The sequence below is a fragment of the Netta rufina genome (assembly GCF_964035555.1).
Source record: "Netta rufina genome assembly, chromosome: 3".
Classification (NCBI taxonomy): Eukaryota; Metazoa; Chordata; class Aves; order Anseriformes; family Anatidae; genus Netta; species Netta rufina.
The window spans coordinates 23,128,101-23,394,271 of record NC_140125.1 but is presented as its reverse complement, the minus strand read 5'-3'; the positions used below and the strand labels follow the sequence as shown (position 1 = coordinate 23,394,271).

At 40.5% G+C, this 266,171-nt stretch overlaps 5 protein-coding genes across 8 annotated transcripts; 4 read left to right on the top strand and 1 right to left on the bottom strand.

Annotated features, from left to right (window-relative positions):
* Nucleotides 1-69,572: 69,572 nt before the first annotated feature.
* Nucleotides 69,573-116,852, top strand: RAB3GAP2 (RAB3 GTPase activating non-catalytic protein subunit 2). Of its 4 annotated transcripts, none has more exons than XM_084283967.1 (35): nt 69,573-69,698; nt 79,076-79,140; nt 83,170-83,293; nt 85,358-85,439; nt 87,549-87,596; nt 87,713-87,788; nt 87,956-88,057; nt 89,119-89,218; nt 89,546-89,644; nt 90,646-90,794; nt 91,648-91,727; nt 91,844-91,933; nt 92,713-92,852; nt 94,446-94,662; nt 94,990-95,133; nt 95,371-95,453; nt 95,995-96,059; nt 96,436-96,526; nt 98,624-98,751; nt 99,615-99,828; nt 101,455-101,552; nt 102,385-102,490; nt 103,585-103,745; nt 104,636-104,852; nt 105,216-105,389; nt 105,538-105,644; nt 106,639-106,705; nt 107,426-107,496; nt 109,418-109,453; nt 109,933-110,007; nt 110,250-110,468; nt 111,821-111,910; nt 111,995-112,213; nt 113,276-113,434; nt 114,918-116,852. In XM_084283967.1, the coding sequence occupies exons 1-35, from the start codon at nt 69,599-69,601 to the stop codon at nt 115,062-115,064; spliced, it is 4,143 nt and encodes a 1,380-aa protein (XP_084140093.1). In that variant the 5' UTR covers nt 69,573-69,598; the 3' UTR covers nt 115,065-116,852. The 4 variants fall into 4 exon arrangements, with proteins under 4 accessions (XP_084140093.1, XP_084140094.1, XP_084140092.1 ...); XM_084283968.1 differs by having other exon boundaries at nt 69,585-69,698; nt 79,073-79,140; nt 89,552-89,644; XM_084283966.1 differs by having other exon boundaries at nt 69,585-69,698; nt 79,073-79,140.
* Nucleotides 116,853-117,085: 233 nt separating this feature from the next.
* IARS2 (isoleucyl-tRNA synthetase 2, mitochondrial) lies at nt 117,086-145,622 on the bottom strand. The gene is made up of 23 exons (XM_084283970.1): nt 145,270-145,622; nt 145,038-145,160; nt 143,872-144,028; nt 142,859-143,007; nt 142,727-142,776; nt 142,520-142,629; nt 142,344-142,434; nt 141,867-141,982; nt 140,697-140,866; nt 139,633-139,723; nt 139,267-139,418; nt 138,158-138,318; nt 130,504-130,606; nt 129,790-129,886; nt 124,113-124,221; nt 122,975-123,077; nt 121,875-122,000; nt 121,345-121,476; nt 120,590-120,696; nt 119,498-119,643; nt 119,143-119,333; nt 117,628-117,772; nt 117,086-117,461 (listed from the first exon to the last, which is right to left on the bottom strand). Exons 1-23 carry the CDS (start codon nt 145,486-145,488, stop codon nt 117,310-117,312), a joined length of 3,000 nt encoding a protein of 999 aa, XP_084140096.1. The 5' UTR covers nt 145,489-145,622; the 3' UTR covers nt 117,086-117,309.
* Nucleotides 145,623-145,675: 53 nt separating this feature from the next.
* On the top strand, nt 145,676-158,016 carry BPNT1 (3'(2'), 5'-bisphosphate nucleotidase 1). The gene is made up of 9 exons (XM_084284895.1): nt 145,676-145,821; nt 147,538-147,662; nt 151,648-151,752; nt 152,043-152,150; nt 152,682-152,730; nt 153,867-153,958; nt 154,381-154,578; nt 155,448-155,553; nt 156,898-158,016. The coding sequence occupies exons 2-9, from the start codon at nt 147,546-147,548 to the stop codon at nt 157,044-157,046; spliced, it is 924 nt and encodes a 307-aa protein (XP_084141021.1). The 5' UTR covers nt 145,676-145,821; nt 147,538-147,545; the 3' UTR covers nt 157,047-158,016.
* A 2,834-nt stretch (nt 158,017-160,850) lies between these two features.
* EPRS1 (glutamyl-prolyl-tRNA synthetase 1) lies at nt 160,851-198,430 on the top strand. The gene is made up of 34 exons (XM_084283853.1): nt 160,851-160,925; nt 163,078-163,162; nt 166,285-166,384; nt 168,372-168,528; nt 169,654-169,793; nt 170,421-170,515; nt 171,596-171,722; nt 172,312-172,504; nt 173,446-173,617; nt 174,080-174,313; nt 175,031-175,115; nt 175,418-175,477; nt 177,801-177,911; nt 179,564-179,700; nt 180,413-180,620; nt 181,066-181,178; nt 181,794-181,911; nt 182,005-182,382; nt 183,209-183,439; nt 184,145-184,393; nt 185,199-185,429; nt 185,752-186,017; nt 187,284-187,335; nt 188,130-188,339; nt 188,466-188,538; nt 189,087-189,166; nt 189,511-189,612; nt 190,305-190,460; nt 190,577-190,774; nt 191,131-191,304; nt 193,820-193,980; nt 195,185-195,263; nt 197,723-197,787; nt 198,060-198,430. Exons 1-34 carry the CDS (start codon nt 160,880-160,882, stop codon nt 198,208-198,210), a joined length of 5,037 nt encoding a protein of 1,678 aa, XP_084139979.1. The 5' UTR covers nt 160,851-160,879; the 3' UTR covers nt 198,211-198,430.
* Nucleotides 198,431-214,523: 16,093 nt separating this feature from the next.
* Nucleotides 214,524-220,084, top strand: SLC30A10 (solute carrier family 30 member 10; the record flags this gene model as incomplete). Its single annotated transcript, XM_084285248.1, has 4 exons — nt 214,524-215,031; nt 215,319-215,402; nt 218,634-218,873; nt 219,612-220,084. The coding sequence occupies 4 exons, from the start codon at nt 214,524-214,526 to the stop codon at nt 220,082-220,084; spliced, it is 1,305 nt and encodes a 434-aa protein (XP_084141374.1).
* Nucleotides 220,085-266,171: the final 46,087 nt, after the last annotated feature.

Below are 266,171 nucleotides of genomic sequence, written 5' to 3'. Positions count from 1 at the left end.
CAGCGGCTCCTCCTCCTCCTCCTCCTCCTCCCGCCGCGGCCTTCCCCGTCCCTCCTCCTCCTCCTCCTGCTGCCCGGCCTCGGCCCCGAGGAGGCTGGCAGCACCTGCCCGCATCTAGGCGTGTGTGTGCCCCCCGGCCGCCATCCGCCCACCCGCTCCTGGCCGGGCCCTCGGAGGCTCAGCTGGTGAGCTCATGGGCTTGAAATTAGAAACACGCACGCATTTTTATTTTTATTTTTTTTATTTTTTTTTTTTGTTTTGGTCCCTGGAGAAGTTGGTGGTGTTTACGCGGCAGCAGCGTTTGGTACGAAACCGGCCAGCCCCCTCTAAAAATAATCCGGGAAAATGAAAAGGCGCCCCACCGCCAGAACCAAAAGGAAGACAGTGTGCCTGAATTTCCATTGCGACGACTCAGGGTTTTCATAGCCGAGTTTGTAAACATGTTAATAAACTCAGCAAACAATCCTTAGTCTCAAAAACTATTTACAAAATATTCCGGAGTGCACTTGATACACTGCACACCTGTCTCCAGGAAGCCCTTACACACTTGTGAAAGGAGGTACTTTGTTATTTTTTACCTATAAATGTGTTTAGTTCTGGATGATTTACCCCTGGTGTCATTCAGGAGGTACCCCAAGCCTAAAAACAGCCTCAGCAACTGCTCAGCCGACACCAGTTTTCCAGATGTTTGGGAGAACAGCCCTTCCTCTGCTGCTGACACACGCACACACAGAGGACATCTCCGTGTTAGCCCAGTCTTTCTTTGCACACTCAGCATCACGTTGCTCTGAGCATGCATGATTTGTCTGTCTGGAAAGGCAGAGCTTCCCAGCTGGTCCTCAGCTCAAAGCCTCTGAAATCTTGGTGAGCGCTTCAGCAAGCTCCTAGATCATTGCTGGCACTACCGACTGCGAGGAGACTTTCACAACCCTTCATTTTTATGGGAACAAAATAAGCCAAGATTGGGTTTACTCGGGGTAAACAACCATGGTCTCACCAGCAAGCCAAAACAAGTTTGTTGACAAACTGGATATTAACCCAGTTTGGTTGCTTAGCTCATCAAAATGCGCTCACTTTTATCCCAAATAAGTACAAGGCTGTGTCTAGGGCTGTGTGTGGGGCCTGGCTCTGCAACCCTTCCTTGGTCACTGCTCCCCCCGATGCCAGCCCGCCGTGGTATGGATTTGTCTGGGCGCTTGTGGTCAGCGAAGAAAGCAGTGTAAACTCAAATGTTTTCTAAATGTATTTAATGGCACCACTGGCTAAGGGAAAGCTTCGAAAGACTTCCTGCCTTGCAGCTTGAATGTTTCAGCCAGTAAGACATATGAACATGTTGGTTCATCAGAAATTAAAAATACATAATAATTCCTGTTACCTGCAGACCTGCTTTGCAGTTGTTTTGGCCATGGTTGTTACTCTTATCACCTGCGTCTTTCACAGTAATAAGGTCACCCATTTGTTTAAAAGCTTGGTCTAATTTTTGTTGGTTATTATTACAGGCCTTTCCACCCCCCAGTGAGAAAATGCAGAGAGGGCAGCTGAGGAGCTGTATGGAGGAGCAAGCAGCTGCAGAGGTAATGCTGCCATCCCTCACCTGCTCTCTGGAGAGACAAAGCTCCACATGGGCAATGGGCTGAGCACAAAAATAGCCTGCAAGAAGGATGCTCTGAACTGTCAGAGACCTGCCCTAAAATATGCAGAAAGTTATTGCTGCTCCAAGCAGCATTAACTCCCACTCCATGCCCAGCGTGAGTCACAAAGCGCAGGCAGGGCTGGGATGCCAGCAACAGCAGAGCTCCGCGCTCAGCCTCTGCAGGGATGGAGGGCTGCGAGCAGCACGCTGCAAGCCCAAAGCTATCATTTGGAGAAGGTGGGAAGGCAGCAGGAGTGTTGCTCTTAGGATCCGTGTTTTGAGAGTCTGGAGGAAGTCTTTACTTCTCCCATCACAAGTGAGAGGAACACACTCGTGTAAATAGGCAGATTTGGGATGGATCTCAACTTTTAGCCCAAGCTCTAAGAAACTTGCATAGGCTCCTACTCGAGCCTGGGTGAGTACCTGTTTTTGTTTTATTCCTGGCTGCTTGTTAGGCAAAGGAAGAGGAGGCAGAGTACAAGATGTAAGCTCCTACACCGTTATTAGTCTGAAAAGTGCTAATTCTCCACATTTTTCCCAGAAATATCACATTTATTTATGACCAGACAACTTTGTTTAGTAAGGAAATTAAGGTGTCAGTTGGCTCTGTAGGCACTTGTCCATCCCAAGGGGAGCTTCAGCAGTGAGTCAGCTTCAGCTTCTTGGCTTATAGGCAAATGGACTCATTGCCTTGTGTCTTGTTGAAGCAAAGCCCAAATGTCTTGTCCTTCAAGAAGCCAGCTGGCTGCTTCTGAGGCCCACTTTACTTTGTGTTCTCAGGGATGTGCCAGCTGGGAGCCACGTACAGGCAAGCGCAAGCACAGAAATGTCTCCCCAGCATGAGCCTACTGCCTTGGGACCTGCCTAGGATGGCCTGGAGCCTTCTACAATGCATTAGGTAACTGGGTTGAACTTCAGGGTTGGAGGGTGGATGTTCCACCACCTTAACCCTGAGTATTATCCACAACTGTACTAGCAATTTCAGGCACTAACCTGAATGAACGTTTTTTTCCCCCAAAATTTTCCAAATCTGATTCTCAATATCAAATGGGTGAGGCTCAGAAATAACACAGTGATTGTGTGACCACTTGAATGTGAACAAAATAGACCTAAATCTTGGTCTTTATTGCCTTTCATTATACCGGAACATCTACTATATAGTGAAAAATAAAATGAAAGACCTGAAAAAGGAAGGTCCTGAGGGAATTGTCAGGTGAAGTTGCTAAGTCACTGTCCATCGTATCTGAGACGTCATGGCAGTCCAGTGAAGTTCCCATTGAGTGGAAGAGGGGAAACATTGCCCCCATTTTTAAAAAGGGAAAAAAGGAAGACCCAGGGAACTATACAGGCCAGTCAGTGTCACCTCTGTGCCCAGCAAGAGCATGAAACGGTTCCTCTAGGAAACTGTGCAAAAGCACACAGAAAATAAGGAGGTGATTGGTGACAGCCAACATGGCTTCACTAAGGGCAGATCATGCCTGGAGGTCTTCTATGATGGGGTTACAGCATTGGTGAATAGGGGAAGAGCAACTGACATCATCTATGTGGACTTGTGCAAAGCATTTGACACTGTTCTGCACGACATTGTTGCCTCTAACTTGGAGAGACATGGATTTGATGGATGGACCGCTTGGTGGGTAAGGAATTAGCTGGATGGTTGCACTTTCTTACAGTCATGCTTGAAGGCTCAATATCCAGGTAGATATTGAAGTGATTCTCCCCCTCTGCTCCGATCTTGTGAGACCCCACCTGGAGTTCTGCATTCAACTCCAGAGCCCCCAGCACAAGAAAGACAGACCTGTTGGAGCAAGTCCAGAGAAAGGCCATGAGGGTGATCAGAGGGCTGGAGCACCTCTCCTATGAAGACAGCTGAGAGAGCTGGGTTAATTTAGCCTAGAGAAGGGAAGGTTCTGGGGGGCCTTATAGTGGCTTTCCAGTATTGAAAGGGGACCTACATTAAAGCTGGGGAGGGACTTTTTATGAGGGAGTGTAGAGTTAATACAAGGGACAATGGTTTTAAACTAAAAGAAAGTAGGTTTAGATTAGATATGAGGAAGAAAATCTTGCTTATGAGGATGTTGAGGCACTGGCACAGGTTACGGATAGAAGCTGTGGATGCCCCATCCATGTAAGTGCTCAAGGCCAGGTTGGATGGGGCTTTGAGCAACGTGGTCTAGTAGGAGGTGTCCCTGCCCATGGCAGGGGGGTTGGACTAGATCATCTTTAAAGATCTATTCCAACCCAAATCATTCTATGATAAAATTTGTAAGAAGTAATATATTTCTATCTTTATGTAATAAGTCTGCAATAGCATTAACTCCTGAGGTCATTACCAACTACAGATACAAGGCTCCATAGATTGTTTACTTTCATGAAAGACGACAATTATATGTACGTAGGCTTTGTAAATACATTATTAGTTGCAGTCAAGATTCTGTTTTTGCCACAAGAATCATTAGGAAGTACAGTGTTGGTGAAAAGTTATACTTTAACTTGCCCCTAATACTTTAAGCCTCCAAACAAATCTTATATATGTATATATAAATTAAATTTAAAAAAAAAAAAAAAAAGATTAGTTTTGAGTTTAATAGGAATACATACCTATTGTAAATATTTTATTGTGTGTATGCAAATAGAAGTTTACACAGATTTAACAGGCCAAAACTCATCTCAAGGTTAATTGTACTGAAATTTGACTATAGTTAAGTTTGTCTCTTCACATTTTCTAGGTAACTGAAGATTTTATTGTTTCCATACCATTATAAGGAACTGCTATAAGAATGTCCATGTAAGAACTTAATGTGAAAACAGTAAATAAAAACAGCATTTATCACAGGTTGCTCTGGATTGCTGTGAGGAATACAATAACATCCTAAAAGCACTTTGTATTTACAGAGCTTTCTTGCACTTGTAAGTCTCCAAAGCTTCTAAAACAGTGTTACCAAATCTGTTTCACAGAAGGAAGAGCACCTAAAAACGAGCTGCACCCTTGAGGAACAAGCCTTGAGGGCAGTCCTAGTTCATTGCCAATGGTCTGAAGGACCTACCATTAGTAAAGAGGTTCCCCTTGTCCCTGGGCGTGCCTCTGATGAACAGAAAAACAGTTTTCTCTGAAAAACAAAAAAGGGTTGTAAATGGGTCCTGCATTGCTAAAGAGCTTTGTACTGGGTTTTAATAATCATTGCTGAAAGTAAGTAGTTGAAATTGTTTTCTTCAGCTTTGATATCTCATCTTTCTTTTGACTCCCCCAGTCTCTACAGCCACAGCCAACTTCTTACCACATCTGAAGAGTTTCAAAAAGGAAGCTAGCAAGCCACCATAGCACTGAGGTAGAACCACAACAAAACCTGGGGCAATGGCAACTGCACGAATGTAAGCACTTGTTTTCATTTTCCTCTCCCTTTTTTGACTGTTGTGGGTTTCAGTGGTGGTTTCAAACTCACTTCTTAGAAGTTTCATTTTCTTTTCTTTTTGTAGCTTGGATTTAGATTAAGTATAATGGTAGAGGAGGTAAGGCTTGAATCATTTCCATGCATCATCACTGTCTATATCTTTTTTCTTTTTTTTTAAATATTAACATTCTTTGAAAAAACTACAACATAATCTAGCAAGTAATAACAATGAAAAGATACATTTAGGTAATATAGTGCATTTGAAACATCTGTAACATAAGGCAACACTTTGTTGTGTCTTTATCTTAAAAATATTTATTTGCTACGAAAGTAAGTTAAAGAGTAAAATAACTATTTAAAGCAGGTACTTGCGTGATTCGTATCAAAGCTGTGCCTGAGCCTGCCACATATGACATAATGTGCATTAGTCTTGTGAATCAGGGAAGCTTCTCTAGCTGTTGCTACAGCTGTAGGTCTGACAAGCAGAGAGGAAGCCAGGGACAAAGGAGACAGCAGACTATAAGTAGTCCTCTGAGACCCTCAGGATACAGATTTAAAACCAGATTTAGATAACCCCAGGAGATGGGGCAGGATGGCAGAATGCCTGCAACAAGAAGCCTTGTGATCTGCCATTGATCTTCAGAGGGCCATCAGAGACCAAAAGTGGGGGAAGAGTTGGGAAAGGCAATTAACCTAAGTGGTCACAGATGTTCTCACTCTGCATCTGCCCTTTGCAGACATCAGTGGTGTGGTTTCTGTGGAAACAGAAACTCTGCTAAATGGAGCTGCTGTCCCTATCAGGATCTGATTTTTCCAAAGATGCATGTTGTGGTAGTGCAATGAGAGCTTGTTGATGCAGAAAGGTGTAAAACTATCCTGCAGTAGCATTGTGTATTCAGATCCAAACTAGAATGGATTATTATCTACGAATAATTTCAGGGTTTGGTAAGAATTAATCTAATGAATTATTCTGATGCAGGGAAGTCTTTAACTACTGCAAAAACCCTATACAATCTCCAGTGAGTCCGGTGTCACTTCCAGCAGTCTTTTCTCTCCCATTATAAGCTGACCAAAGGAGGTGCCACAGGTGAAGATTTTAAGATTATTTCTTGCTTTAAGGTTTTAGCTAAACTTCTGACTGAAAGATTTAAGCATGTGTGTCTGCATGAGTGAATTTATTTATTTACCTATTCAGGAGAACTTTTATTTTACTATTATTACTTATTTTTATAATATCTTATTTGGTTAAGATACCTTGCTGAGTGGACTGGGTTTAATTTTTTACTGAGTCATTCTGCCATTTTCAAATGTCTTGGGAAGTTGGGTACTTTTTTTTCTACCTCCCCCTGAAAAAATTGCAGTGCTCCTGTTTTGTTTTATGCTGACGGCATTAAATTGGCAGAATAGTCGTAAAGATAATTGACAAAATGACAGGATGGAATAAAATGTTGGAAGGAAATATCTGACTCAGGCATTCTTGGACTTTTTAACAGTTAAACCACAATGGCCTGTTGAAATGAATGAGGTACTCCCACAAGAGAAAGTAAATTTTATCCCTCCCAGAACTTGATTGGGGAACAAAATGGCAAACAACTGCTTACTGCCATGAACCGTACTGAGTGCGTCTCACAGCAGACTGAAGGCTGGACTGAAATTTGTACAGTCTTCTCTGAGGTTATCGGGAGTAGAGAAAGGCCATCAGACATCCTGTAGCAGCAGCTGAGCCGGAGCTGGCAATATCCTTGCCTGTCATGGCTTTAGTGATGGTTATAAAGGAGGAAAGGTTCCAGAGGTCTCCTTCAAAGAGCTTACAACATTTAGCGAGCAACCGTACTGCTAGCTTGAGCCTTGTTGTCCAGAAGTACTTTAAGGTCTCATCTTGTGCATTTTCAGGGCGCATTAAATATCATATTAAAACGTCCCCCCTGAGATGTGATAAGTGACCCTGCAGGGCTTTAGTCTGCAACCAGTGCCATCGTCTTGCACAGACACATCATCTTGCTCACCCAGTCTCGGAAGGGAGGCTGCATGGAAACAGATACAAGAACATGAAAGGCAAGAAAAGAAGCACAGCATTGGATTTAACATTTTAAATTAGCCAGAGAAGAAAGAAAGAAAGAATGTCAACACAATTCCAGAATGAGCTAAAAATAAACCTAAAGGTTTATTTTTAGATGTGCCATGCTATCCAATAACAGCTCGGCTTTATGGCATGTAGAAATAGGATCCAGATTCAGATTTTGGTTATATTGCTGGGACTTTTCCATTGACTTCAAAGATGCTTAATATTTTCACCAAAAAAATTTGATCAGAATCTGGCCATAGATCTATTACTCCCTCATGTGATGCATTTACATGTGAGTTTTAGTGGGGGGGAGGGGAGGGGGGAAATTAATTATGAACCAATATACTGATATATCTTGCTTTTTTTTTTTTTTTAATTTTCAATGATTTTGTGGGTTTTGAAAATGAACAGTGCTATATGTATGCTAAGCATTATTATGTATTATATAAATGCATAATGTCAAGCATTCTATTTTCATCTTTGCCCACAGCGCGGTCATTATATATCTGTAGTAGGAAGAAATGCAACACTGTATTTAATAAAGGTAATGGATTATGTTTGTATTTCATGTTGTTAGGTGATCCGCTGCTTCCCACATCTAGGTCACGACTCAAATCTGTCGGGGTCGAGCATGGCCAGTCATTACTATCTGACACCCAGTATGCCTCTGCTGCTACAGAAGAAGTTGTCCCCTCTGTAACTCATCAGCTCCATTCAGACCCCAGGAAAATGCTGTGGGGTGATGCCAGTGATCACACGGGTGGAGGAAAATGCCAGTCTTTGTTCTGGAATATCCTGTTCAAAACACAGCTAAGCAGTGCTAGTGATAGTGATGTAAAATAAATGAAAGACACCCAGCTGAAGTATCATAAAGTCCAGCACATCTTATGAGCGCTAAAAAAAATAACTAAAATAGAAGAGAGTAAGTTTAGTAAACTAATGGTTTGCCTAAGAAAATAGTTTTGTTTGTTTGTTTGTTTAACAGAGATCTGATATGCTTGGCATGAAGCATGGGTCAGAAGATCTCACTGGAGTGCTAAACCAATTTTCCGGTAAGGTCTGCAAGCCCAGCTTTGAGAACTCCAGAGTTTGTTCCAGCTGCAAAAAAGGTATACAAATTTTTCAGGTTAGATTTGTGTCTCAAGCCTAATGTTTGGCATTTTTACTGCATTGCTGATTTTGCCCCACAGCAGCACATTACAAGTCCACCCGACCAAATCTTAAGGCCTTCTGGTCATTTGTTACAGAGCTCTTACTGGAAACAAAACTCGCTGTAGTTTAATCCTGACGGATAAAAAGCAGCTGAGCACGCGCCCTTCCCTCTGATTTCCATAGCAGTTGTTGCTGAGTAAGGGCTGGATAGGGCTCCTGCTCCCGCATCAGGACTGCTGACACGAGCACGTGGGAGGAAGATGAAGCTGCGCAAGGGCAGACTTCACTTCAGGAGCTGGTCCTTTCTTCTTTCACACGGACGGGAGTGGTCACAGCGCACTTTCCTGCCGCATCAGTCTCAACAGATCCTTGCACAACTTGGCCTGTTTTAAGCTTTTAACAAGGGTGTAGGAGTTCAGAAAAAACTACCTCCCTTCCCCCAAGAAAAATTTAATTGCAAAGGTTTGTTTTGATGTAGCATGTACAGTAAACTTGAATCACTGAAAGTGAACCGCACATTTGTGGAAGTGTTTTTTTTTCTTGCCCTAGTTTTTGGTCCTAGTTAGCTATTCATTTTGTTTCACTCTTGGAGAAAACACGCTGGAGACTTCAGCCTGCTCCCAGTGAGGCTGATGGCAGAGTCCCTAAGGCAATCACCCCTGGGGCTGTGAGACAGCTCCTCTCTGTTGACCCCAGTGGGGCTGTCCCAGTATATACCAGAAGGCAATCTGCTCCCCGTCATCCCTAATGCAGACAGACCTTGGCGTGACTCATTTTACAGGCCAAAGCAAGCATTAATTCCCAGTAATAATAACAAAGTGGTGCATGGTGATAGGTTCCACTCTCATTGTAGCTGTGTTGCTAATTAGGAGTGCTGATAATTCTTTATAACACTCATTAGTTTTAACACTTAGAGATCAGGAGCCTAGTGTTTTTAAGGTTGCGTACAAACAAAAGCTTCGATGCTACAGCACTATATGTGCTGTAAACCCCATGCATATTTGCAACTTCAGTGTCAAGATCTTGGTCCTTGCAAGCTCTGTAAACCTTAGCTGAGGCCAACACAGATGCTTCGGATTTATTCTTCTGTTAACAAGCTCAGAATCTAGATCTCGGTTATTATTATCACCAGTACACAGCATGCCAAGAAGTGAAGGACAAAGGGAAGGACAGTCTAAAATGCAAATGATGCAATAAATGGGCATAGTAAGTAACAGGGAGAAGATGAAATACAGAGGCACAAAGCCAAAGAAAAGGTTGTTCAGCTTAGGGAGGATGATCCCACAAAAAGAACTAATATTTAACAATCCCTTGCTTGCTCAGATCTCATGCTTTAGATCAGGCCCAGAGCAGTAGTAACCCCTGGGGAGAAAGGCTGCTGTGGCTGGCACAGCTCTCATGGGTTATTGTAGGCAAGGCAAGGCAAGGCAAGGCAAGGCAAGGCAAGGCAAGGCAAGGCAAGGCAAGGCAAGGCAAGGCAAGGCAAGGCAAGGCAAGGCAAGGCAAGGCAAGGCAAGGCAAGGCAAGGCAAGGCAAGGCAAGGCAAGGCAAGGCAAGGCAAGGCAAGGCAAGGCAAGGCAAGGCAAGGCAAGGCAAGGCAAGGCAAGGCAAGGCAAGGCAAGGCAAGGCAAGGCAAGGCAAGGCAAGGCAAGGCAAGGCAAGGCAAGGCAAGGCAAGGCAAGGCAAGGCAAGGCAAGGCAAGGCAAGGCAAGGCAAGGCAAGGCAAGGCAAGGCAAGGCAAGGCAAGGCAAGGCAAGGCAAGGCAAGGCAAGGCAAGGCAAGGCAAGGCAAGGCAAGGCAAGGCAAGGCAAGGCAAGGCAAGGCAAGGCAAGGCAAGGCAAGGCAAGGCAAGGCAAGGCAAGGCAAGGCAAGGCAAGGCAAGGCAAGGCAAGGCAAGGCAAGGCAAGGCAAGGCAAGGCAAGGCAAGGCAAGGCAAGGCAAGGCAAGGCAAGGCAAGGCAAGGCAAGGCAAGGCAAGGCAAGGCAAGGCAAGGCAAGGCAAGGCAAGGCAAGGCAAGGCAAGGCAAGGCAAGGCAAGGCAAGGCAAGGCAAGGCAAGGCAAGGCAAGGCAAGGCAAGGCAAGGCAAGGCAAGGCAAGGCAAGGCAAGGCAAGGCAAGGCAAGGCAAGGCAAGGCAAGGCAAGGCAAGGCAAGGCAAGGCAAGGCAAGGCAAGGCAAGGCAAGGCAAGGCAAGGCAAGGCAAGGCAAGGCAAGGCAAGGCAAGGCAAGGCAAGGCAAGGCAAGGCAAGGCAAGGCAAGGCAAGGCAAGGCAAGGCAAGGCAAGGCAAGGCAAGGCAAGGCAAGGCAAGGCAAGGCAAGGCAAGGCAAGGCAAGGCAAGGCAAGGCAAGGCAAGGCAAGGCAAGGCAAGGCAAGGCAAGGCAAGGCAAGGCAAGGCAAGGCAAGGCAAGGCAAGGCAAGGCAAGGCAAGGCAAGGCAAGGCAAGGCAAGGCAAGGCAAGGCAAGGCAAGGCAAGGCAAGGCAAGGCAAGGCAAGGCAAGGCAAGGCAAGGCAAGGCAAGGCAAGGCAAGGCAAGGCAAGGCAAGGCAAGGCAAGGCAAGGCAAGGCAAGGCAAGGCAAGGCAAGGCAAGGCAAGGCAAGGCAAGGCAAGGCAAGGCAAGGCAAGGCAAGGCAAGGCAAGGCAAGGCAAGGCAAGGCAAGGCAAGGCAAGGCAAGGCAAGGCAAGGCAAGGCAAGGCAAGGCAAGGCAAGGCAAGGCAAGGCAAGGCAAGGCAAGGCAAGGCAAGGCAAGGCAAGGCAAGGCAAGGCAAGGCAAGGCAAGGCAAGGCAAGGCAAGGCAAGGCAAGGCAAGGCAAGGCAAGGCAAGGCAAGGCAAGGCAAGGCAAGGCAAGGCAAGGCAAGGCAAGGCAAGGCAAGGCAAGGCAAGGCAAGGCAAGGCAAGGCAAGGCAAGGCAAGGCAAGGCAAGGCAAGGCAAGGCAAGGCAAGGCAAGGCAAGGCAAGGCAAGGCAAGGCAAGGCAAGGCAAGGCAAGGCAAGGCAAGGCAAGGCAAGGCAAGGCAAGGCAAGGCAAGGCAAGGCAAGGCAAGGCAAGGCAAGGCAAGGCAAGGCAAGGCAAGGCAAGGCAAGGCAAGGCAAGGCAAGGCAAGGCAAGGCAAGGCAAGGCAAGGCAAGGCAAGGCAAGGCAAGGCAAGGCAAGGCAAGGCAAGGCAAGGCAAGGCAAGGCAAGGCAAGGCAAGGCAAGGCAAGGCAAGGCAAGGCAAGGCAAGGCAAGGCAAGGCAAGGCAAGGCAAGGCAAGGCAAGGCAAGGCAAGGCAAGGCAAGGCAAGGCAAGGCAAGGCAAGGCAAGGCAAGGCAAGGCAAGGCAAGGCAAGGCAAGGCAAGGCAAGGCAAGGCAAGGCAAGGCAAGGCAAGGCAAGGCAAGGCAAGGCAAGGCAAGGCAAGGCAAGGCAAGGCAAGGCAAGGCAAGGCAAGGCAAGGCAAGGCAAGGCAAGGCAAGGCAAGGCAAGGCAAGGCAAGGCAAGGCAAGGCAAGGCAAGGCAAGGCAAGGCAAGGCAAGGCAAGGCAAGGCAAGGCAAGGCAAGGCAAGGCAAGGCAAGGCAAGGCAAGGCAAGGCAAGGCAAGGCAAGGCAAGGCAAGGCAAGGCAAGGCAAGGCAAGGCAAGGCAAGGCAAGGCAAGGCAAGGCAAGGCAAGGCAAGGCAAGGCAAGGCAAGGCAAGGCAAGGCAAGGCAAGGCAAGGCAAGGCAAGGCAAGGCAAGGCAAGGCAAGGCAAGGCAAGGCAAGGCAAGGCAAGGCAAGGCAAGGCAAGGCAAGGCAAGGCAAGGCAAGGCAAGGCAAGGCAAGGCAAGGCAAGGCAAGGCAAGGCAAGGCAAGGCAAGGCAAGGCAAGGCAAGGCAAGGCAAGGCAAGGCAAGGCAAGGCAAGGCAAGGCAAGGCAAGGCAAGGCAAGGCAAGGCAAGGCAAGGCAAGGCAAGGCAAGGCAAGGCAAGGCAAGGCAAGGCAAGGCAAGGCAAGGCAAGGCAAGGCAAGGCAAGGCAAGGCAAGGCAAGGCAAGGCAAGGCAAGGCAAGGCAAGGCAAGGCAAGGCAAGGCAAGGCAAGGCAAGGCAAGGCAAGGCAAGGCAAGGCAAGGCAAGGCAAGGCAAGGCAAGGCAAGGCAAGGCAAGGCAAGGCAAGGCAAGGCAAGGCAAGGCAAGGCAAGGCAAGGCAAGGCAAGGCAAGGCAAGGCAAGGCAAGGCAAGGCAAGGCAAGGCAAGGCAAGGCAAGGCAAGGCAAGGCAAGGCAAGGCAAGGCAAGGCAAGGCAAGGCAAGGCAAGGCAAGGCAAGGCAAGGCAAGGCAAGGCAAGGCAAGGCAAGGCAAGGCAAGGCAAGGCAAGGCAAGGCAAGGCAAGGCAAGGCAAGGCAAGGCAAGGCAAGGCAAGGCAAGGCAAGGCAAGGCAAGGCAAGGCAAGGCAAGGCAAGGCAAGGCAAGGCAAGGCAAGGCAAGGCAAGGCAAGGCAAGGCAAGGCAAGGCAAGGCAAGGCAAGGCAAGGCAAGGCAAGGCAAGGCAAGGCAAGGCAAGGCAAGGCAAGGCAAGGCAAGGCAAGGCAAGGCAAGGCAAGGCAAGGCAAGGCAAGGCAAGGCAAGGCAAGGCAAGGCAAGGCAAGGCAAGGCAAGGCAAGGCAAGGCAAGGCAAGGCAAGGCAAGGCAAGGCAAGGCAAGGCAAGGCAAGGCAAGGCAAGGCAAGGCAAGGCAAGGCAAGGCAAGGCAAGGCAAGGCAAGGCAAGGCAAGGCAAGGCAAGGCAAGGCAAGGCAAGGCAAGGCAAGGCAAGGCAAGGCAAGGCAAGGCAAGGCAAGGCAAGGCAAGGCAAGGCAAGGCAAGGCAAGGCAAGGCAAGGCAAGGCAAGGCAAGGCAAGGCAAGGCAAGGCAAGGCAAGGCAAGGCAAGGCAAGGCAAGGCAAGGCAAGGCAAGGCAAGGCAAGGCAAGGCAAGGCAAGGCAAGGCAAGGCAAGGCAAGGCAAGGCAAGGCAAGGCAAGGCAAGGCAAGGCAAGGCAAGGCAAGGCAAGGCAAGGCAAGGCAAGGCAAGGCAAGGCAAGGCAAGGCAAGGCAAGGCAAGGCAAGGCAAGGCAAGGCAAGGCAAGGCAAGGCAAGGCAAGGCAAGGCAAGGCAAGGCAAGGCAAGGCAAGGCAAGGCAAGGCAAGGCAAGGCAAGGCAAGGCAAGGCAAGGCAAGGCAAGGCAAGGCAAGGCAAGGCAAGGCAAGGCAAGGCAAGGCAAGGCAAGGCAAGGCAAGGCAAGGCAAGGCAAGGCAAGGCAAGGCAAGGCAAGGCAAGGCAAGGCAAGGCAAGGCAAGGCAAGGCAAGGCAAGGCAAGGCAAGGCAAGGCAAGGCAAGGCAAGGCAAGGCAAGGCAAGGCAAGGCAAGGCAAGGCAAGGCAAGGCAAGGCAAGGCAAGGCAAGGCAAGGCAAGGCAAGGCAAGGCAAGGCAAGGCAAGGCAAGGCAAGGCAAGGCAAGGCAAGGCAAGGCAAGGCAAGGCAAGGCAAGGCAAGGCAAGGCAAGGCAAGGCAAGGCAAGGCAAGGCAAGGCAAGGCAAGGCAAGGCAAGGCAAGGCAAGGCAAGGCAAGGCAAGGCAAGGCAAGGCAAGGCAAGGCAAGGCAAGGCAAGGCAAGGCAAGGCAAGGCAAGGCAAGGCAAGGCAAGGCAAGGCAAGGCAAGGCAAGGCAAGGCAAGGCAAGGCAAGGCAAGGCAAGGCAAGGCAAGGCAAGGCAAGGCAAGGCAAGGCAAGGCAAGGCAAGGCAAGGCAAGGCAAGGCAAGGCAAGGCAAGGCAAGGCAAGGCAAGGCAAGGCAAGGCAAGGCAAGGCAAGGCAAGGCAAGGCAAGGCAAGGCAAGGCAAGGCAAGGCAAGGCAAGGCAAGGCAAGGCAAGGCAAGGCAAGGCAAGGCAAGGCAAGGCAAGGCAAGGCAAGGCAAGGCAAGGCAAGGCAAGGCAAGGCAAGGCAAGGCAAGGCAAGGCAAGGCAAGGCAAGGCAAGGCAAGGCAAGGCAAGGCAAGGCAAGGCAAGGCAAGGCAAGGCAAGGCAAGGCAAGGCAAGGCAAGGCAAGGCAAGGCAAGGCAAGGCAAGGCAAGGCAAGGCAAGGCAAGGCAAGGCAAGGCAAGGCAAGGCAAGGCAAGGCAAGGCAAGGCAAGGCAAGGCAAGGCAAGGCAAGGCAAGGCAAGGCAAGGCAAGGCAAGGCAAGGCAAGGCAAGGCAAGGCAAGGCAAGGCAAGGCAAGGCAAGGCAAGGCAAGGCAAGGCAAGGCAAGGCAAGGCAAGGCAAGGCAAGGCAAGGCAAGGCAAGGCAAGGCAAGGCAAGGCAAGGCAAGGCAAGGCAAGGCAAGGCAAGGCAAGGCAAGGCAAGGCAAGGCAAGGCAAGGCAAGGCAAGGCAAGGCAAGGCAAGGCAAGGCAAGGCAAGGCAAGGCAAGGCAAGGCAAGGCAAGGCAAGGCAAGGCAAGGCAAGGCAAGGCAAGGCAAGGCAAGGCAAGGCAAGGCAAGGCAAGGCAAGGCAAGGCAAGGCAAGGCAAGGCAAGGCAAGGCAAGGCAAGGCAAGGCAAGGCAAGGCAAGGCAAGGCAAGGCAAGGCAAGGCAAGGCAAGGCAAGGCAAGGCAAGGCAAGGCAAGGCAAGGCAAGGCAAGGCAAGGCAAGGCAAGGCAAGGCAAGGCAAGGCAAGGCAAGGCAAGGCAAGGCAAGGCAAGGCAAGGCAAGGCAAGGCAAGGCAAGGCAAGGCAAGGCAAGGCAAGGCAAGGCAAGGCAAGGCAAGGCAAGGCAAGGCAAGGCAAGGCAAGGCAAGGCAAGGCAAGGCAAGGCAAGGCAAGGCAAGGCAAGGCAAGGCAAGGCAAGGCAAGGCAAGGCAAGGCAAGGCAAGGCAAGGCAAGGCAAGGCAAGGCAAGGCAAGGCAAGGCAAGGCAAGGCAAGGCAAGGCAAGGCAAGGCAAGGCAAGGCAAGGCAAGGCAAGGCAAGGCAAGGCAAGGCAAGGCAAGGCAAGGCAAGGCAAGGCAAGGCAAGGCAAGGCAAGGCAAGGCAAGGCAAGGCAAGGCAAGGCAAGGCAAGGCAAGGCAAGGCAAGGCAAGGCAAGGCAAGGCAAGGCAAGGCAAGGCAAGGCAAGGCAAGGCAAGGCAAGGCAAGGCAAGGCAAGGCAAGGCAAGGCAAGGCAAGGCAAGGCAAGGCAAGGCAAGGCAAGGCAAGGCAAGGCAAGGCAAGGCAAGGCAAGGCAAGGCAAGGCAAGGCAAGGCAAGGCAAGGCAAGGCAAGGCAAGGCAAGGCAAGGCAAGGCAAGGCAAGGCAAGGCAAGGCAAGGCAAGGCAAGGCAAGGCAAGGCAAGGCAAGGCAAGGCAAGGCAAGGCAAGGCAAGGCAAGGCAAGGCAAGGCAAGGCAAGGCAAGGCAAGGCAAGGCAAGGCAAGGCAAGGCAAGGCAAGGCAAGGCAAGGCAAGGCAAGGCAAGGCAAGGCAAGGCAAGGCAAGGCAAGGCAAGGCAAGGCAAGGCAAGGCAAGGCAAGGCAAGGCAAGGCAAGGCAAGGCAAGGCAAGGCAAGGCAAGGCAAGGCAAGGCAAGGCAAGGCAAGGCAAGGCAAGGCAAGGCAAGGCAAGGCAAGGCAAGGCAAGGCAAGGCAAGGCAAGGCAAGGCAAGGCAAGGCAAGGCAAGGCAAGGCAAGGCAAGGCAAGGCAAGGCAAGGCAAGGCAAGGCAAGGCAAGGCAAGGCAAGGCAAGGCAAGGCAAGGCAAGGCAAGGCAAGGCAAGGCAAGGCAAGGCAAGGCAAGGCAAGGCAAGGCAAGGCAAGGCAAGGCAAGGCAAGGCAAGGCAAGGCAAGGCAAGGCAAGGCAAGGCAAGGCAAGGCAAGGCAAGGCAAGGCAAGGCAAGGCAAGGCAAGGCAAGGCAAGGCAAGGCAAGGCAAGGCAAGGCAAGGCAAGGCAAGGCAAGGCAAGGCAAGGCAAGGCAAGGCAAGGCAAGGCAAGGCAAGGCAAGGCAAGGCAAGGCAAGGCAAGGCAAGGCAAGGCAAGGCAAGGCAAGGCAAGGCAAGGCAAGGCAAGGCAAGGCAAGGCAAGGCAAGGCAAGGCAAGGCAAGGCAAGGCAAGGCAAGGCAAGGCAAGGCAAGGCAAGGCAAGGCAAGGCAAGGCAAGGCAAGGCAAGGCAAGGCAAGGCAAGGCAAGGCAAGGCAAGGCAAGGCAAGGCAAGGCAAGGCAAGGCAAGGCAAGGCAAGGCAAGGCAAGGCAAGGCAAGGCAAGGCAAGGCAAGGCAAGGCAAGGCAAGGCAAGGCAAGGCAAGGCAAGGCAAGGCAAGGCAAGGCAAGGCAAGGCAAGGCAAGGCAAGGCAAGGCAAGGCAAGGCAAGGCAAGGCAAGGCAAGGCAAGGCAAGGCAAGGCAAGGCAAGGCAAGGCAAGGCAAGGCAAGGCAAGGCAAGGCAAGGCAAGGCAAGGCAAGGCAAGGCAAGGCAAGGCAAGGCAAGGCAAGGCAAGGCAAGGCAAGGCAAGGCAAGGCAAGGCAAGGCAAGGCAAGGCAAGGCAAGGCAAGGCAAGGCAAGGCAAGGCAAGGCAAGGCAAGGCAAGGCAAGGCAAGGCAAGGCAAGGCAAGGCAAGGCAAGGCAAGGCAAGGCAAGGCAAGGCAAGGCAAGGCAAGGCAAGGCAAGGCAAGGCAAGGCAAGGCAAGGCAAGGCAAGGCAAGGCAAGGCAAGGCAAGGCAAGGCAAGGCAAGGCAAGGCAAGGCAAGGCAAGGCAAGGCAAGGCAAGGCAAGGCAAGGCAAGGCAAGGCAAGGCAAGGCAAGGCAAGGCAAGGCAAGGCAAGGCAAGGCAAGGCAAGGCAAGGCAAGGCAAGGCAAGGCAAGGCAAGGCAAGGCAAGGCAAGGCAAGGCAAGGCAAGGCAAGGCAAGGCAAGGCAAGGCAAGGCAAGGCAAGGCAAGGCAAGGCAAGGCAAGGCAAGGCAAGGCAAGGCAAGGCAAGGCAAGGCAAGGCAAGGCAAGGCAAGGCAAGGCAAGGCAAGGCAAGGCAAGGCAAGGCAAGGCAAGGCAAGGCAAGGCAAGGCAAGGCAAGGCAAGGCAAGGCAAGGCAAGGCAAGGCAAGGCAAGGCAAGGCAAGGCAAGGCAAGGCAAGGCAAGGCAAGGCAAGGCAAGGCAAGGCAAGGCAAGGCAAGGCAAGGCAAGGCAAGGCAAGGCAAGGCAAGGCAAGGCAAGGCAAGGCAAGGCAAGGCAAGGCAAGGCAAGGCAAGGCAAGGCAAGGCAAGGCAAGGCAAGGCAAGGCAAGGCAAGGCAAGGCAAGGCAAGGCAAGGCAAGGCAAGGCAAGGCAAGGCAAGGCAAGGCAAGGCAAGGCAAGGCAAGGCAAGGCAAGGCAAGGCAAGGCAAGGCAAGGCAAGGCAAGGCAAGGCAAGGCAAGGCAAGGCAAGGCAAGGCAAGGCAAGGCAAGGCAAGGCAAGGCAAGGCAAGGCAAGGCAAGGCAAGGCAAGGCAAGGCAAGGCAAGGCAAGGCAAGGCAAGGCAAGGCAAGGCAAGGCAAGGCAAGGCAAGGCAAGGCAAGGCAAGGCAAGGCAAGGCAAGGCAAGGCAAGGCAAGGCAAGGCAAGGCAAGGCAAGGCAAGGCAAGGCAAGGCAAGGCAAGGCAAGGCAAGGCAAGGCAAGGCAAGGCAAGGCAAGGCAAGGCAAGGCAAGGCAAGGCAAGGCAAGGCAAGGCAAGGCAAGGCAAGGCAAGGCAAGGCAAGGCAAGGCAAGGCAAGGCAAGGCAAGGCAAGGCAAGGCAAGGCAAGGCAAGGCAAGGCAAGGCAAGGCAAGGCAAGGCAAGGCAAGGCAAGGCAAGGCAAGGCAAGGCAAGGCAAGGCAAGGCAAGGCAAGGCAAGGCAAGGCAAGGCAAGGCAAGGCAAGGCAAGGCAAGGCAAGGCAAGGCAAGGCAAGGCAAGGCAAGGCAAGGCAAGGCAAGGCAAGGCAAGGCAAGGCAAGGCAAGGCAAGGCAAGGCAAGGCAAGGCAAGGCAAGGCAAGGCAAGGCAAGGCAAGGCAAGGCAAGGCAAGGCAAGGCAAGGCAAGGCAAGGCAAGGCAAGGCAAGGCAAGGCAAGGCAAGGCAAGGCAAGGCAAGGCAAGGCAAGGCAAGGCAAGGCAAGGCAAGGCAAGGCAAGGCAAGGCAAGGCAAGGCAAGGCAAGGCAAGGCAAGGCAAGGCAAGGCAAGGCAAGGCAAGGCAAGGCAAGGCAAGGCAAGGCAAGGCAAGGCAAGGCAAGGCAAGGCAAGGCAAGGCAAGGCAAGGCAAGGCAAGGCAAGGCAAGGCAAGGCAAGGCAAGGCAAGGCAAGGCAAGGCAAGGCAAGGCAAGGCAAGGCAAGGCAAGGCAAGGCAAGGCAAGGCAAGGCAAGGCAAGGCAAGGCAAGGCAAGGCAAGGCAAGGCAAGGCAAGGCAAGGCAAGGCAAGGCAAGGCAAGGCAAGGCAAGGCAAGGCAAGGCAAGGCAAGGCAAGGCAAGGCAAGGCAAGGCAAGGCAAGGCAAGGCAAGGCAAGGCAAGGCAAGGCAAGGCAAGGCAAGGCAAGGCAAGGCAAGGCAAGGCAAGGCAAGGCAAGGCAAGGCAAGGCAAGGCAAGGCAAGGCAAGGCAAGGCAAGGCAAGGCAAGGCAAGGCAAGGCAAGGCAAGGCAAGGCAAGGCAAGGCAAGGCAAGGCAAGGCAAGGCAAGGCAAGGCAAGGCAAGGCAAGGCAAGGCAAGGCAAGGCAAGGCAAGGCAAGGCAAGGCAAGGCAAGGCAAGGCAAGGCAAGGCAAGGCAAGGCAAGGCAAGGCAAGGCAAGGCAAGGCAAGGCAAGGCAAGGCAAGGCAAGGCAAGGCAAGGCAAGGCAAGGCAAGGCAAGGCAAGGCAAGGCAAGGCAAGGCAAGGCAAGGCAAGGCAAGGCAAGGCAAGGCAAGGCAAGGCAAGGCAAGGCAAGGCAAGGCAAGGCAAGGCAAGGCAAGGCAAGGCAAGGCAAGGCAAGGCAAGGCAAGGCAAGGCAAGGCAAGGCAAGGCAAGGCAAGGCAAGGCAAGGCAAGGCAAGGCAAGGCAAGGCAAGGCAAGGCAAGGCAAGGCAAGGCAAGGCAAGGCAAGGCAAGGCAAGGCAAGGCAAGGCAAGGCAAGGCAAGGCAAGGCAAGGCAAGGCAAGGCAAGGCAAGGCAAGGCAAGGCAAGGCAAGGCAAGGCAAGGCAAGGCAAGGCAAGGCAAGGCAAGGCAAGGCAAGGCAAGGCAAGGCAAGGCAAGGCAAGGCAAGGCAAGGCAAGGCAAGGCAAGGCAAGGCAAGGCAAGGCAAGGCAAGGCAAGGCAAGGCAAGGCAAGGCAAGGCAAGGCAAGGCAAGGCAAGGCAAGGCAAGGCAAGGCAAGGCAAGGCAAGGCAAGGCAAGGCAAGGCAAGGCAAGGCAAGGCAAGGCAAGGCAAGGCAAGGCAAGGCAAGGCAAGGCAAGGCAAGGCAAGGCAAGGCAAGGCAAGGCAAGGCAAGGCAAGGCAAGGCAAGGCAAGGCAAGGCAAGGCAAGGCAAGGCAAGGCAAGGCAAGGCAAGGCAAGGCAAGGCAAGGCAAGGCAAGGCAAGGCAAGGCAAGGCAAGGCAAGGCAAGGCAAGGCAAGGCAAGGCAAGGCAAGGCAAGGCAAGGCAAGGCAAGGCAAGGCAAGGCAAGGCAAGGCAAGGCAAGGCAAGGCAAGGCAAGGCAAGGCAAGGCAAGGCAAGGCAAGGCAAGGCAAGGCAAGGCAAGGCAAGGCAAGGCAAGGCAAGGCAAGGCAAGGCAAGGCAAGGCAAGGCAAGGCAAGGCAAGGCAAGGCAAGGCAAGGCAAGGCAAGGCAAGGCAAGGCAAGGCAAGGCAAGGCAAGGCAAGGCAAGGCAAGGCAAGGCAAGGCAAGGCAAGGCAAGGCAAGGCAAGGCAAGGCAAGGCAAGGCAAGGCAAGGCAAGGCAAGGCAAGGCAAGGCAAGGCAAGGCAAGGCAAGGCAAGGCAAGGCAAGGCAAGGCAAGGCAAGGCAAGGCAAGGCAAGGCAAGGCAAGGCAAGGCAAGGCAAGGCAAGGCAAGGCAAGGCAAGGCAAGGCAAGGCAAGGCAAGGCAAGGCAAGGCAAGGCAAGGCAAGGCAAGGCAAGGCAAGGCAAGGCAAGGCAAGGCAAGGCAAGGCAAGGCAAGGCAAGGCAAGGCAAGGCAAGGCAAGGCAAGGCAAGGCAAGGCAAGGCAAGGCAAGGCAAGGCAAGGCAAGGCAAGGCAAGGCAAGGCAAGGCAAGGCAAGGCAAGGCAAGGCAAGGCAAGGCAAGGCAAGGCAAGGCAAGGCAAGGCAAGGCAAGGCAAGGCAAGGCAAGGCAAGGCAAGGCAAGGCAAGGCAAGGCAAGGCAAGGCAAGGCAAGGCAAGGCAAGGCAAGGCAAGGCAAGGCAAGGCAAGGCAAGGCAAGGCAAGGCAAGGCAAGGCAAGGCAAGGCAAGGCAAGGCAAGGCAAGGCAAGGCAAGGCAAGGCAAGGCAAGGCAAGGCAAGGCAAGGCAAGGCAAGGCAAGGCAAGGCAAGGCAAGGCAAGGCAAGGCAAGGCAAGGCAAGGCAAGGCAAGGCAAGGCAAGGCAAGGCAAGGCAAGGCAAGGCAAGGCAAGGCAAGGCAAGGCAAGGCAAGGCAAGGCAAGGCAAGGCAAGGCAAGGCAAGGCAAGGCAAGGCAAGGCAAGGCAAGGCAAGGCAAGGCAAGGCAAGGCAAGGCAAGGCAAGGCAAGGCAAGGCAAGGCAAGGCAAGGCAAGGCAAGGCAAGGCAAGGCAAGGCAAGGCAAGGCAAGGCAAGGCAAGGCAAGGCAAGGCAAGGCAAGGCAAGGCAAGGCAAGGCAAGGCAAGGCAAGGCAAGGCAAGGCAAGGCAAGGCAAGGCAAGGCAAGGCAAGGCAAGGCAAGGCAAGGCAAGGCAAGGCAAGGCAAGGCAAGGCAAGGCAAGGCAAGGCAAGGCAAGGCAAGGCAAGGCAAGGCAAGGCAAGGCAAGGCAAGGCAAGGCAAGGCAAGGCAAGGCAAGGCAAGGCAAGGCAAGGCAAGGCAAGGCAAGGCAAGGCAAGGCAAGGCAAGGCAAGGCAAGGCAAGGCAAGGCAAGGCAAGGCAAGGCAAGGCAAGGCAAGGCAAGGCAAGGCAAGGCAAGGCAAGGCAAGGCAAGGCAAGGCAAGGCAAGGCAAGGCAAGGCAAGGCAAGGCAAGGCAAGGCAAGGCAAGGCAAGGCAAGGCAAGGCAAGGCAAGGCAAGGCAAGGCAAGGCAAGGCAAGGCAAGGCAAGGCAAGGCAAGGCAAGGCAAGGCAAGGCAAGGCAAGGCAAGGCAAGGCAAGGCAAGGCAAGGCAAGGCAAGGCAAGGCAAGGCAAGGCAAGGCAAGGCAAGGCAAGGCAAGGCAAGGCAAGGCAAGGCAAGGCAAGGCAAGGCAAGGCAAGGCAAGGCAAGGCAAGGCAAGGCAAGGCAAGGCAAGGCAAGGCAAGGCAAGGCAAGGCAAGGCAAGGCAAGGCAAGGCAAGGCAAGGCAAGGCAAGGCAAGGCAAGGCAAGGCAAGGCAAGGCAAGGCAAGGCAAGGCAAGGCAAGGCAAGGCAAGGCAAGGCAAGGCAAGGCAAGGCAAGGCAAGGCAAGGCAAGGCAAGGCAAGGCAAGGCAAGGCAAGGCAAGGCAAGGCAAGGCAAGGCAAGGCAAGGCAAGGCAAGGCAAGGCAAGGCAAGGCAAGGCAAGGCAAGGCAAGGCAAGGCAAGGCAAGGCAAGGCAAGGCAAGGCAAGGCAAGGCAAGGCAAGGCAAGGCAAGGCAAGGCAAGGCAAGGCAAGGCAAGGCAAGGCAAGGCAAGGCAAGGCAAGGCAAGGCAAGGCAAGGCAAGGCAAGGCAAGGCAAGGCAAGGCAAGGCAAGGCAAGGCAAGGCAAGGCAAGGCAAGGCAAGGCAAGGCAAGGCAAGGCAAGGCAAGGCAAGGCAAGGCAAGGCAAGGCAAGGCAAGGCAAGGCAAGGCAAGGCAAGGCAAGGCAAGGCAAGGCAAGGCAAGGCAAGGCAAGGCAAGGCAAGGCAAGGCAAGGCAAGGCAAGGCAAGGCAAGGCAAGGCAAGGCAAGGCAAGGCAAGGCAAGGCAAGGCAAGGCAAGGCAAGGCAAGGCAAGGCAAGGCAAGGCAAGGCAAGGCAAGGCAAGGCAAGGCAAGGCAAGGCAAGGCAAGGCAAGGCAAGGCAAGGCAAGGCAAGGCAAGGCAAGGCAAGGCAAGGCAAGGCAAGGCAAGGCAAGGCAAGGCAAGGCAAGGCAAGGCAAGGCAAGGCAAGGCAAGGCAAGGCAAGGCAAGGCAAGGCAAGGCAAGGCAAGGCAAGGCAAGGCAAGGCAAGGCAAGGCAAGGCAAGGCAAGGCAAGGCAAGGCAAGGCAAGGCAAGGCAAGGCAAGGCAAGGCAAGGCAAGGCAAGGCAAGGCAAGGCAAGGCAAGGCAAGGCAAGGCAAGGCAAGGCAAGGCAAGGCAAGGCAAGGCAAGGCAAGGCAAGGCAAGGCAAGGCAAGGCAAGGCAAGGCAAGGCAAGGCAAGGCAAGGCAAGGCAAGGCAAGGCAAGGCAAGGCAAGGCAAGGCAAGGCAAGGCAAGGCAAGGCAAGGCAAGGCAAGGCAAGGCAAGGCAAGGCAAGGCAAGGCAAGGCAAGGCAAGGCAAGGCAAGGCAAGGCAAGGCAAGGCAAGGCAAGGCAAGGCAAGGCAAGGCAAGGCAAGGCAAGGCAAGGCAAGGCAAGGCAAGGCAAGGCAAGGCAAGGCAAGGCAAGGCAAGGCAAGGCAAGGCAAGGCAAGGCAAGGCAAGGCAAGGCAAGGCAAGGCAAGGCAAGGCAAGGCAAGGCAAGGCAAGGCAAGGCAAGGCAAGGCAAGGCAAGGCAAGGCAAGGCAAGGCAAGGCAAGGCAAGGCAAGGCAAGGCAAGGCAAGGCAAGGCAAGGCAAGGCAAGGCAAGGCAAGGCAAGGCAAGGCAAGGCAAGGCAAGGCAAGGCAAGGCAAGGCAAGGCAAGGCAAGGCAAGGCAAGGCAAGGCAAGGCAAGGCAAGGCAAGGCAAGGCAAGGCAAGGCAAGGCAAGGCAAGGCAAGGCAAGGCAAGGCAAGGCAAGGCAAGGCAAGGCAAGGCAAGGCAAGGCAAGGCAAGGCAAGGCAAGGCAAGGCAAGGCAAGGCAAGGCAAGGCAAGGCAAGGCAAGGCAAGGCAAGGCAAGGCAAGGCAAGGCAAGGCAAGGCAAGGCAAGGCAAGGCAAGGCAAGGCAAGGCAAGGCAAGGCAAGGCAAGGCAAGGCAAGGCAAGGCAAGGCAAGGCAAGGCAAGGCAAGGCAAGGCAAGGCAAGGCAAGGCAAGGCAAGGCAAGGCAAGGCAAGGCAAGGCAAGGCAAGGCAAGGCAAGGCAAGGCAAGGCAAGGCAAGGCAAGGCAAGGCAAGGCAAGGCAAGGCAAGGCAAGGCAAGGCAAGGCAAGGCAAGGCAAGGCAAGGCAAGGCAAGGCAAGGCAAGGCAAGGCAAGGCAAGGCAAGGCAAGGCAAGGCAAGGCAAGGCAAGGCAAGGCAAGGCAAGGCAAGGCAAGGCAAGGCAAGGCAAGGCAAGGCAAGGCAAGGCAAGGCAAGGCAAGGCAAGGCAAGGCAAGGCAAGGCAAGGCAAGGCAAGGCAAGGCAAGGCAAGGCAAGGCAAGGCAAGGCAAGGCAAGGCAAGGCAAGGCAAGGCAAGGCAAGGCAAGGCAAGGCAAGGCAAGGCAAGGCAAGGCAAGGCAAGGCAAGGCAAGGCAAGGCAAGGCAAGGCAAGGCAAGGCAAGGCAAGGCAAGGCAAGGCAAGGCAAGGCAAGGCAAGGCAAGGCAAGGCAAGGCAAGGCAAGGCAAGGCAAGGCAAGGCAAGGCAAGGCAAGGCAAGGCAAGGCAAGGCAAGGCAAGGCAAGGCAAGGCAAGGCAAGGCAAGGCAAGGCAAGGCAAGGCAAGGCAAGGCAAGGCAAGGCAAGGCAAGGCAAGGCAAGGCAAGGCAAGGCAAGGCAAGGCAAGGCAAGGCAAGGCAAGGCAAGGCAAGGCAAGGCAAGGCAAGGCAAGGCAAGGCAAGGCAAGGCAAGGCAAGGCAAGGCAAGGCAAGGCAAGGCAAGGCAAGGCAAGGCAAGGCAAGGCAAGGCAAGGCAAGGCAAGGCAAGGCAAGGCAAGGCAAGGCAAGGCAAGGCAAGGCAAGGCAAGGCAAGGCAAGGCAAGGCAAGGCAAGGCAAGGCAAGGCAAGGCAAGGCAAGGCAAGGCAAGGCAAGGCAAGGCAAGGCAAGGCAAGGCAAGGCAAGGCAAGGCAAGGCAAGGCAAGGCAAGGCAAGGCAAGGCAAGGCAAGGCAAGGCAAGGCAAGGCAAGGCAAGGCAAGGCAAGGCAAGGCAAGGCAAGGCAAGGCAAGGCAAGGCAAGGCAAGGCAAGGCAAGGCAAGGCAAGGCAAGGCAAGGCAAGGCAAGGCAAGGCAAGGCAAGGCAAGGCAAGGCAAGGCAAGGCAAGGCAAGGCAAGGCAAGGCAAGGCAAGGCAAGGCAAGGCAAGGCAAGGCAAGGCAAGGCAAGGCAAGGCAAGGCAAGGCAAGGCAAGGCAAGGCAAGGCAAGGCAAGGCAAGGCAAGGCAAGGCAAGGCAAGGCAAGGCAAGGCAAGGCAAGGCAAGGCAAGGCAAGGCAAGGCAAGGCAAGGCAAGGCAAGGCAAGGCAAGGCAAGGCAAGGCAAGGCAAGGCAAGGCAAGGCAAGGCAAGGCAAGGCAAGGCAAGGCAAGGCAAGGCAAGGCAAGGCAAGGCAAGGCAAGGCAAGGCAAGGCAAGGCAAGGCAAGGCAAGGCAAGGCAAGGCAAGGCAAGGCAAGGCAAGGCAAGGCAAGGCAAGGCGCCCCTGACTTTCTATGATGTATTTCAAGTATCTAAGTCCCCTGTAAGCTCAAAAGTTAAGAGCTTTACAATGTGTCAGAATTCTGCAGGGTACTCCAAGCAATGTAAAGTTCAATAACTAGTACCTATAAAACTAGAAAAGTTGGGTTCAAAAGGTATTCCATTGTGGATTTTCTGGATTAAATCTGCTTCCCTTTACCATTCTGTAAAAAAAAAAAAAAATCATCCATTTATAGAAACAATTACATTGACATCACCTTTTAAATATGCTTACTTAATTATTTGCAAAATTAAATATCGTCAAATGTTTCCAAAACTGAGTTATAAGCCCGTGCATAAATCCTGGCAGTGAAAAGCTCTGTTCTTCTATTGCAGCATTAGCATTTAGAGCATTTTAAGAGGTGCGATAGTGCTATGTGTTCAAAACAATTCCAAATTCCAATTAAAGGGTAACATCATGTTAAACAGTTACAAAGTTAAAGATCTGCATAATTTATAAGGTGTAGGTATAAATGGTGTCATTTAAATGTCCGCACACATCTGAAAATGGTACATAACACTATATATTTACATCTGTATGTATAATAAATGGCACATACATGGATATACTATGTACAGGCTTACAGATAGCTCATACAAAACCCAAAGACATCTTCAATTACTAGTGTTTCTGTCAGTGGGAAGGAACGTGATCTTTCATAACAATGAAGTAATTGTTTATTTTTTCATTGCCATTTTGTCGCAGGAATTAGACATTTTGGGTTGCTTATTTTATTATCATGAGATAATTCCTCCTGGTGTGCTGAAGACACAAGCAAAGCAGTGTTTCCTAATTCCCAGAAGGCGTGTGTTATCTCATGGTAACACACATTGCAGCGTGTCATTTCTTCTTGACACAGGTAAACAGCCTATACCATATCCATGATACAGTTTTGTGCTTCCATTAGTACCTCACTAGTATTTCCCCAGTGGCAAAATATTTTATCGAGCTCTAGAGTATAGAGTAAAAAGAAAAAAATAAAATATTGTGGAGTGCTTTTACCACTGAGATTTTAATAAAATCCAGAAAATGACTAAACAGAAATATACAACTGCTAAAAAGCTTCAGAGATGACATTTAGGTGAAAGTTGCTGTTTTTATTCTTCTATGCGTGGGAAAGATTATTGATAATTGCATGCGACTGATGAGCAACAGTGTGTGGATAGCTGTCTTAAAGCATATTATGAGTATAAAGGAAACATATTATTGCTAAATATTTTCATGGTACTGCTGTCATGGCCTGACTATAACAAAATCCATCAGCAAATCATATGAACAGCCTTCTGCAAGTACTCTCATCCCAGGCAGCTTTTATTTCTTAATATTCTCAGTCAGGAATGAGTCCAGGATGCACCCCAACTTTCAGCTGGCTCCTTGTACTGTCGCTTTGGCAGTTAGCAGCTTAGAAAGATGGATAAGTCTGTGCTGTGACAAGCCAGTAAATCCATTATTAATTTTTGATTGCAGCATATTTTCCCCAGTTCCCCACAGCAGGGTGTCATTGTGTGTCACTCTGCCCTTCATTTGAGATTAAATTCCACCAAGTTTGATGTACAACGAACATGGACATGAGAAGACTAATGATGGAAAGGAGAGAGGACACTGAAAACAGCCGACTAATTATTGCACCTGGGGACATCCTCCAGAAACTAAGGTCCCTCCATATTCCCTCTAGGAATTCCAGCCACTGGGCACATACTCTTACTGTCAATAATTTATTGCTTACCACCAATGAGGTGATACAGACCTTCCTTTATGTACAACTAGCTATTACACTTGCAAATAAAATCATGCATATATATTAAATATGCACTTTAAAACCCAAGCTCTTCTATGTTACAGAATTATCAACAGAGGAATCTTTTTCTTCTATTAAATGGGGGCTTGGATGTGGGAAGATTCTCCAAGGGAAACTCCCATCTACCATGAAAATATCACGAACCTGGTTGTCTTCTAAATATGGCCATAAATCATCTTGTGTTAGTAAAAATCACTCCTACTGGTCTGGGATACTAACAGGCAGATTTTTGGCAATATTTTGGGGGCTTCAAATGCTTCCCTTCAAGAGAAGGAGGAAAAATTCATTTGGATTGGAGAGAAGCGGAGACAAACGCTCCAGTACAGTTAGCTGCAGTAGCAAGACCAACATGAAAAACAGATTTTTTGATTGTGGTTTTCTTCTTTCCTAAAGCTGTCTCTGGGACTAGCTCCCCTACGGATGTATTTCTCAAGATGACAGCCTCTGCTTTGCATCTGTTACATATAAAGCTGAACATGGGCTATGAAGTTCAAAACTGGATTTCAAGTCAGTCAAAGTTCAAGGCAGACATGGGATTTGGCTTTGTTTCATAGCTAATTGCATGGGGTAAAATCCTGTCTGTCTTGAAGTCAGTGACACAAATCTCATTGGTTTCAGTGGGGCAAGAGTCTCACCCCTGGCAGTTTAGAGGTCAATTAGTCAATTACAAAAAAAAAAAAAAAAAGATATTGACCATGATGGCATCTTTATTTATGCCCATGTCTGTCATGCTCATAGTATACTGGATCTATCTGTTTCCTATCCTATATATTTATCAAGGTTTCTCTGCCTGTCTCATTCTGGAATTCTTGTAATCTGTTCAAGGCTTCTGATCTTCAAATCTAAGACACGTAACATTCACTAGGAAGTACCTAAGCTTGTGATAAAATAGTGACAGTGTTTAGCACTTAAGTTCCAAATCCCAAAGGAGTCACAAGGCAGATCCCACTTATTTTAATTGTCTTTAGAGAAGTTCTTTTTAACACTTTAGAAGCTCTGGACACCATAAAATGAGATATGCCAAAAGTGTTCATCAGAACACTTGGCAATAATCTACTGTGCAACTCTAATCTTCATTTTTTATCGGCATGTCATCCTCAAATGCTCATGACCATATAAGGCATGAACTTTCTGCTTTTATTCAGGAATTTCCTTTTCAATTTCTCTTTTTCTTAAGGCAGCCTGTGCTGGGCTGACATGAAAAATGTCTGGAGCGTGATCCAGTCCCTCATACTCGCATCCGATAAACAGATGGCTCTGCATGCCTCAGGCAGTGGAGGAATATCACCACATTCAAAGAGCTTTACTGATAACTCAGACGGTTACTCCAAAACATCGTATGTTACACCAATATTTTGCACAAACTGAGTAAAGTGAAATGTCCTGCCAAGCCTCCTCGGTGTGTCGTGGCGCTGTCAGCACTGGGACAACACTCGCAGCAAGGAGCCCGGAGCTCACACAGGCACTCAGCTGTCCTGAGGCTGGATCAAGGCCAAATGGCTTCTGAAACATTTTCCATGAGCTACATCTGAATTTATATCGCCTTCTGCATTCATGCGATTCTTTCTAGTGGAAGGCAGGTTTGTGCGAAGGCTGCTGGAGTGGCTCACAGGAGTCACTCTGGATCCGGGTGAGGGAGAGGCCTCCCCTGTAGAACCAGCACTGCGTTATTTTCTGTGACAGAGACACGTTTACACACAGATATTGCGCTGCGTTGTTTTGTTTGCTCAAGCCTCGTTAAACTTTGTGGAGTTTAAATATAGCCAAGCCACAATGCTGGCTTATAGTATCCTCCTTGTTGACCACTGTGTTTACGTAGCTATGATCTTGCTTGAATGAACAGCATGGTGTTCTGGGAATACAGCCCCTGCTGTGGTGATATACCACTTTGTCCTCTACCTGGGGATGTCTCTCACAGCACACCATGGGGTGGCCACCACAAAGTGTAGGGGGCTGGGGAAGTGGAAACAAATGGCCCTGCTTCTTCGCTATGCGTTGGTCACGATGAAACTGAGCAAGTACTGCAGCAGAGCATTCATCTGCAACAGCTCGGCTCGGGGCAGCACCAGCTTTGGTGTAGAGGTGAGTGGAGTGCGGTGTGGACACCCTCCAAGGATGACCAACAAGAGCAACTCTTCCCCAGGAGAGCTAAATGCTCCACTCAGGCCTGCATCAGCAACAGGCACAGACACAAAAGCTCCCCACACCTTCCTCTCAGGCAGTTGCAGAGAGCAATAAGCTCTCCCCTGAGCCTGCTCTTCTCCAGACTAAACAACCCCAGTTCCCTCAGCCGCTCCTCACAGGCCTTGTGCTCTAGGCCCTTCACCAGCTTCATAGCCCTTCTCTGGACACACTCCAGGGCCTCGATGTCTTTCTTGTAGTGAGGGGCCCAAAGCTGAACACAGCACTCGAGGTGCGGCCTCACCAGAGCCGAGTACAGGGGGATGATCACCTCCTTGGTTTCCTTCTTTTAGAGGTTATTTATGCAAACCTAAGCTCTTTTCACACCCTTCATGTAATGGAATCGTCAGTGAGAATGGTTATTTCTCAGTGGCTTTTGACATGTCAGTTCAGTGCTCCATACCATTACAAAAAAACAAACAGCTTGTCCTATGCATCTCTGTTTTCTGAAACTTTTTGCCTGTTGGTTGGGCAGGGGAAAACAGTGGTCTAATTCTGAACTATGTATTTGCAGAGTGCTATAAATATGATCTGAAATAGCAGAAATAAGCAGGAAACGCTGAGTAAAAGCTGATGTGTCTTAGATTTATGAGCCTGTGATGCTAGCTGTCTGATGTTTTTTGTACATTTGTGAGTGGAAAAGAAAGATTTTGAAGGATTGTGTGGAAAAGTAGGTCAAGAGATCCTCTGGACATATGTAAGCCAAAGAAGGTACATTGGTGAGCTGTATAATGTAGTCAGGGAAACAGGATCCTATGCCTGCTTTTAGAGACCAGAAAATAGTTGGAGGGAAGGAATGTCATGTAACCAAGAATATGTGTTTGCATTTACTCATATTTGGAGTTAACAGCATAGAAGGATATTATACTATTTATAGGTCGTATTGCAATGAAATTTTGCAACTGAGTGGCATCAGGATAACCTTATTTAAAGATGAATAATAACAGAATATAAATGTAAAAGTATAAGCAGCCCATTGTGTCTTGAATAATAATTCTCTAGTGAATTCACCTTTTGGTAATTATGTAGGTAGGTGATAAAGCAAGGAGAGGGTTCAAATTAATTTTTTATAAATCAGGACCTCCATTGGAAAAGCGTTAAGAGGTCTGCAAATCAAAAAGGTTAAGAATCAACAATACAGGTAATGCATTTGCTCTCTTCTGTCCTCCAGGGGGTGGGACTGCATGTTTCTTGTTGTGGGAGGCCCCTCTGTTTACCCCTGAATGGTGTATTACCTTCTTCAGAGTGCAGCAGTCTGGGGTGCCGTCACAGGCCAAATGCAATAAAATGCTTCAGCTTCCTTATCAACACCCTGTCTTCATTTCACACTCTGGAGTCCAGACGTGGTAGTGAGGTGTAATGCAAATCGCTTGTGCTTGTTCTAGGGCTTCGTGTAGCAAAGATGAGATGCCTTGGAACATGGCAGGGCAAGGGGTAATTAGCTGGGGGGGAGGGAGATCATAGTATTTCATGTAAATACAGGACATTGGTCTGCAGATCAGTCATTCCCTTGTGACCCCAGCTTCTTTTTGTATAGGAGGACATTACAGTGAGGGCAAGTCTGAGGAATCATAGTCTTACAAAGGCCTTATGCAAGAGAAAGGACTTTGTCACGGTGGTGGCCTAGTGGCTTCAGTATTCCTCTCTGTGCTGTGCTCTTGTGCAATTTTCAGCCCTGAAGGTTTGTGCAGTGTTGTCTGCTCGTAAGTCTCCTGATTGAATCCCAAAGCATACACAAGATCAAAAGAGCTTTCAGTGGGTTTTACACTGTTTGTTTTGCTGCCTTCAGTGCCTGATCTGCAGTCTTTGGTATTTTATGAATAGATAACCACCATGTAACGTTCAGAGTCACTTCCTGCAATGCTTGGAAAAAGGTGGTCCATCTTGTTGGTGGGTAAGTCACCCGGTGTTCTCTAGCTTTGCCTGGATAGAGCAACCAGTACAGTGTCTTCATTATTCCCTATTTGTCTTGGAAGTGTTCTTTAAAGGCCTCCATATTCTGGTTGTTCTTCTGAGAGAGATGGTGAAGATCTGGAGGAATGCCAGTGAAACTTAGCTCATAGAAAAGACATGCTAGGGCATAGTTGCTACAATGCTGGTAGTGACACTTCGTTAAAATATCAAAAAGTGGTAACTTTACACATTATATTCTAACCTGGGGACCCCCAAACTATCCCTATATGAATAGGGATACTATTCTGACCCCAAGTTCTCTATCTCCTGATCTAAGCCTAGCCTGGGGAACCTGGCAAGTCCCAAACCCACAGCTTGCCAACAGCGACAGTGTGTGGTGGGAGTGTCTGTGGCCCATGTTCGAGCCCACGAGCTGCTGCAGCCAATGTAGGAAACAGATGTAGGGGGGATGTGGTTCTAACTACAGAAATTCTGCTGGGCCATTAGGATTTAGTTGCTTTTGGTAACTACTTCCTCACAGTAAATATCTTACAAACCTTGTATGACACATGCTTAATGCTCTGCTACTTTTCATTTTACCTCTGAAAACTGCTTTAAAACTCTAAGACATCAATTCAGATTTGTTCCTTAGCACCACTGCAGGACTGAATATATCCTCTCATATCACAGCCTGCAGTGGTCACTAGCCACACACTGTAACTTCATAGTCAGCACTTCTGTTACCAGAGCAGCTAGTTCTGATTTCTTCAGACTAAATATTTGCATGTTTATAGCAGATTGCTACCTGCCTCTCTGTGAGAAAATACAGGTTCTGTAACCTTCCATGCAGCTATTCACATGCTGGGTGTTTTCTGGAGATTTAAAGCTACATGACCAATGCACACATCTCCTGCTCTGATCCAAAAGGTAAAACTTGGCTGCTTTGTTAAAATCATAAATGATCCATCTTCACTAAGCTTTCCCTTAAAATCTCTCAGGCCACTCCACTGCACAAGTTTAAGTAAAATTGTTACAGGTTGGTAATGAGGCTTCTACCACCATGCCAGCTAACCCTGCCTGCAACACCAGTAAAGACAGTGGTGTATTTCACAATCTCAAGCTAAAGTGATAGTGTACCAGTACCTAGTAATACTGAACTTCATTTTAGCATTCTTAAAGGGGACATATTGATCTCCTTATGTTAAAAAAAAAAAAAAAAAAAAAAAAAAAGAAAAAAAAAGAAAAAGAACTTTGATTATCATTTGATGAAGTACTTTGACGAACATACAGAGTTAGGAGAACAAAAATACTGTATCAATTCTCTTTGGCCAAATAACTAATAAAGTGGAAGAAGATTAATTAGGAAGTTGAACAAATCATCACAGCACTATATATTGTAGGAACATCACTGTCAACTGCTGTTGATGTCATCCAACAGCATTGCACAGATAATTTTAACAGAAGAAATGGAGGCAAATACAAGCAGCTACTGCTAAAGATGAGCATGGTGCTGGTCTCTTAAAAATGCCACTGGCTGATTTCATATTCCAGAGACTCCACATAGATCATTAGCTGGATTGTGCTATGAATCATTTGCCGATCCCAGCTTTTTGTTGTAACAATTCTACAAGTCATCTGATTTGTCAGACAACTGGATGATGTCAAATTTCTGCTCTATGTCTCACTTTGTGCCCCCTAGGCTGAGAAAAAGGATTAGCTGCACCAGTGAAGAGCGGATAAAATGATGGGCACTGCATGGTACTTTTACCTCAAAAATAGTTATACAGCATTACTTGTGACTAGTTGCCTGGGGAAACTATAAATCCACCAGATTGATTTTAAAATGGAATCTATCATGCCAAATTTCATGAGCAGTTCAAATGAAAGCTCATGCTCTGTCATGACTAATAATGCCTCCTCAGATTCTGAGAACATGTCCATGGCTTGCACATTCTCCTTTTGGTTGAGTAACAAAGAGCCTCCATTCATAGAGAAATCTTTCAAGAAACTTCGTATAAATCAATCACTGACAACTGCATATTCAGTCTTCTTCATGTTGTCAGTTTTTAATTAAAAAGTTACAGCAACAAGTGATGACAGACATGAGCAACACAGCCTTCTTTAAAAAGTGCAAATATGTCTGAAGGTGAGAACGCAGGACGAGTCTGTGTGCCGCCCACAGAATATCATCTGAAAGTGACCTGCGGTACAGAATTAAAAAACATTGAAAGAGATATATATTTTTTTAATTCTCTGTGATTATGATTACCTGAAAGGTGCTCTCTAACCTGCCCAAATCCAGGCCCAGATGTAGCTGCAGGTGCTTCTGTCTTTTTTTTGATTTTGAATTAACATGTTGGTGGAAGGAAGTCCATGTTATGAAGCTATTCAGCACCAACCATATCTTTCCTTTTGCATCACATCCTCCTGCACATGAGATGTATCGACGCACACCCTTACAAGATGCCAACAGATCTTCATGCAAAACTAGTAAAGACAGCAAATCAACAATCCAAATAGTATGAGGTGAAAGGAAAGCAAGGCAACATGATTTAGAGGTTCAGTTTTCTCAGGCCTGCTTTCAACATCATAAAGAGGGAGAGGAAGGGAGAAAGAGACAGGAAAACACAGCTTAATTTTGTTTTGTTTTGTTTTGTTTTGTTTTGTTTTGTTTTGTTTTCAAGGCAGATAGCCTTAAAAACAGAGAGGAGAAACCTAGTGCTTTGGAACTTGTGAAATCTTCTCCTGTCCCTAGACTTACAACTCATCTAGTTTTCTGCTTGCTCAGGAAGTAGAGATTAAAGAATGTGGACCAGATTCACAAAAGAAGTTGAGGACTTTGGAGATTTTTTATTGAGGAATTTGGGGATAGTTTTTACCTTTGATCCCTGATATGAAAGTTTACATCTATATCATTCCGTTAGGCATTTCAGGATTACATAAGATATAGGGACTTATTGAGGATTTGTAGAAGTCTTTTCAAAGTGCTTTTCTTTCTACACTATCAAGTAGTTTATGCCAGCAATTTCAGGATTCCCTACTGGCTTTGTTTATGTTTTGCTCATGTCAAGAGGTGCTTCATACAGGTTAATAGGGATGTTACTGTTTTGTTTTCCCATTAATAATTCAATGACTTAAGAAAATGCCAAGATTTAGTCTATTTCATCCCTCCATTCTTTGTAGCAATGTCTGATGATAAAATAACTGGAAGAGAACGGGAAAAAATAAAAATATGTTTTTTTCTCAGCTTTAATATATACCAGCACATTGCATAGCTTTTGCTTTCTCACATTTCATGCTATTTCACCTGCACTGTCAGTTCTACACAGGGATCCAGAAGTGCTGACTGCTGCAGTTACATGGTATTTTATTCTGAATTCCATTCTCCTTGCATTCTGAGGACACAAGGCAGATCACCACCTTAAAATTTAGCTTCCTGCCTATTCTTTCATCACAAGAAAATCCTTTTAGACTATGCATGTTTCCAGCAGTGACTGATGCTTGGTGCACCAAAGATATGCAGCAAATACGTGTGAGCTACATTACTTGCATGGCCCAGCACATGTTATAGCTTATGGTATCTGAGAAATATGTTTCACTGTAGGCAGTGAAATATAAAGCAGAGCACAATATTAAGCAGACAGGCAGAATTTCTGGGAAAGAGAAAGAAAATCTGAAACAGAGGAGAGAAAAGGTAATAGACAAAATCAATGATAGAGACCTTACCGAGTAGTTAACAACTCCATAATGATCAATATTACCCTGCACTTCTCAGAGGCAGTGCAACCACAAGATCGTTTACAGAAAAAAATCAATAATTGCAGATCAAGAAGCTAACATGCTTATTCATATTTTTGTCACTATGAACAAGTGGTTTATTTGTAGGAAGATGCAAAACATATTCCACTCCCAATAAATTATTTTGCCCCTCTTTACATGGACAGTAACTTCCCAGACGGAAGTACTTGACCATACCTGCCATACACTCTTTTTCAGAGGTTTGCATTATGGGTTAAAAAAAATATGAAATACTTTGGCTTGACCTGCCATGCTTTCAGACTTTTCTGCAGCTTCTCTGACGAAGAGCAAAGGACAATATTATGGTGAAGGCATGCCATCTGGCTCAAAATTTAGGGGAGTAATCTCTATTTACCCCAAACCTCCTTCAGTAGAAAGCTTTAGGGCTTGTTTTCAAAAGTGGCTTCTACTTTCATCGTTTTTGTTTGTGTGTGCCCAGTCTGATCTACCTGCGGCTTGGCCTTTAATGCCTCCAACTCCAGCTGAAGTCCATGGGATCTACATTTTTTCCTATGAGCATGTCAAGGTCAAGATGCTTCAAGAGCAGTAAGAAATGGCATTTCCCCATATCAGAAGCCATGCTTGAAAGTCAGGGTTTTAATCTCTTTGCAATAATTAAAAATACCTAATTTAGGTGGCTTGAGATTTAACTGACTCTCTAAGGAGCCTAAGGCTCCTATAGACCAAGTGAGAAGCTTAAAGTTTGGCAGTGTGAATGTGTAACCCCCTGTAAACTGGGATACTATCCCACTGCGCAAGGTTGCTGTGAGGTTGAACCCCTGTATGCTTTTGAAGTGCTCAGACACTGTCAGACTATCAAAGAAAATATGTAGAAAAAGCAGAAAAGGGGTCTGATGGTCCTTCACTCATGCCAGTCACATGCACAGAATGGTATGTGAGCAATCCACCTACATAAAAATTAATTGATTGGCCTCCATTTAACTATATCCAGAAATCACACCAGCATCAATGTCTTTATGGTGGGGATAAGGAGTGGTGGTGGTTACCAAGAAGAAAGTTAATATAAAATTAATATTATGAGCTTGATTTTCATTCTTTTTATATTAGGTCCAACCAAGAGCATCTCCCCTGAAACTGATGGATTTACCTCTGTGAAATTCCTTCTGTGGAAATAAAAACAGGCTCTCTGTCAAAGAACAGTCTTCTTCCATTTCAGATGCAAGTAGGTAGGCAATAGATATTGAGAACTAGACTGAGCTTAAGCTTGGTTTAATCCTTTTAATGACTTCTTATATGTTATAGTGAGCTTGATATCATTTTGGGATATCAGCCAAGACCAATAATAATTATGATACTATTGCATGAAGATTGTCTTTTACCCTTACTGCAGCCAAATGCAGCAGCAAGGAGGAGAGAGGAGAGGAGAGGAGAGGGGAGGGGAGGGGAGGGGAGGGGAGGGGAGGGGAGGGGAGGGGAGAGAGGAGAGGAGAGGAGAGGAGAGGAGAGGAGAGGAGAGGAGAGGAGAGGAGAGGAGAGGAGAGGAGAGGAGAGGAGAGGAGAGGAGAGGAGAGGAGAGGAGAGGAGAGGAGAGGAGAGGAGAGGAGAGGAGAGGAGAGGAGAGGAGAGGAGAGGAGAGGAGAGGAGAGGAGAGGAGAGGAGAGGAGAGGAGAGGAGAGGAGAGGAGAGGAGAGGAGAGGAGAGGAGAGGAGAGGAGAGGAGATCCTTAATGGCGTTCTCCCCACCCACGTGGTACAGAGGCATTCAGAGAGGACTGCAATACAGAGATGCTTTGGATGGGGGTCAAAGAAAGTATAATGGCACCACCAGTGGCTGTAACTCTGCCAGATCCCTTCCTGATGTGGGATTCACAAAGGTTATCATGGACTGTGGAGTAATTTCAAAGGACTTCTTTATTGCTATAGCTTGGGGTCAGGAGAATAAACCTTTTTGAGCAGAGGAGGATTCCCTTTACCTTAGGCCATTTATTCTAGCTCTGAACACAGACAAGAATGTGACCTACCAGTCTCTTCCTTACAGAGGACCCAGAAGTCTCTTTTTGTAGCACCTAAAGAAAATCATCTGCTTGTGGAGATGAAAAAATTACCACTAGTAAGACTCAGCTTTCATTTTTTAAAGTGGCTTATATTTCTTAGCAGATGGTCATTACCTTCACTAAGTCAGACATCATCTAAAGCTCTGTTTGGGCAAGGTTTATTGCTTCAGAGTAGGCACAAACGTACTGAGATAGCAAACGGGAAACTCATGGACAAGATGTTCAATGCAGGGATACCACACTTGCCAGCAGCATCTGCTTAAGGGGTCCAACCAGGACAGAGAGTTACCGTTCCTTTTTGTTCCCCTCAGACACTGTTTTCCTTGAATGCTGGAGACTGCTGGATCACCATGGTTGCTAGAACTGAATATATTTGATTCTGCCCTACCTTGTGGTATGGCAGAGGTGCTCAAAGACTGATTTGTGTTTTACTGTGCAATATAGTAAAGCCCCAATTTCTTCTCTTTCCACTCTCTTCTTTCCACGACAATCAGAGCTGCACCATCCCTCTTTGCCTGAATAACAATAACAAAAACAAACAAACAAAAAAACCAGCCAGTCAGGAAACAGTCTGAAATCCTGGGAGTGGCTGTACGTTGCTGTCAGTTTTACTGCCTTTTACATTGGCATTAAAGCCTGAGATGACATGGAGCAGATCATCATGGACTAAGGGCAGGATATGAATGTGCATGTGTGATCACTGGATTTATCCCTCAGTCAGTGGGGATATAAAGCCCATCCCCAGGCTATTATTCACTGGGAGACCTGCCTTTTGATCAGCTAATTAGGATCTGCTTTTGGATGATGCTAAGTAAGTGATAAGATGATAAGAATACCTAAACCCAAGGTAACACGGGAGCTAAAATCAAGCTTTCTAAGTACTGAGCACAGAAGCATTACAAGAACAGTCTGCAGTACAATCCAGCGCAGTGCAGCATGCCCTCTTTTCTGCCCCATCTTTAAAATGATTATCCCTTCACCTACCCCTGACCAGGTCTCACTGCTTGGTTGGTTTCCTGCCCAAAAGTAAGATGTAGTCCTTGTTACACATCCTGATCACCTTCCTGTCTTGAATGGCAAGACTTACAGAGCAGAGGTTTTCTGCTGCTGACTCCAGCCTGAGTAGCTCTTTTTTGGAATCGCTTCTGAAAGTGAATTTACAGCTTCAAGACTACACCTGCACAGGAGATGCCTGTGGCAGTCAGTAGGGAATGTGGCTAATTAAATAGGAACAGATTTTAAAAGATTACTTCATCCAAGAAGCGAAAGCTAATAATTACATGGAACACGATGATTACCTGGAACAAGATGATAAAACTGCTAATGTTCCTCTTTATAATATGACTGTGAAGCTTCTCTGTTAAAACCGGGCTGCAGTGCATTACAGTTTATTGTCCAATATAATACAAAAAATAATGCTGCCAGTATTCTGTCAGAAACATACTTTTCTTCAAAATAAAATTCCACGTGGAACTGACCCATCCAAATAACTCCCACTGCTTCCTGGAAAATTACCCTCACCTGGGAGGATGGAAAGCTTTACAGGGCAGAACTCTGCTTTTGCCTAATGTGTCAAACGGACCTGAGAACTCCAGTAGATGTTGAAGGATTGGTCCCTTCTTTACAGGAGGAAAAAAAAAAATCAAAAACAAGATGGCAAGTAACAGTGAGTGGGGTAGACCTTGTGATTTTAGTTTAAAAAGACAGCTTCGCTGCTGCATGCACACCTTCTAAAACCAGCAAAGATCTTTTGTTCCCTGTCAGCTGGGGGTGTGATTGCAGGGTGTGCCTGTTCCATGCACCCAGCCATTACACAAGCAAATACAGCACTTAAAATGTTGATATTTCATCTATCATTGCGGAGTTGACTCCTCTGACCTCCCCGTGGCAGTGTCCCAAACTCTGTGCAAGTTCAGCCCTGCTGTCTGCCCAGACTGCCTTTTTATTTATACACATATTTTCTCTATCTTTCTATATTTCTTTTAAAGAAGCTTGAGTTTCTGGAGAATAAAATAGCAGCTTACAGGAGGTGCCAATATGTTATACCACGAGTATAGCTCAGTGCAAGTGCTGTCTAGACTCAACCACAGTACTCCCTATATTTTACTGATGGCCCTCTGCAGAACATTAAATTACTGGTTGTCTCAAAACCAAGTCTTCTTCCTGCTTTACCGTCTCCCACATCTTCCCAGAAGCCATTTTATAATGATGTCTGAAGGTTTGTTTCGAAAATTTGAGCACTTCTTGCCATCTGATGGCCAAAGTGGCCTTGATGCTGTAGCTCCATACACACCTGAAAATCCTTCTGAAGTGAACCTTGATAGCTGGGTCAGCATCACCGGGGTTGCAATACACCACTTAGGTCTCTGGAAATCTTTTAATTCCTTCAATTCCTGTGAGACAGTTCACGTCTTGAGAGCTATGTATGACTTGAAAAGGCTTGTTGAATCAGGACTTAACTTCACCTGAGACGGTATCTCAGGGCTGGAACCTGCATTTCTAAATTGCCTTTAGTGTGCCTGCAGAGAATCCCCTACAGGCAGGGCTCCCGCAGCCTCTGTTTGCTGGGCTGAGTCGTCTACTTCAATGTTAAAACACTCTGATAAACAGCGGATCCATTTTAATTATCATTTGTTTTTAACCATTTGTGCAACACCTCAAGCCAATTGGCAGGATTAATAGGTTAACAATGCTATATTAATTAATATAATACAATTGCTCTCAAGGAAAGAAGTGCCAATTAACTACAAAGCATTAATACTCTAACCAAGAGAGAACCCAAGGGAAAAAGTCTACAGTATAATTAAAAGAGAAGACATTTTTCTTCATGCCCTACTCTCTCCCCATTGTCACAGTCACTAACGACTTCTGCTTGGCTTTCTGAAATATTTTCCAATCTACGTCAATCTATGCCATACATACAAATACCTAGATGTAATTCATACTGTTTTTTTCTTTCTCTGCCTTTTTTTCTGGCAATACCCTTGATGAAAGTGGCAAACTTTCCTCTTCCCTTTGCTGTTGTTGAAATGATGGAGAAGCAGCTTCTTTCTCACATGCTGGTTAAGGCCCAAGCCCAGCGGCCTGCTTCCAGTCATCAGTAACACGGGCACAGCAGGAAAATGGGGCGTGCTGCAGCAACCCCTTCCATGGCGTACTTTCCCTTCCTACTGTACATCCTACATTTTTCCTCTGAATGCCAGATGACTCACTGATTTATTACAGCTTTTTTTTTTTTTTTTTTTTTTTTTTTTTTAAATCTAGTTGGCAGTCAGTCTGCTTTGAGCTGCACTGCATTTTACTCGTTTGCCTTTCTCTCATAACAATCCTCAAGAAACTGAAAAACAAAATGACAAATTATAGGCAATTAAGAGGGAAAAAACGTTAACAAATATGTGCTTGCCTCTTTAAAATTCCCGCTGCCTTGAGACCTGGTTTGAAATTAAGTCTTTCTGCTCTGCTTTTCTTACTGGGACCTCAGCATGTTCTGTGCAACAAGCATTTGTGAAGGTGCCCCAGAGTGAGTGTTTGGGGAAGGGCACAGGCAGAAATGTCAAAATAAACATCACATTAAGTGAAAATAGCTACATTCCCTCTGTAAAAAATACCTCCGTGCTGGAGCTGGGACTGAGGGAACTGATGGCATCAAGGAAACAAATGTTTATAAATGTCTATGCTGGAATTCAAAAATATGCCAGCTTAATTCAGTGAATAAGCCATCAAAAATTAAAACTTTTTTTTTTTTTTTTTTTTTCCAGATGAAAGCACTTTAACTACAGCAGTAAATCTGAAAGAGTAGCACAAACTAAAGACAAACAACTGTACTGTAAAGGCATTTCTTCAACACATAGTTTCTTCCCTGGTAAGAAGTATCTTCATGCATCTGCAGCAGTGATTATTTGTTTTAAGAAAAAAAACAACCTTAATAGCCAGTTAAACTTATTCTAAGAAAGCTGGGCACTGCAACCGTCCTTAGAAAGCACTGTGCAGCCTCCAGCTCTGCTTTCTGAGTGAACAGCAGCTGGTAGGAGCCGCACACCTGAGCCAGGAGGTTCAGGCTGAGGCCCAGCACAACAGACACAGCTGCATGGCATCATCAGGAGAGGCCTGGGTCACTGGGGAGCCTGCCCTTCCGTGGGGAGGTTGAACCCAGCGCCCTAATCTCTGGGTGAATAATCTCATTATTTTCCTGAGAAAACACCTCACCACACTAATGTAGGCCAGTCTTGCCCGGACATGTTTTCTGTAGATGGGAACTGATAACACGTGGATGAGGGTGTGGGCCGGCCCTTCTCAACGCGGTCTCTCCACATTAATCACTACACCTATCATACATGACAAAAAGTGTTGATGGAATAGGTTTAGACAGGCTTTGGGGTTAGAACAAAACCGATGTCATACCAGCTCAACTAGCACTAATATTCCTGTTGGTGGTTGCCTGGTGTGATGCAATGGGAAGCTGCTAAAAGCCTTCTGGTGGCTTGTCTGCTCCTGTGACCTTCACCTGCAGGCAGAAGGGTGGCACTGGGACAGGAGGGGGGGATTGCTGCTGTCAGATGTGGCGTTTCTCACAAAAGGGTTTCTGATGTGGAGAGCTTTGCGCCGTTTTGTTAACACAGGGTTAAATTCCCCTTAGCACCTTCTTAGCCTGTTTAATGCACATGGGCCAAATTCAGATGTCAGCTTTATAGACATAGGCAATTCACAGGGATCCCCACCACTGCTTCATGAGGTAAAAGATTCCTGACGCCCTTTCTGAGGAATCCCAACACATTTATTATGCATCTCATGCATTGAAATCTGGCAGGAGGAAAACAGTCGGTACAGACAAGTACCTCTTTTTTTTGTTCTGTGACTTTCTCTTCAGGTATCACCATGGTGTAAATGATTGAATACTTACTATTTCCTCACTCCTGGTAGAATTGCTGAAAGAAGAGTATTGGCAGCACATCAAAAATGTAGCTGATTACAAATAAGCTAAAGAGAGGGATTCACACACCACTTTCACAGCTGCGAGAGCTGATAAAGCACTTGGAAGCTGTTGGAGCAGATGGAGCAGGTCTGGGACAGACACAGAAGAGTGAGTCCAAGTGTCCCCGGCTGTCACCTCACTTTGTTCCCTGCCTGAAAGATGCTCAGGATCCTCCAAGCTATTTGCTCCCTTTATTATTGCTCCCCACATTATTCCCTTACACGTCCTGAAGGTGACCTGGAATACGGTTCTCCTAGTGTACTGGACAGGCTGAAGTCTCTCCTGTCTCCTACAATGCCCTTAGCCCTGTTTGGAGAATCTTGCTCTTCTGTGGGTCAAGAAACCCCAAACCAGCCCCGTGGTTCTCACCCATTTTCCTCAGGGTTCAGTGCTCATTGCCTGAGGACAGAGCACTGCAATCTGGCCTTCAGCCCAACTGGCAGGTCACCTGCAGCAGCCTTAGGAGAGAGCTAGAGGAGGTTTGGGACCAGTGCCAGCCTTCCTCAGCAGGGCCAGGGAGGGAGAAGTAGGCTCGCCTGTAACTGAAGGGGGAGCTGAGGGTGCCCCATGTGGCTGAGTTTGTGCAGGATGAAGAAACAATTCATGGCTCACTGGGATGTTGGCACCTCCCATTTTGAGCTGCCTTGACACAAAGCTCACAAGGTATTGCTCTGCTCTCCGATGGAAGGAAGATAGCTCTTAGAAAAACCTTTGCAAGGTGAATCGGCAGGGCTGCAGGTTCAAAAAAAAAAACAAATCTTTTTGTGGTGTTTCCTTATAATGCCATTGTTACCACGCAAGAATGCCATTAAATTAATTTACTGGAGTGCTTAGAAAATGGGTGGAGATCTACTCAAAACAAAGCAGGGGGCTAGCACAGCTCATCTGGTCCTTTGGTGTTGGAAGTGAAACAGAGCATGCACTCAGCCGTGAGCAGTACAAACCCCACTGCTCGCTCTCTTTCTTCACAAGACACCTCCTGGGCTTCTCCAGCTTGTCAACTCTAGTGCAGTTGCCTACTTAGCAGCTGTGCCTGAAGCATGGTAATTTAAAGACTCAAACTGGAAAATATTTATATAAAAACTTCTTGCAAGAGTCACCCAATTCTAGGGGGAAAAAATAGCTCTATTTCCTCTATTTTATCACCAAAAAAAAAAAAAATATTAGCAACGAGTTCATACTGCAGGTTTCATTAGAAAAATAGAGCAGATTTACCTGGGGGAAGGAAGACAAGGAAAGAAATAAAAATCAAAGCATCTGGAAATTCACTTTGAGTTCATCTAATAAGACTGACTGCTTTTCTATATTTATTTCAAGGAAAGAGAAACAGGTAGAAATATATGTGATATGAAATGCTTGATAGAGTTTTTAGAATGGGGTTTGAGCATAAGGAAGCAAATGGCATCTGCTTTCTTGCATTTCTGCAGGATCTGCATGATCCACCTTTGGGTGTATGGCCAGAAAATAATTCAGACTTGTGAGCCAAAAGCTAATATCTCTGACTTACTGGCACAAAGCACCTTTTCTCTGCAGATACTCCAGACTGTTTCATCATTTGGCTCTTATTTTTAGTATCTTCCAAAAGTGATAAAATGTACATTGTTACAAACATTTTGGATGTACGTTTTCAAGGCCTTATGACCATGAAGTCATGCTTGTATGTGTCATTCTTTCCATGAGTGATGAGCCTGAGGTGCCGAGTTTATTTCTGAATCCAGATGGGTATTTGGAGCCTGATTTTTCATTTGGGCACATGATCAGAAACATCTCCTGGCTAAACACATATCAGGATCTGTATTTTTGAGTACTCAGGGAAAAAAGTACTCAGCGTTATGTTACTACTGAATGAGGCAATCTCTGTTTCTTCCAGCGCAGAGGAAAAAACATAAGGTGCGACTGTAATAAGCAAACATAAAAAGCAGAATCCCCATAGCCTTCTTAAAACTTTAGCCTGTTCCACCTCAGCAAAGATTCAGCACCTTTTCACACTTCCTTATTTTTAACTTCAGAAAGAAAGTGTTGTCTAGACTGCAGCCTTAGAGCCAATTAATTGTTCAGGGGGAAATACGCAGCAGGCAGAAGTACAAAGATTTGGATGGGATCCCTTGTAGGTTTTTGCACACTGTGTCCTGCAGGGTAACTCATTGCTTTGGGCCTGCGCGTAGCACAGGCCGCTATCTTGTGCTACAAAGTCATGCCCAAGTTGGTGCTTAGGTTCTGCTGAGGCTGCCCAAGATCTGGAGCAAGAGTGTGCATTTGGGGCTTGCCCTTGAACCATAAGATGCTGTTCCTGAAAAAAAGGAAAAAGAACGCCTGTGGTATTTTCTGTGTATGCTGTATACATGCCAGCTAAGCTCCTTTTGCCAACAGCTCCAGCTGAAGATTTATTATTTGCTGCAGAGTGCTAGTTTCAGCTGCTATTCAGATCAGTCCTATATGTGGTTAAGAGCTAGCTAGTCAGCCTGAACAGGCACAAAGGTTTTAAAAACATTACCAGCAGGCGGCACACTGGCGTTCTGGCAAACATGGCAACGTCCATCTGTAGAATGGGCATAATAATCCTTACTTGTGTAAGAAGCTTAATTAGAAAATTTAGATTTTTTTGATTAATTAGTAAGTAATTCTAATTAATTAATTTAATTAATTTTGATTAATTTTGATTAATTAGAAAAGTTTTGTCTCAAGACCCTCAGAGGGATGGCACATATGCTAATAGAGGGGGTAAGTTGCCACAAACTTGTTATCACATGTAGAATGTTATTACCGTGTAGATATGCTAGGGCAAACATAACAGCATGTGTCCCAGATTCTCTGGAGGCAAATAGCTCTAGGATGACCCAAGGGCCTTTAGCAGAAGAGAGAGACACTTTCTGCACCCAAGCTTTATTATAGCCCATCCTGATACATCAACAGCCCACAACTTCTCAGCCCTGTAGACAAAGACATCCACAACCAAAAGCTTTCTGGCAGCACAGAGCTACACCTACAGTCCAAAACACTTCAGGAACCCTTAGGGATGCAGTCACAGCCACAGCTTACTGGCAGTGCTCAAAAGATATGTCTGTAGTGTGCAGACTTTCTGGCAACACGGCTGCATCCCCAGAGTCTGGTTTCCTACAAGCAGTGATATACCAGTCATACCACAACCCTTAAGGCAGAGGGATGACACAGCAACACCTCACATTGCAAAGGCACATGCCTTTAAAAAAGAAAATCATTTTTTTCCCCAAAAAATATATTGCATAACAGGGGCTCTGTTATATATGTGCCTACAGTGTCAAAAGCTATCTATCCATGAAGTGAATGCTCAAGTGTTAATAAAACACATCTAAACTAGCTAGCCTGTGCATTCTGCTGAGCTGTACAAACCACGAGAGCTCTCTGCTCTGGTGGTTTATGCCTCCACCAAGAACCCATAATAATGAAAGCACTGACCTAGCAATTGTAGTTGGGAGTGCAGGCCCTGCAATTGCTCAGCTGGGGGTAGTTTCTTTCTCTAGAAGAGAGCATGTAATGAAATAAATCCAGTGAGTGGTGCACTGCATGTTAGGGGGTGGCCACTCCTCCATATGAACAACGCATCTGGCATTTGAGTGCACCCCGATGCTGATTACCTGACTGTTGAAGCTCCTGATGTTCTCTGAGACAGAGAAGACAAAAAGTAATGGAAGAGTTACATAATTTTATACAGAGCATCCAGATTTCTTGTTATTTAGGATTATAGCTAGGATGAAATACTATGGGATTTACTTTAATCTCTGCAAGAAGCTAGGTCTGTTTGGAAATGGCAGTGTTTATGCTAGAGCTGATCACTTTGGCCATCACTTTGATCTAGATCTTTTCTCACGGTGATTGCTCTCACCATATGCTCAAGAACAGTTCAAAAGGGGGTCCTGATTTCCAGGTGTGCAGCTGGCTGCAGCAGAGCTATGCAGTGGGAGTACAAAGGAGTTTTCTGCTACCTTGCGCCTTCTGCTCTCAGCTGGGAAGGCAAGCAGCTGCCAGATTGCTCTTCGTGGTCTTGCTCGGATGAAAGCAGCCCAGCCACACCGCTCCCCCAGCACTGTGCCCTGCAGGACCTCCAGCAGCAAACAGGGCAGGACATCTCTGCCACTTTCACATCACCAAATTATCAGAATTCATTACTAATGGCTTGCCAAGTGATACATCCAATTCACTTAAATTTTGTCTATGATACAGCAATAAAAGACGTCCATTAACCTGTGGGATGTTAATACCCAAGGGCTCCAGAGAAATCCAGGTTAGGATTTGGATTTTCTTGCTCGGGCTTGTCTCCAAAAGACATAACTCACCAAGAAAGACTCTGCTTCTCACTAGCTCATTGCTATAGCCCAGTGGTCGATTAGCTGCATTACACATCAGCAAGAAGACACTCCAGCAGTTTGCCTTTAGGTGTGATTGTGTGTGGAAGCATGCACTTACAGTAGATGGAGATTTTTGCAGCTGATTTTTCCGCAGTTGATCACAGAATCACAGAATATTAGGGATTGGAAAGGACCTTGAAAGATCATCTAGTCCAATCCCCCTGCTGGAGCAGGAACACCTAAATCATGTCACACGGGAAGACAATGGTCATTCATCTTCTTCAGTGGAATGAAATGGTGGAGAGAAAGCCCCATCCATATGTACTGGGGAGCATACGAGGCATAAAGATTGTCCCACAGAGCCTCCAGCATTGGAGATGGAGAATTGCAAAGACCTGTATGGTTACAAAGAAAGGTCTTGCTTCCCATAAAAGCCTGCATAGACATATGAGGCTGGAACCATAAGCTGAGAATTTATTAAGTGTATGTGACAGGTCTGGAAAATAAGACTCTGCACAGCTGGTTCCAAAACAGCATTTATGAGAGGTTTACGTGAAGATGAAAATGGAGGTGAATGAAAGGACACTGCTAAATGCATGGATATACTTATATGCTGGCACCTTCTCTTATGTTTTTTTGTTTGTTTTTTTTTTTTTTTTGCTCCTTGTTTGCTGCATGGTGTTTTTGGGGCAGCACTGACTGCATTCATCCTGCAGCTGGTAAGCTGCACTGTTCTGCTGCATGGTGAAATGCTATTAACAGTTCTTACCAAAAAAAAAAGAAAATATACCCCATATCTTTAGGAAAAACCTATAAAGTAAGTTGCCAGCACAGGTTCTACTTAATGGCAGTGAAAAACAAAAAGTATAAGAATAATAATAAAAAAAAGTAAGGCTTAAGGCTGGTATCTTGGGCAGGAAATTGAAAATGAAATATTTCCAGTTTGTTGGGTTATGCCTGAGTACAGTATGTCTTGATAGGCTATGTCAGGCTCCCTTCCTACTTCAAAGTTTACTTTGATCTTCCTTTATTTACATTAGCCTTTGCCACAGAATTCGCGAAGACTTTTCAATGACTGCTCCAAGTCATGTATTACTCAGTGCTAAGCCAATTTTAAGTCAGTATTGTGATGGTGCACATTATCTGGAATAATGATAATACCCCCAGCAGTATGAAGTATTACTTTTATTCCTTTAATGCATGTACATCGGAATTTGCGTGCTGTCAAAGGTTGTTGCAAATAATTAGGAATGATTTCTAACCCAAACTCCCCAAAGTTCTGTGAAAGTCACTTTATAGACCCAAACCCTGTACTCAGCATGCATTTTCCCAGAGTGTGTTCACTCATTGTGGTACATAATGGTACATGATGAGCAAACTCATAGATTGCTTTGCCCAGGAGAGGTACATAAACAATTGCAGTAGGACAAGCAGCCAAGGCAGAATCAAGCAAGGCACCGTATTCAATGGCAGAAAGTGACTACATCCTGGCTAGATGTGTCAAGGAAGCAACAAATGTGCAGGGTTTTTACCTGCTTTGGTTAGCTATAAGCAACCTACATGCTTGAGGGCAGCAGAAAACCAATCTCTAAATGTGGAGTCTCTGCGTCTCTTGCTCTCCCTTGCCTGACGCCAGGCAGGCAGCATGGAAATTCCCGTGGAAATCACAAGCCAACACAGCTTCTCAGTATTTCTAAGCGTCCCAAGGATGAAGTAGGAAGTTTCAAAGCGTTAGCTCGTCATTATTTCATTACTTATGGACAGGCCTATTTAGGAAGTATCACCATAATAACGTTGCAAAAAGTGTCATCACAAATTAGGTAGCATTTTGCAATGCAAAACACTAGATCGCAACACCCCCCCTCCTCCCACCCACCTTCTCTTTGGCTATGTAGTTGAAAGGGTGACGTAAAGGAGAGACAAGTGAGACAATCAAAGTAGTAGGCCATGAGTTTCATTTTCATTAAGGCCTTCTTACACCTCTGTAGAGCAAGGGAATCCTAAAGCAGGCAGGTATACAGGCAGTGTGAAAGGGCTACGAGTTATTTTGAATGCAGATTTTATTCTGTAATTTACACTTGTAAGAAGGCTACAATAACTATATCACTCATGCAGGGTGTGGAGTACGAATATGCTACCACATGTTCCAGAAACCAGACAGTCACCAGAGAGACTTTATGTAAACACAAAGTTTCTTGTTCCCATTAAGAATCTGTTGCAATCCCAGTGATGTTCCAAATCTGAGTGTGCTTAGGAAAATGCAGAATTCTTTAGATAAAAATTGTAGCTTAACTTATGCAGTAATATACCACACCCCTATGTCTCCATTTTTGTTTAGAATAACAATAGGAGATCAGATACTGCATTCTGCTAGCCACATTGAAGGATAAAGGGAAGAAAGGCAACCTCACACCCTGCAACAAATGCAAAGAAGAGTGTCTGGGAAAACCTGAATTCCATAATGCCATTTCAAGAACAATTGTGTCCATGGAAGTATCTGTTGTTGCAATAAGTCTGACTGCTACTGCATTTACATAATATTTTTTAAACTAAAATGTCACATTTATTACTGCAAAATGACAAAGTAGTACTAAATTTATAGTCACTGTCCTACAGTGAGAAGCTATGGCAAAATATTTGTTTGGTTATATTTAAAAACAGACCCCGAATTACTACTTTTTGAGCTGCTTATTTTTCAGCTGATTGTGTTGTTAAAATGGCCTGACAAACACCAAGTACTTCTTGTTTCATGTAGTGTGTGCAAATTGCAAAAGGAATGAACAGGCAATTAGAAGTCCAGGAATTTACCTGTGATATTGGACCCAGTTCATTTTTTTCTGTAGTTCTTTTGAGCTTTCTGCATTCTAATTTCTGTGTCTTTCAATCTGAGAAAATAATTAATTCTTACCTTAATAAAAAACTGTGAGGTTGCCATATGCAATTTTATTCATAAAGGCAAGCCATCCAAATTTTTCACACACAAAATACTTCCAAAGTTCTGAATGAATACTGAGAAGTGATTTTTAACCTTTGCTCTTTAACAACATCACTAGCACAAGCCTTGGAGTGATGCTGACTATAAACAAAAATCACACCCCCTCTGCTTTCATCATACACCTTAGTGGATGGCCTGCAGTTTTGGAAAAGACATTGTTACAGTGAAGACATGTAAAATCAAAGTAGGACAAGAGAAGACTAATGTATTCCAGACCAGGGATAAAAAGGGAGCCGGACACGTTACTCTTGTTGCCACTGAAACCACTCATCTCTATCAGTAAGGAAAATAAACAAGTGGAGAGATGCAGCTGATGCTGTATGTTAGAATTTATCTGCTGTGTTGTTCTGGGTTGACTGGTTATAAAATCAGAAGAAGCAGCTGGAAAAAGAGTCTGTAGGAGGTGTTGTCTGTGGGAAAAGAGACCACAAATCCTGTGGAGCAGACATACCACAAATTAGAGATAGCAGTGCTCCCTAACTTCAGATGGGAACATAAACACTTCTAGACCTCAGGATATTTAAGTTCCAGATTTGGATGCTTCCCATTACAAAACACTGGCCAGTTATGTCAGGATCAAAACCTGAATTCCATCAGTGTTACAAAAGCATGAATCCGGCCCATTTCCAACTTAAAGTCCTAGTTTGCAGTGGCTACAATCTTTGTAGAACCATTGATCTCACTGAAAATCTGACCTGAAAGTTTTACTGCTCTATTTTTTTTTTCCTAAACATGTACTCAGGAAATGATAACAGCATTACCAGTCATGGACTGAAAATATCAGAAATGGTAACTTAACTCTGCAATACTGGAAAATTAATTTTAGAGAAACATTAATGGAAAAAAAAAGTAATGATCAGATCGCTGTGTTCAAGAGTGAGTTACAAGGCATAACAGGCACATAATCTCTTCTCTAAGATGTCTTTGTTTCTAGAGTTTTTACTAAATTGAATGAAACTATATAGTTTCTACTTGTAAGAATTTTTCTCATGTTCAAACCCCAAAAGCATCATAATTGCCACAAAGATTGACTTGCTCAGTCACCATCACAGGTGGCTATGAGCAACAGGGGGGTTGATATACAGTATTAATCTGGGGGGCTTTGACATAGAATCATTAGGGTTGGAAAAGACTTCCAAGATTATCTGGTCCAACCATCCCCCTACCACCAATGTCACCCACTAAACCACGTCCCTAAGCACCACATCCAACCATTCCTTGAACACCCCCAGGGACAGTGACTCCACCACCTCCCCGGGCAACCTGTTCCAATGCCTAATCGCTCTTTCTGAGAAGAAATGTCTCCAAATTTCCAACCTGAACTCCCCTGCACAACTTGAGGCCATTCCCTCTAGTCCTATCACTAGTTACCTGTGAGACGAGGCTGACCCCCAGCTCCCCACACCTTCCCCACACCAACTAAAGGCAGTTGTAGAGAACAATGAGGTCTCCCCTGAGCCTGCTCTTCTCCAGACCAAACAACCCCAGTTCCTTCAGCCGCTCCTCACAGGACTTGTGCTCCAGGCCCTTCACCAGCTTCGTAGCCCTGCTCTGGACACGCTCCACTCCAGGGCCTCGATGTCCTTCTTGTAGTGAGGGGCCCAAAGCTGAACACAGTGCTTGACATGCGGCCTCACCAGAGCCGAGTACAGGGGGACGATCACCTCCCTGCTCCTGCTGGCTGCACCATTCCTGATACAGGCCAGGATGCCGTTGGCCTTCTGGGCCACCTGGGCACACTGCCAGCTCATGTTCAGGTGAGAATTGACATGGTAGGATCAAAGCTGAGCTAAGCTATCATGACCTCATGTTGGGATGCACAACTCCAAATCAGCACCGATTATATTTTCAGAACAATAAAAACAGAAAACCTCCTATGCCATCTGGGTGCAATGACAGCCAGATTGAAAGCCCCAGTGTAGCGAGCCAGCACAGACTCAGTATAGACTTCCACTGTTCCTTCAACTGGGAAAAAGTTTAGCCAGAGAAAATACAAAGCTAACACTTTTTAAACAACAAACCAAAAGGTTTTGATGCAACTAAATGTCTGGCACCATCCTATGGTACTATCATTAATACAACCAATCAGTCCTTATCTCACTTTCTACTTTGGTAACTTTTTTGTAAACTCCTATGTTTCTCCCCCCTTAAGAGAGCTGATCAGCAATTTCTCATTGTAAAGCAAGAGCACTGCTTCAAATCTGCTGCCAAAAAGAAAAAGCTTACGACTAGCAATATTATTATATATAGGACGTGCTCCTCAATTGCAACCAGAAACAAACATTTCAACAGTTGCTGTTATAACTTGAAAAGTACTTAAAATATAAAATGAATGTGTGTTTATAAAAACACTATTAGGCAAGAAATAGGTTAGGTGACATTATGTATACTCAAAGCACAGTGGGACAAAAGGCAAGCAAGCCTATACCCGGCATGAAATCATACAGCATCCAGGAGGACGCTAAGCATTCATCACTCCTTTAGAAAAAGGCTGGAGAGCAATTCTTCTTCTGATGGCCTGGCCAACAATTCCTTTTTCAGTCAGACAGGGTCTACTCTGTGCCAGCTATTACTGAAATAGAGCTGCTGCCACATTTGCTTACATAGTTGATGCATTACCAGCATCTAAGTCATTGTTTGCAGAGCGCTATGCAAGATCCTGTATATAAATGTGGATATAAAACCACATCATGCTCTCATCTAAGTTTATAAAATGCTCCCATGCAGCTTCACAGATTCAGCCCAGAGCTAAACTGGGTCAAAGAATGGAAAGAGTCATTTATGGGAAGTTTTCAATATTCTGGACTAATCCTTTTTTTTTTTTTTTTTTTTTTTTTTTTTTTTTTTGTGTGTGTGTGTGTGTGTTTTGTTTTGTTTTTGTTTTTTCTTCAAAAAACAAAACCACCCAACTGAACTCCCTTGTCTTTTCCACATAAGTGTGTGAACTAAATTCCACTGTGAGGTGCCTGATTCACAGATGTGAGGACTAAAATACATTTTTACTCATACATGTATAAATGATTCAGAGAAAACTCTACAAGCTCACCCCATCTTTGCTTCTCAGGGCTTGAAAATCAAAGCAGTTCTGTCTCTTCTATCCCATTGCTTCCCAGCCTGGACTTTAAAAGCCTACATTTGTGAATAAGATTTTAGTTCACTTGGTCTTTTGCCTCTTCCGAGGCTGATAAAGCATTCCAGCTTTAAACAGAACCTGGCAGGGGTTTTGTTTGTTTATTTTTAATATAATTTATTACAGCAGAAGTTGTATTATCATTACCAGATTCATTTCAGAGGTCATTGAATTCTTTGGCCTCCACCCACAGCTAATGTAAACTGGTATTGCTCCACAGACATAGTATCTCCTGAGGATCTGGCTGCATTTCTCTGCAGTGTTCATAGTGTTGATGCAGATGTTGCTAATATGTAATACACATCTCTTTAGGTACTTGCTCAGTTTTTAAAAGCACTCACCTTAAAATGTGAAGTTCACTCAAATAATTTTTATTATCCTTTAAATGGCAAATAATACTACTAATAATAAAAGTTAGGGAGCCTCTTTATGAACTCATGGTGATTTGCTTGTGTTCCAGCCATGGCACCGGTAGACACTGGACAGATGATGCGCACTGCATCTCTAAAGGCCGGCTGCAGCAGGGCAGGTTGAGCCTACATAGCTCACTATGCTCTTAGCATTTCCAGGGGTGATGCCTCCTAGGCTTAAAACTGGGAGCTGCAAAGACAGCTTTATACCATCCTTTACCCTTGCTCCAGCAAGGCCTGCATTGAATGACCTTTTTAATGTTCATTCTTGGAAGTAAGTCTCTCAATTCTGTACAGTTTGGGCTTGCTACTCACATTTCAACTCTATATTTTTTGACTCATATTACTGAAGGGTGAGGAACATTATTTGAAAATAAATACTTTGGGATAAAAACAAATGCCAAAGAAAGGTAACTAGATCCAGATATGGTCTGGGAAAAACAACAACAACAACAAAAAACTATTGAATCTCAGGTACACCTGATTTTTGGTTTGGGTATCAGCTTCCTTGATATTTAAGTAACACAAGTCTGCATCTTGCTGTTAAACTTCAGTATGGAGTTACTGCAACTCTTTCGCTGTGTTTTACAATAAATCAGGAGAGGCAAAGCTCTGAAGTGAGACACATGCAGACACATGATTTGAAGTCAGTAGCCACCACAAGATATTCTAAGCCACAAAGCAAGTAGACTTAACCAGAAACGTTTCATTACATATGGGAATATAGTAACCAGATGGGTGCCAGGAACACTTCCTTACGCTTTTATAAAAATTGTTTCACAGATATCTGATCTGTACCAGAATATTACAGATTATGGATTACAAAATATATAGCAGTTTTTTCCTTCTAACTACTGTGAACCAGGGGTAATATGTCCAACCTGATGCACATCAATAAGTTGAGATAATGTTATATTGTTGGGGGGGTCGCCTTAGTATTTTTTTATTTTATTTTTATTTTATTTTAATTTCAACCTGTCAGAAATAAAGTAACATGAACTACAGCAATGGAGTGCCTTCATGATGCATGAAAATATTCAGAAAACAATGTAAAAGCTATAACCTAATATATAATAATCATAGATAATCTAATAGAAGAAAAAACAATACTTATACGTGGCCAAAAATGTTAGAAAAAGATACAATACTTAATAGTCAACTAAAAGAAATGTCTCTGAATGCTTCGGATATTTTTTTAAAAAGAGACTGTCTCACCAATGCCAGTGTGGAAACAACAAATTAAGACTTTGTTAGTTTTCTATGGAGGATTACTGAAACCAAATTTTTTGTATAAACTGTTATTCAGCAGCTATGTTTGCCTTTTAAATTAAGATAAGACACAGCACTGGCTTTGCAAACAGATTTCTGTAATGCAGTTTTGTATCTATGATCTGCCCAAGCCTGCAGTTGTGGAGGGAGGCAGAGGGTGCTTTCCTTCTGAATGAGCAATGCGTTGTCTCTGCTGGGCAGCACTGTCCCTCTGCTGCTCCTGGGAGCAACGCTTGTCCAGAATACTTTGGGACGAGGGAATTACATATAATTTGACAAGGAGAAGTCTGAACCTCAATGTATCCAAGAGAAAGCCTAAATTTTGTAGAAGAAAATCTGTTCTTAAGCTATACCATTTATTAAACAGGCTAGGAATTTCTCCATACACAGAGTAGCCTTGGGTAGCAGTGACACTAACTTTAACTTTATTTCAGGAGAGAATTTCAAAACATAACGAAACTTATTTCACAAGAAGGCATTGTAAATTACCAAACAAGATAATTTCTTATAATGTTATTATAATATAATTGCATAGAGTTCAGAAAGAATCTGGATTTAATTGAAGAAGAGGAAAGGCAACACACCTGTCAGCTTTGTAGTGAAAATGAAATAAACCCTGCCTTTTATGATGTGGGAGAGTATTTTGCTGTAATGTCATGCCTATTAATTTACTTTGTATAACAGAGACTCAAAGTTGAAAAACAATCTTAACCAAAATAATAAGAAATCAAGTAAGGTTGGTGGGTTTTGGAATTAAACCAAAACAACCCTCACCTGGGAGAAAGGTAGGTCTTGAAACTGGGAGTAGGACAAGGGGAGGGAGGAAAAGGAGCACTAGGGCATCTGTGGGAGTGATCAGGGAGGTGGTTTTGGTAATAAAGGAGTAAAACTTGATACTCGCCTCCTGTTTGGGAGAGAAGAGCTGTGCAGTTGTGGAGGGTGAAGAGGAAAGGAGCGCAAGGGGTGTATCCTCTGGGAGACGTAGGCTTTGTGGTTAAGGACAAGCACAGAAAGAATGAAAAGTAATTTTAGGTGTAGTTTCAAGTCCAAGCAGACCCTGCTGCCCAGGCTCCCTTTACACAACGTCCGGATCTGGAATCAGGATAGTGTAAAAGTGAGTGTAACTGTGCCTGGGGGGCAGGGGGCTCAAGGTGAGAAATGCAGCTCTGACAAAAAAATAATCATGCATTTGGGGAGCTGTTTAAGCAGGGATTTTCTTCTATATGGCAGAAAGAGAAACAGACCTCCTGAGCTAAGGGGTGTGTGTGATTGTACTCCAGGTTTCTCTGGGGATGGAGTGCCTGTGGGCAACAGGACAGCGGCTAGATTGCACAAAAGGCACTGGGGCTCTAGAAAGCTGGTAGCTTCTCAGTCTTTGCTGAGAGCTGGGATATTGGCTACAAAGGAAATTTACAGTGTATGGAGAGCATAGAGGATATTAGCACACAATTTAGGACAATAGAGAGCAATTAAACATCATCAGACTGTCGCAGTCAGTTCAAAAGATCGATGATATGCAGAACCCCAAGAAATGGCACTGAGCTAGGTTGTTGAGCTAGAAGCATAGCCCCCTGGTGCTGCTGTGCTTCTCTGCTTAGCCAGGATAGCTCTAGTTTCCCTAAATCCCTTCTTGTTCAGCAGGTGCTATCAGAAGGCACACAGAAAGATCTCCTCTGTAGAAGCTGAGGGGGAAAAAATGTTGCTGTTCCCTTCCTGGGAAGGGGAGTGGCTGCAGATGTGTGATCTTAGTATGCTTGTCTTGAATCTTTTAATCTTCCCCAAGTGAAAAGAAAAGCCCAGCCTGCCACCTAAAAATTGTCCTTTTTTTTTTTCTTTTCTGGGGAATGATGGGTAAAACCTGGAGCAGCCATGTAGAGCACTACTGGCTGCGTTCCTTCTCTAACTCCAGATGAAAAGTGCTCTTCAACCTTTGCTTGCAGAAGTTCAGCCCCTGCTCCCTGGCTTGAAGGAATGTGCTTTATTTACCAGTGGGTGTGCTGTGGGCTTTTATCCTGCCAGTGGTCTGCAAAACGCAGCGTTCCTTATTTCAGCCTGATGTGCTGGCTCAGTGTTTGTGTCAGATCCCTCCAGTCTGCGGAGATGCAGCCTCAGAGCAGCGCCGCATCAAAGGCCAGGGCAGAAGCAAAGTGCCAACGGGGTTCTTCTCCTAGCTGCAAAACGTGTCCAGCTAGCACAAAGCAGCTATAGAATGAAACAGTTAATAAAGTTTTAGAGCTCTGTTATAACTGATTATTTCCAGCTACAGCCTGCTTTGATGGTAACATTGGAAGAAGTTAATTAGTGGGTATTTTGGCTGTCTGCTCAAATTATTTTTTTTTTTCATTCAGGTAGGTTGGAGTATCCAGACAATAATAATACATGTCTGAAAGTACTGGCTTGGCAGAAGAGCAACATGGGAGATTGCTCTTCTAGCCTCGCTGCTTTTTTTTTTTTTTTTTTTTTTTTTTTTTTCCCTCCAGAAATGACCTGAGCAAATTCTGTATAGCTGGAGATATAGCAGGACAGGTGAGAAGAGAGCAGCCCTTCCCTCTGGCTAGGATGCAATCCTGGCCCCAAACCAACACCCTCTACTTCCCCCACAAGCAGTGGGATACACCAGGTGCTCCTCCTGATGCACAGCCAGGCCAAAAACATCTCAAGGGAAGCATCAATGGGGAAAAATATCCCATCTACACTCACTGCAGTCTCCCAAAGCTTTGCAGAGGCAGGTGTGTGGCATCTGAGACAACGTGCAGATAGCAGTCCACTGGAGAAAGTGCCATGGTCCTTCACCACGTAGTGGGCACTTCTTTCTTTTTTCCATTGTTTAATGTTTTTGTTTGTTTGTTTGTTTTTCCCAAATCTACCCTGTTCTTTGGGTAAAAATAAATAATGTACATTGATGATTTCATTTCTGCTTTCAGCTGAAACAAATTATTCCTGGTACTAACAGCTGTTTGCACACCTACAAATTAACTAATTACTTTAATGTAACTAAGCGCACATCAGAAATACAGGCCAGATGTTGCTGTCATTGACCTTGGTATAACAATACCTGTGCATTAAAAGGAAAAAAAAAAAAGTGTTAGAAAATAAGAGGACTCAAAATATGTAAGTATGGGGAAAGTGGAATGAGTTCTTAAATTGCCACAGAGAAGATGAAAAGAAAAGTAAGATGCTTAATGCAGTAATGAATAATTTCTTTAACCAGTTAGAATAAAAGTGGTCACGGAGGCTGCCTCTTGGGGATGTTAGCACATTTAATGATATGATGTCCACCCTGTGTCATCTTTATCATTTTTTTCTGAATGGTTATTCACATTCTGGCCAGTGTTTCTACTAGGATTGCTATGCATAATTATGTGTTATGATCATGATTACTCCGTGAGCCCCCAGGAAAAATTCCGCCGAGGACAGTTCTCCTCCCAGATGATGCTCGCCTTTGGCAGCCCCCTCCCAGCCACCCTCCAAGCGCAGCTCAAGGCTGCCTTTCTTTCTCAGCTGGACCCAAACGCTCATGGTATTCCCAACCCCAAATTAGGCTGAGCCTCTGACAAGCACATTCGCTACAAGAACTTCTGAAAGCCCTTCTCTTTGCAGCCCACAATTTCCTTCCGTAGCACCATTCCACCTCTAGGCTTTCACTCCACCCGAACCTGAATCCTAACCCTAAAAATAACTGTAATCTGAGGATTATCCTCTGACTGTGCTGGCAGCTGTTGGCTATGATCTTGACTGTGGCATTTCCAGGTATCTGGTGTTTGATTATTTCAAACAGTTACAAGCAAAACTAGACAAATTTTGAGGCCTAGGCAATTTATGAAAAAAAAAAAAAAAAAAGAACTTTCACCAATTCTGTGTGTATTGACAACAGCGATGCCTGGACTCATTTATCAGATTTCTTGGTTTCAAGCGATCAGTAAAATAAAATGCTGTTATTTTTTGTTTGTTTTGCACACCATCTTTAGATGGAGATCATACACCTTTTCATAAAGAAAGTATTTCAAAGGTTCAGGTCAGAATTTTCCTCTGTTTAAACAGAAATTCCAGAGGAGCAAATTAAATGTCCTTTTAAGAGCTGTAATTAAAAGTATCAGAGCTAGGCCTACAGACAATTTCCTTTGGAAAGTGCTGTAGTTAAACTAACAAACACTTAAACATACAGTTCCTATTCTGGGGAATTGACTCTGTAGTACTTAACTCACTTGCCCCAGGATGGTCTCCTAGGTCAGGATACATGGTTTTGCTTAGGAGTGGGCACTGCTAAGTAACAGTCATTGAAAGAGGTAAAACTTAAATTAGTGGTTTCCAGAATCCTAGGCTGTTTTTTGTTTTCCCTGACACCACTGATATTCATTCTGGTGAGAGCTGGAGGAAGAGAAAGATGTGCAGGTATCCTGACAAAGAGGCTTCAGTAAAAGCACAGTACTGATGAGGTACCTGGAAGTTTAAAAAGCAAATACTAAAAAAGTCAAATGATTGTATCACGATTTTGTAACAGAATTTGGTATGTTAATAGAAATTAAAAAAGCTCTAGACTCCAGCATTATACTTGTACAAATTCCTCTCCCAAGCCTTAGAAAAATTTGAAGACTAATTGAAGAAATGAATAGTAAGAGTATTTTTAACATTGGCAGAATAATAGGTTCTAGATTAATTTCCAGCCTGCCAAGGGTTGTAAAGTTGCTCAAATTCTCAAGAAATCCCAAGCTATGAAAAAGGTAAAGCACGGAAAATATTAACCTGAGCAATTATAACTTAGAAAATCCATAGCTAACTAATAACAGGGGTCGAAATGAGTTCTATGCAATCTTTCTCTGCTGCTCAAGATTTCCCACTGTGGACGCTACAAAGCCGTGGCAGAAGTAGGTCATACAGTGTCTGGAGACCTTCGTTTTTTAGGATATCTGCTGCCCTCTAACAGCAATACTTAGGAACCACATATTGTTTTTTAACTCGTCAACTGGAAAACACAGGACCTCATCTTACTCTGAGCTACACACCTTCCTGGCTCCCGTTACTCCAGAAATGTGTCCTGCTTCTGTTTCCCTACTGCTTAGGAAGAGAAAAGGCAAGCTGGAACTGCCAAGAAACAATCACTGCTCCTCTGACTTCACGCAGCCATCAGAAATCTAGAGGGACTGTCAGTAGGTGTGGCTTGGAGCCTTCCGTCCAGCACTATCATGCTTTAGAAACAAAGCAGAACAACCCTTCTAGACAAGAAAGTGTCTTTGGGGACTTTTTTTTTTTTTTTTTTTAAATTCTTTCCCTTAGTATCTCTAGACTTCAAGTACACGCAGGAGGCAAGTGCTGTGAAGTTAATTATAGCCACAGCTGCATTTACAAAAAAAAAAAAAAAAAAAGGGCAAATAAAACAAAAAAAACCAACCAACCCAAACCCAACACCCTAAATTTCAATGGCATGTTATCTTCAGGATATCTTCTCTCTGAAACCACGTGGATGATTTATAACCTGAATTATTGCAACTTCTGAGATGAGATTGTGAATAGGTTTCTGTGCTAGCTACTCAGTTTGTTTCCACTCCATGCAAATGTAGGACTTTTTTGACAGACTCTCAAAAGGATAACATCATAAATAAAAAGTGTAGGAAAGCATATCTTCCTCCTGAAACCCATACAACTAAAGTTGGATAAAAAAAGGGGTTAATATTTCTTTATCATTTTAAATCAGTGTAATAGGTAGTTCCAGACTGGATCACCTGTAAATGTTTGTTTTAAATGCCAATTTAGCAAGCTGTTTATGTAACCATTGTAATCTCCCTCTCCCTCTGCACAATAAACACACCCTGTTCTGTGCAGACAGGTTAAAAGTGGGATGAGAAACTCTTTCTCTGGCAACCTCATTTCTGTTGAGAATTTATTTTTCATGCTGTGTAGGTCTTCAGATCTGAAGGAGAGCTCTAGCTCAAATAGCAAAGTGGACTAAGATTGTTATCCAGTGTTTCAGTTCCCGTTTTAGAAACAAAGCTGCTAATGTTAATTGGATTAGCTGCTAGCCCACTGGCATACTCGGTGCTTGTGGCACAGGCCAATCTAACAAGCCTGTGGCACTGTGAAGTTAAAGAAATTACAAAGAGCTTAAAGGCCTGTCTCCCTTCTCTGTCTAGAGATGGTTAATTTCTCTCTGGAGGTACAAGACATGCATTTTTCATACCATTCTATCCAAGACCTGGACGTCTAAACATGTAATCCATCTCAGCCATACGCAGCTAGTTGCTTTGTGCATGCAGTACATCATTCCAGGCATTTATGGGTGTTCCTTTTCCTTGTGTCTTCTAACAGGGGTGAGAGATCAACTGATCTGCAAAACCTTGTCTCTTTAGTTACATTTAGGAATCAGAAAATTTACTGAAATCCCATTGAGTGGAACAGATGACAACAGGGCATAAATTCATCATGTCTTAAATGGCAATAAGTTTCCCACATTATATAAACAGCTTGGTTATCTACTGATGCTCTCAATGGGAAATTTTAAAGACAAAATACTATTTTCATTCAAGAAAACACTTTTACAGATGTTTAAATACACCTTAATAAGTGGCATGATGATTTTGATGTGATTTGTTACCTTGGTTAAGTGGGAAGATGATGAAGAAAGCGCTTCAATAGAAATGCTATGTCTACAGCCGTAATGCAGTTTGCAAGTCCAATCAAACCTACCATACCCATGGTATTTAAAATAATAAGTAATACTGAAAAGAAGTTTGAAGACAGGCTGTAGGTTGAAAATTATCCATCCAAACAATCTTGGAAGTACTCAGTAATTAGGCCAGGTTCGCAAAAGTTTGCAAACTGAACAACTCAGTACAAAATTCATAGGACAAGACATTTGCAGTGAGTGTTTGGATACCGTTGCATCCAGTTGGATTGACCACGCAGGCTAAATTTCTCAGCCCTTCAGCCAGACTTATCAGACCTAAATCCCCCAGATGGCAGTCTGAACTCATCCTCAGAGAAGCTAAATTTGTTTTGCTGACGTTCAGGTTTTCTTTCATTAAGGATCACGAAGAGTAGGCTTCCTTTCTTCTGTGTTTATATTTCTGCTGATCCTTTCCCTGATATTTCTCTCAGATCTGTGACATCAAAGTCTCACTGTAATGAATGAAGACGTTGAAAAGATGAACTTCAAACACAGGAAATGAATATTTTTGCTTGTTTGATACCATGTTAGCAAAGTTGTACTGATAACAGCATCTATGGCTATGTCAGCTGCCTTCTTAACAACTCCAAAACTAAAAGAGAGGTCCGCAACTTTTAATCACCACTCCAGAGAGTCCTAATTTATGTACTGAAAAGACAGATATGTAATATTCTGCTCAGATAACCAATTATTTAAAAAATGTACCTCAGAGATATGAATAATGCAATAAATCCCTCTTATTGGACTCTATCTCTGACTAAGCCTATGAGATCACAGAATCACAGAATTGGCTAGGTTGGAAGAGACCTCAAGATCATCGAGTCCAACCTCTGACCTAACACTAGCAAGTCCTCCACTAAACCATATCCCTAAGCTCTACATCTAAACATCTTTTAAAGACCTCCAGGGATGGTGACTCCATCACTTCCCTGAGCAGCCCATTTCAATGCCTCACAACCCTCTCAGTAAAGAAGTTCTTCCTAATATCCAACCTAAAACACCCCTGGCACAACTTCAGCCCGTTCCCCCTTGTCCTGTCACCAGGCACCTGAGAGAATAGACCAACCCCCACCTTGCTACAGCCTCCTTTAAGGTACTTATAAAGAGCGATAATGTCACTCCTGAGCCTCCTTTTCTCCAGGCTGAACAAGCCCAGCTCCCTCAGCCGCTCCTCGTAGGACTTGTTCTCCAGCTTCGTCACCCTTCTCTGGACCCGCTCAAGCACCTCGATGTCCTTCTTGTAGTGAGGGGCCCAAAACTGAACATAGTACTCAAGGTGCGGCCTCACCAGAGCCAAGTACAGGGGGCCAATCACTTCCCCAGACCTGCTGGCCACACTGCTTCTTATACAAGCCAGGATGCCATTGGCCTTCTTGGCCACCTGAGCACACTGCTGGCTCATATTCAGCTGACCATCAACCAATACTCCCAGGTCCTTCTCCTCCAGTCAGCTTTCCAACCACTCAGCTCCCAGCCTGTAGCTCTGCTTGGGGTTGTTGCACCCCAGGTGCAGGACCCGGCACTTGGCCTTGTTAAACTTCATGCAGTTGGCCTCAGCCCATCCATCCAGCCTATCCAGATCCTCCTGCAGAGCCTTCCTACCCTCGAGCAGATCGACACACGCACCTAACTTGGCGTCATCTGCGACCTTACTGAGGGTGCACTCGATCCCCTCATCCAGATCATTGATAAAGATATTAAAGAGGACTGGCCCCACTACCGAGCCCTGGGGAACCAGTGACCGGCCTCCAACTGGATTTGACTCCATTTACCACAACTCTTTAGGCCTGGCTATCCAGCCAGTTTTTAACCCAACAAAGCGTGTGCCAGTCCAAGTCAAGAGCAGCCAGTTTCTTGAGGAGAATGCTGTGGGAGACAGTGTCAAAAGCCTTGCTGAAGTCAAGGTAGACCACATCCACAGCCTTTCCCTCATCCACCCAGCGTATCACTTTGTCATAGAAGGAGATCAGGTTTGTCAAGCAGGACCTGCCTTTCATAAACCCATGCTGACTGGACCTGATCACCTGGTTGCCCTGTAAGTGCCGCGTGATGACTCTCAAGAGGATCTGCTCCATGAGTTTCCCTGGTACTGAGGTCAAACTGACACTCCTATAGTTCCCCGGGTCTGCCCTTTGGCCCTTCTTGTAGATGGGCATCACGTTTGCTAGCCACCAGTCGACTGGGACCTCCCCCAATAGCCAGGACTGCTGATAAATGATGGTAAGCAGCTTGGCCAGCTCCTCCACCAGTTCTCTCAGTATCCTCAGGTGGATCCCATCTGGCCCCATTGACTTGCGTACATCCAAGTGCCATAGCAGGTCGCCAAACATTTCCTCATGGATAGTGAGGGCCACATCCTGCTCCCCATCCCCTTCCACCAGCTCAGGGTACTGGGTATCCAGAGAGCAACTGGTTTTGCCACTAAAGACTGAGGCAAAGAAGGCATTCAGCACCTCTGCCTTTTCCTCATCTTTTGTAACTAAGTTTCCCCCTGCATCCAGTAAAGGATGGAGATTCTCCTTAGTCCTCCGTTTTGCATTGATGTATTTGTAAAACATTTTTTGTTATCTTTAATGGCAGTAGCCAGATTGAGCTCCAGATGAGCTTTGGCCTTTCTAATTTTGTCCCTGCACTGTCTCGCAACATCCTTATAGTCCTCCTGAGTTGCCCACCCTCTTTTCCAAAGATTGTAAACCCTCTTTTTTCTCCTAAGCTCAAGCCACAATTCTCTGTTGAGCCAGGCCGGTCTTCTTCCCTGCCGGCTTGTCTTTGGGCACGTGGGGACAGACTGCTCCCACTGATCCTAACCCATAGGGACTCAACCTTATCATTCCCAGCCTCAAGTTCCATGACATCAAAACTCTCTATATCACAGAGAGCCCCACCACAACCCCTTCTGTGCTGCCTGTCCCTTCTGAAGAGCCTATAGCCAGACATTGCAGCACTCCAGTCATGAGAGTGGTCCCACCACATCTCCGTGATGGCAACCAAGTCGCAGCCTGCCTGCTGCACGATGGCTTCCAGCTCCTCCTGTTTGTTGCCCATGCTGCGTGCATTGGTGTAGATGCACTTCAGCTGGGCCATTGCCTTCTCTCCCAGCCTTGCCATTGTTCCCCCTGGCACAGCTCTAACAAGCCTTGTTTCAGCCCCATCCCCCATCTTACCTAGTTTAAAGCCCTCTCAATGAGCCCCGCCAGTTCCTGGCCCAGGATCCATTTTCCCCTTAGAGATAGGGACCCATCTGCGGCCATCAGGCCGGGTGCCGAGTAAAGCATCCCATGGTAAAAAAAAAAAATAAAAATCTGTGTTGGGATCAGCCTCTGAGCCACGTGTTTATCAGGTGGGCTTTCTGTGTCCTCTCTGTACCCCTCCCTGCCACTGTAGGGATGGACGAAAACACCACCTGTAGTCCCGCTCCATCCACTAACCGTCCCAGCCCCCTAAAGTCCCGTTTGATGGTCTTCAGGCTTCTCTCTTCAATGTCATCACTGCCAGTCTTGACTATCAAAAGAGGATAATAGTCAGAGGGGCAAACCAGGTTGGGAAGCTTTCTGGCAACATCCCTGACCCTGGCCCCAGGGAGGCAGCAGACTTCCCTACGGGTAGGGTCAGGCCAACAAATAGGTCTCTCTGTTCCCCTGAGAAGGGAGTCGCCCACAACCATCACCCTTCTTTCTGTCCTGGTGGAGGCAGTCCTGAGGCATGGAGTTGGCTTCCTCACCCTAGGCATCCTCCTGGGTAGACCTTCTACCTCTTCCTCAGCTACCGGTCTCTCAACGTCCAGGGCCTCAAAACTGTTGCATAAAGGCACCTGGGAAGGTGGGGCCGGTGGGGGACGGCATCGCCTGCAAGGTCGAGCAGGGGCCTGTCTCCATTCCTCCTCAACTCCCAGGTCCCCTGCCTCTGCCCGACAGCAACAGGGCAGGGGGTCCACCCCCATTTGGGGTGTCTCACCCCGGTACCTGTCCTTCAGGCCCTACAGGGAGTTGCTCCACCAGTCTATCTCCCGCTCACACTCCCTGATATCCCTCAACCTCTCCACCTCCTCCTTGAGTTCTGCCATGAGTCGGACCAGGTCATCCACCTGCTCGCACCTCACGCACACAGTCTCTTTGCCCCCTGCAGGTGGTAGCAACAGGCTCAGGCACTCCCTGCACCAGGAGACCTGAACTGCCACAGTTTTGAGCGGGCAGTCGGCCTGGGTGCGTACAGACTTCCTAGAGAGCACTGTGCCTGGTGTACACCATTGCAGCTGAGCTAGCGGCAGACCGCCATTAGAGTTGTTTGTATGGGCAGGGGGGAGCGCTCTGCCCTGCCTGCTCGCCCTGCCTGCTCCCTAGGGGCAGCTTTTGACCGGCCGGGGAGGGGGCGCTGCTGGCTCTGCCTGCCCCTCCTTCTCGCCTCGTTCCCCTCCCTCACGAGGGCTGCCGGGTCCTGGTGGCTCCCTCGAGTGGGCTCGATGCTGGAAAAATGAGCCCTGCCTGCCCGATCCCCCGCTCCGCTGCAGAACGCGTCTGCCCTGGAGCCGATCACCTCAGCAAGATGTCACTATCTTATTTGGCAGGGGCTGAGTAAGACACGAAGTAGTATTTGTAAGTTGTGTGAAGATACATTTGTGAGCCAAGAGCTCTTAAAATTTATTGCTGACTTTTAAGAGCAGGAGAGAAAAGGACTAAATGATGGACTATCACAACTATAAGCAAAGCTGCAATGCTGAAAAGCAATGACCTTCCTAACTTCTCTCTGCTCTTGTTTTCAGTCTTCTGAACACCAGAAAACTGTGTTAAGCTGGTTTAGGATCACTCTCAGGTTCATTGTGACAAAGAATCCTTGGCCTGTAAATTTTCCGGTTTGAATATTCAGTATTTGAATTCTCATTCACACTGATTTGTCGTGAATGGACCAGAAATTGAGTGGGGTATGCATATGCTCCATAACGGGGGGGGGGGAAAGGGGGGGGGGGGGGGAAGAGAATTATAAATGGCAGAATCACAGTCATAGTATAGATTTTTTTTTCTTTTCTGGCAATGTCCTTCAATAGTTGAATACTTTTTTTCTTTCTGGGATTGTTCCAGCCCATGAGATTATTTGCTGAAATATTCATGAACGGTGAGCACAGATAGGAGTAAGTAAACTTAATGACAGAACATGAATATGCTCAGGAAAAGTTGTATATTTTTGCTTGGCCCTTACATCTCTAGAGGAATTATGCAAATATTGAACCTAATAGCTGATGCACTTTTCCGTGGAATGCTATGGTCTGGATTCTGAGGTTGGGGAACTTGGGCAATACAAAAGGATGAAAGTTGGCCATGCTCAGTGAGCACAGAATGCTCCTATTGGAAGAAAAAATAATGATGGTATATGCATTAATCCAATAATTATATAATTAGGATTAGGAAAAAAAATATTTAGCAAGTCCCCAGCTACTGAGAAGTCACCCAAGGCATCTGCATGCTTGATGTCATGCAGGCCAGGGTGGCTCAAGGAGGAAATGGAGGTAACAATTTCCCAGGACAGAAAAGTGAGCTATTAAATTGTCTTGCTTTTCTTCCATATTCTTTACCTCCTCTTAGAGGTGTGTGAGAGTCCATATTTAACTGGGACTAGCGTGAGGGTGAGGTGGAAGATTCTGTGGCATCACTTTTTTTCTCTTTTGCTATGGCAGTAATTTCTATTCTCTAATGCTATGGCAGTATCCTGAAGCCAGCACCCTAGATTTGGAGCTTTGCTGTGCTATGTGATGCACAGATACGGAGATGCTTAATTCTGTATTTACTTCTTCCAATTGTATGTCATTGTATTGTATGTCATTCCCAGTTTCCCTTCAAAACTACCCTTTCTGATTGGCCACCTTTTCTCTAGTGCAAATCATAGCTCTTATTTTTATTTATTTTTTTTTATTTTTTTTTCTTTTCTTTATTTCTGGTGCTCTCCAGATGTATCTTGTCTTCATCAGAACTAATTTAGTTAATTCTCCATTCTAAAGCTAGCCTGCGGTGGCTGGTGCGCAGTTGCGTAGCAACACCTGCCCTTTGCAGGCACAGATAGCAGGCAGGCAGGGATGCCAGTGTGAGCCTGGCCCAGAAAGGTGAGAAAAAAAGGGGCAAGACAGATTGTCATCCCTCAAGGCTTTGCAGCTGCACACCACATTGCTACAAACTGGCAGATACATCAGTGAGGCAGGGTTTGCTTTCATTTCCAGAACTGGCTTTTGGAACAAAAAATACTGGCTCAGCACAGGTCAGATCCTTTCTGTTTCAGGACTGCCCTTCAAAAATGCAGAGGAAACTGTGGGATGACAACTTTGGGGGGTTTCATCATCTATAGGTATATTTGTGGGGCAATGTACTTTGGCTGTTAAAATGCTGCTTAAACCACGTCTTTAGGCAAAAGTCATGAAATGGAAAGGAAGAGTCTAAGAGGGCAGCACCAATCAAAAGCATTCAATGATGACAAAAGATTCATGTGATCTTAAAAATCTTGTTATTTCAAAAATAAAAGTCTGGAATATGAATCTAAGATTCAGATTATCTATCATTTTGTGGGGAAGGATTTCATAGTTTTATTTGTTTAGTGGAAGATTGGGATAGTAAACACATTTCTCTATACCAATTTGTGAATAAAATCTTTAGTGCAGTGAAGAGCATGTTAATCTTCATGACTCCCACACTGCCACAAATTTCAAAGGATGAATTTGTGGCAGGGCATATACAGAATTTTGTTAAGCCTTGTAGGCTCTTGTAGATAAATCTCAACTAGAGCTGCTACGCTTGAGTGCCTAAGTATGCAGAGTGGAAAAAAGATTGTTCACATCCAGACATAACCCAGCGCAGAACAGCCAGAGACGTACTTGTCCAGCCCTCCCTGTCTTCACTCCTCTTTTGCATGTGCTGTGAGTCAGAACATCTGGCCTAGTGACTAAATGGAAGTCATTTCTTTGGTATTTTGTTTTCCTTCCACAAGTTGGGGCCTAGAATGCACTTCACTGTATGCAAGAACTTTATAGGAAGAGAGAAATACCAGTGGCATACATAGTCCTCAAAGGCATTTTTCTGTCTTCTGCTCTTCAAATGCAGCATTTACTACATTTCACGATCTGCCTGTAACAGCACTATTTAATCTTCATGCTTCTGGCCCTGCCCCAGTTCTGCCACGTGCCTGCTGGGAGCTCTGAACAAAGAGCTCAGCGCCTTAACCACTGGATAGACAGAGAGGCTTGCATATGGATATCCCAAGACAGGGCTAACTGCGTTACTGGGAAGCCATATATGATATATTTCCGAAGGTAATTGCTTGTATCAAGCTGAGATGACAGTATATGTGAGTCTGCTACAGCTATTAAATAAACGGTCAGTTTCATTTTCTTTTATTATCAAAGACCAAATTCAGGACTCTGCATATTTATTTATGCTAACTAGCATGAATGAACAACAAGTGGAGATCATCACTGAAAAACAGTTTCACTCAGAGTACTTCTTTTTTTTTTCTTTTTTTCTTTTGTAAAATGCAGCAAGGGCTCCAGATGACAGAACCTACATAAATGCAAAGTATTGTTGTCACTGTAAATGTATGGTTAATTTTGGGTATTGATTGAGCATTTATCTGAGTGGCTTCCAGAATTTTGATTAGTATTTATGACTATTTTTTCAAAGTTTTTTTTTTTTTTAATGGATTCACATATAATTATAATGAATATTTTAAAATTAATACATATTGAAAATGGTACAACAAACACACAAAAGGTAATTCAGTATCCAAAGTGATAACATGGGTTCATCAGAGCTCAATCCTGTCTTAAATATTAATTCATTTGTTGAATTATTCATTGCCTTATTTTATGTATTAATTAGAATCTTGGCAGTTTTGTAACACAACTTCTTTGCATACAGCAAATCAGTCAGGGATATGACAGTGCCTTACACTGTTACTAGTTACTAGTCTCAGAGGAGGATATTTTCATGAGATGATGAAAGTATCCCTAGAGAATGACAAACCATGTTCTTTGTTTAATTTCTTGCATGCTCTTTATTTATTTACTTGGTGTTACTAGCAACTTTGTATATGTTACACATTTACCATTATTTTCTTTCCCATAGGCTTTATATGTTTAATTAGTGTTTTTAAAGTCATTAGTCATTCCTCCAAACCTGTTGCATTCAATGTTTCCCACTGTGACCTTAATTTCCAAGAGCCTCCTTCCTTTGGTACACAACATGCAATTTTATGCCTGTTCAGAAAAACGCAGGATCCAGCCATTCTGACCTGAATAGGTGCGGGATTATTCACCTGCTTAAATCCACATTTAACACAACATCCCTTGTGTTGCCTGAGGAGCCACAGATTTTAAATGTAAAAATAAATATCCGTGCTGGCGCTGAGGGCAAAACTGTTACTGGGTCCTGATTATTGCAGCAAAATAGAACAGGTGAGAACATTAGAAGCTGTCAGGACAAGTTGAAGACAGGTTATTGGAAAATTTGACGCATATTTTCTAGAGGTTATAGCCTGTGACAGTATACCCAGACTGTGTATATGGTCTGTTCCTTCAGGAAAATCTGAGGTGATTTGGGTTGAAACTTCTATGAATAAAAAGATAAGTCAGTGCTCAGTCTTGCATGGTCTTTAACCAGCACCCAAGAAGCCTACCCCCAACCCCAAACTACACTGAGTATGCTAAAAATAAGCATAAAATAATAAGAAACCACGGTAAAGTAGGATTTATTTGCAGTAATAAGAAGCCACGGTAAAGTAGGATTTATTTAAAATTGTGAAGGGCTGCGGACAGCACGTTTCCTTTGAGGCGCGGAGAACATCCCCTGGCCTTCTTCTCACACGCTTTTCTTCTCCTTGCCCTGGAGGGGGATTTTTGATGCCGTGTGCTAACTGACGGCGCCCCCAGTAAATCCCACTCATCCCCACCGCTGCTGCCGCTGGCGGGCCGGGGCCCTGAGGCGAGCCGAGCTCCGAATGTCTTCGGGAGGCGGCGGCCCCGCCTTGAGCGGCCACGTCGGCACCCGGCGGAGCAGCAGCAGCAGCAGGAGAAGGATGAGGAGGAGGAGAAGGATGAGGAGGAGGAGGAGCAGAGGGGCGGAGGGAGCGGCGCGGGCCCCGCGCAGGCGCCTGGCCGGTGCCGTGCGGGAGGGCGGCGCGGAGCGGTTCCGGGTCGGGCGGCGGCGCCATGGCGTGTGCCCTCGTCCCCTTCGGCCGCCTGCGGGACCTGGGCGCGGCGCGGGACTTCCTCTGCCCGCAGCGGCGGCACGGCGGCGCCGCGGGGGGCGGTGAGTGCGGGGCGGGGGCTCGGGGCTGCACAGCGGGGTGGAGGGAGGGCGGCAGGGGCAGGGGGGCTGCGTGGGGCTGCGTGGGGCTGGTGGCTGCGGTGCGGGGCGAGGTGGTGCAAGGGATAGCCGCGGGGCTGGTGCGCGGGGCGCCGAGGGGGAGCAGCAGGCGGCGGAGTTGAAGACGTGCAAGGTTTGGGAGGGGGTGGGAAGGAGGAGGGGTCACACAACAGCTGTTAGAAGGTTTTAAGAAAACAATGTGCGTCCAGCCAGTTGAATTCACCACCAGAAGTTGTGTACGCGTACCGTAGCCTGTTTTATCCATGGTCTTCTTGTGCTCAGGGTTAGACTTTGTGTACTTTATTGTTCAAGTGCACTTGGCATAGGGTAATTCTGGAAGAGTTTTATATAACCACCCCTACTTGTCATACCTTAGATTGTTCAAAACTTCTGGTAGAAAACACTTATGTTCCACTACCTGTGCTTGTTTTGCTGCTGCAATGCTCCAAAAAACATGTCCAGGCTCCGTATGGCTCCTCTTTCGGTGTCATACCTATCGAAAGGAAGGGTTCTGGTACCTGTAGCATCCTGTCTGTGCCTCTTGGTAGAAACAGAAGGTAGAAGCAACAGATGGCAGCGTGTTTGTGTTTCTAAAAGCGTGTGTTGAATGCCTTTAAAGCGTTTCTCTCTTTTTTGGTAGCGCATGCAAGGCCAATTGGTGTAAAGTAACAACCTGGATACTTTTGGTGGCGTGGATTTGTCAAATGGCCGCTGTGAAGAGAGGAAGCGTTTAGTGTGTTGGAAAACCACAAAACATGGTAGCATCAAGGACAACGTACATCCTAAAATGCACTGTTCATCCATTTTAATGAGTAGATAGTATTCAGGAATATTTATATGTGGTCGTTCAGACATCATGGCAGAGTATCGGAATTTAGAAGTTTTCAAAATTTAGACTTACCTGAGTCTTTCAGATTTGTAGCTTTTTTTTTTTTTTTTTTTTTTTTTTAATTCTGCAACCATTTCCTTGGCTCAAGAGCATGAACGTGAGTAAGAGTTCTCAAAGTGACTTTTACATAGGAATATGGTCTCACCATGTTGAAGCAGAAATTATTAGTGCATTCATCTTTCATACACTGGTACAACTTGCAGAGGTGTCTTAAGTTAGAAACGAGTAAGTTGTATCTGAAGTTAGAAAAAAAAAAAGATCTGTTTGCATGGCATAGGAGATCTTTTTCCCTTTTACACTTGTTTCTTGAAGTCTGCATTGCTGCTGCTCTGCAGCCCAAGGACCTGAATCACTGGAGCTGCGAGGCTTGGGAACTCCTGTTAGGCTGAGATGGCATATCTGCCACAGTCACTGCTACTCTCAAGGTCTTGTGCTCTGAGTTGCTTCCCTGGCTGGAAATATCTAATTGTTTTTTGATTGTTCCTTTACTGTTTTTCACCTGCATGTTAATCCATTCACTTTTCCATGTAAGCAACTGACTTGTTGCATGGCAGTTCAAAATCACTCTGCTTCCTCTCTGCTGTATGCTTTGGCTGTTACTTGGCTCACATGGAAGAACTTTTTGCCATGAAGAAACCACAAGTGGAGGGGTTTTATTTTATTTTCAAAGTTAGTCTGCATTTGTATGGAAACTCCTTGACTAGTTTTTAAACTTTATAGCTAAATGAAAAATGCTGACAACCTTAGGGAAAAAAAGTACATACTAAACGTTTTTATTAAACAATAACTTAAAAATATTTTTATTTTATTTTATTTTATTTTTTTGTCCTAACTTGTTAGTTATTTATAGCTGCTGTCAGATTTTGGGTAAAAAAAAATGTTTTTGCAAAGGTGCTTTCAGGACCTTTCAGGTTTTGGATTTTTTGAGAAGCTATCTATCTTTTTTTCTTTCAACAACTAAGAAACAAAAAGAACTTGTCATCTGAAGTTAAGTTTTTCTGCTGTTCTAGCATTGCCCATTTTTTTCATTCTGAGCAAACTGACAAATACTTTTTGTGACTATTTGGTATGCTAAAATCTACAGAGATTAATGTAAAAGTGTTCTCTGTGTTTTTCACAGAACAATGTAAATATGAAACATGCAAATGTAACAATGTAAATATAACACTGTAAAAGTGTTTTTCATTATATAAATATAAATATTTATATTTCTGAAAATGCAAGGGGCTTTTAAAATCAGTATGTGATACTATGACTTTTATTAAAAGCTTGTAGGGTCAGAAGTTAGATACCTTTCCTATGAATAAAACAGCTGTAGCTTAACATAGCATGTTTCATTTAATTACAACATACTAAGCTAATCTACATTTAGGCTTAACTATAAAAGTTTTTTTTAAGTTCTCTGTATATTAAAAATATGGATGTAGGTAACTGACTTAGAATAAAAACGCAGATTTTTTTTAAGATATTTTCTTCCTTTATGCAGGTAAAATTTAAACACGTTCAGCTGTAGAAAAAGATAATAGAAAGCATCCTATCAACTACACTTAACCTTTTGCAGTAACCCAACAGTTTGTCTAGTTTTTGCAAATTATATACTTGTGTGATAAAGTGGAAGAAAAAATAACTATGTCCTCCTCTGAGCTTGATGCAAAGTCAGTTCTGTAAGTGCCAGTGGAGCAGGTCAGGAAGCACTGGAAGGAAGGGTTGACGTGTTTCTCCCCGCTTGCACTATGCAGTCGTACGTTGGAACACCTAATAGTACAATGCTTAAATGTCCATTGCCTGAGATAATGACTGCTCTGTTGTGATTAAAAACGTTTAGCTACTTTTTATCGGATGTATTAGAATAAAAGGTGTTGGGGCAGATCTTGCCAGTGTTATGGAGCAAACTGGTTAATGGTGCTTAATAACGAGTTCTCGTCCCTTTATTCTCTAGGAGGGAAAAAAAGAGTTTGAATGCCATTTCACATTTTAATGAAGAATGGGACTCTTAAGCATGATGATGATTCTTGGGAAAAGTTATTGCTGATAATGAAGCATGAATCCTCTGTGGAACCTGAGCCTAGTGGTATCTAAGTGGCTTTGAAGACTGCTGCCTCCAGTGTGCAAATACTAGGGATAGGAAGTATTTGTATTGCATTTAATTTGACAGCTTGCTGTGGGGAAGATGTTCTTGGATGATGTATTGGCCGGATCAAAGAACAGCTGTGACGGTTAACTCCATTATACAGCTGTCTATAATAAAACATTGCATGTGAATTAAAAAAATCATCAAATCCATGCAATTTGCAAAATATGATCAAACTTCACAGGCATAACAAAACTCTAGTATTAAGAAATTGATGGATGTATAACTGCAAAGAGCAGAAAACCGAGCAATAAGGCATAGCATTTTTTATAATGTTTATAATTTGTTTGAGGAATTCATGTGCAGTTCATTTAAAATGATGCCATGTGCCTGTTCTAATAGACACTGAGCTTGAACTGTGCATTTTAAATCTCTTGATAGACTTGATGACAGCAGTTTAGTGCCATAGCCAGCTAGGACTGGTGCTTTGCTGGAGTTTGGAGGTGTTAATATGAAAGAAAACAAAAACAAAACAAAACAAAAAATCTGGTTTGCAGATATTTATAGTTCCCAAATGCGTTTATTTCCCACTACATCAATGAAATTCATCACGAAACAAAACAAAACAAAACACCACTACTCCTTGGGAGTTCCCAAGCAATGATGCCTATGTGTCTGATAACACGTGTGTCACTTCAGGGCGGCTCACGGCCCAGTGTACAATTCTGAGATGCTGCTGCTTATTTTGGAGTGGGGCTCGGGCTGTTGGAAGTGCGGGGGATGTTTTGACCCTTATGTTGGTTATTTATTGTTCCTCTTTTTACAGTAGGAATGATAGCTGAATGTTGGTAAAAGAGTTCTTCTGCACAATCCAGCAGTGTTAAATTGACAGTGTCCTGAAAAACGCTCTTCTGCTCGGTTCCTCGAAACTTCATCTTCAGAGTTGTGCTTATGCACTTCGCTTTATCAGGATCAGCTAATTTAATTCAGAAATACGGAAAGCCAGGCTTTTTATTTCAGAGTTGGAAACTAGGTTAAAAAGAAAAAAAATGCATTACAAATTAATTTCTAAACTGCTTTTATCAGCAGGGTTCTTAAGTGTTTCTGTGTGCCTCTTATTGAATTTGGTATATTCCTCTTGAAGTGCCTTCTGACAGTCTTTTCTGTACTGCATTTTCAGTCAGATTCTCTCTATCCAGATTTCATCATACACATTTAAGCTTCCTTTCTTTCCATGTCTGTATTCATGTAAAATATCAAAAGTATTATTGCTGCATTATGTTTCGTGCATAACCGTTAATACGCTCTGAGGTACTGGAAAGACTAAGTGATGTTCTCAGCACATGACAGAGTGGCATCAGAGTGCTTTGTCCAAACCATCTTCACGTGTGACGGTTTTTTGCAACTTTAACATCTCCTTAGCTGGATATTCTTCCTTCTTTCTTGCAATAACCTGATCTGTGACTTTCATTTGAAAGAAAGATGAAATACCGTGTTTTGTATATCGTGTGTTTAATTTGTATCCTGTGCTGTGTAGTATCATGAGGTTCCTCCCCTTCAATGGTACCTTAGACTTTGGTTTTAGGGTTAAGTTATAACTGTAAAGCATAGAAATTTGCAACATTATTTAAAAAAAGAAAAAGCTGTGTAGTACATGGATTGATTTTTAAACAGTGGAAAAAAAAAAGTTAAAGCAATTGTGACCATCTAGAGGAGAAATTGTTCCAAATGTTTCTCAATTTCTTTTTCAGATTAGTGAGCTAATTTAGCTTGAATGTCATCTTTTCTTTTTTCACTTGTTAGGGACATTTGAAGTGATAAGAAAGAGTAAACATAATACTGATCTCAGAAAGGGTTTGCTAGTAATGCTGGCAAGGCTGTCTAGTATATCTGACAGTTCCCACTTGAGGGGAACTTTGAGGAAAAATGTCCTCTGATTACTGAATAGCAAGTAGATTTAAAACTATTTCTAAAATTCCTTGGCCCGTACAGAAAAGAAACCGGTATTTCTTCACTTATTATGCAACCTGGTGATATCAGATGAGCTGTAAATATATGTAGAAAAGAATCTGAAACTCTTCACTTAATAATTCTACAAGAAATTGTTACATATTAATTTCATAAGTTCTTAAGGCACGGATGAGAAGGAAACTGAAAGATCATAAACTCATCAAACTGTACACATGAAATTAATGTATGAAATGAATTGGTACGACTTGGTTTTATTTATCATTTTTATATGCAAAAAGATTGTATATGTTAGATTTTTACCTGATGCAGCTTGATACTTTACAGACAACATATAAAAACCTATTGAAGACAGATTATCTTGTGTGTGTATTAAATTTTCTCTCGTATTTAAAAAATCTATTAACTTGCTTGTTCTAAAGCCTTCTGTTGATGCAGTTAGGGGTAGTATGATGTTGAGCTTTGGGGGTCTGGTTTCCAAGAGGAGCTCTTCAGCTTGGACAAACAGACTGCTCTGCTACCTTCTCTGCACTTCTCTGTACTCGGATACATTCTGCACTTCAGGAAGAAAGTCTTAGACTGAGTAAAAACACTTTACATATTGAATTTGATGTGTTAAATGCTAGGTAAACCTCAGTAGTCTAGATCTCTTGCTAAAGTTTCTTTCCTGTTTTCACGTCTTTTAAACAACATGCTCCTCAGTATAGAAACTATTCTTTTGGGTCTTAAGTTTATGATAAATATGCTTGAAACAAAGTCTCTTATGCTTTAGCATCAATTTTGCAAATGTGCAGCATAGGGAGCACCTTTAAAGTTTCAGATGCACTGATGATAAAGTTTTACTGCTTGAATGCTTCAAATTGAAGAATGAAGTCGTTTTTATAGACCCAGTAGATGAACTTCTGTTTTTGCAGTCTCTGCAATAAAGCAAAATCTGTCATGTTGCTGCTGCTCTTTGTTAACTGCTGCTGCTTTATTAGGGAGAACTATATACCAGACATCTGTTACTGGTCTGAGATAGAGGTAATGGAAATGTAGGCTTGCACAACAGAGCTTGATCTCCCAACAGTGGACTTGAAAAATGAACGTTACAACTCAAGAGTTGTTTAGTGTTGATTATTATTGGTGTCATTCCACAGTTGCTAGTTCTGATCTACAATACTACTAAAGGAAATTGTGGGGGAACAATTCAAAATCTTCGTTACAGGCAACTTGGATACCCAGTCATCTCTCGCTTGACCAATGTTATCAAGCGCTGGTGCACAGGACAGTTTTGGCAAGCTGACAGCTTCTGTGGGATGTTGTGTGATTCATTGGCGCCAGTGAACTACACTGTGCTTTGGTGGAGTAAGGTACAGGCGTGTCCCTCAGCTTCTCTGGTCATTGTTTCAGAGTTTAGTTGTCTGTTGCTTAATACCCTGCTTCACTCACTGTTTCAGTGCATAGGTGAAGTGTCTGATATGGCTGCCACATGTTAGATAAGGGCCAATTTCACCTGGCTCCAAAGAGACCCACTGCTGCCCAGGGTCGAGCCAATAAACAGTGGTGGATGATCTCCACACTGCAGCCCGTGGAGGAGCCCCCGGTGGAGCAGGTGGATGTGGCCTGGAGGAGGCTGCGGCCCATGGAGAGCCCCCGCAGGAGCAGGCCCCGGGCCGGAGCTGCAGCCCGTGGAGAGGAGCCCACACAGGAGCAGGGGGTCTGGGGGGAGCTGCCGCCCACCCGTGGGGGACCCGTGCTGGAGCAGTTTGCTCCTGGGGGATGGACCCTGTGTGATGGAGCCATGTGGGAGCAGTGCTTGAAGAGCTGCTGCCTGTGGGAAGCCACAGAGGATCAGTTTGGGAAGGACGGCATCCCATGGGAGGGACAGAGAGTGACCAAGAAGGAGCGGCAGAGATGAAGCATCAGGGACTGACCGCAGCCCCCATTGCCCATTCCCCCGTGCTGCTTGGTGGGAGGAGGTAGAAGATGGGGGGAAGGTGTTTTTAGTTTTGTTGTTGTTTCTCACTTCTCTAGCTTGTTAGTAATAGGTAATAGATTTCATTAATCTCCCTACACTGAGTGTGTTTTGCCTGTGACTCTAATTGTTGAGTGATCTCCCTGTCCTTATCTCAGCCCTTGAGCCCTTTGCATCATATTTTCTCCCCCTTTCCCTTTGAGGATGGTAAGAGAGCAGTTGTGGTGGAGCTCAGCTGCCCAGATGAATAAAACCACGGCACTACCTTAACCTAAATACTGAAGTTGGTTACTGCTTTCTTCTTGCAGTTTATATTCAACAGTATTTGCTGTAATTGTCCTTTATATTTTGTAGACTGGAAAATTCTCAAGCTGAAGCACAAGATGAGGCTTTGACCCTTGGAAGCTTTTATAGTTAGGCCTGAGATAGCGGTGCCGTCAGCTTTGTATTGACAATGATGCGGTAAAACTGGCTGACTCACCCCTTCTGTAGATGGTGCAGATGTTTCAATTTTAACAAAGATTATTCACACAGTCATTTTGTCATCCAACCTTGTGAAACACCTTCTTAACAGCACTGCTGGAAAGCTTAAGAAATAAGCTAAAATATTGTTTAAAGAAGTCTTTTGTTTTCATTAGCCATACAAAAGCTTTAAAAACCTTTGTAAACAGAGTACAGATTTCTATTTTATTGTACTGGATTCTTATTTTTATTTATTTACTTATTTTTCTTCTAAAGAAATCAGAGTTTTTAGAGGAATTAAAATTGGAGCGTTCTAGATGCAAACCTTCTTATCCATACTGCTTGGCCATCCAAAATGGGAAAGTTTGGCTTGCTTAAAACTAAATCTGAGCAAATTTGAGACGTGATGCGTAAACTACTTCTTAAGGTCAATGTAGCCATGACAAGTTAATGAAGAACTTGAGTGAAATCCTCAGGCAAGTCTTGATGTCTTATGAAATCTGAAGCAGTAACATCAGCTGTAACATCAGCAGTAACATTCAGTACTTGGCGCTTTAAGCTGCTGCAGCGATGCCTATCTACTTGTGGGTGCCAGTGATGGCTGAGAACTGTGCTGAACTCACCGACTGTAGGAAGTCTCCACTTTTTTAATCCTTACTGCCTGTGCAGTAATTAATGCTTTTTAATTCTCATTAAGTTATGTGTTTTTAGATGAAAGAATTTCAAACGTTTTTTACATATGACTTATGTTAACCCTTATAAGGCAACTGAGAAGTAGGCCTGTCTCTACAAACTGCAGTTTTCTCAGGTATTTATTTTGTAAGCTTGCGGATTCCCTGAGGTTTCTGAATGACATAATTGAAACTGATTGGTGTCTAGCTGATTTTCTTTCCTCTTGCAGAGAGGTAAATAGCCAATGTCCTTGTGCTCTTTTTGCCTTCAGAGAGCACAGCGTCAGCTTTTGTTGTGGCTGCTTTGGGGTGGTTGTGGAATCTGCATCATCTTGGTCTCTGGTGCTTTGTTTATCATAGGTATATTTCTGTGTGTGCAGTCACTCATTCATAAAAGGAACTTATGTTGCTACTGGCTGATCCTGCAATTGACTAAAAAAACCCACATCATTAAAGAAAGAAAGATACCTTACTCGTGTACAGAAATATTATTTCTCATAAAATTGTGTGCACATGGTTCTTCGGATGTTGCAGGGCTTCTTATGTCAGTTGGTCTGATGCTCACAGACAGGTACATGAAGTCTTGAAGGGTTGGAAAGTGCATACTGTACCCTTATTTTCTCTCTGTGACTAATACATACAAGATAGTACTTTTGCTGTCTTTGGAGTTGTAACAATTAGAAATCAAGCATATCTTAAATTTTACACTAAGGTCTTAGGTCTCCATACCAACTGTATACCAGCTGTAGAAAGTTTTGTTGTTGTTGTTGTTGTTTTTGTCAAGTGGACACGCAGGGTATTTGTCCTTATCTCCTAACTCTGCATTTCAGTTTGCTGTATATAACTAGAAATTCATCTTGGCTCTCTTGAAATGGCTGTGGAGAAACTGAGAAAAGACCAAATTGCGTGCATTACTGAACAAATTAATCAGAGGCCCTACTGAAGTCTCAGTGATGTGGTGCACCAGGCACTGTAAGCAGTTGTGATCCAGAGTTCTAGATGCAGTCTGTCAGAATTAATTTAACATGGGTGTTGTTATGCCCATTTCCAATTTGTACTTAGATTAGATCGTCTAGTTATTACTTTTTCATAGTTTCAAACGTGGAAATAAGAGATCCATTTCTACCACTTAGTGGTGTTTTTTTTTTTTTTTTTTTCCTGTAGTACTTGTTTAGTATCTGCTATTATTGAAGTTATTATGCATTGACAGGGAAAGGAAAACAACAGTTGGCAGTTCATTTTGACTGTATTTTTGCTTGCCTATGCTGTATTCATGTGACAAATATTTTTTGTCTAAAGCAGGTAAACCAACGAACTGGGAAGATGGTGGCTGGGGAGCCTGGGATGAAGCAGAATTACCAGAACCTGTAAGTTCATATTTATGAGGATTGATTGCTAAAATTATCTTTTCTAAAGGACTATTTTACTTGTTTGCGTTTACTTTTTTTTTCCCCTTGGTAGTTATCAACTTGCTAAAATGGATCTTGAACAGCATTTTAAACGCTTCTGCTCTTGTCCATTGCTCTCGTAATTGTTTCTAAATATAGCTTGAATGGTTTAGTTATTGTGGTAATTACTCATTCTTGTATTCTGTAGGTTTTTTTCTCTCTTTCTGTGATGCTGTTGCCTAGTCTTTGCCTATAGTTATCCAGAGACAGTAAGCCTTGTTTTTGTCTCGCTTGGAGTCCCTTTGGTGGGAACAGTCTTGCAGTCCTTTCTGAGGAAGTAAAAACAACGCATCTTATTAGTATTTAAAATCCACCTCAACTTTGGTGAAACATAGACATTAAGGACTAGGCAACAGAACCAGCTTCAGTTTATATTTATAAATATAAACTACTTCATATATATATATATATATATATATATATATATATATATATATAATTTGTTGTTGTTGTTGTTAGTAGGCCTGTCCAATTCTGTCCCATTTTCTCTGCAGCTTCTGAGCAGTAACTGTGGAGTGACAAATTCATCCATCTAGTCTCAGGATCTAGGTTACTCTTAGAAAAATCTTAGTTCACAGTTGCATGTAAAAATACCATGCTGAGAACAAACACTGAACTAAATGTTCTTCTGGGATTTGGAAGAGAGCTTCCTTATAAATGAGTGGGCTGGTACCTGATGCTTATAAAAAGGGAGGCAACAGCCTCAGGAGTACTGCTTATTTTGAGATAGCAACAAGGTTGGAGTAGGTGATCTTAGAGGTCTTTTCCAACCTAAATGATTCTATGATTCTCAGTACCTTCAACCATAATCAGAACAACATATTACTCTATTTTAGTAGAGAAACGCATCCAGTCCTGAAGTGCATTATCCCAGATCTTAAGTAACTTTGTGAATGCATGGTCTGTAGGTAAGACTATCAGAATTTCATGCTGTAGTGTGAAGTAAACTGTAATGGTGACAAGTATTGCCTTGATGTCTACCTCTCAGCAGTGTTGATGCTGCTCAGTTGATGATTTTCTTAAGAGAACTAATATAATCTTTTTTTTTAAGATCTAAACTGAACCCCTAAATCCAGAACCACTGACATAAACATCTTTATAATGCTTGTGCAGTGAGTACTCTTATGTTGTGATTAAGTACTCTTATGTTGGGATGTGTGGATGATGTTACAGGAGAGACAAAATTATACATACGGGATGGGTGCAGAACAGTTGCTCTTTAAAGGGAAAGAAATCATCCCTCTGCCCAGCTACTGCTGCTGGGAATAACACAGCTGGTCTCAGATTGCTGGTAAGGCTGAGAGACTTTTAGCTGCCAGCTGACTTGAATACGATGTTTTGTTAAGAAAGCTGTCTGTGCAGAAATCCTCCGCATCTGAATGAATCATCTGAACAACATTGCTTGATTAAGTCTGTGTTAGAGCTAATGAGGTACACTGAGGAATCTGGACCTCACCTTGTTAATAAAACTCTTAACTGTTGTAATTGTCTCAATATGCGGGAGGTACGCCCAAGGAGTGGGACGGCATCTTTTTAGCTATTTACTTGAGCAGGGAAACATACTACAACTGAGGTGAGAAGTTAAAATGAGCATGGTTTCTCCCAGGGATGAATCACTCTCAAGCTGATGTCAAGGAATGAAAGGAGCATAAAAACTCTTGAATAGGATGGGTATTCAAATCCACTATAATTTTGATGAAATTAATGTGTTTCTCAGGCTGCATCTTTATTACATGTGCCATAATGTTCGTAATTGCCTCAATGTTTTCTGCTTACGATGTAAATAGATCAAGCAGGTGTAGCTGAGCTGTAACTGTCATCATTTATGCTCGTTTCTTTTTAAAATGGCAAACTTATGCAATGTAGTTCACACCCTTCTTGCTAAAGTCCTGTAAGTGCTTCTGGCCAAGCATGTGAAGCCCTCTCTGCTTATTTGTTTCCATCCGAAGTTGCTGGTGGTTCTAGGTTAAACTCTTAAGAAAGAAGGAACTGTCATCCACACAAAGATGATGATTCTGTGTAGAAGCATATTTGTGGAAGTAGAGACCACACACCAAAACAGAGTTCATCAGTCTAGAATAGAGTTGAGAACTATTATTGTAATGTTATGTTAACATGTTATGTTATAACATAACAATGTTATGTTGCTAAAGATATATTACAATATTTCTGTTACAATATTGTAACAATAGTTTTAAAAACATTAGAGGTAGCATAAATTGCATCTCTTCTTGGAATTATTCGTCACCTGAACAAGTATCTGTATCATGGAACTTTCACAAAGACAACATGGAACTTTTACAAAGACATTAATTTTTTTTAAAGATTCTTCTGTAAGGTGTCTTTTTATGCAACTGATTTCTTATTTAGTAGGGATGGTGATGCTGAAATCTCATTTTAAGAGCTGATTTTAATAATGCTGTATTTCACTTTTTTAAGTAGGCTTTTTACAAGTTAAGTTAACTTTTAAAGTTAACTTTAGGAAGTTAACAAGTTGACTTTTTAAGTTAACTTAACTTTTCCTGTTTTAACACCTTTGTCAGTAGTGTGTTGGCCATATTTTAAGTCTTTTAGGTTTCAAGTTACCTGTTTATGCATACAGATATTTTTGAATTCTGAGGTATTTTAATTCTTTTTAATCTTTAAACAAGTCTTTGATTTTGGTTTCTATTTCCTCAGTTTGAAACACATTACATTAAAAATAACTGCAGGGATTTTCTTTGGTTTCTGGTTATGTGTTTTTGCACTTAATATGTTTACCTTTGTCACAAGGAGTTAAAATCATGAGTGTCCCAGGAAATCATTATCACTATCCCTTTGTAAATTCTTGAAAAATGCCAGTGTGCTCTGTGTGTTAGAAATACCTGGATAAAAATTATTAGCAATTGGGACTGCAGTCTTGTAACCTCAGGTATCCCTGCTGAGGTTGCATGACTGTACATTTCCTGTGGAAGGAAAAAGTTTTTTGTGACTTCATGACAGGATTGCCTTTCTGCAAGGAACTTTCTCTTGTTGATATTGCGTAGGCAAGGACTAGGCCATTCATAGTGATGATGGATAGGAGTGGGAAGAAGCCAATCTCTTGTCATGCACAGATCTTTTCCTAGAGCCTTTCATAGAATCATAGAATATTTCAAGCTAGAAGGGACCCATGAGGATCATTTAGTACAACTCCTGGGTCTGCTCGAGATGACCCAAAAAACAGAACCAAACGCTTCTTGAACTCTAGCAGGCTCAGTGCCATGGCCACTGCCCTGGAGAGCCTGTTCCAGTGCCGGACTGCTATCAGTAAAGAATCTTTCTAACACCCAGTCTGAACCTCTCCTGTCCCAGCTCCATGCTGATCCCTCTGGTCCTTTTTGCTGTCACCAGGAATACAGCTGAGAGGGAAATGTAGAATTCACACATAGCAATGAGGTGTAATAAGTGTAATAATGCATAGAGAGTGCAGGGTCATTGGTCAGTGTGTGAAGTAGCTGGTTTTTTTTAATAGAGGAGTTTCCTGTTACTTCACTTTAGGGAGTTGTAGGTGAAAACAACTAGCTCTTCAGTTAATCCTCAGGTGTTTCTTACAAAGTCTGGGTTGAAGCTAGCTTAAACTGAGATTTGTACTTTACTGCTGCGAACCATATAGTTTGCTAATAAATATAGTCTAAAGCTTTTGCTGTGTTTGAACTGTAGAAGGGAAGACCCCAAATAAATATTACTTACAATCTAAACTCCCAATGGGAAGTTTTCTGTTTTCTGATTTGCAAACATGCAGATATAATTTGTGCAAGGTTGCCTTTTAGTGTATCATGGCTTTTTATGCATGTTGGAGGGCCAGCAACTTGAAAGGTGATTGGGCATTCAGCACTGGTATTGACAGCAAGTCAGAGTGTCATGAATCTTAGAGGTGTTTCTGTATGTAAAAATGATTGCATGCATTAACTAAAGCTTTACCTGTAGGAAGAAGAGGAATCTGCTTCCAAGAACCAGAAAAATTACTGGCTTCAAGACTGTGTGTTATCCTTGTCACCAACAAATGACCTGATGGTAATAGCCAATGAGCAGAAAGCAGTTTTCTTAGTGTGTAAGTATACATTCTACTAAGTATATGTGCTAGTACATTTAATAGTAGTGAGATCTGTTTTTTTTTCTCCTGTCTACTTACCCTCCCAAGTCATATTTTGAAGAATTTTGTAATGTTCTGTAGTAGCTGTTGTGCATTTTCTAGGTGTATTGCTTGCTAAGTTACTTATTTTGTCCTTATTTCTCATCTATAGTGTTATCTGAGAAAAATATTTAATCATTAATAATTAAATCCAAAATATGCTGTATAAATACCCTGTTAATCAGCACTGTTGACATTAATCATGCCCAATAAGCAAAACAAAACATTTCTGTTAGTTTTACCCTTACTAAAATATTTTAACTTATTTTTCTTCTCCTTTGAAAAAAATCAACTGAGTCACACTTGAAGGTGAGAAAATTGAGGTGGATTGTCTGATAGAAAATTCTTCTCCATCCTGAAGAATGTGTGGCTTTTTATTCTACTCTAAAGCAGAGTTCTCAAACTGTTTTTAGAGGTACCCTGAATACTATATAAACACTTGATCAGCCATCTTCCATTTGCAAATGTGCTAATGCCTGGGGTATTTCTCTTAACACATGCAATTGGTGGTATATGTGCTTGATGCTGGGAAACCTAATGTTATGGGGTTATTCTTCCCCATTGCTCTCATGAGATCCCACCTGGAGAACTGCATTCAGCTCTGGAGTCCTCAGCATAAGAAAGACACAGACCTGTTAGAGCTGGTCTGGAGAAGTGCCATGAGGACGATCAGAGGTCTCAAGCACCTCTCCTATGAAGACAGGCTAAGAGAGCTGGGGTTGTTCAGGCTAGAGAAGAGGAGAACTTACAGCAGCCTTCTAGTACTTAAAGGGGGCCTACAAGGAGAGATAGGGAAGGACTTTTGGTCAGGGAGCGTAGTGATAGAACAAGGGGGAATGGCGTTAACTAAAAGAGGGTAGATGTAGATCAGGTATAAGGAAGAAGCTCTTCACTCTGACGGTAGTGAGGCACCAGAACAGGTTGCCCAGAAAAGCTGTGGATGCCCCATCCCTGGAAGTGTTTAAGGCCAGGTTGGATGGGGCTTTGAGCAACCTGATTTTGTGGAAGGTGTCCCTCTCTGCCCATGGCAGGGCAGTTGGAACTAGACGATCTTTAAGGTCCCTTCCAACCCAAACCATTCTGTGATTCTTTAATATCCTTTAAAAACAAAACCACGCACACACACAATTGTTGACGCTTGGAGTTGCATGAATAAGCAAATTTGCGTTAATTTGTCATGCTGCAAATGGAGTTATGTGCCATTATATATTCTAAAAAACATGTAGGTTAGTTGCTAATTTTTCACAGAAAATAAAATGACAGTGGTACTCCTCAGAAAGTTCCTAATGGATCAAGAATAAGTAGATGCTTTAGCTCACCTGCTAGAGAACTGCTGCGGCTGAACTGCTCTGTAGTAACTGTACCACATGGCAGTGGTAGATTGTCCCTGTGTCTCAAGTTTTAGGTGTCAGACAAATCCCATGCAACGTGAGTTGTACATTTGAAACTGGAAGATGATTCAACAGTAAAATGTCAGTTGCAATTCAACCCTGTCAATAAGAAAGCGTAGCGTTTTCTAACCTTGGTTATGATGCGATCATTAAAAGTTGTCAGATTTAGTGTAGGATTCCCATGCATGTTTTGGGGAGTTAAAGTTTTGCTATCTGTTTGAGCTCAACTTCAGTAATCATTCCAGAAGAAGCTTGCCCTTGCTTAATACTTTTATCCCAAAGATGCCTGTTATATTAACTGAACCTGTTAAAATTTCAGGAAGCAGGTGTTACTGTATGTAGGTTTTTGAACAAAACCAAGTGTTCAGAAGGATTTTAACAGTGTATTGTTCTATTTGAGTTTGTAAGAAACAAGATTTCTAAAGAAAAGTTACTAAAAAGTGTTCTATTTACAGTCTTCAAGGTATCTAATTGGTGCTTAATCTAAGTGTGGTAGGATGTGTTATACAGAAGCAAAGATTTAAGAATAGAATTATATCTGTGAGATGCAAGACATTACAGTTCAATAGATGCTATCTGTTTTTAATGGCAGCTAAATGGAAGCACAGTGACCAGGGAAAAGAAGAAATGCAGTATGCTGTTGGCTGGAGTGGCTCTCTGAATGTTGAAGAAGGGTAGGTCTTGAAATGTAGTTGTGATTAAAATGTTTTTGTATTTAATAATTGGTAGCATATAGTTTTTTGGCTTTTATCCAAGCACATTCACGGTTTTATACATTTTAATGTTGAAAACAACACTAGTAAGTTGTGTGACCTTTGTCTGCACAGGTCACTCTTCATGGGCAGTGTGATATCTCAGGACAAGTTCATAAAATTGAGAAATGCTCTCTGCAAATCACTGTATTTCCATATAACTTAGGCATTCTGAACAAATCTGGATTATCAAGCTTTTTACAAGTTCCTGTTACCAGAAGACAGAAGTATATGTATTCTTTTATTATGGATATTACCATCTCTATTAGATGGTATTATGTCAGGGCATGTTGTAACTGGAAATGTATGAAGTTTTAGAAATTCTTCTTCACATTTTCAAAACCTAAAGCAAGTAGAAAGTCAGCTCTTTAATTAGGAAGTCAGTCGTAGTTACAAACAGTGATCAACATTAACATGCTTTTTAATGTATTAATCATCTTAGAAGCATTGAATTTCATCTATGCTTTGCATCTTTGACCTCCATAGTAAATAGTCTTTTACATGTTTCTGTCATTTTTTGAAATGGTTTTAGGCTCTAAGTCATTAAGAGGACTTGGAAAATTTGCCTTGGTCATACATATGGTGTTTATATGAAATTTTTGCTAGATTTGTCTTCAGATAACCAGACTGATGATTTCTGGAATCTCCCATATGGAATAGGATTTGGATTTCCTTATGGAGTTTGCAGTCTTGAGTTGCTGCCTGCCTTTGAACATGACTGTTGGCATCAACCTTCTGTTATTCTGTAGGAGGCACTGACTTAACCAGTCTATCTCCAATCTGTAAAAATAAGCTTGCTGCTGCCATATATTTGAACTGTTTTATGGTGTGTCTATTTAGGACTTTTCCCTATCTGAAATTACCCTGTCATTTTTTATTGAATACAAACAAAGAAAAAGAAAAGCGAACTCTGGGGTCTTAATATTGTCAGAGCCCCAAGAGATGCTGTCATACTGGAATGGGTAGCTTTGTTTAGATAAACAGTTATATTTGCTGTGGCTTGATTTAAGGGTGTCCTGTAGGTGAGGGTTTTATTTCTGGGTAAGTGTAAATATAACAGATACTGTCAGATTGTCTGAAGACTTGAATTTTTTGCCCAGAGTTGTCTTCAACTGAAAATGCCCTGTGGTGGCTAAGCTTTCCTTTTAAAGATGAGATTTCACTGAGATATGTAACATTGATTTTAAGCTGCGATTGTACTGCAACTCACGTTAAACTTGCATTTAGAAAGCTTCTGTCTGTAATTGTCTAGCCTGGTAATTTAATTGCTCCATGGGGAGTGAAGGCGACCTCAAATGCAAATAATCTACAATACTGCAGGCATTTATGCTTAAAGTGATGTTTGGAATGTCATCTTGAATGTATATGCTTTTTCACAAAACCTCTGTACTGCTTGTGTTTCCCCAGAAAACCTCCTATTGTGGTAACAGTTAAATAACTTTTGATTTGAAATATTGTGGCCTGCCCTTCTGCTTGCCTTTTGCACGCCCTGCCTGCCATACATTGAATGTGCTCAGATTCTTCCGTAGCTGAGAAGACCATGCTCTTGAAATGCTCTCAAACTATAAAGTGGTGAAATGCGGTGGATGTAAAATCTTACTCAATTACATAATGTACTTCAGAAGTGCATTTTGATAAGCATGGTTCAAATTTTTTTTTAAGACTTGGTATATATCAATATAGATCAGAACAAATGTATTTTCCTTTATATATGTATCATTTGACTTAAATCTTTACTGAAAAGTATTGTCAGAGTAATCAGTCTGTGAATGATGAAAGAACATTAAAAAGGTGCAGTAAGTACTTATGCAATCTATTTGGGCACTGTTCATGTGAACTTGTAATTTAAAGCATTTTTTAAATGAAAGTGTTTTTTTTTGCCTTTTTTGGTATGAATTTGATAAATTATGTGCTGAGTTAATATTTTTTTAAAATATTAAAAATCCTGATTTGGCAAGATCTGTCATGTAGAGCAAACTTTCACAACTGGAGGATAAAATGCACTTATTTGTTTTATCTTTCTGTTTCTAGTGAATGTGTGAGTAGCGTATTATGTATCCCACTGGCAAGTCAAAAGAGGTAAGAATTGATATTCATGTGAATATGCATTGTCAGTCTCCTTATATTAATTACGCTTACGTCTGCAGCTTAGAACAGGATTTATTTTTAACTTCTGGTATGTCTTTGTGAAACAGGAGTTCCACAGGTCGTCCTGACTGGACCTGCATTGTGGTTGGCTTCACCTCTGGCTATGTTCGTTTTTATACTGAGGTATGTTTCTCAGCATGGCAGGCCCACAAGGTAATAAACTGTAATAAACATTTCTATAAAATATCTATTTCTGTAGTTACTGATTTTTGCCTTCCCTTAAAAAAAAAAAAAAAAAAAAAAAAAAAAAAGGACGATATTGTTCACACTCACTATTCTTTCTCTTTTAGAGTGGAGTACTGCTTCTTGCACAGCTTCTAAATGAAGATCCTGTCCTGCAGCTTAAGTGCAGAACCTATGAAATTCCCAGGCATCCTGGTGTCACAGAACAGGTTTTGTCAGATTATTTCAAAAGCGAAGTGGCAATGTTAAGGGGTATGGAAGGGAGTCTTCTCTGTGAATCCTCTACATCCTTTACCAGTGTTTGATGGGTAGAAAATTCTATGGAACAAGAGACTATGAATTTCTTGTTCTAGAACTGTTTTTGCTTGTATAGTTAGAGGATTCAAGTTTTCTTTTACTTTTTGAGTTTGCTCTGTAGATTTGTTTCTGTTTTGTCTGTGACAGTGTTGCAAAGGAAGGATTCATTCATTTCCTGTTTTTTCATTTATGTGCACAAAATATGATAATATATTGATGAAAGGAGAAAACACATCTTGATAGATGCCAAGAGCTACATATACTCATTTGTAAGCACGTGCTTCACAGAGAAGATAGTGGAAATTTTTAAAAAAAGTGTTTATTGGAGGTGGTGCTAAGAATCTGCATGTAATTTTGAGTATTTCCTGTATAGAGAAGGTTCTTGTAGACCTCAGGCTATTTAGTAGAAAAGTCATCTTTCTTTGCTCTTGGCTGAGTTGACATGCTTTATGCAGAAAACTAATGAAGTTACAAAAACTTCCAAGCTTGCTTTATGCAGATGCTCATGTGATTTTTAGTATGACGTTCAGTTTTGAAATACGGAAAGATTAAGGAATTTGAATCTTCCAATTTATATGACATTTTTGTGCCCAAGGGGTTGGTAATTCAGATACTAATCTCCTTTGAGAATTTTGTTTGTAAAACCTTGACAGTTGTATTCTAGATAAATGTGTCTTTCTGTGGCCTTCACAAGCTGCTGTAACTTTTGTTTTCTCTCTAAGACATAAAATATATTAACCAAACATAAGTCACTGAAAGAAGATAAAAAAAAAAAAAAATAAATAAAATGATGGGCTTTAAATAACTGTTCATATATGGGACAGTGTTAATACTTAATTTTAGTGGTTTTGCTGCCTGGGGCTTGTTAGAAATTAGCTCTTTGGTTGTAATGCTTTTTTTTGTGTAGTTAACAGCTTCTTTTCTAGTTTGTCCTGTTAGAACAGTAACTGTCTTCTCCCATTTGCTTTCACAGAATGAAGAACTAAGTATCTTGTATCCAGCAGCAATTGTGACAATTGATGGTTTCAGCCTCTTTCAGTCCCTTCGCGCATGTCGCAATCAGGTAGCAAGAGGTATGTTTAAGAGGAAATACTTATTTCTGAGTCTGTTAATAGAACATTACACTACATGAAATTTACTTAGGTTTGTCAGATATCAAATCATGGTGAAGTTTGTATCTTCCTTGCTTGTCCTTTAATGTGGATGCATCTATTGCATCTTTGCAGATTCCTTCCACAACAGAAAATGTCCTCAGAGTGCAAGTTGCCTGAGTGATATTGACTGTCTTGCACATTCTAAACATAAACTTAAAATCTTCTCATTTTTTTTCCTTTATTATGCTATTGCTTTGTCTTTGACTCAGTAGAGGTTTTTTTCTGTGTTTTATCAAATTTTGTCAGCTGCAGCATCTGGCAATGAGAATGTTCAGCCGCCACCATTGGCTTATAAGAAGTGGGGTTTGCAGGATGTGGATACAATTGTTGACCATGCTAGTATTGGTAAGCATTTCTGTTTGTTTTCAAATATTTGGCTTGAATGAAATTGAATGGTTTAGTGTTGTTAAGCTTGAGGTGATAGCACTTACTAGTGGTAGTGTTTGGATAAAAATAAATACTGAGAGAAGGCTGGTGTAATGAATGATAAAATTAACCACCATCAGAAGTACATTGTATTTTGTCTACTAGTCTCTTTGAGCATCCTCTGTCCATTTCAGGGGAGAGAAAGGATATTACAGTGCTAGCTGTCTTGTCTTCTAATTTGGCAAGAAACAGACCAGAGAGACTAGATCAGATGCAGTTCTTCCCTTTTCTGCCAGGTTAAAGAACTGCCTGGCAGGCAAGTTCAGCCTGATGGCGGTTTTGCCTGAATCTAGCATATCAAGAAACTAAAATTTGAGATTGTGCCTTTTCAAAAAAGGCAAATGTACTTCTAGACTCCAACTTTCACTTCTTAGGAATTTGCAGAAGCCCAGATTCTTGTCAGACAGGCAGATCTGAGTGACAGTAAACTTCATTTCTCTTCCATCTTTTCACAAAAGCATGTGGGAGGTCAGAAGAGGGCTAAACAAGCAAGCGAAGTGCATTTGGTTAACCATCAATAGATGTGTTTTGCTGCTGAACTCTACAATACTGATACTGTTCTTCAGTGTGCATCTCTGCTGGTTCTGTAGTTGTTAATGTTCAGGAAATATGTGGGAAGCTTCACTTTTCTTATCATGTAAGATTGTTCCTATTTTTTATCATCACAAGTCAGCTTTTTTTAATGAAAACTTGGACGCTTTGTCTTACTTTTGCTCTTCTAAACAAGCAAACTATGCATTATAATTAACTAAAAGACATTAGGTTATTTCTGCTGTATTCTTTGGAATGTATGTGGTTAGAGGTACTCCTTCCCAAATCTTGGCTGGTCAGTCAAGAAAGCAAGGCAGGAATGTATTCAGACTTGCATTGCATGTTTTTGTTCTGAAAGTATAAGACACTCACTTCAATGTTTTTGTTAGGCATCATGACACTATGTCCTTTTGACCAAATGAAGACTGCCTCCAATATAGGTGGATATAATGCAGCTATAAAAAACAGCCCACCTGCTATGTCTCAGTATGTTACTGTTGGATCCAATCCTTTCACTGGTTTCTTTTTTGCCCTGGAGGTATGTACCACAAAGCTGACTTTCTGAAACTGTTTGAATAAGTAATTCTTTTTATTTCTATATATTTCTAAGTTATGCTTACAGACATTGTGTGCTGATGATTCCCCCTCTTCATCAGAAATTGGAATCATTTGGTAATGGTAGTAACGTCTGCCACAGGTTTCTGTCAATTATTTATCCTAAAACAAATTTGATAGAAATTTGTTAATTTATTGCAAATTAGGTAATCTGAGGTTTTATTTATAATTAGGTTGTGGTTGTGTAAACATGTCTCTTAAGGATTTTTGCAGGCTTTTGGGCTTCGGTCATGCATTTGGCCTGAGTATACTGTGGTGACTTCATACAGTGACAATACTACTTGTAGAAGAGAACTACAGCTTTTGCTTAATGTTGCCTGTAATACGCTTAAACTTCCTTTGTTTCTTGTATTGGAGGAGAAGGTTGGCAATGTAGCTGTGTGTGTCTTGTGCATTCAGACCCTACATCTGTGCTGGCCTTATCAGGGTTAAAAATTGACTGAAAATGCCAGAATTGGAATTTTGATTTTGTACTTGCTTTTGCAATATGTTTATGGCAGAACTGTTAGCATTGGTATTTGCAAGGACATCAAAGCCATATACCAGCTAACTCTTCATGATAACTCATACACAGAGTTTATTTAACTTCTGTTGCAGACGAATTTACTGAGCTACTAGTGACTTGCGGGAGGATTTTGAAATGGTAAAGATGTCAGAATGGCTCTTCCGGGGGGCAATGAATTAAAATTTTGTAGAGTCTTAAAGCGGTGCTTTATAAGCTGAAAGTCCACAGGAGGCCTAAAAAACTACCTAAACTTTTTGTTTCTTTCTTCCAGGGTAGCTCACAGCCTCTGTTGTCTCATGTTGCCTTAGCAGTTGCAAGTAAACTGACTTCAGCATTATTTCACGCTGCTAGGTAATGAAATAAAAAATGATATTAAATTATTTTTATTTTAGTAACTACCTAATAGTTTGAGATTTTTTTTTCAGAAACATTAATATAATTCTCCTAATACCATTTTCTATTGCAAGTGGCTGGCTTGGTTGGAAGAGCAAACATGAAGAAGAACCTGCCCAAAAACAGAAACCAAAAGTTGAACCAGCAACCCCATTGGCAGTGAGGCAAGTTTGATAATACTGTCTCAATTGCTTTAAAAATCTTTTCTTAATTATTTGAATTATTTTGAAAAGTGCATAACTGAACCTGTTTGTTTTTCCTGACTTTAAACCGTGATGATAATTTGCTGATCACTTGTTTTAAGCTTTGTTTCATTTCGGTTTTATTCTGTGCAAATTATACATTTCTTCAACTTCTACTGTGTGTTTGTTGTTGCTGTAAAAGAAGTTTGCACAGTTTAATGTTAGTGTAAGTGCATGAACATCCCCTGAAGTTTATCACTGAAGTACTTCAAAAAAGCTGCATAAGTTGCTTGTTGCTTATAACTTAAAGCCTCTCAAAAAAAAAAAAAAGGCATCTCCATTTCCTGTTGTGTGAGGAGAGAGAAAGGGGGGGAAAAAAGGTTGTAACTTAATGCTTTCAAGAAGGCTGATAAAGACTAAGAAAGTGGGAAGGACAATCAAGATTGAATTTGAAGTATTTTCAAGACTATTTGGCAGTCAGAGAGGGCTTACAAAGTAACACTGCTCTGAGAACCTTGTGTGACAACACATTGCCAACGCAGCTGCTTATCCTAGTTTCTGAAGTTTGGTTTTCAATAGGACATTGACAGATCTACAGGATCTCTCAGTAGAGAGCACAAAGAGTTGTCATCATTTGCTCTTCATTTTACCCAAATCTTTATGGTAGGAAAAATAGGAAGAGAAAAATTAGTCTTTATAAGATATACTGTTTAGTATTTTTTCAGAAAAATTTGTATCTAGTGTTTTTCTTTGATTTTTAGGTTTGGACTTCCAGATTCCCGTCGCCATGGTGAAAGAATATGTCTTTCTCCATGTAACACATTAGCAGCAGTAACAGATGATTTTGGAAGAGTTATTTTACTGGATGTTACAAGAGGACTTGCAGTTCGCATGTGGAAAGGTATGATAGTACATGTAAATACAGCAAATATCTTTCAAAAATACTGTGGCTTCTTATATTCAGACTTAGAATTCCAAATGTTATTCCATTATTATGAAAGACTTTAGTATGTTGTCTTATTACAAACTGAATATTAAAGATGGATTTGTTGTGAACTCCATACAGGTATTGTACCAATCTCTGTAATACCGAAATAGCATATAGTAACAGTTTGGTTTGTATTGTTTCCCTGCAGTCTGTATCCCAGCAGAACGCTTTTGGCCTATTTTTTTTTTTTTTAAAGATCTTTAGCTCTATTATCCAAGATTTCTTCGCTTGATAATCTGTAGTATCTTCTTAAATTCTGCTGATAAAGTAAACGATTTTTCAAACTTCTGTTTAGAGGACACACAATTCATTACACTGTCATTTCATCATGGTGACTGCATAGCAAGTGAGTGTTCAGTGTCTTCTGAACTGAGTTTTTTTAAGGAAATGTAGATGTTAAGCTTTCAAATTGTAATCATACCTAATCTTATAACATCTGTTCTGTCTACAGAATTAAAATCTTGCAGTTTTTTTTTTTTTTTAATGAGATGAGAGAGATGTTTTATGTATAGGTAGTAAATCTCTCTCTCTCCTGACAGTTCAGATTAGTGGTCATGAATATAGCAGCAACTTCAGGGACGTGCTGGCAGTGTAATAGCTATAGTAATTTTTAAATATTTTTAAATAAAATTTTTAATAAATCTTTTCTTCCTTACTGAGATCTTCATATAATGTAGGTTGTACTGTCAGAGGCCCAAGTTTTTTTTGGTTGTCAGACACATTTGCCAGCCTTTCCCTACAGCAGCTTTGAGTGAGAGTGTTGAGATGTGAGTTTGTTTGTTTGTCTTAAGCAAATCTGTCTAATGAATTAAATATTTTGGACCATATCTTTATCATTAATACAGTTGTGAATACTTTGCAGCCTTCTTGGTGTAATATATCTTGTCGTAAGCTTGTTCTATGCATTAACGTTTCACTTGTGGATTGGGGTATTCATTCATGCTTACTATAAAACATTGCATTTAGTGATGTCAGCAGAATATTTCTTCCTCTTTTGTTTATGAAGTTAGTAAGAGTTTGTACTTGCATTACCCAGAGAGAAAGTGAAGATGAGCATTGTTTACTAAGAATTGCATTTTAATCGCAAAAATATATGAACAAAAACTTACATATCCTACTTGACTATGCAAATTTCCTTCTTCATTAAATCTTCTCTTTAGTTTTGAAATGTAAGAAATTTGGACGCGTCTCTTTTCTCTGAGAAGTTTGTGCATTGATGCAATGTTGAAAGTACAGACCAGGTGAGGTTTTATTTTTTTTTTTTGTGTGGCTTCTCCCAGAAGAACTTGTTCCTCGCAAAAATGTTGCAAGAGGCAGCATTTGGTTTGTCTCTGAGGAGTCTTCTGATGGGCCCTGCTCTGAGTGCAGGGACCAAAGCTTAACAGGAATCTAATCTAGGAAGCTATTGAAAAGTTTGACAGCTTGCCACTGGTAAGCGGGTGGTAATGTATCCTCATCTTGCATTATTTTCTGTACACTAATGAATTTCTGTCTTCTCTTACAAAGGGTACCGTGATGCAGAAGTTGGTTGGATACAGACTGTAGAGGACCTCCATGAGAGGGAAACAGAGAAGGTGGATTATTCTCCTTTTGGAAATGCACAGTGTCCAAGCAGAGTGGCTCAGTTCCTTGTGATCTATGCTCCAAGAAGAGGAATTCTGGAAGTGTGGAGCACACAGCAAGGGCCTCGTGTTGGGGCCTTCAATGTGGGGAAGCATTGTCGGTAAGAAATGGTTAGGATGTGGGCACACTACGCTGTGTTGGTGCAGTACACCAGTACGTGCATATTCCAGTGACAAAAGAGGAGAGCGCTGGCAGGCTCTTTCTGCATTCTCTGGAGTGTTTCTAGTGAAAGCAGCAACTTATTTTATAGAATGAGATTCTGTCATGCTTCATCACTCTACAGACATCACTGATAAACACATCTAGCAGTTGTTAAGCTTTAGCTTTATATATAAAAAAAGAGTATCATTTTATTCAAGATATGAAAATTGAAGGTTGCTGATTTCATTCTTTACTGTAAATGCCATGTTTTTTTCATTGGTTTCAGGTTATTGTATCCTGGTTATAAAATAATGGGTTTAAACAATGTGACCAGTCAGGGATGGCAGCCCCAGACTTACCAGATATGTCTTGTTGATCCAGTTGCTGGAAGTGTAAAAACTGTCCATGTACCTTTTCATTTTGCATTGAGGTAAGGACTTCATGGACTCTATTTAAGCAACTGAATTTCATTATTGTTTTTAGAAACTATTTTATTTATAGAGAGTGATTCTTGTGTTCATTCTCAGGCTGAGTACTACTCTGGTAATATCCTTATTTTTTTTAAGCATTAAGTTTATTTTTATTAATATAACATTACCTTAAAGTATCATAAATGTAAAGTAGAAAACTTCAGTTTTCTTCATACAGTTAAATTATTTCTCTACAGTGACAAAAAAAGTGAGCGAGCAAAGGATATGCATCTAGTGAAGAAGTTAAATGTTTTACTCAAAGCTAAAGCCTCAGATCCAGGTAGGTTCTCTTAACATACAGTTTGAAGAAATTATTTATTAAATGGTTTGTCTATTATTTGTCCTGTAAGTATAGAAACACAGGTATGGTAACAGTGCTTTCTAACAGCTGCATGTGCTATGAATTATGATCTTTAAGTGGCTTGTATTTTTTTGTAAACTACTGGATTAAATTTATCTCATGCAAAGGTCCAGTATAAGTTTTGTCTGGTAGTTATATCTTTGATTAAAATCTACTTTGAGTGCTTGCTAGAAACATGATCTGTATACAACCTGTTACGCTACGTAATGCTCAGCGTTTGAATCTATATATCCTTCGTCCTTGAAATAATATATAATTCTTACAGAAGATAGATTTGGAGATGCCACTGAGGTGTTATGTTGTTTTGTTTTCACCAAGCCTATTTCGACAAGCTCTCTAATGTTGTCTTCAACTCTATAGCATGAACTGATCATGTACATCTCAGCTGTGGTGCAGGTAGACTTGTTTGTCAGAATCCATTTTGAAAAATATGAATTAATATCATCGTCTTTGTTTGCAGACTCGATTGAAGCTGAAGCGAAGGAATTAATACTTGATATTAAATACCCTGCTACAAAGAAACAGGTGAATATTTAAAGTCAGTATAGTTCAATATTAGAAAAATGTTGTGTTATTAGATTAGAGCTAAATGCTTTTAAAATATTTAAAAATATTTTAATTGTTCCTAGAGTTGAAGCAAATGATTGAGCTATTGTTTTTACTTGTTCCTTCCTCAAGGCATCTTCCATGATAAGAATTGAAATAATAAAAATAGAGCAGACCAGCAGACCTTACTATAGAATCAAAATATGCCACAAGTATATGTGAAGACAAAAAAAAAAAAAAAAAAAAAACAACAACTGAAAATAGTTGTCAAAGTTTTGCTGTTGTTGGCTTACTTTATATGTTTTAACAGTAAAATGAAGTAAATGTTTAATTCTGTTGAATGTCTGCTTGACAGGCTCTGGAAAGTATATTGACAAGTGAACGCGTGCCACTTTCATCTCTCACAAACATCACTCAGACATTAATGGATAATTTAGAAAAACAGGGTAGGTGGATATTTATTTTGCAAATATGGAGAGGCATTTGCACTGTCTGCAGTGCTGTAAGGCAATTGTAGAACTGCTCTGTTCCACAGGGGTATCAGACTTGATCTGCTTAGTTTTGACGCTAGATTTCACAGTATATTGCTTCTACAGATTTATCTTTTTTTGCATGCAGACAGCAAATAGCTTGCTAACAAATATGCTTTGCTATACTTGCCACGTACGTAACAATTTGTGATTGTACATAAAAAGAAGAATAAATTAACTGGACTGAGCACTTGCATCTAGAAAAAAGCTTCTTTTTGATAAAAGGCTTCACAGACTGAAGATATTTTAGTGCTCTCTCTCTTTCTTAGGAAGACAGTAAAGATATAGTACTTTGGATCTGTAAATCTTAATGTACTGGAGGCACTGAGTATCTGAATTCTGGTCAGATGCCTAGTGTCTTCTCTTGGTAAGCTTCACTGACTTAAATTTCATGTTTCGTCATTATCCATTAATTATCCATTCAAAAAAAACCAGCGTAGTTGCTAAAGTCTGTGAGGTTCTTTCTTTGAAATAATGCACTTGGATCTTTCCAAATCAGGAGAACCTTCTTTGTGTTTGAGGTGACCTCATTTAGGAGATCCAGCTGGATATTGAGGAATAAAGAGGAGAAGCATGTGCCTGCCACTTTGTGTATGTTGCCACTTCTCAGCAGAAGAAATCTGTGCATTTTTTGTTTGTTTGTTTGTTTTCCCTGGATTCATTTCAGCTTGTTAGGAGGTGAAGACTCTTAACAATAAGAGTCAAGAAATCCCTACCACTGTTGTGTCATAGTCCTAAATAAACTGTTTGCCAATTAGAATGGCTGTTTCCCTTGAGACAGCCTCAGTTGAGAATGTGGCAACACATTTTCATATTTTAAAAGCTTTGAGGGGAAATCTTGCTGAGGACATTTTTCGTGGTTTTGACCAGTTTCTTGAAGTGATGTGTAAAGGAGAGAGGGAGTTTTCACATATGCAGTTCTGTAAGAACTCTCTTTCTTAAGTGTCCTTTTCCACTGAAGAGGAATTGACAGTTGTATACTTAGTGAGGTCTTTGTGTGTATTTTTGTGTATTACTCCCATTAATCCCGTATTGTCATACACAACATTATTTCCTCACAGTCACAATAAAGAGCAAACTTTTCTAATGTTCCAGTCTTCTCATTTCACAAGAGTAGTGGCATATCTTCCACTTGTGCTTAGTAGGCAAAAGATAATGTGAAACAGATGCCAGGCTCCATGAATGTCGTGGTTGTGAAGAAGAGGTCAAGTGACTGTGTGTGGCAAACACTGCATTTTTCTGCTTTGTAGGATTTTTTAATAGCAATGGGACAATAGTGTTTAAACTTCATAGGGAGAAGATCATATTTAGAAGCTGTTGTAGATGAAGTTAATGGATTTAGAGATACCTTCCGTATAGAAAGGTCTTTTTAGAATCTCTGTGAAATGTTTTCTTTTCCAGCACATAAGTTGGAATAAGTTTTTATTCAACATTGCATTGGTGTTAGCTGCATATATTCAGATTGCTTTATTAAAAGTTCAGAAACAATTACATGCATTAGATTTCCAAGACTAAGATTGTAGAAATAAAAATGACAGTGTTGTGCAGAGATGAAACTGAATTCATAGAAATAGATGACAGGCTCTTTTCTGATATAATGGGTATACTATGTTAAAATACTGGCAGAACAAATAAAAGGTTATAGTCTGGTAATTACTTCTTGATAAAAGAATCTGAGACTCAGTGTCTTTTAATTTGGGGCAATTTGTGGTTTGGCCTTAACTCAGGAAAAGACAAATATTTGTTTTGTTCAGTTCCACGTTATCAACCATATTCATTTTTAAAATGAGCCCAATATCTTTCTCTTTAATAAGTCCCATAAAAATAGTTCTTGTTTTATAATGCCAGGAATTAGAAGTAATCTTTGCAAACAGCAGTGCATCAGAAATTAGATTGACATATAGGTCCTCTGGTGTGATTTCCAAAAGGAGAAGTTTAATGTGGCTGCAAAATACGTTCCACTACTTCAGGCTATATATACAAGTTAAAATGCAGGGTCTTTTTCCTCCTCAGAGCTCGAGTGTGTGGATGAAGGACTACTGCAGTTCTGTGCAAACAAGCTAAAGCTGTTACATCTTTATGAACTAGTGAGCAAACTAAATTCCCAAAGCATACAGGAAGACACTAAACCCTCAGAAAATGTGAGTAAATTCAAAATTCAGTTATCTTGTAGAATTGACAATGGTTTAAGTATAAAACGTTTTCAGGGCCTTGGATAAAAATAAGTAGGTAAACTAAATCCATTTTTGTAGGCTAAAACTTTTAATGAAGTACTTGTTTTGTAATACCTTCTATTGATCTTTTTTTTTTTATCTACCTTATGAATGCATTGTAAATAATATACCTAAAATTATTTGGTAGTCACAGAAAGTCAAGACAGAAGTGAAAATAGAATCAGGATCCCCTGATTTCAGTCCTTTATCCAGAGTAGCATATTAACAACTTAATTTGAGAGAGATTTCCATTTGGCAGTGGAAATCACAAATTCTGATATTTGCACAAACATTAGAAGATGGGCTCTTAAGCAGAATTCTGTGGTCAGCATCGTAATTTGGCTTGCTTTTTAAATAATAGATGACAAGCGCTTATAAACTAATAGAAGATACACAGAGTGGTATTATCAAGCAAATGCCCATTTGGGCAATAGCTACACCATGAGCAAGATCTAAGTGTGGGAAACATGCCTACTGAAGTCCTTAAAAATTAAGTTAAACAAGGTCTCCTTAATCCATTATGATCATAATAGAATTATATACATTATATATTATGAATATTATATGTGATCATGATATATTTTATATATTATATTATTATTATTTATAGTTGTAACTGATTATTGATCATTTTATCCTTTTTAAAAAGATATTTCTAATGCTCAAAATGAAATATTTTGACTCTTCTGACTTCTGTTTAAGTCTTTGCTGTGTTTTTCTCTAAAACAAACAAACAAAAAAATAATTAATGCTCTTGGGATATGAGATTTTTGGGGGCTTTTGCTTTTAAGGACTTGGCTAAACTGCTTCGGCTAGAAGAAAAAGATTTTCAGAGGCTCCAAACATTGCTCGAGAACTACAAGAAAGAAAACACCCAAACTTCTGTTCAGTTTGCTGATGAGAATGATGATGTATTGTCTGTGAAAATGTTCTTGGAGTATTTAGAGTATGAAAAGGATGTGATTAATGTGAAAAATATGGAAGACAGCAAATACGTGGCTTTAGGTAAGAGCTACTGAACTATTTGTCAGGTTACCTTAAAGATTGTTTATATTCTGAGATGTAAACAATAAATATTTTAGTCTGAACTTGGAGTCCTCTAATAAGTTGGTCTACCTCAAAGAAATTTGTGACAGTAATAGTTCTAGACTCTGACCTTTTTAGCCATGGGACAAGTCTTTCTACCTAGGTGGATATTAATACAAGTTAACTACATATGTGGATATGTTTACCCTAAAGCGATGTTATCACTCTTCATTTATTAACACCACTAAGTTGGACAGTGGTAACTAAGTACTTCAAAGAGCAAATGTATTCTCATTTTCTTCATGGTTACAGCACCTTGAGAGTTTAGTTAATGATAGGAGTTACCTCATGTATAGGACCTCAGAGTTGAGAGGAGATGACCAGAACCATTACATGAGGGAATAGAGACCTCTAATTTCTGGAGCTGGGGAGGCTTTTGACACTGATACGAAATTTTGATGGTGGGAGAGGTCAGGAACCTTGCTGAGATGTCTGTTGGGGTGTGCGTTAGAGTTGCTGTCTGAACTCAGCTTTTGTTTGCAAATCAGTTCGAAACTGACCTTGAGAGGCTCTTGAGAAGTATCTAGTGGAAGTAACTTGGGTTAAATCTGTTTCAAAGGCACTGTCTTTCCACATGACTTCTTTTCTGGGGAATTCTTGGTACAGACATGGAATTCTGTACACTGGCATTGTTGTGTGGTTTTTCATTCCTCTTCCAGACAGTGGGAATTTCACCAGGCTGTCACAACTTCTCAAATATGGTTTGTGGCTTAGGAACTACATCCGCCAGTTCCCTCAGGAACTGCTGATGCATCTTATCAGGTTCAGTGGATTAGTTCACCTTTAGGTTCCTTAGCTGGTCTTGAACCTGATCTTCTCCCGCATTGGCAGTTCATTGTTCTTTCAGTTCCTGTCTTTGACTTCTGTGACTTGATCTATGTGACTGGAGCTCTTGCTGGTGAAGACTAAGGCAAAAAATGTCATTTTGTACCTCAGCCTTCATTATATCCCTGGTGACCAGGTCTCCTATTTCCTTCTGGAGAAGGCTCACAGTTACCCTATTCTTCCTTTTATCCCTGATTCATCTATAGAAGCCTTTCTTGTTGTTCTAAATATGAATATTGTGCTGAGGAATTTGGATGGTTTCTTGAAGATGTTTTTCCAATTTTCCCCTGCCTCAAAGGGATGCTCAGAGATTTGTAGCTCTGATAAAGTTTGGATTATGTATTTGGTTTGTTTTGGATTTCTTTTTTTAATTGCTTGAAGTACATCTTGTTTGCTATACTAGATACAGTATGATTCCACAGTTACTTAGTGGATAAACTTGTCCAACACATCTAGCTATTCCTTGAATGGAACTAATAACAGTACAATAACTTTTCTGATAAATCTGTTTTCCTCTGCCTCTTGTAATGGTAGAAACACTGATGTCCTTTGTAACGAACCACCTTCTCCACCAAGGGTAAAGTGTCAGAGTATCCTCAACATAAGCTAGTCCTTTTTATCGCACTCAGTAGGACCTGATCAATAGATTTTGTATAAATGTAAGGGAGAGGCTGTGGCATTGGATTTCATTCATCGTGTTCACTAATCTTTTTACTTCAGGCAACTTTTTCTTTTGGAAGTGTTTGTGTGGAGAGAGTTCCGCAGAGGAAATGTGTCATGCATTGGAATCAGCAGGTTTTAGCCCTCAAATATTGTTGGTAAGATATTTAGTAAGGTATTTATTATGTATGTTAAAATGTTCTGGTTTTAGAAACAAAACACTGAAATGAAAATACGAATGTTGGCCTTTTGATTAATGATGTTCTCAGGCTGTTTTTCATGTTCATATGCCCCCAACGTTTGTCTTTTTTTAGTTGCTCATATTTACACTTACCACTGAGATTTCAAAACAATTCCTCAAGTAGAAAATGTGGCCATGCTAGTGGGAACGTCTAGAGTATGCACTGAGTAGACTACAAGTGTTGTCATGTAAAGTTTTGCTGAAAATTTATTTTACAAAGAGAAACAAAAATAATGTGAGTAGTTAATTTCAGGTACAGAGACATTTGTTATAATTCCTTGTTGCAGTAAGCAAATAAGTTTTTTTAAAAAAGTCGAAGTAAACTCGTCAGAATCACGAGTAGTGTTGAGACAATCATCTTTCTTTCATCAACTACCTGATGAATGAAATAACTTACTTTTAATTAATAAGTAATTATGTATTACTTAGCTGTGTTAAGATTTTCAACTGTGATATTAACAACTACTATTTTTTACCAAGTTAAGATTGCTAACAAACTTATATGAGCTGTCTGTGCATTCAGAAGAGTATCTTTCAGATATTTTAGAAAACACTGGTTGTATAGTTTCCTTTCAGTCTGTCAGAGTTCCTTATGCAATATATTTTTAACTTTCTATATTAGTATAAGGACTCATTGATATCACAGTTCAGCTCCATGACACGCAGTTTGTTCAAGAAAGTGATTGCATCGGGTATTTAATATCACAGTTTCTTCTGTTGCTTTAATTTTGTATTCTCTTCTTTTCCAGTCACTCCTTCTCAATTTATGGCTTTCCAGGGAAAAAGACATTCTAGAGAAACAAGCCTCTACCAGTTGCCTGTATACTATGCTGTCCCTCCTGAGCAAAATGAAAGGTGAAATGTGCACTTGGAACATTTAAACACAGTGGATGTTAGTTACTAGATTATTTTTTTTTTTGCAGATGTTAGTTATTAGAATTTTTTGGTGGTTGTTAATTATTATTATTTTTTTTGTGATGAATTCATGTTATCATTTAGTTCCCTCACTCAAAAAACTGTAACAGGACTAAATATTGCATTTTAATTTATTCTGTAACAAGCAACTAACTTAAAAATGCAGTCAAAATCTGAGGATTGTTGCAATTAAAGGCCTGCTTCATGCCTTGCTTTCTCACTCACCAACAAGTAGACACAACTACTATTCGGCACCAGAAGGTGGCTGTTCATATCGCTTTCCTCTTTTTTTGTTGTTGTTTTTCTGTGTATAGTTCTGACTCTTTTGCTTGCCTGGTGCTCAGAAGTCCTTTGAGTTGCTTTAACTCATGTTGAGACACCAACACCATTATTCTAGAAACATTTGTTTACTATACAACTCCATAATTTGAGGGGTGCTTTATAAAGTCAACTTTACACAAGTTACCCCAGATAATGGAATGAACAAATATAGATTCTTCTTCCTCACATAAAACTGCTATAGATATGTCTCTGCCAGGTTCCCTTATATGTAGTTCACTACAGGACACCATTATCAGCTTGAAACTGGAAGCATGAGTAAGCTGTTGCTGTTGTCTGAACAAATTAATTCTGCTGAACATGAGATACAATGAAGAGAGCCAGCTAGAGTGGGTGCATTTAATGGGTATACTGTTTTGAATCACAAAGGAAGCTGGCTGAATTGTGAAGTGTCATTTTTGTTGTATTCCTTAAATCTAGTTAAGTGTTCAGTAGGATTTACTGCCTAGTGGTTTAGATTTGTTGCCTGTTTGTTGCCTATGAGTGAAATTTGGAGAATGAGTAATTCATGGTCTGCTCTTTATTTTACATTTGATATATAATCTAGGAATTGTATGCTACACATCTAGAACAAGATAATGTAGAGTAATTGGAAATCGCTCCTAATACATGCTGCATTAATAAGTGCTGCTTTTAGGGTTGGTTCTAACATCTCATGACCCAAGTTAAGTTTCCTACCGTCTCTGTCTCTGCAGTTGCTATCGATGAGTCCTGGGACACGCAGTCTGTTTCCCCCTGGTGGCAGCAAATGCGAACAGCTTGTATTCAGTCTGAAAATAATGCAGCTGCCTTATTATCTGCTCACGTTGGAAACTCTGTTACTGCACAGATAATTGACAGTGTGACAGAGAAGAAGGTCAGTCACTGTGTACTTCTCATCTCAGTGCTATTTATTGTGTCAGCTCCATGCAAATTGCTGTGTTTGTAATAGAGTAACATCCTCAACATTCACTTGTTGTTCTGACATGGGCACAAGCATGCTATCCTGCAAGCCTGAAAACGTGTATTCGAATGTGAAGAATATTATGCTGAGGTAAACGAAAGATATGTCAGAATTATTTGCTACACATATTTAAATATACAGCTATGCTGGATGGGGCTTTGGCCAACCTGATCTAGTGTGTGGCATCCCTGCCCATGGTAGGGGGGTTGGAATTAGATGATCTTTAAGGTCCCTTCCAACCCGAGCCTTTCTATGATGATTGTATGATAAAGCTAAAAATCAGGTCTACAACCTCCTGGAAAAATTCCTGGGGTTCCTATCAGACTATTTGCTGATTAATATGAGAATATAAAAGTAAGGCACAGATAAGGTATCATCCAATTCTTCCAGATGCACGAGGTGTAATAAATATTTTTTTATATGGTAGGAGATTGAAATGTGGGTTGAGTAATCATATGTAAGGAATGAAAAATTGTATTCAAGGACTTAGAATTAAATTTCTTTGGTCAAAAAGTAGGCTAGAATCCCTTCAAACATGAACTTAATAATTATAAGATGGCCTTTCAAGTCCTTTTGTTTCCATATACTTTTTGTTAAGAATCTGTGTGGCTTGAGCACTATGAGCAGTATGGGGTATTAATTTATCTTCCTGTAACAGTTCATATCCGCATCTCAAGCTAAACTGTTTTTAAAATAGAGTCGCTCTTGAGATATAGCTTTCAATTTTAATACTGTGCATTTTCGTAAACAAAACCATGTTACTTTAAGTGAACAGATCTAAAACAGTTTTTATGTTCTGTTAGTTTTCCCAAATAATTGTAGGTTCAGACACGGAATCCTGGGAAGCACTTTCTCTTGATGCCGAATATTGGCAACTTCTGCTGAAACAGTTAGAGGATTGTCTGATACTTCAGACACTACTGCACAGCCAAGTGAGCAAGAGGCCAAAAAAAGTTTCATCTCTACAGACAGAGCCTTTGGGTAGGATTTCTGTAAAGAAATTGCTGGAAGGTGGAAAAGGTATGATTTTTTCTTGGAAAGATGTTGGTTGTCCTTCTAATAGACTTCTGAGATATCCGTACCTACTTTGTGAAATACACTGCACTGGAAATTGTTCTGCTGGTAGTATTTATTAGTTTAAAAAAACAAAGCAACTGATGTAGAATGCTGTTTCAAAATGGTAAAAGGGTATTACTGAAAGGACTATATTGATTGTAAACCTCTAAGTTGATTACAAATTTTTTGATTGGCAAAACCATCCTAATATAATTAATGGTTAAGTCATCTCTCTTTTCTTGTATTTCAATTCTGAGCTACAAATCTTATGAAATACTTTCTGTGTATCTATCCCAAACTTTTTTAAAATTGTTTTTACCCTCCCAGGAGGTATTGCTGACACTGTAGCAAAGTGGGTTTTTAAGCAAGGCTTCAATCCTCTTGTACTGAATTTGGCACAACACAGAAACAATACAGAGAGTACTGAAGAAGCTGCAGAATTGCATACAAATATCTTTCTTGAGGAACCAGAAGCAGATGAAGGCTTGGAAATAATCCTAGGTAAGAAAATAACATGACTCTTTGAAATCTTAAATGCTTTCAGAGCTGTTTTAGATGCTGCTGTTGTGAATAGCAAAAATTATAGTGGGAAGAGGTCTGTCTTGTAACTTTTTTTTTTTTTTTTTTTTTTTTTTTTTTTTTCCCCTAGAGCTGCTGCAACTAGCATATCAGCAGTTTCCATGTAGTCTTGAACTGGATGTACTCCATGCACATTGCTGTTGGGAATATGTAGTGCAGTGGAATAAGGACCCAGAGGTAAAATAATTTCATTTGCAGGGAGTAATGGTTAAGAACAGCTATCTAGTTTCACAAGTTTTAGTTCATAAAAACTTTCATTAAGAAAGCACTGAGTTTGAAAGTGTACTCATTACACTTTTTCTGTGGTAAGTGTCAAGTACAAATTGAATCGAGTCCTAAGTTGAATGGTACCTCACAGTGACAGGACAGTATACTTCTGAGCTAACAGATTCTCAAAACTGCTTCAAGTAAGCAACGTGAAGTGTTCTGTGTCTGTTTTGTGAGAATTCAAAAGTTTATTAATTCCTACAAAATAGTGATGAACCCTTCCTCTGCTCTATATGTGCTAAAAGAGAATACTCAATTTGTCAGATTAGATCCACTCCATTTAAAGAGAAGTTTCTTGAACATTCTTCTTGGATTTTTTCTTCTTCCTTCTAGCTACTGCTGGGAATTGTCAGGAATTTTGCCTTTTTCTTTTCCTTGTTTTCCATTGCTCTCCTACAGCTTTTCTAATATTAGAAAATGAAGTTCTATGTTGAGTTTTTAAGATGATACGAAAACTAATGTCAGTGCTGCTGTGATCTGTGCAGCATAACACCTTGCTACAGAAAAGATTGAGGTTTTAAACTTACTCCATCATAATGACATGGAGTGAAAAAAAAGTATTTTTCTAGCACAAATAGATTCTTGTATTTGAAAAAAGGACTGTTAGTCACTGGAGGTATCTTTCAGCAATGAATGTTAGTGGTACATATATTGTAACAAAACCCTGAAAATAGTGAAGAAATCATAATGTGTTTGTGATTGCTGGAACGTACTTTGCCATGTGCATGCATGTTTGTCAGCAGAGAAGACTGCAAGATCAGAATAACTTACAAGTTCTATAAGTCAAACATGAGTAGCTTTAAAATAATCTATTTGGGCCCCTTAAGAAACAATAGTTTACATTTAAGACAAGTTTTAAATAATGTAGTAACTTGTTCTTTTACTTTTTTTTGTTTTACATAAGGAAGCATGTTTTCTCATTAGGTCTATAGACCATCTTAGATGCATCATTAATGCTCACGTTCAGCATGGTAAGTATGACGCAATCATTAAAAATGACCTCTATAGTCTAGTAAAGACTATACAGATGAAACGATTTTCTATAGACAAGTGTAAACAGGTGTAGTTCATAGTATTAATGGCCTTTTTGTCAGCACCCCTATCACTCCCAGTAAACTTTCCTGCTGACGTTTTTCTTGCTGAGACTTTAACTGTTTCCATCAGAAATATGGGAATATGTTGATTTGATAAAGCTAACATTCAACTAAAAACTAAAAATTGCTTTGAAACATATTTCCTTATTTTCATTTAAAATAGTGACACATGGTCCTTGCAATCAGAGTTCATACATTTCTTAATACTCTGTTTAAGTGAATGTGATTAGTTCCCTTTTTTAGAGATTATATACGCAAATAAGGCGTATTCTGTGCCTAAAGCACTAGTCTTGTACCTCCATGCCTAGTCTCAGTTTCTGCATACCTGCAATGTTTAACCCAGTCTGCATAAATACAACAATTTCAACGAACGATTCATTGCACTTCTGGCTGGATTTGATCTCTGAGATAGTCTCTCCTTGAGAAATGTGAAGTTCAGGTATTAAGCAATGAGGATGACAATTCCTTCTTGTTTCATTCATCATCTTAATTCCTACTATTAAAGGAACTTTGGCCTATGGCTTTTTGCTCCATACTTACATTACCTAAAATCTCTCTTCTAGTCGCAGAGAGTTCACAAGTTTGTGTTTGTTTTAGGTATTGCTCTGATGATGTGGAATACATTCATAGTAAAAAGGCTTTCTTCTGCTACGTATCTAATGGACAAGGTAAGAGGCACACTCTGACTGTAGATTTGAGGCTGAATTCTTAATTTTAACTGAAAGCGGATCTAATATTTTTAAGCTACGGATTTAAACAAAGTGTTTGGAACATCTTTGACTTAAATATCAAAAATCCCATGTTTGATTTATTATGTAAACTAGTTTTGGGAGCTGAGGAAGGAATGCACACTTCAAAGTACTAAATCTGTCATTTGGACTGATCAACTTGTAGCTTTAAGCAGTAGCAGACACTGGCTGATATACTGAGGCTTTATATGCAGCATTAGCTCGTAATTGCTAAATAAAAAAGTGTGAAACAGTTTGAAACTGTTTGTGTGCACATCAAATTTTAGTTCAGAAAATAATAGTGTTCCTCCGTGCCTATTTCCTGGTTAAGTTATTGATGTGAAACTTTCAGGTTTCTACATGCAGCAAGATTTCCAAATGTTGAGTGTCTAAGTTTTGGGTGTGTGAGCTTTTATTCTGCAAAATGCAGAGCTTTTTTTGGGTGGTGGTGAGCATTTTTAACTCTTGCTGTAAATCACTTTCTTGTATGTGGCTTGTTTGCTGTTAGTTTTATCAGTCATTTGTCACTGCTAAGCTTCATGCTCATAATATGCAGCAGATTGTTTACTGGAAGACAGTTCTCTTAAGGACTGAAAGGCAGTTTAGGAACTGTCAGTAAATGATAGTTCTATTTAAGTTGTGGAAGGGGAATCTACCTATTGGTTGGCCAGATGTACAGCAGCAGCTAAATGATTTTTAGCATAAAAGTCCAGATATAAAAAAGAGAGGTGTTGACAGTAATTTAAAAACAAAACAAAAAGCTAGCCAACCAACCAACCAAACAGAAACAAAACAAACAAAAAAAAACACAACCAAACAAATCAAAACTGACAATAATTTACTTATCTTTTTTCTCCTCCTTTTCTCCTCTCGTTTTCTGCTTTTGCGTTTTGCTTAGCTGTGTAAGAATTGGAATGTATCATCATCCTCATTCCTTTCAACAAAGTTGTGTACAGGTGTAGCAGATATTCCTTCTGCAAAAGCTCTTTTCCAGCATTTATATACATCCATCAAGATTATTTCTGCCTACATTAACATCCACAGGAGAAGAAATAAGGGTTTTTAACTGTTTTTGCACACAATGACTATTACCTGAAACAAGTATCATGTAATAAATACTGCTAGGTTCTATTTATATACATTTGAAAGCTGTGAACTACTCCTCAGGGTCTGTGTTATGTAAGTAAAAGCATGTCTGACCTTTCCCCAACTCCCAGAGAAATAATTTCCAAACAGGTGGTGCTTGATCAGTCCCAAAAAGTTGTCTTCATTTCAGATGTTGAATCAGTGTTGCGGAAGTAGAGTTTAAATGTTCCTGTGATTCAGGACCCTGCTATCTCACTTCAGGTGTTGTTTAGACTCTGCCACAATATAATGATTATTGCTATTTCTTTCTGCCGTGGAAGAGACCTTTCACTGGTTTATGTGATTCATTGTGTGCAGAATGTGATTCAGTGTGTAGAAATTAGACCCAAGTGACATTGTAATAACTTTCCTAAACAGCAATGACAGAGGTGTCTCTTCTGAAGAATTCATATAGGCAAAGCATGAAAAGTTTAGAGAAGATTCTCATTAAACCTTTTCTATCTCAATGAATATTCTGCAGAATTTGCTCTTCCTTTCCTCTTCCCTTGTTCCCCATTGTTTCTTTATAATATCACAGTGTGTTAGCTCTTTTTACCTCTAGTTCTGTATCACAGAATTCACTGGGAATATTTTAGCTACTTTTTCAATCCAGTGTGTTGCATTTTGTAGCTGTAATGAACTGTTTTATCTTTTTATAGTAGGAAAATGCTAATAACAGATACATTATAATAAAAATAATTTAATTGTGCTAAAATACGTGTATTTTTAAAAACAGGTGGGAAAAGCTCCGAAGGACAGATTATGCAGAAGGGCAAGTAATACTACTTCTGTCTAACTGGAGAAAAAAAAAAAAAAAAAGGCACACCTTAATTTGAATACTAGCTTGTGATTTGTTTTTGAAACTTTAAGTTTGAAACTTGAGATACAACATGACAAAATACTATTTTTCATGCATAATTATTAGTTAAAACTCTTGGAAGGCAACTGATTTGCTCAGAAAATGGCATGTATTAGGTGTGAGTACGTGAGCTACTCAGTCATCTTTACAAATACAGTATTGCAAATGGCTAAATTGAGATAATTTAATCTTTTCAAGATAATGGAAAGCTTTCTCTTATTCTGCTGTTTCTAAATCTTTGTGCTTAGGTGAATGTTTATTTAGCTTTAAGTATAATAGGCTAATAAACTGAGCTTAACGTGTTAATGTCAACAACTGTCTTCTCAAACATATAGAACTATTAAAGTCTGTTTCAATTCCATGTGAAACAATTCAAAACCTACTGTTAACAGGATGTAGGCATGGGTGACACAGCAATGACGGCTTTTCTTGGCTGCTGTTCAGATCTTCTGCAAACATTGCTAGAGGTAAGTTTTTGTTTTTAATCTGTGGAAAGTAAGGAACGCGTTAATTTAAATTTAATTTTTAAATAATATGTGTATACTAATCTCTGTATTGTTCAGACAAATGTTGATATTGTTTTCTAGAGAATATAAAATTCTCTTCTTAATTTCATAGCAGAGAACTTGTGATTAAAGCTGTGTTTTTTGCATAGAAGACCAATATAGGTGATATTTTGTGACTGACTACTTATGTATTCCTCCGGTAGGCTGATGTTAGTAGTGACGAAATGCAGGCTCCTGTCCTGGATACTGAAGATGCTTGGACGTCAGTAGAAGGACCAGTATCGATAGTAGAACTAGCGCTTGAACAGAAACGCATTCACTATCCGCTTGTTGAACACCAGTTTGTGTTATGTACAATCCTGTACGCTATTATGAGGTTTTCTCTGAAGAGTGTAAAGCCTCTCTCACTGTTTGATAGCAAGGTACGTCTTCTAAAAGCTGATATGCATACACCTACTTATTACTATCCTTCCTCGTGGTATCTATAACATATGCTAGCTTTCACTTCTTAAACTGGTCATGCATGCTGTTACGACAGACGTTTAGCCCACTGTGCTGTTAATGAAGTTGTTACCAGAATTCAAGATGACATACAAGCTTGGTACTTCTTATGATGAATATAAGGTTTGTAGTGGCCTCAGATGCATGAAAATTAGCTCCTTAACAATTAGTTTGACTGAAAACACTGCATGGTAAAAACACTATGACAGGTTTTCTAGTTGCTTTGAGAAGAGCCAAATCAAAAACACAAATACTTCAAAAATGTTATGTTGGTGTTGCTGTTGTATCCACTTTTGCTGATTATTATTGCAGAATTCTGAGCTTGCTGAAGAGAGAATACAGCTTGTCATTTAGATGCATATCAACCACTAAGAAAAAAATGTTCACACACTCAAGGTTCGCATTTCCCTGTGAGCTTTGTGAGAGAACTTCTAACAGATCTTTAGGGAACATTGAGTGATGTCTGAAAAGAAGTATTTAAAAGTTTCAAAAAACTTCTATTACTGTATTTCTGATAACACAAGTCACTGTCTAGACTTGTGTGCTTGTCACTTGCCCCATTCCAGTATCAGTAATCCACTTCTACATAATTTCCTGCATCCCATTGGGTATTTCTCCTGGCTGTTCTTTTAATTTGGAGAATGGCCCCAGTATATAAGAACAACGCTACAAAGATTTTTCTTTCAAAACAGCCATTTTTTTTATTTTCTGACTCCATGTGTCAGTACAGAGCAGGACTGCCAGAGATGTTTGTCATTTAGTGTATCATCACTGGAGGTGGTGGTGGGCTGAAACGAGAGCTACCATATGCCATCATTCAGCGGTTTACCTGAAATTTGATTAATCTGTAGTCAAGGAGACTTTAATTTTAAGTGAAGTCAATTGATAATAACTGAAAAAAAAAATTTGTATTAACTAGTTGGTATTTCTTCCTCCATATGCTTAGCATGTTAATCTAGAACAATAAGCTGGGGAATAATAAATATATATCGACTTCATCTCCAGCTGGTAGCGTATCAGATACAAACATCTGCCCACTAAATTATGTAAGCTTGAAAGGAAATCCTTGAATAAGAATTGCATGAGTAAAGGATTGTTTTGTTCTGTAGTTTTAACTTAAAATACTAATTTTCATTCCCAAAGAGAAATGGAAGATGCAGTGCAATTTAAATGTAAAAAAAAAAATAAAAATTCAGCTTCCTTGTATTGGATCTAAGTGAACTACTTTCCTTTACTTTTATCTGTGACAGTTGTCTTTGGTTCTCAATTTTAGGGCAAGAATGCATTTTTCAAAGACCTTACTTCAATTCAGCTGCTACCTAGTGGGGATATGGATCAAAGTGTGTTATCCATACGGCAACAGGTAGGTATATGTTTTGTACTGAAAGTTGCTAAACTTCTAAAATTTCAAATACTACTGAAGTAATTTTTAACTCTTGCTTTCAAGTTTTTGATCAAAGTTGTGAGTGCAGCGGTTCAAAAACTATGTTCATCACAAAAGACTAAAGAAGTCTCAGAAGATGAATTGTTTCCCTTCGAAAAGGCAAGGAATTGGCCAACTTTGGCTGTGGATCTAGCTCAGTATCTTCAAATCTGTGAGGATGTGGTCAGAAGACATTATGTCTGTGAACTGTATAGTTATGGGATGGATCATCTTGGTGAAGAGGTAATAACACCTTTTTATTAATTTTACATCAATACGGCATTATGTCAGATACTCTGCTAATTACATTTTCACTTACTGTGAAGGGTTAGGCAGGTCTTGCCAGGCTCAAAAAATTGCCAGGCTCAAAAAATCCCCAGACTGAAAAAGTCAAGCCAGAGAAGTACTTTCTCAAGACCAGTAATCTTCCTTACTTTGCCTTCCTCTCAACAGTAATCTGGAAACATGACAGGGAGTTAAACTGTTGGTCTGAACTAGTACAACTCCTTGTATTCAAAATACTGCATTTGATATTTCAGGACTTTGTCCTTCACTTGTAATCTCTGCAACTGACAAAATCTTGAGGTGGAACCTCTGGTGGAAGTCCATCAAGAGTTGATGAGCTATTCTCATGCATGTAATTAATGGAGATAATCATGATAACAAATGTGCAAATTCCTAGTATGAGCTCTTAGTAAAAAAGCAAAGTAGATCTGAAACCTTTGCAGATCATACTCATATAGGAATAAGTGGTGAAATTAATGAGAAATTATATATTTTTTTTTTTCCTTTGGGGATGTTCTACTTCAATTTGACATATGGATTGAAAAATTTGCCTAAGTAGGCATCTTTTCTGTCATCTTCATACAAGACACGTAAAACTGCCTATAAAGAGAATGAGACCAATATATAGTTTAGACAGAAAAAAAACCCACACTCATCTGCATTCTCTGATTAGAATTTTAGGAAGTTTACCAGTCCTTGGGCAGAAAATCCATTGCTTTTTTCAGGGGAAAAGCAAACAGAATTAAGAGGAAGCTGCTGAACTGCAAAACAGACCTCCAAATCATGCTAATCACTGTGTAAAGTACAGAGTAATTCTCTGCCTTTGTTCTCTCTTCCACTGCTGAGAAGCTTTTTAATAACATGCTTTCTTTACAGTGACAGGTAACACAAGAAATGGTCTCAAAGCCATTTTTCCTAATGTCCTAAAGACTTCTTTAGATTAACCTTTTCAAGCCTACAGATAGGTGATCTGTGTCATGCTCAAATAGTATCTAATTCTGTGTATTTCTCTATTTTCAGGCTTTTCTTCAGGTGACTGACAAAGAAGTGCTTGCATCACAGCTGCTCATACTGGCTGGACAGAGACTGGCCTTTTCTCTACTTCACGTACAGTCAAAAGAGAGCGTGGAACTTCTCGCTAGACTTCCTCCAACACTATGTACTTGGCTTAAAGCTATGGTAAGTTAAGCTCGATTTAGGAAAACAGGTTGGCTAACAGAAGGTTCTGTTTATTCAGACACAGATTACATCTGAATTAACCTTTCTTACTAATGGAAACAAGAACTAGTTCTCGTTTTATCTGATGCCAGTTCTGTTCCTTGCATTGTTTTTTCATAACAGAAAAGTCAGCAAATAAGTAATAAAGAAACCCAAAACAAAGTAGCGAAGCATTGTGTGCTAGTTAATTCAGACTTCAAAGCCGATTTCTTTAAGTAAATTTTGGAGAAAGTTTCTCAATTTTAACTCAAGTTCTATTAGCAAAAACAGGGTAGCTCTGGTAATTGGTGGTTCCTCACTCTACTTTGCACTGGTTAAGCCTCACCTCAAGTACTGTGTGCAGGGTTGGGCACCACAATACAAAAAGGACATAAAACTATTAGAGAGTGTCAAAGGAAGGCTACAAAGATGGTAAAGGGTCAGGAGGGGAAGACGTGTGAGGAGCGGCTGAGGTCCCTTGGTTTGTTCAGCCCAGAGCAGAGCAGGCTGAGGGGAGGCCTCATGGCGGCCTGCAGCTCCCTCACGAGGGGAGCAGAGGGGCAGGCGCTGAGCTCTGCTCTCTGGGAAATGTTCAGGTCTGTTTCTTTGGGTGGTTCCAGCCAAAAGTTGTACTCAGTGATCCTTCTGAGTGGGTCCCTCCCATCTGGAGATATTCTATGGTTAGTTTTCAAGAATAAAACCAGCAAAACTCCACTTCTCAGTTGTAATTAATTTGTTTTTGGGAGTGTTCCTTTCTATTGAGTTGTCAGGATGTTAAATAGCCCATGTGAAAACTAGATATTAAAAAGTCAAAATATCTAGAATACCAGACTTTTCAACTTTTTGTGGAAAATTTTTGTGGAAAATGTTTCTGGAGCTTACCTAAATAACTCTAACTTGACTAAATTCTGAGGGGAGAGCATGATGGGGTAGGGAAATAGGAAAATGACTTTTGTAACAACAACAGTTAAACTTCTCTGTTTCTTCCTCCAAAGGACAGGCACTCAGTTCCATAAATGCAGTGAGTCTTGCCGGTTTACACAGCATGACAATACAATTTGAAGACTCACTGGAGAGAACTGAGAGTGTTGGATGTAGAATTGCCCCTGGGACACTGAAATACTTTTTTTTTTCTGAAGTTGTAGTAAAATGTGTGCTTGTTTTGAAAAGGCTATTGCCAATCTGTTTTATTGGCAATATTCAGAAGTCAGTGCCTCTGTTTATCCAAATCATAGGTGTGATGTTTTCCAGATTGCATGAATAAATTTGGTTGAGAATATTGTTCAGCAGTGTGAGGAGCCAGTTAAGAAGGCTCTGAGGAGCAAAATGATCAGTAGCAAAATTCTAGGTCAAAGCATCAGCTTAGTTCTCGGGTAGTAATCTGGTTTATACAAAACCAGCAGGGCATATATGCAGATCATCATCTGTAAAAACACTCTAATGCTGTGTTTTTTTTTTTATATAGGACCCCCAGGAACTTCAAAATGTAGAAGTGCCAATTGCTACAACAGCTAAACTAATTAACAGAGTAATAGAGAACTTACCAGAGAATCATGGGCAGTATAGCCTTGCTTTGAACCTGATAGAGGCTGTAGAAGCAATCTCGTCATGACATTCTTTGTTGGAATGGTTCTACTATATAGTGCTACAATGCATGATTTTACAGAATGAGGCTGAAATTTACAGAAATCAACTTTTGTGTGGCTTTTATTAAACAACAAAAAGAACAATGTTACCCACCCCAGAATTTTGGAAGATAATTTAATAAAATTGGATCGTATTTTAAATTCTGCACTAGTAGAAAGATGTTTAGTTTCTGGTATACTTGTCAGTATCTCAAATGCTTTATTTATTTGACTTGAACGCTTTTTGCTGTAGTCTAAATTGGGTATATTTGACAGCAGTTTTAGTCTATTTACAAAATCACATCTTGTGAAATTCTGTATTTCATGCTAGCAGTAACTGCTACAGTTACTATCTTCCATGTATGATTTATCAAAACAAGCTGCAGAATTAAACCTGAGGAAAAACTTCAGTCTCTTATAATGTAAAGCCAATACTGCTTTTTCAGAAGATAGAATGGGTGTGGGGCTCATTCCTAGTAACTGTGTTGTATGTGACAATAACAACTGCACTAGACATAGAATGAAACGTGCTGGGGCCTTATGCAAAGGAAGAAGATCCCTAGTAGTAAGAATCAGCTTGGATGGGAGAACTCACTTCTCCAGACATAGACACATCTTTTAGTCCAGTTTCAGTTTCCCAGCATTGTCTCTAGGTTGTTGGGCTTCAGCTAAAACTGGATTTACAACTCTCTCCTTTATTACTAAGCTCTGCTGAGTCTAAGTAGGTCAAGGAATGTCTTACTGTAAGATTGTTCCCATCTTATCCTTATAGAAGATGTAGTATGCTATAGATCTCTGCACATGTTGACTTGTAGTCAAAAATTGCTTAAATAGTTGACCCAACTTCACTGAAGCTCTACAGTACTGAATACCTTAGCCTTAAAAAAATAAAATAAAAACAACCAAACAAAAAAGAAGCAAACCTTATGTATAATACCTACAGGGAACTGCATAGTGAGTATCTTCACTGTTGGAGTGGTATTAAAAATTATCTTGCATCATTTAGTAGTTTATTTTCTACCTAAAGGAAAGCCAGGAAAGATTGGTGTAATAGTGGTGTAAGCTGTTTTTTGTCTTGAAGTCAATTGAAATTACTGTCTCCATCTTGTAACCTGCTCTTGCATTATATGTAAGAACATATTCTGCCTTGTTAGAGACAGAAGTTGGTCTTATCTTTCTGAAGTATGTGCTGCTGTCACCTTAGGGTTAGATTCCCCCTAAAAATGGTTCTATAGGTGGCTTGTTCTATATAGACTTCTGTCTGTTCAGCATCCTGTTTTATCGCTGCACTTTAATGTAGGTGATGAGGCTTCCTGAAGCAATTTGATGCTGAGTGTTATGACACCACACCGGTATGGGAAATGAGTGACTAAAGAATAGTAAGAGTTCCAGTAAGACTAAGGGACTGGTACCAGTCTGCCTTTCAGATTAGTTCAGTCATGAAAGTAAAGTTAAAATGGCTGTAGGGGAAAAATGGAAAAATGCAAGATCAGGCAGCGACTGTACCACCTTTCCTGACAGCACGTCAAACTTCTGCAGAAACAAATATGTGAGTGAATCAGTCATCATGAAACCTGAGGAAAAACAAAAACGTGTCTTAGTTGCATTACATTCCTGTATCCTGGTACAGCTGTGTAAAGGATTTTACTGTAACTGAATTGGTCAGAGCTGACACTCAACACCAATCAAATCTGTAATGTATTGTAAGTAATATTCTGTATATAGTGCTATTTTGTGTCTAATTTGCTGTGGATTTGTGTAAATTGATTAAATAAAATTTGAGGTTTCAGTGTGTTTGTTCCTTCTTTATAGTAGGTAGCGGTTAACACCTTTTCTTCTTGCTAGTTTTCTTCTAAATGAAATGCTTCAGGATGGAGGACTGTTTCTTTGTGGTTCCACAGCATTCCTTGCTGCCAGTATAGAAAGAAACAGTAGGTCTCATGGTGGAGTTTCACTTTCATTTAGGTGAACTTAAAACAATACACATTAGTAAATCAGAACAAGTAAATCAGTTACTTTAAACCATCTTTTTTATTAAGCTGAAAATTGATATACACAATTAGTTATATACACATACGGTTCTGCCCAAAGCACATGATAATTCTGCTCCAGCTGGGGCTTAAGCATAGGGGGTTCTGTAGTCTTCAGTATGCAGACCTTTCAGGTAACCACCACTTTTATGCACTTCAATACTTATTACATTGGAGCAGCTCACGCAAAGGCATTTCATCCTCATGTGCTTCCTTTTCCAGCAAGGACTTTCAGGCAGCGTGGGCAAGGAGTGCTTGAGGAATCAGAAGTGTACCTCCTGCAGCGAGGGCACTTTGCTTTGGCAGTAGGTAGGGCTATAACTTTATATGAAGATTCTTCACGAATATCACCACCTGTAAAAAAAAAAAAAATTATTAGTGAGGTAGTGAGGTCATTAAGTGCAGGTGTAGTTAGAGTATTCAGTTCTACACATGAAGTAAACAATCAAATAGGTTGTAGTACAGAAAAGATCCAGATACTGCTTAGCAGAGAGAAGCGTACCTGGAATAGTTCTCTTACCTTCCAAATTAATCAGAAAGGTCCCTTTGATAATGTTTGCATCTGTAGGTATTTCTTTCGGTAGCTCACTCAGCAGGGTTGTTTGGGAAGCCATCATTATTTCATTGAGCTGTGAAACACTAGAAGATTCTTCAGCCTGCAATGCCTAGGGAAGAGAGTTAATTTTCAGACTTGCAACCTGTGTTTGCTCCCCATCCTCCTCCTGCTACCAAAGGTTAAAGCAAAAAAAAAAAAAAAAAGATTATTATGTAGATGATTGCAAGAATTGCCATAGCCTTGTCGGGAAGAGAACACAAGTTTGTTTACACATCCACGTACATCTGTATAAATAGATGCATATAGAACATTGTCTAAATCCAGCATCAAAATTGAGGTCTGCCACTGCAAGCTCTAAGATGCTCCATTCTTTAAAATAAATGCTAAGAATAACGATGATGGCTCCTCGTCAGCATGGAAGATTTGAACCAACAATCCAATTTACTTGCCCTGGCCAGGAAGCTAACCTCCCCCCCCAACCCTTTACACATGTGAATGGCAGCATTCAAAGTTCCCTGGTCAAATGTGTTCAGGTTACTTTGACCCTCACAACAAGAAAGCAGATTACTTTGGAAGATCACTGCCAGCACCACTAGAACAGGTATTATTCAAGCAGTATAGCCCAGGGTCAGTGAGGTGTGCAGCACAGTGCAACATAGTCAGTAATAACTAGATGCTGGGGCAGAGCGTGCCCTCAGCAAGTCTGCAGATGATAGAAAGCTCAGAGGAAGTGACACACCAGATGGCTGCCCTAACAGTCAGAAGGAATTCAGCAGAATAGAGAAAGGAGCTAGCAGAAATGTCCCAAAGTTCAGTGATATGAAATGCAACGTGTGGCCCTGGGGAGGAATAACCCCAAGAACCAGCACACAGCAACAGTCAGCTTGGCAGAGAAAGCGTCGCCATAGACAAGCTGACCGTGAGCCAGCAATGTGCTCTTGCAGCACAGATCAACAACAGCCTGTGCTGCCAGAAGGTCAAGGGAAGTGGTCTGAGCCTTCCTCTCTGCTCAGCCCCAGCAAGACATCTGCAGTGCTGGGTCCAATTCTGACCTACCCAGTAAAAGAGAGATGTGACCTGATAGAGTGAGTCCAACAAAGGGCCACAAAGATGATGAAGGGACTGGAGGGACTATCTCTCACGTGAAGAGAGGCTGAGAGAGCTGCAACTCAGCCTATAAGAGATGCCTCAAGGAGATCTTAATGTATATAACTATCTGACAAGAGGGCATAAAGAAGATGTGAGTCTCTGTCTTTGGAAGCATTAAAAACCCAGCTGGACAGGGTCCTTGGACAACCTGCTCTAGCTGACCCTGCTCAAGCGGAGGGGCTGGGTTATACAATCTCCAGCAGTCCCAACCTCAACTATGCTGGGATTCTGCAATTTTTTATGGCGAGTACAAAGGCACAGACTGAAGAAGAATGTTTACAGAAATTAGCTTTTTTTGCACAGACAACTAATTCTAAGTTGCAAATTTACCTCCATTAATTCAAACAGCAATCCCGGCTCAATTACAATGACGACTTCATATTCCAAAGCATTCTTGCCAGGGATGGACCCAAGGAAAGAATCTCTCATTGCACATGCACCTTCTATTGCTTCCTCAATCCCAGGTTTCTTCCACCCTGAGCTTGCTTTAATCCAGCCAGTGCGAAACACACCCTCTGAGTCTTGAGAGCAAAGCAAACAAAGGAATTTTTAATTTAGTGTTTTTCTATTCAAGTGTTTATTAAAAGAATAAAAAAGAATGGCTTATCTCTGTATTTGCATTCTTTTCAACTATGCAGTTAAATAGTACGTTAGAAGAAGTCCTTAGAAACTATACAGGTTTTACCTTTCTTGTAAGGGATGTGTTGGAAAACCTCCTCAGCCAAGTGAGGAAGAATTGGTGCAAAGGATCGAACTACTATGTCTAAAGCCTCCGCTAGTACAGTTTGACACGAGCGACGTTTAGGATCTTTCTCCTCTTCGCAGTAGAGCCTGGAAGACAGAGATGAAAACTGTTAGTATTATAGCTAGTATTATATCTTAGTATTTCCATGTTACTGTTGTTACTGAAGAACCATACTTTAAATGGAATGTAGTACTATGCATCTTGAAAGCGTACAAGTCTGACCTAGCTTGCCTAAGGAAAGCTTTTCCTAATTTCTAATTTCCTAGGCAAGCACAGTGATACAGGTACAAGAGCATTTGCATGTGCATCCATATTTTGTCATAGGAAGGGAGACTTTGTACATGGCATGTTAATTTACTTCATTTGTATAGAAAATAATCTTTTCACAGGGAGGCGAGCCTGTAGGTCTGTTAGCCCTCTGTTCTAGTCTATTTATAAAATTTAGTATTAGGGCTTTCCTGCTCCTTTAGGTGCATTCTGGAAATCACAGATCAGTGTAATTCCTGATTAGTATAACCCCCGACCTCCTTGCCCTATGATACAGCCCTTTCAAAACGTACAAAGCTACCATACTAAATCCGTGCTTAAGGTCACATCCTTAGGATTTTTCATTAGTTTTTTAGATCACTAAAAGACATCAAGTTGCCTAGATAAATGCAAAAAAAAATACCTTTCCTGTAAACTCACAAATAACATACATGTATGCATTTCTAGGTAGAAATACAATTTCAAAACTCTATCCTTAAAAGGTAGTTTTGAAAGTGTACAATACTTGATTACCTTTCAAAATGATTCAGTACCCCTAGTGGACAGAATGTAGAAACACAGAGATGACAAAGACAGCTGACAGCTAAGCTTTCACCTGTGGATTTTAGTGTACTACAGGACAACACAGAACTATTAAATGTTCCCAAAAGGTCTGGATTCGCTCAACATTTGCCTGAAGTGTTATCACCTCCATCTCAAAATGATTAACTTGGTGTTTTTCCCCCCTTTTCCATGATGGCTTTAAGACAGCAGTAATAAACTTACCTGTCTTTGATTATGCTGAAATAAAAATTAGACAAGTTTCTGGAACAGAATGCTTGCAATAATCGAACAACTTTGCTATAGTCATATTCTTTGTATGCTTCTGTAACCTGGGAGAGGGAGCAGAGAGAGAACAGGGTGTTAATTTTTATCACAAAGCTTACAATGACTATCCCAGATGAAACTTGAACTTGGTGAAGCTGTGATGAGTGAAGGGAAGTCTGGGAGAATTATTTTTTTTAAAAGGTTGTAGGAGGGGAAAAGCATTAATTCAATTAATTCAATTAATTAGTTAGAACAAAGAAAAAAATTCTATTCAAATTTGAGGCAGGGGAACCCCAAAAATTACGTCCATACTTTCCCATTCAGTAGAAGAGTTCCAAGTGACATAAATTATTAAATTCTGGAATACAACAGATAAGTTTTAAAGATTAAGTTCTAAGATTAAGTTTTCGGTTTTGTTTGTTTAGCTCCTAACTATTTCTAAAGATTTCTAATTTGAGGTCTTGGGTGGGGGTACATGCAAAAAACAGGTTGATGTCAAAAACAAGTTGAGAATGTTAAAAACAAAGCCTTCCTCTCAGAAATTGATATGTACTAAAAGAAGTGCACTTCACTTTAAAGAAACCTTAGTGGTCATAATTTGCTTACAGGATGCATACTCTTTACTCATATACTTAAAGCATGTTCCCTAGAGTCTATACCCAGTCAAAAGCACGGCACATACACGTACTCATCTAAATAAAATTTACCCATACCTTGCTGCCGTAGTCTTGCAATAAATGTAGCATGTATTGATCTACTATGTACATCTCTGAAGGTGGGATGGAATCAGTTTCTGGATTGAAGTCAGCCATATTTCCCAGCATGAAACGTAGTGTATTCCGAAGCTAGGAACAGACAAGACAAACTAAATATTGATGGTTTGCACTTTAAATGAAACACAAATTGATAATATCTTATAATGAATTAACTAAATTTGGTTGTTTTTCAAATGGATTGGTTGAATAATTACAAAATACCATGAAGAACATATGCCAAAAGGATGTATGGAAATTGTGAAGACTGGATGTTACCTAGGCATGCTGCAAAAAGTACTCTTTTCATTAGCACACTTTACTGTTTGATTCACAGATCTAAAGAGCAGTAGCACCTACTTAAATGAGTTTGGAAAAGTCATTTTTAGTCTAAACACTGTAATCCGTTGCAATGAATTCTACTCATCTGACACCAAATATGAAGAGAACCTGTTCTTAAAATGAAGAAGATTAGCATGTTTGGTTCTTACCTTGTTAATATCATCTCTTGCAGCATTAAGTACCACCGGCCCAATCAGCACCTCGGTAAAAACATTGGATTCTGCTACCCACCAGCGCAGAACATCAGCACCATAGGGGGGATCCTTGGTGTGATCCTAAGCAGAGATAGAAAGGCACACTAGAAAAACTGGTGTGTTTGTGGGAGGGTTATGCAGCATGGCGAACACTGCAATTCCATGTTGCCAGTGCTGTGAATGTTATCTGCAACAGTGCCCAGAAGGCCAATGTATTTGGAGGCCTTCACTCCTCTTTTAGCAAGGTTTCTTGTTAAGCCAGGACAATAGCATGTGCTCACAGCAGTCTGTGTATGAGCAATGTTGGAACTCAGGTAAGTTAAGATAAATTAATCTTATATACTGAATCCTTTGAATACCTGACATTGAAACATCAATGTTTATATCTGAAGATTATATATTTTTCGCTTCATACTGTTTTCAACTCTGGAAATGGCTTCTTTCCTTGAAAGAATAGAAACTATTTGCTGGTTTATTGAATCAGATAAATAAGCCTTTGTGAGGACTGATTCTTTTGTCTAGAGTTTAAAATCTGCTTAGAAGCCTCAGAAGGCGCAACAGCGGGTCTGGGGAAGGAATAAATTCACAGGAATAAATTCCTTGACCCCTGGATGAAATCAAGATCCCTGAATCCATAACCAGCCCAGGCTGAGAGCAGGCAGGCTGCTGGGATGCAGCCCGTTCCGACTGCTGCATTGCTAGGCCCAGCTTGTAAGTGCCAATTGATTTGAAAGCAATGCTTACATTTTTTTAAATCCCACCTCCCCATCATTTCAACAACAAAGTTCTCAAATAAAAAAGGAACTATCTACATCTTCTAAATACTTTCTTTTTCCTTAGCATGGAACAATTTTAAGCACCACAGTTGACATAAAACAACACAAAGTTTTTACTTCAGCCAAACAGAATTGCAATGTAGCCAAAGTCTTCGGAAAAGTTTTCTAGAGTTCTGCTGCAAGACAGCTGTATAGAGAAATACATGCCAGGACAGTTGCAAAATCTGGTGGCGAAAAATTCTAACAAGTAATTCTAAGAAACACAAGAGTTTGACTTACTTCACCTCCATTGACTACCACATCGGGGTCAACCACATTGCCAATGGATTTGGACATCTTTTCTCCTTTCTCCCCAAGAGTAAATCCATGAACTACCAGAGTCCTGAAGGAAAAATTTTAGAGAAGAAAAAAAAGTCACCAAAAAATCTATGTTAAGAATACATTTCCAATGAGGATATATGCAAGTGAAAACACAAGGAAATCTACTTTGGTAAACCTGAGGCTTCATCTGTAGAGTTCAACGAACCAGGAATATACCATCTAAGTAGCACTTATATCTTCCTTTTCCTCATTTCATTTTACCATGTGACCAATACATTTTTAACAGATATCCAGGGCACATGTTTCAGATGTATTAAAAACTAAAGTCTTATTTACTATTTAAGCTGATGCATTTCTAAAAATTGCACAGCCTCCCTGCAAATTGACTCATACTATCCTCCTCTGTGTTTTTGTCTTCAAGGGGACAGGCAGTACGTCGCAGCTATAAGGCATGCAAATGGTAATTCTGAATGCCTTATAGCCTAACATTCATAGGATCACTATGGTTGGAAAAGCCCTCCAAGATCATCTGGTCCAACCATCCCCCTACCACCAGTATCACCCACGAGACTATGTCCCTAAGCGCCAGGTCCAACCTTTGCTTCAAGATGGTGACTCCACCACCTCCCTGGGCAACCCATCCCCGTGCCTGACTGCTCCTTCTGAGCAGAAATGTCTCCTCATTTCCTACCTGAACCTCCCCTGGTGCAATTTGAGGCCGTTCCCTCTAGTCCTATCACACCTGCCAATGATCGTAAGTGATTTTCATTCTGTATCTCCCATAATAATCCCTTTGATTATTAAGCGAGAGACAGCTGAAGAACAGACCTGTAAGACCTGTATCTGATAATGTAATAGGATATTACCTGAATGACTAAGAAAACATCTATTAAGACACAATTTTTTAAAACAATAAATCCATTGCAATCTAACCCACAAGAAACTTCATAATGAAAATTAAAAAAAAAAAACAAAAACACAAGTCAGATACATAGTAATGGTTTGATTTTTTTTCTTTCTGCACTACTGTCTACACTATCACAAGCAAAATATTTAATAAATGAACTAGTGACATGTTTGCAACCCATGCACTTACTTAAATGGTGCTTTTTTCCTTGTTGCCACACTAGTTAATAGCGAGGACTGAAACCAACCTCCCAGCTGGTCTTTTCCTTCAAGGTATGTATCTGCTCTTTGTTCCGTACCTTTAAAAATAGGAGATTTGTGAGAGTGTTTGTTTGTTTCAGATATCGTCAGCCTGTAACTCTGAACAATTAAATACCTAACAAATTCTTTGCAAGTGATTACTAAAACTTATTCTGCTCTTTAAATCCAGGAGATTCAAATTAGATTTACTGTTATAAATGGTGTATGGTTACTCCAACATGATACAAGTGATTCATCAGTATTACAAAGTTGGTTAAAATCCAACGCTGGCTGAACTCCAGGATTTAGCAAGTAAGCTTGCTTTCCTGTGAACAAAATATTAAGTTATGAAAGCAGAAGCTATCACACTCAGAATGCTTGACTGAAATTACTTTCCAAATACTCATAATCAAAATGAAGGATCCAAGAAAAGATCACATACTTCAAAATTAATAAAAAACTATGCTACAGCCTGAAACTTCATCAGTTGGGAGTTACTCGGGATACAAGTCACAGATGTAACGTGACTGACTAGCCTGCATCAGGTATATTCAGAGGAGACCAGGAAGTTTTCTCTGTGACCACAGCTCACCTGTGACAGAATTTACATTTCTGGTCACTGGTGTTCCAGGAAGGTTAAAAAATATCGGGAAAGTGTGGAGACATGGGAAACAGAAAGCCTGTTGTGTTGTGTGAGAGGGCAGTCTGGAAGAGCCTGGCTTGTTTAGCTTATCCATGTGAAGGCCAAGTAGAAATATTATTCTCTATAAATGCACACAAAGAGGAATGCTAGAGAAGGACAACTGTAGCTAATGAATACTGTTGGCATCAGAAAAAAAAAAAAGAGCAAGTATTAGCTGCACATTTAAAGCAGAAGAGCAAAACCAGCTTTCCCACAGGGCTGGAAAGAGGGCAGCAAAGCTTTAATGGCTTTGCTGGTGGAATTCAGTCACTGTATGACAGGGTGCAAGATTTGTTGACTCCAGTAGTCCCTCCTAGTCTTAAACAATCTCAGCCAGGTCACCAGCAGAGTGAGAACAGAATAATGCAGAGCACAGCAGAACATCCAAGTCACAAAACCCACAAGTGTGCAACATTCTATCAGGAAGAACGCAGGATTCTAAAAGATGTTGGCATAATTTTCCAGATATTCAGATAATTTTTTATTTTTTTTTTTTATCTTTTATCAGTTTTTATCTTATAGTTCCTTTTGTCCTCTGCCTAGGACCCCTGAGACAATGCTTCTTTCTGCTGCTGACACACTTGATTTATTTGTTTAACTTAATGGAAGTTTCGATATTTAGATCCATCCTGCAATAAAAGGAAGTTCAACATTACAAAGGTCAAGGCCATGCAGTTACAGCTAGCACAGGAAAAATGTGTGGGTGGATGTAATGGTTTTTAACGCATTTGTTTAGTTCTTCAAGAAAATCTACGAAGAATTTGGGTTTTAAAAGCAGAAGAAGTAGGGATCGGTCTTTGTATTAACAGACTGCAAAATTACCTGTGAGAACAAGATTTTTTTTTTTTTTAAAGAATATTTGTGACTATGAAGAACATAATAGTGTAAATTCTGAAACAAAACAGCAGCAACACATTTGTTGTAATCAAAAAGTTGTTGTAAGTAACAAATAGCTAGTTTCCTTCACACTGTTTTTAGCGAAGTGACATTTTCAGAGCAATGACAAGTTAAAACTTACAGAAGAGAAGAATTTAAACAAACAACTGACTACAAACAGCAAATTGTATTGGTCTTTTTTGACAGGAACAAGAATGTCTGGCAAGCCGGCTAATGTAACTTGCACGTTTAATGGGGGCCTGAACATATGATCTCTGTAAAGCGCAAACATAGGATTTGCATATACAAAGACTGCCTTTCAAGCATACTGGTAGCTCTCCTTTCTCAGTTTTGTTAAAGCTACAATGGTTATATATAAATTATTTAGAGCAGTGCACATTTCTTTCTAAATGGAGGAATATGTTCAACAAGCCAGAAGAGACTTCCGTTGTTTATCTTACATTGAATTGTAGTACATAGGTCATTAAAGAGAATTACAATTTATGATCCTTCTGGTTTGGATTTCAAGATTCTGTATCTTTGATCTTACAGACTTTGACTTTTAGATTAAACGTATTGTATTTTAATGCCAGGAATGAATCAGCTAAGATAAATTCAAGTCTCTCAGTCAGCACAAAAGTTTAAACACATAGATAGGTAAGTTGTAAAATAGTCACATTCATTTGGTTAAATATTAGTCAATAAGATAGGGAAAAAGTTATGCTGAAAACCACCATCACTGCAACTCACAACTAGGGGTAAAAAGCTGCACAACTTTTACTGACAGAAGATTACACACCAATACAGTTCAGTGGGCATTTTTTATATGAAATATCTTGAAAAAGAGTAATCTCAAGTTTGTAATACACTTGGTACTCTGCCCATGAGGAAAATTATAAGATCTGTAAGATAATTTAAAGACAATTCTCTGAGAGAGATACTCCAAACACAGCTACTGGAATAAGCACTATCAGAAGGAGAAACAAGCAAATAGTCCCTGAGATCACAGAACAAGGCATTTCAAATTAGTAAATGCTTTAGAACCAAATTTTGCCTTTACCAAACCTTTCTGTATGCAGTGTATTAGCACCAGTAACACTTATCTCACAGCAGCAGTACTGTGAAAAGGAATTTATTCATACACAAAGCATTCACACTACAATCTTAACATTTCATGAAAGTATGTGGAAATGGTTTCTTTCAAACAATATTTGAAGCACGTGTAGCAAAAACAAATGGGAGTAGATCACACAACAATAAACTGTTCAGTGAAAATAGTGCTATGCAAACAGAGCATTAATGAAGAAAAAAGTATCCCCAGAAAACTTTAAGCAGCAGAGATCTTTTCTTAAAGAACTTTACGGTTGTGTTCTCAGTGGTGCAAACTGTTTATTACGTAATTTACACACGCTCTAGTTATAGTTGTCCATTTTTAGGCTTGTGACTACAGTAATTAAATCTTTGATCTCAGAGTGCAGGTCACACCTCACTGTCACGGTGCCAGTGCAGAATGGCACAGTAATCTCAACTTGGTCAATTTGTCAGTTAGCTGGAAGTGGAACCTTCGATAACACTAAGCTGAAAAAAGAAAGATAACCTGTAACTTAGTGCAAAAAGAGCAACTCGAGGTCATTTCCATTGGAACTATACACTATCTGTGGAAGGAAATGCAGCATGGCAAGTCTTTGAAATACTACTGTACCCATGCAGTCTATGATTTAGGCCATTGAGGCTGCTGTCACTGAGCAATTCCTTCAATCCATTCAAACGCTTCAGATGGCAGAATCTCTCCTCTTTCTCTTCCTCTCTCCCTTCCCAGCCTGCCCTATTTTTTGAAAGCAATCTGTGTGACCAACAGCTAAAGGGATGAATTTTAAAACCGCTACATCTCATTTCATGAGTGTTTTGCTAAGACAGGTAGTTCAAGTCCTGTGCAAGCTCAGACGCAAATTCCCCAAGTCACGGAGCTGACAGCAAACTACTTGTTCTTGTGAGACTGGAACCGGCAGGAAAATCCGTAACATTATTTATTGGTTACTGGCAGAAAAATTGTGGATTTATAATTTTCAATAACTTGAGTTCACTGTACAGCACAACAATTATAAACATTAGTCACAGTTTTAGTCATCTATTATATCTTCAGGCTGTCCTGAAATCAACTCATGTGCTGCAATCCTTTAAAAGAACCACTGCCACGCATGACACTGTCCTCACCAGGCAAGCAGTAACTGCTGTTATAGCTGACCTCTTACTACAAAATTAATAGGTAGCATGCCAGCTCCCAAATGCCAGCGTGCTTTCATGAGTCTAAACCAGACGAAGCTCTTCTTCCTGTTGTGACAATCACTACGGAATTTTGGATTTCTCCATGGATTTCATCCCCCCCCTCCCTCGAGAAGTATTTCAGAAAGGAATCCCACCAGTTAGTCAGTTTGTAAGCCTTGCCAATTTACTTACATCGGAAGAAGTTCTGAAAAAAGTTCTAAAATCTGGAGTATATTGAGAATACAAAACTATTAATTCAACAAATTCTCTTGCAAATTGCATTCTTCATAAAGGTTAAATTAAATCCATCAGTTTATACAAATCTCTGGCTCTGTACTTCCACTTCTGGCAGTGTCTGGGAGCCTCAACTACACAAAACAAAAGGTAACACAACTTTTTGCGGCATTTCTGCAGATAAAGAGGCTTATGAAATCACACTGCTTGTTAGTCCTTCCCATAGCTTTTGAACCAGCTGGGCTACTCCAGTCATGTCAGACAGCAAAAATAAGAAGCCTCACACGCATCGAGTCCCAACAAGTTTCATGAAAATACATGAGTAGATAGAGAAGAGGCACTTTTAATGGTATTGTGAAGGAAGACATCTGATATTGTGAAAGACATTTATTAGACACTACAGAATCCATATGGGAGCATTATACAAATTAATCAAGGGTCTTGATTCTGCTATTGCTTATTAAAAACACTGTCCTTTCTTTATACAGGATTAGAGATGCTTTTTGCATCCTGAGGTGTTAAGCCATCAAGGAATGCAAGGATGCAACTGCGTACATAAAATACCACTACTTCCTAACTCCTTTCAAAAACCAAACCAGAAACTTCTTTTTTTTTTTTTTTCCTTTTTTTTTTCCTTTTTTTTTTTCTTTAAGATCATGAACCTTAATATATGTAAAGGTCTTCCAGAAAATAAATGTTTGCTGATGGTACTGTTGCCTGACCATGTTGCTAAGAAATAAAACCTCTGGTACTAACGTGTTTTATAATTCAACAAGATTGTTATCACACGATTGTGTACTGAGGGTTTAAAGTCCAACAGACTTTATGCATGGGACCAGACTCCTCCTTTAGAAAGGACTCCTGACTTTCGACTATCCTCCAGGCAAACAGTGTGTTTTAGATAGACAGATAGATCGATACATGTTATATAGTATATATTACCTGAGCTGAATACAAAATTTGTACCAATTTTTCTGTAATAACATTTTTCACTTGTAGCAGACCTGCTGAGTAGCAACTACTGGCTGTTGGAACTATACATAAAATACAACAAATAACATATTTTAAGCAACAAGATACTGATTTAGTTACTGAAAGTAATCTGAAATTAAGAAGTACTCTTGTATACCCACACTGTTAAAATGATTAAACCTTCTTAGATTTCAGCTGTTGATCTCAATTTTGTTTTGCTTCAAACAGAATCCTCTAACACAAACTGAAATTTATTACTGAAAAAAATAATTTAAAAGTTACCAACTAGCAGTGAAATACCTTGGCTATTTGTGCCATGAAATTTCAATAGAACAAATATGTTCTCAGGAGGAGATTCGTTGTATGCCACAGTCAGAATAGCATGTTATAAAAATCTCAACTTCAACTATACTGAATATGAGCTTGCCAACATTAAACCATAATCTTTACGAGCAAAAGCAGCTTTACAAGAAATCACAACCAGTTTGTTGCTGGCATAATCTGACTCAGTTTTGCTGATACCAACAGCATCATGTAAAATAATTATATTTTGTTCTCCAAGTATTATAAAAGAAAGATCAACATACTAATACTGTACCTTCCAAAACATGAGCCCAGGAGGTTCCACTATCGAACCAGATGTCTAGGACATCCTGTCCCTTGACATAATCTAAAACATCGTGACCACCACCAGCCTATTGGAAAAACAATTATTAAAAAATGCAAATAGAATACTCTATATCATCAGTGTTTTTCAAAGCTAGAAATAAAATATATTTGGTTTCTGGACCAGTTTTGTACAGGTTCTGCTACCAACATTATGAGAAAAAATAATTCAGATAATTTTTAACAATGATTCACAGATAATTACTGATGGAAAACACAAACGGAGCAAGAAAAAAATACAAAAAAAAAGAAAAGAGATGGCAGAGTAACACTGCAGTTTATTAGCTTATGAACAAAAATGTAAAAGCAACAATATAAAGATAGGAATAACTAAATACAAATTCAGATTTATTTTAATTACAAAGGCTCAATATATTTTGCACTCATAATTTAGTTAAGTAGGATGCTATTTTCCTCCTGACCTGAAAGGAGGAGGTTGGAGATCTCAGCCCAGAATTAATGGCTGAAATCTGATTCTTGTCACATTCAGGTATCATTTTCTGAATATTCCTTTCACAGGATACATTCACATAAAGGCAAAAGACTGGAAAGGATCACGAGAATATACAAAGGTTTTATATTACTTCTCATCACTGAACCATCTCTCAAGCACTTTCTGTATTTAAGTAAAAAAAAAAAAAATTACCTTTGCTACAGCCTCCTTTGATAATAGTTGTTCAATAGGAAGGGTCCACCATGCATCTGTTCCTTGCTGCTCCACTATTTTGATGACATCTGTGATTGTTTCACTGTTTAGCAGGGAAAAAAAAAGGGTTTTATGAATTGATGAATTAACCATATCTTTCTACAAGTATTCCAGATCCAGAGCAGTGAGATATACTGAGAAAGAGATTAAGCTATTTAAACCTCTGATTTTTCCAGCTTCTAATCCAGGCAAGTCTCCAGAGACTTTCTGCCTGTATTAGAAAAGATTTCCAACTTCGGTCTTCCAAGACACCAGCTGCAGGGTTATGTAAAAGACTGGACATAGAGAAATCCAGATGCATCTGAACAGCTTTTTCTGCAAATACTCAGTAACTGGGCACTTGGAAAAGATACCAGCAGCTTGAAGACTTCTAAAATTCATTTCACTTGCTATTTCTCAATCTCAGATTTGCAGAGAAATAAACAACTATTTTCCAAAAAACACTTGCTCTTTTTGACAGTAGGTTTTTCTCCACTGGATAGAGAGCAAACAAATGGAGAATTAAGAAACATCAGCATTTAAAATAATGTACAGATTTCACATCAGACTTCCATTTGGCTGGATTCTACCTTTTTAATTATTTTTTTTTTTTTTTTAATAAGCAGCAGCATAGGTATATATATAATATTATTCCCAAATGTGGGGAAAACTGCAATTTTTGTATCCAGTAGAGGAAGAATGTAATTAACCATTCAATAGACACTCTGAGGCATATATGAATCCATATGGTACAGCTCCAGTAAGGACAAAGGTTCTGAACCATATACACACTATGGAAAAATTAAAAGAAAAAAAAAAAAAAAAAAAGCATTTTCTTTCTGCTGTGAACAGATAACACAACCAAAAAGTGAACAGTTCTTTTCACTGCTTATGATACATTGAATCATCCACAGTAGGCAAGGTGATTTTTAGTATTATTTAATGGCAAGTCTGGGTGTACATTAAGATAGCTTAACAACAACAAAAAATAAATAAATAAATAAAAATAAAACACACACCATAAAACACACTTTATCTTGCTGACTCACAGAGCATTTACTGAAGAAGTGATTTTTAGAACTCCTGTTGTACCTAGGGAGTACAGCAGACCATCATGACCTGAAAACATCAAACTAAAACCACTGCATTACCCAAGTCACCAGAGATCTGTTTTTAGATGTTCACTCTTCAAGTTATTCAATTAATTAATTTCTTGACAAAATATTGCAAACCGGGAATCAGTAAAATAAGGATCTTGTACAATTATCTCGAAATCTAACTTCCTTTGGGTCACCACTTGGTTTTCTATTTGGACATCAGCACCATGTTTTTGCTGTACTACAATAAGCTGAGCTGCATCACCACAGCATTTAGTGAACTCTTACACACAGTTTAAACATGAAAACCTATGTTCTCGAAGAAGATGTAAAACTAGTTATTACGTAATAACACCACATGAGACATGACAGTGAGAAGAAAACACGATTTTACTGTTGCTTGTGGAGATAAAATGCCTATGTCAGAGCGACAGTTTTGTATTAACCTGTCATAGTCTTTTCAAAGTAAATCCAAGCAGAATGTCCCAGTACACTTTATGGAGAGAAGGCACACTAACCAGTAACACTCTCAAAATGACAGCCAGCTAACATACCAGTGCCATTCTAACCCTTTCAGACTTGAATGGATGCCATTCACTTTCCAGTTCAATGATCGTGGGACACAATTTATGGCTTCGTAATGTATCTGCTAACATTTATCTTGGTAAAACAACATTTAGAGCTCCATTTCTGACTGGCATCTTTTCCTTTCAGAAATATTTGCACAGAGGCCTATTTGCCTATACTTTCAGTTGTGAAGTGTTACTTCTCAAAGATAAATACAAACAACGAATCCAGCCCCAGTAAATTTCTCCGAGGCTAGCCAGTAACTGTCCCTTGCTTTCTTCTGGCTAGATCTCCAAATTCAGAGAGCTCTCAGGAAAAAAATAATAATAAAAAAAAACATTATGACAGCAGAAATCAGTTTGTTAGATATTCTGAGCTTTTAGGAATTACAGTCTGAAGCACCACCACTCAGACACACGATCTGATTTTGGGGTGGTCTTGTGTGGAGCCAGGAGTTGGACTTAATGAGCCTCGTGGATTCCTTCTGACTCTGGATATTCTCTAATTCATTTTTCTGACTTGCAACTATTAATTTAACCCAGAATTCCACAGAAGTGGAAACTTTTTAAAACAGAACAGTAATAATAATAATAAAAACAAACAAACAAACAAAAAGGACTGACAAATGTGGGATTCCAAATAGAATAACCCCGAAACCCCCCTTTGTTTCATTCTGGAGAGCAAAAGCCTAAATGTGACAAAGCTGCTCTAAATCTATGTTCAGTCTGGTAGCTCTCTGATTCCTTCAGCTTCAAAGCAAGCAAACTAACTAACAACACAGTCTTAAGGAACAGTGACGGTTATCCATTAGCATGAGAAGATCTGTCATAAAATTCAGTACATTTCTATACAATGCCTGTTCTTCAGAACATATACAGGCTGGTGATTTACATTGGTAGCGTCTGAATAAAAATTTTCTAAGTCTTTTGGAGGGGAACTGTGAAATATGCAGTAATGTTTGCTGCTGGCAAGGCTGTTTTGGAGTTGCAATTGCTAGTAGTTCTATTGGCTGAACATTTCACTTTGATCAAGATGAGCTGTATGACAGCATTTGTTAAAAAAGTTGTCTCTAATCAAGACTGCTCTTTATTTAAAATAATATATAATATATATAAAATGTATAGGTACAGATACATACATGTACTTTTAATATGCATCAGATCCTTTCAGATCTCATAGGAAATGCTCACTGTCCTGCAGCAATAAGAGGAAAAGATTATATTTAAATTGAGTACTGACTACCTACTTAACTCTTCTAGAGTGAAAAGAAGCATTTTTTCTAATTCCACTCTGCTAGACATCTCTCCTCAGTGGAGGAGATTATGGTCTATCACGCATATTTGAGGAAATTAATTGCAGAACAGAACAGAAATTAATTGCAGGACGGAAGCACTATGGTAGTGCAAACCAAATTGCCCATAGTAAGCATGCCCTTCTCATCAGAGGCAGGGGGAAGAACAAGGAGGAAGTAAAACCCTGCTGTCAGCCTCCCTTGGGAAACCATTATAAAAAACTGTCTTCATTTGCTGTAAGTGTAGTAGCCAACTACAACTATCTACCATTGAACATACACCATTTCTACAAAACATAATATGAACTAACCTTTCACCAAGTGTATCATTATGTGATGCAAAAGTTTATAGTATTAATTTATCAAATTTTTTCAGAGACATTTTCATGACACAGATGTGACTAGCAGGTATGATTCTGCTATAGATTAAGGTTCCCAGACAACTAAGAGGTCCAATTTATGTTATGAATCACTTACAAGAAATAAGGAGCCCATGACTGTTAGGTCAACTTATAATTTTGGGAATATTGATCAATAACATCACTTTATCAAATCAAGTAATAAATATTTTGGCAGTGCATTCTTTCCATTATGTTCAGTTTCCCCACAGAATATGAGTAAACATGAACCATCACCCAATCAAACATTTTAAAGAGAAGATAGTTAAAACTTTGAGGAAATAATTTCATGAAAGCTTTTCCTCCTACATTTTCAAAAATCCAAGACAAACAAATGCCCCACCCTATCGCTCTCATTTTTCCCAGGATCCATACAACTAGCTGTGATCACAAGAGAAAGAAGTAACTATATGTAAGATATCTGTATTGTAAGAGGAAGATTTTTGCAGAGTACTTTTATTCAAGGTGCAAGTGAAAACCACCTTTCTCAAATAACTACTCATCACTTTATAATCTGTGGGCTTCAACGTGAGCATGATAATTCACAGAGTTAGCAATAAACACCATTGTAAAACTTTGCCCTGTATTCATACACCGTATCTAGAAGAACTTGCATTACGTGTCACTTGCTATGTTTTTAACACCGAAACCCCTACGGCAATTCACGCTACCACGACACCAGCCAATCACTCTGAAGTCTGATATTGATTATGCTGAACACTTATTTAATGTGTTAACAGAAATTAGACAGCATTAAGATATAGCCAGGAGGAGAAGAATACAGTTCTTGATGTTCTCTCAACCTCTTTTCCAACGACAGTAAAGAAGACAAGTTACCTTCCTTTTTCATACGAATCTTGATACTTCAGCTGTAAGTATTTATGTTACGGTAAGTTGCTATTGCTTACAGGTGACTGAAATGTTTTAATATTTTAAAAAGCAAATTAGACTGCAGGGTAGATATATATCAAAACCATTTTTTTTTCATATATCAAAATTTAAGTTACTTGCTAATCAGAGTCACAGAGAAGGGGACGAGTTCTCAGGCATTTGAATAACCTTTGCAATATTTATTTGCAAAATTGGTATTACTGTTACAAATATCTGAACAGCGAATTTTAAAATAAGTTAATGCATGAAATAAAAATAAAGAATGCATCTCACATTTATTGCCTGGTCTGAGCTACTACTGGAAATATAAATCTCTAGTTTTACTTCTGGATCTCTCTCTCTCTCTCTCTCCTTTTTCATGAGTTACACAATTTTCTAGACTCAGAACATTTTTCTCAAGAAAGCGATCAAGCAGCGGGTTCATTTGTGCATTTATTCTACTTAAGGTCCTTTTCTCCCCTTGTGCAGAAAAATTGCAGACCTGTGCCTTTATATTTCATAATTTTTACCACAAATTGCAATCATGAAAAAATATTTTCTCTTTTATAGGTTTTTATTATTTTATACTATTTTTTAGTTCCTGATTGCAATGTAATGAGATACACTCTGTATATAATGGATCTAATCTTCAGCAGAAAATTGAATTTATAACTTCAGACAACTGTATCGTACACTCAAATCTCTTTAAGGGCTATACGGGGCCACAGCAGCAAATGGGAAGACTCATATGGAGATCTGGCATCAAACCTGTTGCATATAATCTTATTTGTAATATTACAATCTAGTTCTTACCTTTCACATTAGAAAGAATATTTTTCAGTTACCAAAAATCCTGTCTGTTAGACATCAGCAGTTGCATTTTAAAAGAGAAGTTTCCTGCGGACTTTCTCATACCAAATGAATATGGTCTGACTTACAGAGGGAAATCCAGCAATTTATTTTATGTATTTATTTTTTTAAAGTCTTTTTTTTTTTTCTTTTTTTTTTTATAGGTGATACTTAGACAGCATCACTCAAGACAGACCACTGGTGCTCTCACATGTAACAGCAACTCCATGTGGACTACACTGACTTCCAGTGGAGATGCTGTTACTTTTGATAGCCACTCAAAGACTGCGGAGCAGATGCTACTGGAAATACGTTCATCCAGCACTCTAACAAAACAAGCTTGTGTTTTGAAATGTAAGTTATTTATTGTTGTTCTAATGATATTTCTTTGTACAACCTACAAATGAAACTTCTCAGGTGTTAGAAATATGTCAGCAGCTTATTCTCAAAAATGATAACACAAATGCAACAAAATATTTAGGCTTATTTATGTATTTTAGTAAGAACTGGTGCCCAGGAAAATGACCTATGAATTGACAGACTGCTTTCAAAATTTGCCTGTCATTTCTGTAGGCCAATATTCTGCGCACTTTTCCTACTCTGGCTGCAGAAGTCTGCTATGGCTAACTTTACATATTTAACAAGTATTCTACGCTTTTTCTTTGAAAATTTCACCTTGGGGCAAAATATTTTAGAAGTACGGAGTACTGATTATAAATGAGCATCAGAAACTGTCAGCTGAATGAAATAAATCTAAACTTTTCAAGTATATTGGTTAAGTCTTTGTTTTTCCCCTTGATCAATGCCCATCAAACATGCCATACCATCCCTTTGTTCAGTCACCAACATGTACAACCTCTAACCTGGTACCTACACACAGTCTGTCACATCAAAACGCCCTGACAGGCGCATATACAACTCCACTGATACTCATACACAGCTCAAACGCTTACAGAAGACATCTTTTTTTTTTTAAAGCCACTGGGGGACAGCTCCTCTAACATCTGGTGGAGTTACTGCTTCATGGTGCACTTCATGTTTGACTGAGAACTGCTAGATTGTGTTTCACTATACTCTTAGTTTGTTGCAAAAGCGCATATTTAGCAATTTTAAGCAAGTACAAGGAACGCATCAAGCCTACTCTGCAGACAGACTACAATAATATTCCTCAGAAATTGTAACGTTTGATGTGAACATATACTTTCTTTTAAAATATAGTCACAATTTTTGCAGGTAAAATGATTTTACACCCCATGAGGCCTCCATCCGTTTATTTCCTGATGTGCCTCAGGGTTACTCAAGTACCATAAATGACTACAGTTATTGTAGTCATTTCTCACAGTTATTGCCTGCTGTGAGAGAGGCAAAGTACATATCTGTGCACCTAACACACCCTATCACGCCAGGTGAAGCTTAGGACTAACTGCTTAAAGTCCATTCTCTCCTTCCTACACCCCAAGCCTTACTATCCACTATACTTACATTCTCAATCTATCCTCTGGAAAATAAGTTTGTCTCTTTGCAGTATATTTATTCAACACAGTAATAATAAAAAGTTCTGGAACACAATTTAAATTGTGTTACCGTACTACCTGTAATGAATTTCCACAAAAAAAATCTGAAGTTAAGACGTATTCAGTGGAGTTACACTAGCATATATTAAGGCAGAAGACTATTAATGGAATAAAGCAATGAATGTGGAACTCCACAGTGTTATTAAGAGATCGTTTCGTAACAATGAACATTCACAGTTGGATACTCCTCTGCTCGCCAAAGGGGTACAAAGCAGCACCCTATTATGCCTTCAGAGACAAAAAGGATTGCATTTGGTCGAGGTTTCTTGTTTTCCATAGCTGGATTTTTTCTACATTTCACTACCTGGCATTTCCAAAACACAATGTTTGCAATAACTGGCTACTATTAACTTAACCAGAAGATGGCAGAATAAGGCTAGCATCTGAAGCATTAGACCTACCTACCAACTCATACAGCCAAAGGTCACTCACATTTATTGAGGCTGTCTCTTCCTTCAAAAACACTCTCATTTTACTTTGAAACAAAGTATAGTTATTTATTTTGCAACTGACTTGGTTATTCCTCTTCAGATTTCTCAGTGTCAGTTACTGAGTTTCAGTAACTGACATGCTGAAAAGTTATTTTGACAAAATATCTATGTTATTCAATTCATAGTGCTAAGATTACAGTTATAATCTATAAACCAGCTACAACTTGCATTTTATTCCTTGCTTAAATGTAAAAGCCAGTGACTAATGCCAGGTCACTTAACTTGAAGATGGGAGATGTAAGTGGCAATTGCTATGAAAGGGACTCTTCAGATAACTTCAGTACCTAAGCAATTTGATTCCTATCACTTAAAAAGTCATATTCAGTAATGACTTTTTGATTATTAGGTGTGTGTATAAACAATTGCAAGTAATAACATGTATTTATACCTATATATTTAGAAGTTTCATAATATTTTATAACTGCAGTACCACAGTGCTCTTTCTTTCATTTTTCAGTATTTGAAGTTATATAAATACCTGTTTATCAGGCTTTCTCCCGTGTTCTTCTGATAAAAAACAGGAATTGGAACACCCCAACATCTTTGCCGTGATATACACCAAAACGTCCTTCTATCCAGCATTTCTAGCATTCTGTTCACTGCAGACGTAGGAACAATTTTCACTTTTTTCAGCACTTCCTATAAAGTAAGACAGTGAGTTGTTGAACAAGATTCAGCATTCAGACACACGGTGGTTGTGCTATCAGTAAAGAAAGGTCCATGCCTACAGTCCTACTCCCAGTACTGAGTAGTATGTTCTCAGGCAACTGTCACATTTAATTTACTCCACCACACATTGCTCTTCAGTAATATACTTAGAACACTGTGTACATGTTCCCAGAGAGCAACCAATATTTTATTGCCAGCTCTGTTTCACAGACACACTAACATGAATTAGAAGTGGCTTCAGTATCTCTATCTGATGCTTAATAGCTCATTGTGTCTTTGAAACTACATCTTGATACTCACACCCAATCACACTGAATAAGTGTCTTTTTTTTTTTCTTTCTAGACAATGACAGACATGGAATGAATGACTCATGCCCTAATTAGAATAAAATCACTGTTACCGAAGACAGCCCAATGCGCTGGTCAGAATTTTCTGTGCTGATACACATAATTTCATTTAAAAAAAGAAAGTGCTTTTAAGTAATTTTAAATAAGACCATGGCCAAACGAACAGAGGAGCAAATAAAGACGTATGGCCATGCAAGGTTACTTTAATAACAAAGGTAACTTTACTAGTGACAGAAACACCATGCTTAAAGGTATTAGATAAGAAGAGAGTTTTTTTTTTTAAACTCTCTTTTGGGGAAAAGAAATTCAGTAGTTCTTTAAGAATCTTATGCATCCCCCATAAATGCTATGAACAAACATCTCAGTCATTTATTTATCCCGATATGTATCAATACTGACAAAAAATAAAATGACAGCACTAGTCATTTCTACAAATAACTACAGACACTACCTAGTTTACAAGTTGCTAACACTTGAGAACACATTTCAGAGTGACCTACAGCAAGACTTTTCCTGATTTAACAGCAGCTGATGTCATTTGGAATGTCCCACAAAAAAAGTAAAACATACCTGTGCTGCAGCTTTTACACTTGCTGTGTTTACAAACCACTGCTTGCTGGCACGAATAATCATTGGTTTTTTAGTTCTCCAGTCATATGGGTAGCTATGCATGTATTTCTCCTCTTTCAACAAACTCCCAGCTGCTTGAAGCATCTTAATGACTGAGTGAAAAAATGAGGCAAGATACAAATCAGATTTAACCATAGTGGTCCTGTTAACCTTGATTCATTTATTTCCACAACTGACACATAATAAGAAGTGCCTGTGTCTCATCCATATTCAAAACATATGACTGTATGTTCATAGGAACCCTCAAGAACCTGCAGGAATGTAACTGATAATAAAGTAACAAATGGCTGAACATCAAATACTCACCAGCTTCATTTCCTTCTTCGAGTACATTCTTCTTTTGAAGTTCAGGACCTGCAGCTTCAGTAAAATATCCGCTTTCATCCACAAGGCACTCCTAAAAATAAAAATGCTAATTGTATCAATAAAATACTACATGACAATTAATTACTATTTTTGGTATTCAAAAGCGAGTTAAGTGCTATGCTAAGTAGCTATTTTTCTGATGAAAGGCAAACTATGTTTTATTTACATACACTTCAAACTGCAATTTAGTAGTTTACCAGACAGACAAGCGATTTTGACCTACGAGAAGAAACAAGCACCATGAGGTTTACAAAAATTCCACAACTGTTTTCCAGCAAATCCCTGGTTAGTATTTCAATGATTTTTCAAATTAACAGTTAAACAACAAAAACAAAAGCAACCAAAGCAAAACAAGAAATAAGAGAATAAACAGGTTTTAAAACATCTCAAGAGCCAACTCTTCAAAAACCCAAAAGAACATCCCGTATTTTCATTTCCACCAAACACAAACTGATCATGCATAACCAAATAGCATGCATGTTTAAAAACCATTGGCACACAAGGATACTATGTATTAAAAGAAATTTAGTCCCTTAATTGTAATTTTTTTCCTTATTCAAGAATACTCCAAGCTTTACCGAAAAATAATAGCAATTATTAATTCTAGTAATACCTACATAACCAGTTATTTACTAGTCTGCAAGGTACAGCTTGTACTGACAGAATTGTTGTCTATATTATCATTAAAAAAAAAAAAAAAGATGAAATAAAGCAAAAACACACCCAAAAAACAACAACAACAACAACAACAAAAAAACATAGAAACAAAAAAAATCAACTTCTATCACCTTCCTGGAAGCTTTAATTAACAGATGGCTGGAAAACTATCCTTTTATTCTGATACACACTCTAAGCTTAGTCCTGCATTCCTTTAGGCTGTTAGTGATACACTTATCTGAATGCTTTTAAACATTTTCAAGTTTTATACACAAAGTTTGACAATAGCTTTAAGGGCATGTGATCAACAGTTACAGGAAAGCAAGAACAAAAGCTGAAAAAAGTACCGTGGGTAGCTGATGGTGAGAAGCTACACTGTAGTCTTCCATACCATGAGCTGGGGCTGTATGAACTAATCCTGTTCCTTTTGCCATTGTCACATGATTTGCAGGTAGCAGGGGAGATACTCTGCCAGGAATTGTAGGATGAGCGCAGGAACCATCTGCCAAATCTGCACCTGGTGTGGAGAAAAAAAATAATAGAAAAAAGGAGAGAATAGAGAAACAATTAATGCATTCAGCTTGTCTCATCAGAGAGCAGAAACTGAACAACTGATCATCAGCATATGCTTGCTGATACTTCCATATTTAATACTATTTTATCTTATTTGTAGGTCCCCATCCAAATGCTTTCAAGTAATCTACATTTTTAATTCTGCAAACTTTTTTTTTTCTCTTTGAAGTAAAAGCTTTATTGAAGTAAAAGCTTTACTTCTACCTGAGACAATGCTCTCAAAAATAAGACATGGCAAAAGACCAGAATAACATGAAAAGTCATAGAAACCGATTTCTCACCTCCTCTAGGTACACATCTTTGCATCACAGACATAAGCAAATGAATAAAATTCACAAATGACATATTAAATCCCAACTCAAAACATTGAATCAGAAGTCTGCCTGTTAAGAAATATTACTATGCAGTATGTTAGGATGCAAACTTAATGGCTTTAGTACCTTAGTACAGACAACAGATGCAGTCTTCACAGTTATGAAGAAAGCTTAAGACACCTCTTAACAAGAAGAAACTTAGGAATCCTAAATGACAATGGCTAACAGAACTACAAGTTATGTTGTGCTAGGTGTTTTTTCAATAGTTTTCATAGAATTTAGCCATTATGCAGTCATTAAGCATACTTGTAACTAGCTGCTTATTCTCATGAACAAGGGCTGAAAGACAGACATACTGCAGTCAGTGTAATGAAGATTTTGAGCCTAAACACACTTCCATTCCATGTTTAAATTTTCCAAGTGTAAATCCAGATTTTAAAAAGTACCCTGTATCTGAAATTCTCAATCGTAGATTTCAACACACCAAGACTGAGTCTGACAGACTACTCTTCATATTGTTTCAGGGAGGCATGTTCTCAGAATATCAACAAACATAATAAAACATCAAAATGGAATCAGTTTTCAGTTACCTACACAATTTCTAAGCAACTTAACAATATTAAAACCTACCTTTGCATGTTGAAATAACCTCAAACTGTGTGTCCAAAACAGCAGCTGTAGATTCAACTCTATCTGCAGCTAGAATGAAGTATTCACCAGTAGTTGTACATTTCACAATTGAATATCTACAACGTAAATATATATTTATGATGACACTAAATAATTACAAACACCAGAAAGCTTAAAATTGTTTAAACAATCTCTAAAAAGATGGCATAATGGGTTTTAATATCTATATATTCAATTTACTCAATGTCAAAACAACTTCAAGATAGAACAACATAAGAAAGAAGAAATTACTAAAAATGAAAGAATAAATTAGTATATTAATAGAGATACAGAACAAAGCTTACAATTGCATCAATTAAAAAGGAAGTAAGATGCATCAAATAAAACTTAATGGTTGTCCAAAATGTTTTAATTTCATTTTACTGTCAAGTATTGCTAAGGAACGACACAGATCAGTGAACTAAGCTAAAGACTTACGCTGAATCTGGCATGTAACAAACTGCTTGATTCGCTGGCACAGTCCACGGTTGTGTGGTCCAGACCAGCACACTAGCAGGGGACGATCCATCTACAGATGCAAATAAAAAATGCTTTACTTACAATTATCGTAAAAATAAAAGCACTAAGACTTAAAAAACATCCAAGAATCATACCTATCACAGAGGTCAGCTTAGGCGGTGTCTTCAACAGGGGAAATTTTATATACGCAGAACGACTGACATGCTGCTCATTGTATTCCAACTCTGCTTCAGCCAAGGCTGTTCTGGGTAGATATCAAACTTACGTTAGCACACTTGAACGTGAAAAGCTGTCGATATCCTTGTTAAAATTTTAAGACAAAATAGTAAGCTGATTCTTACTTTGCTGAAGGAGACCAAAACACAGGTTTATAGTCCTGATAAATGAAACCCTAAAGGGGGGGAAAAAGAAAGTTAAGAGAATCAAAACTCATAACACAATCAAAAACGTACTTCAGCAGAATTTCAGCATACCTTATCGTACATCTTGTGGAAGACTCTCAGCTGGTTCGCTTCATACTTTGGATCAAACGTACGGTAGCAGTTCTCCCAATCTGCCATTATACCCCAACGAATGAAAGCAGATTTCTGTTTCTCCATTGCTCTTTCTGCAAATTTTCTGGCTGAAAGGAATAGTTCCATTAAGTATACGGTTTCTCTGATAAGTCTGATAAGGTCAATACAATGTCATTTAAAATACGCTATTGGCATTTTGGAGAAGAGCCTGAGCTGAGCATATTGAAACTATGCACTAATTACAGATATGTATTAAATAATTATTAAGGCTCAAAAAATTATGTATTTCAGAGAATTAGTTATATAAAGTGACCATAAAGGGTAAAAAGGCCTAGAGGACGCATTATTTGACTAATATGAAGACGTACAGCACAACATCTCTAGAAGATAAGCTGCCTTTATAAGGGAGAGGAAAAAAATAAACGTATTTAACCATGAAGACAATTTCTCAAAATGTGCTATGAAATACCAGAAAATAAGAATGAAAATAAACCACCTGATTTTGATGCTGATCTAAACTTTTCAATGCAATATGCACATTAAATTATTAGCTGATTTCGTTGCTGCAATTTCACGCTAAAGTGGTTTCAATTGCTCATTGCAAATAGTTTTGCAGCTGAATGTTGATGTCTTTCAATAGATAATGCATTTTTTTTTTAAAGTTTCCATATAATGCAGACCAACTTTCTCTGAAAGGATCACCCATATAGTTTTGCAGTGTTATTGAAAGCAGAGTCAATACATTCTTAAGGATGATATTGAGCCAAACTGTCCTGACAAAACCAGTACTCAGTCTGCTTGGCAAATACATACAGTGATCCTCAAAAATGTCACCAATACCTCACAGAAAAAAGCACACAAAAAAGTATAAAAGCTATATATAAAGAATAAAATTCAAAATATGGTGAGTCGGATGTAGAAATATCTAAGCCAACTTTTTTCCAGTAAGGATATTACAAACAGTAGTTTACCTTTTTGCCTAATTTCCATTGGTGAAAGATTTTCAGCTCCTTTGACTTCTGACAATGCCTTCAACTCAATTGGCAATCCATGACAATCCCATCCTGGAACATAGTGTACTTTATAACCTCTCATCATATAGAAACGATTAGTGATGTCCTTCAAGATCTGAAAAGATAGAAGGGTCAGTCAGCACTTTGGCTCCCCCAAGTGGAAGAGCGACATTATTACTTAAGATGCTAGAATTAAATACAAAAGGTAGCATAATTATTTTAGAGTTAACATATTTCTGATTTTTCTCTTACACTTTGGCAGAACCTCAAAGGGCCTCACAGCAAAAGAACTGACATTCAGCATAATTGAAAGATGCAGCTTATAAACTTGCAGGACTTTAGGTGAGCAAATCCTACTGGCCCTCTTTTTTGAGCATTTAGCTAGACTTAGTTTGCTTAGTGCACATTATTTTTTCTTGATATAAATGATCACCTAACAAAACCTGCGGTTTTCAGAAGTCCAGCCTTTTGAACTAGTACCTTAAGAAGCTGTGGGTCACATTTTATTCTTTTCCACTCTGTAGTATATGCAACACTATAATTCTCAAGATTGAACCTAAACATACCCACACTTGTTTAGCAATATTATTTTGAACCTGAAATGCGTATTTTAAAAGCTGCCTACATTTAATCATTGTGGTTCTACTGAAGATACCCAGATAAAATAAAAGACTAAATGCAGTGTAATGAAATTGCAAACTATCCCCCCAAAAAGAAGAATAAAACTTTGGTCAACTATGCATTACAGTAAATATTTACATGTACATGTATACACTCACCTACACGTGTACATGTGATAAGTTCATTAAACACAAACCATGCATTTAAAATGGTTTGGGAACGAGTTAAAGGCTACACTTTCTCTAAAAATGCTTACTCATTTACTGAAATATTCAGCACGATAGATGAACGCTTAGCATGTAGGTGCGATATCTGGGCATGCATTAGTTAGGTCAGGGTACGGTGCCCATATCAATGTGATACTGTACAGTTTGTGTGTCACCAGGTTATTCTCTTTTATCTGTGGCACGAAAGCTACAAGCCCTGTGTGCCCAAACACGGGGACGGGTGCTTAACACGAGCGGTAAGGGGAGCGCCGGAGGCGGCGGGGGCTGCGCCTTTACTTTATTTAACGCGTGGCCAACGTGGGGGTCTCCGTTGGCGTACGGGGGTCCGTCGTGGAGACAGAACTCCTGCTTCGCCTTCCGTTGCCTCTGCCACGCGTAGAGCTCCGAGAAGCCGCTTTTCTGCGGAGAGAAGCACACAGCACAGCCGGCGGCCGCTCGCACCCCCCCTGCGCGGCGCCCCGGGGCCGGGGCCGGGCCCGTGCCCCCACGCCGCCCCACCCCACCCCACCTGCTGCGTCTCCAGCTCGGTGTCGGGCTGCAGCCGGCCGGGCAGCTGGGCGGCGAAGCGGCTGCGCGGCAGCAGCACGCTGTCCCGGTACCCGCCCTCGGCCAGGGGCTGCCGGCTCCCGGCCTCCGAGGCGGCCCCGGCCCGGCCCCGGGCCCCGGCCCCGGCCCCGGCCCCGGCCCTGGCCCTGGCCGCCAGCGGGGCCCGCCAGGCCCGCAGCATCTCCGCGCTCCGCCGCGCTTCCGCCTGCGCTACGGCGAGCGGCCGGCGCCGACGGGCCGCGCCGAGGGACACGCCGCGCCGCAACGCGTTTCCCTGCCGCGCGGCGGGAGGAACGAGGCGGGGTGGGAGAAGGGGGGGGAGGATGCGAGGGGACGGCCCCCTGGGTCGCGCCACCCCGCCGCCAGGTCGCTGTCGTGTGTCGCGACAGGCGGCGGCCCGGCCGGCAAGGGTGTGCTGCGGAGCGGGGCAGGGCCTGCGGTGGGAAGGGGCGGGCCCGCGGCCGCTGAGGAGAGGGGAGCGCGGCCGGGAGGCGCCGGGACGGGACCGCAGCGGGTGAGTGAGGGCTGGGGGTGAGGGGGGGGCGGGTTGGGTGCTGGATCTGGCCTGATTTACACCAAAAAGTGCCCTCATGGCGAGGCCTGGCGCGCGGGGAGGTGCAGCTCTACGGAGATGCGAGGCACCTTCTGCGTGTTCTCGCCTCATCGCTTGCTCCCAGCCGGGGAGAGGGGCATACAACTTGCCTTTTCGGTTCCTCCTCAGCAAATCTTGGTTTTCATGGGGGTATGTTAAACTTTGCCTAAAGGTTTCGTAGGGTTTCTCCATAGAAAGCTTTGAAAATCCAAGGAAAGTGCATCCAAGGAACACGCTGGGTCAAGCTTCTAGCCCCCAAGGCAGCGTTTCCCTGTTGCTTTCTGAGGCTTCTGCATCTTCATGCATGCATTTGATGTGCTGAGCAGCGAAATACTAAGTTTCAGCCTCACTTTATGAAGCAGAAGTGAATGTGCAATGAAAGGCCACACGAAGGATGGGGAGCTGGGGTTAAAACCTGAATTATCTTCTTCATAACTCAGTTCTTTCTCCCAAACTTCCCATCTAATTGTCCTAATTTGTCTGCTCTGGAAAGTGCTCATGATCCAGATGTTTTCAATATGTAATGAGTGACATTTGATTTTATTTTTTTCTACCTTATTTCATGTGGGGTTATGTTATAATAGTGTATTTCTTTCTACATTTTATGATGCATACTTGCTCTGCATTTTTTCAGTTGTTTGGGAACAGCTTTTTACCACTGATAGCATTTCCAAAATTTCCTCTGTAGCCATTGCTGCCTGTCCAAGATAGGCAGTGTATGCTTTGGGTATGGACCTTGGCTATTCTGTGCATGACTCCAGAGCACTTTGCTCCTATCCATGAGCAGTAAATAATAATAATTAACATTAGCAACTGTACTTTCTGAATATACAAATGGTCTACTCTTTTAGCTTCAGACATCTTCTGACTTTTAAAGATACCTCTGCAGTGTTTCTAAAATGCTGAAAAGGCCCTTAAACCAACTGCATTTGGGATTTTGATGCCTCTAACGTTGCCATTTGCCTTTGCTTTAAATAGAGGTGAATTTGGGGTCACATCAATATCATATACAGTAGCTGGACTTATCACCTCATTATATTATACTTAGTAGATATCTCAAGCAAGAAAGGAGCGGTGTTGTATAACGACTTATTGCCACTTAAGCAATACTTGCTGAAAGTGCTGCAAATAGTCTGTGGCTGTGAGAGGAGGCTAATACTTATCGTATTCTGTTCGGTGATTAATTGCTTTCTCTGCATTTTTTCTAGTTCTGTGCTCATGTGTTTTCCTTGGAAGTAAATCATGTATGTGAGGTCTTCCAAAAAAAGGTGCAGTCTACACAGGTAGACAAATTGTAAGGAAATCATAAAAAGCAATTAACTCTGCATTTTAAAGGTTATGGAACGATTGCCAACACTTCTTATTCCTGATAATAATTCCAGGTACCAAAAACCTGAGAGGAAAGGGTGATTACTGGCCTTGAGCTACAGGGATAGTTATTCTTTAATTACAAATTGAAGGCATAGTGAATTGCATTGAAAAGTCACAGCTCACTATTACTACTCACTGTAATTCACTTCCCCCTTCCTACTCAGCTTAAATAGCCTGTATCTGTTTGGAATGTTATATAAAATATTTTCCTTCTTGTCATCCCTTATTTTTAAAGAAGTGTGCAAACTTGGTTTTGTTTCTTTTCAGCATTCAGTATGGCGTCTCCAACTCTGCTTATGCGTGTGGTTGCCTCTGCATATTCCGTTGCGGAAAAAGCTGCGACAATTGTTAGAAATGTAATGGCTACAGGAGACCTGGGGATAGTGGAGAAGGTATTTCTTTTACTTTGTTCCAGTTCCACTTCTTTTATCAAGATACAGGTCAAGCTGGTATTTTTGAAGATCAGAATTGGGAAAGGCAATGCAGTTGATTCAAGTTGCTTGACCTCACCTCTTTGATACAAAAACCGTTGTTAAAGGATTAAAAGAGCATTGGAGTAGAAGTATATTTTGACTGGTATTTCTGAAGGATGTTATGATGGTTAAAAGGAACACATTTTTTCCTGACACTTTGCACAAAACACAAGGTTTGGATAGCAAATCCAAATTTCAAATCAGTGTTCATACTAATGCATCTTTCCCATTAATTTCCACATGTGTGTTCTAACATCTGTAATGCAACATATGTTACTGATCCTTGTGAATTTTGTGTTAGGACAAGCCAATCTCTTTTTCTTAAGAAAAAAAAAACAAAAAACAAAAAACTTAGCATTTATTGTAAATCATGCTTTTCAAAGTTAGTTTGGCACTTCAAAATTAATTGTAAATAGGAAATAGACCTGAAATTACAATAATCTGTGTGAAGTTCTTAATTTGCTGTAAGTTAGTATGCTGCACTGATAAACCAGGATCTGGGTTATGACTACAGTACTGGAAGTGGTGGAATTAATTTTTAAGGTTAATTCTAGCTTTATGGGTAGGTTACAGTGTTGTGGTCTGCATTAAATATTTATTTATTTTATGGAATCATAGAATGGTTTTGGTTGGAAGGGACCTTAAAGATCATCTAGTTCCAACCCCTCTGCCATGGGCAGGGATGCCTGCCAGTAGATCAGGTTGGTTGCCCAAAGCCCCACCCAGCCTGACCTTGAACACTACCAGGGTTCGGGCATTGCTAGCTCCTCTGGGCTATCTGTTCCAGTTCCTCGCCACCCTCTGAGTAAAGACTTTCTTCCTTATACCTAATCTAAACTTACCCTCTTTTAGTATTTAGCTTGTATTTATGCTTGGGGTTGCCCCAGCCCAGATGCAGGACCTTTCACTTGGCCATGTTGAACTTCATGAGGTTCTCACAGGTGCGTCTCTTCAGCCTGTCAAGGTCTCTCTGGATGCTTCCCTCAAGCGTGTTGACTGTACCACTCAGCTTGGTGTCATCAGCAAGCTTGCTGAGGGTGCACTCGATCCCGCTGTCCATGTCCCCAACAAAGATGTCCCAGGGTCTTCCTATTTTCCCTTTTTAAGAATGGGGTTATGTCAGTGGGAACTCCAGCAGACTGCCACGACTACTCAGATGGGATGGATGGTGGCTTAGTAACTACATCCACCAGTTCCCCCAGGACCTGCATCTCATCAGGTCCCAAGGACTTGCGCGCCTACAGGTGTGTTAGTTGATCTCAAACTCGATCTTCTTCTATACCGGGCAGTTCATCATTCTCCCAGTCCTTACCTTTTAATTCTGTGACTTGGGTGGTGTGGCTTGAGTACTTTCTGTGAAGACTGAGGCAAAAATGTCGTTCAGTACTTCAGCCTTCTTCATATGCTGAGTAACTAGGTCTCCCGTTTCTTTCTGGAGAGGGCACACATTTCCTAGTTTTCCTTTCACCACTGACATTCTTACAGAAGCTCTTCTTGTTACTTTTGATGTCCCTGACCAAATTTAACTCTATCAGTGCTTTAGCTTTCCTAACCTGATTCCTGGTTGCTTGGACAATTTCTCTGTATTTCTCCCAAGCTGCCTGTCCTTGCTTCCACCCTCTGTAGGCTTTCTCTTTGTATTTCAGTTTGGCCTGGATCTCCTTGTTCTTCCGTGCAGGTCTCCTGGCATTTTTGCCTGACTTCCTCTTTGTTGGGATGCGTTGCTCCAGAGCTCGAAAGAGGTGATCCTTGAATGTTAACCAGCATTTTTGGTCCCCTCTTCCCTCCAGGGCTTTGTCCTACAGTACTCTACCAAGCAGATCCTTGAAGAGGCCAAGGACTGCTCCTGGAGTCCAGGTTACGAGCTTGCTGTGTGCCCTCCTCACTGCCCTTAAGACCGTGAACTCCACCATTTCATGGTTGCTGCTGACAAGTCTGCCCTTGAGCTTTACATTCTCCACCAGCCCCTCCTTATTAGTGAGAACAAGGTCCAGCATAGCACCTCTCCTTTTTGACTCCACTTGGAGAAGGAAGTTAGCATCAATGCATTCCAGGAACCTGCCCTGGTCTTTACATTGAAGCCGTTGCTGATATTTACGTTTTTCTAGAAGTAAGCACTTTCAGCCAGTTGTACAGAGAAGACCGACCCTTTATGACTTTTATTGTCAGATCAGAGAGTAGATGCAAAAAAGAAAGCTTTCTTTTTACTTCTTCCCATTTGATCAGTTATACTCACTAGCGAGAAAATATTTGCATTTTTTTCCTTTTTTTCCCCATTTTTTTTCTGAGCATTTAAAATCAGGTGTATGGGGAGAGAGGATTTAGAAAACCTGGAAGGTAATGATCTAATTTCAAAAGAACTTAGATGTATAACAGTGTTCTCTGAAACAAATACGGTATGCTTTCTAACATAACCTGCTTTTTTATGTTCTTGGAAAATCTTGTAGTGCAGTTGCATTAGTAAGCCCTAAAATACTTCTGTTCAGAGATTAAAAGGAACCATTATCTGTAGTTAGATTAACTGGTTAACTTTAAATGCATAAACAGATTTCATTAAGCTTACTTTTTTTTTCTTTTTTATTTATTGAGAGTCCACATATGTTAAGGTAATTTTACCTAAAAATAATTGTTTGGTTTCATCAGCTTAGGTTTTTTTTTTTTTTTTTTTTTTAATGCAGGAAGTTTAATATTATTTCCCAGTAAATCAGAGATGCATTGCTTAATCATCATCTAAAACAATAAAACCAACAAACAAGCAATTTTGAACTCTGATCAAGTGAATAATTGCAAGTACAGTGTAACAAAAACTGGCAGAAGTAATAGGTGATATAGCTTCTAAATAAGACCACTGATTGTACCTACCTTACTTTTATGAATACTACAAACACACAAAATCAGGTTGAAAACAGTGACCAACAGGAAAGGTTCCTGTCTTAGGAGCTAGCAATCTCAAAGAATTCCTGCAAGCTTTTTATCAAAGGTGGCTGGGAAAGAAAGAGAGTGTAAGAGAGAACCTGTATGTGCCTATGCGTTGGGAGAGAAGAGAGATGCAAAAGAACGTAAAGTTCTCATCATTTATTCACTTTCTGCAGGCAGGAAACCTCGAGACCAATTCCATCTGGCTTTATTGAAAGCTTTAGAAAAGCTAGGAAGACAGTGTTCCACCTTTTCCCTCATCACAGTGACCTCCCATCCATTTATCACAATGAGGAAAAAAAAGGTCCAAGGACAGTTGAATTTTTAGCTAGCTCTTCCACTCCCTCCCCTGATGTTCAGAGTTTTCTTTTTCCCAGTCAACTCAAAAATCTCCATTTTTATTGCTTCTCTTTGTAGCCCTTCTACTTCTTCTTTTTTTTTTTTTTTTTTTGATTAGGAATACATTTTGTCCTGCTATTCCTTTACTATTGATGACTGTTTTGAAGAACTACAAGTTAGATTAATTGGACCTTTAAATCACCTTTTACTATCACCTCTTTCTCGCTTCTCTTTCCGAATTTGCTCTATCTTTCCAGTGTGCCTTAAAATACTTATTTTTACCTGTTAACACCTTAATTTCTGCCTTTGTTCTTCTTATATCTGGGTTTATACTTGTATTAATTTATTCTTTACGTAGTGTAATATCTGCACAAATACACGTTCAGTATGTTTGCATCCATGAATAAGAATGCAGCATTTACGGCATGTATTGTTCCCATATCATACCAGTGTATCTTAGTTCGGAGGTATACAGGGAAAGAAACTTCTAGTCATTAGCCTGCCTCTCTCAGGACAATAAATATCATTAGGTTAATGATTTGTCAAATTAAAATTCTTTTTCTTTACAAGGTAGATATTCAGGTTGCAATATGAGTCGTTATACTATTTTTGTTTTGAAGTACCTAAGTTTCTATCTGTCCTTTGACAGACTGGAGCCAATGACTTGCAGACCAAAGCTGACCGACTGGTACAAAAGAGCATTTGTGCTTCACTGGCACGGAAGTTTCCCAAGGTGACGATCATAGGAGAAGAAGTAAGTACCTGATTTATTTCTTACTAACAATTTAGGATGTGGTAACTCACAGTGGAATTTACTTTGGCAAGTTTCAGGAAATACCTCTTTGGAAAAAAAACATAGATACCCATCCCATTTTATCTTTCCATTGCATTAGCTTTGTCAAGTAAGTTGCAAGCCAATCCGTAAGGCAAATTGAGGAGAATCCAGCACCTTTTAAAATAAAATATAGTAATTATTATTTTTATTTTATTATATTTATTATATTAATATTATAATTACTATAATATAATAAAACCTTTTATTAGGAACTACCCCCTGATGAGGTAGATGAGGAATTAATTGAAGATGGACACTGTGAAGAAATACTGAAGAAAACTTGTCCTGCTCAGTACACTGGAATTAAAGAGGAGGAGGTAATGCTATAAGTTGGCTTTCATATTTTACACTATTCTATTTACTGGTTACTGACTTTAAGAATGCATTGAGAAGAAATTTTATTTTAATGTTGCCAATTTTTCTTTTTGGTCTGAAAACTGAAATATAGTCTTGAGAATCACACCTCTGGAGCTGGAAATGGTGGATGTCCCATTGTGCAACAAAGGGAAATGGAAATTTGATTCTTACAACTTGTGATTCAAATTTATTTGAACCAAATTGACTTTGGACATGAGAAAGTAATGTCATTTCCATGTTCAATTTAAATATTGATACCTCTGTTAAGATATTTGCTGACAAGTTCCAATCAGTTTTCAAGACCTATTTTTTGGTAAAATACTAATAATGTAGGCTTCAGTCCTATATCATAATGCTAAAAGTTTCAATGTATTTGTTTGCTGTCTTTTGTAAGGAAATAAAATGCAATGAAGTAAAATACATAGTTCATGTGTTTATTACGTGATTTGTATTAGTTTATGCTGTTCCTAAATTTTTATTTTTTTTAACAGCTTGTAATATGGGTTGATCCTTTGGATGGAACCAAAGAGTACACTGAAGGTTGGTTTCTCAGTTCTGCAGATTCAAAAACTTACAGCAATGCAATAAAGTAGCATGTACGTTTATGATAGAAGCTGCATACAATATTGTTTCATAAGGCTGATTTTGTTTCTGTACTCTGTAAGTACTATGGATTTTTTTAATCATTACATTCAGTTCCAACCAATATTGAATAGTCCCGATGGGCTACCAAGTTCCCACCAGTTTTTATTATTTCAAGGAGCAAAGGGCTGCTTTTAATTGCTAGCAGGTTGTCTTAAAAATTCTTTAGTTAAATAAGCTTACAATTTCTTACATGCTTTGAACTGGAGGATTAAATCTCCTGTACACACAGGAATATGCTCAATTGCATTTACATCATCCTCTTCAAACTATTCAAATGGCCTGCCTTCCTGCTGCATCTTTTAGTTGGTTAACATAAAATCTTTTAATGAGATTTTTTTTTCCCCATTTTCAGGGAGAGAGATGTAAAACTGTCATCCAGTTGCTGGTTTTGAAAACCATTAAAGAATTTATACTCACAGTTTTAGAAGAATGTCATCATATTCTTATAGCAAGTTTTCAGTACCTAAAGGAGGGACTCTTTGTCAGGGAGTGGAGTGACGAAGACAAAGAAGAATGGCTTTAAACTAAAAGAGGGCAGATTTAGATTAGGTATAAGGACTAAATACTTTTATTCAGAGGGTGGTGAGGCACAGGAAGAGGCTGCCCAGAGAAGCTGTGGATGCCCCATCCCTGGTAGTGTTCAAGGCCAGGCTGAATGGGGCTTTGGGCAACTTGGTCTGGTGAGAGGTGTCCCTGCCCATCCATGGCAGAGGGTTGGAACTGGATGGGCTTTAAGGTCCCTTCCAAACCAGGCCATTCTGTATGCTGCTGTGTAGTTGTACCTTGAAACTTTTCTCATTATGTATTAATTATAACATAGCTCACACTAGAGAAATTCTTTTTGGAGTGTTTTTTGCAGACCTTGAGGCAAACTGACTAAATCAAACATTTTACACTGGAAAATCCTGATTAGTGTTTGTATTTTTAAGATACCACTTTGCATATCGATTCATGGACTTTTATTGAAGGTTTACTTTTTTTAATACTTTCTCTTTTTCAGTCATAACTGTATTCATATTATTTCTGTACAGGTCTCCTTGACCATGTAACAGTTCTCATTGGAATTGCTTATGGAGGCAAAGCAATAGCAGGAGTTATTAACCAGCCATATTACAACTATGAGGTATTAAATGCATTGATATATTTGAGAGCATTTGGTGATTTGTAACTGTCGCTTCTATTACATTTCTAGTTAGCACACTTGAAACTAGAATTAAGTAGAGAAATATGCACGTATTAGTTTATCAGTGGAGGGAGGCAGAATATAATGCCTCACCATGATTTCACAGATGAGGAATGGTAAATGAACTTCTGAAGGTTATATGACATCATTGCCATAGAGGGAAAGAGATCTGAGGTGTCCTGATTTTCTGCTCTGGACTCTAGAGTATTTCCTTTTAAGTGCCACCATTTAAATGAATATTCCAGTATTAATATTATATTCCCTAAGATGGAAAGATGTCTCTAGCTACTCTTTTCTATTTGTCCTATAAATACTGACTGTTGTGGTTAACCATCATCTGGACCTGTGTACCTTTTCCATAGGCAGGAGCTAATGCTGCATTGGGCAGGACAATTTGGGGAGTCCTGGGCCTAGGTGCCTTTGGATTTCAGCTCACAGAAGCACCTGCCGGCAAACACATCATTGTTACCACCCGTTCTCACAGCAGTGCCCTGGTAAATGACTGCATCAGTGCTATGAACCCAGACAGCGTCATCAGAGTTGGAGGAGCAGGAAATAAGGTATGAAAACTCCAAATCTTTTGGTTTGATTGGGAGGTGGTACCTTTGGAAGAAGAAGGATAATTATGAAAGAAAACTGTTGTTTACCTGCATGAGTGTACAGGAGTCTTCCTCCTCCTTCCCTGGCATGACTTGTCTTCCTAGCACTCAGTCTGCCATGGGGTAAGGAGTCAAAATTTGGTACAGATACCATTTGTAACAATGGTCATGCTGGACATAGCTGAAGTCTGTCTTTCCCTAGTATTCTGTTACTAGAAGAGAAACTAAAAAGGTAAGAAAAGACCAGGATGACTAATGGGAATGCAGTATAATCGTAACTAATCATAACTAGACTTTTCCAGCTGTTCACATTAGATAGTTGGAGAAAAAGCCCTGTAAGAAACACATGTCTAAGGATAAATGTAGGAGCAGTACACAGTAATATGTCCTTTGCAAACCTTCTTTGCAAACGGAATACTCTCGTACCACAGTTTTGAAAGCTTACTTTTGTCATGGCTGTCAAAAAGACCCTTGAATGTCTTTTTTCAAACATGTGCATAGGCCCAAATGTCTCTAAGATAACACAGAGAGAGTTTCCACTTTACTTTTGTAATACTTGCACAAGATAAGGAATCTTGTTTCTGGAACTAAAAGCAGATTTTCACCCTTTAGAATGTTTATCTAACAATCAAAATAGATCCCTTGGGATAGTAATACAGTGTATCTTTCTAAATCTTAATATATATGTATTCTGTGATACATGAAAGGACTGGTACTTATTTTCAATTTACAGAATAAACTGATCTAATCCCAGTTTCCTAGTGTTATTTTTTAACTGTTTCTAAATGCCTAGATTCTTTGCAATGATTACCACTCTGTTTTCATATTAGATCATTCAGCTGATAGAAGGCAAGGCATCTGCTTATGTATATGCCAGTCCTGGATGCAAGAAGTGGGATACATGCGCACCTGAAGCTATTTTACATGCTGTGGGAGGTAAGTTAACAGTATTCAAATTCCTCTCTGAAGTAAGTGAAACTGCATCAGTTTAAAATCATTTATACTTTTCATAGAAAGAAAAGAATTTCAAAACATGCCTTTGGAAAGAAAAATTACATTATGTATATATGTGTGTGTGGTCATGGTTCACTAGGGGCTGAGCCCTCTGAAATCAACAGTAACTCCAAAGGGGCAGCAAATTATGCTCAGGAAAGCATTATGTTGTCTGTTTTACCCTGCACTAATATAGTCAAATAATGAAAAAAACAAATTCCAGAATTTTGAGTATACTATTTTTTGTATTTTCAAAGCATTTTTTCTATTGGCTACTACTGTACAGTAAAATCACATTGTCCTACTAACTAGACACAAGAGTTCATTATTGCTAACATGTTGTTGTGTAACATGTGGATATTGCATTCTTTATAACAGCAAAAATAGGCTAAATCATGCAGTTGTTCCTTGGATATACAAACTCCAAAATTGAGTCATTAATGTAATTCAGTAAAATGAGTGGTCTCCAGCCAACATAAGTCATTTCACCTTTCTAGGGAGGAATGGGATAGAGAAGTTATGAAAAGTTTGACTAACAAGAATTTGAATATAATATTTTCCTGTTGTTTGCATTGATGACCAGTATATGCTAATATTGTTTTTTAATCTCCTGAATTCTGTCAAGCAAATATATGGGCTTCACGACAACATGATTTATTTATCTCCTCTGTAGTCTACAGTATAGTGTTGATAACTGGGATAGCTTTAAACAGGTTAGCTCAGGCACAAAAAAACAAGCAATCTGGGGCGGCACAGTGCTGTATTTAGCCTGCTAGTTATGCAGGTATCTTGTGGTTAAATTAGCTTGCATTAAAATCTGTGTTGCTCTTGCTAAGTGATTTCTCCAAACTCATTTAAAACCAGCTGGGGTATTTCTATTTTATGCTGTAGTTTGTGTTATAGATACGCCCTGGCTTTTACCTGAACTGAGAATTTTACTGTCCTTCTTGTCAACTGCCAATGTATTAAATACTCAGGAAGCATTTTAATTTATCCATAGGACAGAGCTGTTGTTTTCTGTTTCCTGAAACATGAGGAATTGAAGTATTGCTGAAAGAAAACACAACTGATTAGTTATTTGGTTTCAGTGAATAAAAAACTGTTGTGCTCAAACAGGGCAAAAACATCGTATTTCACATCTAAAGACAGGCATTTGTACCTCAAAGAATGTCTGGCTTTTGTTTTCTTATTGATTTGTTTTTTTAGTTATATCACTATACTAACAAATTAGATTATCCCTCTCCAACTGCTGTTTGCTGGAATGAAATGTTTTTGTTTTGTTTTCAGGCAAGATAACTGATATCCATGGAAACTCATTTCAGTATAACAAGGAAGTGAAACACATGAATTCAGCTGGGGTCCTTGCCACCTTGAGAAATTATGACTATTATGCCAGTCGTATTCCTAGCACCGTTAAACAATCTCTTGTGCCTTAAAGCAGTAAAGCATCTTCACTCAGCCTGGAAAGCCGAGAAAGTAAGCTTGGAGGAAAAGAAAGAAGAAGATAACTGAGCTTGAAATTGTTTTACAAAATCTGAACCTAATTCTTACATTAAACAGTTCAATAATTTCAAAATTACCTGCAGACCGTCTACATAAAATGTGGGATTAGATTGTTTTGCTGTGTTTAGCAGATAACACAATAATGACATTTCTTCAATAGTTGTTTTCCTTGCTCTTTGGAAGTAGAGTGTTCATTCTTCATGTGATATGACTGTGGTAAACTACTGCTAACTGTAACAGTGCAATCCAAAAATCATCTTCAAATTCAGGGCACAAAATCACGTTAAGTCATTTAACAAATTTCGTTTAATGTTTTTTGTTGTATGTACTCAACAAGAGTTTATTGTGTTAAATGCAAATGGAGTAAGAATTTGTCTGGATGGATTAACTCATTTATTATTATAAAGTTGATTGTTTTGATTCTTAGAAGTGAAATGTGTTCTTTATAGGCAGGGGCATGTGTATTTCAGGATGGAATGAAACTGTTTTGTTTTTTGCTTGGATTCCCTTAAAATTGTTGACCAGGATCTGTTTTCTATACAGGCAACTCCTGAGGTAATTTATTTCCTGCAGGACTTCTGTCATATATATGTAGCAGTAATTAATGTAATCCTTTACAATGATGCTGTGGTCCTTTCTATCTAGCCAAACTAGGGTATTTTAAGTTAGTTCTAGAGGGGTTCTATATGCTTCATAATTCCAAAACAGTTAAGCTGTTTAAAAGCTATTTTTGCATTCATTGAACTCAACCAGCCAATAGTAACCATTTCATCTGGCTGTTTTATGATCATACATTTTATTTTGCTTACCAAATATTTTAAGATTCTCTTTGGTGTTTAATGCCTGCTCTCACTTTATGAAAGACTGTATCTTTCAGTTCAAGGTATGTACCAACCAAGTTAAAGTTGTGTACAGAATAGACACACGATTACAACTGTGAGGTATTAAATGCACTGATATATTTGAGAGCATTGGGAAATTTGTAACTCACTTCTATGACATTTCTAGTTAGCATGCTTGAAACTAGAAAGTGTGTGCTGGAGGTAATGTTGTGTGGGGAAGGAATTCCCAGCTTCCCTCTGATTCCTCTGGCAGGGTCTATGCCTCCTCAATCCTGGAGAGTTATAAGCATCTTTACTGGGGGTCCTAGGTTACTCTCTCATATGTGTGGACCACAGAAATTTGATTTTTTTTGTGTCTAAATTGAGAGCAAAAGTTCCAGGTGCCTTTCTAAGAGCAAATGAACTTGACACTACCATGTTCCCCTCTAATGGAGTGCAGGTTAAAAGACAGGAGAGTAGGGGTCAAGACGACCTAAAATGAACTTAAAAACTGAAAGACTGTTTCAGTCAGCCTTCCCCCATAGGTGTGAGGGCTAAAGAAGCAGCATTGAATTGTCCAGCCTACTTGAATGCAGAAGAGAACAGGAAGAAGGAAGTTAGGTATCATCAGCTAAAATTGGCGACCTTAGTTAATACAGACGAAGTCTCTTTAAGAAGAGTGAAGGCTCTGGAGTATCTTGACTCAGTGGGACACTTCTGTTTTCTCCAGATTTTATGATGTAAGCCCTTCACCCTCAAATCAAGGAGTCTTTGGGCCCCCCTTCCCCTAAAAACGCGACACATACTGAGTGGTTGCCAGTTTCAACAGACTATATGCAGTTGTTCTTTTCTGTTTGTTCTCTGTGCACAGAGAAGTGACATCTGCTGAGTTCTCAGGCTTGTGGTGCTAGGGAGGGTGTCTGAATTTGTCTGCTTACTTTCTTAAAGCCTGAATAGCAAAGTTCTTCCAGCATGGTTTGTTTCCTTTAATCTCGCCTGACACTAGCAAAGTAGCTTGCAAGTTGCACTGAACCCCTTCTATGTCCTCCTTGCCCACCGGATTAAGTCCTCTTAATAACCACACTCTGCGTCCACTCAGTCTTTAAGCTATCACAGAACTTAAAGATACAAATGCTCTGTTTTCCATAAAAATTTCCAAATACAGTTTTTGATAGTGTTCATGTTATACAAATTTATTCCTATTGTCATCAAACAACATGCTTAAGTCTGACCTTTCTAACTGCAACTAGAGTCCTTGGATTTGATGTTTTCCTCTCATTGGTAGTACCAACATGACTTCAGTGAAGCAACTCCAGGCTTTTCCAGATTGTTCTTAAAGCTAACTGGCTTAAAGCTAGCTGTATTTCCAGCAAGCAGGAATATCTTAACATCAAAAGATATGAACGAGGCAGCTATTGCTGAAGGGTTCCCAGTCTCTCTATGTGCAAACATGGAAAAGGAACAGGGGAAGCTCTTTCCTTTGTGAGGACAGCTTATCCCTATAACATTTACTGATAAATTAGCAAGAATATCACTTACCTCACCCTATCATCATCAGCCAGTCCATAATGCTATCATTACACTGGATTAAAGCTGCATATGGAAGAACAACACATGCTTCTAATCCTTTCATCTAGAGCCTACCTTTCTTCTCCTTCCACAAGTGCATGACTACTAAGAGCACACAAGACAGATTCAGCCTGCTTTAATTAGAGCCTTCATCATATTTTGGCTTCTCATAACTTGAGTCACTCCATATACTGAATGCGATTGAGGTTTGCTACCTAGTAAGTACAGACTAATTTTCACTCAGTTCTACATAATTCTCTCCAGGATTCCTGGATATGCATGCTTTAGAATTCACATCAAAATTGGCATCCGAATTTGCAAAACACTTTAAAATGTAGAATGACTTAAAGCCTGCTTTCGTGTGTCTTTCCTTGAAATAGTCACCAAAATACAAGTACAGAGCTTAGTAATACTCACTTGTGTCTCTATATCTTTATTTTCAACTGACATCTGATGTATGTTTGGAGATTTCCTCTGCATAAGCCCCTTTCTAATTCGTCTGTAACTGATCTCTGCTTATCTGCTGTTGCTTGACTGGAAGGAGAGCATACACCAGCTCCTATCCAAGATATAAACATAATTCTGCATGGAGCCATTTCCCATGCTTATGGAAACTAAAATGCCTCCTAATGGGGGTAGATACAGAGAAAACGAGATGAAACTACACAGGGACCGGGGCACCAGCTGGTGTAGCGGGTGCTGTCATGCTCGCTGCCTGCCGCCCAGGACAGCCCACTGATCAAGCACTGATCTGGCCCACTGATCAAGCATTTCACCATTTCTCTGCGAGCAAATTAGATGCTGGCATATCAGCTATAAAATAGAGCAGGAAAAAAAAGCACCATGACAGTGCATTGTCCTTGCACCAATGTGAACTTGGGGCTGCCCCTGCCAGAAGCTGTGAGTGCGGTGTTTCTGTAACCCATCGCAAGGCCGGTCAGACCCACTGCGGGGTCGGCATGTTTGTGAGGAAGGGAATGCACAACAGGGCGAGAAAAGAGGCAAACTGGTGCGCTGTGCCTTTGCTGTTTGGGGGTTCAGGTTGGCAATGAGGAGACATTTCTTCTCAGAAAGAGCAGTCAGGCGTTGGGACGGGTTGCCCAGGGAGGTGGTGGAGTCACCGTCCCTGGGGGTGTTCAAGGAGAGGTTGGACGTGGTGCTTGGGGACATGGTTTAGGGGGTGACACTGGTAGAAAGGGGATGGTTGGACCAGATGATCTCTTCCAACCCTAAGCATCCTGTGAGGACGCCCTCACCCCCCTCCAGCCCCCTTCCTGGCCGGCCGCGGCCACCCCCGGGGCAGCCCCCAGGACGTGACGCGAGTCCCCGCCCCGCCGAGCTGGCGCCGCCGCCGCCCCGCCCCGGTGCCGCGCAGGATGGCGGCGCTCAGCCTGACGGTGGCGGCGGGCAGCGCCCCGCTCGGTAAGCGCGGCCGGCACCCCGGGGCCCGGGATCCCCTCGTTCCCCCTCCGTCCCCTTCCTTCCATCCCCCGGATCCTCCTTGCCCCTTCCCCATCCCCCGGGGGCTCTCGGGACCCCGCTCCCCGCCCGCTCCCGTCCTGCCGCGTGGCCGCCGCCTTGCATCATGCGGCCCTCGGCAGCTCGGCGGCCATCCGGGCGGCTCCAGGGCCGCGGGCAGCCCCCCGGAGGGCCGGGTCGGGGCGGCCTCAGCCCCGCAGCTCCCCGCAGGGCCTGCCTCGGCCCCGCAGCGTGACTCGTGCCAGGCTGCTGCCCCGCTCTGCCCCCGGACCGGGCTCCCGCGGCAGAGCGGCGCTGCAGGTCTCGCCCTCTCCGGTCTGTCAGTCTTTTATTTGCCTTAAAAACCCGAGAGCCGTCTTCGCAGCCTTCCCTGCTGTCGGGAGGATGATGCCTTTCACGCTCGTTCCGTGCCATTTCTCCATCTTGCCGCGTTCAGAGTGCGTTTTCTGCCCGCTCTTCGCCGTAGTTTATCGCTTGCTTCCTTGCTGTTACCCCCGGTGCGTTTCAGGCTGGGGTGCAAGCTGCACGGTGCAGCCTCGAGGTGTGGCAGCACCGACGCTTTGGGTAAGGTTGCTCCAGGTTCCTGTTTCTACAGGCTCGATAGAGAAGATGTGACACAACACGAGCGATGCTACCATTAATTTAGGGGAATTGTTTTTTGTTTTTTGTTTTTTTAATGGCTGGTAAGTGTCACTGGAGATCTACTTGCGAAGATTATAGAATTATGTCAGAAATATTGCAATTTCCCGATGAAACGCTGTGGCAAGCGTATGTGTTAGGAGGACGAGCACACTCATCCTACTTGGTGTTACTCGTCATGGCTGTGCGCTGGGAAGAGTGTAGTAGCTATTAGTGTCACTAGTATTAATTACATAGCCGGGCGTGCACAATGCTCGTCGTTTTCAAAGCACTGCCATGCATGTTATTAAAATACCAAACGTGTCTCACAAGCACGTTGCATAAGTGTCGTCATCCTGACTTTCACGAATGGATTACTGTTAACGTAAGCTTAATGCCAGAAGGGTTTGCAGCCGAGGTGAGAGCTAGGGGATTCCTAGCTCCGGAGACTTGTGTTTGGGGTGGTGTATTTATAGCTTGCCACATCAGCTGCCTTGGGTGGTCTGTCTGTTCTCGTCAGGGAAGACGAAGTGCGTGGTGCACTGTGCAGACTGTAACAGGTTAGGTGCCTTTCCAGACCTAGCACATAGCCCTTTGGCTAGTTTCCTTTAAGTAATACGTGCGTATGGAAAGCTTGCTGTCAGGACGTGCTTCTGAGCAGAGCAAAAGAACACCAGCTCCTCTACTAAGGCTCAGCAGGCTGGGTCTGGACCAGAGCCACTCCAGAAATAAGAAAGCCAAGTTATCTCGGTGCTCTGTTTGAGCTATTGTGTTGTGCTATAGAACATCAAGATCAGAGCAGGTTTGCATCAAACCACTACTTTGAATATGGACAGAGCTGTCTTCAAGTTGATGATATAGCCTAAAAATGTCAATAATTCTTTTATTTCTAGAGGCCATCCTTTACTGTCACTGATGAACTACTCTGAAAACCCTGTATAAGCTTCCTGTATTTGTCATGAATAGAATTCTATTGGTTTTGGATGGCTAATCATTTCATAAACATTAAATCAGGTTAAAAATAGTCTCATCCATGTTCAGAAAGTACTGGTATATTCGATGATTGATCTCTTTTGATGCATTTGTCAGGGCTGTGGTGGTGTAAGTTTCTGTACTGTTAAAGGAAATTAATTTGATCATGCTCTCTTTGCGTTCTGGAGGACAGGACTCATTTTTACAGTACCCTTAGGATGCAAAATGTATTGCTGCTGACAATTGCTGAGCTCACTGCAGATTATTGTATGCTGGGCATTATCAATTTGAAGCCGTAGGGATTGCCAAGAATAAGAAGTCTCCTGTGTGTGAGATTGAACACTGATTTTTTTTTATTTTTTTTTCCCCCCTGAGCAATCTTACTTGAAGGAGCCAGTTCTGGTGCTCTGTCCTATTTGATAAGGAATGTTACTGTATCGTTGTTCCTGTGAAATATATTTTTCCTGAAAGAAAGGTGAGCATGTTTTTCTCTTCCTTTTTAAAGGAGCTCTGCTGACGGTGGAACATGTGAAGAATGATATCAAAATTTCAGTGGAAGAAGGCAAAGAAACCATCCTTCGTGTATCCGAGTAAGTGACTTTGCATCTCTCCTTCTGGCTTTGGGTCAGCAGTTTTTAAAATCACGTGGTTTTAAGACTGGTGGTAACCTTTTCAGGTAGGAGAAAGAAAAGAATCGCTTTATTGATGACTGCATTACTGTTTTCTTTTTGTAGCACAGACAAAACATTTACAATATATCCTAAACTTCCTCTTCATGGAAAGAATGTATCTTATTTGCAGACACTTATGTCTCTTTCAGTCATTTATGTAGTACCTATCACTCTGTTGTTTAAATATTTATCTTTTTGATGTACCACCATTTACGAAAAGAAAGGCCATTTTATACTTCAAAAGAGTGGTATAAATGATTCCTTTGACGTGTACATATGTGATAGAATGGATTTTAAAGGTTTATATGACATTGCTTTGGTCTCACTCCTGCACGTAAGCAAATGATGTTATCTCAGAAAAGTGCTAACTAACTGTGCCATGCTATCCATTGTATCCATCTGCATCCTGTTGAAATACTTTTATAATTTTTTGTAGAAATCTATTGTCTGTCCTTTAAAAAGTTATCTGTCATTGCAATAAGTACTTTCAAGTTTGGTATGTGAGGGTGTTTTATATGATCTGTACAGAATTCTGATGCATATCGGAAATGCAGGCTAATTTTGTAAGTTTTGGGAAGCTGCATTGTAATCTTGGACTCTATATCATGTAAGGTGTCTGGATATAACAAGAGGTGTCCCAGTATCCTAAAAACCATTGACATATCCATGAAAATCTCTCATATTTGTAAGTAAGGGACAAATTCTGGCCCACGGACATTAAATTCTTAAAATATAACGATACTGTGATGACTTCAGTATCATTTATTTTAACTGTAGTTTTTGAGTACCTGATTGTTGTTTAGAAGAACAGTTGAAGATAATCTTTTATTCACAGACCTGCTCACAAACTCATGTTTTGTGAGCTGTTCCAGTAGAAGATACTGTTAAAATGTTAGACTTGAGCTCAAATGAGAGTTCTTTCCTTAATGTAATTTCTGTTCTTATACATTGTCTCTTGACCTATCTAGCAATGGTATTGAATTTGCAGTGTTGACAGCTACAGCAATGTGGCGGGGACTTAACTGGTACAGCATTAATAATTTTTAGTGCACGTTATGTGGGTTATAGAACGTAGTAAGAATATAATGGGATACTTTTCAGTTGCCTGAGTGTTTTTTTCTTGAGTAGTCTTAGATTTTGAATTCAAACTCCTTTCTCAGTTTAGATAATTTGTATATGTATGTATATGTGTGTGTATGTATGAGAAGATATACACAAGATATGCTCATACACATTTCTTTAATACATCAGGGTGATCTTGGAATATTATAAATTTATATAATGAGCTATGAAACAATCTGTTCCTCTATTCTATTAAATAATTTTATACTAATTTGCCTTCCTTCCACTGCATTGTAAAACCACTCGTTTTAGCTCTTACGGAAATGGTCAGAAATGTAAAGCAAAAGAACTCCTTTAGCTCTTTGGTCCCAGGCAAAAAAGGTCTAAATTCACAGTTCCATTGCATGGATTTTTTTGTGCATTAGTATCATCTCATCCCTGGCATTGGATTATGTTTCAGAAGTTATTCCAAACCTCAGAATTGCATTAATTTTTTCTTGCTCGGTTGTACCATCATTTTGAAAAAAATTGATTCTCTATTTAAAGTCAGTTAAAAGTGTATCTGTAACTTCAGAAGCATCAGCTGAATGCATACCTCAACTAATGCTTCTGGTAAATGGATTTCATGGCATCAATTCTGCTGAAGCTATCTTATTTTGGCATGACTTTAAATTCACTTGGGATATTACAGACTTTGATATTTTTTTTGTGGGGGGAACCATTAGTTGAAAAGGCTTGACCTGAACAAGACAATATTTTAATTGCTTTTTTTTTTTGGCCTAGGTAATAATTTAAAGTGCATTTAAAATCTAAATCTCAGATAACTAGTTGAAATGTGGCTGTCAGCTAGTTGTCTGTAAAGTTTATCACTAACTTGAGATGCTTAGTAGTATTTTAAAGGTTGTTTTTGAAACCTGAGTTTCAAAATTTTGTGTGGCAATAGCTGTCAAACAAACCATTCTGCTAAGCATTGATGGCTTTCTGGAGTGTTCTGGTATACCTGCATCTACCAGGTAACAAACTGCAGTCCAGCTTTTCTGTTTTGTGTCATGAGCATGTACTTGCTTCAGAGTAATGTTACTATTATGCTGGTATTTCTGACCTCTGCACAGAACCATTCTGTAGTGCATTTTAGAAATTAACTGAAATAATAATTTGGTAAACTATGTGAGTCTGTGGAGGTCAGTATTATCTGGAGAACTGATGGTTGTGGTGCTTATTTCTTCCAAAGCTTTTCAGTAAATGTTAATAAAAATATTCACTTTTATGTTAGGCTATTTTGAAGCTAGGTTTCTGACAATATGCAGGTTTTAAATGCTATATATAGGATGGAGAAAGGAGATTAAAACACAGGAAGAAGTATGTTCTTCAGAGAGCCATTGGCCTCCAGATCTCTGAAGAATTTTCAATAGCAGAATAGGGAAAGCAAGTCTGGGGAACAGAACGGGGAACAGCCAAGTCTGTTCAACAGAGGATGGTCTCTATGTAGTATGAATTGAGTGAAGTAAATGAACAATTTTATTTTTTTCCCCTCTTCTGACTAGCCCTTATAACCGGGGTGGAGACTGCTTTATTCCACTGCAGATTCTCTAGGAATCTTCTTCAAAGTCATCCATCATGTCTGAAAAGGAAAGAAAAGAGAATGGAGAAAAGAAAAGAAAAAAGTCAATTTAGCTCCTTATATTCTGGAAAATATATAGCTCAAGTTACACATTCTGTCAGATGTGAAGAACTTTATTTTCTTCATTTCTCTCTATTTAAACAAAATTGCTTTTTTATTAGGAGATTGTTGTTCCATCTGGTAATGGAAAAGTGAGTATCGATAAGTTCTTCTGCCAGATATTTTTTCTGGTGACTTGGAAATTTCTGTTTCACCCAGAAATTTTGTTGTTCTTTGCCTTACACTTGTTTCAACTATGTGTGTACAGTTGAGATTGGATTTAATATTATACCTTTATTTTGCCTCTTTCTTTTTTTAGAAATGTATCGTTTACTGATGTGAATTCAATAGCTCGTTACCTAGCTAGAGTTGCTAGTTCTGCTGGCCTGTATGGTTCAAACCTTTTGGAACACACTGAGGTGAGAAAGAATCGTGCCTTCCCCCATTATTTGACTGTAATCACTCTTCTTTTTTTTTTTTTTTTTTTTTTTTTTTAAGGGGTCTTGAATCTGTTCTGCATTTTATTATTAGGCTGAGTTTCTAATTATGTGGGATGCTGAAGGTTTTTTTGGGGTTATGTGTTTTTTTTTTTTTTTCTTCAATCTTGCTTCTGCTTAAAAGAGTTATAAACCTGAGCTTTGAAAGGGTTGCCCTTTCCTACCCCTGCAACAGCTACTCTTAACCTGACAATTCACTAACACAGGATACTTGAAGTTTTAAGATGATGTCTGCAGTTTTTTCAGCTCTGTTGCCATTGCTTACTACCATGTAACACCTCTACCATGTTACACTTCAGCGTAACACCAAAGAACACAGTATATGTACATGCTACCTACAGCAGCTACAAATTAGAAAATAATTAAGTGTTTAGCGAAGTATGTTATAACTTAAAGTATGTCACCGTGTAAAGTACTTGTGATTTGGTACTAAGTTGGTTTTTGCTGTATATGACAGATAAAATTCTGAGCCTGATTTCATTCAGTGCTTGAGATCCAAGTTGGATGCCTTCTGGCTCAGGAATCTTACCACAGTGATGGGATGTTCCCTTATATAAAGTCCTGTATTCCATAATGCTTCCCCAGTGGTGCCATGAAGGCACTGAACTTTTTTTCTCTCCCAAAGAGGGACTTCCTGGTCATCCTTCCTTACAGGAATTGTAAAAAGTTGTTATAAATTGTGGATATAGTGTGAAATGAGATGGAATTCTTCCTGACTCTAGCTGAATTTTAAGTTGGTGACTGGAACTAGTAGATGAATTGAAATTTATTTCCTCTGAAACCTGGGGAGGGAACAGAAGGACTTTATTCAACTCTTTTCTACAACCACTTGAAGCTAGTACAAATCAATCTTCATCCTGTATAGCTGGTCTTAAGGGAAGTGTTGTCTTTAGTATATTGCTTGTAAGGCATTAAAAAAGTTATAGTGTGTCTTGTGGCTACTTAAATTTTCTGCCCAAAACCTATTTTAAAATTAAACCCCACAACCTCTGCAAACACACTTTTAAGATTGGTAATTCTGATAAAATACTTTACACTTCTGCACCTTTAAAAGTAATGCTGCACTTTGAGAAGTACATCCACAGCTGCATTTGTGGTCAAAATATTTTGGAACATAACTGCAAACAACTGAACTCAATTCTGTAGCAATGTAATTATGTCTGTGCCTGCCACGTAGGCTCAGATATTGGAAAGATTCCTTACACTGTTTATAGAACACTTGAATATGAAACAGGGACAGAGGATTGTAAGAGATGTCTCTTACAGAACTGAAGGATTCAATTTGTGGACAGAGCAATGTATCAACCAAGGACCTGATTCTTATTTTTTTTTGAGTTTATGCAGCAAGATGTATTTCCTTTTATAGGGGGAAAAAAAAAAAAAAAAAGACTTTTGTGGGAAAGGGTGAAAGGAAATGAGATGGGGTAGGTATTTGGTTTCTTCAAGCCTAAAAGGAACTGACACAGAGAAGATAGGGACTGAAGGGGAAATGGCATAATTACCCAGCAGCGATACCGGAATGATCAACTAGTGCACAAATGTGGTCCCTAACAGTTGGAGGATTGCCATTATTGTATACTGTATGTGATAAAATAAATGTTTAAGAACTACTATTTATTTTTCCAATGGGAAAAGTTTCAATTAAGTCAGTATAATTTCAGCAGCTTGAATACATCCTGAAGGAAGAAATTGAATTTAATCATTTAGTACAGCTCTGGGTGAATGTTTCAGTATATTTTATTTCAAATGTTCTTTATGCATCTGCTGGATTTAATGTCCAGTATATGTAAGACTAATATTCCAGTTAATATTTTCTGTTCGGCTATTAAGTGTACATTCAGATTTTTGACAAACTTTTCTCATTCCTTTACTAATTTTTCGTATCTCATAATACGTCCCTTAAAACTAGGTTGACCACTGGCTGGAGTTCAGTGCTACAAAGTTATCTACTGCCAGCCAGTTTCTTTCAGCAGTCCAGGAGCTCAACCACTGTCTATCTCTGAGAACCTACTTGGTTGGAAACTCGCTGAGTCTTGCAGACTTGTGTGTTTGGGCTGTCCTAAAAGGTACTGGTATATGTTCTCATTCTCATTGGTCTCCTGTCATAGTATAGCAGGAGTTCACAAATGTATGTATGTATGTTTGTTTGTTAGTTTATTTATTTTGTGGTTGCTATTAGCAACTCTTAGCTTTATGCTAGAGTCTATACTATCATGCATACTGCTTTGGTCTACACATCACTAGGGATGGGAATAGTATGGACAAGGAAGCCTTGGAAGTTTTTTGAATTTGTATATGTAGAAATTTACATGATGTATTTATGAATGGCAATACTATTTTTAGCACAAAAACTTGTTTTGTGTTAACTATAATAATGTCGTTATTACCAGCTGCTTCTGTAAGACACTTTTCCATGGGCCAAAATGTTGTGTTGCGTATTTGAATTTTGGACTACGAATTAAAATTGTATACACAGACTTTGCAGTTTTGTTACCTTAGCAGACTGCATTTCTTTGGTGATTAATTTGAGTTACTAAAAGATGTATATGTTACAGTTTGAAATACTCTTCAGAAGATAAAATCAGCTTTGATGATCTGTCTTTATGGATTTGTTTTTTCATATTCTCTCAGATGTATGCCTAAAATTGATAAGTGCCAGTCCATCATTCAGTATGACAAAATTCCTCTTGAAAGTAAAATGCATGTTCAAGGGTAAAGGGTAGCATAATTCAGTAGTTTTTCAAAGTTATAGCTCTTGAGAGAGAACTGAAATGGGCGCATTTCTTTTAGTGAGTCCTTTTAGTGAAGTTGCTCCTTGAATATTAGTGTTGGAATTGAGTCTTCAATAATAAACGGCAGTATTGACACATGCTTCACCCTGCATTTCTGTTTTGAAAATAAAAAGTTACTAATTTTGGAGTGAGTGATACAAAGAGAAGTGCATGCTGTGCAGTCTGCTGCACCTTGTGTTCTGCTGAATCCAAAATGAATGCACTATGTTTTAGGTTTGGAGGGAGTTTGCCTATTTAATATGGTTTAAAATGACTTATGTCTTTGTGGCTAAAAGTCTTTTCAGAAGAAGGAATAAGTACATTTTAAAAAATCATAATCTTTTACTGGTCTTAAAAACTACTGTTGGTAATCATCCCATTTTGATAATTTAATAGCTTGAAAATTTTGTTTTCTAACAGACAATAACATCTGGCAAGAACAATTACAGAAAAATGAAGCTCCCATCCATGTAAAGCGATGGTACGGCTTTCTTGAGGTACAACAAACTTTTCAGTCTGTAGGAGCCAAGTGGGTTTCCAGTACACCAAAGATCAAAATGGTAAGCTTTACTCAGATCTTCTCAGGACAGTAGCTTTATTTGCATGAATATACTATAAGGAACTTTTTTTTTTTTTTTTTAACTTAGAGAATTAAAAGGAATTAGTTACAATGTAAATTATTATTTTGTAAACACATGTTTAAAAACAAACAAACGATTTTGTATTTAGAAGGGCTTGAGTGATGTAGTTCAAAGCTTAAATGGAATAATGTAAAAATGCCACCTCTGAGCCAGCACTGCTCTCTAGCTATATTGTTTCCTTTATCTAACAATGATTTCAAGCATCCTGATAGACCTGCAAAGTCTTTAATTGATAGAACTTGTTAATCAGGTTAAAAACACTGAGATAAACTTAGCTAGCAACTGTTTTCTTCTGTCTAGTAAATTAAACAACTTAGAGGACTCTTCAGTCCTGGATCAAATCTGAAGACGGAGTAACTTGGAACTCCAGAATTAATCTGGTTTTGATGTGCTAAGAGTAATGTGAAAGTTTTGAAGAGATTAATTTGGGGTCCAGTATGACAGTTCTTTGTTGTCTGTTTTGAAAGATGATGTTGGAACACAGGCACGTATCTGAGGTTTGTTCATCAACTGTGATCTGTAATTATGTTTCCATTATTTTTTAAGGCAACAGAAAAGAAAGCTGATGTTGGGAAGTTTGTTGAACTTCCTGGTGCAGAGATGGGAAAGGTCATCGTAAGGTTTCCTCCTGAAGCAAGCGGGTAAGAGGCATAAATACTCGGAGAAGGGAAAGGTGTATAGGATAGCATCCCTTTAGGAAGCTTTAGACTGAATGTGTAACAGAGGCCTTTGGCCTGGGCATCCAGATTATATGTAGTCCAAGATACAAACAAACCCATGAAGACCAAACAGTGGAGATGTGATGAGCCTCACAGCCAGCCTCTTTGATCTGTTGATCTCATCTATTATATCATCTTAATTGCTGATATGGTTAATGCAGGGGTAGCCAGAAATGACTTAGGAGTATAGTCAGCAGAGATATTATTTACCAAATGTGTCACGTACATAGAACTTTACTCTTATCTATAGATACATAGGAAAGACAATTTAAAAATGAGCAGCCAATTTCATAAACAAAATTTTTGTCAAGCTTTTAATTTTCTGCTTCTTCTAAGAAGTGACTGAGAAGCTGTGAAATTCCTATTACACTTCTTCAGTAAACTGTCTGCTCAGTATCATGTGACTTCTGTGCTTGTGGATCTTACTCTTTTAGTCCAGTATAAACTGTCACCCTATCGTGAGTTATACATGTATATGTGTATAACATAGATGGTTCTCACATTACTTCAGTAGCACTTAATGTTTTAATTCTGGTGTTTTAGTTAAAACAGTTCTTTAGGTGCTTGTATATTTTAAATTTTTGGGAGAGACTTTTTTTTATATTTGGTTTAAGTTATTAGTAGCTTACACACAAAAATGGTGGTTTCATTGTATTTTAGAAAATTCCAGTCTTCTGAATGCAATAGGTTCAGATTATCTTGTGGCTACTAAGTATCATCAATAGTCAATTTAAGTTAGTCTGTAAAACTGGAGATAATTCAAGTCCTAATTTTATATTCATGATGACCCTGAAATTTACTGATTTAGATACTTTAAACGGTTAACTAGTAAATTTATGGTAGAAAAAGCATAATCTATTTTCATAAATGTACCATGTTTTAAAAAATATTCTTTTTTGTTTAACTTATGTATTGCTTTCTATTCATCCTTCTTCCCATACAAAACCAAAAAGTCTAACCAAAATAGTGCTAGTGTGTTTGTTTATTTTTCTTTATTTTTAGATATCTGCATATCGGTCATGCCAAAGCTGCCCTGCTAAATCAGCACTACCAAGTTAACTTCAAAGGAAAACTTATTATGAGGTTTGATGACACGAATCCAGAAAAAGAGAAGGAAGACTTTGAAAAGGTATGATAAGAGAACAGGGAAATACATTGACTGTATTAAGCAAATTCAAAGGTAAATGACATACAGATCTGTTGTTGCACTTTTTTTTTTTTTTTTTGCACTAGATTTTTAGGGCAAAGGTATTACATTTAAGTCTCACGCTTGCAAGAAATTTACATAATCTTTACCTTAAAAACCTTTTATTTATTATAAAATAAATAAAAAAGGTTTATACCTTTTATTGGTAGCTTATTTCTTCCCTTTCTCCAATGTGTATGTTACAGTATGTAGATACACAGCTCCTGTAATACTCGTGTCTTCATTATAAATATCACTTAAAGAAATTACTTCTTACAGATTGAATTTTCATCTCCTTTTCTTGTCCTACCTCTTTCTTTAAGTTATCTGTCTGATCTCATACACATGTAATCATAGGCTGTGAATCAGTAAGTGCTTGCCTCTTGGTCCTTTCATACATGTCATATTATTTTTATGCATTAGCATTCCAGCACTATGGAGCATTAAAAGACCTCGTCTGGCATGAAGAGGATAGAGGTTTAAGAAAATTAACTTTCTAGAATGTTACAGTATACAATTTCACACTTTGCAGGTTATTCTTGAAGATGTTGCTATGCTGCATATCAAACCGGATCAATTTACATATACCTCAGATCACTTTGAAACAATAATGAAATATGCTGAGCAGCTTATTCAAGAAGGGAAGGCATATGTAGATGATACTCCTGCAGAACAAATGAAAGCAGAGCGTGAGCAAAGAACGGAATCTAAGCACAGAAATAACTGTAAGCAGTTTTAAGCTTCCTTTTTGCTTTTGTATCTTTTTAATTTGGCATCAAAACTTGATTTTTATGAAAAGTTGAATGAGTTAACTAATTGCGTAACTGTAAGGTTCTTCGAGAAACCTGGAAATCATAGAAAGGCTTGGGTTGGAAGGGACCTTAAAGATCATCTAGTTCCAACCCTCTTCCATGGGCAGGTATGCCACCTACTAGATCAGGTTGCCCAAGTCCTCATCCAACCTGTTCCGGTGTCTCGCCACTCTCAAAATAAAGGATTTCCTCCTTTTATCCAATCAAAACCTATATTTTTTGTAATTTAAAGCCATTGCCCCTTACTTATCCTGTCAGTATACTCCCTGATAAAGAGTCTCTCCCCATCTTTGTTATAGGCTCCCTTTAATTATTAAAAAAACACTTACAAAGGTCTCAATTTTCTTCTCTAAGCTGAACAACGCCAGCTCCCTCAGCCTGCCTTCATATGGCTAGTGCTCCAGCCCCCTGATCTTTTTTGTGGCTCTCCTCTGGACCTGCGCTAGCTTGTGCTGGGTGCCCTGGAGCTGAACACAGTACTCCGGGTCAGGTTTCACAAGAGCAGAGTAGAGGTGGAGAATCACCTCCTGCTACCTACTGGTCACACCAATAGGCCAGGATGAAGGTTGTCTTTCTGGGCTGCAAGTGTACATTGCTAACCCACATTGAAATTTTCATCCAACAGTACCCCCAAATGTTTACTGCTATAGGGCTGAAGTAACTATACCTTTAGACAGATGCAGTAAATCTGAGTACATGTGAATTCATCACCATTCATTACCACTTAAAAAAAAAAATTCAAAATGTAAAATGTGTCTAAGGGAGGTGGTAGCTTTGTCTTTTGTTACTGCAGTAATAAAGTGTGTTTCTGTATCAACTTCAGAATAACTTAGAAAATAATTTATTGGTTTTAGGTGTTAATAAGAATCTACAAATGTGGGAAGAAATGAAAAAGGGAACAGAATATGGACAAACTTGTTGTCTACGAGCAAAAATAGATATGAATAGTAACAATGGATGTATGAGGGATCCAACTCTTTATCGTTGTAAAAACCAACCTCACCCACGTACTGGTAGTACCTACAAGTATGTTCAATTTCTTCTTGTGTGGCATGTAATTTTTACTTTTTTCAGGGTATTTACCATTCCATAGTAAACTTAATAATTGGAACCTGCTAGCATTTTTCTGTCAGAATATGTAATGAGTCTCTTGACTTTCTGAAACTTGTTTGTTTGAAAACAGTAGTAGTATAGGATTTTTTTAGTCTTGAATATTAATGCTATGATAATTTAATTTCCTGATGGCTTTCTTTGTTTTAAAAATGTGTTGCTCTGTTTTTTTGTGGGTTATCTATTTTTGTACATGCTCTCCTAAAGAAGATATTATGAAGAATAAAAAAGATTTGTAGAGATATATCTGAAGATATTTAGGATCATATGCTAAATATTTCTAATATCTAAATATAAACGATGCTTATTTTAAACGTTTAAATATGAGGAAAGTGTTTTGTTCTTCTGCCTTGCAAATTGAAGGTCTTTATTTTCAAGGGTTTATCCTACATACGACTTTGCCTGCCCCATTGTTGACTCTATTGAAGGTGTCACACATGCACTTAGAACAACTGAATACCATGACAGAGATGAACAATTCTACTGGATCATCGAGGCACTGGGCATAAGGAAGCCATATATATGGGAGTACAGCAGGCTAAACCTCAACAACACTGTGTTATCCAAGAGAAAGCTTACATGGTTTGTCAATGAAGGGCTTGTGGATGGATGGTATGTTACTCGTTTGTAGTTCAGCTTTGTTGTTGAAGATACTTGTGACTGATGCATGCATGTTTGGGACAGTGCTTAAGTATCAAAGCAGCATGAATAAATATTTAAACAGAATTTGTCAACAGATTAATTACAATGGCTTCTGAATGTACAGTGTGACTGTTTACTACGCTACAGTAACTGTGTATGTGCATGTTTGTATCCTAAAATAAATATAAGGTAGCTTATTTTGGGGCTGTAGCTCTTGCAACTTACACATTTTCCACACTGAGTCATCAGATACATTCCTGAGCTATGCCAGAAATTTTCCTCCCTTCTGTTCCCTGCTTCTTCCTCTTACATTCTTTTTTGATTGTTAACTGGATTTCTGCAGAAGATAGAGGCTTCTAGGTGGCCTGGTACCTTATGTATTTTCCTAGAAAGGATGAGCAGTGGGTTTATGCTTCTGCAGTTAGGTCAAAGTGTAGAGAGACTCCTCCTTGGTTCTTCCCCACAGTGACCTGGCTGTGGGAACACACAGTAGATGAGAATTTGCACCAGACATTTTCTATGGATAAGAGCTTAGTCTTTTCAGTTAGGTCTTCTCATCTAATTCACACAAGCACAGTGCATTGAAGCTGTGCTTTTCACTTGCAGCAGTATTACTAAAGTTTTTGAATGATCTAACTAATAGGTAGAATTTAACACGTGATACTGATAAAAACTTTTTTCTGCTAGGGATGACCCAAGATTTCCCACTGTGCGTGGTGTCCTGAGAAGAGGCATGACAGTTGAAGGTCTAAAACAGTTTATTGCTGCTCAGGTGGGTATTTCCTTCTTTTCTGATTATTTGAGTTTCACTTGGTAAGGACAAGTTTTCATGAAGTTTCAGTTAAAATACTTGTGTGACTGTTAGATTTCTTCTGAAGGCTTGCTGCTTTCACGTGTACTGCTTTAAAACATAGGAGCAAGTCCTTGCAAAATGCTGTAACAGGTTTTGTGTTTAAAAAATTACTTGTTTTGCAAGCTTGAGGTGCCAATCTGAACTGTTTTGATGAATGCAAGTAGTAGAGGGTTCTTAGTCTGTAAAGGACTGTGTATTCATGGATGTTTTTTGTTTTCCAGGGCTCCTCTCGATCTGTTGTGAATATGGAGTGGGATAAAATCTGGTCCTTTAACAAAAAGGTATGTGTTTACTTGAATTTGAAACTACTTGTGATATCCTCTGTCTGGAATATGTAGAAAATCTAGCATTCATTGGAGTGCTTATCAACACAAGTAGCAGTTGCAATATGTTGCATCATTTGGCACACTTTCAGGAAAATGGAATGTCCCCCTTGCCTCCCCTTTCTAACCTGAATTAGCACTAATCCTGTCGATTATCCTAAACCAATACTTACTTGCCTTAATTATTAGTATGGGAAAATATAATGATATATGTAAAGCTGATATGAAAACTGCATTTCATTTTTCTGCTTTCAAGCTGCGAGCTATCTGTAAGAAGGTATTACTCAATGCTTTTTACCTTAGCATATAGCTTACAGTGCTGTAAGCATACATAGCATAAGCAATCATTTTTGCAGCTTCATAGCACAGTCACATTTGCGTATATAACAGGAGCTCTACAAACCCACTGAAAATGCATTATTCCTAGCTTTAAAATGCTGCCCGTTTCTGGTTTGGCTTATCCGTAAAAGTAAACATATGTATTGCTCAATTTGATTCATGTTAGCCACTCTTCCTTTCAGTGGCAAAAGTCTAAGATGCTGGGTATACTGCCTGTGTAGATAAAGCCAGCACTGCTGATGTTTCTAATTGAATGTCAAATAAGGAATACTGCATCTTGACATGGTTATTTGCTTTTTGGCAGCGGATGCTTGGACACTATAATAAGGCGAATTATTAGAATGCTGATTGCATATTTTGTGTGATTGTGGAAACACCTGTTATTTTGCATTGGGATTCCTGCTCGTTTTTGCTTAGGTAGTACCCAGATCTGTTCATTTAAGTAGCTTTTGCTTGTCTGGCATGTGTCTTGTATTCATTCATGTATTTTGCATTTGGTCTTCTACATACACAAAGGTTTATGAATTGGTTCTTTCTGTTGCTGCATACACATGACGAAGAATTGAATTTGAGAGGGAAATCCACGATGGACTGCCAGGGCTCATTTTTCGAATCACCTTTTAAACTGACTTTCTTAGATCTCCAACTCCTTAGACAGCACCACATTTATTAGTCAGTTTCGTTCACATCTGTCTGTGCAGATTGCTTTTGTTCATACTGCGGTTTGCAAGCTATTGTTTGCACACAGGTAGTTATGAGCTCAAAGACTTGATTAGTGTGAGAACTTGATTAGTGTGAGAACTTATTTTACTTGTTAATCAGTACAAAATTTACATTTACAAAATTTTTAATATTTGCACTCTGAGGCAGGATTGTTGGTTATGAGTAAAATAAAAGAGCCTAGTAAGAACATGGTAAAATTCAGTCGTTTAGTTATCAAAATTACAATATTAAATCACAAAATACATATACTTGGAAATGCGTACGAAAGTCCTTTTTTAAAATGTCTCTAACATCTTAGAGTCTGGCTTCAGCTTACTTGCTTATATCAAGTAATTAGATGCTAAATATTTTTTCCTACATTTTCTGCATAGTTTTTCACTTGTGCAGGAATAAACTGGTGGGAGGGAAGTCACTATATTAATAAAAGCAGATGTTTTCTTTTGTGTTAGCTTCCAGTTTAACTGGCAGATCTCTTTTTTGGTCCTAGAGAACTATTTCTCTCGGATTACATTTTTAAGTTCCTAGGAAAAGTTAGTCAAACCAGTATTTCAGGTATGAGAAACACCGTGGAAAACTGCTTGGGCCGACTTTGAGAATGGACAATAAAAATATAGGGAGAAGGTTTGGTGGTATCTTTTTCTTGCCAGGCTCAAGTTGTAGAAATCCTGACGAAGCCAATATTATGATGTTGCCTTATTATAGTATCTAATGCTGCTGTATTAAAATTTTACTCTTAATTGGTGCTTCTTCTATAGCTAAGTCTGTCCCTGATTCCTGGAGTACTCACTTGGAAAATTAGTATGGGATCAGGTTTTGTGCTGCTGGACAAAAGAGAAAACTGCACCAAACTGCATTGCTTTAAATTCAGCTACCTAGAAAGAAAGTGGTCCAGATTTAATACCGGTAAAACTATCAAAGTACTTCTTACTATCTTCCCGATGAGGTAACAGCTCATAAATTTGCTTACTTCTGATGGCAGTATCCAGTGCACAGTTTTTACTCAAAGTAAAAACTAAAGAAGGGAAACTCTTTTTATTATCACTGTTCTCTCACTTTTTATCTTTTATAAATTTGGATCAAAGTAACATTAGGGCATACATTAAAAAAATGCAGTAACATAAAGAATACCAATTAATATTCCTTTTTTATTGTTTTATACAACATCTTATTTCTCTATCAATGGCATATATTCATGATCCCCCTCATTTGTTTTCTGTAGGTTATAGACCCAGTAGCTCCTCGGTACACTGCTTTACTGAAAGATGCAGTGGTCCCAGTAAATGTTCCTGAAGCTCAAGAGGAGATGAAAGAAGTGGCTAAACATCCAAAGGTTCTTGCTTTGCTCTTAATATTCTTGTATTGCAGATCAGTAAGGTTGGAAGTACATTGGCTTAGAGCAGTCAGCAAGGAGAGTCCCTCATTTTAACTTATTTGGACCATGGGAGATAAAACCAAGGTGTGCTTTTTTCTTAAAATTGTCAGAAAGTCAGCAATTACTGAATGTGTTTGTTCATTTAAGAGAATGATGTAGGAAACTGCAGTGTGTATATTTACAAAAGCATATAGATGAAGTCATGACAAAAGGGAGTTTTGAGAAGAGGCGAGATATTACAAACGCGGAGTGAGGCTAAGACCTTTTTTATTATTGTTTAATATAAACTTTGACAGAGAAGTTTAAATATAAAGTTTAATTCAAGCTTTATTGTTACAATACAGTAGGTAATGCTTATCAATGAGTGAAGAATGTGAGATGAGAAGGATGAAGGGGAAGATTTCTTTTAAATACTATGTAAAATTAGACTTAAGTAGAAAAGTGAAATATTAAACTGTTAATCCTACCATTATCTGGATTTTTTGAATGTGGCTTTTAAATTCAGATAGCAAATAGTTATTAGCAAGAGTTCGGTTCTTACTGATTTGAAACTCTTAGTAATCAATTCAGAGTAATATTCCTCAAGAAGGGGCCTCTGTTGCTGGTACAATTTTTTTTCTTTCCACTACAGTTAGGAAAGATGCTTTACTTTGAGCATGACATCTGAAGTTATGCTTCAGCTTCTCTGAAAGCATCCCTTAGATATCAAGCTTAACCAAGAAGCAAGTAAATGTTTTTCAAGTTTTTATCTTTTTTTTTTTTTTTTTCTTCACTTTGTTGCTCTGAATACATCTGTGGCAATTTCTTGTAATGTAAAGGTCAGCCTCTGGTTTGCCCTTTTCCTTGTGGTGGATGCATGGGGAAACAGGTTTTGAGTAGATGCAAGTGATAATTGTGACTCTTAGAGTCAAAAAGAAGTTTGGTAAGATACAAGCCTACATGCTAAAATATTGCTATTAAGAATGATGCCTCCAGTATGTAATGAAATGAGTACTGACCAGAAGAAACAAATTTCAAACTCATGATCAGTTGAACAATTCTGAGCTCCCATCTGTTTGCATTTAAAGAAAAATAAAATTAAATTAAAAACAAACAAACAAAATGCAAAAACAAGATGCTATAAAGCTGAGTATTTTTATTGTTCTAAGCAATACAGTAATATTACTATATTTAAGGATCTATCCAGCTGAGAGAAGATGCATATTTAATTCCATATTATTAGTAAAAAAGTGAAGCTGAGAGTTAAGAAACTTGTTTTGAAGCGAACTTGCATAACAAGATGCAAATTTGTTAAAAGCTAATTAGTCTTTACATGTAAGATCTTGAAAATGTGTGGACTTGAAGGAAATAGGGCGTGCTGTCAGTTGTGATGGACTTATTGTTGGGGATGTAATTTTTGAATGTACTGTCAGAGGAACATATACAGTGCTTATGAACTAGAAACTTGAGAGATAGATATAGAGGAATACTGTAACTTTCTGTTACTGTTATTTTAAGTCTTTTATATTTGTCTGTATTCTGTCATAAGGAAAGTAGTGTTTGAGCACTGCATTAAATTTAGCCAGTTTGTGTAATAGCCTCTCTTTTGAAATAAACATCATTTTTCACAGAATGCCGATGTTGGGTTGAAACCTGTGTGGTATGGCTCCAGAGTGCTGATCGAGGGTGCAGATGCAGAGACTCTGACAGAGGGAGAGGTGGTTACATTCATAAATTGGGGCAATATTATCATCACTAAATTAAACAGGTAAAAATACTGGGAGATGAAATTAACTTCTGTTTTTCAACTTTTTGTTGATGTCTGTAGTAAGTATCTTTTAACAGTTTCAGTGGGTGTCCATTTATATAGAGATATCTACTTTGAAATATATCACAAAGCTGGATGTTTGGCATAGAGCATACTTTACTATAGATCAGGTCTGAAATCACCAGTCGGTCCTACTGCATGTCTCCCTTATTCAGTGTTCTGTGTTTGTTGGTGGTGTTCCACTGTGAAACAGCTTTGTCAGACAAAAAAACAAACAAACAAACAACAACAACAACAACAAAAACCCTTGGAATTTTAACAATTTTTATTCTGTAGAAATACATGCTTTTACATACTAAAAAATTAAACCAATCAAAATGTAAGTTGCAGAACTTTTGGTGAGGGAAGGAAATCATAATATTTTGGAAATAGTTATGTTGAGGCAGTGGCAGAACGGAGTGAGTTGGTACAGAGAATGTAAAACAAATACGTAGAGATCTAGAGATTTTTCTCATGTTCCAAAGTGTCTTGTGATATTTAAAAAATCAGAAGTAAAGGGGAACTTCAACAGCAGTGACTATACTTTTCCATTTCCTACACTTCAAAATTGAACTCTGAACAATTTTTTTTCAGTGGATCTGTTGATGTACTCTAGTATCAAATGAGAACAAATCATTTAGGTTTTGCTCTTATCCTTTCTGTTTTCCTGTAGAAATTCAAGTGGAAAAATTCTGTCCATTGATACCAAGTTAAACTTAGAGAATAAGGACTTCAAAAAAACTACTAAGATCACTTGGTTAGCAGACACTCCACGTGCACCGCTCATCCCAACTGTCTGTGTTAATTATGAACATCTAATCACTAAGCCAGTTCTAGGTAAAGATGAGGATTTCAAGCAATATATCAACCAAAATAGCAAGGTAAGATGTTTTTTCCCTTTATATTTTACAAAGCTTTATTTTTTTTTGCCATTGCTATTTCTTGTTACTGGTTTTTGACAGTTTTTAAAACTTTGACAAACTTAATTTGTCAAACAAGCAAAGGGTGTGTATCTTGTTTGTATGTTTTCCATTCAGCTTCTCATAATAACATTAATTGAAATGTAGTAATATGACTTTAATTGTGATTTTGTATACTCATGCATTACCTGGCTCTTACATGTGGGACCAATAGTTTAATTTTTTTTGGTCATGTTGCATTCTTATAATATGGCATCTTCTTGCGAGTACTTGTTCCGCTGCCTCTGCAATCAACTGACATTTCAACACTTAGAAAAATCAGCACTATCCTTCAACAGCTCTACCATTTTTCTTACTGTTTCTTGTGCCCTGTTAGGTTTGGACTGATTTATTTTAACTCTTACAGCAAGAAGAACTGATGTTAGGCGATCCTTGCCTTAGGGATTTAAAAAAAGGGGACATAATACAACTTCAGAGAAGAGGATTCTTTATTTGTGATCAACCATATGAGCCAGTGAGGTAAGCTACTTAAGAACAGGCCAAGCAGACATCGCAGAATTTGCTTTAATTTGCTGTGTTTTAAGATGTTCACACGTCATGTCAACAGTAATGTTGCCAATATTTCGCCAATGCTGCAGATATCTTCCTCTTTACCACTTTTCTGTGGGTTATTTTTGTGGACTATCATGTTTTTTGTCTATGTTTCTGTGTCTTCAACTGTCTAAGGCAAGCGTGTGGCACTTTCTGGTGCACCTCAACTAGCTTGGATTTGGTAGAGATCAGGTTTCCTTGTTCTGATTCTAAGAATATAAATTAAGAAACAATGTTACAGATTAAAACAGTCATTTGCCCAATTAGTGTGCACAAATATTCTTTGTAACAGTTCTTTACAGAATTATCAAACATCTAAAATTACACTGCTGTTCAGCATAGCATTATTATATAAAGAGAACTTGCTGTTCGTAACAGGGATCAATATGGATCCCCAGCTACGTAAATTTGAATGACTACAACTGTATACAAAGGCAAATACGGAGTTGTGAAAGAGAGACTTGAAGAGCAGAACATTTGTTGCAATAAATGTTTTATGTGTTATCTTGTATTTCTTGTTGTTTTTTATAAATCTTCCTATAGTCCTTACAGCTGTAAAGAAGCCCCATGCATTTTGATTTACATTCCTGATGGACATACTAAGGAAATGCCAACATCTGGGTCAAAAGAGAAGGCCAAGGCTGAAAGTGCGAAGAAAGAGGTAAATTTGTGTTTTTAAAAAGTGCTGTAAAATGTATTACTGTACAAGGTGGTCATGCTGAATATCTGGCTTTTTTTTTTTCTTTTTTTAAAGGCTAGTTCAGCAGTAAAAGGAAAGTCTGCTCCACTTGGTGTTGGTACCTCTACTCCAACTTGTACAGCATCTGAAGACCATCTGGTTATTTACAACAGGGTGTCTGCACAGGGTGATGTAGTTCGTGACTTGAAAGCTAAGAAGGCAGCAAAGGAAGATATTGATAAAGCTGTGAAACAGTTGCTGGCCTTGAAAGCAGAATATAAAGAGAAGACAGGCCAGGAGTACAAGCCTGGAAGTCCTCCAATGTCTGTGAATGAACAGTGTGTGTCTTCAAAGCTTCAGACCTCTGGTAGCCTGGACAGTAAAGCTCTGTATGATAAAGTAGCAGAGCAAGGAGAAGTTGTCCGAAAACTGAAAGCTGAGAAGGCACCTAAGGTGGCTGATTAAATTATTATTTTGTTTGGGTTTTTTGGGGTTTGCGTAGCCCATTGTCCTCTGCCTGTGGAGGTGAATGGGTTGATTCAATGTTTTCACACTGATCATAATTTGCACTGAGCTGTGTTCTATCAAGACTTGTGTTTTCCAATATTAATCTTTTAGCTAGAAATATGACAAAATGCTAGGAATTTGCTTGCATTTTTATGGATATTAACAAACATTTCTTAGTTCTGAAGCATTTATGCCAATGCATGAGTTGATTATCTGAATTTGGTCCTTGGGGTAAAAATGTCCTGCAGTATTTTATTTATTAATTTTATTAAATATAGTAAAATTATGTGACTTCATAGGATTGATTTGTTGCTATTTAAAGATTCTTTTAAAAAAGAAAAGATCCAAATACAACAGATATCTTCAAGACATCTTTTTGGCTGGATCTGAGCATAAGAAACATAGCTACTAGTAGCTGTGTTCATTCTTTCTAATGCAAAGCAAAAAAAAGAGAGGAAGTAATATACTTTGTGCCTGGTGGATAAATACTGTTCATAATAGTGTCTTGGTGGCACCATAAAATCTAAATCAATGGGAAGATCTAAACTTTGTTGTTATGATTTTATTCAGGATAGATAAAGAGGTTTCATTAACTTCAGATACTTTGTTGCATTAGGAGAATAATAGATGAAACAACTACTACATACTTAAGAAAACAGAATAGTTGTACATAATCTGCAGGTCTTTTCATAAAAGCGTTTAACGTGTACTTCAGAGTCTCATGTCTCTACATCTTTGTTTCTCCCTCTTTCTACCCTTTTCTTTCTTTCAGGATCAGATAGGTGCTGCCGTGGACGTCCTTTTATCCCTTAAGGCAGAATATAAACAACAGACAGGCCAGGAGTACAAACCTGGAAGCCCACCTGTGGTCTTTGTCCCTGCTCAGTCTTCTCCTGTTTCTACTCTTCCACCCCCATGTCCAGTAGACAGCAGATCTCTGTACAGCAAAGTAGCTGAACAAGGCGAAGTGGTCCGCAAACTTAAATCAGAGAAAGCTTCAAAGGTGTAATAGCAGTGAATACTTCTGAGTGGAACAGTATTTTCAGTTTAGATTAAAACCTAATCACAGGTTTTGTGAAACTTGGGGAACAAAATCTAAGCAAATACTTTAAAATTCCATAAAATGCTTTCGTGAAGTCTCTTAAGCTGATATGGTTGACTTCACAAGTTCTGCGGTAGTGCATGGCGAGCCTGAAAAATAAAAAAAATATTTTTTTGTTTTTGTTTTTTAATGGTACAAGCTAAGTGAAGGAGAATATAGGCCGTAACTTCAAAAAAAGGTCTGTAGGTTGAAGGCTAGAATGGCAATTATGAATCTGGTGGTAATTTGATAGTGTCAAGGGAACCCATTCTTCGTTCAGCGTCTGAGAACTTGCTCCCATTCTCCTGTGCACAGAGCTATGCACTGCTCTAACTGCATGGAACTAAGCTGCTTAAATGGGGAGCTTTCTTGGCACTGAAATCAGCCCTCACATATACACTGCCTGTTTAAATCCTATATGACTCAGCTCATAGGTATTCTGGCTAAAAAGTTTTAGTGCAGATCTTGGTAATCACAACTGCTACTAGCACGTTACCTCTAGAAGTTGTATTACAACAGCTACGTTAGTGCCCACTCTAGTAAAGGTTATGTTATCTTAGCTATTGTGTTGTATCTATGTTGTTTCTGTCTTTATCTGCAACTGCTTTTTTTCCTTTCTTGCTTCAGGAACAAGTAGATGAGGCTGTGAAAGTTCTTCTCAATTTAAAAGCAGAATATAAACAAAAGACAGGTCAAGAGTACAAGCCTGGAAATCCACCTACAGCTTCTCCTTGTGTGTCTTCTGCTACACTTCCATCTTCTGTATGCTGCAGTAACTTGGGATCCTGTAGTTTAGTGGATGGCAAAGCACTTTATGATAATGTAGCTGAACAAGGTGAAGTGGTACGCAGACTGAAAGCAGAGAAAGCTTCCAAGGTATAACAGTAAATAGAGAGTAATCAGTTGCAATTCTTACCACATTTTGCCGCTGGGGGGAAATATTTCACCAAGTAATGATCAAATGGTGTAATAAACTCCCTTATATCCTGGTCAGAGCTTAGCTATCAAACTTGCATGGTCTGGTAATGTCACACAAGTTCACTCTGATACTGAATACTTTCTCAACTTCAAGACTTCATTCTAAACTTCATTCTAAATTTTACTGATATAAAAAGTCAAACTTGTCTATTCATCTAGATGTCAGAGATAAGCATGACAGATGTCAATCCTGCAGAAAATTTTAATATACTTCTTGCTGTGTTTGTAACAAATGAAGATAAAAGTATCTAGCGTGCTGCAACAATAGCAAGATTTATCAAAACTTAGCACATTCTGTGAGAGCTGTGGAAAGGAGCAGGAGACAAACCTATGTGTTTTCAGGAGCTGCTGCTGTTTTCCTCTCTCTATTTCTATGCTGTAGAATCCTTTTATATTGCGAATTTTTTTAAAGTCATTTTCTAAAACATTGTGTTGTGTTTTTCAGTGTAGATTCTGCTGCAATTATTGATTGTAGCTGGCCTGGTGGGGTAGGGGAAGCATTCTCATACAACGTGATAGTGCTTAAAAACACTTCTGCTGCTTAGGGGCAACGTTGTGCTATTACTTGAGTCTTTCCTTAACTATGAAGCCCTCTGTTGATTGCTAGATGGAAATTTTATTTTCTTAGCTTAAAAATCAATGCTTCTTGTCGGTTCAGTCTTTAGTTCTCACTAGTACATCTTGCTATTTATCCTCCCTATAGGATGAAATAGATGAAGCAGTAAAACTCCTTCTTTCTCTAAAAGCTGACTATAAGGAAAAGACTGGACAGGACTACAAGCCCGGACATCCGCCAGCAGCTCAAGGTGCTTTGCCCCAAGCATCAAATACAGCACAGAGTGGTCCTGACACACCTGAAGCTAAAGCTCTATTTAACAAAGTAGCTCTTCAAGGAGATGAAGTTAGGAAATTGAAAGCAGAAAAAGCAGAAAAGGTATAAAAATAAAATACCGTAATATTAAATTTTATATGGGTATTTAAATTTGAAAATCTATTTCAAATCAGTGTGATTATAGGAATTAGAAATGTGCATTCAGAATAGGCAGCAATTGAATTCGAGATCTGAAATGTGCTTTTTAAATTGTTCCTGTCAGATATGGTCCTTAAAATGTTAAAACATTTAAGTATCAGCTTTTGCAGAGGCTTTCCCCCAACACTATGGATGTCCATAACGCCAAACATAGATCTGTTTCGCTTTTTTGATAAAGCGTTTACTTCTGTGGTTTCTGTATGAATTTCTTTGTTTGTCCTTCAAGGAAAAGATAGATGCAGCTGTTAAGGAACTTCTTCAGTTGAAGGCCCAGTATAAGTCTGTTGCAGGAGTTGACTATAAACCAGTTTCTGCTAGTGGTGCTGATGACAAAGACAAGAAGAAGAAAGAGAAAGAGAACAAGTCAGAAAAGCAGAGTAAGCAACAGAAGCAAAATGATGGACCGAAAAAAGAGCCTTTACAAGGACAGAGTGGTAGTGATCTCTCCTCAAGTGGATCAGGAGAAGGTCAAGGCCCTAAGAAACAAACCAGGTAAAGATATGACCTTTAATCTATTTGCTAAGAAACAGAACTGTTTACATCTATTCAGATTTTTAGATATTTACAACTTTCTTGTTTCACTTGAAAGCATGAACAATTACAAAGTCATTATTAATTTTTATATTTGGGATCAAGCAAAAGCAAGTGACCGAAGCTTTAGTGCCTGTTGTACCTCATCCTCCTAGTGAGGAGAATTCCTGCTTAGCCTGTAGAAATCATAAGGCAATACACACAGTCTATTAGGAACTTGCTGTGTTTCATTATTTGCTTCTGCAATAATAATAAATTGCTTCTGCTATATTTTGCTCAGTATAAACCATGGGGGGAGGGTGAAGCCTTGTATTTGTTTTATTTTACCAAGGTTTCCAAAATACGTACTGTGAGTACCATGAGAAGTGTGTAAGCCCAACCCAGAGCTTGGCACCCCTATTGCACATGGAACTCTCCAGCGATGACTGCGGTGCATCCCTTCTCCTGCCCACGTGCTGAAAGTTTAGAGATCTTTTCACAACAAATATTATGCAATACTATTTGTTTCCTGTTTCAGATATATAGATTACATGTTAGAGGTGTGGTTATTTTGTATAAAAATTATTCTGGAGAAAGGTATTTTTCACCCTTAAAAAACATCTCTGCTTACAGATATATGTAAGCTTTACTTTGGTCTATTGTCATTTGAATCTGGTTAAAATTGGATGGCTTTAGCCTTCTTTAGGATCTTGGAGATTTACTAGTTATCTTTATTTTTTATTTTATTTTTTAAAGAGTCAGTTTTCTGTCTTAAAGTGTCTGATATGTTTAATTGGATAGCTCAAGTTGCATCTGTTTATTGAAAGCACAGCCATAGGCTGAGTAAGAAATTTTTAAAAATACATGGTAAAACAGCTTGTGTGTGTGTATATCTGGTTAGTCTTATGTTCTTATTGGTGGTGCTTTTTTTTTTTTTTTTTAATGAGGTTCCTTGAGTGAGAATTAGAAGGGAAAAGAAACTGAGCTGTTTTTAAAAATACTTGTTATCTCAGTGAGGAACTACTAGCAATTCATACCAGCCAATTCATATTGAGCTGTCAGGAGAAAAAAAGAGAAAAAAAAAAAAAAAAAAAAAAAAGGAGAAAAGTTGGCATTATGAAATAAAACTAAAATATTCTGTTCCTTGTCCCACCACCCCAACCAAAGGGGTGGAAAAAAGAAAGATTAAGATAAATTTCACTGCTAAATGCTCAATGGCACAAATCTGGTTCTTTTCTAATACCATAGGCTGGGTCTAGAAGCTAAGAAAGAAGAAAATCTTGCAGACTGGTTCTCTCAGGTAAGTGCACACCAGTTTTAATAAAGAATTATTCCATTCTCTTGTAAAGCCGAAGCAGATATTGATTAATATATTATATTGTATTTCTGTTTTTTCAAATGCGTATTGAAGTACTTGCTCTTATGTTGTTATCATTGTCTCAAATAATGAAATGCCTAGATTGAAGAGATGAATAAATTAAAGTAGGCTGTAAAAAGTATGAGTGTGTGTGTGTTCTCATAATTTGCGTGCATGTGTAAATTCCTCTTTCATTAAGTGCACACAACTTCAGTGAAGTGATAGGAATTTCACAGGCTTGGAAGTTTTATTTCATCTCAAGATGATGTATGACAAAAGTTATGATCCGTTGATACTTGAAGGAGTTTGTTGTCACACAAGGGCAGAAAAGAGATGACTAGGTTACTTAAAGATTGTAAATATATATCAGCGTTATAAATTATTTATTGCTTCTACTACAATTTTTGCATAAGCCCAAAGGAATAAAAATCTTCTGATGTGAGCTGGAGAAAGTTCTTGCAAAAGCAGTTTGTTGGTTCACAGAAATTAGCTACTGACTCTTACCTTGGATTCATGAAATTCAATTTTAGCTAAGTTCTTTCAGTATTCAGATCTATTATAGAACTTAATGTTCCTGCTTACCTTTCTTGTATAGGTAACAAAAGCAATCTCATCACATATCTTTGCTAAATTTTGAGCACAAATATTTTTAAATAGGAGTTGCATGCTATAGGCTTGAATTATCGAGTGTTTTTTCTGTATGAAATTGAAACATCAGTATCTGACTCTTTTGAAAGGTGATCACAAAATCAGAGATGATAGAATACTATGATGTGAGTGGCTGCTACGTGCTTCGTCCTTGGGCTTATGCTATTTGGGAATCTATCAAGAACTTCTTTGATGCAGAGATCAAGAAACTTGGCGTGGAAAACTGTTACTTCCCCATGTTTGTATCCCAGGCTGCACTAGAGAAAGAGAAGACTCATATTGCTGATTTTGCCCCTGAGGTACACTTCAAAACATTATTTTAATCTTAGTACAAGAAAACCCAACCCCTTAGTCTGCACATGACTATGAAAGGAAGTTTTCCTCAAACTTGTTTTATTTGATTTTTAATTATTTTTTTCCTTTAGGTTGCGTGGGTCACAAGATCTGGGAAAACAGATCTGGCTGAACCAATTGCTGTACGTCCCACAAGTGAAACAGGTAAACGTCTTGTCAGTCAGTTTGACTGTAAAGAAAACAGTTACTGATATAGTGAAGCTGATAAATGAAGTCCCTTTTGAAAAGTGGAAACCCATCTTTTTGAATGTTTTACTGTAACTCCTTAAAATATTTCCTAAAATTTGCTGCTGTCTGCCGCAAATGTCACTTACACTATTAGTTCCCTTCAACGGACTTCTCTGGGAAACTTACATTCCAGGAACTTTTTCATTACTCCCCTGAAAATTAACTGACTTTGAAAAAATGTTTTTTATTTTTTTTAATTAAATATATACTAAGGTTTGGTTTGATTGTACTTTGATCCACATCCTGCATAAAAACAACATCAAGCTATTCTCTAGAGAGACAGGATAAAATTAAAGTTTTTTTCAGTGAAAATGTGTTAAGACAAAAAATATGTTTTAGAGAAAACTATAAATAAAAGTGTAATTCTCACAGCAGGGAATGTTAAGCTTACATGTATCAAAGAAAAAATTTTGGCATGAAGTGGCTGCATTGTGCAAAGAACCAAAACTGCTTTCTTTTCACAGTCATGTATCCTGCATATGCAAAGTGGGTGCAGTCACACAGGGATCTTCCAATCAAGCTTAATCAGTGGTGCAATGTTGTGGTATGTCAGTACATAATTTCTGACTGAACTGTTCTATCATAAGTGCAGTGTATGGCAATTATTTTATGTGGATGTGGCATGATGATACTAATCACAGCGCATATTTCATGTCACAAGTATAAACATGGTTTGTGATCTGTTTTTATCACTTGATAAAATCTATGTTACTAAGGTATATTGATAATAAGTACAAATCTGTAAATAGTTGACTTTTTAAACTTTATTCAGATTTTTTGAACTTTTAAGTTGCAACATATTTATAAATATTATTTTTAATAAATAATTTGACCTTTTAGTGTTAATCATGGCATACAGTTTTGTTCCTTGTTATGTCTTGTTTATAGCGTTGGGAATTCAAACATCCCCAACCTTTCCTTCGCACTCGTGAGTTCCTTTGGCAAGAGGGTCACACAGCATTTGCAACATACGAAGAAGCAGCAGAGGAGGTAAAAAAGCAAATGCACTGACGCTTTTGCTTTCAGAAAGTTATCTTATCTTACTCCATGGCAACACAAACAAATCTTTTTAATTAGGACCTGGTGGAAATCGGTCTCACTTTATTTTGGGAGCCATCATGATAAACGTCAACTATGCTAGCAGCTGTTTTATCTCAGATTTAACTTGTGTGTAAGGCTTTAGTCATTTCAAACAGTATGACAAGTTGGAAGAGTGTGATCTTCATAGAGGATGTTAATTTTCCTTGAAAGTCTAAATAATAAGTTAACTTGCTAGTTGTAAGAAATTTTAGTACTTTGTCCAGAAACAGGTGCTTCATTGAATATCATGGTGTATCCTTATTTATATAGTAGATATTCAAACTTTGAGATGGAAAGTAGGAGTCAATATAACCATTGGACTTACATTCTTGCCATGACTCTTCTTATCTATTATGGTTTGTATTTGTTGGTATTTCATTCATAGCTTATCTATTATGGTTTGTATTTGTTGGTATTTCATTCATAGAAGATGAGGCAAAATGAAAAGCAGTTGAAGAAATCTTATTTTTTTTATCACAGTTTTGAGGAAAATATTGTTTTTTTAAAGATTTTTAGACGCTAACACTTTGATTATAAATATATTTCATGTTTTATGAAAAACATAATACTAAATAATTCTTAAAATAGCATGTTCGTCATAGGTGATGCAGATACTTGATCTGTATGCTCAAGTGTATGAAGATCTCCTAGCAATACCTGTTGTGAAAGGAAAGAAGACAGAAAAGGAGAAGTTTGCTGGGGGTGATTATACAACAACTGTAGAAGCATTTATATCTGCCAGTGGAAGAGCTATCCAGGTATTTATCTAATAAAGATTTTTTTTCAGTAATTACAGTAAGATGGAAGCCTTGAACTGATACTAGTGAGACTTAACTTTCAATTGAGCAGAATTTTCTGCGTGTCACTATTTCAGGGAGCAACGTCACATCACCTAGGACAGAACTTCTCAAAGATGTTTGAAATTGTATTTGAAGATCCCAAGAAACCAGGAGAAAAACAGTTTGCATATCAGAATTCCTGGGGCATTACAACTCGAACTATTGGTGTAATGACAATGATTCATGGAGATAACATGGGATTGGTGCTCCCACCTCGAGTAGCTTGTGTTCAGGTATGTAAAAATTGTCCATAATATGACTTCAAATACCCTTTCTTTTCCTTACCTGTCTTGGAATTCTTGAGCTTTTCCTATCAGGCACTGAAGAGTTTAACACAGCTGTCTAATTACAGAATGCGCTGTATAAATTTGATACAAATCATTAGGGTGCTTGAGATGGACAAGCTCCCTTTAATAGTCCATCCATGTAAAATAATTTTATCTGTATCATTTCAAAGAAAAGGGAAATATATTTTTTTACTTCTGAGATAGTGAAATAAATTACTGGGCCACAATAATTTCTTAAGCTTTAATAAAATTATCTCATAATTATTATATTAATGTGAAATACCTGTCATGTTATATTGCAGGTCGTAATTATTCCCTGTGGTATCACAAATTCCCTTTCTGAAGACGACAAAGAGGCTTTATTGAAGAAATGTAATGAATATCGTAAAAGGCTGCTCGGTGTTAATATCCGTGTACGTGCTGATCTAAGAGACAACTATTCACCTGGTTGGAAATTTAATCATTGGGAACTTAAGGTACTTTTTTTTTTTTTTTTCTTCTAGAAGGTTTTTCAAAGCTGAAATGTGGGGTATGTATGTGTGTATTTTATTCTGAAGGTGGATGTTTTCTCTAAATGGACAATTACTGCCTTATAATCAGTGATCACCTCTATTAGGGTTTCTCTTTATTAATATATGAAGAACAAGTGTTTTCCGAGACTTGCTATTTGCTAGGATAAACATGTCATTAGCAGTTTTTGAACTTTAAAGTCTTCACCTTATATACTTAGAAAATGGCATCATTACTACAAATCAACTGCATGTTTAAAAATTTGTACAAATACAAAGTGTCTTCAGGATCACAATGATGTGTTCTTTGCACACAGTGGAACAGAGGAGATAAACCTGTATAGCGCTGACAAAGAAAGGAGCAATTTTGTTGATTTAAAACACTATTATGTTGCCCTTTATATAGCAGTTAAAAGAAACAGCTCTGTTTCAACAATTATAAGAGGTTTTTGTAAAACAAAAATAGCAGAATGGAACGAAACTATGATAATTAGGAATTGAACAATGTAGAGAGTGATGTTACAGGATCATGTTTTCGTTTGGAATTTGAAATTAATATGTTTGTCTTCATTGTAAGATGATAGAAGCTCCCTGAGTTGTCAAAAGTTCCTGTTGTTTCCAAGTTCTTTTTCTTTTGTCTAACCTCTTACATTTTAAAAAATGAAGCTCTAATACCAAGAACCCATGTTATGAGGCTTTTTTTTTTTAAATAGGTTTACCAAGGAGGTGCAGCAGGGGGCAAACTTGATGCTTTTTATAAAATATACTAAAGTATTCAGAATAAGCCATTTATACATGTCGTCTTATATTTGAACTGTAGCTAGATGTCATCAAAATACATACGTAAAACCTTCATTTAGAATCATGTTGAGAAATAAGAGACCTAATTAAAACAATGAATTAGTATTCTCAGCATGAATGCTGGTTTTCATAGAGCTTTGGCAGTAGACAAGCACTTTGGGTATTCAGCTTACAACGAGAAAAATTTTATTGCCCTGGTAGTAGTCCAGCATAGTTCAGGTCTCCTGCAGCTATAACTTCACAAATGGCTTATGTGCTACTTCACTAAGTTACCTGGTGCCCCTCACCCCTTCTGAATTTCAACCTGTATGTTTCCCCCCCAAAAAAACATATTTTATCTCCTTGTCTTAAATTCTGACACGGTTAAGAACAAGTAGAATACATAAACTGCATCGTCAAAGTAATTGCAGACAGAGTGAACTCATTTTACTGAGTACCGATAAGGAAGTTAATAGGGTAAAACATACAAGGATACTAGAGTAATAAGTACAAGAATGAACTGGGAAGCATTTTACCTTATCTGTTTCTCAGCTTACCAGGTTTCTCACGCTACCTCTAAAGACAGACAAGTCATTGCTAGTTGTTTTATAGTGTCTGGCTGTAGTTCAATTGCTCTTTCTTAGGTAGTCTTCCTGTGTGGCCATTAAGATTCTTTCTTTCACTGGAAAATTGTTACAGTTAGAAAATGGGATGGAAATGATAAATACATTTTTTTTTTTAATATACCATAAATTAAAATTTTTAAGTTGTTAGGAATAACTTTGAACAGCTTTTTATGTAGCTTTGCAGGAGGAGTAGATATTGCATCCTTGAGATGGATTTTAATGTATTAATTCATGGCATGAAGAATATGGGGTATGGGGAATCACAGACTGGTTGAGGTCAGAAGGGACCTCTGGTGATCATCTAGTCCAACCCCGCTGCTCGAGCAGGGTCACCTAGTGCATGTTGCACAGGTTCATGTCCAGGTGGGTTTTGACTATTTCTAGAGAAAGATACTCCATAACTTCTCTGGGCAACTTGTTCAAGTGCTCTATCACCCTCACAGTAAGAAGTTTTTCCTCATATTCAAATGGAACCTCCTGTGTTTCAGTTTATGCCTACTACTTCTTGTCCTACCTCTGGGCAGCACCAAAAAGTCTGCACAACACAACACATGCTCATGTACCCACTCTCCTATGCACTCTTACCCTTTCCACTGAAAAAACATGTACAGCTTATGACACACATGACATCAGGATGTAGAGGAAAATAGATAGAACTCAATAGACTCTAACTAGTAAAATGGGAACTTTCTGTCTGCCTGTTTAAGGGAGATGAGAAATTACATGGTTCTTACCACTGTAGTTTATGAAGCATAAAAGCTTTACATAAAAAAAGCTATCTGTTTATAGTCAAGTATTCCATGCCATCGACACTGATATTAAGTCTGTGTTTAACAGAACTGCTGTTTCTTATTCATACATCTGAAAGTGATACACATCTGAAAGCGAAACAAGACTGGAGCAAGAGAGTGTGAATGGGAAAGACAGAAATTAATAAAAGCAGTGCAATATGTGCTGATTTCTTTCAAAGAAACTTAAGTTTTTAAAATAATGTGTTAGGACTGTGCTTCAAAAAACAAAAGAAAGAATATTAATGAGAATCACTCATTGTAACTTCTCACTTTTTTTTCATTAAGGGTGTTCCAGTCAGAGTTGAAGTGGGACCACGAGACATGAAAAGCCAACAGTTTGTAGCTGTCAGAAGAGATACAGGACAGAAGCTGACTCTTTCAGAACATGAGGCAGAAGATAAACTGAAGCAGATTTTGGAGGAGATCCACACTAACCTATATAACAGGTAAATTGAGTGATATAACAAATGGCTATGCTAATCACACATGTAATTTACCTGTCGGAAGAATTTCTTGATTTATTGGTTAGACTGTTCAGAAAGACAGGTTTGGCCCATCTTTCTGTTCGTGATGTTTCATATTCCGCCTCCAGAACTTGTTCACATACATTGACAGAAGTTTCCTTAAGTGCTTGTGAAACACAATGTTAAAGGTTGTGAACTGACTTTAAAAATACTTCTTTGAATTCTTGTAAAGTATTAATAAAAAAAAAAGTATATATCATAAATAGTTAATTGGATGGTATTGTATGGGATTCATTTCCAAAAGATGCTTTTGGTAGGGAATTTTGAAAGATACAAAGTTGTCAAAGAAGCTTCAGTAGTTGAAGATCTATTTTCAGAAGTGTATGGTAAGACCCTATATCTTCTTGACTTTCATACAATTGTTTTCTCATAAGAAATCAAATGCTTTTCAAACTGTTGTTTCACACAGAATTAAAGGATGTTAGGGATTGGAAGGGACCTTAAAAGATCATCTAGTCCAATCTGCCTGCCAGAGCAGAAACACCTAAATTAGGTCACACAGGATCACATCCAAGCGGGTTTTGAATGTCTCCAGAGAAGGAGACTCCACAAACCCCTCTGGGCAGCCTGTTCCAGTGTTCTGTCACCTTCGGTTATTGCATATCCCAAATCCCATGCGTGTCTGTTATTGCAAATTCTTGTTCCCAGGCACACCTGGAAAGATCTAACTGGCTGATCAAGCGTCATGTCAGATGAGTTTGACTGCTGGAATATACTTCCTTTCATGGTGATCAGGTTGTTTACAGGCAGAATATGTTTATCTATTTAAAAATCATTCTGTTGTTCAGATTTGGAATGTAATTTAAAAAACAAAATAAAACACAATTGCCTGTAGTATTTCTGTTACTGCGTACAGTTGGTCAATGTTGAAATGATGTGCACAACTGTGAATTAACATAGTAAAATATGCAGCTAACTGCACCACCCATTAGCAATTAATCAAGATTTCATCTCTTTGAGGGCAGAATGGTGGAAAAACATAATCTGATTAAGAAGATTCAAATTAATATATAGCTTCTCTTGTAATTTTTGTTTTGGCTAGCTCTGAAAACTTGGTTCAGTTAGCCAGTGAGATTATGTATATAAGCCTACCGTGACTCTGTTTTTTTTTTTTTTTTTTTTATAGAGCTTCTGAGGACCTAAAAAGTCATATGGTGGTGGCCAATAATATGGAAGATTTTCAAAAAGAGCTTGATTCAGGAAAGGTAAGGGTATTTACTTCATTCCAAAATCCTTCTAAGTGCCTTCATACGCTTCCTGTCCCTTACAAATAATCAGAGGCTAAAAGCTTCAAAGACTGTATACATCCATCCATGTTGTAGCTGTTATGGAACTCTCCCCTAACAAGCAGATGAAGCATTGCCTGTAGAGCTGCACAAAGAAAAATAATCTTTTCCAAGCTAATTTATTTATTTCTTCTTTTGCTGAAATACTGTATTTATTAAATATGATGTAAAATTCTAGTGCTATCTAAGAGGTGAGAGTGCCTTGAAGTGAATTATGTTGCTGCAATTTGATAATTTGCATTTAAAGTGTTTGTATTTTTATTAGAAGGTGCTTTTCAGAGAGATTAATGTAAATATTTTATTCAGATTAAGATAAGCTACTGTCATTGTGTTAATAAAAACAGCGAAAAACTCTTGTCAAATCTTGTGATAGCGTCCAAGTTTGAGTCTAAAGTACATGCTACTTACGTCAGAGAAGATTTGCCTTTATGACCTGAGTAGAAGCCATTGAGTTCATTGAGAATTGCTGGGAATCAGAACCCTCCTTGGGTTGATAGTAAGAATAACCCATGATGGTGGATGATTGAGTTCGTCTGATCTATCTTTATAGACATGCTAGAGATCTGTGAAAAACTTAAAGTTTTGGCAAAGCATTTGAAACTTACGTGAATGATTAAATCTTCACCAGAGATTTGAGCCTCATTCTTTTTTAGAGATCTGCTCCCATTAACCCTGAAATTCTGTCACCGGCTGTCAGCCTGTGAAATTCTTCATATATTAGACGAATGTATTCAAGTAGTACAATCTTCAGAATCAATCATTAAGACTGCATTTTATAGAGAGATCGGTTGTTGAGGTTTTTTGTTTTTTTTTTGTACACCAATTAGGTCTACTCTGAAAACTTCAGAATTTCTGATGGAAAGTGATAGTGTCAAGAACTCGGTTACTCTTGTTGACTTCAAAAATAGTTTTAAGTTAGCCTTGACTTTTGATCATACTCTTTTCTTGCTTCTATTGCACTTGAATCTGATTTATAGCTAGTTTTGAAGGAATGATTGTGAATGTCAGAGGTGGGACTGATTTAGCATGCTTACGAAGTTGAGGATATGGATATTTTAGACATTATTGTGCGTAGGTGCTGAAGTAGCAGTATTGTCTTATTTTCCTTTACAAAACTAAATAAAAGTGTAAAATACTCTGTTTTGGAATGGTTTGGGGTTCTTCCTGCTGACTACAAAGTAATGTTTGCTTAGAGCAGCTCTCTTTAAAGCATCTCGTGATTCTGGTGGTAGATTTTAACATAAAAATCTTTAGCCTTTGCTTAACAAATAATTCTACTCCACGTAGGTGTTCAAATAGTACTACTGTTCTCTGAGTAGTATTACTACATGTGACTTCAAGATATGCTTCCAAAATAAGCGCTCCTTTAAACCATACTAGTCTTCAAGACAAAGAAACAGTTGAGGAAAAAATACGCTTTTATGTAAAAATCAGTTTAAATGGAGAGTCAAGTTCAATCCAAAAGGAAGAATACAACGTGGAGTTAATTGTATATTTGTACACGTTCGTAAATTGTTACCTTTTAATTTTCATGAATGCTGTAGGTATACCCTTTTTTCTCCTTCTGCAGAATTATCAAATGATACTGTCTGCCAATGTGTAAAATGCCTGGTCTTCAATATCCAGTACTCAGGTTCATGTACAGCTAGATTCTAGAGAGTGCCAAGGGAATTTTACTATTTATATTATATTAGAACTTGAATATAGTTTATATATTAAACTTTGAAATATGAATAAATATTTTTAGATTTCTAAGTTAATTGAGAAAACTGAAGTTCGTCATTTTATGACTCCCCATCTACCATTATATGTTGTATGCATTATATTTTATGCCACGTGTATTCTGTAATTTCTTCAAATTATACTGTTAACACTGGCTGTGGTTTAAGAAGAAAGTTTGTAAGCTGAAGTACTCCTGCCTAATTCCTGTTACTGTATTCTGCTGACTGTAATTGAAATGTAGGCTATTAACTCTTTAAAAATATGGGCCGCTCCTCTCTTCTTTTAAGCTGCATGCAAAGTTTAGTTCAAACTATAAGAATAATTGCATGTGTATTGAAACTTTAACTAACAAAAGATTAATGTGAGCAAAATTAGAGTGGTAATGGTTCCTTTTTTCACTGCAAGAAAGTGAAGCTATGAAGTGAAGCTTACTAAAGGTGTGCTCCAGTTCAAGGCAAATTGAGAATTCTGAACTAATGATGTAAACTCGGTGAAAGAAAACCACAGATCAGTAAAGCTTATTCACAATATTGATAGAATTAAAATGATTCTGCAAGCAGAATTTAGTAGCTACATTGTCCTCCAGTCTTCCAGAGACAAGAAGTTTTTCTAGATGCATAGCTCACTTTTTCTACCCCTTCTCCCTTTCATTTCAGATTGTACAAATCCCTTTCTGTGGGGAAATTGAGTGTGAGGATTGGATCAAGAAGACCACTGCCAGGTAAAATATAACCAAACTGGAGAGGATCTGCCACGATCAAAATAAAAATGTTCCGAATGTAAAACAGGCATATAAGATGCCTGTGGGTGTAACACTCATGTACAGTCTTTGTCCTTGACTCTTGCTGTCCTGTGTAATACAGTATACTTACACCCTTAGATTTGAAACTTTCAGTCTAATTAGTGTGTTTTTGAGAGTTTATACATAATACACTTTATTGTATCTTCGTTTTTAAATAAAGATTTTTACTTATTAATATGCTTTTATTTCAGGGATCAAGATCTTGAGCCTGGCGCCCCCTCCATGGGAGCAAAAAGTCTCTGCATACCTTTTCAGCCTCTCCGTGAACTACAGAGCGGGGCAAAATGTGTCTGCGGCAAAAACCCTGCCAAGTTTTACACCCTATTTGGTCGTAGTTATTAAACTGCTATTGAAAGCACCTTCTCCTTTATCTGTGAATTGAACTTTTTTTAATAAGACTGAAATAGCCCCTAAACTTAATCAGTTTTGTGACTTTTTAGATGATTCAAAAAACAAAGCCATAAACCATAAACACCCCCAGTTGTCAGTCTTAGACTAGCAGTAATTCGCAGATTTTTCTGTAAACACCTCTAATAATAAACATGTATCGTGAGCTGTAATATGCTTTGGTTGTTTTTTCTGTTGCTGAATGGGAAGGATGGAATATACCTTGCTCATGTCTGTCTTTTTTTTTTTTTTTTTTTTTTTTTTCATTTTTGGTGCATATTGTCTTGTACTCTGAGAAAATGTCTGAAAGATTGGTAAGAACATCATAAACACTCCAGTTCAGTGTTCCTATGTAAAATTTACACATAAAATGACTGCTTTTAGTTTTGCCTTCAAAGCTTGTAAATTTTTCAATTTTCAATACAAACTTGCTGTTAACTTTTAGGCAAGGTAAATTCTACTATTTTTGGAAACTGCCTCTTGAGCCAGATGTTTCAAAGAATATATCCACCCCATCCTGAATCACATTTGAAAGACTATCTTAAAATAAATGCCACATTGTTAGCTGGATGTAGGTTAATGACATTGCAGGTATTTTGCAAAGTTCTCTTTCTGTTATCTTATAAATTGGCATTTATAGCTGTCTCACAGTGATACTGCAATGAGTAATGCATAGGCAATCTGAAGGGAGGTATTTTAAGTGCTAAAGATTTTAGACTGTGGTTATATCTATGCCATGTTCCTTAAAGTCCCTTTTCTTTTCCTTCACTTACTATGTGTAGCTTTAGCAGAGAAGGTTGAATGTTGCAGAGGTATGAAATGATTTGAAGAGGAAAAAAACCTATCATTTTTAGCATAAGATTGGCTTAAAGAAGGAAGTCCTGGCAATAAATAGCACCAAAGAGTAACTTTTGAATGGTGCATACTTAGCTTGTTCCTCATTCTTGATTTTGCTGCATGATGGAAGGTTACCTAAACCCCTTGTCCTGAAGAGTTGAGTGAAAACATGGCAATTAAAAAATTACACCAGTAAGATCCTCCCCAGACTCTTCCTAGATCAATACTACATGTCTCCCTGTTCTGCCTGTTTCCAAAATACAATTTTTGTATCAATAGTCCAAAAGTCTTAAGCATATATGAGACTTACAGTGCAGGTCTTCATACTTCTCACCTTTTCAAAAACATGTAAAATGTTTGCTTTTGCATAGATGCATGTGGCCAGCTTTCAAAATATTGTCAAAATACTGAATATGAAATTGAACCAGTGGCTTTTCCAGCATATTATCACTTGTGGTCATACCCCAGGTTTTGCGAGAAAATTGCAAAAATGGTTAAATACTTCAGACCACCTTGCTCAGAATGCTTGAACACTTGCAAATTCTCTGATGATGATTAGTACTAAAGGATTTGCGTTGGTTGCATCTTAAAATCATCTATTTTTTTTTTCTCACTATATAGACAAAGCCTGAAGGGTGGTATTTAGCAAAGGATTTGGGAAATGATACATCAGTCTATGTGTTCAACTTCTTTCACAGCTGACTTAACAGAATAGTGTCCCTAAGACCTTTCTGTCCTGGTATCCTGCCTCTAACATGGACTGGAACTGTATTTTGAGGATAAGTTTTAGTAGGAGGACTGGAGTGTTGTTCTCCCAGACTCTCATAATGGCTAAATCAATCTAGTTTTAAGAGCTATTGCATACTGCTTACACTGTCATACACACTGGGCACTCAGCTTCGGTGTCCTCAGGCATAAGTGACTGAAGAGCACCAAGAGTTTCTGGCAGAGCAAAACAGGTTATTAAGAACTGATAAGCAGTTTCAGCTCCCATCAAAACACTACAACTGGTATTTTAAAAATTAGATGTTTAAGCTGCTAATAGCACAGAACAAAGAAAAGGCAAAACTAAATACAGTCTCAAATACTGCAACCTTATCAGTTTGAACAAACAGCCAACCTTCAACCAGTTGACTTGATTAAATTCATGAGTAAACATGTTGACGACGCTGTTCTTAGAACTGAGGTGCTCTCATTCTGTAATGGGTTTGAAGACAGAGCTTCCCCTGCAGCCCCCCGGCATGTTTCTCTCTGTTGCAGTAGGACTTGAAGTACCTGAAGGTGATTGAATCTCCTGTGGTGATCTTCCACAGAGGAGAGGCTAATGCCTGTCTGGCAGAGATGGTTCTGTCTCAGGTGTCCTTCCACTAAAAGCACAAACTGAGCTGTCTGCAAGTAGAAATATTCATACTTTTAATTACACCAGTATAAAAAACTTTATCTCTTCGTAAATTATCTATTAGAAACTAAGTAAATGAATCAGAATAACATCATGTGGTTGATTAACTGATACTACTTTATAACAGAATTGCAGATAGTTTTCTTTTTCTTAGGGTTGATAAGTTTGGGTTAAACTTTGTAAGGTGGGATACAGTGATAATGCTGCTCTCTATTGACAAAATAGAGCACACTTGAGCACTTTAGCTCTGCTGAAAAGGTAATGCTGGGGCTCATGTTTTGGTAATTGAAACCTTGTATATATAAGATAGGACTTTTGAGAGCTCTGAAGTTTGAACTTGGCCTATTCTCATTGAAAGGAGAATAATAGTTGAAAAAATCTCACTTTTCATGCTATGTAGTTCAGATAAAATAATTTTGTTGAACATCACTTTCATTGAAAAAGGAAGAAAGCACCATAAAAATAGCTGGAATAAAATAGTACACGTGGGAGAGGAAGAAGAGCATGTACTAGTTTCAATGTTGTTATTGGCTATTGTAAAGGTGTTACTGGTGTTCTGAAAACAGGGTGAACAAAACCAACCTCAGGAGTTGAAGCTGCACTGTTTAGGTAGACAAATGACCATGTGTTAAAAATTACATTTGTTGGCAGGCAATGCTGCAAGCATACTGAACTTTAAACATAAATATTTTGGCTGTTGAATCCCGGTGAGCAAAAAATAAATGAAAATTGGGGGTGAGTGTTTGAGTTTTTGACCTTAAGTTAATTCAACTGGGTAAATCTAAGGCCAGCAAGGACAGTTGGTCAGTTCAGGTTATCAGTGTTATTATCTTATCTCTCTATGGTGGTGCTGCATGCCATTTCCTTCCGTTTTATCTTGTAACTAACTGTGTGTATGTATCTACACAGATGAACTTTCCAAACAAAAACTGGATCATAAACTTTTCAAGGAAGGCACCTGTTCTTATCTATACTGCCTAGTTTGCGGTTAGCGGACAGATTTCCTTAAACATTCTGATTTGGGAGTGTGCAAAAACAGCAAGGCATACACTTGAGTTCAACAGTCACTGCAGTGATTGGAAAGAAGAGTATCTGCTTCAGGTTCTTTTCACTCTGTTCCAGAAATGGCTTCAAATATAATCTAAGATTTCTGTATCTCTTATTTTCCCTTTAACTTCTGGTCGTGTTTTCCCCAAATCTATTTATTTTCCTTGCAAGTTTAAAAGGATTACGATGGGATTTTGAGATGGGCAGGGATTTCTAAATAGCAAATAAAGAGTGCACTTTGGGTTTATTGTTCAACCTTCATGTCTACTGGCAACATATTTAGAAAATGGCTTCAAACCTGGCTCCATTTCCATGGGTAATGTTAAAATGTACCAACAGTACAAGCAGCTGAGACCTGTAGATTGCTAAAATGGAGGAACAATTCCTTTGTCTTCAAAATGTGCCTTTTGGACATTTTCAACCACACTCGCAAGCAGCGTGTGTTCACTGTGTTCTTAAAAATAACGTCAACGCAGCTTGGTTTTCAAATGTCTTTTTCCAAAGGTACGTAGGATCTTTTCAGACCTAAAGTAACTGACAACACAAATGGCTGAAACAGGTATCAGGGGACACATTTTACGTAAAAAGAAATGCCTTCTCTAATTGCTTAAAATTCTGGGCCATATGATCTCCTCTCTGTGCCTTATTTTCTTTCTGAGACACTGGGATCTGATCTGGTCCATCTTTACAGCAGCCAGTGCCCAGAATCCCAGGGATCCATTTCTACAGCGAATGTTGCCAGTGCTCCTGGTATTATGTTGTTTTGTTTTTGTTTTTGCAGGACCAAAATGTCTCCTGAGGGTGGAGCACTCACGGGAGTGGAGCCTTCAAGCTGCCTTCACATGATGAGTCTCACTAAGCTGCCCTTTAGACTGATTTATTGCTTTACCGCTGCCTATAAAAGTGGCTCCCACGTGTGAGCAGCACTGACAGGCGGAGGGCAGAAGCGCAGAGGGCAGTTGTCCCCCACACAGCTCGGTCCCACAGACCTGCAGGGACAGGGAGCAGTAGGAATGGGTCGCTACTCGGGCAGGAGCAGCAGGCTCATCTTCATGTGCTTTGTGAGCCTGGTCCTTTTTGCTGTCGAGATCTCGGTAGCGTACGTTGGCAATTCTCTTGCCTTAGCTTCAGATGCCTTTGCAGTTCTCTCCCACCTCATCTCCATGATCATCGGCTTGCTTGGGGTGAGGTTCAGCCGCATCAGATGGCACAAGGCAAACACTTTTGGCTTCTCCCGGGCAGATGTGCTGGGAGCCTTCGGCAACTCCGTTTTTGCTGTCGCTCTGATGTTCAGCATCTTCATCGAGGCTATCAAGAGGTACATCAATCCTCAGAAGACAGAGAAAGCTCTGCTTGTCCTCGTTGTTGGGATCACAGGTCTGTTCTTCAATGTGTTCAACTATGTTGTCTTCATGGACTGCTGTTACTGTCATGCACCCGAAGGAGACCCTGAAAAAGGTAAATAATCAAATACAGTCACTATGCATCTCAGCATGCTGTTTCCAATTAATGACTTTTCTAGAGACTGTTGGCTGTTTTTCTGAGATGGGCGAGTAAAATGTCAGATTTTTTTTTTTTTTTTCCATTTTATTAGCAAGGGTAATGAATGCAATGCCTGTACATGCTTCCCACTTACTCTGTAAGGCAGCTATTACTACATGTGCTTCTCAGTAAATAACATGTAAGTTGTGTATAGAGTGGCTTTCTAAAGTGAAGAGTGACGTGCTAGAAAAATTTTCTCCCTAATCCTCTGGCTGGCAAAACCTTGGACAAGCTGTAGTACAGATGTGCTATGGCCATAAGGAGATTCTTACTAGGAAAAACGTATTCCTGAAATACCAGTTGTCCACAATCAATAACTCTCAATAATTGAGTAATTCTGCTGTAACTTTTGTCCAGGACCTGATTATCTTTTGCAAAGAATTCACAGTTTTTACAAGACGAAAGAATAGGTCAAGACAAAAGGGGAGTCTCAGCCTTCTTTGATTTGGGGCTAAACAGTTCAGGAAACCTGTTCTGAGAATATTGGAACGATGAAAAAGTTGTGAATTCTTTGCTGCTGTTCATTAGCATGAGCTTTATAGGGAGGCAGAGGAGAACCACGGGTACTCTGCTGCCTAAATACTTTGTCCGCATGCCTGCAAAAATGTCAGACTGCAAACAGTCCTTTGTAAAGAATTTGCAGGAGGTTCTGTTGAGCTCATGGAGGTGTAGCCTTTCAGTTTGTTTTTCTGATGACAGGTTTTTCAAATTTCAAATCTTAGCATAGGAATTTCAAATCCAAAGAGCTGAGGACCCTTTATTTTATTCCTGCAGAAAATGCCTCACTTTATTTCACTTAAGATAGACCTGTGTGTACACTGTCTCTTTCTCTGCACATGTGTATACATATTTATATCTACACACATACATACAACCATATTTCTTAAAAAGACAAATATTTGAGTTGGGATAGGAACCAGATATTTGCAAAACATTAACTGGACATCCTGGTGGAATAGCTGAGAGACCTGTCTAACAAAGCAGCTGCTTTTATACACTGCTCTATATGAGATTCAACTTGAAGGCTGGACAGGGCTTTGGAGGTTCTTGTTCTCTCAAGCTGGAAAATAAAGTTTGTTAGTTTACATTTAAGTGTTTAGTATGTTTCCTGTATGACTTAAAGTGGAAAATATTTTTGTTCATTACAGCTACTTCCAAACAATATTAAAGGTTTAATTTTACTGGTGTTTTACACCAAAGCCACATGCACAGCTTTTGTCTGTCCATTTTTTCAGATGCACAATTCTTTAAAATTTGAGCTGCTCTTAGACAAAAGTAGTGGCAGGATGTAATTAGCCGGGAAGGGGGGGGGTGAGTGGGAGGGGGGCAAGAATGGGGGATAATGGTCTTTTACCTTTGGGACTGTCACCAATTCTTCACAAAATCATGATCTCTGTTTGTGGTGGCTTCATGGAAGAAAACCTGTTTCATCCCAGCAGAAAATTCAGAAAATTGTACTTCTGGGTGCAGTCAGGGTGGAGAAACACATCAGTACTTAAAGCCACAAATGGAGAGTGTCAGGCAACTAACTAGGAAATTAACCAAAATTAATGCAATTGTGTAGGTAAATGCTGTTCTCCCTGAACTTCAAGGATGTTGCTTGTAACAGCTCACTGGGACAGCACAGCCATGGACATACATCCAGATTTTGCTCTGAGAAATGCCTGGCAGCTCCATTTTGCTTTCAGTTGTATAAGCCACTGATGAGTGTTGTGCTGTGCCATAAATACAGTGCATAGTTTTGTCTAGGTTTTGTCTTTTTTTTTTTTTTTTTTTCTGGTAAGGTAGGTCTTCTCTGCCTGTGGTAATGGCAAAACAATGCCATTTAGTACTGTAGAGAGAATGCTTATTTTTCTGGACTTGATTTTATAATCCTCACTTTAAGTAAAATTTCACATTTATTTCCTCTAATTCAACCTGAGTAGGATTTTTTAAATGTTTCTTTTAAAAGAAATGCTCAAAAAACTGTATCCTGAAAGCATATGAGTACGCTTTTACATTATACATATACTTTATATATATATTAAAAATGTGAAAGAAAAGAGGGATTCCTTCTCTTCCTCTCCTCATTCTGCGTATGAGGAAAAGACACTCTTTCCTCTCGCTTAGGAGGTGGAAATCGAAGCAAATTTTCTGGTGCGTCAACAGCATTAGCAGAAATGGAAGGGGGTGGTCATGGTCTCTGAATCACCCTGGAGCAATCCAGTGGTGCACAGGCGATACCCTCGATGACACCTGTGCAATCTCTCGACGTCCAGTGATCAATGAAGGCTAAAGGTTTGCGGAGAAGCTCTCTGCTTGCTAGGCTTTTCTGGGAAGCGGGAGAGCTGGCTTCAGATATCCGTTCCCTGTGTAGGGAATGGACTTAAACAGCATTCTTCTCTCTTTTATGTGATTTTGCTTCACTTTGAAAAACTCAAAGCGAAAAACAGAGTGGTTCAGTCAGCAGGGGCTGGGAGAGCCGTGCCTACAAGGAACATGGCTGCTCAGGTCTGAGCGCCAGTGGGCACCGACAGCGCTGCTCACAAGCGCCCACCCGCCTCACCATCCTTTTCCCTTGTTCTGCCCCTCCTCATTCAGCTCACTGCAACATCTGCTCCTCAGGTTCTTGTCTTAAACATGTACTCTTCTCAAGCAAGCATAAGCACACTTTCCTGAGCTGCCACAGCCAGCTGCCATTGCTCACCCAGGCAGGCCCAGCCAACATCCTCAGCCCTCTGGCTGGGCTTGGCGTGCCTCTCACGCCTCACTCCTCCACTCCTCCCTTTGCTCTGGTCTTTTCTCTGGTTCTTGCAATCCTTTGGCTCTGTCCAGGTCCTAAGTATTCATCCAATGCATTCTCCTTTGTCTCTCACAAAGAGAGACATTCAGATTCTCACTGGTCGTGTCTGCCAGCTGTAAGCACCCACCTCTCCCTGCCTGCTTAAATGATGATCTCTGAATCCATCCTGGATGGCGAGAGGGACGTCTAGGTCTATCTTTGCACTTGATTCAGGCAGTCTAGTTCCCCATGCTACATTATATATTACAGGTATAAAATGTTTTTATACTCTACTGGAACTGCCCTGTAGAGGTGCTTAGGCCAGCTGGGCTGCCCACGGCAGCATTGAAGGCAGCACAGCCCGGTTATTGCTTTGACTGAAAATCCAGGAAATAGTTCCTAAAACGTAGAAATATTAAAGCTTCCCCAGGAAACTTCTACCAGAATTATCATTCACAAAACACTCTTTTTACTGTTGCTGTTGGAAGTGACAGAGCAGCTTTAGCCAGAGTTTTCTGGCAATTTTGAGGTCTGGTATCTTGCACGGAAATGAAGATTATGACAGCATAATAAGCAGCTGAAAATAAAATCAGGTTCTTACAATAAATACCAGACAATTGACCGTACACTTTACAGTCAGTCATAAAGGTGCAGAAGCCTGTTTTACTGCACACAGAAATCAGTTTACTTCTGTTTGTGTAGCTCAGTGTAATCATCTCTTCTGCTCATTTCTGTATGATTTTCAACAGTTGGGGGACCACAGTTTGAAAAGCACCACATTAATCTGGTTACAGTACTTCTCTGTTGTTTGTCTTGAGAAAAATAATAAAGATTTAATGTGGAGGAAACATTTGTCCTGTTGTCCTGTGATCTGTACTGAGGGGAAGATTGGGGGGCAGTAGGGACTGAAGAAGACACCGCCCAGCCCAACCTGTTCAGCACTGAGCCACGCATACAGCATCTGGTGCTGTGAGAAACCAAGTTAATCTTCTAATAAAAGGGCTCATGGTCCTTGCACAGTTCACAATTCATTAAATAAAGATAAGTGGCTTGCTTTTATGTTGGTAGCTGCAGTGTAGCATGCATTTTATGTGAGCTTTTTACATGATAAGACCCTGGGTCTTCATTCTCCTATCTCACTCTGCACCAGCAGCCTGCCTCTCAGATAAGAGGTAGCATATAAGCTAGCAGTCACATAAATGGAAAACATGCATACTTTCTCCTCCTGGACCTTATGCAGAGTAAGAGCGTTTATTCTGAGCCTTGCTCTGAGGCATATCTCTTTTTGCTTTTGTAGGTAGAATTGGGTTGGGGATACATGTGTGTGAATGAACTGAGATGAAGAAAGGGAGCATCTTTAACTGGCTGGGTGATTTGAGAGGGTTTTGTTGCTATAGTGTTCTGAACTCAATTTTTGTGTATATTGTTGCAAACATACTGATCACAGGGTATGTGAGAACATTTATAGGCCAAAAGAAGTGGGTAAGCGGCTGTTTGACCTGTGTCTTAATGCCATGGGCCATCCCAGAGCAGACCCGGTGAGCAGAACCATGCGGATATTGGAACACAATTGTATTTTGCTCTGCGCTCGCTGACTGAGCAGAACCAGCAATATATATATATACTACAGGAGATAAAAGTGCTCTAGGGATTGGAAATATTTTTAAAATGCTCAAAACTGTATTTTAAATGGAGACTTGGAGCTACACTGCTGTGTGACCACAAGCATAGAAATGGGTGCTCTGTTAGCACTTAATTAATTTTTGCATCCTCTTCCCGTAAAGGCTGCCTTACAGCTTGAGCTGCAGATCTCAAAACAATTCACTAAAGGAACTGTTTCTTTATCCCCATTTTTAGTGGTGTAAAGAAAATGTGACTTGACTGACACGTCTCCCTGCAAGGAAAAATGAATGGAAGAAACCAGTGCTCAATACATGAGATTGGTCTGTCTCTGGAATGCAGAAGTCACCATGTAAATGCTTAAAACCAATCACTTTATTCACCTCCGTTTAAGAAGAGAAGAATGCATTCTCTGGTCTGAACAAGTTTCTCTCTCAAAAGTGTTGCTGAACTGGTACCAGATTGCACCAGCCCAATGGCTTGGGGACTTTTTCAAGGAATGGTGAAGAGCCCTGGGGTTTAACACCTATAACAAGAAACCTTGGGCTTACCATGCTTTTCTGACATAAGCCTAAAAGCTGTTCCTGAAGGTCAGCATTACTACATCTATTTTACCTCTATTTCAAATATATCTTCATCAGGCTGATGCTATTCTTCCCTGAGAGCATCAATCTTTAGTAAACACTTCATGCCAATTCATGCCCTGACTGCATTTACAGCCAGATGCTGGTCACATGTGCAGAACCCGAGTTTACCACCAAACAGTTGCTGCAGTCACACAATGCATCCTCACAGATCTGTGCTACCTATGTAGTGCACCATGGTATTCAACTCCTAGATGTTACCAGAGTAATATATATAAATAAGGGGACAAATGTCCTTTTATATGTGTTTATTTCCATAAATCCCAGAGGTGTTAGGGTATTGGCATGCAGGTAACAAAAGCCCACTCTAACCAAATATCTAGATTTTCTGGCTTTGAATTCTATAGCATCACTGGAGTTAGTCCTCTCAAGTAGAACAAAAATGCAAGGGAAACTCTCAAAGTAATTTTTAGCATTTATCAAATACATAAGACTGGACACATATCTTTGCTGCATGTCTTCTTTACTTTAATAGTGTGCCAGATAATCCTCACCAAAATCTTCCAAAGTTTTTCTGAGCAGCTACCCCCAAAGGTGACCAGATCTGTGTTAACATGTTAGCTGAAGCTGTAATGCAGAGTCTTCAAGACAGACAAGACAGGTGGGAAGAGACTGTGAAAGTCTACATAGCAGCATGCTTCTCTGAATTTTCTTCAGTTAATCCTTTTTTTTTTTTTTTTTTTTTTTTTTTTTTTTTGAATGCTTTATTCTCCTCAAATAAGCCTCAAAAGCTGATCTAAGGGGGAGATGTTTCACTTTCCCCAGTTATTTTCAAGCAGAATATTTTGCATCCAAAGAAGTAAACCCAAATATTTTAGGGCTAACTTTTGGCCAAAATGGAAAGTGCAGGATGAGCATTTTTAAGTCTGTAAGGAAAGAAAGAAAAGTATCCCTGCATGGTCTAAACAATCATATAAGGGTAAGTTCAAAACTTGTGAACCCAGATTCCAACAGTACTGGTATTACTGAACTTTGGGTATCTACATTCTCTTTCAACCTTGAACCAGCTTCATAGTAATGGCACAGACAGATTGGCTGTGTTGCATCACAGTATCTGTGGTGAGTTGTAAGGAAATGAAAGGACTGAAAGAGAACTAAGTTCAAAGTCATAAACAGTCTCAATATAACAGCAATTTTAAGGACACACTATATATGTTCATTGCCATTGTTTTATTTGGACAGCTACTCTGCACGGGTACGGTTCTGTTGTTGTTATTTGCCTTTTTTTTTTTTTTTTTTTTTTTTTATCAGCTTTAGACTAGAAATGCTGCTGGGACAGAAAATGAAGTTCTTGCAGTAGGACTCAATATAATTTACAATGATGAAATCAGTGACTGGCAGTCTTCTCCTCATGGTCTGTGCAACATGTTACATAACTGCCTGGTTTCCAAAATTAAATCAGGGTTGGAAAGGTTATGTGGGAATACGTAGATACGGGAAATTTAGCAGAACGACACATTTTTAGAAGTGAATTATCAAGTAGTCAGAATATTCAAGAAAGCACTAGCCAGGTGGTAGAGCATGTACTGACTGGGTATGCCCTGAAGGAGGTGGAAGGTGATCTCTGCCTGGGACAGCCCCAGAACTGCTGTGGAGAGTCACAGCTGCCCTGGCAGCAAGCAGGAGCTGCCACCTGTGCATGTGATAGTGGAGGCTGGCAAAGCTCTCACCCAGACTGCCGAGTCTTGCTGGAGGGACAATTTTTAGGGTTCTGCTGTCCGAGTGAAACAGACCTAATGATTTCCCTTCCTTCAGTCCTTCAGCCCTTTGGTGTGTGCCAAGAAACCCCTTTCTGACCTGACTAGAACTAGAGGGAGATACAAATCAGTGAACATACAGTGCCCAGGAAGAAGAGACCTACAGAGTGCTCTTGTATCAACTGTATTGTGCAGTAAAGTTTGCTGGTGTTTATTTTGTGACTCATCTTGCAGTCAAATTTATCTGTGACAGAAGCCAACCACATTGCTTCCATTTATGGATTTGACCCAGTATTCCTAATCTACGGAAATACGTTTCACAAAAGATTATTTTACAGAGCCCATCAGAGCAATTTGCTGTGCAAGGTGCAGGCAAGAACCTCCCAAGGCTGCCACCAGGTGTTGCTGGAATGGCCATGGTTTGGGCTCTGTACAAGAAGAGAAACACAAGCACAAAGGTCCTGTCTCACCCACCTGCTGGATTTCAGGCTCTTACAGATAGAGATGGTCTTTAAATGCGATGTGCCTAGTGTCCGCCTTGGCTTCTCACTGCAAGTGCAATAGTTTCTTCCTGCAGCCTTAAAGAGGCACGACTCTTATTCCTCACGTCTGGTGGTGTGTGGGCGTTTGTTTCTTTCATCCTTTAGGTTCTTCCAGATTGTTCCCGAAATAGCTTTCGTAAATCACAGAATCACAGAATCACAGAATTTCTAGGTTGGAAGAGACCTCAAGGTCATTTACTTTTATGATAGGTTAAAAAGTAATCTCAGTCAGGACTTTGATAAGCAGCATTAACTGATCTCTCTTAAATATAGCATCCATAATTACATCTTTGTTTTGGTGATTATTATTATTATTTTACTATCTAAATCTTATAGCAACACGAGGCTGTGAGTAATGTTATTTTCATTCTTCATTCATCAGTGGAAGGACATTACTGTTGTTACTGCTGCTACTGTTGTCTAATACTTCATAATAATTCAGAGATATCCTATTTTCAAAGGCTGGTAAAGACTTCTCTGCAGGGAACAGCTAAGTAGATTTTAACCTGTCATCTTGAAAATAGGTAATTTAAGGAGGAGGTGATCACAGCCTGCAAAAGCATGAGTGGCATGGGGAAGGTCAGTAGTCCTTGCCTGTTCATTCTGTTCTCTGATTCAAGAACTAAGGATCCAGGTCCAAAACAGAGAGAAAGAGGTGAAGTCACCATGGGTAGAAGATATGTTAAGTTTACACTGATGAGTGAAAGGCTGGGCAAGTACATGGAAGAGAAAATCATTGAAAGCTACTAGGTGAAGAGGTATCTAGCTCAGAAACTCACTTGAGCTGAAAACACTTGAAGGATGGAAGAGTATTATGGGGCAGTATCATAGAGGATATGGTATCAATAGGAGTTGGACTTGATGATCCTTGTGGGTCCCTTCCAACTCAGGATATTCTATGATTCTGTATATGCTTACTCTACTCTTACTGCTACTTAAGCATCCCATATGGCCAAAGTTGGAGTGGGCTGTTAGATATAGGGGATGACCCCTCGTGGCTGTTTCACCTAAGAGTGTTAACAACAGTTGTGCAGAGAGCCTTGAACACTTGACACAAAGAAATCCTGAAGCTTGCAAAAGTGCTTTGGGACTTTGCTGTTCAGAAGGAAAGTTGTCTTGTTCAGAAGAATTCTACCAATTCCTGCTTCTGATTAGGGTGGGAAAACTGCAGCAACAGGTTTTCTAGCAGTATTGTAGCTGAAAATGAAGTTGACAAATAATTCAAAAAGCATTGGACAACATTTTCTGAACCTGCCATTAAGGACTTGTTCAACTCAGTGTATTCAGAAGTAGAGGGAATGGGGATATTTGGACTGGTTGTTCTGTTTTATAGCACATAGCTTGCTCAGGCAATCTCAGTTGTGGAGGGGGGAGTGGTACTACAGCATTATACTGTTGAATGCCTACAGTCAGCGTGAAGCACTCTGCAGAACAATTGGGACCATGGTTCCTTTCTAAAAGGATTGGCTCCTTTCTAAAGGGATTCAAGGTCCAACTCCCCAGTACTAAAAGTGGATCGGTGCAAGCGGAACCATGGTGCCCACAAGGGAAAACCCTGGTAAAAGGGTTGGTGGCTCCTATGGGCAGGATCAAGCCTTTCTTTAGGTCTATGTGGAAGGGAATCCAAATGCAAAGGAGCAACAGGGATAAGACCCATTATTCTGGAGAATGAACCAAATTAATTATTCTTGTTATTGAAAGTGACTTGACTTACTAAACAAGAATGGTTGATGTAAATTTGTTCAGATGATAGTTTGGGGAGTCTGTTGGAAGTGATTGTGGTGCGTCGAACAGACCTGGGGAGCTTTGTGGGGTGCATTATGGGGTGACTGAAGGCTTGGGTTTCTGAGATGTTTCCGACCAGAGGTTTTCTAGCAGCCACAAGATGAAGGGAAAGTTCTTTGCATGGATAAACTGGTCAGAAGCCAGGAAACAAGAAGCAGGAGAAAATGATCGGGTTGAAAGAAGTGTTCACTGAATGCTCCAAAGAAATGTTTGCTAAGTGCTTAGAGGACAGAAAGTAAATCAAATGTTGGGCAGGAGTGGGGAAAGAGTAAAGACCCTTATCCAGAAGAAGGAGGAAAAATCAATGGATCAGCAGACACAGACTTGGAGCTGAGGCTCTCAGCAAGTACTGCTCCTGACTTGTTCAGTGAGTCATCTTTAATTGTGCTCCATCTGAGGGAACTTAGTCACAACCTTATTTGGTGAAAATAATATTTTTAGCATGGTTTCTTCAAAGCAACTGCGATATATGTATGTTTTTGAAGTGAGTTCTGGGCTATGACATGTCATACTTTTCAAAGAGAATGAATGTATATTTTGCACAGGAGGATTAATGATGTTTCAGCTACTGTATTATACATACTCCTAGAACAAGAACCACTGATAATTCATTCTGGTTCTATGCAGTTGCAATAAACTGGGCTTTAGTGATTTTTCTGATTGTAAAGTGAAGTGCCAGAGGCAGCGTTTGCTGTCATTAATTATACTAAAGACGATATAGGCTGTCTTCTTTAAGTTTTTGCTTAAACTTCTTGTAATTTGTGCATAGTTTTCTTCTCTCTTTTTCCGAGTTCCATCACGCTGCTTTTTATCTGGCACTACCATTTAAAGTCTCTCATCATATGTCGCTAGGTCTAATGTTGTAGCTGCAATGTGCGTTGATGCAATTGTGCTATCTGCTCACACTACTGTGTTTGTCTTTATAAGCTTTTATTGAAAGTCTTCTTTTCAATACATTTATTTTTATGCATCTGTTAATTTTGAATATTGCAGGGTACTTTCATCACTTGGGCACTGAATGTGGGAAGGACGTAGACAACAATGTCCAGTAACTGGGAGTTGTGCTTGTTAATCCTTGCAAATACATGAGAGGTCATACTCTGGATGGCTGCTTATGTCCACTCCACAACTTGAGATGTGTTTTGGGTTACATTATAAAAAAAGAAAAAAGTTTTGGTTGTGTACACAGAATTTAGATGGAACTAAGAGGCCTCATTTAAAAGACGTATTTAAGCAAAGCATCGAGGTTAGTTAACAACAGTACCAATGCAATTGCTTTGGACTTAAGATTCTCATGGCATTTAATTAATTTCTGTTTGTAGAGAAGAGCAGCTCGGTAGGAGGGACATGACAGCATTGCCCAGCTGTGCTGGTCCATAACCTGATTGCACTATATGGTTTGTCAAGCATGGTGAAATGCCTGACGTGGCACTTCAGTGAGGATTGTAGTTGCGGAAGCACAACTCCAGCACTGCTGTGTGCTGTGGGTAACAGAAACACTTGGCATCTCACAGGGTATAACTTCAAGGACCTTATTTTCTTTAGGCCTGACATCTTTTATTTAAGTTTACTCTGCTTAGGCCTGGTTCTGATTTTCTTTCTTTATCTGCTTCTGAAGTGATAGAAGAAAAAATAAATAAACCGCATGATGACCCCAAGCCCAGTTTGGGATCGCTGTAGTCTAGTGACATCCGCTGTTGTTTCTGAGGACCAAGCAGTTGCGAATGGCTTAATTTCCTGGCACCCCCTGTAATCACCAGCCGCTCCCCTCGCCTCAAAACGCTGTGTCGGCGGCCGGGCTCTGTCCTCTTCCCCTTGCAGGCAGGGCTGCCACTGTCCCGAGGACTGTCACGACAAAGCCCCCACGAGGAGCAGAGCGATCCCCGTGCCGGACACACCCGCACGAAGCCTCCTTTTCTCCGCGGGATGGCGCACACCGCCCCCGGCCGCCGCCCGGCCCAGCAGGGGGCTCTGTCCGTTCGTCTGTCGGTCCGTCCGTCCGTCCATCCGTCTGTCTCCCCCCTCTCGCCCTCCTCGCCCAGACCGTCGGTACCGGGGCCGGGGCCGGCCCCTCCGCACCGAACCTCCCGCCGTCGGGGCGGCGCGGGGGGGGCTCCGGGCGAACCGGGGGGGGCCCCCCCCGAGCCCCGACCTCTCCTCGCCGCCCGTGCAGGGTCGTCCCCGGGCATCCCACCCACAATGTCCCCGAGCTCCCCGTGGCCGCCACCGCCGGGGCTCCCCGCAGCCCCCCGGTACCGGCGGGGCGGGGCGGGCGGGGGGCGGGCGGGGGCGGTCCGCGGGGCGGGGCGGTGCCGGCGGCGTTAAGGGCCGTGCCGGGCCGTGCCGGGCCGGGCCGGGGTCGCTGCGGGTGCCGGCGGCGGTGTAGTGCGGGCCATGGGGCGGTACTCGGGCAAGACGTGCCGCCTCATCTTCATGCTGGTGCTCACCGTCGGCTTCTTCGTGGCCGAGCTGGTGTCGGGCTACCTGGGCAACTCCATCGCGCTGGTGTCCGACTCCTTCAACATGCTGTCCGACCTCATCTCGCTCTGCGTCGGGCTCACCACCGGCCGCATCGCCCGCCGCAGCCGCCGCGGGCCCCGCGCCACCTACGGCTACAGCCGCGCCGAGGCGGTGGGCGCCCTGAGCAACGCCGTCTTCCTCACCGCCCTCTGCTTCACCATCTGCGTGGAGGCCCTGCTGCGCCTGGCCCGGCCCGAGCGCATCGACGACGCCGAGCTGGTGCTCATCGTCGGCGCCCTGGGCCTGGCCGTCAACCTGGTGGGGCTGCTGGTCTTCCAGGACTGGGCCGCCTGCTGCCGCCGCACCCCGGCTCCGCCGCCCGCTGTCGCCGCCGCCCCGACGGGGGGGGCGCCCGAGCCGCGGGACGCCGCCGACCGAGCAGGTGCCTTTCGGCTGCAGCCTCTCCGGCCCCGCTCCCCGTGCCCCCCGCTTCGCTCCCGGCCCGGCTCCGGTCCCCCTCTGCCCAGCCCCGGCTTCCCCCTGTCCGCCCCCGGTGCCTCCCCTCCCCGCCGGGCCCCCCCCTTCTATGCGCGGCCGGCCGTGGGGGTGCGGGGTGGCCTCGGGCTTGGCTTCTCGTCGTCTCTTGGAAAGGAGCTGGTCTTGAGAAGGTTGATGTTTTTTCTGTTTGTAGAACTTATACACAACACAGCGTTTCTTCTTTGAATGCAGGTGAATCCCCAAACGACCAAAAAAGCCCTGAAGAGGGGTCTGGGAAGAAAGTAGAGAAAAAGTCCGAAGCCTTGAACATCAGAGGTATGTATGGCATGGCAGCAGGAGGCTAATGTTGCATTAACTTTAAACACTTTTTACCTTCGGTCTAAATTTCCCCCCCAAAATGTCAGTGTGAGATGGAGCTGAGGACCCCTCTGCGTGTCTGGGCACAGTTAGCAAAAAGGTTTTGGTCATGTGAGATAGCATGGGTAATGGCAAATCAATGTGGTGCTGGTTTGGCTCATTTTGGATCTGTAGAAGACTGCAGCTGGACTTGGAAAGGAGCAAAGCTCCTTGCACTTAGCTCAAGCCACTAGAGGCCATACAGGAAGGTCATGCAGGTATCTGTGAGACTTTTCTTTGTCATTGCATGACTAGTTGGGCGGTTCTCAAGTTTTAAATGCTGTTAGGCAGAAAACAGAGCTTCTTTAAATCCCAGCAATGGTAATCACAAGTTTTGTAGTCAGCATGAGGAGAAAGGTGTTGAAACTGGTATCTCTGCATGTGTTTTTTCCAAGTCCTTGAACTGTGAACCTCTTCCTGAGAGAGTCTGGGACAGAGTCAAGCCCCTTTTATGTTCTGCTTTGGCAGATCTCTGTTATCTGCAAAGAGAAACATTATGACTACATCTAGGAATAAATTAACCAAGTCCTTGCATATAGGTATTCATATGCATACAGATTTATGTACCTATTCCTAACAGAAACGAAAGTAGTGTATTTAACAATAATTTTCCCTTCTAGGAAAGGGCTGTTGCAAAGACAAAAATAAAGTGATAGCCTCAGGCTTCTTGTGGTCGCATAACAGCATATGAGAAGGTGTGGTGTTCCTCTAAAGTCATACAAGTTGGCATCACATGAATTCATCTGATGAGGTTGTCATGGCAGTCAGGCACCTATTTTTTTTGGCTTGTTTATCTGTTTATTCAAAACAGATAAAAAAAAAATGCTTGCAGAGTTATGCAAATATGTGTGTAGGGGATGACACCTTGCAAACTAAACCACGTGCTAGAGTGACAACAGTTGCCTGAATATCTAGGCACTAGTGTTGTTGGCTTTTATGGCATTAGAGTGCTTAGAGTATTGGCATAGCAAACTGCCATCTTCAGGGAAGGAGGAGAGAAGGATAAGAAACCAATGAGTATTTTAGGGAAGGCTGTATTTGCCTGAACTACAGTGTTTAAGCATACTGATGCTGGCAAGTGTCAAAAATGTCTGAAGAATGAGGAGTTCTGCATCAGTTATTTTAAGATGTCTGTCTTTCTTGAATTCTAAAAAGATGATTTTTCTTTAGGTGTTACTTTAACTTTGTCTTTGCAAAATTTATTTTTGTTAGCAAGCATTACAGATGTGTCTTTAAAATTCAAAATTGGTTTTTGCTTTGCTGCTGGAAGTTAATTATATAGCTATACTCAGTTAACAGACACTGTTAACTGTTGTCTATACACTGTCTAGACACTGTTGTCTATAGTCTTACCTTAATAACTATTAAATAAAAATTGCCTTCCAGTTCTGTTTTTATATCTAAAGCTTTTGGGGGTCTACAGGGAAATGGGATCACTTCTTTTTCCTCATGTGATGCATAACTGAGACATATGTATTAACCATATTAACTTTGCCTGTCAGTTAAATACACATTTTTCAAATTTTATATTCTCAATCCATAATTTTTCCAAATTCTTAAGTGTGTGCTGTTTTTCTCAATTCAAAATAAGCCTTCCTGGAACACTCTTATTCTTCTCAAGCCCCGCTCTTCAGTTAGTTACCTTAGAAATTGCATCCTGCCTATCCCTCTTGTTAGTGCAATAGCTGATGGCACATGCTGAATCCAGATTATTTATAAATGAAAGAGGAAACACTGCAACACTGTTACGGCAAGTGAAACCCTGTGGGAGTTTGCCAAATGGGGCAGAATACTCCTGACTCCAGCAGAAAGAGCTGGATTCAGTGCGAGTTTATGCTTTCTTATCTTATCCAAGTGGTTCCAAGGAACCTCAATGGTTATTGCTTCCATTACTCATGCTAAGGATCTTCATTCCTGCATGGAGAACCAGCATGGGCATGGTTCTAGGTCTGAAGAGACCCAGAATCCATCATCACAGGAGTCAGAACTCTTAGCTGTGCTGTTAATGAGTTTCAGAGGAAGCCATTCGCAGCTTCTCTGGCCTGGAGGAAGGGATTACATTGGAGCGGAGCTTTGGAAATTGCTTGTAATAGGGACATTAAAAGGAGTTGGCCTGTTTCATCCTCTGAATAAAAAGTATTGTCAAAGGAATTAACCTCATATATATAGAGGTACTACAGATTAGACACGGGTTGGAATGAGATTTGTCTGAATAGTAAAGACAGAAAAAATTGGAGTGCTTTTTAGCAGTGACAGGAAGAGGCAAGATTATGCAGTGAGAAAAACAAAGAAAAAAAATGAAGTTTTTAGACTATTGTAACTGTAGCAAGAACACTACTTTGTTCATTGCACTTGAAAGAGCAGTGAAGAGAGTTATTACAAGAGACTGTTTTCTGTCTTTACATTGAGTGCAAAAATGTATCTATAGACATAAGAAGTGGCACACAGCATTTCTCTGAATTTAGAATAGTACATGCACATTCTTTAAAAAAAAATGAACTGAACAAAAACACCTGTGGCATCCATGCACCTAACTGTTGAACTGGGTTCTGGTCTTTTTTGAGTCTGAGTGCTAGTAGTGTTGGTGGGACAAAGTTTAATATAAGTAATCAAGCTTGATCCAAAAAAATGGAGTTTGGGAGCAGTTGGAACTGTAAGAATAGTCATTCCTTACATTTCACTCTTGTAATTTTTTGGGATTTCAACAGAGTAGTAGAAACTGATTGAGGAGAAATAATTATTAGTCACTGGGGGTGGTCTCTGGCTGACTTAGCTTCCAGGGTAGAACTGATAGATTTAGTCATCAATTTTTAATTGTGAGTTGAGATTTCACGTGCCAGGATCTCTTAATAATCTGTAGGCATTTAGGCAAAGACACTTTGTGTTGCCATGGCATTGGAGTTGGTCTGCAGTTGCTAGTGTACCCTATGTGTTTAATAATGCATCCCACTTAAGCAGCTGTGGTTCGGAGTCAGTATTTCCCTTGACGTTTTGTTCTGAAAGCTGTTATTGAAAAATCTGGTAATGATTTGAGTGCTTGGAATATTGCATTTTTCATGTCAGGTAGAACAGACTTGAAAAATACAGCATTATAGCTGCTCAAAAAAAAAAAAGTCTGAAAAAACTAATGGAATTTTTCATTTGTTTCAGGTGTTCTTTTGCATGTTATGGGAGATGCACTTGGGTCTGTGGTTGTGGTAGTTGCTGCTACAATTTTCCATGTACTTCCTCTGGGGCCTAATGCTCCTTGTAACTGGCAGTGCTACATTGATCCAAGCCTGACAATAATTATGGTGGTCATCATCTTGTCTTCTGCATTCCCACTCATCAAAGAGACCTCAATTATTTTGTTGCAGATGGTTCCCAAAGGTGTTAATATGCAACTACTGAGTAAGTCAAATTTGTTGTTGAAATGCTATTAATTTTAATGATAGATTTCAATGCATGTTATTTCTGGAATGACATGTTTGGAGTATTTACTCATAATAGCCCTAAATTCTCAAGAACTGTGAGGAAATGGTCACGTGCCTGTGTCCTAGCAACATGACTCAAATCTCTCTGGATTAGTTAAAGCATGCATTTTGAGAATGTGGTACTCCAACAACATCAAAAATACCAGGTCTTGAGCTGTTAATGCTTTGTGTGGGGTGTTTGTGAAAGAAACAGCATTGAATTATAATATTTCCCAGCCCTGCAGTTGCTTCTTCTGAAGGGCTTCCAAAACAGCTTAGAAAATTCTATTAAGGCTGGCTAATTTTGTAGCTCTCTAGCACTGTTTGCACTGGTTAACTGTAGCATAGCACATACGTCTTTCTGGAGTTCTACCATGCTCAGGGCTAAACAAACCAGAATATGTGGACCTTGGCCAAGGAAGTGGTACTCCAACATTGCTTCTATAAGCTGTGGGTAAGTGGCCAGTGGGCAGAGATGGTATGGGCTCAGAAAGAATGGAGGGGACTGCTTGCGTGGTCACCTTGCATAAGAACCAAAGTCAGCAGGTAGCAGATGTATGTTATTAAGTACAGCTCCTTGAAAGACAGTTTAGAGACAGCTCTTTTTGGATTAGGTTCTCAATGAGGCCTAGCCAGCACACCAAACCATCTAACATCTTTCTCTTATGTTTTCCAGCTGACAGACTAGCTCGTGTACCAGGGGTTATCAGCCTTCATGAGGTGCATGTGTGGGAGCTTGCAGGTGGCAAGAATATTGCTACTCTTCATGTCAAGTGCCAAACCCCTACTGATTACCAGGATGCTGCTTATAAAATAAGAAAGATTTTCCACGAAGCAGGGATCCATTCTGTGACCATCCAACCTGAGTACATTGACCGCAAGACCTCCCACCTCCTGTGCAGCTCGCCCTGCATCTCAAAAGCTTGTGACTCTCAGCTCTGCTGCAGTCAGCAGGAGGCACCGCTGGCTAAAAGTAATGGCTATACTGAGAAAAATGATAGCTGCCTTTCTGCACTGCATAAAGACAATGGTTCAAGTAAAAGTGATATTGAAATCCCTATTGAGTGTGCACTGACAGAGAATAGTGTTAAAGATGAGAAAAATTGTGAAGTGTCTGACAAGTCGCAGTTGAGCAGTACGCGATTTTAAACAATTTGGTCTACTCTGTAAAAATTTTTCATAGAACAAAGGTGTCCAGGCAGGAAAGCGGGTCATCAGTGGTTGTAGCTGAAGTTAATGTGGCGAAAAGATTTCTGTGCTTTAGCTGTAAACCAAAATACACCTAAAAAAGCTCATATCTGAAATAAGGGTTAATATTTCCATGAAAAGTGTGCACTCATCTAAACGTTTTTCAGATACAGCCTAACAGAGTTCCTTACCAAACCGTGTGTGAATTCCTGTTGTTAGAGTGGATGAGGTGTATTGCTGTCCACCCTGGTGCTTGCAGTGTATGACCAGTGCTACTGGGAACGAAACTCTTGCCTTTCTGTCAAAGTGAGCTGTTTCCTGAGAGCCCTGTAGCAAGTTAATGATTGTACTGGGCTGAGGTACTGTATGTTTATAAAGGACTCATGTAGAAATGTTTTACTGATCCTTAAAACTCACTTTGCATAGACAGTTCATTTTTAGCAGTAACTGTTGTGCTTCTGAAGTGGATGAATGAAAATAATGGTGTCTGATTAGAGGGGAAGCCCTTGGGAAGGGTTGGCTTGCATTGTTTTTGTGACCCCTGTATGTGGGGACAGAGCAGAATCTGGTCTTGCTTCTCTACTAGAACTGCTGGAGCCAACCTAATCACAGATGAAGGATGCTAAGGAATATGCTCTGTGTCATAAAACTAAGGAATTACTGGCATTGTTTCTATTGATTTTGGCAAGCAAAAATGCAAGTAGTCATCCAATTAACTTTTATCTTGTTCATTGTTGTGATTAAACAACTCAGTTCTTATCCCTTGCCTCTACCCCCCAACCTCCCAAGCAACAGAAGTTATAATAGCCACAGTCTTAATTCATTTGTTGTGTGGAATGATTGCAGTATCTTTAACACTGAGCATCTGTCCTTATTCATGCTGAATAAATAAGCTAATGTGTCTATTATGAATAGTTACAATTCTGCAATTCTATTATTAAGAGACAATTTAATATTAATTGAGAAATTCCATTTGAAGTTTTTTAAAACAGTGTTATAACTTACAGGGAGCTTTTGTATAATTTATATATATATAGAAATACTGGGAGATTTTCCTATTTTAGTCTCAATTATTTCTAGTTGATTTATTTAAGTTTACGCCCTCCCCTCTGCCCTGCTTCTCCTTCCCAAACCCAAAGGTGCATTTTGAAGTATTTAGTGAAGCATTTCCATTCTCCTTTTTGCTGCTTCTTTTTGAAGACATGCAAGGGTGATTTAAGGAAAACAAGATGACTTGCCCTGTCAGCAGTGTTGGATTTTGGTTGGGTCTGCTCCCCGGGTTTTTGGAAGAGGGGACCCACTACCTAATACTCACTGAGTGCAGTGCTTAGCCTCACTGTGGATCTGATCCAGAAGCTTTCAAATACATTTTTTTTCAAAAGCAGCTTTTCAGTGCTCCATGTGGCCTGGACAGGCTATTTAGTTATCAGTTCACAGAGACACCTTTAAAAAAAACAGTGGTGTCTTTACCTCAGGGACTGCTTCGTGGAAAGGGCAAATTGATTTCCTGCTGGGCTGGGAAAATACCAGGGCTTGGTAGGACCACGACTGGCTCTAAAGAAGCCAGCTCCTTAATAAGGATGGTTATGTTAAAGTCAATGAACATTAAAACACACAGCAGGGTATTTTGCTGCTTGGAAAATGATATTTACTGGACCAGTGACTGCAGTCTAAATTGCACACCTCTAGGTTTGTACTTACCCCTTTTGAACCAATTCTTGTGTGAATTAATGTATTTTATAGTCTTTCATGGTAGGTTTGTATTATATAAATTAAACTATTTGTTAATAACATTAAAAACTTAATCCTCCAGTGTGTTTGGTTCTGTTAGCAGCAGCAGGATTTTGCTTTGCATTTGTTGCACAAATTAATGTAAATCAGGAAACATTTCAAGAACTGCTCTGTCCTTTTAAAATGTGTGGCATGAAGTAAGCTCATGCTTCTGTTCTTTTTGTACTTATTTTCATCTACTGTGATGTTTAAATGGAGGAGTGTAGATCTAAATAACAAATGTATTTATAGGTTTGCTTGTTTTCTGAGAACTGGAGTAGAATTTTCCCCAAATAACAACAAAGTCTGTGCAGGAACTTACCTCCAAGATATCCTCTAAAACAAGCACCCTTTCATAATTATGCATTTGTGTCTTAAATCAGGTAATCTTTTTTTATATACACCTTTTACTTAATGGTTGAAAGATGGAGTGTCAGTATTGTTTTACCCTGGAGTTAGAGAAAAAGAATATGTGTAATATTGGGGTATTTGATAAAATGGACTATCTTTTTCTCTATCCTTCCGGTGTTTGTAAAAACAGTGGTTATCTATTTTTTTAACTTTTTAAAAGTGGTGTAACCTGAAAACACAATGAAATAACATTCTTGAACTTTCATGTCTGGTTGAACGTACTGTAATTGTTGTCTGTAAATAAATAGGAAAATACCAGGGAATATAGAAATCTTCAGGTCTAGAAAACAGGCTAAGTTAAAAAAAAATGCTTTATTAGCGAGCAAAACCAGCAGAGCTATGTTACTGATGAGATGAACCTTGCATTTTCTATGTAGGGGCTTTCAGGGTGTCCAGGTAGGGTTTTTGACTGAATATCCTGGCCTGTCTTTGAGCCCTGCAACAGAATATTTTTGTCCTGTTTTAAATGTGTGCTGGGTGTGTGCTCTGCTGGGTGGTCCCTTTCTACTTTCATAGTAGACATCATTCCAATAAGTGTCTATCTTGTGTTGGCTAATTTCCCTTCAGTTGTTAGCATCTCTTCCAATTCTCTTGAAGTATGCTTACCTCATTTTGAAATACAGTTTGCTTCGGTATTTGCACTTACCTGTGGCACTTACTCTAAATTCAGTCTTGGAGCATATTGCATTGTCATAAATTCTCCTTTCTGGCCTCTTTAACTTAATTGCTTTTTTTCCCCTCCAATTCAGTAATGTAAAGTTTCTGACTGTTGCAAGTTGATTGTGCTACCCTGTCCCCTTCAAGTACTCCCTTCTGAGTTCACTGTTATTGCAGTCAGATTTTCTTGCAGTGATTTCAGCCCTCCTCCAAGTCCTTTAGCAAAGGAAATGTGCTTAAAACACAGGTGATTTTTCAAACAGCTGACCAGCTTATATATAGCAGGTGGTGGATCTGGGGGACACAAGTGACTTAACTGTATGGCAACAAAATGTGCTATCCTTGGCAGATAGTTCTGGAACAAAAGTTAAATCTGGAATAAATTAACATGTATGCATACATGACATTGTATGTAAAAACAATTTACTGGCCTTCATCAATTGTGGGCCTTGTTTAAAGTGAATTCAAACTTTTGTCACCTTGTCATATGTTCTTTAACCAAATGTGTAAATTCAGTTGTTAAATCTTTCTTCAGCAACAAAGTGCAGATCTTGTCTTTGCTCTTCTGTGTAAAAAAAATATATATAACTATGGCCTTTTTAAAGCAGTATTGTCTTTGTTTTGCCAAGTTTTCAGTTGATTTCCTTGTGTCCTTTGAGATACTTATTTTGATTTTTAGTCTAGCCATTTTTTCCTTCCTCCTAATATGTTTTTTTTTTTTTTTTTTTTTTAATAAAAGCAGATCAGTTTTGCTATCCTTCTGGTCATGGATATGTAACACAATTTACAAATACCTTTTTTATGTACTGGCTTTTTTTTCTTCACTCCATTTTTATTCAAGTCGCCCCACTGTCTGTTCTTGCTGTGTAATGTACTTTACCATTGCAAACCAATTGTTTACCTTGTTCAGTTCTTCCCACACTTTCCCCCCTTCCCTTCTCTATTATAATGCTTACCTTTCTGAATGCACCCTTTTATTCTGAGGCCAAGGTCTGTGGATGGGATTATTTAATGTCCTTTCTTCAGCATAGAAGTGTTGTCTACAGATTGGGACTCTATATATATATAAATTCCACCACACTCCCCCTGAACCACCTTTTTAAAGAAAGTTGGTTTCTTAACCTCAGAAGGTATAATGAAGTCAGGGGAGTCATTCCTAAACACCTTAAGGGAAAGTTTGGATCGCTTGTTAGAAAGCAGGTAAAAGGGATGTTTCTGGAAAAGTAATCCAAATACTATGAAGATTTCTATAGGTTTTAGTATTTACTCTGCTGTACAGTGGAAGCACTTTGTGTTAAATACTTTATTTAAACAGTGACACCTTGATGTGAGGATGTCACTCTATGAAGTTGTTACATTTATGGAGTTATGTTGCTTAAAACTTCCTTCAGCATTTCTGTTCACAATGTGATTTAAATAATGTGCCAAAATGTAATTTCCATGATTGCTGAATCAATGAATTGTAAATCTCACTGTGGTTCTATTAACTGTTAGTAGAAAACCGAATTTTATGTACAGTTTTACTTTTTTTTTTTTTTTCAAAATAAAGTTTGAATGTGTTGTAAATAAATTGCATTTTTAAATAAACCCATTGTTTGTCTAGTAGCAATAAGGAGTGTCTTCCCTCTCCTTAGCATCAGTGTTGTCATCTGCTGCCTGGGGCCTACCTGACAATGTCTGATTCTTCAGTTGTCCATGTAGCTCCACAGGTTTTTTTTTTTTTTTTTTTTTTTAATAAGGGAAGGTTTGAAAGGAGTGGTAGTGCTTGGCAAGTTGTATAAGCTTAGTTAATGTCCCTCAGCCTGTAGCTGGTAGAGCACTAGTGGTTTGGAGGACACTAACACAAATCTGTAAAATAAAAATCTATACATTCAAGGAAAAATCAATTAAACCCTCAACATTTGTTTTCGGTTGTTAACCTAACTTCTGTTGGTGGTTGATGAAAACCATTGCATCAACACTGCCTGAGTGATCCTAGGATTTCTCTTCAAAGAGATAAGGTTATGCTTATATTAATAAAGGCTGAAAAAAACCCCACCATTTTCAGGCAAGAAGAGCAAGGGCTATGGCTGTGGAATGTGCAGGTTTAACCCTGGCATTTAATGGACAGTTTCCATGCTGCACAGTCTGCATAAGGCCCTTGGAACTCAAGGTCTTCTCGTCTACACAGAGGCCCTTATTCTCTATCTTTGTCCTCCTGGAGCAGAAGATATTTTCTGTGTTGTAGGGCTGCTGCTTTTCGATATTTTCCTGTCCTCCAGGAATCCACAGAAGAATGAAGATTTTGGGCTGGACATAATAGGTTACATTTTTAAAAAGTTATACGAAAATATTCCTAAAAATATCCACAATCTGTATGGTTTCATCAAAGTGATTGCTTATGCATTCAGGTTTTAATGTATATTTACAATTACATTTTTTTGGACTTTCACATGTGGTTTTAGACACATACCTGTCTAAGAATATTTTAAGAGACTGCTATGGGTCCCCCACAGCTGGGTACAAATTCTTTATGATCTAATGGAGTCCTGATCTGGTCCAACGCCATGGTAGGAAGTGGGGAAATAATAGTGGTCACAAGGGGAAGATGAAGGGTCTCTTAAGATCTCTTTCAAATTTAGAACATAGTTAGGATGAAGTTGCTAATTCTTCTAGTTAGGGCAAGGTGAAGGTTCAATCAATCTGAGGACAGAAGATGTGCAGTGAAATGTTGAGAGGTGTGAATGAGGTGTCCAGTGGAGAAGAATCAGCCTCTGTCTCTTCAGGGACACCGGCTTTGCCTTTTGATGCAAAGATGGAATTGATTGTTGAGTCCTAACTGCATTTTACCACCAGAGAGTTATTTTGCTATAAAATTTTAGGTGGAGATGCATGGTTGTAGTGCTCACCATGAACTCTCCAGTGAAGTCTGGAAGTTGCTAGAACAGCCCTGCTACTATGTGGCTGTACTTGTCTCTGTTAAAGTGTGGTGAAACTTCAATGCCATGGAAGTGTGGTCCCTTGCGCTGATGGGATTTTTTTTTCTTCTTCAGTGAGATAGCAAATGTCTGATGAAGGAAACACATATCTTGGTTTATAGACATAGCAGGCATTTGAATGACCATGAAGCGTTATCGACTGCTTCTATAAGAGTGAAGTATTATCAACTGCTTCTATAATAGTGAAGTATTATTGACTACTTCTATAATAGTACATTAAATATAGCAGCGTGGCATAGCTAGCTTGCATATTGTCCACTTCAAAGGGGGTGGCTGCATGATAATGGCCAATTACAAAAAGGTCCTTGACTCTGGACTGTGCCCTGGAACTGTTTGGGAGAGTGCTAGTTGGCACAGACCATGAAATGTTTGAACAGCTTACTAATGCAGATGGTCATGGTTCAGTGCCTGGAAACACCCCCAGGCACTATTTAATTTACTAATATTGATGTGGCCCTCGGGCGCTGAGCCTCTGCTGTGTATTGCAAGGTAGCAGTAGCTGCAAAACCCAAAGGAGATGAAATAGGTGGTGGTTTCTTAGGACGTGAACAGTTCTGGTAGCCAGTGGGGCTGAAGGGCTTCCTCTCTCCACGCCTATGCTGTGCTGTGTCAGTGCAGGGCGGGCTGGGAGGGGAAAGGCTGCCGGGATCAGCAATGCACTCAGCAGATAACGCTATCACTGCAGCTGCTTGCATGGCTCTGAAAACAAGAAGTGCAAGGCAAGTGGCACGTTCGATATGGCACTGCACTTTGCTTTACCTGCTTCCAGTCCCAGAACATTTTTTATATTTACTTTTACTGTCCACCCATTTTTAGAAGGCTCTGTATTTGGCTGGCCACACACTGCTGCCCACCTCATTGTGAAGAGATGGGAACAGAATGATGGCATGAGGCTTTGGAGGATGTATGGCACAATGAAAGCATGAAGACCTTATACAAGCTATTGAAATGGCAGAAGAGGTCCACAGCATAGAATACAGCAAGTTTAGTGGTTAAAGGATGGAAAAATTAAAGATAAAGAAAACAATTTTTTTTTTTTAATTTTATTTTCCAGTATAAATACTAAAAATAAATCTTGTAAGAAGTATCTGGTGCAGATGAGATCCCTCAAGTTTTGAAACATAAAGCACGCCAGGCTACTGCAAATCAGCAAACCAAATGATGTTGTGAAATCTTGCAGAAATTGTTTTAAATAGCAATTTCTCTTTAAAAATGACATGTGAAAAAGGGATGTCATCCTTTCTGTATAGGCCAGTTTCCTTCACTTGCCCATATTCACAGAAAATGTTTTCTTATGGCATAGTCTGGCGTAAGAGGCCAGCAATGTACAGGATCTGCCCCATGACAATTGACACCATCCATCCCTGCAGCTCTTGTGCTTCAAACAGAGGTGCAGCATTTGCACCAAAATGATTTTGGACACGCTACTAGCTGGGGATCACCCTTCTGATAGTAAACATCTCTGGCATTATGTCATTTCTAACAGTGAAGCTTGGCAGCCCTAAATCATCTGGGTTGATAAGTCACGGTGCAGGAAGAAATGCAGGGTCGCCGAAATAAAAGTGAGCCTGTGCAGAGTGCCTTGAGAAGCTGCTCCCCAGCCCTCTGCCTTCTCCATGTCAGAGCCCCACATACCCCATTCCCTGAGTATCAGCTCTTTTCAGGCACTGTTTCTGAGTCCGTCCAGAAGTGGGCAGTGGTGCATACATTGTCTTACTGCTGATGGTTTTGACATGAAAGGGAGGGACTGTCAAAGCGCTGAGGCTTTTTTTTTTTTTTAAACGATTTCCCTTATTTTTTCTCTTAATTCCTTTTGTCTTCAGATGTGAGCATTTTTTGTTTGCAGTTTGCATCCCTGGTGCCCAAAATATTAAATCCAGTCTCAACCAACCAGCTCCTTACATTCATGGACCCAGAAACCCCACCTCCTGGTTGCAAAGCAGGGTACAGCTTCTCCAATAAACGGGTGATTTTGGGGAGCAAGGCTGGTGTCTTCCAGCAGACCCAAACACTGCTGTCCTCGTTGTTCTTTCAGCTTTCTGAAATACATACTATTTCTGGCAGAAGTCAAAGGCTTCCCCAAATTATATTTTCAACCCCCAACTAGCATTTATGTTATGTTTCCTTCTGAAAGACAAATACTGGCTCTCTTGAGCACTCTGTGTCCTGGCCAAAGAGCAATCGCGTGAGACAGCAGCCACAGGAGGCTGAGGGGAACAAAGAAGAGCCTGGCTCACAGAGCTCTTTCAGAGGGCTCATTCGCTTGGCCCAGGAGCTCGGCAGCTTGCCTGTGCTGTCTGTGAAGCCAGCAGGGCTGAGGGTAGCCTTCTTGGCATGGGACACACACACAGCAGAAAGGAGTTGCGGCAAAGGTGGCCTGGGGACGGTGAGCTGTGAGAGGAGCGGAGTGTGTCTCTCGCAGGACGGAGGTTGTTTCCACAGTAAGTGCCAGCAGCAGTCTGAAAGGGAGTCAGCAGGGAGGGTCTGATGGAGAAACCTCATTATTTTATGGCACGCACTTGTATACATGCATATATTTCTGCTTACACACACACATATACCACCATACATGTGAGCGTATCCATCACCATTCAACAAATAAGAGTTTTTACTTGAGTCCCAGCGGCATACAGATACAGCTTGCTGAGTATATCCCTGATGCCTTCTATCTGTTACATCCCTCCTCTGCTTATCATTTTGAAAGAGGACCAATTGATTCATGAGGTTCACGCTAATTTTCACTGCTCTGGTTGATCTGGGTGGAGAGGAGCTAAAAATTGTCTTGAGATGTTAGCTGGACATGCCTGGGGGAAAAGAAAAAGATTGTGGCTGGCCAAGTGCTGGCAATTGTCAGTCCTCCAAGAGAAGTCCTCTTGCTACTTGGTTCAGTGGGTAGTCACTCCGGCTGCACTTTTCTTTTGGCTGTTGACAACTCCCATAAGCCAACATGTTGTTATCACCTTTCCTCAAGCCTGCTGGTCCGTGCTCCACCCTGACTCTATCTGAGAGCTCCCAGCTCTGGTCCACCTGATCCTTTGATTATTTTCCTTCCCCTTGCTCTCCTCAGATTTCTTTCCCCTTGTAACCCAGCACCTCCTTAATCTCCTTTATCCCTTGCCCATCTGTCCAGGGCTGCCCATCTCTCTTGTGCTGGCACTGCAGCAGCTGTGCCTGTTCTGCTTACCACCCAACACTTGCTCTCTGTCTGCTTTGAGCTGGAAAAAATGAAAAGGGACATGCACAGCTAAGTCTAGGGCTTAAATGAGCAATCAGCTCAAGCATGAACTTGCTCTTGACACATCTGTGTTTCAGTTTTATATCTAGAGCTGGAGGTTGGACATTAAAAGCTTGAGTCCAGTTACCACCACCAAGGAGAAGTGTGTTTTAGTAATAATAATAGCAACAAGAAATGAAAAGTCAGTGTTGACTAGTTGCAAGCCATTTGGAGAAGGTGATCAATACAGACAGTCTGCAATAATGTTTGTTAAGAAAATACCTGTGAAACCTCAAAAATGGTAGTCATGAAAATTCAGGAGTACAGGAAGAACTTGACCCTCAGCTGGGGCTGCAAGGAAGCTGACCTAGACACAGACAGTTCCTCTGCCCCTTTGCCACCTCAGCCAGCTGCATCCCAGCAGCAGCACTCGATCAATTACAGAAAGTCCTTCCAATCTGTGATTGTCTCAAGACATTTTAGGGAGCTTGGGATGAATACAAATCAAGAAGGATGCATCTGTGTGTGTCTCAATATCAGTGAGTTGTATCTGTGGGGGGAAAGGAAAGCAGGTGTTTGGGGTTCAGTTACAATAGAGATTTACATGTGCTCTTTACTCAGCACTCTGAAGTATATGCACCTTAGCATAAACCTCCTGACCTCTAGGGAACTGCTGTTGTCATGATAACAAGCAGACACAATGAGTTAGTGCTTATAATAACATTTCATATAGTAAAAGATTTCCAGGGTTTACAACTTTGAACCTGTTATCCTATACCAGATTAATACAACTGTATTTACCGAAGTGATTACAAGGGCACTTCCCTTGAGATAGGCAACTTTTCTTGTATGAATGATTAAACAAATGTGACTAATTTGTCTGCTGTTATACATTTTAAAGAAAAAAGTCAAACAGATTTTGAGTAAAGGTTCCAGACACTTAACCTTTCACTCTGATTACTTAAAAAAGAAGTTCTGCTGATCTGAAAGACCAGTGATTCTGCCTTCTCTGAGACCAAGGGTTATTGTAAGTGCTGCAGAACTGAACTATATGAACCTCCACTCTGACACTCATCACTGCTGCTTATTTTGCCTGACTAAACCAATACCTTCATCCTCTCTCTTTTTTTTTTTTCTTTTTTTTTTTTTTTTTCTTTTTTCTTTCCCCCCCCCACCTCTGGGCTTTCACTGATAAGACTATATTAGAAAGGCCAAATTTTGTTTGTGCAGCGAGCATTGTTAAGAAACTCTCTGAAGTTGTTTGAATGTGTACTAAGGAGCAAACATTTAAAAACATTAACTCGTATAGAAATGTCCTACAATTTATTGCATGCAGTATTGTGAAATGTTCCTTTATTAGGAAAGCACCTGAGAACTGGTGAAGCTCAGAACCCTGTTTTGCCGGACATACTGTAAACATAACATGAATGGCACTTTTGAGCCTGAAGAGTTTAAAACACAGACGAAGTTCTCAAGCTTCCTGTTAATTAGGGGGGTTTTGTTTGTTTTTTATGTGAATTTTGCTTTTAGCAGGGTTTGGTTTGAGTAGTTAGTCTTATTACAGTGAAAGGTGTCTCAGAAGCATGAGTAACTTTTGTTTCTTGGTTGCTACATCTTGACTTCAGACTTTGTGATGTTGAGTCCAGCTACAAGTTAGCACATCAGAGTTTATGCATGTAGATATATTTTAATCATTGAACTCACTGACATCAGTTATTATGTAAATAGCTTAGGTTTAGTGCAAAGACTAAGTTCATGAGTCTACTCTTCAGCCCTCAGACAGGAGTGCTCAGTGTGGCTTTCAGTCTTGGTAGCTGCCACCTGTGTCGAGCTATGTACTTCACCTGTTGCATCAGGAATCCATTCATTTGGTCGTTGGTCCCAGGCCTGTGGCAGTCAAGGGATGATGCCCTTCTGTAGACTTTGTTTTGTACATACAATTCAATTAATGTATTTCAGGAAATGAAAGATGAAGTTATAAGTGAAAGACAAACAAAAGCAGCCAGGAAACAGCCTTTACTGAATGCTGAATGGGATTTGTCTGCAAGTATAGGTTCTGTGTTATGAAGGATTTTATAATCTGCATGAACAAGTTCCCTTATTTATTATCTGTTTACCACACCATGTAGCCAGAAATCTGCTGAGCTTGAATGTTATACACAGAACAACTTAAACATTTATTTTAGACAATATGGGGTTCTTAATAAACTACCTGGTCTATTTAGCCTGCCATTTGGAAAATGTACCTTGTTGTTCATGCCGCAGAGTTTCTGTAACTGATTCCAGGTTTTGGACTGCACACATGGGGCTGGAAATCCCAAACACAGTGCTGCTGCTGCTGGGAGCTTTGAATGGGCCTTGAGCTTTGTAGTCAAATAGTGGGTTCCAGTATGATAGCAAAGAGTACCAACAAGGCAAACAACTACACTAAAGTTGGAAAGCTTCTCCAAAGGTGGGAGGGGAAAAAGCCACCTTAAAATTAAGTGCAGCAGTTCTCTGATGACTTCCTTCTCTTCTTTGATTTCATTTGTTGAAACTGAACTTGTTGAAACAAGTGGCAGCTTAGTCCTTACAAGTCAGAGTAATACTAGGAAGGTGTTCTGTGTAGACTGCAGGGCTTCTAAACTACAAAAGGCTTTGTTTCTCCTCTTTTTAGTATAGGAAGGACTGGTACAGATAGTATCACCGTGAGGAGGCAGCAAGGAGTCAGGAAGACTCACATTGTGTGGGTCCACTTGACTATCACAAGAACAGGCTTTCCTCTGAAGAGCTGGATCTTCACACCAAGACAAATTGGGGGAGGCAGCAAGAAACAGCAGAGTATTGGCTTTTGACAGCTTCTGTCAGACTTGTTTTTCTGATCAGAAGCTACTTAGTAAGAGAAACCTAGACTTTATGTGGGAATTCCCTGGCAGTATTGGGTGGTACTTCAAAGGTGCTCCCCAATGACCTGCTCCATACTTGCTCTGCATTTTCAGTCAGGCACTTGTAACCCAGAGTGAAATAAGCTAATTTAATATAAACTGAATGACACCTTAGTTTTTACTCAAAAAAACAAAATCAGAATGGGTTATGGTATCATTGTTCATAGAATCATAGAATCATAGACTATCCTGAGTTGGAAGGGACCCACAAGGATCATCGAGTCCAACTCTTGGCATCACACAGGTCTACCCCAAAATTCAGACCATATGACTAACAGCACAGTCCAAATGCTTCTTAAACTCTGACAGGTCTAGTGCCATGAAACATGTGCCTGGGGAGGCTGTTCCAGTGCATGACCAACCTCTTGGTGAAGAATCTTTTCCTGATATCCAGCCTGAACCTCCCCTGTGGCAGCTTGACACCATTCCCTCAGGTCCTGTCGCTTGCCACTAAAGAGAACTGATCAGTGCCTGCCCCTTCATTCCCCCTCGTGAGGAAGCTGTAGCTGTTTTCACGTCCTTTTTGTACTGTGGTGCCCAGAACTGCACACAGTACTCAAGGTGAGGTCACACCAGCCCATTGTTATCTTAGTGGTTACACATGCATCTGTCTGGGCCTGATTCAAATTAGCAGAAAACCACAGGACACATGGGATCTGATGTGTTTATCCCTCTGCACTTGATATAATACATTCCCTTTCATCCTCATATAGTTGAGCTTTCCTTCTTTCTCATCTTTTCAGGCTCTGACTGTTTCTAACTGTTGAATGCCTTTCTAACACTTTTCTTGCTGCTATTAGACACAAACTCTTTTCAATGTTTCCATCTTTTTTTTTTTTTTTTAATCTTTTTTTTTTGGTTCCACATCCCCATTATCAGGTCCTAGTCTTCATCCCTCTGCTTTTTTAAGTCTGCTTGACCAGCAAGTTTTTTATCCTCTGCCGTTTCCCCATCTTATTCCCAGTTTCCTTTTTCACCTTCTCTCTTGCCTCCCTATTCTAAGATGATTTGGCCACAATCTTCTTTTAAGTGCTGGGTTTGCAGCCCAGACAATTAGAGCCACGTTTCCTTGATCATTGTAAGCAGTATAGACATAGTTTTAGATTTACAAATAAGGTCAGGGAACGTGCTGACATTGTGGGTGGGAATTCAACAGCTTCCTCCACTTGTGCTGGAATGCATGGTTTATCATACTGCAACACTCAGCAACATTGTTTTTATGGAATGGTGCTAAATAGGCTTCTGCTGAATAAGGAAGGAACCTGTATCACCATATACCCTGCTGCCCTCCAGTCAGGGTCCAGTTTGGGACTCACTTTAAAGCATTTAAGGCAGCCTGCTTAGACTTTGGGTTTATTTCTGGAGAATGGAAGGTGACCAATACCATTTCACCCTATCCCAAACCATGTACCAAATCCCTCAGGGAAAGGTGAGATGCCAGTAAAATACTGGAATAAAGTGGGAGGTCATTGAGGTGTGGAAAGTAAGGGCTGAGTCAGCCCTTCTCCACCTTTAGACTCGAAGATCAATACAGTCTCCTGAGCTGTGATGTAACAGCAAGGCCTTCAGTGTCGCTCTCTTTGCCTTGACGTAGGCCAGAGATGCAAGCCTGATAAACATTGCACTGAGCTAAATCTTCTGTTACTTGCACTGGCTTCATGTTGATGTTGCTAATCAACATGATGATGATTGAATTAATTGATGACTAATTAATTGTGGTTCATGCTGGAATAAATCAGAAGAGAATCAGTACCACAATATCCTGAAGTCTCAGTAGAAGTCTAATCTGAAGCACAGCAGATGTAAAATCCTGATGATCTTGGATTCATGGTCAAAGTTAAGTTTCACCTTGACTCATGTACCTTAGTTATCAACGTATGGCTAGTTCTTGATTCACTAATAATTAATAATAATGATTCATAGAAAAACTGAAACTGGTGGTCAAAGGTGAGGTGAATCATCGTGTCAGTCAAGCTCCATTTTGCTACCAATCCACACTTTCCTAAGTGTTGGGGTTTCCTCTTTTCAGAAGAATAATGGTCCCCTGGAAAGCATCTGAGAACATTCTGTATTTATTGTCCACCAATATTTTGCAAACAAAAATGTCTTGCTCTTGTTTAAAGCCAGAATTTTCTGTCCTTGCTGCCAGTCTCTGTTACACCTATAATTCTGTATATGTGTACATTAACCTTGCACACAGTGAGACCTGTAACACCACACTATTGCCTCCCAGGGGTGGTCCTCCAGCAGTGTACCAGAGGAGCTGCAGTGTTGAGCAGGTCTGTGAGGCACTCACAACCATACTAACTGCTGTTCTTGTACGAGGAGGGACATGGTCTCATAATCTTTCCTCCTTGTTCTTTGTTTTCACCTCTTTATTAAAGGTTTTGCAGGTCAAATTGTTACATGGGTCACATTGCCATCTGTGATACTTTAGCTACAGGTGAGTTCCCTCTGCAAGAGCAATATCAAGTCTTTGCAAACATTAAAGACCCTTAACGGGGTCTTATAAAAAGGATGGAGAAGGACTCTTGGGTAGATAATGATGGGACATGGGGGAATGGTCTTAAACTAAAAGAAGATAGATTTAGACTAGACATTAGGAGGAAATTCTTCACTGTAAGGGTAGTGAGGCACTGGAATAAGTTGCCAAGAGTGAATGCCCCACCCCTGGAGGTGTCCAAGGCCAGGCTGGATGTGGCCTTGGCCAACCTGATTTAGTGGGTGGCACCTCTGCCCAAGGCAGTGGGGTTGGAATTAGGCGATCTTTAAGGTCCCTTCCATCCTGAGCCATTCTGTGATTTTATGACCAGTTGAACTCTCAGTCTGTTGAAGATCCAAATTCACTGAAGTCCCTGCAGGGTGTTCCACATCACTGTCCTGGGGAGCAGGTATTGAGTGTATGCCTTTTTGGATGTGGGAGGGACCTCTTGCTGGACTCCTCAGTTGTTCTATAGTTCAGCTCACTATTTGAGGGAAAGAATACCTTTGTTTAAAGCACAGACAGGTCATCGAGTGCTAGTCTGTCCATCTCTCCCTTCCCCTTCCAGCAACACTTAACGCGTACTGAGTGCAAACAATCCCAAAGTAATATATCCAAATGATTCAAGATGTTGTTGGATAAAAGTGGCTGAAATAGCACAGGGGATATGTGCTGATTGGCTGCTGTAAGCTAACTGGTGTATGGTCTCATAGCGTTCAAGGAAATTATAACAGTATTCCAGGAAATTGTAACGAATAAACTGTTGACCCCAATGCTCAGTCCTCATCTGAAGTACGCATCAATGAAGAAGTATGTAAAGGAAGATCTTTGCACAGTACTTTTATTTCTTAACTTCCCTTTCCCCCAAAATCCGATTTAAAATCTTATTTAGAAAATTTTCTCTTACAGAAATAATATTATCCAGGGAGTTTCTATGCAGTATTTTGAACAATATCACATATTCATATAGCAAGCAGAGGCATTAAAGATTATTTAATCAAATATTTAATAAGCCACTATGTTTTCCAGCTGGCAATGCTGAAGAATAGTGGTGCGCTAAAATAATTTACAGAAAGAAAAGCAATGCTGTAATTATCTAAGATGAACACAACAAATTTCAGGTATAAAAGTCTTAAGAAATTGCTCAGCCAAGGTGATCTTTGTTAAATTAGATCTTCATCTCCAAAAAAGCCTTAGAGAGAACATTTTCTCTTTGCCTTTGGAAACATTTTTTTTTTTCATAAATCTGTCCATTGATCACTAAACTCTGATGAGGCATGAAGTTAAAAGTATTTTCTATATACATTTCTGGACGTTGTCATTAGAATTTGGGAGAGAAGTCCTAGGAAGGGTATTTTATACCCAATTGCACCAGACTATGATGATCCTTAGATTTTTTTTATTTTTTTTTTCCACCCTAGTCATTGTTTGCATTATTCTAATTTCTTAGAAAAGAGATTTTCATTCTACCCCTGCCTTGGAACTGTAATTGCTAAATTACTAACTTAGGGAAGGCTAAGTATTAAACATTGGTTGTGATGATGGAGGTGAGACCAATGTGCAGGGAAGTAGTGGATTTTAAGAAGGAACTTCCAGAGGAATTTAGAGTTCTACAGTAGAAGTGGTAAAATGTTCCATGTATAGGAATATTTGAAAACAAGACAGTGTAGAAAAAAATTATTTCAAAGTCTGGGAACCATCTAAGGAAAGAGATGTAAGAAATACTAATTTAATACTAATACTATTGCATTTCCTTTAATTTGAAATCTTTCCTCCAAAATCTTTCTGGAAATCATTTTTCTTGCACAGTCATTCATCTTCTCTTTTGGACTGTCTACCTCTGAGCCAAGGTAGAAGTTGGTTGTTCCAAAAGGCTCAACATGATTATGAATTAAAAAATAAACCAGGCCAATCGCTCACCCCAAACCCAGTCCCTTTGACTAAAGGTATTTAAAAAATATTTTCTTATATATATTAAAAAAAAAAATATATCATTTTTAAACCGATTCTTCCCCAATGTCTCAATGTCTGTGGCAGTCTTGCAGTCTTCTTTTTTTTTTTTTTTTTTTTTTTTTTTTTTGTGTGTGTGTGTGTGTGTTCCTATGTGAATGTCCTTGTTTCTTCTCTGTTCCATAAACTGGAAAAAAGTAGTTCAGTTGTTATCATCGTTGCATGCTACCAACAGTTGGTGCAAAGGTAACGACACTTGTGACACTGGCATCTCTGCACATTCTTGATGTTTCAAGCATTCTAAATAAAAGTGATAGATACTGTGACTGAATGGATCACCCAGAGCAATTAACACAGTTTGAACCCAGTAACTCTCATAACTGTAACATGCAAAAAATGTTCATTGCACTTTCTCAAGTACAATGGACATATCTGTTTTTCTTTGGAGATGGCTAAAGTACTTCTGACTGGATGTAAGATATTGCCCTCATGGAATGAGGTTTACTTGACACAAATGATGAGGTTCTTGAGTTCACAGAATGAGCCTGCCTTGCTGAGTCTCTCATGGAGGTTGTCTCACTGCATGAGAAAACCCATCTACATGCAAGACACCATGACAAAACCTCTGCCTACGCAGCAGATTTCAGATTCAGGTGACGCAAATCCCGGGGCCCATTTGTGCAAGTTATCAGAGAAGTCTGGTGACAACGAGTTTGCTCCTCTGCTATCAGCCTTTCTTAGTAGCTGTTGGGTTCACCTCATGGCTTGAGTTCACATCTGCAGCCCATATGAGGTGGCTAACAACCTCATAAGAATTTGCTCTTTGTATGTAAAGATGAATTGTATACCCTGAACTCTCTTAATCTCTGGATGTTATAAATGTTTGCATGTCCTTGGCACTTGTGTTGCTTTTGCAAACAAGGCCCATTCAGTACTTGCCTTGAGCAAGGGCACCAGTCTGGGCTGTCTGCATCCATACTCCTGTGGTGTTCCTAGAACAGAGCTCTCCTCAGGGGTGCAGGCAACATCCACACAGCCACACAGCCAATACTGCCCCTATTGGTATCATTGTCCAATGCCTGAATGACACCTGCCTCTCACTGTATGGAAACCTGTCCTTTGGATAGGTATCTGCCTTTGGTTTCTTTCTTTCTCTCTCTCTCTCTTTTTTTTTTTTTTTTAATCTTTTTATTTGATCTCATTTTTATTTTAAAGTTACTTTTTTTTTTTTTTTTTTTTTTTTTTTTCAGGGGGTTGGGGTGGGGGGGTGGAGGGGAGATAATTCATGCTGCTTTATTAGCACTTTGGACTGTTGCATGCCACTTTATGTTGTGTGTTTCTTAGGGGAAAAGGCCATCACCTCACATTAGAAAGAGAACAGATGAAAGGCAGAGCTGCAACCCCATGGACAAATGAGGAAACTGGTGCTCAGCAAGCTTGTGCTTTGCTGAAGCCCCAAGCTACATAAATGGCTCTGCTGGCAGCAAGGGGCTCTCAGTTCCCTCCTCCGCTTGTGACATCTCATGGTGGGCAGAGAAGGGACACATGGAATGTGTAACACACGTACAGAAGGACCATTGGCTCTTGGCACGGCCAAGGATGCATGCAGCACATTTACACTGCTGATGCATTCAGTGGTCCTGCAAGCTGGGTCTTCTGTACTGGGTGGTGATGTCTGAACAGGCAGCACGCTGACATATACTGGTGCAGGCACTTGGGGTAAGTGAAGGCCAAATGACTGCAGTTTACTCTCTCTCCCTCCCTCCCTCCCTGAAACCGTAAAACAGCTTGAATTGTCACAGGAGAGGGGGGAAAAGAGGATACCTTAGCCTCCAGGATGTGCTTTCTTCAGCTTTTTCTGTCATTTTCCTCCCCCACCAGAAACACTAGAACCTTAATTTCTCCCAGATGAAAGCTGAAGCCACCCACAATTTCAGCAAGTAGGCGGCTAATAAATCCATGCCATGTTGTGAGACTTGCCATAATTTTATTCCTGTTGGTAGCACTACAATTAGTATACTGTGGAACCCAGCTCTCCTAGCAGAGATGTGGTGAGCAGGTGATGAATATGTTCTCCAAGGGCACAGAACTGCCTGCCCCATTGCTGACACCTGGTCCTGCTTTATATTTTCTCAGGTGCCCACCGCCAATGTGACCAGCAGCTAATGTGGGAGCGTGTGAGGTTCAGGTGTGCTTTGTTGCAAATTAGTGTGGCTGTGAGGTGGACAAACTCCTTAAGGGTGATTTGACACATGGAAAGCAGAAGCTGTGCCCACTTGTGGGATGGACACTAGGGCAGTGGTGCACTTTTTGGTGTTTTACATTTCTTGAGTGAAACTGAGAATTTTACAATATGAAGAACTACTGCCTGTGTAGTGAATTTTCACTCCTCCCTCAATCTTGACCAATTCCTATTTTGTCAGAAAAACCTTCCAGTTATTTCCATGGGCCTTAGATGTCCATACTTACACGTCACCTTGAAGTAGGTCGAAAAACGGAGTCTAACAATCACTCTCATAAATCAGGCAATAAATATGCACTGGACAGCTGAGCTATTGCTGTTGCTGAATCGTGGTGTCTTACTCGTAGTGGCATGATGTGGTTGGCAGGGATGGATGCTTACAGAGAGGTTTGCCTGCTGTGCTCTTGAAGTCCTGTGGTACCGAGCCCTCTAGTGGAAATTTCCCAAATCAACCGGTGCTGCCCCTTTACAAAGCAGAAAGCCAGATGAAGGGATAAATGAAAGAAATGCCCAAGGCTGGGGGAAAAGAACAAAACAACATAAAATGAAGATTAAATGTTCTTAAAATTTACTATTAAAAAAAATATTTTAAATCGATGGTTATGGTGAATGATAAACAGCACCAAAATGCTCATTCAGTGACTTTTGCAAAACCCTCTAAAACACTTTGTATTTATTTATTTATTTATTTTTAAAAATTAAAATCACGAGATTGTGTTAAATATTATTTGGAAAGGAAAATATTAATTATTTCATGAATTTTCAGGTGAAAAAGCACCGCCCAAACTGCTATGATTTCTTCCTTAAAGAGCACTTAAATATTTTATTGAAATTACTTTTTAATTTTTCAGTCTTTTCTATTAAACAAATGCAAACAATTTACAATCAAGAAATAAAGTCAGGCTTTGTGCTTTAGCAAGCCTTACAGGCAACACCTGCTTCTGGGCCAGAGACATCATGTGCTTTTCATTACCATCATTAGTCATTGTCAGCACATCTTGTTACAAGAGCAAAGCATAAAAGATCAAGACTGCTGGCCCCCCTGTAATAATGTAATGTATGCTGAAGACTTTTATGTGTTTTGCATAGGTATAGGAATGAGTGAAATTCTTAGACAGTATCTGAGATGTTAGTTATTTTTAGCTGTCCTGGTGTAGTTATTTAGAATTAAAACTTTCTTGTTGCTGTCACTGAGGTGAGTCTTTGTAGGAGGGCACGTAGTACCCTCAGCAGTGAGCTCCTCTCCTTCTGACCTGGCACTGTATCCCTGTGCAGTTTCCTGCAGGATCTGTAATGTAATCCTACATTACAAGTAGTGCTTCCTTGTGTAAATACAAACCTGACAACTTTTGGACGAACCTCTAGATGATATAGTATCACTATAACATAGCTCCTGCCACCAGTCCCTTGCACAGGTTGCTGGTGGAAGGAGTTATACTCCTGAAATCTGCTACCTTATCAGTTCATGTTGTATTTCCTTCTACCCTCTCCTGTACCTAACTCTAGTGCTTCCTTTTTCAGGTCTGCGATCCTGCAGCTGTTCTGCATCTCCTGTGAAGGCAGAGAGAGGCTGGCAGTCACCATGTTCTCCCATTTGGTGGACTGCAGTCAGGAACGAGTGGAGCCTGCTCTACCTAATGAACTACAAAACCCTCCCCTGTTCATGACAAAATCTAAACTGGTGCTTCAGTACTTCTGGTTGCATGGCCAAGGAAGGTCCTCCTGGAGCTGTTCTTTTCCACGTGTTGTGACTGCATCACCAACAACTCCTCTCAAGGTAAGAGTTTCAAGCATTTTTGTTTTCAAATGTATCTATTTTCAGACTCTCCTTTATGTGACAAGAAAAGGGAAGGCCCTAAAAGGAGGCATTCATGCACTGGTCAGACAGTGGTAACTTCATACTTTGTGTTCCGGTGCAGAAGGACCATCTTGATAAGCTGTGCCACATGTGAGTTGTGCTTGTCCATGTTGGTTCCTGTAGCATTAGTAAAGGAGATCCATTCTTAAACTGATGTTGCAGCTTCATTTTGTGCATAATCTACAAATATTTTTATTCTCTAGATATGTCCTTGTGTTCTGTCTTTGGAGGGTCTATACTTTACTAATTTGGTCTCATCCGGGGGATAGCATAGAGATATTTTCATTTATATTCCCAAAAACACAAACTATAGGCATATAGACACATACAAACTATAGACATATAGGCACATAAGTGTGTGTTGGTGGTGAAAAAAGGGATGGGAAATAAAGGCAGTGGTTTGGCACTGGTCTGAGGCTCTGATGACTTGGTATCGCTATAGACTTTTGTTCCCTGGAATTTTAATTCAATTTCAAAGAGGGGGGAGGAAAACATGATTTTAATTCAAAGTGAAACTGGTTCTGCCATTGTCAGACAATAGAGAACTCCACTGCAAGGCATTGTGTATTAAATATTTGAGAATAGTCTGAAGCTTTGATGACTAATTTGCTTTGATATCACAGGCTATGTTATTATCTTGTAATATTTTAGTTTAGATTTAAATCATAGCTGAACTGAAGGCATTTGTTGTGTTCATGGTTTACTAGACTGAAGTTTGAAACTACTGAAATGTATGGAATTAGATCATTCCAGGTACTCCTCACAGAATAAATGTTTGATCTCAGGCAAGACTTCTGAATTCAATGTGTCTATGGAAAATTACTTAAAAAAAAAAAAAAAAAGTCCCATCATGCTTTGACTTAACACACCTGTAAGAGGCACAAGGGCTGTTCCAGTGAGTGGTGCTGGTGGAGTTTCCCTGTCTTTGTAGTGAGGATGGTATTTAAAAAATAAAGGGATTTCTTCTCTCTTGCTCTGCAGACAAAGAATGTTTTGTGACTGTACTTCAAGAGAACCATGTTTCCAGAGACTGCTGAATTCAGCTGCTTGTAGAAATTCTGTAAAAGGATGCTCCACAACATGGAGAGCAAAGCGATGTTAGGCAGGATTGCAGCTGGCTTCTTTCTGGTTTTGTTCAGGGACATCTTTCATGGATGCTTCCGTACCGGCAACTGAACATAGCTGGAAGGTGGAGCAGGCTGTTAGCTTTGTAGAGGCGCCCATGCTGTGTGTGGAGAGTTAACATTTTGTCTGTGTTTAGCTATGTGTTTATATTAATATGTAAATTTAGTAACATTTCCATCTTCACCAGAAGGATCTGGATCAGATACTGCAGAATTAAAGCATCTGTGGGTAGCTCTATTTCCATTAAAGTGACCATGAATTGCATAAATATGCTCTGTGTTTGGGACTCAAGTTCAGGGAAATTAAAGCTTAATACCCTGTCTTGTACTGTGTCAGGTAAAGGAAAAATTTTACAAAGTATCACCTCCTTATTTTCAGACTTGCAAAATATGACTTATACAAATTATTTTGCCAACTTCTGTAGTGATGGTAATTGCCTTACTGAGCCATGCAATGCTAAGTAATCAATATTAATTAGTCTAATGACACGTTTGCAGTAAAGAAGAGGGTATGCTGGCAAATAATGCCCAATCTCTTCTATCAATGCCTGAGTAGTGTACAAGAAGTGAAAGCAATTTATGTAATTATGTAGAGCTCCTAAGCAATCAGACCTGACAGAACATGGTTCTTGGGGGAGTGCTGTTACATGGTTCAAATGTAACAAAGGCAAGCAGTTGTTGCCAGTAACCCAAAGCATCCCTAAATCACCCCAAAATGCATCACCCACAGGATTTTACTACTATTGAAAGTTTATTTTTTAAAATTAAAGGTTGTATCCTTGCAGTGGACCAGGAGTGCAGTGCAACCTTGGAATTGACACAGCTCTGTGATTGCCATGCCTTCTAAAAGCATGTCAACAATGTAAACATCAAATGCTCCCAAGGTTATTGTAAAGTGAACCTGATGTGGGGGTTTTGAAAGGATGGTAAAATTTTGGCTTGAAGTACAAAAACCATTTCAGTTTCAAATTTTCTTTTAAAAAATTTTGGCAAATATTCTTATTGATCAGGAGCATTCACTTACAAGGTTGAGGATGAAAAGCTGCAACATGTTTGTAAGTATAGGTGACAATCCAGTTTTGAAAGGTTCACAACACTTGAATTACTGGGCTATTGGAAGAAACACATTCAAAAATACTAGGTTCTAGACAGGAAAGCTCTGAAGAGCAACTGTGTAGGTAGCTGAAAAAGCTCCAAGGAACAGACTTGATCTGGGCTATTGACACTTTAGCTGAGTAAAGCATGACTAATAGGATTTTTAACAAAACAGTTCTAGACCCTGTTGAAAACTTCTATTTCCCCAAACATGCAAATGTTTTATTTCTTTTCCACTAATTCTAAACTAAAGTTCACTGCCTTGCACTTGGGCTTGTTTGGTGGGAAATAGTTTATGTAGTTCATTTTGGAAACCTCACTTGGATTTAATCAGCAGTGAGTTGAACTATTTAATTCGTTAAGCATTCAGCTGTTCTGCCATCCTGGTGTAGAACTGGATGGCTGCTTTTCATGTCTGCTGGGGTGAGAATGTTGGAAAGCAGAATACAGAACTAATTGGCAAATTAGCATAGATCAAATTGCACTTGTGGAAGCTGTGAGTAATTTGGATATGAAGGCTGGAAGTAGTTACTGGAGGATGCAGCAGTGCAGAGGGCTGGGGCAGGTTACAGAATCACTGGAGCATGAGGGTGTTCTGGAACTCGTCAGTTGTTGGCAAGAGCTTCAGCTATTCTCCATCCCAGGGTACTATATGGCATTATTAAGACTAATAGTCTTCTTCCAATGGCTTTTTTTTCAGATTAGGTATAACATGACTTTCACTGACTGTGTGTTAGCACAGTATTGATTAAAGGTGTTAGATTAAGAACCTTTTTGTTGAGGAAGGCATTCATGAATTTCTGTATAGCTAGCAGATGGCAATCAGAAGGTGATTGTGTAATTGAAGAATGAGAAAAGATGGTAACTTCTTCCTAGAGCCAGGCTTTATTTTTAGCCTTTGTATGAGAACATCTATCCTTTCAAGTTTGAAAGTCTATCCACAACAATGACATAGTAACTCTCTGTCTATTGCCTTTGGAAACTGTTATTCTTCACTTACACTTTGACAGAGATAAGTGGAGAGAACTCCCAGCTCATTTAGGAAATATTTCCGCAGCACACGTAACTCTAAGGTGATGGGCGTTTTGATGCTTAGGGTGTGGAATTGCATATGTGCTGTGCTAGATTCTTTTCTCTTGTTTGGGGGATAGTGTAAATCTAACAATGAATGTTAGAAATAGTTAATAGTATTTACAGAATAGAACTTGTGAGTTTTACATATTTCATTGGAATGAATGAAGCATGAATAGACTTGTACTAAAGTAAAAGTTTTTGTTATAGAATCTTTTTCTTCTTGTAACATTTGCTTGAGATGACTTGAAGTCACCAAGTAAGCTGTTTCCAAAAAACTTTAGTATGTCTTTCTTTTCAGCTTCTGGAAACTCTTATGCTACATCAGTTGCACAAGATGGTTCTTGGTTAGTTTGAGCATGTTACACCAGTATCTTATCTGACTTCCTAGTATGTCTGTATTTTGGTGGTGGAGGTTTGAAGGGCAGTGGTGAATGCAATTTCCTTAAAGATTCAACATGGCAATTTAAAAACCAATTTCTCTCCTGATGGATTTTAATGAACCATCTGCTATTTATCTACTTTGGTGTTGACTAATTAGCTTAGTTTCTTAGCTAGAAGCATCTGAGAAAATGAAAATCTTTTTTGATGGAGGAAAGTGCTTTGAAAGCTATGCCTCTAAGTATCTCTTTCTGTGCAACTGCTCAGTTTATGTAGTCAAGTAGTGATAAGGATTATATTGGCTGAAGCTTAGTAGATGACTGCTGAGGTGATGCTTATATGTCTTCATTGGTGTTAAAGGGCTTCAGTGTTTGCTAGTGTGGATTTACCAGGAACCTTTTAGAGAAGAGCTTAGGGTGTCTCAGACTTCTGTCAGTTTATCTTGGAACTTTTCTTTGAATAGAGGCTCTCAATATTTCTGATTTTGCTCGCCAGTGAGGTGGACAGAACACATGGATTCCTTGACTTCTGGTAGTGCTTTGGTTATGGGGGCCTATCTCAAGCAGCTCTCATTTCTGGAGTCCTCTGAGGAACTGAGGTGAGAGAAGAATAAAAGCCAATTGCTTTATTAGATCAATTCACTTTTTTCTCTAAACAAAAAATACTGGACATTCTTCAGAAAAGTTTCAAAAGGCTGAATTGCTATTTTGAAGTACAATCAACCTGTTTTCAAAGTAATGCATTTTACAAGGAATTTCAACTGGCTGTAAGCTTAGAAGGGCTGGGATATGTTAAGTTGTATGTTTTGTGTGTGAATAAGTTGGAGCTTCTGATTTCTGTTAAAACTGCACTATTTAAATGTTAAAACAGGTAAAGAAGGATGATTTCCTACTTAAATGATCATACTGGTTTGTCAGGTACAATCTCCTAGTCTTTTGTTGTGGCAAAGAACAAGAAGAAGAAGAAGTCCTATGAGGAGCAGCTGAGGGAGCTGGGCTTGTTCAGCCTGGAGAAAAGGAGGCTCAGGGGCGACCTTATCGCTCTCTACAGGTACCTTAAAGGAGGCTGTAGAGAGGTGGGGGTTGGTCTGTTCTCCCACGTTCCTGGTGACAGGACGAGGGGGAATGGGCTAAAGTTGAGCCAGGGGAGTTTTAGGTTGGATGTTAGGAAGAACTTCTTTACCGAAAGGGTTGTGAGGCACTGGAACAGACTGCCCAGGGAAGTGGTGGAGTCACCATCCCTGGAAGTCTTCAAAAGACGTTTAGATGTAGAGCTTAGGAATATGGTTTAGTGGGGACTGTTAGTGTTAGGTCAGAGGTTGGACTCGATGATCTTGAGGTCTCTTCCAACCTAGAAAATTCTGTGATTCTGTGGAAGACAGCACAGATGTCCAGTTCGCTACTGATGTTTGTCTTCAGCATGACTTTATTCTATATACTGCACTGCATGAAGCATTCAGACTCTGAGACACATATGACAAAGTTTCTTACTGGGGGGAGGAAGGACAGTAAATTGTCAACTGAAGTACTAATGTGCTTCACAGAGATGTGACTTGATGGAGTATAGTTTAAGAAAATGAATTCTTCCTGTGTGATGTTTTTTTTTTTCTCTTTTTATGGGACTATTGTGTACATTTGTGACTTGCAGCAAGTTAAAGATTCAGCCTTCATGACATTTGCACAGGAAGGCGTACGTGACTACCTGTCTTCTGGCCCTTCAATTATGTAGGCTTATCCATGCTGCAGCTGAGCAGAGTTATTCTGTGCTGTTTAGTGTTTCCCATCTACCACAGCCTGTAACAATCTTGACAGATAGAGGCTTTAGGTGTGTTTTAGTCAGGTGGTGTAGAGCTGTCTTGATACTGTGCTATTATCAGTTAAGATACAATGCATGGGCTAGTCTGCTGTTGCACAGTAATCAGAAATCATAATGTCCCCATTACAGGTAAGAAATGTCCAGTTTTTTCTTGAACAATTAGAAATAGTATCTGAATGCTAGTTGTGGCATTCTATGAGAGTAAAGAATAAAAGGGGTTAAAAAAAAGATTGATAATAGGAATGTTATGACTATGGAAAGATTATCTGGAAATCAGAAAAATTGCTTGTAGAGGATTCTTCTTGCCTGATTTGGAGAAATTGGGACTACAGTAAGCACATGTGTGCATGGCTATAGAATAATTCTCCTTTCAAGAAAGGAGGAAGTTAAACAAAATCAAAATGATGAACAGAAATGAGAAGAGTTAAGCAAGAAATGAGAAGCTTGCTATGCTGGTTTGTTCAGAGCAAAAGAAATGTATTTTCAAGCTTTTTTCAGAACAATTTCTAATTTCCTCATGCTTTGACATAACTAAGTGTCAAATATTTGTTACTTATATTAGTACTATTATATAGTAGTTATCCCTCTTCCTATGGCCTGGGAATGTTGTGTATTTTAAATGGTTAATGCAAGCCTGCAATGCCATGTAGATGGCATCTCCAGAGGTTTATGATTCTGATGTAGGTGTTGGTCTGTCCCTTTGTCAATGTTATTGACCACATAGTATCAACATGTCCTGAACTACTTTAGCTCTTTTCTTCATGATCTCCTTGTTTCTTTGAAGGAAACAGGAGCAACTTATATTTTCGGGAGGGAAAATTTTGAGTCCCACAAAAGACAGGGTGCAACTCAGCTGGCTGAGGAGTGGTAACGTAACTGGGATTTCAAGATCTTACAAAAATAAATAGCAAATAACACTCTCAAATCAAGTGCGGGCTGTAACACTTCCAAATGTGTAAAACCGAATGGCCACAGGAGGGCTCCAGAGCCTGAGAAATAAAGATGTGGGGCTGCATCCACGGAGGTGAACTGCGGCGATTGCTGTGAGTGCCATGCGTTTGCAAATCTGGCCATAACAATAAGTGGTCAAAGGGGTAAACATGTCCCACAGCCACAGTGGATGTGATCAAATTCTATTCTCTTCTGCTCCTACTTCCATGGGTCATTCTTTAATTATCTATACTGTGTCCATCCAGATTAGATTACAAGGTCCTTGGGGTAGGGACTTGTCTAAACGATGTATTGCTGTGCACACCTATGACACTGTGCAAATAATTAACTACTGTAATTATCAGTCCAGTAAGGAACCTTATTTTGACATTGCTACTGGCAGTTGCAGTCATCTGAATGTGACTGTCAGTCAGGCTAAGACCTTGAATCTGAAACCGGAAGAGGCTAAGCCATTGTTTACTAACATGTTACGCTACCCTCCAGAATTTGTGGGAAAATCAGAATTTTACCATTTAATCTTTCAACTTAAATGCTTCTTGGGTAAGAATAACCAAATAGCTCAAGGTTCAATTCTTCCCCAGCATGAGAATACGGAAGAACTGGGTTCTAGCCCATGTGCCATTAAATATTTAAAAACATCTATTCCAGATAGGAAGAAATGTAACAGAGGACTGTTAGTCCTTGGCAAGTTTCTTGAATGTTAATTGATTTCATCACCTTTCAAGGCGCTCAGCAATAAATTAAGTTTTTAGAGGGTCACTGACCCCTGCAGATGCTGATCTCCCTCAGTGTATTATCATGGAACTCAGTGTGTTGTAGCAAAGATACTGGCTTTTGGGAATAGTCCAGCCCATAAGTCTTGGGCAATCCCTGTCTCACTTGTCTCTAGAAGATGTGCCTGTGACATTCCCCATTCTTTTCTCCTAGGTTCCAGAGCTACACTCCTACAGAAATGATGTCCCTTGAGTGCAAGTCAGCCTTCCCAGAACCCTTGGCAGCTCTGCAGAAGCATCAGATCTTGTTACGTTACTTTGGCAGTACAGAGGTCTCAAGCCCTTTCAGAAGGGCAATGAGGGCCTGCTGGATACTAAAGGTGTCTATCATCAGAGGAAAGCAGAAGTAACTTTATACCTAGAATGTGCAGAGATCAAACAAGATGAGTGTTGCAGAAAAACAATAAAGGCATGTGTGTGAATTCATCCTGTCTAAGGGAACAGTAGGGTTTGCTGTAGAAAGTGCTGGTGCCAGCAGGAACTTGCATGGCTATTTCAGGGCAGTGGTTATTCAAACACCAACAAGACTTCACACTTGGTCTGAGATACTAAATTTCATCAGTCACCCTGCAACTGCATGGTGCTTCACTGGCAATTTGGAGTTGAAGAGGTCACTCATTTATAATCACTCCATTTAGAAGGGTAGATGAGCCTGTTGTTACAAGTTCATCCCAGAAGTCACAGGGATGTGCTGTAGCTTTTCAGCTCTGCCAGGAAGCAGGTTGCTAGTACTCCCACTCTAAAAATGAGGGCTGTCTGGCTTTCTATGCCCAGAACCAGCTTGTGTGCTGTCCTCAGACTGTGGTGGCCTTTTTTGGTGTCCCTTTTTGCGTAAAAACCAGAGGTCAGGTTCTACAGCTCTCCTGAACACTTCTACGGTGTTGTTAAACTCAACAAGATCAAATGCTTAGAGCAGAATTTAGTCCTAAATAGGCAAAAGATTTAAATATTTGAGAGGTAAGGACAAGAGAGGGATTTCTGAAAAGTAACAAAAGGTTGTGAAATTGCTCAGGGATTAAGTTGTTTGAATCATTGTTCCAGCTCTATTAAAAAAAGGTATAAATTCATTTCAATTCTTAGTGGATTTCAAGCTGCCAATTTCTGAGCTTTCACAGCCTTTGATGTGATTCCAGCTTTCTATGATGTAAGTGGATTATTTTTTCCTTAATTCTGAAGAGGCCATTTTCTCTCCCAGCCCCCTCCAGAAAAACATTGCAGTAATCAGGCTAACTAAACACTGATTTTGGTTCATTGTGGGTATTAATCCACTCTGCATTGCTGTGTGTGTTTTTTTTTTTTTTTGTATACACCTTTCGAGCATTGAGTGGAAGATGAAGATACCAGTGTTAAATGGCTATTTTATATAACAATGATCTTAAAACACACAATGGGCTGTGCACTCCAGTTCCAAGTTGCATACATAAAGAACAGTTAATCCATCCTTTAAATACAGCCAAGTTTGGGGTGGAATATGGCAGCTATTTAGAGTGCAGTGCAGCAAAACATGATAGTTTAGGCTGTAGCATCAGAGATAGTTTATCCAACTGAAAGCAAAAGGAAAATGTGGACAGGAAGATTGCATTATGTACCTGGACTTAATCCAAGACACCTGAGCTGACATCTCTCCTATAGCTGAAACAGCCCCTAAACCCTTTGATCAAAGCAAATGGTCAGGATTGTCTACCTTGTGTAGTGTCGGGCCCTCCTGTGGTACCAGTGTCTTTCCTGCTGATGTGGATAAGCTGGATCACTGCAGATTCAGAAGACAGCTGTATATTGAATTATCAGTGCTGCAGTCTGTATGTTTTTTGCATGCTAACACCTCCTACAGGAATGATACACCACACAGAAACTGCTGAGATCACAGCTCATGTGAATGTGGCTCAAGATACTGATGTGTATTTGGGACCAAAAAAGCATACAGCTCTTAACAGATGCAAGGATAAACTCTGTTTTCTCCTCTGTGGGCAGATTGTAATTCCTTATGTGGCATCCGTTGCCTTTTAAATTATACTTGTAGCTAACATTGCAAAAGCTCTGGTAGAGCATTCATGAGCAGGGAGGTGCAGAAAATTTCTTGATACTAAGGAGAGATGACAAATCTGGCCATGGGGGCAGTAGACATCCCTTTTCTGTGATTGACACGCACTGTAATACATTGTACTATGATCTGGAACTGTACTATTATCCAGTGTAAGGAGTAGTGAATCCGGATGAGCACCCCTTTAGATTTTCCTGAGGTGTGAGCCTTCTCACAGGTCTGCTCAGGATCATCTGGTGCTACCCTGAAAGCTTTTATTTTGTCTTCTGTGCTGTAAGTGCTTTAGTCTTTCTCTGTGGCAAATGTTGCTTTTACAAGTAAAGCAAAGGTTTGTAAATTTAGATGTTTAGCTCCTGTAAATGTCTTATTGGATACTGTTGGTCAGCAATCTTCATATTTTGCTTGAGACTCCCTGGTGAATTGTCTTTGTTTTACACTTAGAATTCGGGACACAAGCTGTGAAAATGATATGGCTGCAATAAAAGGTATGCCTGACATCAGTGTGGTTGGGAATTTGTTGTATGTAAGAATTTAATGAAAGGACATGAATATTGGACAGATGAAATTAATTTGCATTAGCTGAAACCTAAATTTTATAACCAATTGAAATTTGAAATGTGTTAAGGTTGAGTCTACCAGTTACCTTCAGGATGTTTTTCCTTGGGAAAGTAGTTGCTTAATCTGACGCTCAGTATACACTAGATGGCACTATTTAATAGTGCAAGTACCTGTCGTTTGTCCTGGAACTGAGGTTGTTACTCTGCAGGGAAAGTTAGTGCTCAAGTAACTATGTTTGAAATACTGGTAAGCTAAACTGGTGCCTTACACAGCATCTGATTATTGCTATGGGTCAATTCGTATATAATAAATGACAAAATACTCAAACACTTGGTAAGGGATTTTGGTCTGTAATCTAGGAAAAAACTTCAGAGCTGAAGCTTAAATCATACAAATTGAACCCGTAGAAACTAATGTTTTTGAAAGGTTTGAGGACTTCAAACCCTCGTGGCCCTCCTCAGATCCTGGTCTGAGCAGTGCTGGAAGCAGTTCAGGGACGTGAGGCCAAGGAAAAGGTATTCCTTGGACTCTCTTTTATAGGTTTGCCTGATGAGCAACTTAGATGTAAGATTAAAATGATCTGAGTGGCTGTTTGAGCCCCCTGTCACCTGCAGCCCATGGTGTGAGTGCCCTTTCCCCCCTCCAGAGCAGAACAGTATCTCTGAGGACTGGTGTTGGTGGCTGGGGGATGCAACAGCCTGGCCCTGCAGAGCCAGCATGGTGTGCTCATTCCAATGGCAGCCTGAGTCATGTCTGAGGCTTACACAGCTGCCAGCACTAAAATGGGTCCTCCAGTAGGTAAAGATCTGGAAAGGAGTGGCTAAGGGAAGAGATTCATGAGAAATCTATCCCATTCCAGAATCCTTCTTCTATGACACGGGGCTCCTTACAGATCACAGCCATGCAAGAACTAAACCAATGCAGGTCCTTAAACCCTGTAGACATCAACGTATACTCTGAGCCTCAGACACTTTCACTGTCATTTCTGGGTGGTTTTGGCCTAAAATATACCCTGCCTGACTTTAACTTTACTGATCTAACCTGTAAAATGAGGATTTCTCTTTCTTCTTCTTTGATTAGACTGTAAATCTGAACTATGTTCAAGCTTCTTCCCCCCCCCCCCCCCCCCCCCCCCTCCCTTTTTTTTGGCTGGGGCCTCACCACAGCTAATACTATGAATAATGCTGTGTCTTCATAATGTATTATGGTCCCAAAATAACAACAGGCTATTTAGGAAGCTGTGCCCCAGGATAATACCATTGTGTCTTTCACAATCAAGTAGATGTTCATTTGAATAATATTCATGCAGAATAGCAGATTCTGGGGTGTCTAAGTTTAGGTGTTAAGTCCTATATCCCTAAAATCAGGATGACTTTGCAATAGCGTAATGAACAATTCACACACTTAGTGTGAGGGGATGAGGGTGAGGCCCAGTTATTTCATTCGCCCTGTGACACAGAAAAGGATTTGCTGGCTCTGGATTAACAGGTCACATTCATTTGCATGTGTTTCTAAGATCTGAAGCTGGCAGTCCATCTGCATTAGACAAAAGCTCTGGGCTACCAAAGAATTCTTGAGAGCTGGTTTGCAAGAGTTTCTTAAGAGAGGCTAAGATCCATCTTCCTTCTCTCAAAAACTTATTTACTTATTTTTTCACTATGTGGCACAAATGGTTAAGAGATTGAGTTGGAAATGTCTGTGCAGTTTTGCAGGGTATGTTGTAAATGTGTCCAGGGTGATTTTGAATGTGTTTCAGAATGATCTGGGCTCCAAAGTTCATTTCTGAAGAAAGACCCATATTGATAGGTTCAATGGGGTAAGCCTTAGCTGTCTGAGTAAATCTTCTACCAGTGCTTTGATACAAACAGCTGTAGTCATTTCTTTGGTGTTCATAACCACCATTCTTGATCTTCTCCCAGGTTGTCAGAAACATGGAAAGAAAAACTTTCATCAGAACAACACTAGAGTAAAGATGATAATGCACACTTTTTTTTTTTTTTTTTTTTTTTTTTGAGTTGGAGAGGGGAAAATATTTGGGGAAAAAGTTTAGTTATCTCAGCTTTTATATTCTTATTCACACTTAAAATATCTATTCCATGCCAATAATCAATTTTTGGAAATTCCCCCCCGTTCATCCCTTTCAGAAGTAGAAGATGTTGGGGGAGGGTGGAGAGTAAGATTTGTCAGGAAAAAGCATTTCTTTCCCCTTTTCTTTAAGTACTAGTGCCAAGAGAAAACTTCAGAAAGGAAAATAATCTGTTGAAAAGATAGTGAAGTTTGATTTTTCCACTCTCATTGAGGAAGCTGGGTGTGTCAGGGTGCCAAATTTGTAAAACTTGAGGTTAAAAAAAAAAAAGAGTTCCACATAGAAAAATCCCATATATTCCAGTAATGGAGGAAAAAAGAGAAAAAAATCCCTAGCTGGGTAACAGGACCTGTATAAACTGGATAGTATTAAAAGAAATACCAATAGGCACAACAGGTAGTAGCCATTTCATTCCTTGCCTAAGGTTTGGCTGAGAGCAGAGACACAGCGCTATAGGTGGGATGCTGAGCTAGAGCTCAGGGATGACAGGCTTATAAAGGGGGGTGGATGGATGCATCTGCAGGGACAGCTCTCTTCTTGCAGTGATTAATGTCCTGTGTCTGCCTGTTCAATTGTTTGTGTTGGAAATTGTGAAGGGCTGAGGTTGATACTGTGTTGGGTGAGGGCAAACACCTTCTATGGAACTGACCTGCCTGGTCACCAGCATTGCTATTTCCCTAGGAGGAGGAAGGATTGGCCTTGATGTAGGAACTTTAAAGACTCAAATCATTGTTCATAGTCCATTTCTGGCTTAGCAGTACAGGTTGGCTTCATACATGTGCTTTTAGAAACTGCTAGCATGAATCCCTAAAGCTGTCTTATATTCCTTTCTCTAAGGATTTACTTTACTACTAAAGATTTCCACCATTCCACCAACACAGTATTTTCCAGCATAACTTTTTTTGCATGACCTATATGTATGTAAATACACATTTGATTTTCTAGCTTTATAAATTCCTATTGTCCAGAAATAATGAGCTCCTGGATTTCTCTCCCTACCTCCACTGCTTAACTCTGAGGATGACAGAAATGATGTGATTTCAAAGTCAAAAGTGAGTGCGGGACCTGCCGACTCATGGCGTTTGTGCTATGGAGGGGGCAGGCAATGGCAGAAAGCCACCACAGCCATTAAAATGCAAATGGAAAACCAAAAGTAGGGAGGGCTTGAGATTTGAAAGCAAGCAACCCAAGCATTTTCTTTCCAAACATCTGCAAATTGTTAGTCCATTTTATTTTGAATTAAAAAATCTTTTTTTTTTTTTTTTTTTTTTTTTTTAAAGCAAACTGACAGTTTATTTTAATTTTCAGCTGTTACACTTTTCAGACATTTGAATTGGACATCGCTCTGTCACCTTTGATGTTGGAGAAACGTACCCCTCCTCTTCAGATATACATGTACTTGGGCATTTTACCACAGTGTACTGTTTTTCTTCCTTTGGAGGTACCCTTTTATGAGTTTTTATCCCTTCTTATCAAGTCCTTGAGTCTGTCTGTTAACCCTCTTCAGACTTTGGTCCTACAGGAAACACAATTAACTGGATACATAGTCCAGTCCAATGAAGCAGTGTCAAGGTTTAAAGCGATATTGATAAATACTGAAATAAATAAGCTTGGGATGTCTGTCTTTGTGTGGAATCATAAAATATTAATAAATAAATGCCAGACATAAAGCACTTTATCACTGGCATTTTAGTTTTATTATAGTGGTTATTGTTTGTTTAGTGGAATTACTTTATTTTTCTGGAAATTTCAAACTAATATAGTATTTCAAACTCATATAAGTATTTTCATCTCTAATCTCTAAAAGCTCTTCAGTAGAAAAAAATCATGTGAGGTAAGAGTTAAGCATTTCTATAGGTGGTCATATTCAGTGCCAGGTGATTTGTCCAAATATAAACTTCAAATAATCTAAAACTGCTGAATTTTCCTTGCTCTCAGGATCAAAAACAACAACAACAACAACAAAGAAAGAAAGAAAAAAGAAAAAAAGGGTTTAAGATTCTCTTGTCCCAACTTACAAAATTCTTCCTTGGCATCTGAAAACCTTCCAGCTTTTGCTTGAAAGCAGTAAAAAGCTCAGAGCTTTGGGTGAATGAATTCTTTTATCAGCTCCCAGAATTCATTCATCTTGGATAAAAGCCTGTCCATCCTACAACTGAGCCCAATTTAGGCTATGATAACAACACACAGGATGTTTCACTTTTTGTGATTCCTTCTTAGTATCACAAAAGTCTTTATGGCCAAAATTGGTTTTGTTTCCCATGGCCAGCAGATGGTAGATGTACCAGAGATCAGTAGAGACTTGATCTCTGGTGTCAGATTTATACTATCATAACAAACATCCATTACATGTTTTTGGATTCAGGTCTCTGTTTTGCACTTCCTTGGATGCTTGAACTTGTAAGCGGTGTGAGCACCACAGGTACAGGGGTTTCATCAGCAATGGTATGATGAGCATCTTGCTGGGTTTAGGGAAATATTTGGTTAATGTAAGAGAGCAAAATGTAATGTAAGAGATATCCCTCCATCTCTGCCCTTCTCCTATCAACTTTTGACAAAATATGAACTGACAGATTCCTGAGTTATTGTGCAGGGCATTGCTTTCCCAGAGCTTACCTTGGTCTCCCTTGTTGTGAGAGGTTTTAAGCTGTAGAACTAATGAGCTATTTCCATCTGTTACATATGTAAGAAATACAAGGTAAACAAAATTGAAATCCATGCACACATTTCAGTGACAGAAACATGTAAACATAGATTTTAAAGGTGAATCCCTGTTTAAATTCCTAGTATTCTATCATTTGCATGGTGTTTTGGTTATCCTCAAAAATGAGGAATTCTAACAAAAATTGCTGTTCATGAGAAGTGTTTAATGGCTAGGTATAAAAACAAATGCATCAGAAGCCCTTATCCAGTCTGAAAAGATTAGTTCTGGATAGCTTGGATAACTGTAGTGATACCTTTCATACAGGTATTGGACTGAATACTTTGCAAGATAAGTTTTTGCTATGTTATTCCTGTTCTGGGACACACAGAACTAACAACCTGTCTCCCCCTTCTAAACCAGGATCTTTAATTTGGGTATTTAAGCAACTTTTCTTTTCTTTCTTGTAGCTTTTTAGCTTCAAACACATGCACACCCAGCTGACCTTTCTGGAAGCTCAGAAAGGGTTTGATTTATGTGCAGTTACGGGTGAAGTGTGTTACGGATACGAATCAGGTAATGCAGTTCTATAAGCTACCAAATGTTTTATGATATACTGAGAAACTGTATCTTTGCCGTACGTGGTGGATGAAAAACACCTCATCAAATCAGAGGGAATCCTAGAAGTTTCACGGGGAGTTTGAGTGACTTCTCCACATCCTAAGTGGCTGGCTCGTCCTTCCTTTCAGCCTCTCATTAGGTATTCCAGCAGTAATGGTCTTGCTGGCCTCTGATACACTGACAAGATCATATAACTTAAGAGCTTAGGGAAACCTACAGTAGTTTTTGCAATTTGTTCTTCCAGCTTAACTAATGGCTTGTAAAGTTGGAAATCTATGCTCTGAGTGTGATGGATTTTGTTTGGAAATTGATCCCAGTGGATAATATGTTTGAAAGAGTTCCTAGCAATCAGACATATCCAGGGAAACTTATTTAAAGCAAAATTCATCTCAAGGTACAGGGCCAGCACAGAGAGGGAAGAGTCCTTACGTCATAAAAAGACTCATATTTAGTGTGCACAGTCATGCTGAATGATTTTCAGAGCTGCCTCCTTCTTTCTTTTTAATTCATACATCAGTCTTTGAGTTGTCTTTGTATATGTATATCTTTCCCATGGTATTAGGTTAAGAAAGTGGATACTGGGCTATCTTACCGGGAATCCAAGGGGAAAAAGTCCACAAAAGAACATATAAATCAGTTGTCAGACCATGAGACCAGAACATTTGAAGTTGAAATCTGAAATAGATCATCATAAACACCTCACAGATTTTCTGTAAAAAGTGTGTGTATGACATGGGAGGGGGCTTGAACTAGCTGTTCCTTCAGGTTTGAGAAATGCTTTGGCAGGGGAGTTGGACCTGATGATCTTTCGAGGTCCCTTCCAATCCCAACAGTTCTGTGATTCTGTGACTCTGTGAAACTGCCTTCTTTTGAAAGTGTTTTGGTAAACTCTCTTACAGTTCTAGCAGAAACAGCACACACACAGTAGTCTGCACAGTGCTGTTGTCTCCTCACTCACTCTCAGGTTAGGAATTTCACATCAAAAAGGAAGAGGTGGTATGAGGGAAGATGGAGAGTAAAGAAAGGTATTTAGAAGAGCTGTTCTTAGTCTCCTTCGTGCTGCTAATTCTTTAAATAACTGCCATACTGGTAAAAGGCTCACAGTCTTCTACCACACAAACCAAGACGTGTCTGGGAATGTATGTCTAAAGCACTGGTTGCAGCCGGCAGTCCTCAAAAGGTATTGACACAACAAAGCTAGTGCACGGTATGTAGGGCTTTAATACAAGTTGGGTAACTCAAATCGAAGATGCAAACTGTGATGTGAATAATTAACTCTGGGAAGGTTCACATCTGTATCTGAAATGTTCCAGCTGCCCTCTTCATGCGTACAAGAGGCTGAAAAATAATGTTTGATCCAGACATAATCTGGGAAAATTTAAGGCAACGTGTAATCTTCCTTGCTGGCAGTCATCTCCTTGAAGAGAACAAAGAAAACTGCAGATGTGATCTCTAGGAGTGTTGTGGACATTTATGATTTTAATATGGATGCTGTGTGTACAGCTCTTTTTGAAAGAAAATAATTAGAGAGATGAGAGATGTTAACTGAAGTCAGAAGGGTATTTGAAATCAGTTTAGGTACTGTAATATAGACTGCCCTAATAAGGACAGTTGGCCCTAAATGTTTTTATATATATTTATTTATATTTAGGGTGGAGGCTTGCTGGCTGGAATCAGGCCTTGAATGATTTCATCCAGGGTGCCATTTCCTGGGTTCATTAAGGATAATTTTAGTAATGCAACACCCAATGTTAATTTGGATTTAGGCAGAAATACAAAGCTGAGGCTAGCTGAGATTCTGGTCTCATCTTGTTAGTGTCCATTAATAGTCTAAGGAGAAGGGTTTTAGTTAATCCAGAGATGGACTCAAGATGCTGCCAGTCTTGAATTTGTACACATATTTAAAAGCTCCAATGACTCTGATGTGGGGTGTGTGGAGGGCTACTTGGACCACAGTAAATGTTTTAAGATGATGAATAAACAAAGGATAGATACTCTGATTTCATTCCATTTCTATCATCAGCTGCCAGTTCTTTACAGTCCCCACCCAAAACGTTAAGGCTAAAAGCCAAACTGCTGAACCATTGTAAACCTCCTGATACTGTCAGCTATGACAGTTAGACTGAGCCACACCTCCATCTTCAGCTATCTGAAAGCATTCATGGAGTAGTGTTCATCCAGGCAACAGCTCAAATGTGCTATTGAAGTGAACAACAGAGCCATTTGCCTCTTGTAGCTGATGAGCATTGTACCTCATGGGAAAATCAGTGATGAGAGGGAAATCATTGGTGATGGGAGGGAGAGAGAGGAATAAATAAAAAGGAAGGAGTGGGGAATACAAAAAGTTTAATGAGTGTTGTGAGTTAATGTCTGAGGTGATTTGTGGGTGGACAGAAGCCTGTGCTCTGAACCAGCCAGCTGTAATCAGAGCACTGTGGCTACCTTAGGGAAGAGTTGAACCTGAGGTAGTCTAAACCTGAATGTCAGCAGGGCTTGGGCTCACTGCTGGGCTGCCCACCACTGTATGATTTCATGTTTGGAGATGGTTGTGTCTGGCAGACTTGGTGTATAAGCAGAGCCACCTTGCTTCAGCCCACAAAATGTGATGCAGGCATGCCCTTGTGCAGGCAAAAAATATTGAGATTCTTTCTCTTGCTGGCAGTGCTGAATTTACTGCCCCCAATCAATCACTAATATGGATGGACATATCACACTTATATCTGTGGGTGTTCAGGGTATGTACGAAGATCATCTGTGTGTGAGAGAGGAAGAGGAGTTATGGTGTGAAATGAATGTCCCAGGTTCTCCACTGAGAAGACATTGATGGCAGTGTTGAAGACTTTTTCCTCTTACCCTAGCATACATTTAGGATTATTTTTACTTTTTTTTTTTTTTTTTTTTCTAACGTGTTTTAACATTTGTTTCTTTCATTAGTCTGCAGCTCCACACTGCACCCAAATTTATTTTTGTTTGGAGCATCTTACATCTGGTGGATATTTGTTGTTTGTTCACTTTATTTCCCCCTACAGACCATTCTGCCCATTGCCGAGGTCCACCTTTCTTCATCTGGTAGGACGTTGACTTTCACAGGGCCTCCAGTCCCCTTCTGGCCATCCAATGCCTGTACTGCTCTGCACTGTAACCTGTGTCCTCACTTTCCAGCCTTCTGCTGCCATATCTTGCCTGTATTCAGCCCTACTATATTGTTATGCTGCATTCATAAGTATTTCATTCTACAAACGAGCTGTTTGCTCCGACAGTCTCAATAAAAATGATGGCTGTACAACACAAATAAAATTAAGCAGAATAAAGTGGTGATTAGGCAAAAAAAATAATTGTTTTTTCATGATGATAAAGCTGAAAGCAAGCTTTAGGCAGGGTAAGATGAGTTCAGACAAGATCTGAGGCCTTGCAGAGATAGTGTTAAGCCTGTGGTCTATTACTGGACAAAGCAATACTGTATTTAGTAAGCTACCGAGTTTTGATGGAGAAGACTGAGAAGTGAGTTGTGGTACAAGAACTGCACCCACCTGAGTTGAAGCAGAAGCTTTAGATAGTTGATAGCTGACCCTTTTGCTTTCTTTTGGAGGATCCTTGCATTTTCAGCAGGGTCTTGCAGCCCTGAACAACCTCATGGGTGAGGCAGAGCTGCTCACAGTAGTGGCTCAGATGAATATGAGAATTCAGCTTTCCTTGCTCCAAAATCTTCCCCTTTAATGAACTGTAACAAATCAATTGATATTTGCTGTTAGCAGCAAAAGGCTTTTGACAAACTTCTCACTGTGTGAGTTAAGGGACGTTTTTCAGATACAAGTGCACACATAATTGATGTAAAGTGCTGGGGAATGGTGTCCGGGTTGTGTACAGATCTATAAATGTGTGGGAATCAGGTTTTCCATCTTAAGCTACATTTTACTTCATTATGTAGGATCTGCATATATATGTTTTCTTTTCCAGATGTTATGAGAGGACATAATTAGTTTGCAAAAGTCCTAGGAAATATCTCACCTGCAGGAAGAAAGGATAACTTGTGACAGCCTCTGCATACTCCAGTGGGTTAGGTAGTGCTTTTCTCTTCCTTTCCCTCTTTCTCAGGTGTGTGGCTATTCTTCATATCCGGGACAGATCCATTTCTCTGTTCAGTGAGGCACTCAACCATTTTGTCTAATTATATCTGATGTTTTACTCATAGTATTGTGCTCTTCTTCAGAGGAAATGAAAAACAGATTGTCTCCTTGGCAGCGAAGAATAACAAATGTGCTGCATCGAATAGCTGTTAGATGAAAAAGGGCTACGAGCTGCCTCTGTGCCAGCCAGTGCTAACGATGTCCTGACAGGCAGGAGGTTGCTCTTAGTGCTACATGGACTTTCTGCTCCTTTGATGTATATAAATACTCTGAAATAAAGCTATTGTTACTTTTCTGAGATGGGGTGGTGGATATGTGACTGGGCAGGGGGTGCTGAAAAATTAAGGATTTTAATAATTTATTTAAATGAATCTTCATAAAGAAATAAAAATAAATGCTGTGCTTTGATAAGGTTGAAGAGTATGGAGTATGTCCCATTATCTCAATGCATTTTTTTTTTTCAGGTTATTGAGGCAAATTTCATTGGTATATTGGGCTCATTGCAAACAAAAAACAATGAACAATTCCCTCTGAAAGTTTTTTTTTTTTTTTTTTAAAGGTTTGTGTGTGTGTATATATATATATATATATATATAAAAGGAAATTAAAGATATTAAAAAGGCAAAATCAGATGCAATATTTTACCTTTACCAAAGCGGGATATTTCAGTGGAAATGAATTTGTTTATATATATATATATATATATATATATATAGTTGTAATTATTATTACCCTACTGAATGAAGACTAGCATTTGGCTACGTTTGTGACTATAATGGTGCTTATGTCATGTGTACATGTGTTTCATAACGTATTTCATTTTTCTTTTATCTACGTTAAGAGTATGAGCTAAAATATGTGGATGTTTATGACTTTTTATAGAGAAGGCACAAGTTCAAAACTTGGTTTGCAGATACTGACTATTAGGTCAAAGTCACAAACACAGAAGTATTATCAGAAAAACTACCACAAAAAAAACTTACCTCAACTTTGTGTAATTCAGTGACTGTCGTATGCTCTTGGAATTGTCTGAGTTTTTCTGGGACTTCAGTGCTTTTTCTTGGGGGGAAATGAACAGTGCAAATCTTGAAGTCCTTTGCTAGTGCACAGTGCAGAAATTTTTGCTCTAAAAATCCTTTGGATTTGACAAAATTTTTTGTCCAGGTCTTGTCATTATGCCCATTAAACACCCTGTATTTTCTGATATCACTGTTTTTCTTCTTGAACTGTTACCTAATTTCAGTGAGAAACAGGAAGTGTGAAACACATGATGACTGCATATTATGCAGGTGAAAATGCTAGTTTTCATGTGACTTGACACGTAGTTCTGCTCATAATGAACTCCGTTCAATATCTTTGTAACATATATTGTGAATTGCATTTCATATTTCAAGGAATTTGCAGTGGTAAGAGTGTGCAAGCCTGAACGGAAGAACCTAATGAATTACTCTCATCAGCTGTGGGGAGGAGGTGGTCTCTATTCTGTGTTATGGTGACTTCTCATTAATTTGAGAAAAAGGAGGAGAAAATATTTTTCCTGTTGTGCTAGTAAGCTCCCTGAATGTTTTACTATACTAAGTTTACAAGTCTGGATGTCATTGGTACAACCCTACTGAGTTTCAACAATATGTGGTTATTTTATTTTATTTTATTTTATTTTATTTTATTTTATTTTATTTTATTTTATTTTATTTTATTTTATTTTATGTGGCTAAACATCTGCAACTTCTGTTAAATGTCTTGTATCATTCATTTTACCTGCCACGGCAGCTCACTACTCAGGGCAGAATTGCTCATATCTATCTTATTTTCCCATCTGATTCCCTAACCACAAATCCTTGCATCTTTTTGTAATGACTACTGAGCCATTTCATTACTGCATCTGTGCAGATGGATTTTGTTTTGCTTTTTTTTTTTTTTTTTTTTTGAGGTCAGACACATCATTATCTTGTATCTTACCTTTCACTTATATAGACAAAAAATTCTTTTCCTGTAAGTTATTTCGCTGTACTAATGAGAGGCCAATAAACATTTTCTATCCTTCCCTTACCAGCCAGAAATCTTCATCTAATATACCTTGCTCATGTTACTCTTATAACTCAAGGAGCTCAGTCTCCAGCTAGGTCATGAATTTCAGCTTTTGAGTCATCCCAGTTGTATGATAAATATGAGGGAGAAATGTGTTTTTATTTTTGTGTGTGCAAAAATGATGTTTTTTTGACAGGAAATGGAAAAAAGAAATCAAGACGGAAAGCACCCTTCAGATTCTTAAAGCCTAACATCAGCCTCATTTTGTTTGTGGTGTATTGTTGTAGTGGTTGGGTTATCTCTGAGACAGGCTCCTCTGACCTGGGATATCTCATCAGAAAAGTGCTCATGAGAGGTATCTATGACTGCCTAACTCATTTAGGTGAATGTCATGGCACAAGGTAAAGTTTATCTTAAGCTGTCCTGGAGAAGGATGGACAGCTATGGCATTTAGCTGTGAATGAACAATGCATGACATTCCAGATTTATTTACTTATTTATTTATTTGTTTTGTGTACTTGAAACTGCTAACCTCGTCTTATAGAGCAGCAGGAATTCATTCTTAATTTGTGATTTAGCTTTTTTTGTTTGTTTTGTGTTGTTTTGTTTTCCTTCCTTCCTTTGAGTTAATACATATGAAAAAACAGCCTTTTAAAAGGTGTTTTTTTTTTTTTTTTTTTAAAATTTTATTTTTATTGTTTCATACAGCCTTGGTCTTCCTACCAGCTCAAATCATGTTGACATATTCACACAGTTGAAGCTGGCATTTTGACACGTGTACACATCGTTTTCATATACTTACCGGGGATGACTCCAGTGCCTGAGGTTTCTCTTAAGACTCCTGAAAGCCTTTGGCGCTGTGCAAGGCTGCATTCCTAAACAACATACCAATGCTGAGGTTCAGCCAATGTTTACTTAATTTACAAGAGAAATTTTTAATATCAAAAAGAAAATAGTCCTCCTACATTACACATAGGTAGATTCTATTTGCTATTTAAAAAAAAAAAATCAGTAATAATGATAGATGGAATTGCCATTTCAGGGGTAGAATCATAATTACTGTCGAATCATGGTTGTGGGCTGATGAACAGATAAGTACAGTATGTTTTGCAGTCATATGTGATTAAGAATTCATCTTCTTAATTAGACTTTTCTGAAAATAGAAGTGATTGGTGGTGAGGATATATTTCATTCTCACTGGACAACTACCTAGTATATTCATCTTCATGGGGAGACTGGCAATAATGGGTCAAATTGTCAGCTGGTTTAAGTCCAGACCTTTATAGTCATCTAACTGTGTTGATTTATTAGTAAAGGATGTGGTCCAGTACATCTGAAGGTTGTTTCTTAATGGCCCTCCAAGGCTGAGTTGACTTCAAGCTGTTACAGAAGCAACTGGTCTACTTTTGCTGCTGCCTCTAACTAGGTGCTCACATCCATCCCTTGCTTTGGCACTAACAGTCATACAGCAAGCTGATCTGACTGAAAATGTAAAAATGATGAATTTTATTTTTTTTTTTTGGTAGAGTTCCCTTTCTGCCAGGTGTCGTGGTTCCGCTCGAGTGGGCAGCCGAGCTCCACCACAGCCGCTCTCTCACTCCTCCTCCTCAAAGAGGAATGGGGAGAAAATATGTGAAAAGGACTCAAGGGTTGAGATAAGGACGAGAAAATCATGCAATAATTATTGTAATGGGCAAAACAGACTTGGCATAAGGAGATAGTAAGATTTATTGCCTATTACTAACAAGGGAGAGAAGTGAGAAAACAAAGGAAAAAAAAAACAAAAGCACCTTCCCCCCCATCCACCCTCTTCCACCTCCTCCCCCCGAGCGGCGCAGGGGAACGGGGGAATGGGGATTATGGTCAGTCTACAGCACTTCTTCTCTGCCGCTCCTTCTCGGTCACTCTCGTCCCCTGTGCTGTGGGGTCCCACCCATGGGATGCAGTCCTTGATGAACTGATCTGGCGTGGGCTTCCCACAGGCAGCAGCTCTTCCAGAGCTTCTCCAGATATGGGTCCGTACCACGGGGTCCATCACTCAGGAGAAAACTGCTCCAACCTGGCTCCCCTATGGGCAGCAGCTCCTGCCAGGTCACCTGCTCCTGCGTGGGCTCCTCTCCACGGGCTACAGGTCTGGCCCGGAATCTGCTCCGGCAGGGGTCTTCCACAGGCGGCAGCCTCCGTCGGTGCAGGGCCACCTGCTCCACCGTGGTCTCCTCCACGGGCTGCAGCATGGAACCCTGCTCCACCGTGGTACTCCATGGGCTGCAGGGGGACATCCTGCTTCACCATGGTCCTCACCACAGGCCGCAGGGGACTTCTGCTCCGGCGCCTGGAGAACCTCTCCCCCTCCCTCTACACTGACCTTGGCACCTGCAAGGCTGTTCTCTCACTCCCGGCTGCTGTCTGGCGCAGCGTTTTTTCCCTGTCTTAAATATGCTCTCACAGAGGCGCAAAACAACATCGCTTATTGGCTCAGATCTGGAAAACAAGGGGGCCCTTCCCAAACATGGGGCAGCTTCTAGATCTTTCTCACAGAAACCACCCCTATGGCTCCCTGCTACCAAAACCTTGCCACATAAACCCACTACACCAGGTCAGCTTATTGATTTGGCCTGACTGCAGGGCCATACAGTTAGTGGAATTTTTATAGGGATGGCTGCAAGAATGTACACAGGGAAAAGGCAAGGAACCCCTTTTGATGGTGCTTCATGGATTGGTTTAAGACATCTGTGAAAATGCTTCATTAGATATACAGTTGCAAACTGGGAAGTCAGCTCTTGCTGAAGTGAGCAGTAAAATTCCCATGTGGTGGGACTGGACTCTTACTGAATAAATCTGCTGATGCTACAGAAGAAACATCTTAGTCGTCTGTGTAAAATGTATGTATCATGGGGGTGAGGAGAACAAGAAACAGACACAATCCATTTATTATACAGATACAGTTCCCAATGCTGAGGGATTAAATCAATTATGGATAATATACATCCTGGAAATTAAAGTGTGTGGCATACGGAGCATGTGGAAAGCCTTCATGAGCTGGGGAACCGGGAGTCAGAAGGGGGAAATGTCTTTCAGTATTTGCTGGATTCTGCTCTTCAAAAGCATGAGTTATTGTAAGTTGTGTGCTCTAGCAAGAACAATGATCTCTGGAAAACTAGTGCCATTAAAGATGATTTTAAGTTCAGGGTTTAATGTGTTATTTTTCCAAACTTAGAAATGTGTTTTTATTTTTAAAGATTGCTTTCATGGACTGTCAACTGTTCATTTTAGGAACCAAGAAGAAAGCTTTCCAAAGCTAAATGAGGATATATTAGTTTTACCCAGGGTGAGCGTGACACAAGCACACTTTCCTGCAAGAATGACCGTACTTATTTGTCTTCTACTCAGCAGTTTATCTGTTTTTACAATGAGCCAAATAGATTCAAAAGGGAGAAGGGTTTATCCATTTGTTTTCTTCCCACACAAGATGCATTTCAAATGTTTTGTGCTTTTGCAAATGTTGTGCAATCACTCATTCAAAGACGTGCAACCCACAATATTTAGCCCTGACAACTGTGCCGACATGAAGATAGAAGGTGCTTCTTTGTTGTTCTGAATCACTTCATGAAGACCAGCCAACCCAAACAGATTTTATTTGGGTGTAAGGTTTTTTCTGGTATTATTGCCAAGACAGCTTCATGCTCAATTAAAAACAAAACATGTTGAAGTCCTAAACCTTTTAGCAATTCCAAATCTGCTAATGATGTCAAATTGGGCAGTTCCCCACCAAGGAGACATCATTTATTACAGAGGCTGACATCAGTGAAAGACCATAGTCTGCTGTCAAGGCTCTTTACTGGGACAGAGGAGAACTAAACTGTTTTCACCTTCCTTGTGAAACCCTTGTGTGACCTTGACAAAACCACTCCTCCCCCTGACTTGACATCATGGTACTTAGGCATTTTTTAACTCATGTGCTGGATGGCAGCTTCCTGAAAAAGTTGTTGCAGTTGTGTGTGGGAAACTTATCACCATTAACAATGTGCTTATGCAATTTGGAAGGTAGTTTAATTCTGGTTTACACATAGAGTAACATTTAATGAGTGTAATGCACTGAAATGTACAGGGTTCCATGCAATACAGTAAATAAAGACCTCCAGGATCAAGCAGACACCTCTCCCTTGCCTGGAGTCTTCCATGTCTTTTCGAGCACTAGTTTGCCCTCATTTAGGCAATTCAAAGAGGAAGAGCTGAAAGTGACTCTTCAT

Coding starts and splice junctions, on each gene's coding strand:
- IARS2 (XM_084283970.1), bottom strand. CDS start 145,488: ATGCTGCGGGCCTGGCGGGCCCCGCTGGCGGCCAGGGCCAGGGCCGGG. Junction 120,697..121,344: donor TGCAAGACTACGGCAGCAAG/GTATGGGTAAAT, acceptor TCCCTCTCCCAG/GTTACAGAAGCATACAAAGA. Junction 117,462..117,627: donor CTTTCTGATTAATTTGGAAG/GTAAGAGAACTA, acceptor TTTTTTTTACAG/GTGGTGATATTCGTGAAGAA.
- RAB3GAP2 (XM_084283966.1), top strand. CDS start 69,599: ATGGCGTGTGCCCTCGTCCCCTTCGGCCGCCTGCGGGACCTGGGCGCG. Junction 94,663..94,989: donor AATGTGGGGAAGCATTGTCG/GTAAGAAATGGT, acceptor CATTGGTTTCAG/GTTATTGTATCCTGGTTATA. Junction 111,911..111,994: donor TGTTATCCATACGGCAACAG/GTAGGTATATGT, acceptor CTTGCTTTCAAG/TTTTTGATCAAAGTTGTGAG.
- BPNT1 (XM_084284895.1), top strand. CDS start 147,546: ATGGCGTCTCCAACTCTGCTTATGCGTGTGGTTGCCTCTGCATATTCC. Junction 147,663..151,647: donor ACCTGGGGATAGTGGAGAAG/GTATTTCTTTTA, acceptor GTCCTTTGACAG/ACTGGAGCCAATGACTTGCA. Junction 153,959..154,380: donor AGCCATATTACAACTATGAG/GTATTAAATGCA, acceptor CCTTTTCCATAG/GCAGGAGCTAATGCTGCATT.
- EPRS1 (XM_084283853.1), top strand. CDS start 160,880: ATGGCGGCGCTCAGCCTGACGGTGGCGGCGGGCAGCGCCCCGCTCG. Junction 163,163..166,284: donor ACCATCCTTCGTGTATCCGA/GTAAGTGACTTT, acceptor TTCTTTTTTTAG/AAATGTATCGTTTACTGATG. Junction 174,314..175,030: donor GAAGGGCTTGTGGATGGATG/GTATGTTACTCG, acceptor TTTTTCTGCTAG/GGATGACCCAAGATTTCCCA.